The 288358-nt window shown below is 35.2% G+C and overlaps 1 protein-coding gene across 1 annotated transcript; it reads right to left on the reverse strand.

Moving 5' to 3' along the window:
* Positions 1-54284: 54284 nt before the first annotated feature.
* On the reverse strand, positions 54285-205125 carry LOC150104204 (calpain-5-like). Its single transcript, XM_090397307.1, has 13 exons — positions 205061-205125; positions 187892-188088; positions 174522-174653; positions 163176-163384; positions 148147-148339; positions 139683-139882; positions 134931-135008; positions 120090-120288; positions 110821-110940; positions 99130-99326; positions 81595-81713; positions 64925-65061; positions 54285-58943 (listed from the first exon to the last, which is right to left on the reverse strand). Exons 2-13 carry the CDS (start codon positions 188075-188077, stop codon positions 58761-58763), a joined length of 1953 nt encoding a protein of 650 aa, XP_090253433.1. The 5' UTR covers positions 188078-188088; positions 205061-205125; the 3' UTR covers positions 54285-58760.
* Positions 205126-288358: the final 83233 nt, after the last annotated feature.

A 288358-nucleotide genomic window follows, 5' to 3' on the forward strand; every position in this document is an offset into this window, starting at 1 on the left:
GACATGTTTTAATTTCCTATAGTTTAAAAAGAGATTAATACATAAATATTTGGTTTTCTGTTATTTCAAATATTATTTTAACATTAATGATTTTGAACAAAGAGAAAAGTATAAATTAGCATTAAGGATACAAACATTAAGAACACGTTGCAAAACTCAGCTATGAAATCCTTAAAAATAATAAAATAATATAAAATAAATATTACTGCAGAGGCTGTTGTCATGGTATCTCTATGACAGTTACTATTTGTTTATATGATAGAACGGTAATTTTTTTTCTGGAATTATCTCTGATTTCGTGTACAACCGCGAACCAAATGTCTGGAATTGTACGTTCGTTTTCGCGATTTCCAAATTTTTCATATTTTTTTTTTGTTTTTAATGTCAAAGGTCAAGGTTACACAAGTTGCGAAATTTAAATAAGTTTGTAAAAGTTTTAGAAATGCTGTTCAATCATAAATTTTAATTTGCAGATCAGATCTTCAAATATTTGCGTAACTAATTTGAATTTATTTCAGCAAAACCAATAGATGTCGCTATGATTTTATTATTTTCTCTCTAATGTGATATTAATATATCTAAATAATTTATACTAAAAAAGTTATTAATTATCAATATTTAGTTCTAAAATATTTTGTAAACATTTTGTAGTTATCTAAATTTCTACAATAAATTTTAAATTATTTGCAATTATTAATGTATAAAAGTAGTTTTTCCTTATACACCTTATAATATATATCATGTAATCAAATTAAGTTTATAAAACCATAAATCAAAGGTTGGTTTTACTTTATAAGAGAGAACGCATCACTACTATTTTTAAAATTAACAGTAATTTAGAAAACCAACTGACATTATCGGCCTAACACGATGCCAACAGAAACCGAAAACCCGAGTATGGAGAACATTTAACTATAATAGTTAATAATATAGGAATACATGGAGAACATACTCTAAACAGGAATGGTAAAAAATTAATTGACTTTGTAGTTTATAACAACCTAAAAATAATGAATTCCTTCTATAAACACAAAGACATACATAAATATACTTGGGCAGCAAGAGGATGGAAATCAATATTAGATTACTTCATATTAAATGAAAAGATATCAAAATTTTCACTGGATGTTAGCGTTCACAGAGGATATGAAATAAGCAGTGATCACTTCCTTGTTAAAATATAATTAAGCTGACCGCCTAAATGGCTACAAGTAACTAGAACAGAAAGAAAAATTGAAACATTTGTTTATAAAACTAGACTATTGAATGACACAAATGTACAATGGCTATGCGAACAAAGAATTAACCAATATCTAGATAAAATAAAACAAAATGAATAAATAGAAATAGAATGGCTTAATATAAAAACGATACTAAATGCAGCAGCAAATGAAAGCTTAGGAAAGACCAAAAAATTCAATAAAAGGAAAAAACTGAAGATCTGGGATGATACAATCAAAGAAATAATCAAAAAGAAAAAAGAAGCCTATCACAAATGGTTAAGAAGTAAAAGATTAGAAGACGAAATAGAATATAAAAGAATAAGAGCCATAGCAAAAAGAGAAGTCAGAAAAAGACATAGAGAATCATGGAAAAAATTTGTTTCTAATTTAGAACATGATTTATATAAAATAAGACCCAATGTACATATTTGAAACAATTAAATGCAGATACCAAGGAAAACATAAATTTAAACACTGAATTGAAATTAGAAAAGTTTCTAAATTACTACACAGAACTGTGGACAGACAAATATTTATAAAAAGTCAACTGGCAAACAACTAACGAAAATGAAAAGGAAATAACTAAAGAAGAATTAGAAATCAGCCTGAAAGAAACAAGAAACGGAAAATCACCTGGAGAAGATAGTTATAAGTTCAGAACTATATAAATACGCAGGAAAAAGATTCAAAGGAAGACTCTTATTATTTTAAAATAAACTTTACTCAACTGGTATCCCCTCCAATAGAATGGAAAAAAGCAATTGTGATTCCTATCTCTAAAAAAGGTAATAGAGATGACCCTAAAAACTATAGAGGTATCAGTATACTAAATTCCTGTTACAAAATATATAGCAGAATCTTAAGTAGCAAACTAATTAAATATTCCAAAAACTTTATTTTAGAAGTACAGAATGGATTTAGAAAAGAGCGATCATGTATAGACCCGGCCTTTTGCTTAAAATTTATAATAGAGAAATGAAGAGAATACAATTTAGAAACACATATTGCATTTATTGACTTTGAAAAAGCATTTGACAAAGTTAAAAGAAACATATTATTTAACATATTAAAAGAAAGACAAATACCAAATAATATCCTAAAAGCTATCACAAGTATATATGAAAATAATCAAATACAAATAAAATTAAATCACGAGCTATCATATACAAGAGAGATAAACCAAGGGATCCGACAGGGATGTCCCCTCTCAACAACTCTTTTTAATAACTACTTAAATGAAATGATAATAAAATGGAGTAAAAATTTACATCAAGGAATTAAACTTTCTCCTACAGTAAACTTAAACACTCTCCTCTTTGCCGACGACCAAATAATAATTACAAATTCTGAAGATAACTTACAGAAAGCTATTTTAGATTTAAATGAGATATCCAAGGATTATGGTATGATAATATCAACAGAAAAATCAAAAACTATGTCCTTTAAAGGACAAGATCAAGCAAGAACTAAAATAGTAATAGATAAAAATATCTTAGAACAGGCGAATTCATTTAACTACCTAGGATGTACGATCACATATGAAAATGAAAAAGATATAAACCTAAAAATTGCAAAAATATTTTAAAATAACAGGTGTAATTAACTCTATACTGTATTTAAACCAAACCTAGTTCAAAAACAAACCAGACTAAAAGTATACAATACATTAACCCTACCAGTCTTAATGTATGGAAGCGAAATCTAGACAATAAAACAAAAAGACAAACAAAGATTAATAACAGCAGAAATGAAGTTTATGAGAAAAACTGCAAAGTATACCCTATTTGATCACAAAAGAAACGAACAAATTATGAAAGAATTAAACCAAGAACCAGTAATAGAAAAAATTTAAAAATATAAACATAAATGGATGGAACACGTTCAAAGAATGCAAACAGAAAGATTACCAAAACAAGCCTTAAAGTACAAGCCATTAGGAAAAAGAAAACCAGGACGTCCTCTTAAAAGATTCAACGATGACTTCTATGGCCGGAACAGGCCTAAATCCTTGATACGCATGATGATGATGATGAGTTAACGGAATTCTTCAACTTTAAAAAAATATCAAAGCTAGGCTTTCATATTTTCCTATTAACAGGTAGAATGTGGGATTTTCGTTACAATAAAGATAATTTAATTTTAGTGCTCTGATAGAAAGAAATGATACAATAAATGAGTATATAAAGTGAAGCTATTATTCTTAAGATTAGTTCGAATTATATTTAATACTCAACCATCTTTCTTTTTTGAAAGATATGGGAGTTCTTACTGCAGATCCTACGTTAATCCATTTTCCGTTATTTTAATAATAAAAGTTTCCTAAATAATGTCATAATCGCGGGGGCGTAACTCAATTGGTGGAGAGAGCTCGCTAAGCATGCCAGAGGTAACTAACGATCGATACCAAGTGTGCGTCCATTCATTATTCTTTTAAACGTCACATATCGCAGCCATTAAACGCCTCACCGAATAACTCCTTCCTTGAAACTAGCTGCTTCAAGAAAGCGAATGCCTCATCTACCATAGCATGACAGGCAATTTTCGATATAAACAGAGAAAAAAACGGAGCATTACGACTTGCAAAATTCAACTGGTAAAAAAATTAACGCCTCTGTAGTGCTGACATTACATTGATGGTGGAACTAAAGGATATTCGCACATACACACGTCAGTGTTTTCGTTTGAACTAAGTGCTTAAAGAGAGAGAGAGAGAGAGGGGTGATTGAATTTGTTGAGAGTTAAAACGGCTAACGGCTATAAAATTATACTTTCTCCCTCCATAAAATTCGACCCCCCCATCTTGAAGAGATAAGAAAAAGAAACAGCAAATACTAGATTTGTATGATGCGATGCAGCTAATGCGTCAGGTTTAGGCACCTGTTTGATTCCATTTGTACGTACGTTTGTCTGTTCCTCTCGTAATTATTCCAGGTCCAACCAGACCACGTGCATTTTACTTAGCATTTGATAAATTAGATCCGCTGTAAAAGTTCGTCAAATTTCAGTGACTTATTTCAAAACGTGATATAAATACGTTTTGAAATAATGATAATAAGTAATCTACAAATGATAATAAGTAATCTACAGTGCACATCCTCGTGCTCACAAGAAATATAAGATTCGATTCTAGATACCAACTACAGGAATATCTTCTAAGGCTCTTTTCAGAAGATTCCAGAATTAGTCAATCTGTGTCAGGTAATCACGGCTCCCCCTTCGTAAAAAAAAAAAAAAACGCAGTCAATACACGATATGCATACACGCGTGATACTAGTTAGGATTAGGAACACAAGATGGCGGTAGTTACTGCCATGTTCTTGTCCGCTTTTTAGTTTGAATTCCGTTTCCATGATGATAAAAGAGGATTCGATAGCCAACAGATTTCCAAAACGTTAACGCTAAAATAAGTTAACACATTAAGATAAAACAGTTTTACGTTGAATACTCTGATGATTAAATGATCGGAGCAACTAAACTTTCGTTTAGTTGTTCCGATCCGTTATTATTTTATTATAAATTCTTACTTAATAAAAGAAGCAATAAAATGAGTATCCGAAACGGAAAGAAAGATGCAGAAGAATCACACGATGAATTTTAGTGCTAGATGTAATCACGGATATGTCTGTTTGGTTGTTTGCATGGATAGCATCTCCACTATCCAACCAACAATATGCGCATTTCAATCCCGTTGCTGGCATTCTCATTATAGATGAACTACGAAGGCTCTAGAATCTATTGAAAAACATGTATATAAAAATTTTCTTACTAAAAGTTAAGAATACTCTAATTTTCTGATGATTTTTTTCCGAAAACCGATAGAAAAGAACCACACCTTTTAATTTTAATTACACTTAATAACTTAAAGGAAATTAAGTTGATACATGAACCTTGGGTGACGAGAATCCAATACCCTTGGAGGGCAATGGATGGCAATGTTGTAGCCAATGAAGTTCTAACTGAGGCTCGGCTATTGCTGTTACCCTCCTGCCATGATCAGAGCTTTAATAGCTCAATGGCATTTTATCCATACACTGTCCGCTACAGATAACGGGGAAGATGAAAAGCATTCTTGCTTCGCCCCTTTAAGCCAGTCCTTATAAGGACATGAACCTTATGGTTGATATTTTATAAATCCCAAATAACATTTGGGAATTTTCATTAGTGATTAGGACTTCAACAGATATAATTCCTGCATAGGCTGTATAAGTTTCTCCTATATACACAAAGTTTCTCCTATATATACACACATAAAGATGCATGTGTAGGAGATGATATTATGCGATTTTCACTTCTATCGTTGAAAGATATACATACATGAAATTCTAGAAAAACAGGAGTACTTTTAAAGATAACAGGATAACACGAACAATACATTTCCGGCTAGGAGGGATCATAGTGAAGCCAAAGAAATTATCCTTTGATATTATTCCAATGATAAGACTTTACTCTTGAACATTCAGGTCTGATGCGCACTTGGTTATACGTTTATCAAGGTGGATCTTCCGGATTTAAAAAGAGAAAGAGGAAAAAGGAATTATACCTTTGCAATTTCAAGACTTGGCTAATATCGGGACGTGTACAGGTTTCTACATACATAGTCTTGGAGGGAAAAAAACATTGTTTTAAGAGGACAATATGGAAGATATCTTGAACAATTTGTAGTTTTTGTGGGCCATAAAGGTTGTCTACGCAGAGAATACATGCGATGAACTAGACCTGAAAGGAGCTAGTTCACAACCAAATCCGGTAGAAGATATTGGAAAACAAAACTCATGAAAATAAATGAGTAGCTCCGATACGCTGTTTTATTAGAATTCTTTACTCTGCTTTTCAGATTTATTTCCATTTATTCTATCCTATCAGTGACTTTAACAGGCACTTAAGCGCTCACAGCCTTCCAAGTATCCTTGGATTTCCTAACCAAATACAAGGATAAGCGGTTATCCCTATGCCTCTAAGTATTCTTGAATGTAAATTGCGTGTGTTCTACTGGTAATCACCGGATCATTATACAATCCGGTTTGCCTATTCTTAGGGACGAAAAACCGGACAAAAACAATCTACCGCCGTATGAGATTGGTTAACTTACCTTTAGTCGAAAGAGACCAGATAAAGGTTCCCCACGTCACTGACGGGAATCGAACCCAGATCTTTGCGACCAAAGGGATTCGTCTATACTGACTGAGCTACGGAGGCTCATTTTCATTCACAGAGGCATATTAATTCATCATCCCGAAGATCGAATATAACTCACACTGCAATCTTTATACAGGTAAATATATTAATAATAAAAAATACCACGCAGTTACAAAGTACAAAATTTGATAAAATATACGTAATTTTAAACAGATTAGGATTAACGAAATATTTAGCACATGACTTATTTATTTTATTCTCGGCATAGAGGGCGTGTCAGATGCTCCATTGGATGCTGTGGCTGAAGTAACAAACGAAAACAGAATATGTCATTATAAGCCTGCGACTTCGTATTGTAGGCTTGCCCTTGTCTTGAAGCAGCGAATTGCAAGGTTTATCACAGTTTGTTTATTAATGGAATTATTATTTTACTGTTTTCTTTAAATAGTTTCTTTTTGAGTGAAAAATATTTATATGATAAATATTTGTTCTTTTTTTATTTTATTTTATTTTATTTTTTTTATTTTATCCTGAGGAGTCCATTTTCTCCACTCCAACTTCCAATCAATATAAAGTGCTCGATACACTTCCGCTGTGACACCTTTTCCACTAAACACTTCGAGTAGGACTCTTTTATGAACCACAAAAACAGAAAGAGTTTATTTTATGATTCACTTTCACCATTAATTTCTGAAATCAAAACGGCAAAGTCTTCCGTCAAAAATACAACCATCCCAGTCTGTCAAGGGAACACCACTTTATCAAATCACAACCGAAACAATCCACTAGACCTCTCGATGTCCATTTTATTGCACAGATAATCCCAGTTATAAAAACTCGCATCTACTTTTATTTCACTGTTTCATTTCTCACAGGAATACATTTCCCAATAGATTTTATTCGGAACTTACGACTATAAATAAATTTTCAAAAAATCCTATGAACTACCACAAAAACCATTATACAATTTCGTCTTAAAATACGTTGTTTGGGGGTTTTTTAAAGGTAGGAGGGGTTTAGAATTTTTCTCCTATAGAAAATCATGCCTTTAGACTCTCACCTAAACGGCTCAATAAAAATGTTACTTGAGTTTCCTACGAGGGGAAGAGGGGGGGGGATGGAGGTTGAATGGAGGGGAGAAAGAAAGTTATACAAGCAGGGCCACTGACACTGCAGAAAACGGGCCTTTGCCGTATCAATTTTAACGATTGCTTCCCTCGTTGTGCGCTACGTAAACATGTCCTACGCTGGCGTCTCCTTAGGCACTTAACGAGCTCAACAGAACGCTGTGACAGGGTGGTTTTTGCTTCCAAATCCCGAGTATAAATGCGTTCTGTCGCGATAAGCCCTCCCAAATAATATATAGCAGCTATTACGCGTTCCGTCTCTCTCCCAGAAATAACCATGATAAATTTATCTCCAACGCGTTACAATTCTGCCAGATCACGGAGAGTGTCTTATTGTCCTTCACCGCTTCCGATGGATTTGGTCTCCCTCCTACGATAAGAGAATCTGTATGAGTACGACATGCTAGACTAACTCCCCTGACGATCGCTTTTTTTTTTTTTTTTTTTTTTGGGGACAGTGCTCGCGCGTGAAAGGTTGTCATGTTTTGTCTAAAGTCTAAATTCCCTATTGTATTTGACACGGATCCGTATGCATAGAATTTATGTTTCGATAGATAGCTTTCTTGTGTTTGGTGCACAACTAGTCCTTCCCCCCCCCCTCTTAAGTTTTATCAGTTCCTTTTAAATCAACCTCAGAAGGAATATAAAGAGTTGTGGGTTTTAAATTGAACTCGACTATAATGGAAATTGTATGCTAACGGAATTGACACTCGTGATACCATATCTTGGGACTGTCTACATAAGGATTTATCATTTTAGATGACTACGAAATGGGATTCAAATGGTAGTCGGTTTATGTGTGTGTAACTTTCTCGGTTATGTCTTTTCTGGTAATAGACATGTAGATTGAAAACAGCACGCATTTGTATTTTTTTTTGTACTCTTCTGGTAGAACTACTTCTCGGAATGCTGACGCCTACTTTCTTTCACCATAACGTTGAGTTATATAGCGAAATAGACAATAAATAATCCACCACTAGCACAAAAATGCAAAATTTTCTTTTCAACAAATAAGAGCATTCAGTTTCTTGATCGAATAACATATAATTAAATTTACTTGTTATAAATAATAGCATTCAGTCCATTTAAAGAATTGGATCACATTGTGATTTAAAAAATAATATTTCATTAGTTCATTATTCATTTAGAATTAATTGCTATGACAACACATTAATTGCATTGTTGTCATCATGTTGTCATGGCACCGGTTGCTAATAAGATATAGCGCTTCATTGTTAATGACACGCTGTATCTTATTGTTGCTCTACCAAAACAGCAAGAACGACGGTAACCATAGCAACCGGTAGTGATTGTTATGCTAACGGTAGTTTTGAAGGTATTCTCGGGTAACAATAAACCATACTTTCCTAGCTTTCGAGGTGATTTTTTTTCTCTCTGTTGGGTGTAACTGATGCATGTCATGAGTCTCTTTGCAAAGTTCGTGGGATGTACTTGATGACAGACATCAAATGCAACCATTGCGTGATCACAGACTCCAGATCAACACGTAACCCATTAATATCAGAACGTGGCGAAAGATCGCCATTTGTGCCGCTGCATCTTCAGTGGAAGTTTGATGACGGCATTTATGGGAGAAGGCGACGTGTGACAGATCTCTTATTGTCACGAACTCAAGGGTGATTTCCTGCAGAAGGAGATCTCGTAGACCATTTCTAATCACTTACACGTCCTTCGTCTCGATGAAAGAACTGATACGATTTATTAAAAAGAGAGACAAATTTATCAAGAAACTGTTAAGGAGAAGATGAACAACACGCGATTGTGAGTTCAGAAAGAGAAAGATAGAGATGGGATTGTCACACAGCAATATTATACGATGAATCATGATAGGCAAATCCAATTGGTTGCTTTATATTCAAATTTCTTCTCCTTATATAGTCATGATGATTTTTAACTGCAAATGTATGCAAATAAGTAACATAGAAGTTTAAAATTTTGGAAAATGTCCAGAGAATTCCTCATTTTAACCAAATTGTGCTAACTGAAATGGGGAACTAGGAACCTAATAATGATTGAAACAAAAGAAGATATAAAAAATGGCAGAAATGAATAAATATTAAATACATTAAAAATATTAAAAAAATTAAATATAATCAAACTAGCTAGAAATAATAAATATTTCTAGATATAATATCAGAATTAATCAGAAATGATGAAAATGTTGAAGCAGTGAGCAAATATTTGTCGGTAATTTTGTGACAAAGAAGTGAATACGATTAAAAGCATTTACATGATTTAGTTTCTTAATCCATGTTCATGAATATTATAATTCACAAATTAATCAATTTTAGTTTTACAATTGGCTTTGAAACAAAATTAAACCTGAATCTCAATTTCATGATCGTAATTAACTACAATCTATCTTATCATTTATCAACTGCATACTATCAACTGATTGATGCTTATGTTAAGGACCATTTTAGTTGCGCATATTTTTGAAATTTATTTAAACTGAAGTTTCTCTTATGGTAAGAATGAGTACGGATATAAATAAATTAATTAGATACTAAATTTTCGTTAAAAATTCAATTTAAGAAGAAAATTGAAATAAAATTCAACCTTTAAAGTTCGATTATAGTTTAAAGATAAATTCACAACTGATTTAAAATTTAAATTACAACTTGAGGAACAAATAAGTGATAGAAGTACCAGGTAAGTGATTATAAGTGATAGAGAAGTGCCAGGGAAGTGATTATAAGTGATAGAGCAGTTATAATTATAATTGGTTATAAGTGATAAAAAAGTTATAATTATAAGTGAAGAGCAGCGACAATAAATGATTGTAAGTGACGTGTCAAATATAAATGATAGAGAAGTGACGAATAAATAATTATGTAAAAAGAAGTGATAGAAAAGTGACAAGTAAGTGATAGAAAGTGATAGAGAAATGGCAAGTGATAGAGAGTGATTATAAGTAGGTGATTATAAGCGATAAAAAAGTGATAAGTGATTATAAGTAATAAATTATTAGAAGTGATAAAGAAGTGAAAAGTGACAAATAAGTGTTAAGGGAAGTAGTTTCTATAATTTTAATGAATATTTCTCCCATTTTAAGGCCAGTAGCCTACTTGTCAAGATTAGCACAGCGCACAAATCACTCCTCTGTTCTTGTGTCTCTCTTGTACTCGTTTCCATTTGTTCGATAATTCACTTTAGATTCTCTTCCCCCCTCGTTTGCTCTGTCAGTTAGTCTGATGTGTTCTAACTTGAAGAAACCGATTTGTCTCTTCTAACAGGGCTGTCTCTGACAAGGATTGATTACCAAACACAGCATTCAATCTCCGATGAAAATCAACACAGTTGGTCATCGCTTACTGAGACCCCAAAACGGTTTATAATAACACATTTACACATTCGTATGTTTGCGTATTTCTTTATCCAATACTTCTTGAAATAATGCAAAACGTGTCCCTGTTCACTATTATCATAAATACGTCGGAGAATGTTAATGTTTTCCATGAAATCAATGATCAATTATTTTAACGTACTGGTATTTAGTTTTTTAATGAGTCAATAATAGCTAATTGCTTCAACAATAGCTTGAACAATTGGTACCTCCAGATACAGAAAGTTATTCTAACAATGGGCATTCTTGCAACAACAATTGGACTCTGTTGAGCGTACATTTCCATTCGATATCGAAGAGATGATATGAGATCTGGTTGTGTTGCTCTGTTATCAATTGCTAACAAATAGATTGCAATACAGTTTACAGCGAACCTGATCATTGACTGTTTATGTACAAACATTTCCAACTACTAATCAGCTTGTATCACATGTTTAGCGAACTGAACTAGCGGGAAATAGCTAGTTTTAATGAGCTTAGGTTGAAATTGATTGAATTACTGGTAAAAGGGCCGCGAAATACAGTACGTTGGATTAATTGCTGAAGAAGGGCATGGTTAATCCGATTACAAGCATCATGCACCCTGAACAGATTCACATATAGATTAACCTCAGCTGAAAGCATAAACATAATATCGACTCACTATTAAGTTTATCCTGTTCTGCTGCTAAGAAGAAGATCTTAAGGAGAACTACTTCAGCTAAGGAATCTTTTACTCTTGAAAAGTACACAAAGTTAAAGAGTTATTTTAGAATTTACGTCGTATAATTTATTAAAGATATTTTCGTGTGTGTTCGCAGAGGCAAATGCTGCCAAGATTATATGAGAAACAAGAAAAATAACAGTAATCCCTTGATACTTGACTGTGCTGTCAGCAACCCCATAATTGACGAAGTGTTTAACCCAGTCTCCTTTTTTTTTGTTCGTTGAATAAATTCGGTATTAGCTGATAGCATTAAAGCTATTAATCACACTAGCCATGCGATTTTTCTTAATAAAGATTGTATTCACTTCCCTGTTTAGCATATCAATATCTTTTCATCTAGATGTAGAGTGATCTATGCTCTGTCTCCTAGAGATCACTAAGCATCCATCGAATCCGTCCAATGTTACATATATCATTGCGTGACTGTATTATCTGATCACGATCTCATCAGATAAGACATGTGATTAACTGGAGTGTCTCTTATCATATAATTAATGAGAAGGGTCTTCCATTGGGAATTATTTGTGATCTTAAAAATTAAAGTTTATCTCAATCATCTGTAATATTTCGTAAAACGTTCGTAGGAATCTATAAGATGCAACTTCTGTTCATCCCATAGAATTGTGTTGATAGTTGTTCGGCTACTATTGAGCTAGTCAATAACCTTGAACTTCCTACTGACAGCAGACGTAGTAGGTCCAATTGGAAAGGGAAAAAAAAGCAACAAGAATTGGTGACAAAAGATTTAAATCTATGACAATATATGGATTAAAGAATGACACGGATCGAGGCATAATTAAAGTCATTTATCTGCTTCTGATAACTGTAAAATTTATTTATTTATATTGTTTGTCTTCGAGTTTCTACAAGCATTGCGTGAGAAAAAAAAGAAAATCGAGAATCAATACACTAAAATGACAACAGATATATCTATAATGACAGACATTTGAAGAAAGAAAATAAGTCGGATATCGTATTATATGGCTGGATAAAGAAAAGGAATAGCAACAGAAGAAAATGAGGTTGCTTTTTTTGCGCGCACACACACACACACACACACACACACGGCGAATGTCTGAGAAAGAAACGGAATGTGAAATATCTTTTGAAATGAGACTTGTCTGGATAAATAAAGTCGAAAGTGTGTTAAAATGAGGCCTTACAGCAGTGAAGTAACATGAACTCCACGAAAGGGAATCCTATGAGAAGTGTGCGCATGCCTACAAATGTTGTTTTACAAAAGTCAACTCAGCAACAGACAATTCGACTTCTATAAATTGAGAGCAACAGCAGAGGCACTTGGCTCAAACTTTTTGGGTTATTTGAAAAATTATATTTTTACAAATAAAAAAAGACCTTCTTTGAAAAACAGAATCAGAATAATGATCAGAAATGGTTTCAATATATTCTAAAAATTACGAATTAGACTTATTCGATAGTGTTAATCCAAAAGGAGATATTAGCTCTTGTGAATCATAATATCTACCATGGTTATTGGAAAACTACAAAATGAACTTTTTCCCCCTAAGAAACAGTATAAAACCGCTTTAGTTCAATTTAAGTTTGCTATATCGTATACCTGGGTTCGAATACTGTCTAGGAAGCGAAAAATCTTTATAACAGATTTTCAAACTGAAGGTGAGTTATCGGTCAACAGTTATAGGTATAGGGCGCTAACTACTTATCCTTGGAGTATCATGGGTACGAAATCCAAGGATGCCATGGACGGTTATGGATGCTTAAGGTCCCGTTAAGAACCATAGAAGAAGGAGAGTTAGATAATCCTTAAACCATGGCCCAGTTCAAACAGGAGAGCTTTGTAATGTCAATTGTTACATGAACATCTTCGAAGTCCACAGTACGTTATTTTAAATATTTTAGAAAAAAAAAGTTTAAAAATGTGTTTCGAGTTTCAGAAAAAGGCAGAATATGAAAAAAAAATTCAAAGTGTAAAAAGGAGTCAAGAACTGATGATACATTCATAGAAACTGCTGGCTTGGTTCCAGAGTAGAGAGCGTCCGCGCTCTCCAAATTATTAGCTGTGGGTTCGGATCTTGTTTCTATATCTGTGATTGCTTTTTATATTTTTGCCTTGATAGGTACTTCTTCATTGGATTTCTACTCCGTCAGAAGGTACAACAGCTTGTATTAATCGCTATCTATAAAGGCAGAAGTAGCCTCTTTGTGTATGTACTGAAAATGTACCATAATGGCTACGCATGCTATTTTAACTTTGTTTTGTATAAATGTGGAGTACTATTTTTGATCTCCACGGTGCAATCTTACACTGTGTGGGTGTGTGGCTGTGTTCCTTTTGGTAATTGGGATTTCTTATCTCTTCGTTCTCCAAATCAAACTCCAACAACACCACTATGTATTGCAGCCTACCGTGTGTTACACTGCCATTGTCAATCGTACTGCGGATGTCTTTTATAGCACAACAAAGTCAAAATACTATAAATAAGCAACGTCAATGACATCACAGCCCGTAAACATAAAAGACCACTGATACGAATATAATCCATGGAATTTGTCTCTTTAGTTTAAAGAAAAATGCTGGTTAAATTCAAATTTTAAAAATCAATAAAAAATGAAAAATTTGATTAAAAAGGGATAAATAAAAATAGAAAAAATAATAATTAATAAAAGTAGGGACATAAATCCTTAGCACGCCCACGGTATAAATGTACTATAGGTTTTACAATAACCTGTCGTGGGTGGGAGCCACATAAAGCACCAGATATTTTGAGGTAATGAAATTATGGCAATAGATCTGCATCGCAGGTATCACCTCAGGTCAAAGGTGATTATTACAACCGTAGTACTTAACCGCAATACACCAATGTAGAATAATATAATTTAAAAGAAGAAACACAGAATGAACGTTAAAAAAGTTTGCAGGGTGTTATCATCCACACATTCCAATGCAAATTTCGCATCTCTTTCCCTTCGCTAACGTAGTGTATTTATGGGCGAAATAACTTTGTTTTCACTTGACATTCCTGCTTTAGAATTAAATACTTGTAGCAAAAACAGATATAAGAAATGTCCGCATGTTGTTTTGGACTTTTTGACCTCAACAAGATTTTTAAGTGAAAAACAGGATAGTTCCATTTCTCCTCGCCATTATATAATGTTGTTCAACTGGAGTTGGGTGCTACGTAGCCATCACCTGGAATGTCCACATCATCAATCTTGTTGCACGACTGTCACGGAGAGGAACTATAAATCTGAGTCAGTTAGCACACGCGTGCTAGAGTTGCCATGGAATCCGGGCAATTTCTTACTCACAAAAAAAAACAGGATTTTTTTTTCACTACTGGGAGTCACTCACAGCGCGTGGAACATCAAAGTTCGTAAAGATTCGCAATGTCCGATCAGCTGTACTAGAAGAATACTTGTATGCTTTAAAATACAGGGATATTACATCAAAGCTTTCCTAAAAATAATTAGAATTTTCTGTATATGTTAGAATTATTTGAGATTCTAAATTTACAGAGAAGCTTCGATTTTGTCATTAGGTACATTCGCAGATGAAAAGACAGTTTTAAAATTAGAATCACAAAAAAAAATAAAAAATAAACTAAAATCACAATAAAATTAGGATCACAAAAAATAAAAAACTAGATCACACAATAAAATAAAAAATAAACTAAAATCACAATAAAATTAGGATCCCAAAAAATAAAAAACTAGATCACACAATAAAATAAAAAATAAACTAAAATCACAATAAAATTAGGATCACAAAAAACTAGATGACACAATAAAATTAGGATCACAAAAACAAAAAACTAAATCAAATAAAATTAGGGTCACAAAAAACTAGATGACACAATAAAATTAGGTCACAAAAACAAAAAACTACATCACACAATAAAATTAGGGTCACAAAAAACAAAAAACTAGATCACAGAATAAAATTAGGATCACAAAAAACTAGATCACATGATAAAAATAGGATCACAAAAAAACTAGATCAGACAATAAAATTAGGATCACAAAAAAACAAAAAACTAGATGACACAATAAAATAGGATAACAAAAAACTAGATGACACAATAAAATTAGGATCAAAAAACAAAAACCTAGATCAAAAAATTAGGATCACAAGCGAAATTAGATCACATAATAAAATTAGGATCACTGCTTTATTTTTTGCTGAATAAAATTAAATGTGCTAACGTGATTCCCCTTAAGAAATTCGATCTTAAATTATATATCTTATGTCCTTTGTTTCTGGTTAATGTAAATAGATTATCCAGGATTTACACTTAATTGTAAAAAAGAGGGATTGTACAAATTCAAGCTGACACTTTTATGCCTTTCAAATTCTCGTCATAAACCCAGTTTTAATTACAGTGCATTGATTAGGTGAAAAAAATTAATTCTAAGAAATCAGTTTAAAGTTTTGTGTAAACACGTTTCAACTAATGCAATAATAACCAGATTAACGATTAAGAAGTATTTGTGGCAAATAAGACTGCCTGCCAAAGAAAAAACTTGCAATTGACTTAAGTTAATAAAAATGCCTCGGAAAAAAAGGTGTTTCAGATATAATAAGCTAATGAGTTACAGCTTAGATGTCAGTCAGCCACTACTTAAATAAACAGATTACTTAGGTCTAAACGCATATTAAGGATAATATTACTTATGAGTGTCATTAAGTCAAGGAAATCGCCTTCTTAGAAGTTAATCTCACCTTGTATCCAAGTCGTACGTTCTATGTGTGTTTTCCTATTCGTTCGATGTATCCATTGATATTGCAAAACTTGGAACTGGTCACAATCACCTGAAATCAAATAGAAATAGTATTATCTGTTGACCTAAACATTTATTATATAAAGAAAGTCATGAAGTGCTGTTTAAAATACTATTTCTATTACTGTGTAAAGTACTATTAATAAAATACAGAAGCGTTATACAAAAGGCTTTGACAAGAAGCACCTACTGACTTCGCTATTTCACTAACAATCGATTGTTTACATGAAATGTCAAACAACCGATCGTCATTGAACATCACTGAAAAAATTTAATGTGACCATTGCTAGCGAATGTTACAGTTTTATATTTGAAGTACGTTTTACTGAAAACGAGCCTCAGCCTTTATGTCATATTTATCAACATTACGCTGCACTTCTAAAAAAGAATCGGTAAGCTGTTGTGTTTAAACGTGATGAACTAAACGAAGGCCGTCCATCCCTTTGCAGAACAATCTTTGGGATATAATTCCCACAAGAGATCGTGTGTGCTTGCATATGTACGGCGAATGTGGAAAACAGTAACACTTTTCTAATGAATCTCTTTAACATTTTCATTTTTCATAATAACCAAGGTTTAATGGTAAAGAAATTCCAAAGCCTTTGTTTAGAATATGGTTTGTTTATTAATATAAAACAAAATTTAATGATAACGACCCACTTTATATATTCATCAAGTCTTTAGGATTCATTCTTATTTATAAACTACGAAATGCTAGAGAGAAAGAGAGAGAGAGATAAACACAGTAATAATATGTAGTATTTTTTCTTTCGATTTCAACGTTTACTTCATTCTTTCTCTAAAAATAAAAAATAGCAATCTTCTTTCAATTTAATTTTATTATGTTTTCATTGTTATCATTTAAAAGCCATTAAACGTATCCACTTAGAGAACAATGGTCTGTTGGAACCATTACGTAGCCTTACGTGGCTTTCATTTCCATTGCGAATACTTTTTAAAGCGAATGGTATTCAAATAAAGATTCTGTGTTTTGTTTAGGAGTCACTTACCGAGAGAATGGGATCATTCTAAGTCCTTGAAGGGAACACCTGATGACTCTGCGGGGGGACTCGGTGATGGGTTCCGGATGTTAAATCAACAGGACCAAAATAAAGAATTAAATTACACAGAGATTTATTTGTTGACATGCAAATGATAGTTATTATTGCATCATTGCCATGGAACTAGATGACCAAATAAGGCAAGAAAGAAGAAAAGATAATACGGTTACAATGGATAAGTACTTTGATTATTTTTATTTCATTTCAGTAAAGTACTTGTGCATAATAAGAAGCACGTGTGGTTTAACAACGCTTAGAATCTCTGAATAGAAACCGTTTGATGCAAAAGAATATAAAAAAAAATTCTAGGAAGCGCACAGAAATAAACAAAGCTTTAGTGAACGCGATGTCATTGCATTGACGTCACAATTGACTATTGTTATGAACAATTGGAATGTTACTTTCAGCTTGAAATATGAAATAATTAAGAGAAATAAACAAAGACTTAGATAATTGTATTTACTTGTGTAGAAAGACTGATACTTCTACTTTTATGGTTTTAGTTGATTTTAAAAAAAAATCTTCAAGAGTCTGCTTTTGTGTCCTGGTTGTATGTCAAGGACAACGGAAACATCTTGTAGTTTGGCTTTCGTCCAGTTGCTCTAATTAATGTTGCCGAACATAACAAGACAAGGACAACAACGTCTGCATAATTCTGAAGATGCGCAGTATTGCATGTTACTAAGCACTTTCTCACACACTAATTAATGTTTATATACACGCAATAACAAGTTTATTAGATATTCCTCTATCATCCATTGATGACAATCTTCACTACAGATGGTTCTTCTTCAACTCATCCGTCCCTTAGGACAGACAGTGTCTTCCATTTAGAGATCATGGCAAATTAATGCTGCCGGCACGCTAGTTCTCTGCTGCATCCCATGGGAGGTATTTGTGTTTATGGGAGAAGGTTTGCTGTTCAAAGAGACGAAAAACCTGAGTTTCAGGAACAAAACCCTCCTAGCTAACTCACCATTTCATTCAAAAGACCTGGTAAAGGTTCCTCACGCATGGATGGGAATCGAATCCGTGTCTTTCCAATCAAAGGGCTTGGTTATATCAACTGAGCCACGGAGAATCTAGAGAGAGTTGTATATCGGTTGGTTACGTATTTGTTTTAGGCTATAAAAATCAGCTTTAGAATATTTTCGATCTCTCTTAGAATTTGTGTCCCTGCAAATTCAGTCTACTTCAAGAGTTAATTGTCATTAGGTAACTGTACCGCGTGATTTGTCTGGAACGTAGAATTTGAGATAAATAGAGGATGTCACTCTAATTTTTGAAACACAGTATATATAAAAGACAAAAACAGATAAACATCCTCTTATTATTTTGTTCAATTTATGGAGTAATCATGCAAATAAATTAAATCAGTTGTTCCATAACTTTTGGTAGTGTACAGTACATGAACTACAAAAAAATAATTATAATAAAAAATCTAAGATATCAAAAAAAAAAAAAAAGAAGTGTGGGATGTTTCAGTTGTTCCATAACTTTTGGTAATGTGCAGTACATTAACTACGAAAAAGAAATTCTACGATATCAAAAAAAAAAAAAAAGTGTGGGATGTTTTTACATGAACAAAGAACCCATAAATAAACTAGAATCGTAAAAAAATGTGGGATCAAAATGACAGGTTGTAGGAATAATTCAGTGTATGACAGAGAGAGATTTTTGGTAGACGCTTAAAAAACAAAAAAAAAAAGAAAGAAAAGAAAAGAAAATCGTCTTAAAATCATTTTCATCAATTTCTTCAACTTATTCTGCGAAAATATTCAAATTTCACTTATCCCTTTAGCTTAAGTACAACATTTATTAAGATTAATTCAAATTTATGTTCGCAACCATGAAATCCCGGGATTGTAAAAGCCCAAAAGGAGCCTATTTAGATCCGCAAACTACAGAGATATTAATACTCTACAAGTCATTCAGTAGATTTATGATGGAAACATTACAGGACACATAAACCATGTTCGGTAATGATTTAAATGCAGCTGGCATACACTCGACATTAATCGCCACAAATCATAAAACTAACACCCTCTATCACCGCGAGCAACACAGCTTACAGACATTACAGACAAATGCTGCTAAATGCCTTGTCATGTCAAGCAGTTGAGGAAAATGACATTATATCATTTGATCGCTTTTATTTCATCCTTGACATATTAATGGACTAAATGTATCGATTTAGTCTTCTGCTACAATCTTTGTTTTATTTACGTAGCTACAAAAATATCCATACATCGAAATAATTGAAGTTAAATCAAACTGACTTTCGGTTTATTACATTGTATTATTTGTTATAATTATTACCACACATTTGTTACTAATTTAGATATAAATTCATAGTAATAAAACTTACATTTCGGAACTATTTAGTATTTCGGCTGACGTCGGGAAAACAAAATCAATTATTTATCCTTTAAATGCATTCAATCAAAATATAATTCTTATTACCGGCCTTAACCATACATTAGAAACCTACATTTAATAGCGAGTTACCACGCATCAGTAATTTTCCATTATAATCTAACAGATGTTTCTTTTCCATTGTTGAAGGCGCGCCAAATGGAAACTTGTGTAAATGAATTGTTGTGCGTGTGGTAATTGTTTGACTCAACAATGCTGAAATAGACAACTTTTAAAATACGATGCAAATGCAGGCAGTAAAAGTATTTCTCATAGTTTTCAATAACTTGGACAATAAATTTGGTTTAAAACTTAATCATAACAGAAAGAAGCAAATAACGAATACTCAATCAATTATAATGAAATATAGATGACGTCACACCCACTGTATTCATCAATTCCAATACTTTGGTAAGGCATTGCATACGAAAACAGAAAGTATTCTTTGAGAATCCAAACGAGAGATTTCTGTATACATAAGAGACCTTTAACCGTAAGCAGTGCAATTAACCTCGTTAAATTTTAGAAGAGCAGTTGTCTCCGGAGAAAATCTAAATTTGTTGGAGTCATAGTGTTAAAACTCGTGCTTGCTATAGAAGTGAGCGTGTGTGTTCCGAAGTGAGATAATTACTGAACACACCATCGTGGTTTCTTTAAGAATTCAGCACAACATCTAATTGTATTATACGTGTTGCAGGTAACATTAAAAATATTAGTTTTCTGCGTAGAAATAGACGGTGAAAGCCACTGCATTTATTTAGCACTTCACAAAGAGAGAGAGAGAGAGAGAGAGAGAGAATTATGGTGCCTTAAATAATGTAACAATATCTTGGTAGCAGCTGGTCTAGTAACAAAGGTGTGACGCACAAAGATGACTGAGGTGAACCCAATGCGTCTGTCTTTGTTGCTATAAATAAAGAGACGACTGTCGATAATAAAACAGTTATTAACTTGCTTTTTCATCAATCTGTATTGAAAAGTATAATTATTTCCAAATTGAATTCTTTAAAAACCTAAACCTTAATTCCACCCATGGGCGTCTGCAGAGGGGGAAAACTGTTCACTTGCCCTCCCCTCCCCGGATCTACTTGTGAAAAAAAAAAATTAAATAATTAAATAAAAATTTATTGATGTAATTTTTTGTCTCCAAGCTTTACCCCCCCCCTGAAAAATTTTGCTTTGTTCCCCTGGAAAATTTTACTTCCGCCCCCCCCCCCGGAAAATTTTCTGCCGACGCCCATGATAGGATGGATTCAATAGGATATTGAATATTGAAAATGTAATCCTTCTTCCGATAGGCTGAGTCGTAAAATATTTTATGCTTGGTTTATACCTAAAATAACTTATAATTAAATGAATTTTATCGGAACTCTAAAGGTTTGGCCGTCCCAGATTGGTAACCACTGACTAGAAGGAAATCACCCATCATAATAGAACAATATAATTCTAAATTCCTGGTCATATTGTTAACCTTTAGGCATTATACAAATACAAACAAGGATCTTCGCATTATACAAATACAAACTCTTATAATCCATCTCTAATACCGAGATGCCGCTACAGACGTTGCTAAGCAACACGGTACTAGTAGAAAGATTCGAGAATCTTACATCGTCATGTTTTAAAGATCTTTGCAATTTTTATTCGCCATGCTCCAAGGTCTGTTGTAGTGCATGCATAGAATTAAATCGCAACCACAGCAAAAACCGATCATCTGTCACTATCAGTCACTCCAGAACTGATCTTTTCTACCTGTCCACTTTTTTTGTTACCTGCAGATACAACTGAGACTTTCGTTTTTTTTTTTTTTTTTTGTGGTATCAATCATTCGGACGCGATTGGTTGTCATGTGATGTTTACGGATGCTACACGCACCAATATGTGAGAAAAAAAAAAAAAAAAAAAGCAAACATATCAGAAAGAGAATGTCGGTTCCATAAAGCGGCGAAGCCAAAATTGCTTTTAAGATAAAAGACAACAATTCAGTCCCCTTATATCAACAGGATTTATATTAATATTAATTTTTATAATTTTACCCAATTATTGTTTACTTATTTTATTAGAATATTTCATTTGCTCTTTGTTTTAATTTCGATTTAATTTTTTTTTGTATTATTTAGGTTTGCTTGAAACGGATGATTTTGTACTAAATCATTGTTTGTTATTATGATTTTTTTTAATTTAAAATTTTAAAATTCTCAAAAAACAGTTAGCCGGTCTCCCACGACATTTTTATAACATAAACTTCAAATTTCTTTCTTCAAAGTAGACTTAAATTTTCACTCCATGACCCTATTAGGTCGTTCGTTATTCTAAACACTCCTTTGTAATATTTATGCGAAGAATTTTTGAAATAAATTTCATAAAGGATGACAGACGGATACTTTATGGAGTTTATCTGACCGCTCTCTGAAGTGGTTGCAAGTTCTTTTATTGGCACTTTCATTTTAGGAGTCCGTTTACTTTTTTGTTTCACTTATCAAATCAACTAAAAAATAAATTAGACCTGACGAACCCCCAAAACATACGAAACAGTAATCGTACAGAAACTGAATAGCTAATATCATCAATATTTCTAAAATAGGATGTGCATCGAATATGTTATCTGTAGAAATCTTTACAATAATACATTCTGTTTAACAATAAAAGTTAAAATCATTATTTTAGTTGAATCATTTAGCTAAAACGCAAAGAATTTCATTCTGTCCAACCTAACTATTTCAGATAATTATATTCGGGATTACTTTAGAAGCTTACTTATAATCAATTCATCCAATCGCAAACAAAATATAAGGAAATTAAATATAATTTTTTTTTTTATTCTTCTTTCCTTTATATTCAGTTCCTAGCAACAAACCCACACACCGAATGCTTCAGAACAATACTGTAATAGGAGAACCATATAATTTTGAAGAGTTTATTTTTCTTGCGCGTATAGATTAGATTAAACTCTTGTATAGAATATGGATACAAGTAATAGCATCGGGTTTGCATTTTGTGCGCTTTGGTTTCGTGTGCATAATTCCAATTGTTAAAAGTTTTGACCTTTCAGTCGCTATTTCTTGGCATAACATTAAGGTTTCTATTGGACTAAGGGATTAAAGTACATTTACTAGACTATGAGGGAAAGAAGCATTAAAAACAAAGTGCGTAATGTAATTGGAAAAGAGAAAAGATTGGAGGAGAAATGCATCAAACTAATAGACTAACAAATATTGAGAGAATTTAATATCTCGGTATAATAATAAGATAATATTCAAATGGAGAAATATAAACACAACAAAAAATGCTATTATCGTAACCAAAATAAATAAAGGATATATGAGAAAGCTTGTACTGTTTGTTGGAAGAAGTGCACTCTCGTATTATTCTGTATTATATTAACATTAAGACATAGAAAAGGGAATAAAATTTGAATTCAGTTGAATATCCATTGTTACTATAACCACAGAAAACCGTACTGTATCTGAATAATAACAGTTAATTGTTAAATCAACAAAGGATTAAATATCCTTCATTGTTGTTTTTAAAAAAAAAAAAATAAATAAATAAAAAACTTCAGTTGCGAAGTCTGCCAGTACTCAAGGGATTGCCTCCATGGATGAATATATGCATTTATATTGAAACATCTTATAGACGGAAAATTCCCATTCTGTGGATCTAATTCTATCTTCAGGGCTTAGGCAAAGAATGGCAAACATAACAGAAAGTACTGACGACTGTGGTTATTTTCTACGATTATTTAAAATCTCTGAAACTATTTTAAGTATTTTATCTAAATTTATTTTAAAAAAAGCCACTAAAGGCTATACTTGGAGATTAAATTATTTTGTATGAAGGATAATAAAATAATATTTCATAAGATAAGCATATTGAGCTAAAAATAAAAGAAAATAAATCAAAATTCCACAGCGATCTTTGGCACGACTTCCATTAGTACGTTTTTATATAAGATAACAACTCTTGTGATGTATGTCTTTAAAATTAATGTTTTTTATTCGTTTTAATTAATATTTTTGATTAATGAGTTTCACTATTCATGATTTTAAGTACCAGTCGAGTGCACACTTGTGGACTTCATAAATTTCAAACATAAGCTACTGCAAATTCTGTTTAGTTTCTAAAGGTAATAATAATAATAATAATAATAATAATAATAATAATAATAATAATAATAATAACAACAACAACCTTGGAAAAAAAGTGTTGTCAGGTTAGTGGAATATTAAATCAAAAGCACAATAAATGCAGATTATAACGGTTAATAGAGGACAATATACTTAACTGAAAGAGCGTTTTTAAGTATTGCAAATACCAAGGCAACTCGTGCCGAAGATTATTGGAAGATGTGTCGTTTGCTTTAGAGGTCTGTTTCGAAATGTATCAACGCAAACATTCGCTTGAGACATAAAGATGTGGATACATGATTATATTTTAGTTTAAACAAAATTTTAGTCACATAAGCATTATTAAATGTATTTAATGGAGGGTACTAAGTAATCGTAGAGACTGCGTCTCTCGAGTTGATATTTGTCAAACATATCGGTTAAATAATTCTCATAAAAAATGCTTTTTAGAGCAAAAGCTTCTTTTAACTTGGAATATAAACATTTTTTTTTTACTGAGGTATTTCTGTTTCATCTTTGTGGTGAGAGCATTCCCCATTGTTGGCTTTATGCGATCATCATTTATTTATGCTACAGAATGAAAATTAAGAAGAGATCCTTCGAGGTTTCCACAAATTATCTCTGACATTTTGTGTTTTGGAGTTTCCATGGAGATGCCTACCCGAAAGATGAGTTTTATTCAACCAATAAGGTAGCTGCCTTTTTTTTTTCCCCTACAAAAGAGTTTATTTGCTGAGTAATGATGTGTACAGAAACGTCTTTGATTTCAGTTTTAAAAACTACTTTTTTTTTATTTTTTTTTTTAAAAAAAAAGGTTTTTGTAAGTTCCACTGTAATTCCATTTTTTTTTTAAACTGAAACGGCCAAAATTTTCTCGTTTTGTAATTTTCGTGGAGTTAGTAACAAATCCCAAGTTAGTCAATATACGCTTCCAGAAGGTTTGTGTGTGGCTACTCAATTAATGCTAGAACAGTAAAAAGTCATCCAAGATAGTTTTTGAAGAAATAATTATAATTTAGTGTGAACGACCTCTAGTGAAAGAATAAATTTTCATATTTGAGCGATAGTAAAAAGAAACTTTTTGGCACCTAAAAAAAAAGTTTTCGTGTATCCCTTGCTTTCCGGAATGCAATAAACTTTAGCCGTATGAATGACCTTTTCTTTCTTGTGACTTTGCCAAATGAAATGGAACAATCGAGTGCCTAAAAATAGTTTGGCATTTGACTTAAGAAATGCATTCCTATTTTTTTTTTTATAAATAATTTACATTCTAATAGGAGAACTATGATCTTTGTTCTCTGAAACAAAGATAACGCTAGAGTTGTGGTTTTGGTTTTGTTCTAAATTGATTGATTGTTTAGATTACGTCGAAACATCTAAAGTTGTCAGGAGAGTGTATTATCCTTAAAATTTCAAGTGTGTGTTCTTAGGTCGGTTTGTCCGTTTTACGTAACGAAAAATAGACAAGGAACGAACACATCTTTTCGACTAAGGGAGTGTCCATGATACGGACTGTACTACGAACGATAATTTTCCGGAGCCGTTTACTTTTTTTATTGTATAGATTATTTCGTTTATTTCAATTTCAATCTTAATGGACATCCTCTTCGATGCAGAAGCTATTTTTTTTCAGTGTGTGACATTTAATTATAAACATTTTAGCATTTTAATGTATCCTTTCAATGTTTTTTTTTTCTCCTAATAGAGCAAAGTAGGGTAGGATTTCACAGACGACACAAACATTTGTATGCATTTTTTGCGACGCTTTTTTCAACTCACACTAGAGTATCTGCCATCTTTGAAAATCATCATTTGTTCATTAAATAAATAGCACAGTTAAATAGTATTTTACACAAAATTAAAACATTACATTTCTTGGTTAACGAAAAAAAGCAATCCGGGTACAGCTACTACACAGAGAGCTTAAAGAAGATAAAACGTCACCCCGACAGAATAGAAAAATAGGAATGCAGAGTCCATTGAAGAAATTGCAGAAAAACTCATAAGCACAGCGCTAGTAATGTCACTAAATATCGCTGACGTAACAATTCTATATTACTAGCCATCTTGAAAAGAATCTTCTCATTGTGACGTAATCATGATGCTTTACGATTGTTAGCTAGAATATTGTTATGGAGTTGCTATAGTGACTGATTATCGTAGCCAGTTTGCTACTGGCAAAAATAGGAAAACAGACGTTATATAAATAATTCTCGTGAAATTCCAACTAATATTTGAACTCATCTCCTAGAATATTAAAGAATAAGCCATCAAAAACTTATTCACTACATTTATATAGTTTTTTTATTCGCCTCGAAAATGCCACCAATGACCATTTCAGAGTTAGTCATATACATTATTAAAAGACTATACATACGCCAGATAACGGCCTCTTTCTTAGTATAGAACGACCTGTTTTGGCCTTCGTAATCACGATCCTAGACAGCTACTTCTGAATGTTTTATGAATGGTTGTCATTCAAACAGTTACCTACGAACTTTGTTAATCCATAGGGAAGAATATTCTCTTACTGTCTGTTATGGTGGATTTTATTCTGTACAAAAAATGGCAGAAGAGAAAGCCACGAGGACGGAAACAGAGATGGTTAGTGGTAAATGCACAGTAAGAAAGTAGAATGAACAGTGAAATATCTGTATTAACAATGAAATAGCTCAACTGGCTGCAAAACGTAATGCTGGAGGATAACAAAATTGCCGGAAGAAGGAAAGAAGCTGAGAAGAATGACTATTGTTTGATATTGTTGCTGAAGAGATCACATGACTATATAGTTATTCTTCTGTGAGTTCTCTTTAACTATTGTTCTTAACAATTTTTCGTATCTAATACTAAGCATAATTACTAACCCCGTATATTATGGAGCCATTTAAGCAGAATAGTGGAATCCATCCAAGTCAACAGTGAAATTTCAATATAGTATGCCATGCCATTACTGAACAGTATGCTATAAATGACGTAATTCCCTCATACGTCACAATGATAATTCTTTGACGCGCATTTAATAATCATATTAACATCGTTGTTGTGAACCTCCAATTGTTACCCAACCAGTGATATTCAATTGTTACCGTAGATAACAATGGACTCAATGATGGCTACAGTATGAATACAGAAATGTAATACTGCAAATATAGTTTAGCTCTATAAAGTGCGCATGTTCATCGCTTTCATCTGACATTCGTATGTTAATTGGTTTATAAAGAGGATGTTGTAATTATACTAATTATAATCTAATTTGCACGGGTGTTATAATTCTAATCTAATTATAGTTGGGGAAAATGTTTTAATGCTAAGGCATGCAAACAGATGTAGTCATTTGTCTTAGTCAAGTATCCTAGAACCCCCCCCCTCCCCATCTAGTTTCATTCTAATCATTAACAATGTCTGCATCATTTGGAGAAATTCCTCATGTGTGTGCCGTGTTTGTTATCTTTTGTTCATGAGTACAGAACAGATATTGTAATTGTTGGTTCGACAGAAAGTGACGTCATGTTGCTATCTGATTGGGCAAAAATATATTGGACTCAAAATAAGCTAATCTTCGTGTCAAAATTTATTAAATGTGATTCTAACAGAGTTTTGTTTTTCCTAACTCCATGAAATTTTCCTCTTCTAAAGATGTGTTTCTTGTAAGCCCAAATAAGACGCTGAGAATGATGCAAGTGTTCACACTGTACACAATACGAATGATGCTATTATAGTCTAAATTCGAGTTTTTAAGAAGAAACGTTATAAAAGATAAATATTTTTGCCACTTTCTTGATATTACTCTTTTGCTTATAGAAGAATTCCAGTTTTAAGTTTTTGGATCGATTTTTTTCCATTTCAACTTAACAACACTTCGTTTTTCTCTACCCGATTGACTTACATATTCAAGTAAAGGTCAATTATTTGGAAAGCTATAAAAGCGATTGATTTTCTTCAGAAACTTACGCGCGTGTCTCTGCAAACACACTAAGAAAGAAGAATGCTTGTTAATATATCACAGTTGTACAGACTTCTGTTTTCATTTTCTGAAAGAGGTTTCTTATTTATTTTCAAGATCACGTCAGTTCCAACCAGAACAATAATAATGGAAGTATTTCTGCTGGATAAATTTGGTAAACATTCCAATTACTCTGCGAGAATCCAATCTTGGCTTCGAAGAGAAACAATAAAATATAAATCCCATTTATTTGAATGTTTTCACGTGCAAATAATAAAACAATCACATAAAAATAATCTTATTCAAATTGCCTTAATAATTGTTGCATGGTAATTGTCGCAGTGTCAATTGTTGCAGTGCATTGTTGCAGTATCTCAACGTAATACTTAATTGTGACGTAGAAAATTTCAGTTTCTAGCAATTACTAATCATTATTATTTTTTATTTATTCGTTGATTTGTTTTCTATCTGAAAAAGAGAGAGTTCTTTCTTATTATAAAACGGTCAAGAATTTCGATCATTGAAATGCCCACTTCAACAGGGAGAATTACGTTTGGATTTCTGTTTTTCAAGTTTTTCTGTTATTCACGTACATACTAATTGAAAATAATATTTTCAATTAGTATGTACGTGAATAATATTTCTAACATAATTACTTGCCAGAAATGGATGGTGTTACTTTAATTACAATTTTTTTAAAAATAATACATCAAAAATAATACAAAAATAAATCAAAATCTGCGGCGTTCTTTTTTTCGGAGATTTGATATAAAGGCAAAGAATTTTACGTATGTGATGAAATGGAAGATGTTTTTTTTTTAATTTAAAATTCTTTTTTTTTTCCTTTTAATTCCATGCATAATACTTAACGCTTCTTGCCTTTTTAATGTCTGTTTTTGTGAATTATTTTAATACCTTCGCTCTAATGATCTGCGACATAAGACACATCCAACCGAACGGTAAGTGCATTAAAAAGCGACTCATCTAATGGAATTAAAGTGAGTGAAAGAAAATCTGGAATTTCATCACCATCCCTCTTTGCTATTTCGGCATTAACTCAACAAAGTTGGATATTTTTCTATCTTTTTCAAATGAGATTTAATGCATATGTTAATAATGAGACTAGCGGAGAACAAATATTCGCATATGCGAATATATTCTTCGTTACTCGTGGCAACTGTGCAGGCATTAAAAAATGGTCCTCCACTGCAATGACAAGCGCATAAATTCATGGGTGGTTTCATGAATATTATGTGCTAATAAGATTGCAACCTGATGAAGAAGCAATAAATTTTGAGCAATCCTGTTTAATATAGATTCAGATGAAGAAATGAATGCATGAAAAAACTAGTCAATAGTTTAGCAACATGAGCTGAAGATTTTGGATCATGTAATTGTGCTACATTCGCAGGATAAAAGAGATCTGGTCGTGCTACATTCGCAGGATAAAAGAGATCTGGTCGTGCTACATTCGCAGGATAAAAGTAATCGAATTGTGTTACATTCGCAGGATGAAGCAACAACAAAACAACTTAGGACTTCGGGACCAATGTATTATGGATCGGTTAGTGATGTTCTCTAGCCATTGCAGACTGTACTACCCAGGAGCAATTTTTCCCTTCCAATCCAATCCTGATTGTCCATCGACTCTGCACTAAGCTTAGTCATGACGACGACCTTTTGTTAGACTTAACGGTGTTCAAATCCCATCTGAAGTGCAAGGAATCGCTCTTTTAATTAAGCGTGAGTATCCTTCCAGCGCTCGCACATACAGGTTACAGATATACAATCCACTTTTCTTATAGCCTTCGTAACTTTGACGTAAACTAAACAACCACCCGATCACATTTTGATGGAAAGAATTTCTAATTATCCATTATTCAGGAAGGTAGTGTGGTAAGAGAGAGAGAGAGAGAGAGAGAGAGAGAGAGAGAGAGAGAGAGAGAGAGAGAGAGAGAAAAAAGTGTTATTAGCCAACGATAGGCAGTTTTTTCTTCTTTTAATTTTTATGCCATTCACGTGGTGATAGTGAGTGGCACGAAGTCACACTACTGTATTTATCGACTCTCCCGGTTGGGGCTTCCATAGCTCAGTCGATATATATACGTGAAGTCCTTTGGTTGGAAAGACCTGGGTTGGTGGGTAGCATTGCTATCCACGAACCAAAAGGTTAAAGCAAGAAGTGCTTCAGTTAGATTGTATTATTCATCTCTTAAATCTACCTCACTACATTAGTCGGCCAAAACCTCTCCCTCTCCGACATTTTCCCTCAAATAAATAAATAAATAGAATAAAATAAATAAATCATTATGAGAAAGCATAAGACTGGAATGTTTAATAGGGTTAAAACGTTAACCCTATTGATGCAAAACTAACATCAATTAAGTGAGAATGATAATATAGTGACAACGGCTGAAGTCTTTTTATATTCGTCTAAATTTCCAGTTATATTATACATATGAACATCACATATAAATATAAGGGAAGGAGACTTAGCTATTAAATAATAGTATCTGAGAACGTGAAACAATGAAGGATCATAGAACAACACTAAACCTGTCTATCATCAGCGGAGAATGCAGTGCCGCTGTCATTACCATCGGCTTTGATCTGAGAAAATACATTTGAAATAAAGGGAGATCTGCAAGACATTTTGCATTTTCTACCTACCACAAAAAATAAGATAACAAAAATTATTAACGAAGTTGGCAATGCCAACTGACCTGTTTACTGCAACCGACGTAAATGAACATGTACTACACATTATTGATAGCTCGAGTTTACTGTACAAGCGTTCTCTTAACTTTATTTAACGTTCCGAACGTCATAAGAAAACAAACAGAATGACTATAAGTATACGGATGATAAATTAATTCTCTTACATTTTTACATTATCGTAGTTTGTTCCTAATTTGAAACTTCATTAACAGAGAAAAAAGCATCGCTTTTGATTATATTTAATTGATTTTATTTAAATGATTATATTTAATTCTGTGACCACAAAACTAGCACACGTTAAAATAAACCGTTTACTTCGAATATTGGAAGTGGTGTTCGCGTGGTTTTATTAATTAATTTTTCCCGCAGTAGTTCAAAAAAGAAAGCTTCATAGAATTCTCTATTTGAAACCATGCATCACAGCTGAGTAACAGCGTGGATATTTTATGGAATGAGTACACGATAATAAATTTGTTTTTTTGATTGTCACGATGAGAGAAGCAAAAGCTATAGCTACGAAAAATATAACGAATAGCCAATTTTTCTTCGAATCGTTTCAACAATGTCACGATCTATTTTTATCGTTTTACGAGGCTCGTAATTTTATTTTTATTTGAGACTCGATTTCTAGATTGACCTACAAACGTTTTCAAAGGCGATAAACAATGCATGAAGATAAACAATGCATACAAATCAGTTCAATTTAAATCGTTGACTGCATCTAAATGAAATAATTCAAATTTAATAAACTTGAAATTAGTGACAGATTGTATAAATAATTCAAATTCAGATTCAAATTTATTAAATATTTCAAATAAAATAATTGACTTTTTTTAGATTAAATAATTCAAATGTATTCCGTTTAAATATCAACTTGAAATTAATCAGATCATTTAAATAACTCAAATCATGAGAATTTTCTAAAAGAATTCAAAACATTAAATCAACTTCTGATTCGAAAAGAAAAATTCCAATCGTTAAATGATTTTACTTTTCTTTCCAGCTAGGAAAATCACTCACAAAATAATGCGACTCTTGAAGAAATCCACGGAATTATATTCAGAAATGATTTGTAGCTGTTCGTATAGCTGGTGATTTCGATTTATTAGATGTGCGGAGTTCTTTGACCTTCTGGTAATGTTTAATCTTTATGTTAATGGCCGTGAAACCGATTTGATAATGGCAAGTCTTTGTAAATAAATTATGAAACCTCAGTGTATCATGAAGTCCAAAAAGATTAACGATCTCCGTGCGTCACAAAGTGTGCTCTCTCGAGCAAAACAAATAACAAGAGACTGATATTAAAAGTCAAGGAAATTGTTTTACTAGATGGCAGCCCAAATGGACTTTTAAAAGAAGGTCGCGGAAACCGCAATCAGTTTTGAAAAAAGAAAAAAAAAAGCTTTTAAGACAAAAGACATTGATGTACGTCGAGTTTAATACACAGACTCGATGTAGGACTTGATAATAGTGGTTTTAGCTGGACAGTTTGAAAACTTGAATGTTTAATGCATTTCAAATATATAAACAACTTGTTATCGGTCTTCCGGATAGTCCTCGGTCCAGCGATCAAGACTTTCGATGTCAATCAAGGTGACTTTTGAAGTTCATAGGTCGGCCACTAGGGGAATGCTGTATTTATTGTTTGTATCTGTCTTATTATATTTTCATTATGGTCGTGCCTGGAAAGATAATCTTGATTGAACGATAAGTAGTCTAAACTTGTAATTAATAGTGACAACAGATGTGTTGTCACTATTAATTACACAACTTTTCGTGAGAAAGGATTTTAAAGCAAGCCTTATACTCACAAGAGAGAATACAAGCTCATGTCCGGAACAGGCTTTTATGTTAAAGAAGAATTCATGAGGCAACTTTGGATCATTAAAACACAACATGCTAAACAGTCCATGCATTGAGTATTCTCGTGGTTCCTAATTTTTATGGCGGTTATTTTCAGCAGTTGTAACGCTCATCTAGTTTAATGAATATCGAACTATGGAATTCATTTTTTAATAACAGAAATAAAATATAGTACCTCGTGCAATTCACAAAAAATTCTTCCGTGTTTTAAACCCGTTGTCTTTATGGAATATTCTGCCATCACTGATGCACTCATTGTTGACTGTTGCTCTTCCTATATGTAAGTTTCAACATCCCTATGAATGCATTATTGAAATGTCAAATAATGATCATTGTTTAAATTCCAAACGAACATTTGCATTTGAATTTTTCAACAATAAGACTGCATAAAATCGAACTTGACTGGTGTATTCTTGCTCAGACAGTAATGTATCTAAGCAGTTAAGCATTTTATAGAGACACTGCACCATTATCTTTATGTCAGCATACTTCAGATCTATCATAATAAACTCCTGGAAGCAAGAAATTGTTCAAAGAGTATCAGTAATGCAATTTGCTTGTCGATATTCTTCTTTTCGTATACACTTAGAAAGAGACACATGACTACATTCTCAGTATATGTCGCTGCAAACGTGTACGATGTTTCTATAATAATAATAACAATAGAATAGGAATAACAAAGGATACGCACTCTGATTTCGAGCCGTACATTTTAAGACTACAGACAGAATATAAAGTAGCAAACAAATTAATCCGATTAAGTTGCAAGTACAAAAATTAAACTTCATCTTTACCTAATAATTTATATGTGCTCCTCTGTTCCTAATGGATTCATTAATTCGCTTACGCATGGACTCTACCAAAGTTAGAACACATTTTCTTCTTTCTGCATCTCAAAACCATACTTTTATAATGGATTGTATTAAATTATCCTTTGGATCATAATTTAATTTTCCAAGTTGGAGGAAGAGTTCTTTGTCTTTCTAGATCTGTGGGACCACTATTTTCTTCAAAAGTTTTATGAACTGGTCATTTTTCATCACACCGTCAACAGGCACAAATGATCCTGGGCCTTCATGTGCAAAATAACCCCAGAACATCTTTTTAGCTGAGTGTTTATAGGAGCTTGTTGAAGGTGGGCAGGAGAAGTCTTCTCAGCTGCTGATTTGCAAACATAGGGTACTTGCACTCCTTGGACAAAGAAATGGCTCTCATCTGAGAATATGACCTTCTTCCACTTCTCAACAGTCCAATCTTTGTACTCTTTTGCATACTGGAGCTTCTTTCTCTGCATAGCCTTCGTCAACAGATGTTTCTTTTTTGGTCTATGTTCAGTCCTCCCTGCTTCCAACAATCTTCGACGGAATGTCATGTCAGAAACATTTAACCCTACAAGCTGCCAAATCTCTATTCAGGTGTACACCAGACAATCTTGGACTCAGTTTGCTTTTTCTAACTAGTAAGTGCAGTTTTCCTTTGTCTCCCATATTTTTCTTTTCTGTCAGGAGAAAAAGTATCTGTTTCCTCAAATCTGTTTAAAGTCGCATTAACAGTACCCAGACCAACGTCACTCATTGGCAATTTCTCTTTGAGTCATCTTGGAGATGTATCCGTTTTATAACTACACCAAATGAATAAAAAACTACGAATATCAACTTGGTTACACTATTAAAAGACATCGTAGAGAGGGTTAAACCAATTAAAACACGCAAACTCAACCAAAATAGTGAACTGAAACCAAACCAAAATTTTTGTGAACTGAAACAGAAATCAAACCAAACCAAAAGCTTGACGCCTTGTTCGAATTAATTTGTTCGCTACTGTATATATAGACGTGGTCAAAATAAAATTATTCCTGTTTAAGACCTTTTGAAGCGCCACTCAGTGATCCAAATACTGCGAAACTTTGCAAGAATACGTTGTGCGTTTTTGCGGAAGCAATATCTGAGGGGTCAGGGGGGGGGGAGGAATAGTTTGAAAAATCTACCACTAAGGGCGTTGTAAACACCAAATTAATGGAATTTGCATATCAAGCAACTCGGCAGGTGCCAGGAGGAGTTTTACAAGATTGACACGAGATTTTTCCCTTCATTCTGGTTGTTAATACCGTCCATACGTTGATACCAGCGATGGCCTGCCGTAGATAATATTAAGGGAGATCGCGTCCGTTTCAAGTTTGTTGTCTCTTTCTATTTATCTCAAGTTTTTACATTGTTACACATTACTAACTTGCTGGCTTTAGTGGGGAAATTCTTTTTTTTTTTCCTCCACTAGAGCAGGATTTTTTTTTTTTTTGCCATATAGGCTCTGTTATAACATTTTATTAGCTTTACTCTAAGTCGGCAGACTTAAGAGTATAGTTTTGTTGATTAATTTTTTACGCAGAGATTAAAACTGAGCAAAATGATTGCAGTCCCTCCCAGGACTAGAACGCTAGGAAAGAGGTGCCAGGGTGTGAAGAACCCAGAGTCTTAACAAAAGTGTTAAAAGAAATAATCAGATCACAGGGCATCTACTCCTTTACTTCATATGGGTGTGGAAAGTTTTCTTGTCGTCGATCTTTCACGATCTGGTTCTCTTAGTCTTTCTTATTTATTTATTCATATTTATCCTTAACTAACAAATTTGTTATAACTAAAAAAAAAATGAGATATACCCAGAGAGAAAACCCTAAGATTTGAAATCAAAAGGTCAAACGAACCCAGAGAAGTGGCGCAAGCATTAAATGACATCATAGGAGTTGATACCATTTACGAGTTCACCCCATATAACAATAGAAGATTTCAAATAGTTACAAAGGACTTCCAGACCAGAGACATACTATTACAGGAATTTATTTTTAAAGACAAAACAGTTAAGCCTTTTCTAATTGGGAGTTCTATCGAAACCATCAGGATAGAACCATCCTGATTGTTTTTGATTGGAACCATTCGGAAAATACTGAGAGGCAACTTTCAGGATCTCGCATGGAAATCAGGTGACGTTAGAATAAAATTATGGATATCAGAATACCAGTTCCCAACTTAGTCCATATGGGAGGAGCTCACATTATGCTCAACTATCCAGGAGTGAGGAAACAGTGTTTAAGATGTGGATCCACCAACCACATTAGTTCAACTTGAGATAAGACGAAATTTGGCAATTGCAATAGCGCATTGCTCTTTACCCTGCAAAAAGTGCAGTAGCAGGCAACATAAAGTAAACGCATGTCCTCTGAGAACAGCGGCCGAAAGATTGGGCGACACAGTTCAGCCGTTGGATATAAAAAACAGACTTTCCACCGCTAGCAGGTACCAGTCAAGAAGGTGTTACCGTCAGACCATCCTCCATTAGAGCAACGAGAACAGAAGACCAACGAAGAGCCACTACCTGGGAAAAGGGGTAGCAGGTCCGTCCATTTCCGAAGAAGATATTGATGACATCATCAGTAGTATTGGCCTCCCCCGTCAGATTGATCCGGGTGAGAAGCAGGAGAAACAACAACTGCAGGTAGAAAATACTGTCACCCGGTGCACATTCTGAATCGTCGCCAGACGAAATGGACTTTCTAAGTAGTACGGCAAAAAAGAAACAAAGACGCAATAGGATAAGAAAAAAAAAGAGTACAACAGAGAGTGGTAATAAGCAAGAAATGGACTTCTGCTTATTTAGCCCCTCTCCGGAGGGTAATCCAATAGCCTGAAGAAGAACTCTTACGTGCTTCAAAAAGTGACAGATCTCGAAGTAACAGCTCAGAGTGGATGTCAGAAGTGACTCACCTCGTCCCTCCAAAATTGATAATCACTGGTTGCGGCGAGGAAAAAGCACTGACGAAATTCGAATGAGGGAAAACTAGAGTGTCCCCACTTTTCTGAGTTAACAGCTGACACTTTCGAAATAAAATTAAACTGCATACGTTCCACCCTACAAGAGTCGGAAGAAGCAACTCTACTCCACGTACTACAAAGGTTGGAACTAATTCAAAGTGAGTGCATTCATTAGCATCTCTACTCTAAACGTGAGGGGATTTTTGGCACAGCAGAAACAAGACCAGATATAGAAATGTTGCTCCTTTATAACATTCAGATCCTTGATTATACAGGAGAAACATTTTTTCAGCCACATTTATGGCACAGTACCCGCTGTTCACATGTTAGATCTGTTGGTGTTGGTGTACCCAGAAGCAGGGGGTTGGAATATTGATCAGGCCCCAATTCTAGGGAGCATGTTTAATATCCGCAGGGACATTGAACCAAAACACTTTTGCTCCCACACGGTTCGGTCAGCAGAGGCGCTCAAGGCTGGATCGAGTCTATGCAACGTCAAACATTAGCAACAGAGTGCTCGACATCCGACATATAGCAATCCTAAACCAGCAGGAAATTTTGGACCACCGTCTAGTACTCTTTATCATTCGGACCAGTCAAATGGTGGACACAAAAACATGTCCCTGGAGGCTCAATCCTAACAGTCTAGAATTATTTCGAGATAAGCTTGAAGAACTTCTGGAACAACAGTCAAACAACATCATTGACTGGAACAGCTGGTTCCCTCAAAAGTTGTTAGAGAACATTATAAAACCTGGGAGAAGATCTAAAATACCAACAAAGAAACAAGTTTCTCCGACTGACTAAAGAACTAAGGTGGTACATGAATAAGAAAAGAAATATAGTTCCTTACCCGGCTCTAATCCACAAAGTGAAAACTGAGATTAACCAGGAAAGATAAAAAATTAAAAAATGGCAGAGAAACCAAAACTTTAAAATCCGTTTGCAATTCAGAAGCACAGATTCTCCCTCCGAGTAATTCCGCAGGAAGACCCTGTGGAATCCAGTAGAAGAAAGAACAACCAACGACATCCTCGTCGGAGGAGAGAAGATGGAGAACACTTCAGATATTCTAACAGCCTTCACAGAACACCCAGTTCGAACTCGTTTAACAGATTGGAGCATCCGAACAATACCACGTAATCTTAGTGCTCCTCATGTTAGAGAAATATCTGCCATGAAGCTCACACGAGCCATGAAAGTGTTGTAAGAAAGGAAGGTGCCTGACCCAGATGTCCTGCCCACAGAACTCTAACCGACCTGTAAAATTCTCTTACCATATTCAAGAATATCTTAAGAAGTAAAAACGCGCCGATGGAAATCTACGAGAGCCATACAGCTTTCCTCCCCACAAAAAAGGAAGAGACAACAATAATCAAAATTTGGAGGCTCCTTTCGCTTACCGATATTGAATGTAAATTGCTAACCAAAGTAATAAATAACAGGCTAAAACTTACAGTGCCACATAATAATTAGTATGCAGACTTACGATATCCTCCGCAGAGAAATGAGTTTTAATCTTTTTTTCTGATGAGGCCTGAGGCTGCATGTTTTCTGCATGTCCTGAGGCTGGCCAAATTAAAAAAAAAAATCCTGTGGCTCTTATGGCAGCAGACATGGAAAAAACTTTCGACAGAAAAGTAATTGAAGGCATCTACGCAAAATCACCAGGATAATGGCCATATATCAGATCCCTTAAGATTGGAAAAATAAGTCCGACAGGGCTGTCTGCTCCGCTCCAGAACCATTGTTAATAAAGATAAGAGATAAAAACTGGATCATAGGGATTCCATACCACCAGCATCACTGGACTTCAAAACCATCGCCTATGCAGATGATCTCGTCTGCACACAACTCTGATCACCATCAGAAACTTGGATAATAGTGGCCTCCCCTAAGGGTTTAACCCAGCAAAGACCCTATTATCATCTTCGCAGTGCCCTTCCAGGAGACTCCCTGTTACAGTACCGTCGACAGCGTGTAGCATAGAGGCGGGCGCAGCGTAATTAAGGGCGCTCGTTCAGCCATATTGCTGTAGGTGTAGGTGCCGTATTAGGGCAACAAGATATTTTACAACATCTGATGTAGATGCAATAGTTTTATTTGAAGAATCAAAAATTCAATCAAAAATAATACAAGAGAAAAGTAGTCCTCACCAAGTTTTATCATATATATATTTTCAAAAAACTTTAATGACTGTTACCGAGAGATAAAAAGATGACATGGTATATTTAAAAAGATACTACTAGTTAACAAGTTTCGTTGAATAGATCAACATCTTCAGGTATCACAATCAAAGATATATAAAGAATTACAGAGACTTAAAATTGTAGTAACAGAACAAGTACAAAAAGACAGTAGCGTGTTTGAAAACAAAATGCGAGCTTGAATTCCAAACAAACGTATACTACGCGCTGTCGCGAGTGCACCAATAGCGAACAAAGGCAACGTGTGCGTCAGAGAGATTGAAACTTAGGCTGTTGTTGATATGAGAAGAATCTAGAGAAATTTCTCTAGATTCGACAATCTTTCTTTCGAGCTCATCATAGCACACATGGATGTTAGAAGTTTGAGTCCAGTTTACAATGTGTTGGCGGCCTTCGTCTGAGTTAACTGAAAAAAAGAACGTGACTAGAGAACGTGGCCGCCAACACGTTGTGAACTGGACTCAAACTTCTAACATCCATGTATGCTATGATGAGCTCGAAAGAAAGATTGTCGAATCAATAGAAATTTCTCTAGATTCCTCTCATATCAACAACAGCCTGAGTTTCAATCTCTCTGACGCACACGTTGCCTCTGTTCAGTACTGGCGCACTCGCGACAGCGCGTAGTCTACGTCTATTTGGAACTCAAGCTCGCATTTTGTTTTCAAACACGCTACTGTCTTTTTGTACTTGTTCTATTACTACAATTTTAAGTCTCTGTAATTCTTTATATATCTTTGATTGTGATACCTGAAGATGTTGATCTATTCAAAGAAACTTGTTAACTAGTAGTATCTTTTTAAATATACCATGTCATATTTTTATCTCGCGAACAGCAATGACCGAAGAAAGATTGATTGGTCTAGCATCTACATCGATAGAGGTAGACATAGCTTATAATAATAATAATTTAAATTTAGAAGAGCTTATAAACAGTGTTATTGTGTGATATCCCCGTAGAGCAAGCATTTAATTAATATCGTTATGTAATTGTTTTGCATTAATGTTTCTCTTGTAATAAAAACAAAATAGCAATTGGAGATTTTCTTATATTTTTGTCTTATAATCCATTAGGGAGCGACATTTAATTGCTTGCCTCAGGGTGTGATCTAATCTGCGACGGCCCTGGCCCTGTATACCAATATATATCAGTTGGTACAAGAAACTAACGACGCACTTAGTGACTGGGATGTAGGTAATTATTATTAAATTAGTCCGACAGGGCTGTCTGCTCCGCTCCAGAACCATTGTTAATAAAGATAAGAGATAAAAACTGGATCATAGGGATTCCATACCACCAGCATCACTGGACTTCAAAACCATCGCCTATGCAGATGATCTCGTCTGCACACAACTCTGATCACCATCAGAAACTTGGATAATAGTGGCCTCCCCTAAGGGTTTAACCCAGCAAAGACCCTATTATCATCTTCGGAGTGCCCTTCCAGGAGACTCCCTGTTACAGTACCGTCGACAGCGTGTAGCATAGAGGCGGGCGCAGCGTATTCTACAACTAACTAGTACTACAGGAGGCATTGAGGAAAAGTTCTACAAGCCGCTGTGCTTCTTCTTTTGGAGTCATAGAACCCAGTAAGTAAAACGTTATCATCTTTACCTTCCGTCAAATAAAGGAGGCGCGGAACAACCGATGCTTAAGCACTGTTACACAGCAAACAGCATCGGGATCATGAAAAATATTCTGGCTTCTGATCATCTAAGCAAAAGCACTCTACAATATGAACTAGGCTTTTCGCTGCCATTCTGTGGAATGGAGAACTATAAAGGACCTGAGGCTAAACAATACCATACTACTAACAAGACATTTAAGCAATGATAAAAGAAATTGCAACCAAAGGCATCAACATCACTAACATCAAGGACAAAGAGCGGTATTCGTTGATCTTTGAAAAACTAGCTCGACTACCAAACCTGGATGTTAACATAAGTAGCTTCTTCATATATCTGAACAAGATCCCAATATCTCCATCAAGACAAGGTCTGTTGTGGAGAATCAGCCATGGAGAAATTCCTGTAATGTGGGATTTCTTCAAAAACAGAAGAACAAACCCAGCAGCCTGTAGAACATGCGGAGGGTTAGAAATAACCAACCGTCTATTACGCTCCTCCAAGAATTTGGAGCGTCTATTATGCTCTTCCAAGAATCTGCAATGCCGTGGAGAATAACCGTTGCATTGCAGATTGTAATTTTGTAAATTGTAAACTTGTAAAACAGTGGTGCGATCCGTCTATTTTATGTCAGCTCAACCAAGGTAAGATTATTCTTACCTTGTCATCAACTTATTCTTGCATTCTCAAAAAATATTACCAGCAATGTCAAAGTTTTTAGAGGCAATGCAACGTGAACCTGAGCTAAGCAGGCCAAGTCGAGGTGGGTTCCCTCGAAAGAGGGACTGGACTGTCTCATGCTCTGAACACTCCTCTTCTTTCCCTTCAACTGACGCAAATTAGTAAAGAAAAACAAAACAAATTTAGTCGGCGATCCATTTCTGCTATGCCGGTCGACATCGCAAAATGGAGTTATGATTTAACTACAGTTACTGAGCTCTAAGGAAATAATCTTGTCTCAACGTGCTTTGTTCGCGAAGCTGTACTACCTACACAATTGTAATGCTGTTGCTGAACTCCGCGAATTTCATCGCCTGAACAAATGTCGAAAAGGTGCACTGCGTTCATTTGCGATGCTGCTAATTATTATTGGTTCTGAAGAAACAGGAACGTTGAGAGTTATACCTGGCAGAGGTCACAGACCGGTCAGTCACGACAAATGAATGAAGTGTTGCTACTGTTGCTGTGGATCAAGCTATGAATAACAGCTTTGGTTCCTGTAGTGCAAGTAATGTATCAAGACACTGTGATTACACCACTGTCTGGAAAATTCTACTGAAGATTCTGCATTTCTTCTGATTCAAGATAACCCTGACACAGAAATTGTGTCTGCAGGATTTGGAAAACTGACTGACGTTCGCTTTAATATTCCTTGCTCGAGTGGAGTTGCGTGGCAGTGGATGATTCTGGGGAGATGAGGCTCACTTTCATCTGACTGGAGTTGTGGATACCCACAATTGAAGGGTATGGACTACACTAAACCTGCATGCAATCCAACAAATTCCTTTGCATTCACCCAAAGTTACTGTCTGGTGCTGGTTTGCAGCTTCATTGATCATTGGACCATTCTTCTTCTTTGAGGACCTTTGTCAGTCGGGCTTTAAATAGGGATGTTAGAATTTTGATCGCACTCTACATATAAATAGATAGATATTCTTAACTCCGAAACAAGTGTTTTCTGACTAGGACTAATTTCTTGCACGGCATTCGAATGTGATACACAAACAACGTGACTAATTCAACTAACATCACAACTTAACTAACTTGCATAATAAGCCGAAACATTACGTTATCCCAGTCTATCTCCTGCCAACTGTACAGAGTGGTTGGCCGGATTATTTCTCCTGGCACTGCTCTTAACAACCGCATATATTGCATTTCAGTGGTTATTGAGGATGTTCTGACGCTTATTAAAATATTCCCCAAATTTTCTTAAAATGATCGATTGTGTAACATAATGCACTTAGCTTTATCCATCACCTTACTCTTCCGACTTGTGCTTCTTCTCATAGAGATGCACACGGCTTGATCTGTTGCCTTGTCATTTTACGCGCGTCAAGAGTGTTCAGGTAAACAGAACCTGAAGATCGTAAAATGAATACCTGAGCATCTTGTTTAAAGAATTATTATATGCTAAAGAAATCAGCTTCTAAAAAAAGGTAAATTCGATCGAATGAATATTTAAATAGATTACTCGAGAATGTTCGTCTGTCATTTGTTTTTTAAATCGCATTGATTGTTTACATGTGTTAATAAACGTAAAAGTAAACATGCAGATTTTTCGATGCTCGCGACATAAACGCCAGCGGAAGGAAGTGAACCTTACACATTTTCGATTTCTCATTTTAACGAAATTTTGCTTTTGGCAACTTTTGAACACTTTACAGTAATTAGATTAAAGAAGCCTTAGTAGTTTCCTTTAATGTGGAAACTGGTAATAAATGCATTGAAAACGAGGTCTTTTCCATGCATTGCATTAATGAATTGACAAATATAACGTTTACCTGTCATTTATATAAATTATAAAAACCGGAACAAGCACTTCAACATTCTTTTCGGGAATGAAATTTAGATGATTTTGATGTCGAACTTAAGACATAATTGGACATGTAACTGAAGGCGTAACAATAAAATATAAATTAGATAATCTCGTATTACTAACCAATCAGGTAAAAATGCAGTATCGTCAATCCCGATTACTGTTGTTTACAATGTTACTGTTCCAAATAGAAAATGTTCTCCTGAGTGTATTGTTTCAAACAATCAGAATTTACATTTCCAAACATTATACAAAACTTTTTGTATTGTTAAATCTAATTTTTCGTTTGAAATCACGTCTTGTAGAGAAATGCAAGTTCTTTTTCTAAGCAGGGTGCAACAACTGATGTCCTGTCGCCTGTATGAATTGGAAGTTAAAAACAATGAAATGCTCTTAGCAACTGCACTTATCCTATGACAAGTATTATTATCACAAAGTCAAGCGGTTCAAGGATCAAGGAACGTGAAACTATCAGACTGGAGAAGGAAGGGGGGTGTATATCTATAATGGCATGATGACACTGCTGAATTATTTTCTTAAATTTAACATCTCGAATTTTTCAGATTAGAGATACAGCAACATATTTTTAAAATATTACACATTTTAAAAAGATTTAGAAATCTGCTAAATAAAAAGAGAACTTAGTTCCATTAATTTCAGTAACTGTAGGTTTTTTTTTGACTTGTGGAACAATAATTCAATTCAGTTATTAGTATGAAGTTATTATTATTATTATTATCGCGGGCAACTCCAAGGAGTCGACAGACTCAACGAAGGAGGCCCTAACATCATGTCAAGAACAATTATTCGACATTCACACAGTATCTATCATATCTTGCCTTGAACTCATTCATGGTCGTAGCACCCACAACAGACTCTGGAAGCTTATTCCACTCATTCACCACTCTCCAAGTAAAAACCCTGGCTCTAAAACCCTTGTTAACCACATTCTTACCCAGCTTCCATGCATGGCCCTTAGTCCCCCCACCACCACCAGTCCAATTTTCAAAAATATCTTCTGGATTAATCTTATAGAAACCCTTCAGTAATTTGAATGTCTCAATCATATCACCCCTCCTTCGCCTATCGACCAATTTTTGCAACTCACAAATCTGCAACCTGTTCTCATTAGATTCATTCCACAGACCTGCTATCATCTTGCTTGGTCACTCGTTTCTGGATCCTCTCCACATCCTCCCCATCACGGAGAAACTCTGGCGCTCATAACTGGGCAGAGTAGTCCAGATGGGGGTCTTATCAAGGCTCGATATGGAGGAACAATAACTGGTTTGTCTCTGCTTGTTAAAGTATTTTTCAGCAACCAAGTGATTTGATGAGCTGTTTTGGCAACTTTTGCAATGTGCCCTCTAAACTTCAATTCCCTATCCACCAACACTCCCAAATCCCTGGCCTCATCAATCTCGTGGAGTACGGTTCCACCAATGCGATATACTGCTGCTATTCTTTTCACCCCAAAATGCATAACCTTACACTTTGCCACATTAAACTGACATCCATTTTTCCTAGCCCATTCCCCCAAACTATCTAAATCATCCTGTAAATTTTTGACATCCTCTGCACTCACAATTGCTCTACCCAACTTTGCATCATCAGCAAACAAGTGAACACTTCCTCTCAGGTCCTTTCCTATATCATTGATGAACAAATTGAAAAGTAGTGGTCCAAGAACAGAGCCCTGCGGCACACCACTAGTCACAAGCCGTCTTTTAGACTCAACTCCTGAATAAACCACTCTCTGGAATCTCTCCATCAACCACCCTCCTATCCATCTCCATCTGCTCCAGTTTACTGATTAGGGTTCCATGTGGTATCCTGTCAAAGGCCTTGGCAAGGTCCAGTAGAATCACTGTAAACTCATTACCCTTATCCAGTTCAGCCGTCACTGTGTTATAAAACGTGAGCAAGTTACTGAGGCATGATCTACCCTTCACAAAACCATGTTGTCCCCCATACAATATCCCATTTTCATCTATCCAATCCTGTATTCTTTTCTTGACTAATTTCTCTAAGACCTTGACAATGATTCCTGATATGCTAATCGGTTGGTAATTTACAACAGCAGTCTTGGAACCACCTTTATGCAGTGGAACTATTTTCCCCTCTTTCCACCCCCTCGGGACTAACCCAGACCCGAGACTCAAATTAAACAAAATGGTCAAGGGTACTGACAATTCTTTAGCCGCTTCTCGTACGACACGAGCTGGGATACCATCCAATCCCACAGATGTATTGACATTGAGGTTATGCAATAGACTACTCACCTCCACTCCACCACAATTCCCGTATAATCTACTGATTCATTCATTACTGCAATGTCACCACCTGGATGATATATTCTTGCAAAGTGCTCACTCAGTAACTCAACTATATCAACTGATTCAGTTACCTCCCTACCATCGGCATTCTTTAAAATCATTCTGCCATATACATTTTTCCTTTTACTTGCAACATATCAAAACTGTTTAGGATTCTCTTTAGCCTGCATGGCCAATGTTCTTTCGTAATCCTTTTTTGCTTTTCTTACCACACTCGTTACCCTTCTGGCCTGCGCTTTATACCGTTCATGTGCCTGACGGTCACCTTTCTCCTTAAATTCCCTCCATAGTTGTTTCTTTTTTTTGCAGCTCAAGCTTAATGGTGTTATTCATCCATTTAACCCCTACTTGATTTATTATTCGGACTCTAGGTATACAGTGTACAAACTCTAGGTATGCAAACACTTCTTAACTGCCTCCCATGCACTATCAACTTCTAGTCCTTGCAGTTGTACATGCCATAGCACTGAACCAATCAAACTCCTAAGCTGTCATACTTTCCAGCTCGATAATTCCACATGTACCCTGTCTTAATTGTAAATTCCACACCCTTAGCCACCTCCCAAGTCAAGACCCTATGGTTATAAAATTAGAAATAAATTTAACCGGAAGTTTAAGAAGGCAAACAATTATCAGTAAATAAATAATTAAACAATTCAAGTGTTCGAAGGGGGGTTATAAATGTGTGATACTTCGTGACACAGGGGAGGGATCAATTATTCTCAAAAAATAAAAATAAAAATCAGTAATGACATGAAATACGTTGTAGTATACGTATTTTTTAAGAAAAATCACAGTTTATATAAAAAATTAATAAAAAAGAGAAAATGTATAAGTGTTCTCATACCTTTAAATAACCAGTAATATTCCAGTCCTGAAAACTGTTGCAAAAAAAAAAAAAAAAAAAAACGCTAGGCAGTCAAAACAGGCAAACGTTAGCTATCTTAGTAAAAGTCAGGCACTCAATGAAGGAAAGTTAAGGTTTTGAAGGGAAAAACAAAACAAAACAAAAAAACGTGTATTGTTCAGAACTTCATGATTCAAGTGAAAGGGGGAAGTGCAGGTACAACATAATCAGTATCAGTTGAATAAAAATTTCTTCCATGGTGTTGACAGGATTTTTTAAATAAAAAAAAGTCAAGCGATTAGTATAAGAATTTTATTTGTATATATCAGCAGAAAAAATATTTTCTTTAATTCATTAAGTAATCGAATGCTTGGGAGAGTCACGTGATTTTTCTCCCCTTCATTTTAGATTTAGCGACATCTTTCCAGAAATTTTTTTTTCAGCATAGAACACATGCTGCTTTATTTGTATTCTTAATCACCCTGCAATTTAATATGCCCAAACGTGGGTTGGTTAATATTGCTATTAACAGACATAGCAAAAAAAATTTAAAAAGATTAAGTGCCCGTAACGAAGCACAATTTTTTAAGTTGCAAGGAAATTAAGTATAATAGGTTAAGGGATAATTAGGGAATATTAATTCATGTTTGTTGTCATGTCCACGAAAATAGATGCTTCATATTTCAAAGCGTAACAGTATTTTGTCATTAATCCCCCCCCCCCCCCCAATTTACCAAATACTGCGTTTTTTATAGTTAAAAAGGTGGTCTTTGCACTTGACCGAAGAGATTTTGAAAATGATGTTATCCCACTCTCCACTTAGTGAAATGAATGAAAAGAAAAATAAGTAATTAAATCTTCTAATGCTTTTTTTCAATCTCCGAAGAAAGTAGATAAATCTCTTTTAGCTCTAAGCTAAGTAGAAGATATGACTCTACCCTTATTCATCGCCGATAGTTGAGTTTATGACTGCCCAAGATTACGAAGACTACAGGGAAAGATATACAATTGCTGCCATCTCCTGATCTAAACCATAACTCGTATTGTAGTCAGAAATTTCTACTGTTGATATGCTTAGGTTACGGGTTTAGCAATGACATTTTTGGGGAACGATCGTTTTCTTCTTCTCTTCCTCCTGAGAAACTTCTAGGTCTCATTATTCAACTGATTTTGACCAAATATTCAATATAGTTGAAGTTTCCCCTGACAAATTCAGCCTAACTGGACTAAAATAAAAGGAAATGAACACTAACATTTCTAAGATTTCGATTCGTTCAACAAGATTGATATCAACTATTCATTAAGTGATTTATACTTAAAGATGATCTTAAAAAAACCATCTCCAGTATAAACATTGACTGAAAAAAATATATATAAACAATCACTTCTTGATATTCAAATCTTCGAATGAAATAACAGACGGGAACCAGAGCCATTCCAAGAAGATCCAGTTATGTAAAACTGCACCGTATTAGTTAAATCTGAATAACTATTTCTGACCACAGTCAATGAAATCATGGCCTTGTAACACGAGATCAAAAAAAAATATTTAAAATTTAAGCTCCAATGGATTAAAATGAAGGGAGTTATAAGGTGGTTGCATCCTCAAGGCTAAACACATGTAATTATTCCTAGTATTATTTATGCTCCTCTGCGAATTTCAATCCAGTTGGACAAAAATGGAGGGGAATTCTTCTTCTTCTTCTGAGTCAGGTTCAGCGATCAACCATCTCGATTTATTTTAAATATAGTTGTTTCTTACGTTGCTTATATGCCCGCTGGAAATTTTCCTCCTCATCAGACACTTTTACTGGTTGCATGATTACGATTTCGAGGATTTATTCGATTAATTCCTACTCCATCTAAAATAAGCCTACATCATGTCATCACTTTGAGGAGCAAGATTCGTTACTAAAAGTGACTACTTGAGTGTATTGTTTTAATTAGTGAGAATGTAAATTCTCCATTGAAATTGGAGCAATATCATAACATTAACAATACCACTAATCATTAAAAATAATTCCAGTAAAGTAACCACTTCTAATATGAAGCTAACTTCTTTAGTAACGACCTTGGTTGTTGTTTTTTTTTTATGATAATAAACTGCGCTGTGATTGAGGAGAAGAAATCCTTGTTTATGTAGTTTTAATAAACCCAAAACAATGAAAGTATTCCAGCAACGATGTTTTAGATGGGCTGTTAAGTTAATCATTTTTTTCTACTCCCCCCCCCCCCATAAACTTGTAAAGAATGTAAGCAATCTTAAACTTGCATCTTCGCAAGTAATTTAATGGCTATATCCGATCTTTTATTTTTTTTTTCCATGGGTGATACTGCACAACTTTTATTTTCCTGCCATGAGGTTTTATTTCTTTATTAAGCAAAAGAGACATTACTGAACACAACGATTTTCTTAAATCACTGAAAGTATTTTAGTACGCTGTGCTATCACACGATAATTTAGTAATTAATTATATATTTTTTAAAATTATGTTATCATGAAAATAGTTGTTGGAAGCGATTTACTAATTTAGTTAATGACGCTACATTTATCTTGTTTGATTTTTATTTTGTTAATTTATTCTGTTTATTTTGTTAATGAAGCTGCATTCCTATTTTTATAACGCTGAATCGCAACATTTTATTATTACTTGACACCTCCAAGAAAAGGAGTCAAAAGTCTCGCCGCGAGAGGACACTTTTGCAACGAGTCTTGTAGCATTTTTAATAGCTGTTTTCTAAACTCCGTATTATATCTATCTATACATAAATCTTAAAGATAAAACTGGAGCAGAGTTCCTAATGTGTCTCATTTCACTCTCAAAAGGACAAATACAAATCCTAATTTTTAAAAATTCATGTATACAATGTGATTTCGAATAGTTAGATGCAGTCTGCAGATTATCTGATGATGAATCTTCATGAAGTATTTGATAAGATTATTATTATTATTATTACTGCCACCCACAACAGACTCTGGCAACTTATTCCACTCATTCACCACTCTCCAAGTAAAAAACCTAGTTCTAACACCCTTGCTAACCACACTCTTGTCCAGTTTTCATGGATGGCCCCTAGTCCTTCCACCATTATGTAATATAAATGTTAGAGAGAATGTTTGGTTCATCGAAGTAGATATCACTTGACATCTCCTTGCATCATTGTTGTGAACACATTGCTCAATCTGCGTCTAGCTAAGGGTATATATTTCTTAGTATTGTAAATTAATTAATGTGCTTAATTTATCTTTAATATTAGAAACTTTTTAAATCAATTATCAACCAGCTTTTAAATCGATTTATAAGGTAAGAGAAACCTGAGAATTTTTTTTCAATTGAAGATTGAGCTAGACAATCTCATTGACCAGCTCATCAGTTACAAGGTGCTAGGAAAGGGCTTTTTCCTGGAATTTCGTTTTGTTTTTGCCTATTAAAATGTATTTTGTCTGCTAATTGTATATATTTATTACTTAGGGACACGTAATTAAGATAAAAATAACTTTCTAATAGGTGAAATGGAGCTGAGTGAACTGTACAATTGAGTTTGCCATCCTGCAGTGAGGACTGGGTTTCCCTGGGGAGGGGGGATACAAAGTAATAATATACATTTTGAAAAATATTAAATCCCTAAGCTTTTGTTTTTCTATACAATAGTTCATTACTCTAAGTTTTCAATGACGTGCATTTTTTTAATAAAACTGCTACTCACTATCACTGCAGGTCAACTAGCAAAACTCTTGGAGATAGTTATTTAAAGATTGAGCCTAACATAACAACCAAACTTGTCTTTTTAATCCATCTGTAACAAACATCTTTGTTTTGTATGTTAGAATTTGGAATTGCTTCCACAATTACTGGATCCTTTAGTGGCTGGTGTACTGCTATAAGTGTTTTTGTTCTCTGAAGAGATTTATTACCAGCTTAATAAATCATATTTAATGTGATCTCGTATTGTGGCTACACTGTTGAGCATCAACATGAATGGATTGCTGTACATTTGTAGTAATAAACATTAACATAGACTAGCAATCAGTAATATATATGCACCGTTAAAAGTATAACAGCCCATTTCCAACAAGAAAAATTAGCATCAAATTGTTAGTTCTCTGTCGGCAGGTAATAACTTTTAAACCTGTGAGGTAATCTGTATAAAGTTGTGCATGAATATGAACCTATCAGAGATAGGTACTGAAATAAATTTATGAGATCTGGATTTAGCCTCTTAAATGTAATATAAGATTCTAATGATTCCATTATGTAAATTATTCAAAAATATGAAAAATGATTCCATTATGTAAATTATTCAAAAATATGAAAAAAAATAAAGCACTATCAAGAACCCTCTACCATATAAGTTATTAGAAAAGCAGCTCATCTGATATTATCAGAGTTTTGTCATTAACAAGCAAATGCGGGTTATATTTTAAAGGTATTCTTCAATGGCTGATCAAAAATATCTAGCAAGTTTTTTTTTTTTTTTTTGGTAGAAAAACTATTTAGCAACCACATAAGATATGTTGCAATATCTTCCAATGCCACTTATCAGAAAAGGTGAAAGCCTGTTGAAAGTTATTCACTTGGTTACATTACAAATTAAAGAGGCTAAGAAAGTATATTCTTGGTTTAGTCTTTTATCCAGGTGTAAGAAACAAAGTAGGCACATGAAGTAACTTCACGATTTGGCTAATTGTACATGTACACCCTCTGTCCAAAAAGAAACCGAAGAAAATAGAAGAAACTAGTGGCGCCACCTGTTGTATCGTTTTGTTGTCGAAAGCGGCGACCTTCATTAGTGTGTGTCAACTGTTTATTATTATTATTATTCCTGATACCTCCAAGGAGTCCGGAGATTCATCGCGGGAGGACACTTACAACTGTCTCAACCACTACACCGAACCTCTACTACAAATCATCTCCATCAACGCCATCCACTGCCCACACCTAGTATTTTTTGTCTGTAAATTGCATGTGTTCTGAAGGGCCGATTTGTCTGTATGCGGGATGAAAAACCCGAGTTTCCAGGAGGAAAAACCCTGCTACCACCGTATGAGATCGGCTAACTCACCTTCGATTAAAATCGTCCAGATAAAGATTCCTCCCGTCGCGACGAGAATCGAACTTAAGCCTGTTCCAATCGAAGTGCGCAATGTACCGTCGTTCTTCCAATTGCGCTACGGAGGCAAATAACATTTACGACATTTGTTTCATTAGAAGCCGAGTTATGGTGCCAAGATTGACAGTGTGTTTTGACAAATGGTCGGTCGTCACGATATTCATGCCGTACGCGACGAATTCTCGCTATCAATCGCTTCAATTTATGATTATTGATTTATGATTATGATTTATGATTATGACCAATATTAAAGTATATTTATAGTTTTTATTAAAAATGGGACAAAATTTACATTTTTATTAAAACGACGGGACGTCCGGAAAATATGAAAAAAAAAAAACTGCTGTCCCGTTCAAAACGATACGTATGGTCAACCTAGATAAAACTCACCATTGACAGTTTGGCCAGGCGGAATGAATTCTTTGCAGATAATGCCCTTGGAATCGTAGAAAGAAATCAGCATTGTCTTTACTTCTGATTTCTCCAAGCGACTTTTTTTCGGATGCCCCTCTTCTGGTGGTCTCCACTCAGCACTCTGTTTTGGGCTCATACTCAAAATATTTCGTCACCAGTAACGATCGTTTTAAAAAAAGTCCGAGCGGTTAATAAAACCTTACGAGCGGTTTTAATGAGGTCCTTGCAGTGTTCAATTCGATACATTTTTTGGCCGTCGGTCAACTTGTGGGGAACAAATCGCGAATTCAATTTACGAAAGCCCAAACTCTTGGTCAAAATGTCGTGCACAGTTGATTTTGGAATCCCCAATTCATCTTCAGTCAATCTCACGGATGATTTCGGTTTTTTTTTTTTGATGAAATCACTCTTTTTGGTCAACTTCTCAGTTTTTGGACGGCCCGGCTTTTCGTCGTCCTCAAGTGTCTCACGACCACTTTGAAATCGCTTAAATCACTCGTAAATTTGAGTACGGGATAAGCATTAATCACCGTATGCTTTTTGAAGCATTCGATGCGTTTCGGTAAAACTTTTACCAAGTTTAACACAAAAGTCAATCGCAGCTCTCTGTTTGAAACTCATTTTCCGACCGTTCGTCAAAACACACCGTCACTCTTGGCACTATAACTCGGCTTCGAATGAAACAAATGTCATAAACAGTTGACACAATACTAAGGAAGGTTTTTCGACAACAGAAAGATACAACAGGTCGCGCCACTAGTTTCTTCTATTTTCGAAAAGTTCGGTTTCTTTTTTGGGCAGAGTGTGTATATAGACTAATGACTTCACATCAGTTGCCTTCATATCCCATAATGCAAAGTGAAAAAACTTTCAACATTATCTCTGATCCAGAGGAATTTAATTAGGTGATAAACCTTTTTTTTTTCCCATATACACCACTTGTATATGGGAAATATATGACTTCAACCTTGGTATCTCTTCTAGGTCTGGCTCCTGAGACATCAGTAAAGGTCTAAACTGGTCAGGGTAGTGGCCCTTCTCATAATGCTTAGTATTACACACATCTCAAAGGGGGATAGCTTAACATTATGGAATACTAAGGCAACTGATGTAAAATTATTAATCTCTATATTCAAGTAGCCCAGTTGTAAAGCCCCATGTTGAGCCCAAACACAAGAGGTTGGTTAATCAACCTATAGCATGTTAGTACTGTGTATGGGTAGTAAGTTAGGAAAGGAGAAATTATTTTACATTTGATTTAAAAGTCTGTACATTTTGAAAGTTTATTTCCCCTTGGTTTCATACTTTATGCAAGTGGAGGCAAACAAAGTTTGAGTGTAAAGTCACTTCACAACTTGGTTACTTGTATATAGCAGCTGATGACTACATATCAGTTGTCTTAGTAAATTATGGGTAAGGTCACTACCCAGCCCGGTTTTGACCTTTATCGAGGTCTCATCAGTGGGAGCCTGAGACCCAGAAGTGATATCCCAAGGTTGAAGTAATGCATAAGTCATATTTCCATATACAAGTAGCCACTTCTTATTACTAAAATACTCTGGATTATAGATAGATGTTGAAAGTTTTTTTTTTTTTTTTCACTTAGTTATACTATAAATTAACTTTCAACATCTGTAATCCAGTGTACAATATTTTAGTAATAAGGTGTGAGACCTTTTGACTACTTGCAAATGGAAATATGACTTATGCATTACTTCAACCTTGATATCACCTCTGGGTCTGGCTCCCACTGATGAGACCTCAATAAAGGTCTGAATTGGTCTGGGTAGTGACTCTTCCCACAATGCATAGCAGTATACATCTGTAAAGATATGTACATTACATTATCTGATACTAAGGCAACTGATATGAAGTCATCCTCTATATATATATATATATACACCGGTATATGTATATAAGTAGCCCAGTCATGAAGTTACTTTACGTGCAAATTTTGCTTACACTTGGATAAAGGACGAAACCAAGAATATAATTTCTTGGCATCTTTAATTTAAAGCCTGTACAATGTATTCCTTGGGAAACACTCTCTCACAATACAGCAGATGCAGGAAGAGGAAAAGAAACTTATTCTGTGGGTTGCAATGTGTACTATGAAGGGATTTAGACAATAGCTGTGCATGTTCCAACAGACTTAGTACTGAGTGTGGGAATTATTGATATTTCAGAAGTTATTTCTCATGCAAACTTTGCTTGCTTACACTTGGATACAGGATTAAACCAAGAACATAATTTCTTGTCATCTTTGATTTATAAGGTGAAAGCTTGACTTATCATAAGTGAGCTGATCCAAAATATTTAATTTGATTCATCACTATGCTGAAAGATCCATGTATGCACGTATCGAGTTCTGTTGCAAACCAGTAAAGAAGTGTTACATTTTGAGAAACAAGTGGATCCAAGGACTTCTGAGAAAGGCAAGTTTGGTGATGATAATTTGATGTTTGTTCCTATGCTGTGAAAATACACTGTATGAACATATGCAAATTCTTAGTATTCCCATGACGTCACACCTAACACATCAAATTTTGTCCTGTGCAACATTCTCTCCTCCAGATGAAAGCATTAAAGCTGAAATCATTTTATGGATATATATGTGAATTGTACTGAAGTTATGTGCCATTCCCAAACAGGATAACCACAGATGCAATGAACATCAGTAGAACGGAAATACTGATTACAATTGTAATCATATTTAGAAGCTAAATTTACCCCCCCCCATCAAAAAAAAAAAACTGTCAAAAATGTTTTTGAATAGAAGATACACAATGAGAACATCCAATAACTAAACATATCAGTGGGAAAAATGTTTCTGAAGAAAGATTAGGAGTACAAAGTTAGTCTGAATGTGAAGTTGGTCAGATATTATTAATGTAATTCAAATAACTAAATGCTGAAGAAATCAATATTTACAAAAACTCAAAATCACAAATAAGCTGCCAAAGAAAAACTTTATTTCAGATATACCAAATCATTTGTACACAAAATGATATATATATATATATATAATTATTAAATATCAAATGCATTTAAGAGTTCAGTATGTTACAATCAAAATGCACTTGCAATTATTAAATGCATGTTTATGGAGCTTTCTGATCAATTCCCAATTATATATGTATAAATTAAAAAAAACAGAAAGCATGTTACTTTGTTTTGGACAAATATAACACCTTTATTAAATAACTAATTGCACTCCTAACTATATTTAAAAAAGAGTAAAAAAACTTGATACCTTCATAGAAAGCTTTATAAAAATAATATTTTTCTACAGTAATGTACAAAATATTTTAGTATTTTATTTAACTCTAAACTGTAATGAAATAATTATTTTCTATCATCATTGATGACAACTTATCAGGACTTCATCACATAACAAAAATGGTTAATTATACCATAACATTAGAGCTAATTTTTCTATATTCAATTTAAGAATTTTCATATACAGTGGAAAATCACAAATGTCACATATAAAGAATTCAAATTAAGTTGTTCATATTCTAGCTTAAACAAGTTACTTTGTTCTGAACAATTACTTGAATTATTTTAACTATACATTTGGTTTCAGATCACAAGAATAAAGATGCAATGTCAACAAAAGAAAATGTGACTCACTAAATCATAAGTACTGAAAATATTAGTGACTGAAAAATAATGAGAAAACTAATTGAATTCTACATTAATAAATAATTAAATTTTAAGGGAGGAAATACATATATATATACACACATGTACATAATTATATAATATTTACTGCATATTATTAAAATTATTTCAATTTATTAACAGAATATATGCTTAAACGAAGTATGGCTGGCAAGTGTAAGATGAGCAAAAATTAATAATTTTCTGAAATTTAATCTAAACTGTTGTGTTCTGTTTTGTTTTTTAATGAAAACAGATTTAAGAGGAAAAATTGGACTCTTTTCTCAGTTCTTTGCATGTAGCACAGAAATGATAATCTTAAGTGCTGCACATGAATTATAAACAGTAGCAATATCAGAAGATTAACCCTTTGAAGTCAAAGAGTGATATAATTATTAGTCAGCATTATAGATGAACAGCTATATAAGAATAAAACAGTCATAAATATATATATATATATATATAAAGTGTATATTTTTGTATTACTATTCTCTATATAAATTTATCAAAAACAGGTATTGTTTATTTCAATCTGCTCAAAAAGAAGCCATTTACTAAGGAACAATCATTGCAAAAATGCATTCTGATATTCCAAAACCACATCTTTGTAGAGACTTTTAGGAAGACCATATGCATGCATTTGTACATAAAATTATTTTGTTTATTATCTACACCAGTAAATTTCATTGACTTGAAAATTTTTAATAGATGGTTCTCATCTTCTCTCTAAATCTCCCAGAACACTACTTTTGGTTAACTAGTTATAATTAGGTGTATCAGTTTTATTAAAAAAAAAAAAAAATCTTTTATAATGCTATCTATTAAAAGATAAAAGTTTTGGTGTTTTCTAAGAAAAAGTACAACTTTTTTTTTTTTTTAGAGGATGTTTATTTCACAAAAACAAACATTTGGAAGATTATATTATGCTGAAATTAAAAAAAAAAAAAAAGTGAGAAAACAACAACAGTCATATCATTTAGGAAGGCAGACGCAGATACTCCAACCAATTTCCTTTAAGGCACATCAGGAACTAAAAATTTGACAGCACCTTATGTATATCTGCAGAATTCAGAAGTAAATACCGTATTTTCCGGTGTATAAGAAGCACCCAAGAAATTTAATACAATTTTCTGGAAAAAACCTAAAACCTAACACAAAATATCTCAACACGTCAACTCAATACTGATAAACATAGGTAACTGATTACTCAAATAAGATATTATGAAACTTGAATCGGGACTCCCCATTCTTAGCCAATGACGCGCTAGAAGTCACGTGAAGGTCACGCATCAATCTGATTGCACCATTAACCGCCTACAAAGATCTTGGAACATAAAAGGGAGTGCGTATGACTTTGAAAAGAGGAAACAATCTTAACCTTCATTATATAAGATGCACCCCATTTTTAAGATGAATTTTTAAGGTAAAAAAAGTGCATCTTATACACCAAAAAATACGGTAAATGTATGCAAGTTACACAGTATATAAGCTCTTAAGCACTTTTGTATTTTTAGAGTATACACTCGACAGACAGTGATTTAAGAACTACTGTAACTGTGCATATCATAATGCTACATGAATATCATTTGTCAATATTTTATGTTAAACAAAAAATTTTGCTATTTTAGTATAACTTTAGTAATTATAGAGATATTCCTTTTTTTTTTTTTTTAATGTTCACATATGATTTTGTTCATCAATAGGTTAAACTAAGTTTTGCATGATAGCTGCTAAAGAATATATAAAAAAATATAAAAAAATTCACAAATGAAAATTGAACATTTTCTGCAAAACTAGTTACTTCTAAAGTGAAGTAACACATGGAAACATGTAGCATTAGAATAAAAAAATCAACTGTCCTGTATGGAATCACATATTGTTCTATAATTTGTAGAACATGTCTGGAAGAAAATAGGACACTTATTTGACAATGAACAGAACTGACTGATATGACTGAACATTACTGAAACTAGACTTTACAGAGGATCCAATATATCAACAAAATTTATAAAACAGTACATTAAAAGTGCTAGTTACAGTTATTGAACTATGTATAATCATACCTAAGTATGCATAATAATATGAAAAACTAAAAGCAGAATAAAAGTGCAATGAAAGAGAATTTTTACAGTAAAGAAAATCTGTGAGTGGATGGAACTGAGAAGTACAACTAGCCAATTTGAAGATCAGAACTCTAAATTTTTTATACTGAACTGCTGATTGATGTGATGCTATGCCTTATACAAATATCTAATACATTAACAAATACTACTATTTATGATTCAATTTAATTATTCAGACATAATGATTAAATTTAAAGAGCTTGAAACAAGACAGAAAAGGAAATAAAACCGAGTAATTTGAAATAAATTCTAAATCTCTTTATAATATGATTTTTAGAGTTATAGAAATCATGTGTAATATACTTCATTAATACTTAAAAACACAAAGTTCATTATAGCAATAATCTTCTCTACATTTTTCTTTTGACTTTTTTTTTTAATTAAGACTTCCTACAATAAACACGACCAAGATTGCATTGTTTTAGAGATTAGACTAAAGCAATAAAAACATTTCAAAAATTATTACACAAAACATCTTCTAGTTTCGCCAATATGCTGTTCCTTATGACAGTTCTATTTGATTTAATAAAAACTGACAGTCATTGAAAATATCATTTATTAATGATATTTTCAATGACTTAAGAAAGAAGATGTCATTAACTAATTTTAAGTCTGAATGACAGAAGAAGCTTACAAGTGAAATTTATAACATCTCAAGAAATGTAAGTTTGGCACTGTTTCAGAGTGTAAATTTGTACAAGTGAAAGTGACTATAATACATTAATAGTAATAACAAAGAAAGTAATTATTGTGAATCAAGCATGTTATCAAAGATGGAAACTATCAATGCAAATTATCATACTTTGTTCTGTATAGAGATTTTGATTAAAAGAATAAACAAAAAAATTCTCAAAATAATATATCAGTTAAAATATTTTGTTTTGATATACATAAATAAAATTAATTTAGAGGAAAGTAGGTTTGGACAAAATGCATAATCACAACAGTAAATGAGTATATTAAAGTACCAATAATAATAATAAAATTTTTTTTTGCCAATTTGTAACAACTAGGATAATACTAAGTGGTATATTTATTAATCTCTTATTTTCTGATAAAACCAAGATTTATTGAGTTATAAGATATTAGATAAAAAAACATGGATATATCTTCATAAAAGTTACAATATACGTAAATTTAGAAGTTAATTTCACAAATAAGTTAACAAACCCTCAAAAAATACATACATATATATAAACTATAAACATGTTTCATATATCTTTAAGAAAGAGCAAAAATCCTTAACAAAATATCTATTTTAAACTTTTAAATAAATAAATGAAATAAATGTAATATACATTATATGAAAAAGCACCATAAATTGATATAATTTTTATTCACATATTAATTTGACTTAGAAAAAATATTAAGTGCATTAGTAAACAATGCATTATGATAGCTGATAAAAATTAACATATCACAGTTCATATACAAGTTTTTTGAATTTTCATGGAATAAATACTGATCATGGTACATCCAAAAGCAAATAATTCATTATTTACAAAATGTGTGTTAAGGGGGGGGGGTAACCTTCTCATTCAATACGCTCAGCAGTAATTACTTTGTTATAGTGATATCATTTTCTAAATGCTGCCTTTCAAAAATAATGAGAATATATATATCAAGTTGTGATTTGAGTACTAAAATGCCATGAGATCATCACTGGAAACAATTTCTACAACAAGAGTGCCAGGTTTCTTTATATCTTTCTCTCGCTGACGACCATAAAGTTCAATTTCGTGTATTACTGGCTCTGGTGTTAGAGGAGCACTTAAGACAGCTTTACCCATGTACCCATCCATCACAACATTTTGATTCCAAACCTAGTAAAAAAACAATTTTGTTTTTTATTTTAGAATTATAATACAAATACTAATAACTTAAACAATCATCATCTTCATCAAATTCCTGACATTTACCCTCAAGGGGTGTACAGGATATGATAGTAATACATGAAAAATTTACATCATTACTAACTTCCTACCTACAATTTTTTGCCAAATCAATCTGTTACCTGTGAAAGCTACAACATTGTCAGATCTTATATTTATATATCTTCTAAGGCACTTTTTACTATATCAATCCACCTATATCTTGGTCTTCTTCTAGGTTTTTTTTCCTGCCAACTTGGCAGGGAACACTTGTTTGGTTAATCTTTCCTCGCCCATTCTGCTTAAGTGACCATACCACCTGAGATTAGCTCTGCTAATGCATTCCTGGATGCTTACAATGTCAAGTTCTTTCCTAATATCCTCGTTTTTAATATGATATTGTCATTGATGCCATCTGTTCACGCCCCTAATCTTTCTCAGGACTCTCATATCTGCGGTCTCTAGTCTTTGGTCAAGTGTTTAACTTCTGACCTAGCTCTCAGATCCATAATTTAAAATTGGTTTGTATACAGCTAATTTAGAGACCTAATTTAGAAATTTATTTAGTTGACTTCCTACCATACCAGCTTTATTGATTCTGTTGTCTATTTCCATATTTAATTTACCATCTTCACTAAAAATCGTGCCTAAGTAGCTGAAATGTTTTACTTGTTCTATAGGTTCTCCATTCACAATGCAGTTGATATTTTGAATGCTTCTGCCTATTTTCATTATCTTGTTATTGCTGACCTTCATACCATATCTACCACAACAGTTATTCAATTTAATCAGGGAATCTTGCAGACTTGTAGTGGATTTATTTAGAATCTGCATAAAGCAAGGAGCTGACATTAACATCTCCAATTTTGATATCAGGTTTAATACCACTTTCCTTCATAATGTAATCCATAAAGATAATGTACATCCTTGTCTGACACCAGATTTAACATTAAACCATCTTCCTGTACTTCCTTCAATTCTAACTGCTGATTTACAACTCAAATAAAGACTAAGTATTGCTTGATATAATGATCCACTCACACCATACAACTGTAGCATTTTGAATAGCTTCTCTCTCTTGGCACCTTGTCATATGCTTTTTCCAGATCTACAAAACTTAAATACAGATCTTTGTTATATTCCCCTGACTTTTCAACTATTTGTCATAAAATGAATATCTGATCCTGACAGCCTCTATTTGGCCTGAATCCAGCTTGTTCCTACCAAGCTTCTCTCCCACAATTCTTCTCAACTGTTTCTGAAGTATACTGGCATAAATCTTATCAGGAACACTCAGTAGAAAAATACCTCTGTGATTCTCACAATCAGTTTTATTTCCCTTTTTATATATGGGTACTACGAGAGCTCTACTACAATCATCTGGAATTCGTCCTTCTGTCCAGGCCATCTGAACTATGCAGTACAGCCACTGTGAAACTTTTATACCTCCATACTTGAGCATTTCTGGTCTAATATCATCAACTCCAGCTGCCTTTCCACATTTCGGACTTTTGATGGCTTTTTCTACTTCAAGCATGGATATGTATTCCTGATTGCATGCCTGGTCAGTGTTTTTTTATCACTGTGCTCTCATCACTACTAGTTTCATTTAGCAATTTTTTGAAGTAATTACTCCATACTTTTCTCGAGTTTTCATATCACCTTTATCATCTCTAATTCCTTTTACAGCACTCTTTCCTCCATTTCTGAGCTTCTTCAACAACCTCCAGAATATCTTGCTGCCTTCTTGATATTTATTTTCTATGTTCTTACCAGAGTCTTCCCATGACTTTTGTTTAGCTAGTTTTACAAAGTGTTTAGCTTTCTTACATATGTCTCTGTATTCTCTAAGAGCATAAGCTGACTTATTTGCCAGGAACTTTTGATATGCTTTCTTCTTTTCCTTCACTGCCTCTTTAACTTCCTGTGTCCACCATGGAGTTCTGATTTTTCTATCCTTGCAGACAACCTCACCACATGCCTCTCTGGCAGAATCAATCAATGTTTTCTTCAGAGCTTGCCACTGAATCTCCAAGGATTGATTCCTGTTCTCAAACTCTTTCATTTTTTCTTGAATAATGTTTGTATATTTTAGCCTACAGTTCACATCTGAGAGCTGCTCAACTTTTATTAGTTTTAAAACTTTCTTACATGTTCTTCTTTTCAATATGAAATTCAATTTTATCCTGCTTAAGACTAAATGGTGATCACCTCCAATTTCAAATCCTCTGTACACTCTTCCTGAAACAGAGAGAAAACATCACTATCAACAATAACATAGTCAATGAGACTTTTCTTATTCCTTGCCTCTTTCTCTCCATGTGAATTTGTGCACATTTTTATGTTGGAACATGGTGTTAGTAATAACCAGTCCATGTCTTGAGCAGAAATCCAACAAGTATTTGCCATTATTATTAGCTTTGCTCTTTTCTCCAAATTTTCCCAAAATATTTTTGTATGTCTCACAATCATTTCCTACTCTGCTATTTACATCCCCTACAAGGACCAACTTTTCATTTTTCATTGCATCAGTTGCTTTTTCTAAAGCCTCAAAAAATTCCTCCACTTCTACCTTAGGAGAACCTTCTGTGGGACCATAGGCACAAATAAGTCTCATTGTCCAGTTCCCCATTCTGATATTTGCCCACATCACTCTACTTGAAATTGCCTACCATTAAAGATTAGCTCGTATTTAGAGTTGAATACTATGGCTACTCCTTCTTTTCCTTGATTGTCATTGCCTGAATATAACATTTTTTATTTATTGCTCAGAAAGAGCTCACCAGTTTTGTTTCAGTCACCCCTATTATGTTGATCTGGTACTTATCTAATTCCTCAGCTAGCTCCATTTCTTTGACATTCAGGCTTCTTATGTTGATAGTACTGATCTTCAATTCTGGTGATACTGAGTTCTGGTGTGTTTTAGGATTTGTTCCAGTAGCTGTCTTTTCGCTGTTCGCCCTGGTTCCCTGGAAAAGAACAATGGGGGCCTTGTTTAATGGGGCGATGCCCCAGCCGGCATGAAATTCTATCATGTTGTACCATCATTTAATATTGTAGTTTAAGCCAATAAGAATACAATTTGGTCGGCTAAATCCCAAATTGCCAGCACATCCTCGTTCATTCAGTATCCAGGTAGATACTTAACAGGGTGCACCACAAGAAGGTGAGGATTGGACATTAGGTCAGAAGCCCTGATTGGTTTTCTCCCCATTCCTTTAAAGGCTATGTGGAGGTCTCCTTTCAGTTATACAGCTTTGACCCTTAAGCACCCCTAACTTAAACAAATATAATTAAAATATCAGGAGTAGCCAATAACAATTTGAAACTATGAGAATTACCTAATTTTTAAATAACTGGTATTTCCTGATATGCATCTTGAAATGAATATACAAAATAGTAAGATAATCCAATATAAATTGCTGACTTGGTTGACTAAGTAGATAGCATACCTGCTCTCCAACCAACAGGTTGTGGATTGAATCTCACCTTGGACCTGGATATTTGTAATATGCCTGATCTGGAAGAGCTTGTATAGCATATTGAATTTATGAGTATTTTTAAGGCTTCATGATCATGTTTTTAATCAACAAATACTTTAAGTTCTGAATACAATTAGTCCTTATTCTCTTTCTGTTGTCTTAGGCAATTCTAAATACATCAATCCACTTATATCTTGGAGTTTTCAATCTTTCCTATTTTATTCAGTGTAAATAATTCTGCACTTAAGATTTACTCTGCTTATTGAATCTTAATAAAAATATTCAAAACAGGGCTAACCATAAAATTATCATATTACTGTTTCCATTCCTTGTTTATCAGTTTTACTTCAAGCCCAAATTCATATGTAAAAACTGTTTAAAAAGGTGATTTGTTTACTGCAAATTTGGCATTCTGACTAATTTACTATTGATTACATAAGAATTTATTTAATTAGTTGCCTAACATACTAAATTTTCCAATTATATTATGTATTTTAATATTTAATTCCATCTTCAATAAACATTTTAACAAAGCAGTTGACATTTTCTGTTTCTCAGACAACTTCCATAATTTGTCTTGCTTAGTGATTTTCATTCCAAATTTGTCGCCGCACTTATTTCATTCAGTGTTTCTCAAAGTGTAGTATGCATATTTGGTTCATTTCTCCAAATATGCAAAAGGTCTTTAGAAGAAATGAAGCCCTTTGAATAAATTTTGATTACTTCCACCCCCCTTCTTTTTATATTTTTGTTGCAGATAAGTGCAGGTATATTTTATAATTAATTTCCTAATAACTAAAAAATCAAAAGGAAGTTTAAAACAAAATGTGTCTCTTGCCAGCATCTGACTGATTGCATGATCAGGTTTTCAAACTTTTTTTTGCATTAAAAGTTTAAATTCAAATATTCTGCATCAAGTGGAACTGCTAAATTTCAGAATCATCTGTGTGTCTTAAATGCAATGGTCACTGAGCAACTGTTTCCACTATTGTGTATACTTGTGTACATGTTTAATCATGTTTGTCACAAGTTGCAATGGATGTAGAGGTTATATAACACAGATAATATGCTTTTTTTGCAGTTATATTGTTAGTTATTAATGAATCATGAAGTGTAGTCTAATAATTAATATTAAAATACTTAATTATTATCTCTCTTTTGTATTTCTTAAACCCTTTAATATGGATCACTGATTAAAAATGGTGTTTGAAAGGCACAATAGAAAACAGTTAAAGAAATTAAACTTACTGTGGTAATAACTGTGAGAAAGAACCCGTGGATGCATCGGGATCAAATATTTATAATGAAAATGTGAGCTATTAATTTATTATAATGCAAAGGTTAAAAAATGAATACCATTAAAATTATCTGTGTTTGAATAAAATATAGCTTCACCCAAATTGCCTTGTCTCAGAGGGGGACATATAAGTGTTACTAAAATTTTAAAAAGGATATGTAGGTACCGAAAGCTTTGGAAACATTGATCTACATTAACGAGTACTATAATAAAAAAAAAGTTTAATGTTTCTCTCCTAATCTCCGTGTAAAAAAAGTATCATAACTGATCTCCTTTTAACAAAATCATGCTGCCTTATTCAACAAGCAATTACCATCAAGGATAACCTGGATATAATTTCTTAATTTTCCTATTAACTTCTTGACGATTATAAGAGAAAATGGTCAATTTCTTACTTCATGCAATGGACATCCCTCATGGATTAGAATAACTTTGCAAACTTCAGAAATCAGAAGTACTACTACTGCATCTTCTTACACCAGAATATCATTTTGACAAACAATATCTTATTAACATAACAAATAGTTGTACACATCTTCCTTATATAAACAAGTTATATAAAGATGTTTAAATGAATCTGAACATCTTTAGGTCCTGGTTGGCCAAGTGGCAACCAGCGCTCCAACTAATAAGCTGCAGGTTTGAATACTGTCATGGGACATGGATTGGATGTTTGTTTTTAAGTTGACAGTTAAATTTTCCAGTATCAGACCATTGCGCTGTTTATTGGAGGAATGAAGTTGCTTGAAAAAGTTCTATTTGTTTGGTTTCTAGAGCAGGTTTCTGGATTGCAAGAAATAAATAAAATATATAAATAAAACAAACAATAAAGAATTTTAGTCCCATAGTACTAATGCATTATAGCTTTACAACCTTTTGTCAGTGGAAGTCACATAAAAAATATTTACCGTCCAAAGGACTGACAAATATTCAAATCCAAGTGGAATTCAAACCCACAGCCTGTTTTAGATGAAGAGCAGATGCACTATTCCAGTACATCTGCTCCAACCAGGCTGGTGTACCAGCATCTTGCCTATTCTTGTGAACTTAAATTATTAGAAAATTAATAAACAAAAAGAACTATTCATCTTAGTGAAATAAGACCCACTTTAGATAAGCACAATGAAATTAACACTAACTTTCATAACAATTACCTGAATCTTGACAGGAGAATCAATACTTCTACGATAAAATATAACACTCATGTTCCACACAGGATCTAGTGTATCATGACAAATAGGACTGCGAACTCTCTCACCTTCACATTTCACAATGCAATATGGATCAGCACCTTAAATTTAAAAAATAACAAAATTAAAAAAAAAATACACACAATGCATAAAATATGTTGAAATAATAAATATTAAAGCACCTATCTGAGAATGAAGCATACTGTTTTATATGGCAAAGTGATATACCCAGAGCTGTACTTATTCACAGGTGCACAAGGCTCTAGTTAGTAGTCCCAAAAAATTAAGGCCAATTTAAGGTACAATTCCCAAACTTTTCAAATAGTGAGACAGTCATTTTGATTAAGATTAGGTCTATGAAATAAGGCTTCAGCACTTTCTTTATATAAACGTTCATGTTTATTATGAGGATTATGTAGTAGTTTGGCATTTTGCCAATGGATCCCGTACTTAGCATTTTCGATTCTACGTTGTGCAAGGCCAGATTTGTGAGGTTTGATAAGGTGGATGTAGTCCTGATATTTAGAGATACAGTTATTTATGGATCTTCCTGTTTGTCCATAGTAAGACAAGTTACATGAACATGGTACTTGATATACACCAGGTAGCATCAATTTTCTCACTAACTCTCACCAATGAAGCCTGGTGTATATCAAGTACCATGTTTGTGCAATTTGTCTTACTATGGACAAATACTTTATTATTAAAATACTCTAGATTAGAGATAGATGTTTATAGTATAACCAAGTGAAAGTTTTTTCCACTTGGTTATACTATAAACTAAGGATGCCAAGAAGTTATATTCTTGATTTCAACTGGAAAAACTTTCAACATCTATCTCTAATCCAGAGTATTTTAGCAATAAGGTGTGACACCTTTTGATTACTTGTATGTGGAAATATGACTTCTGCATTACTTCAACCTTGGTATCACTTTGGGGTCTGACTCCCGCTGATGAGACCTCAAAACCGGTCTGGGTAGTGGCCCTTCAGAATTCAGACTTGAATTATAATTTTAGGTCTATTTCTTATGAACAGAACATATCCTATATAACCAGAAAATGTGGACAGTAATTCAAACACTCTAATGCATGCATCAATTACAAGGTAGAACCATTCAATATGTGAATAACTGCATAGGATCTCAACCATAATTACTAAGCATCTAATGAATAAAATCAATATAACAGAACACTTACGTTAGAAGTTTTATATGAATAAAATTTTTTACCCAGTATTAAAGGCATTATAGCATTTTCAGTAAGAAATCAAAAATTGAGGCAGAAGTAACAAACTGCATAATTGACAATGACAATATGTAGCAGTCCAAATGCTCTGAAATCCTAACATAACATTTTCCATATATGTTAAAAAGTAGGTGAGCTGTGTGAAGAAGAATTTTCCGTAAGAGGGATAACTTAAGTTCATCAGATCTCTTTCAACTGTGGCAAGATTTCACAGCTTCCTTTATAGAAATATAAAACAGCTTACATGTAGTATTTGTTTTTTTCCAAAGAATCCTATGTTTGGGTAAGATTGCATATTTGCTAAGTCTAGATTGTTCAAGCTCATGGAATTTAATATAGTCTACCTGTTTCTCATGATGAACAGTTGCAGATCTGCAGTTTAGCTGAAGAATAATAGTCCACAGGTGCAGGGAATTTTGGCAACACCTGGGTAGGCTAAAGAGCAAATTCTGTCCTTTGCAGAGCTTTGAAAAGAGCTATTAATTAAGTAATTTGAAGATTCACTTGGATACTACTTTGCCATAAGGGAAGGTAATACAGCTGACAATTTCTTGTGAGAATGGTGATGGAGTTAATGACTATTAACAAAAGACTCAGGAAGACATCAGACAAGAAGATGGTTACGAGAAACTATTTCTTGTGTTAGTAATGCCTCAGTAGAGTATACAGTGAGTGAGCCCAAGAGTTTTAACATTCAATCAGTCCTGATGTATTTCCATCACTTAAAACATGGATGTGAAGTGTACTTAAAAGTGCAATACTACTGTTAACAAAATACAATACAAAATATTTACCACTTGGGTGGTTAATTAAGCCAGATTTTTGACAAAAATGGTGGTGAGATTGAGCATGGATATAAGGTTCAGTGTGCATTTCTTTCTAAAGACAGAAAAACAGAAAGATTCCATCTGGCTGAAGAATAAGCAGGTTTAGGAAGAAAATATGTTTCTTCTTTCAATTTCAATTAGAATGAACTGTATGTGAAGATGAAGAGAATTGATATCTGTAAGAAAGCCCTCAAGTTCAGACAGAGAACCTTGCAATACTGCAAAGTTATCATCCACATACCTATACCATACTGAAGGTCCAGGATGATGTTACAAAGCAGCTGCTGTTCAAACTGTTCCATAAAATAATTTACTTAGGAGAAAGAGAACCAACCATAGAAGTACCAGCTTATTGGTAAAATTTGTTTTGATATTTGAAATAGCCTGCATAGATGACAAAATCAAAGAGAAACAATACCTGTAGGAAGGTCTTTTCAGAGTAACTCTAATATTTAACCTAATGGAAAATTTATGAAGAGACACAATATCCAGATTAATTAAGAGGTCATTTGGGCTAAGATAAAACTCCAAGATTTCTTCTTTAAAATTGTGACTATTTTTGATAAAGGATTTATGACTTTGTAACAAGGTGACCTTATGCAGTTAATGGCAGACCAAAATGGAACATCTCTTTTGTGTATTTTGGGAGACTATGCAATCTACGAGGGTGGTTATAGCACATCTTAAGGTTATTTTTTTGGCTTTATCAACCTAACTGGCAAAACCATTAATGAGTATTTAGTCTAACTGACTAGAGGGTTAAACCATCAAAAGGAGAATGTGTGATAATAGTTTCACAGAACTAAATTTTCTATGGTATTCATTCCTATCTTTAACTGCTTTCTCCTCAGCCTTTGTGACACAAAATTGTTATTTCTCTTTAATAACAGATTTGTTCACTTTATTCTTGATAAGACAGATTAGGTGATGGAGATTTAGACTTAGAGAAAATTTGTACAACTTCAAAATGAATCTGAATAGATCTAGGAGGCTAAAGTTATCCCCCTTATGGGAAATTGTTTTTCTCACAGAGTTCACTCTAGCTAATATACTTTTAAACATATATAAAAACATTAGGATTTTAGAGCAGATTGAACTGTGCTATTCTACTTTATTCAAATCTCAGAGACACATTCTGATTGTTGATTAATCATTTATATTTCTCACTTTCATTTTTGAATTCATGAAGATGCCCTTGATACTTGGATGAAAATTTTATGCAAATAAAACTTTAAATATAAATATTCCACGAATTAATTTTCCTTTGAATGTCTATTTACATTTCCATGTGCTGAAATAATTCTAAATATTTCCATAAGACTAGAAACAGTTAAGTGATTGAAATCTTTATATTGAAGACATACATTTTAGGCAGTAACAATCCTACAGTACTTCCATAATGAATGTGTCCAATGTCCTGAAATTCAGAACAGGAACACATTTCTATAACAAATTCTTCACATAGGCTTATATTTGTCATTCAGATGTTAAAAGTAAAAAAAACATTTCCTCCTGTTGTGAAGCATATTTAACTGTGATAGTTGGTGAACATGTAGCAATAACATATGCATCAGGAAGTCTACAATGTTTGGATCCACTCTCCTTCAAGAAAAGTGCATACATCTATGGTATCAAATTGATAAAGAACACACTATTTTATTATTATTATTATTATTATTCAGGCCTCCATGGAGTCGAAAGACTCATCGTGGGAGGTCCTTCCTAAGAACATAAAGTCTGTCAAGACTCATCGAGGGGAGATCCCCCCTAAGAAACACAAAGTCTATCATACCACTCCTTAAACTCATTGACCGTTCTCGCTCTCACCATTCCATCAGGCAATGCATTCCACGGTTCAACCACCCTCCACGCAAAGAAACCACTCCTCACCCTCTTGCTCACAGTTTCCTTTCGTAACTTCCAGGGATGGCCTCTTGTCATCACTCCTTCCTGCTGTTCAACCAAGCGAAAGAACTCCCCAGTGTCAACCCTGTAACCACCTCTCAACAGTTTAAAAGTCTCAATCATATCACCTCTCCTTCTTCTGTCCACCAAACTCTGCAGTCCACATTCCCTCAGCTGATCCTCGTAACTATCCTTGTACAGTCCTAAAACCATCTTTGTATCCTTTCCACAGTTAATTTATCCCCTTCAAATCCTGGAGACCAAATCTGAGAACAATAGTCCAAGTGTGGTCTGATCAGAGACTTATACAACGGAATGATAACCCTCTTATCTCTGCAGGTCAGTGTCCTTCCCATAATTGCAGCAATCCTCTGTGTTACCTTCACCACCTTTGCAATATGTCCCCTAAACTTCAGGTTTCTATCAACCATCAACCCCAGATCTCTTGTCTCCTCTACTTCCTCCAGCATAACTCCTCCCACAGAGTATGCTGCATCCCATCGATGTTTCCCAAACTTCAAGACCTTACATTTTGCTGCATTAAACTGACACCCCCATTCATTTGCCCATCTATCTAGCTTATTCAAATCCTCTTGCAGGGCTACCACATCTGCACTATTACTAATAATCCTTCCTAGCTTCGCATCATCCGCAAACAACTGAATATCCCCTTGCAATGTCATTGATATAAAGGTTAAACAATATAGGTCCTAGTACTGAGCCCTGTGGGACCCCACTTGTAACCCTCTGCCTCCTTGAAACTGCTCCACCATACACAACTCTCTCATACCTATCAGACAGCCAATCCTGAATCCAGTTGACCAATCTGACATCCAGACCCATGTGCTGCAACTTAAATATCAGCTTATATGTGGCACCCTGTCAAATGCCTTTGCTAAGTCTAAGAAAATTGCAGTATATGCCTTTCCCTCATCTAATGTTCTTGTAACTTTATTATAAAAGGCTAGCATATTGCTATAACAAGAGTGCCCTTTCACAAATCCATGTTGTCTCTCACAGATAACATTACCCTCATCTGCCCAATGTTGTATACAGTCCCTCACCACTTTCTCCAAGATCTTAACAACTACTGATGACACACAGACTGGCCTATAATTAGAGACTTCCAGTCTGTTACCACCCTTATGCAATGGCACTATCTTACCTTCCTTCCATTCCCTGGGCACCTTTGCCGAAGCCAGACTTTCATTGAAAAGCCAGGTTAAAGGCACTGTCAGTTCCCTTGCACATTCTCTCAAAACTCGTGGTGAAATACCATCCAGTCCCAAAGCTTTACTGACATCCAGAGTACTCAGTATCTGGAACACACTCTCCTCCTGTACCTCTAAACCTCGAACCAGCCCTATATCCCTCTAGCATTAAAACTGACTCCTCTAGGATGAAATACTCCAATAAAGTGTTCATTGAACAATTCCACTATGTCCTCTGCATCAGTCACTCTATTCCCATTTTTATCCCACAATATCATTCTTCCACAGTCATTTCTCCTCCTACTGGCCACATAGCTAAAAAATTCCCTAGGATTTTCTTTGGATCTTAGGGCCAACCTCCTCTCATATTCCAGTTTTGCTTTCCGTACCACACTAGTCACTCTTCTGGCCTGTGTCTTATATTCTTCATGCATCCTCTCTTCACCTGTCTCCTCATATCTCTTCCATAGCCTCTTTTTCGCATGCAATTCCTGTTTAATATTGTTTGCCATCCACTTTACTCCAAATTGTGTCCTCTTCTTCACTCGTGGTATACAACTTACCATTGCTGCTAACAAATATTCTTTCCCAATTTCCCACACACTAACGATATCCCGGCTTTCCAATTCCTCCTTCCATGAAACTTCCCGAAGTTGACGTCTAAGACTATTATAATCACCTGCTTTATAATTCCACATAAGTTCCCGTCTCTTTGATACTCCTGCATGTCTATTCATTTTCCAAGTCAAAACCATATGGTCACTCTCTCCAACTGGTGGGAGAGATGTCATCTCAGTTATTATCAACTCTTCTGATGCTATAACCAAATCCAAAACTCTTGTTCCCTCTGTTACATGTTGCCTAAGACATTTGTCCCTCAAGAATTCTAGAAATTCCATTCCCTTTTGCTACATGCATCTTCCTCTCTCCAATTTATACTACTGTGGTTAAAATCCCCCATAACAATCATTCTTCTTGCACTTGCCAAACTTAGCTGTCTAAACATCTCCTCGTCCCCATCCTCTGTGCTCCAGGGTCTGTAGCAACACCCCACTAAATATAATGTCTTGCCTACCTCTACCTCACACCATATGCTCTCAAAATCATTTGTCTCACTTCCTTCCAAAGCCTCCACTCTTAGAGGACATAGGTCATCACTTATCATAAGCAGTACCCACCACCACACTTTCCCCTCCTATCCTGATGAAAAATGTTATACCCAGCGACTTCTATTCCTGTTATTATATCCACTTCTGTCAATCACGTCTCAGTGATCCCAATAATTTTTGGCCAGGCTGATGCTATCTGCGCCACCAATTCCTCTCCCTTATTCCGGATACTCCTGGCATTAGTATAAAACATATAAATGCCACTGTTTCTATACCCAGCATTATGCCTTCTAGACTCCACTGGGCTCAGTGCTACCTGACATCATCTCCCTTCTCCCAAGTATCCATTCCCACAAGAGGCCACCCCTGCTATCATCCTCCCTGGGACACACTGACTCGTTCAGACAGCAATCTCTCCAGATGCTTACGTCCTTCCTCATTCAAATGTAAGCGGTCTCTCGCATACAATTCCTCTCTTTCCTCAAACGCACTCCAAGCATCCACATATACCAGTCCTCTCTTGTCACACATTCTCACTATTATGCCATTCAATATCACCGCTCTTCTGCTCAGTTCATCATTATCATACCTAGGCAATACGCACACTATTTTTCCTCTCTCTGTCTTCTTCCGTACAGCCTCAAGCGAAAATCTCATATTTCTTGCTGCCCGACTTACATTACCATTCAAATCATTTGTTCCTACCATCATAATCATCTCATCCACCTTTTCACCTCTCTTAATTGCCATAGCCACCCTATCTATTGTTCCTCCTGGCAAACACTCCTCACGCATCCTATCTTGAACACCACGGATCATTGAATCGCCATACATTATACCTCTTACCATTCTCTCTCTCCTATTGTTTCCATTCTCTCCTCTTCTTTCATTCCCATAGGTCTCTCTCATTCCCTCTCTTCTACTGCTATTCTCTCTTCTAGCATTCCCATACCTCTCTCCCCTACTGTTTCCATTCTCCCCTCTTCTAGCACTCACGTACATCTCTCTCATTCCCTCTCTCCTACTGTTTCCATTTTCTCCACTTCTAGCACTTCCATATCCCTCTCTCATTCCGTCTCTCCTACTGTTTCCATTATCTCATCTTCTAGCATTCCCATATCTCTCTCTCATTCCATCTCTCCTACTGTTTCGATTCTCTTCTCTTCTAGCACCCACATGCCTCTCACTCATTCCCTCTCTTCTGTTTCCTTTCTCTCCTCTTCTAACACTCCCAAATTTCTCCCCCCCCCCACTCTGATTTGGCTTGCATCTATCTCTTCCATTCTTCTAATCTTATCTTTCATACTTCTGCTCTCATTCACAAGACATTCCACCTCCTCTTTCAGCTCATCTATCTCCCTCTGCAGGTCAGTCACTCTTAATCTAAATTCACTCTCCCAAACAAAACCATCTCCTAAACTTTCACAGTCACTCACGCCTTCCACACTATCAACTATTATTTTCTCATTCATACATATATTTTTTTCATTCTCTCCTATCACGCTACTTGTCTTCCTACATTCATTCCCCATTCCTGGAGCAACAAGGTCGGATATTGATAATTCGACACTTATTTCCTCCCACTGCCTGCATTTTGCACACATACGCTCTCTTTAACAAGCCACATATCTAATTCTCGAGACGCATACATGCCGCAAGTACTGCATGCCACAAAGTCCCTTATATTTCCTATAATTGAGTTCTTAAATGGCAGAGGACTTGGCGATACGCCATTATTCCTTACAGCCGAGTAGCATAATCGTCAATTATTCAATTAATAAATTCCATTAAATAAATAGAAAAAAGTACAAACAATTACAAGCAAGACAAAACATTTAAGTACACTAAATAAAATGAAATATAACTAAATACAGTAATGAAAACTTAGCTTCGTTTTGTCTTCCACCGTTATGCATTCGATTCCGATGGTAACCAAAATATATTATATCACGACAGCAACTAACTTCCAAAAAACAACCACTGAAGTACACTCGTATTCAGAGAAACAATTTAGCACTCAAAAACGTAGAAAAACGGACTATTCACCAATTAAAAATCACTTTCTTCTGCACAGCTCAAATTCACCGCCACATGCTACGGCGACGCTAGCGCCAGTTGTTGGAACTAATTTTTGTGGCTTGTTGAGCCCATACTAGCAGATAATGGCAAAGAAAAGTTAAACCACAAAGTACATAAAAGGTTGAAAAAATATGGATGCAAAGTATAAGCCATCAATTACCTTTATCATGGTGTGATAATCCTTCACACTCAGGAGAACTCAACTGAATTAAATGCATTCACAGCTGCTTCTCTAAGCCAGTGACTCACAAGTTACTGAAAGCAAGAAATATGCAGTTCCTTACACAGTATGTAGAGTAGCTGTAACCACAGACATAAAACTAAACATGCAATATATATTTATATCTCGTCATTTTACCAAATAATTACATCTTGCTGTTAATGGTGTAGGACAAACAGAGAAACTTCCATACTGCAGCATATGGATTTGTTTTCTATTGATAATAAGCATCTATATCGCCATCAATGAGAAGCAAGAGCAGATAAAATCACTTATTGTATACATTATATCAGCTCAGAAAAGAATTTTTTTTTTTTAATAATTGTTAATTTTACCTAACAGACTTAGTTTGCCAATGTGTTATGCTATAAATGAGCTCTGTTCAAATATTTCATGAAACAATTATTAACAAACGAATTGTACATGTCAAAGCTGAGTGAACTGTTTATCCTGAATATTTTTTTTTGTTTATTCATAACCCTAGTTAAAAATTGATTCAGTCTCTTAGTTTCCAGTTTGTAAAGTTTTTTTTTTCATCATAAGAACAAAAAATAATTGTGATGCCTATAAAATTTATATAGACAGCACAAGAATAATTCTGAATCAGTTATGTGATTCAGAATTATTCCCAAAAAAAACCCCATACTCTCAGAATTATCCATTACAAATTTAACAACTGTATGCTTGCTAATTCTCTGCATAACTTAAGTACAATAAAATGCAATAATAGTCTAATTCCTATAATTATTTTCAATGTTCAGCCAGTGCAAATATCAAGAAAATAGTCTCTGCATACTTTACTCTGATAAATATGAAAGAACAGTATGAAAAAAAAAGTTTCACCATGTCCACTTGTATTAGTGGACATTTTTGAAACAGCTGTAATTTCACTTTTTTTCCCTTTAAAAAAAAAGATAACCTACTTCCTACTTCAAAGTAAAAAAAAACATTTTTATATCTTGGAAAACTAACAAAAAGTGATAAATCCTTTTTTATTTCTTTTTTTTAATTTGCAGTGAATATCTTTCTAAGAATTATATATCAGCCCTAGACATCTAATATCTGTAACACATCCTAATCCTATCACTGGTCTTAACAGGCACTTTAAACTATTTAAAATCCTTTCCTTGCATTCTTGGATTTTGCAACCCGAGGATAAGGTGGTTAGTCCTTGCCTCCCAGTGTGTCCTATGTCTGTAGATGTGTGTGTTCACGGCACCAGTTTGCCTGTTCTAGGGAACAAAAAAAACCCTACCTCTGTGTGAGACTAGCTAACTCACCTTTTGTCAAAAGAGACCAGATAAAGGTTCCTCATATCACTGATGGGAATCAAACCCAGGTCTTTCTGACCAAAGGGATTTGTCTATACCAACTGGGCTACTCTTATCTGTAATACACAGTAATGAATATTCAGTCAAATCTCCAGCTAAACTCCTCCAATCCTTGTTCATAAATAAAACTATTTGTTTAATAAGAAATAGTCAAATTCCTATGTAACAAAACTGCACTTTTTGGTTTTTATCATCCATGCCTCAACAAAAAAAACATTTTTTGAAAAAAGTAAATTGTTTCATGCATGGCATTGCATGAACTTTATATATATATATATATATGATACTTGAAAACTGTCTCTACAATTACTTTACATAGTATTTTTGAACTGCTGACTAACCTGCCTCCATCCCAGCTATGGTGTGATGTCAGAACATTGCACTTGTTCTGAAATTTGCTTTTTTTTTCTAATATAGCTTTGTAACTATAGGTTTTCAATATTAAAAACTTTCTATTTTGATGGTCTTGTGTGTCATAAATAAAAATTATACTGATTAATCATATTTCACTTTTAATCACAAAGAAGCAAACAAAACAATAATGCTATCATTTCATATTCAAAGATCAAATGACTTTCTGTGTAAATTAAAAACTTTTCAAAAAACTGAATACATCTTGCAAAATCTATGCAACTCAGTTTTCTTTTAATGATTTTTTTTTTTTTTAAATGGGAGAAGGCGAAGTAACTTATTAATTAAAAAATATTGAACAGATTTTTATATTGGAAAAATAAAAAAGGAATACTTATCTGTAAACATTGGAACAGTTTCAGATGTTCCTGAAAGTTAACAAATGCCAGGCATGTGTATACCAATAATGAAAATGAAGAGAAACTAGACATTAAAAAAGAAACTATCCAGTTTCAGCTGTTTTGAGAGACAATTGTATTATTATTTTATTTCTTTTACAAGTTGTAAAATACAATAATAAATTTGGAATAGTGAAATGAGAAATACTCAGATTATGAAAAAATTCAGAATCAGTAGTAATATGTGTGTGTGTAAAGAGCAAAAATGTAACTGGACTTCACAGTTAACATAAATTCTAAATCAACTTGCATAAGATATGTACAAAAATTTTGCAATATGTACACACATTTAAACAGTCATGTACTGGATATACATTATTATTTGCTGTATTTTTTAAGTTAAAGCTAAGATTCTTCTGAAACACTATATATGAATTTGGGATATTCTAAACATTAATCGCAAACATCAGAAAACATTGCAGTTTGACATCATCTAGTGCTCATAAAAGAAAACAATATGTAATGAAAACTATAAACAGAACAACAAACACATTTATGTAACTATGTACTGGAATTTAGCAAAGAAAAGAAAAATTATTCCAAAGTGAAATTCATTTTTATACCTCTAAGTGAACAAACATAATAAACAATATGCAGAAAATATTCAACTGAAAAATGTTAAAAATTTCAAGGAAAACGGTTTTACCTGAAATCAAGTGAACTCAAAGGTAACATTTCTGATACAGCACTAATCCAGTAATGAATTAAGACATGAAGAGATTATTAAATGCTGAGTATTAGTATTAATTGCATGATAAAAGAAAGCTGCCGATGTTTATAAAATTATAAGGTATTGACTGATATATTCGATTCATTTTAGCTGGCAGGATAGTTAATTAAGAAACAGCAGATCCTCCACCGGTGTATTATATATTTGTGGTATCTGGAGAATGGTAGGTGCCTATTCAAGTTTATATGATTATCAGATTTTTAAATGTCTAGTTTATTTTCAGAAACAGCCTTCTTTTCTGTTGTCTCCTACTTGACCACTACACTTTGAAGTTCATTTTTTTTTTTTAAGCTATTGATAAAATCAACAAAATGCTTTTCCACAATGAAGATTTTAAGCAGAAAAAAGGTGCAGAAGAAGATAGAATCTATTAGTGAATGGAAAAGGTATCATAATATGCTTCTTTTTTTTCACGCTTGGTGTCGCACTGATTAGATCGTCGGCTTGTCGAGAGCTCCTGAAAAGATTAGTAGTATTTTGTGTTAACATTAGAAATTTTACCAGAATTTTAAGTAGTATTGTTTGCTTTTTGTTTCTTGGTGTGTCTGTGCAATTTTTGCATATTTTCTGCTATTTTAATTATTAATTTTAAGATAAGATAGCGTACATATGGCGCCGATAAAGAAAAAATGGCGGCCAGGTCGCCATGTTTGTTTAAGAGTTTTGATGTAAACGATTTTATGCAATGTGCTGTCTGTGAGATGTATGCCTTGCGAAGAGCGGTGGGAGTCTGGTTAGAAAGTGATAGTGGAGTTAATATGTGCAGAAAGTGTAAAGAGAATGAGGATTTCAAGCGTGTTTCGTGTGGCGAGAGTGATATCGTTAACGATAGTCAGAATGTCGAAAATGGCGGTGTGCTAGAGAATTGCGTGGTAGTGCCAGATAGGTGTGAGAGCGTCGCTGAAAGTGTAAATGAGGGTAGAAATACAGAACGAATGGATGATTTCATTGATAATGAAAATGGTGAGATAAATGCGAGTAGTGAAATTGTCCATTTGAACGGTGCGATACACAGAGCTAAAAGGCAACTGGAGCGTATGGAAAAATGTGTGCTGAACGTACCGACAAATAACCGGCGGAAGTCTGTGACGGCAAATAATAGAATGTTCGTAAACGTCAATAAAATGAAGGAGCGAGTGCTGTATGGGGATTCGCTATTAAGAGGCGTAATAGTTGAGAGTTTAACAAAGTCGTACCAGCCGGGGGCGAACATAAAGGACGTCAGCGAATCTATTCGACTGCAAAAACAGAGGGTGAAAGAGATGATAATCGTGGCAGGAACAAATGATTTGAAAGAGGACAAAATGGAAATGATAGAGAATGTGAGGGATTTATTTGAGGTAGCAAAAGAGAAGAGTGAAAGAGTTAGGATGGTGAGTATCTTACCGCGGTATGACAGCGAAGTGTTTAGAAGGAGGGCCATAATTGCCAATGACTTTATGCGTGGGTTATGCATGGAGAGTGGTGTGGAATTTGTGGATGTGTGGAATGAGTTCGATGGGCGAAACGATTTATATAAGATGGATGGGTTACATTTGAATGGAGTTGGTGTACGGAGACTTGAAAAAGTGTTGATGAATGATGTAGAAGTGGATGTACAGACTCAGGGAAACAAGATTTATTAAGAGGGGGGGGGAGTAGATATGCAGACTTTAGGGAGGCAGTTGAGTGTATGAATGAGTATATTATGCCCGAGCAAGTACGAAGGACAACAAATCAGAATGGGATAGTTAGTATAAGGCATCAAAGTAGGGATAGGACAAATGGGCTCCTACAATTCATGTACACTAATGCCAGGAGTATTAGGAACAAGAAGGAAGAGTTTTTGGCCATGGTTGGCACTTCCAGGCCACAGGTTGTTGGTATTAGTGAAACATGGCTGACAGAAGATGATAACGCTAGTGGGATTGAATGCGACGGGTATAGTGTGTTCAGGAGTGACAGGGTGAATAAAAGGGGGGGAGGAGTGTTATTGATGAAAGCTGATGAGCTGCAGCCAAGGAATATAGAAGTTGAGCTGCAGGATAGAGAAAAGAGCACATTTGAGGCTGTTTGGTGTGAGATAGAATCTAGCAGAACAAAATATACAATTGGGTGCTGCTATAGACCAGGTGATGGAATAGATGGTGGGGATAGTATGCATAGGCAAAGAGAAGAAATGAGTGGAAGGATGGTAATTATTATGGGTGATTTCAATTATGGTAACAATGACTGGAAAGAGGAGAGGGCACATGGGAGGAAGGAATTGGATTTTATGCGGTTATTAAGGGACAACTATCTATGGCAACATGTAGTGGAAAATACCAGGGGGAAGTGAGTGCTGGACCTTGTAATTGCAACTGAGAATGTGGCTGTAACGAACATGACCATGTTGCCACCAATTGGTGAGAGTGACCATAAGGTCATGACTTGGGAGGTGGCTAAAGGAGTGGAATTTACAATTAAGACAGGGTACATGTGGAATTACCGGGCTGGTAAGTATTACAAGCCTAGGTGTGTGCTTGGCTCAGTGCCATGGCATGTAAAACTGCAAGGGCTGGATGTTGATAGTGCATGGGAGGTGGTTAAGAACTGTTTGCAGGAGGCAATGTTTGACTGTATACCAAGAGTCCGAATAATAAATCAAGTAGGGGTTAAATGGATGATGAATAACACTATTAAGCTTGAGCTGCAAAAAAAGAACCAATTGTGGAGGGAATTTAAGGAGAAAGGCGCAGGAACAGTATAAAGCTCAGGCCAGGATGGTAACAAGGGTGGTAAGAAAAGCAAAAGCAGATTACGAAAGAAAATTGGCCATGCAGGCTAAAGAGAATCCCAAACAGTTTTTTCAATATGTTGCAAGTAAAAGGAAAAATGCTCATGGTAGAATGATCTTAAAAAATGCTGAGGGTAGGGAGGTAACCGAATCAGTCGATATTGTGGAATTACTGAGCGAGCACTTTGCAAGAGTATATCATCCAGGTGGTGACTTTGCAGGAATGGAAGAACCAACAGCTTATACTGGAATTGTGATGAATGAAGTAGAGGTAACTAGTCTATTACAGAACCTCAATGTCAATACATCTGTGGGATTGGATGGTATACCAGCTCGTGTCGTACGTGAAGCGGCTAAAGAATTGTCAGTGCCCTTGACCATTTTGTTTAATTTGAGCCTCGGGTCTGGGTCAGTCCCAAGGGGGTGGAAAGAGGGGAAAATAGTTCCGCTACACAAAGGTGGTACCAAGGCTGCTGTTGAAAATTACCGGCCAATCAGCATAACAGGAATCATTATCAAGGTCTTAGAGAAAATAGTCAAGAGGAAAATACAAGATTGGATAGAATTAAATGGGATACTGTATCGGGGACAGCATGGTTTTGTGAAGGGTAGGTCATGCCTCAGTAACTTGCTCACGTATTATAACACAGTGACGGCTTAACTGGATAAGGGTAATGGGTTTACAGTGAATCTACTGGACCTTGCTAAGGCCTTTGACAGGATACCACATGGAATTCTAATCAGTAAATTGCAGCATATGGGGATGGACATAGGGTTGGTGAGATGGATAGGAGGGTGGTTGACGGAGAGATATCAGAGAGTCCTGTGACACTCTGATATCTGTTGACGGAGAGATATCAGAGAGTCCTGTGACACAAGACGGCCTGTGACTAGTAGTGTGCCACAAGGATCTGTTCTTGGACCACTGCTGTTTAATTTGTTCATTAATGATATAGGAAAGGATCTGAGAGGAACAGTTCATTTGTTTGCGGATGATGCGAAGTTGGGTAGGGCAATAGTGAATGCAGTTGACGTCAGAATTTTACAGGATGATTTGGATAGATTGGAGGTCTGGGCTAAGGAGAATGGATGTCAATTTGATGTGGCAAAATGTAAGGTTATGCATTTTGGGGTGAAAAGATTGGTGGCAGTTTACTGCATTGGTGGAACTGTGCTCCAGGAAATTGATGAGGCACGAGATTTAGGAGTGTTGGTGGATAAGGAATTGAAATTTAGGGGACACATTGCAAAAGTGGCCAAATCAGCTCATCAAATCACCTGGTTGCTGAAGAATACGTTGACAAGCAGGTTATTGTTTCTCTGTATCGAGCCTTGATAAGACCCCGTCTCGACTACTGTGCCCAGATTTGGTCACCTAGGTTTCTTCTTGATGGGGAGGAGGTGGAGAGGATTCAGAGGCGAGTGACCAAGATGATAGCAGGTCTGTGGAATGAACCTTATGAGAACAGGTTGAGGATCTGTGGGTTGCAAAAATTGGTTGGTAGGCGGAAGAGGGGAGATATGATTGAGACATTCAAATTACTGAAGGGTTTCTATAAAATTAATTCAGAAGATATTTTTGAGAACAGGGCTGGTTGTGGGAGGACTAGGGACATCCATGGAAACTGGGCAAAAGTGTGGTTAGTAAAGGTGTTAGAGCTGGGTTCTTTACTTTTAGAGTAGTGAATGAGTGGAATGCACTCCCTGAGTCTGTGGTGGATGCTGTGACAGTGAATGAGTTTAAGGCGAGGTATGATAGATACTGTATAAATGTTGAATAGTTGTGATGAATATGATTTGGGGCCTCCCTCGATGAGTCTAATGACTCACTGGAGTTGCTCGTAATAATAGTAATAATAATAATATTTTATTGTTTAAGCACATAGTGAGCAGTGGTGCTAAATGTCATTACTGGGTTTTCTTAAAAAAAAAAAAAGTAATTACAGGAGGATTTGAGAAGCCCTACACTGGCATTTCATTCTTATTAAAATGTTATAAATTAAATTATAAACATATTTATGACAAATATCCAGTTCAAATACAGTCTCACAACTGTTGAACTAGATCAACTTTCATTCAATATTTCTGCAATTTGTAAATAGTTTCCACTTTCATAATGCAGAGCCAAATCCTTTCAAAAATAATCTGAATACGTCCTGCAAAAAAACTTTATAAGAGTGTAGTATTTTGATTTCCTTATATATCTTGCAACTCTTTATTGACTTGTAACAACAGAAAAAGGAATATAATTCAAAAGTTTACACCTTTACTCAGACATTACAATAACTACAGGCCCTTCAAGGAAACTAATAACTAAATCTAGGTCAGATAATTTTTAATCACTTTCCCCATCAAAACCTGTACAGGTAATTTTCTAAGTAATTATTATATTTCACAATTAAAAATACTAACTTCCAAATCTATCTTGTTTCTCCAGACCTGATGCACCACGAACTGTAACTAAAGTTACTAAACATGGATAAGACAAGCAAGGCCAAATACTCTGGTCAGGTATGTCATCTGATAGCTCTCTATAATGAAAATAATTATGGATAGCATACTACAACATTTAAAGCATTAATTACCAAAAACATCTAAGCCAAAACCAACTCAAGATTATCTGAATACTGCATAAAGATCAGGTGAAATATGTAAAATATATAGGCAAAACTTCTTGTTTTAAAAACATTTTAAATCAGCTTTCCTAGAACCTTGTTCATTAGTATTAAGTGTGATTGTTTTCAGTGATAATCAAGATTAAGAGCAAAGACCAAAAATAAGTTCAAAATGGAATGAGTTTAAAACTGGAATGTATCATCATCAATTTCCTGATATGTAACCCCAAGGGACATTCAGGTTACTATGACAGCACTACATGATTAAGTTTACATTATTATTAATCTCCTATCGACAATTTTCCTCCAAATTAGTCTATTACTTGTAAGTACTCCAATATGTCATATCTAATCATTTCATTCTTCTAAAGAAGTTCTGATTGAATCAATCCACCCAGATCTTGGTCTTCCTCGGGGTTTCTTTCCTGCCATCTTGGCATCAAACACCTGTTTTGCTAACCTTACTTCACCCATTTTATTTAAGTGGCCATACCACCTTACATTAATTTTGCTTACACATTCTTGAATACTAATAGTGTCAAGTTCCTTTTTAATATGTTCATTTTTAATATGATTCTGCCATTGATTCAATCCCCTAATTTTTCTCAGAACCTTCATATCTGTGGTCTTTCAGTTTCACATTAAAATTACTTATTTCTCCACTTCTCTGATGGAGTACAAAGAAGAAGCAGAGATAAGTGATTTTGTATGGCTTTATGATTTACCGTATTTTCCGGTGTATAAGACGTACTTTTTTTACCTTAAAAATTCATCTTAAAAATGGGGTGCGTCTTATATAATGAAGGTAAAGATTGTTTCCTCTTTTCAAAGTCATACGCACTCCCTTTTATGTTCCAAGATCTTTGTAGGCGGTTAATGGTGCAATCAAATTGATGCACGACCTTCACGTGACTTCTAGCACATCATTGGCTAAGAACGGGGAGTCCTTAGCCAATGATGTGCTATTCAAGTTTCATAATATCTTATCCGAGTAATCAGTTACCGATGTTTATCAGTATTGAGTTGACGTGTTGAGATATTTTGTGTTAGGTTTTAGGTTTTTTCCAGAAAATTGTATTAAATTTCTTGGGTGCGTCTTATACACCGGAAAATAAGGTATTTATGTATTTGTTTGCTCTTATAGCTCTAAGGGAAGCCTATCACAGTGAAAAGCTCAACTGGAAGGCTATCCTTGTATATAGTATTAAATAAAGTAGATCCCATTTTTACTTCCTAATAAGGTATTGACTGATATGTTTGATTCATTTTAGCTGGCAGGGTAGTTTATAAAGAAACAGCAGATCCTCCACCAGTGTTGTGCACTGCAAACCCCTATGGTGTATTATATATTTGCGGTAACTGGTAGGTGCCTATTCAAGTTTATACAGCTATCAGATTTTTAAATGTCTAGTTTATTTTCAGAAATTGTGAAGAATGACATCTTTATACATTTCATTTATATTCATGTAACTACAGCCAAAATATTCAAAAAATGTTCATACAAAGTGAGATGTCAGTAGCAACTTTTTTGAAAGAAACCATTGTTAAGTGAACCTTCATAAACCAAACAATAATTTCCCATAAGCTCGTTGTCAAGAAGTGGCACAAAGTTCCTAGACATAGTATGAACTGCAATGAATAATATAATATGATTTTTCTGAGCCTGCAAGACCTAGATTCGATTCCCATCTATGATGTGAGGAACCTTTATTTGGTCTCTTTCAACTAAAGGTGAGGGTAGCCTACGGAGGTAGAGGGGTTTTTTGTCCCTAAGAACAGGTAAATTGACCCTGTGAATACACACAGATTTGCGGCCATGAATACTTACGACAACACGCGGAAGAGATAGGGTCCTCACCATGTCATTATGCACGTAGTTAACCATGAGTCACATCATGATAGTCAACCTCCTCGATAGGAGATGACACATGAATGGGAATGATTTTTCTGTTTATTGTTTAATATGGCCCTTATTGTGGAATGAGACAAATGAAACTTAAGGAATGTCCCATCGCTATCATTCCTCATTCTTAAAGGTTTAAAATTTCATGTTTCTGTTCTAATGTTATTGCTTTCTCCTATTTTAATTTCACTTTCCTTCTTTCCAAACATTTTGGAGTGTATGGCATATACGTGGGTGGTCTGAATAGTTCTCGGCCTCGACCATAGATGGCAACACTATCAGCAAGATTTTTATTTTCAAAGTTGGTACATCTGTCATAAGCATCCATGTGAAATTGCAAGTCATTCTATCAAGTAGTTTGTTTTATACAGCAGCTGTCTGAAGCAAAAGTGTTTGTCTGTATCCCTTGAAATGGATAAAATTGAGTATCGTTCATTTATAAAATTCTTTTAAAAGAAGGTTTAATGCCAAAAGAAATTCATTTGAAGTTCACAAAAGTTTATGGGCACTCTTCTCCTTCATTTTCGACAATAGAAATAGGCTGCCAGGTTTAAACGTGGCCATATCAGCATTGAAGATGATCCACGGGAAGGATATCCAAAAAGTGTAACACCAGAAATCATTGGTCAAGTACACAATATGGTATTGAATGACCGGTGAGTCAAATTGCGTGAAATTGCTGAGACTATAAGCATTTCAAAAGAATGTGTAGGATACATTTTGCACAAAGAATTGCAAATGAAAAAGCTTTGCGCAAGATGGGTGCTGTGTTTGCTCACAGCAGATCAAAAATGCACTCACATGAAAATCTCTGAACAGGGCTTGGAGAGTATTAACAAGAATAAAACTGATACTGATTTTGTGTGTTGATTTATTACTATGGATGAGACTTGGATTCATCATTACACACCAGAATCAAAACGGTGGACAGAAGCCACCTGTTCAGGCACCAAAGAAGACAAAGTCGGTTCCATCAGCAGGAAAGGGCATGGCATCAGTATTTGGGGATGCTAAAGCCATTTTGTTTATTTAATTATCTTGAAAAGGGTAAAACAATAACTGGGGAATATTATTCCAAACTTTTAACAAGACTAGACAAAAAAATTCATGAGAAAAGACATGGTTTGCAGAAGAAAAAAATCCTCTTTCATCAGGACAATGCACCTGCCCACAAAGGTATTTTGGCAATGGGAAAAGTAAGAGATCTGCACTATGAATTGTTGGAACATCCATCCTATTCCCCAGATTTGGCTCCCTCTGACTTCTGTCTCTTCTCAAAACTAAAACTCTTCCTCGCTGGTCAGTGTTTTTCTTCGAATCAAGAGGTGATTGCAGCTGTAGAGAGGGGGGGGGTATTTTGCAGTTACCGAGAACCACTACAGGGACGGGATAATGACGTGCAGCATTGCTGGAATAAATATATTAGTCTTAAGGGAGATTATGTTGAAAAATAAAAATAATTTCGAAATTATAAATTCATTTTTTCATTGTCAGGTCAAGAACTTTTCAGACCACCATCGTATGCACTGTACTATACTGTCAATAATTTTAAAATAAAATGACAATAAATGAAGAGTGAAGAAATTATAAAAGTTCACTTCAAGTACAGGATGTAGGTTTCATTCTATCTGCAATATGAACTGATGTATCCCTTGCTGAATGATACACATCCCAAGTGCCTCACTACCATGGCTTGGCATTTCATGTGATATAACTGAAAATTTTACCAGTTGTAAAAGTGGGGTCTGCAGTATAACAGCCACCTTTTCCATTTGTCAGTAATCATTATAGGATAAAATTAACCTTTAATTATTACTGGGGTGCTTAAGGGTCAAAGCTGTATAACTGAAAGGAGACCTCCATATAGCCTTTAAAGGAATGCGTAGAACCGACCAGAGCTTCTCACCTAATGTCCAATCCATACTTTCTTGCGGTGCACCTGGATACTGAACGAACGAAGATGGGCTGGCAATTTGGGATTTAGCCGACCAAACTGTATTCTTATTGGCTTAAACCAATATACAAAATGATGGTACAACATGAAAAAATTTCATGCCGGCAGGGGCGTCGCCCTGTTACACAAGGCCCCTGCTGTTTTCTCCAGGGAACCAGGACGAACAGCAAAAAGTCAGCTACTGGAACAAATCTGAAAGCACACCCCAACTCAATATCACCAGAGTTAAAGATCGGTACTATCAACATAACAAGCCTGAATGGCAAAGAAATGGAGCTAGCTGAGGAATTAGATAAGTACCAGATCGACATAATAGGGGTGACTGAAACAAAAAAGACAAAAACTGGTGAGATCTTTCTGAGCAATAAATACAAAATATTATATTCAGGCAATAACAATCAAGGAAAAGAAGCAGTAGTCATAGTATTCAACACAAAATACGAGACTAATCTTCTTGAATGGCAGGCAGTCTCAAGTAGAGTAATGTGGGCAAATATCAGAATGGGGAACTGGACAATGAGATTTATTTGTGCCTATGGTCCCACAGAAGGTTCTACCAAGGTAGAAATGGAAGAATTTTTTTATGCTTTAGAAAAAGCAACTGACACAATGAAAAAGGAAAAGTTGGTCCTTGTTGGGGATCTAAATAGCAGAGTAGGAAATGACTGTCAGACATACAAAAATATTTGGGGAAAATTTGGAGAAAAGTGCAAAGCTAATAATAATGGCAAATACCTGTTGGATTTCTGCTCAGGACATGGACTAGTTATTACTAACACCACGTTCCAACATAAAAATGTGCACAAATTCACACGGAGAGAAGAGGCAAGGAATAAGAAAAGTCTCATTGACTATGTTATTGTTGATAGTGATGTTTTCTCCCTGGTGCAGGACACCAGAGTGTACAGAGGATTTGAAATTGGAAGTGATCAATATTTAGTCTTGAACAGGATAAAACTGAATTTCATATTGAAAAGAATAACATGTAAGAAAGTTTTAAAGCAAATAAAAGTTGAGCAACTCTCAGATGTGAACTGTACACTAAAAACACGAAGATTATTGAAGAAAAAATGAAAGAGTTTGAGAACAGGAACCAAAACCTCAGAGATTCAGTGGCAAGCCTTGAAGAAAACCCTGATTGATTCAGCCAGAGAGCATGTGGTGAGGTTGTCTGCAAGAATAGAAAAATCAGAACTCCATGGTGGACACAGGAAGTTAAAGAAGCAGTGAAGGAAAAGAAGAAAGCATATCAAAAGTTCCTGGCAAATGTCAGCTTGTGCTCTTAGAGAATACAGGGACAAATGTAAAAAAGCTAAACACTGTGTAAAACTAGCTAAACAAGAGTCATAGGAGAACTTTGGCAAGAACATAGAAAATAAATATCAAGAAGGGGGCAAAATATTCTGGAGGTTGTTGACAAAGCTTAGAAATGGAGGAAAGAGTGCTGTAAAAGGAGTTAGAGATGATAAAGGTGACATGAAAACGGGAGAAAAAAGATATCCTTGAAGTATGGAGTAATTACTTCGAAAAATTGCTAAATGAAACAAGCAGTGATAGCACAGTGGTAAAAAACACTCAACATTCATACAGTCATGAATACATATCCATACTTGAAGTAGGAAAAGCCATCAAATACTTGAAATGTGGAAAGGCAGCAGGAGTAGATGATATTCGACCAGAAATGCTGAAGTATGGTGGTATAAAAGTCTTACAGTGGCTGCACTGCATAGTTCAAAAGGCCTGGACAGAGGGACGAATTCCCGATAATTGGAGTAGAGCTCTCATACTACCCATATATAAAAAAGGAAATAAAAATGAATGTGAGAAAAAGGGGTATTTCCCTACTGAGTGTTCCTGGTAAGATTTATGCTAGTACATTTGAGAAACAGTTGAGAAGGATTGTGGAAGAAAAGCTTGGTGAAGAACAAGCTGGATTCAGGCCAAATAGAGGCTGTCTGGATCAGATTTTCACTTTATGACAAATAGTTGAGAAATCATGGGAATATAACAAAGATCTGTATTTAAGTTTTGTCGATCTGGAAAAGTCATATGACAAGGTGCCAATAGAGAAGCTATTCAATATGTTACAGTTATACGGTGTCAATGGAAAATTATATCAAGCAATACTTAGTCTTTATTTGAGTTGTAAGTCAGCAGTTAGAATTGAAGGAAGTACAGGAAGATGGTTTAATGTTAAATCTGGTGTGAGACAAGGATGTGCATTATCCCCTCTGTTATTCATTATCTCTATAGATCACATTATGAAGGAAAGTGGTATTAAACATGATATCAGAATTGAAGATGTTAATGTCACCTTTTTGCTTTATGCAGACGATGTTATATTTCTAAATATATCCGCTACAAGTTTGCAAGATTCCCTGACTAAATTGAATAACTGTTGTAAGAGATATGGTATGAAGGTCAACAATAAAAAGACACAGACAATGAAAATAGGTAGAATTGTTGAAAATGTCAACTGCTTTGTGAACGGAGAACCAACAGAATCAACAAAGCTGGTATGGTAGGAAGTCAACTGAATAAATTTATATGGAATAAGAGAGAAATTAGTCAGAACACTAAATTAGCAGTATACAAGCCAGTGTTCAAACCAGTTTTAACTTATGGATCGGAGAGCTGGGCCAGAAGTAAAACACTTGACCAAAGACTAAAGACCGCAGATATGAGAGTCCTGAGAAAGATTAGAGGCTTGAACAGATGGCATCAATGGCAATATCATATTAAAAACGAGGATATTTTAAAAGAACTTGACATTGTCAGCATCCAGGAATGCGTTAGCAGAGCTAACTTCAGGTGGTATGGTCACTTAAACAGAATGGGCGAGGAAAGATTTGCAAAACAAGTGTTCTCTGCCAGGTTGGCAAGAAAACAACCAAGAGGAAGACCAAGAAATAGGTGGACTGATGCATTACAAAGTGCCTTAGATGATGGAAATATTTTCTTTCTTTTTTTGAGTGCCATCTCCTATCGGAGGTCAGCGACCACCTTGGCAAATTTTGAGCGATTCTCAGCTATTCTGAGCAGTCTCTCAGAGTTCATACCAGTCCACTGTCTGATATCTACCAGCCAAGATTTTCTTCATCTTCCTTGTCCTCTTCTTCCATTTATCTTCCCTTTTATAATCAATTGAAGTATCTTATATTTTTCATTACGAAGTAGGTGACCAAGATATGCAGTTTTCCTTCTTTTTATGGTATCTAAAAGTTCACGTGATTTCCCCATTTGTTCCAGTACTTCCTGATTGGACGTTTTTGCTGTCCATGGGATTTTTAACATTCGTCTGTATAACCACATCTCAAAGGCTTCAAGTCTTTTTATTGATGTTGTCTTCAAGGTCCAAGTTTCTGCACTGTACAGCAGTACAGACCATACATAGCATTTAACCATGCGTACTCTAAGCTCTAATTTTAAACTGCGGTTACACAGTGTTGATTTCATCAAGAGAAAATTTTTTCTTGCCATTTCAATTCTAACTTTTATTTCCATTTCTGGATTGCAATCTTCATTTAACCAGCATCCGAGATATTTAAACTTTGCCATTCTTTCTATTTGTTTACTATTTAAAGAAAGTGCTAAATTAAGAATTGGTTTCTTACTTATGACCATGAATTTAGTTTTGGTGATATTTATTTTTAATCCCATTTTTTCACTCTCTTCATTTATTAGTTCCAAAAGATTTTGAAGATCCTGAATATTGTCAGCCAGAAGAGCTGTATCATCGGCATATCGGATGTTACTGATGATTTCACCATTTACGCTAATCCCTTCCTTTCTTCCTTCCAAGACTTTTTGAAATATGGCTTCTGAGTAGATGTTAAAAAGAAGAGGTGACAGCACACATCCTCGCCTTACTCCTCGTTTGATGTTAATGGAGTCTGTAATAATGTCATCAACTTGAACAGATGCCTTTTGGTTCCAATATAAGTTTTCAATGATCCTGATGTCTTTACCATCTAATCCAATTCTTTTTAATAGTACAATCATTTTAGCATGTTGGACTTTGTCAAATGCTTTCTCGAAGTCGATGAAGCAAATGAATATTACCTTGTTTTGGTCAATACATTTTTGAAATAAGATCTGAGAACAGAAAAGGGCCTCTCTTGTTCCCAAGCCATTTCTAAAGTCGAATTGGGTATCACTGATGGTGTCTTCACATTTTCTTTATATTCTTTTTTGAATTATTTTCAGAAACATTTTGAGAACGTGACTCATTATGCTGATCATTCTATAGTCATTACAAGTTTTCGCATTTACTTTTTTAGGTAGCATGATGAAGGTCGACTGTAACCAGTCTTGAGGGATTATGCCTGTATCGTAGATCTTATTAAATAGCTTTACTAATATGTTAATGTTGTCACCTTCTAATAACTTTACTATTTCTGCTGGTATTCTATCTGGTCCTAGGGCTTTACCATTTTTAGCTGAGTTTAATGCACATTCTACCTCTGATTTTAGAATGCATGGACCTTCCATATGTTCATAAGTATTTTCTGGGTTCTGTCTGTTATCAGTAAAGAGTTCTTCTATATATTTCACCCATTCTTGTATTTTTTCATTCTTTTTGAATATAATTTCTCCCTTTTTGTTTCAAAGGATACAGAATTGTTTTTTCTTACAATATACCTGAGGTATCTTTCATCTTTTTGTGTAGATTAAAATTGTCATGTTTTTCCTGTAGAATTTCTATTTCTTTACATTTTTCATTCATCCAGATTTCTTTTGCTTTTTTGATCTTGTGTTTAATAATTTTCTGAACCTCTGTATATTTTGTTGGATTATGATTTTTATATGATCTGCGTTGATCCATGAGAGAAAGAATTTCATCAGTCATCCAATCTTTCTTTTTTACTGCTCTATTAGGACATAAGGTATTGGTACATTTCTCTATGAAGACAGATTTCAATTTGTCCCATGATTCATCAACCCTCATGATGTCATCATTCTTGATAAGTGCTAGCTCTTGATTCAGATCTTGACTCAATTTGCTTCTTATCTCTGTGTTTTTTAATTTTCCCAAATCAAACCTTTTTTGTTGATGTTTCTTAAGCATAGCTTTCAGTCTAAGTTGTAACTCTGCCACGAGTAGGTTATGATCAGAAGCAATATCTACACTAGGATAGGTTTTTGTACTCTTTATAGAACTTCGAAATCGTTGATTAATTAGTAAGTAATCAATTTGGTTTCTGACTATATTCCCATTATTATCCTGTGGTGATCGCCAAGTATACAATCTTCGAGGTGGTAGCTTAAACCATGTGTTTGTGATTATTAGTTCCTCTTCCTGGCAGAATTGAAAAAGACGGTCACCTCTCTCATTTCTTGTGCCCAGTCCATGTTCGCCAACTACATCTCCACTTCTACCTTTCCCAACTTTAGCATTGAAATCACCCATGACTATGTTAATATCATGCTTTTTTGTGTTTTTCATTAGTTCTTTTAATTGATCATAAAATTCTTCAATCTCGGTATCACTCTTGTCAGCAGTAGGGGCATAGACTTGTATAAGATTAACATCTAGTGGTTGTCCTTTCAGTTTTAATAACATCATCCTATCTGAGTAAGGGATGAAGCTCAACAGTGACTTATTGATATCTTTTGTTTATTATTATTCCAACTCTGCTTTGATGGTTGTTTTCACAACTTCCAGAGTGATACATTGTCATGTCATTGACTTGAGTTTTGCCTGATCCTGGCCACCTAACTTTATTTTATTATTATATTTTATTTTATTATAAAATTCCAATTTCAAGTCTTTTCTTGGATAGCATTTCTTAGCTTACCTGCTTCATACAAGGTTCTGACATTCCAGGTTCCTAGTTTTACTGAGCGCACCATGTTGAGCCCGGGGATTCTTCGCACCCCTGTCCCATTTAAGGGATGCTGGTAACTCGGGGCCATTTGTGTAGATTTGCTCGCCATGGTGGTTAGTCTGGAGAGAGAATAGAGCAGTAGTTTCTCCATTTGCTTTCTGCTCTGCAGTATTACAGACGTACACAATAAACTGTATTGCCATCTGCAATTTTCTAATCACAAGCTTTACCGTCATCATGAGACGGTAAATCCTTTATTGATGGAAATATAAGATCTGATAATTTTGGAGTCTTGACAAGTAACAGACTGATTTGGAGGAAAATTGTAGATAGGAAGTTAGTAATGATGTAAATTTTTCGTGCAGTACTATCATATCCTGTACACCCCTTAAGGGTACATGTCAGGAAATTGATGATGATGATTACTAAGAATGATCTTCCCTGTTTTGATCTTAATAATACTGACCTCGGTATCTGTACCTAGCTTTTTATTCATTTTTTTTAAAGAGAATATTATAAAAGTGTGCCAACCATGGTAGCCACTTGACTAAGTTAATATCTTTGCTTTCCAATCCCACTATAGTGTGAATGTTTGCAAGTAGTTGGGCAGCTAATGATTTTAATCATCCAATGTGAGACTGTTATCCTGCCTGGAAATCTGATGGGCTTGAAAAAACAGTTCTAAGTTTGGTCTCTATGGCAAGGGTTGGATTATATACTCTTATCATACCCAAGCTTTGAACTGAGTTTATCAGTTTCTGTTTGAATTGAGTTTATCAGTTTTTGCATGGAATTATAAGACTTTCTCTGAAAATGAGGCACATATTTTAAACAGAGTATGGTTTTCTAATGAATTCAATTTTCATGTAGATGCTCAGAATTCTGATTATTGGACTATACAAAATCCAGATATTATTAGTATAATATCTAGATAATCTAATAATCCATTACATCCTCAATGAGTTCAGTGTGCACTTTTGTACTGTCATGTTAGTATGTGTTAATCAAAAACTCAGTCAGTTCACATGTATATACCTTGCCTGTTTTGCACCAAAATCAGGACTCTAGTCTTTGTGTTGCTGCTACAATTTTGTTTAATTAGTCCGTTGATTACACCATGTTGTTATAGTCTCGCGTATTGTGACAAACTGTGTTTTTGTGCTCTGAAGATGCTGGTTATAACACCAGCAAAATATCAGCAATAAGTTAATAAATTAATTATTTACTTATTTTTCTGTGTTCTAAAATATACCGTTAAAAAATAAACAACACTAATATGACAGTATTGGCTAACATTTTTCAACTGAAAACAGAGTGTCAAACAGATTTCTACCTGAGCACCCTGTTTAAAGTGGAGGTTTTGGCTGGCCATCCTGTAATTATGGAACTTTTTCCTGTGCAGATATCTCAAGGAAACAAGTGTTCAACTAACCCTTGCACAAATGATAATTTGAGAGGCACAATATAGAAAATGTTTTCATAGAAACAAATTGTGTTACTACATCATTCCACTTTCACATATCTTATAGGAAAGCAGACATATCAAACAAGTTTCACTTGGAATTTGTATTTCCTATGTACTATCATTTTAAAGAAAAGGAAAAAAAATGTTTGCATGGATTTTTTTAATTTTATGAGTAAACAAATGAATAAAAAAAATTTAACCTATAGATTGTAAAACTATATACTCTGAACTATATATATTATTTCATCTTCCTTTTAATGTTAATAGTTTAATAGCCTACTGCTGCCAAATAAATTGACTTTATATATATAATAGATGATCTCTATTCTACTCCCTCTTCAATCACTTTCTCTTGTTTCTGCATTATCCAAGTTCAGCTTCAAATACTATCAACTAAGTTGCTGAATGAAGTAGTGCTTCTATAGCACAATTGGAAAAATGATGGGACATTGTGCCCTTCAAAGAAAAAAATACCAGCGTTTGATTCTCATCAGTGAGAGAAAATTTTATATGGACTTTTTTTAATTGAAATAAGTTATATGATCTCTTATCGAGGCAGCAAGCTTTCTTAGGTGGGAGATGAATTTCATCACTGGGCATCAGACCATGATTCATTTAATGGAGACTTAAAGTGGCTTGAAAAAATTCCATGTTTAGTCTCCAGATCAAGGTTTCCAAGATTATGTAGAAATAATTCTTAGCCCACCCACCTACAGTATTAATATACTATACGTTTTAAACCTTTGTGGTTGGGAGTCATATAAAAAAGTAAATACACATTAAAATACTTGCTATTTGGGTTCTATGCAAAGGATATATAGAGGCAAAAAATCAATGATCTCTCTCTCTCTCTCTCTCTATATATATAGAGAGAGAGAGAGAGAGAGAGAGAGATCATTGATTTTTTGCCTCTATATATCCTTTGCATAGAACCCAAATAGCAAGTATTTTAATGTGTATTTGCTTTTTTATATGACTCCCAACCACAAAGGTTTAAAATGATAAAAATCAATGATCTCTCTCTCTCTCTCTCTATATATATATATATAGAGAGAGATCATTGATTTTTTGCCTCTATATATCCTTTGCATAGAACCCAAATAGCAAGTATTTTAATGGGTATTTACTTTTTTATATGACTCCCAACCACAAAGGTTTAAAACGTATAGTACATTAATACTGTAGATGGGTGGGCTAAGAATTATTTTTACATAATCTTGGAAACCTATATAATCTTTTCTACATAACTTTTACATAATCTTGAAATCAAAAGAACAAAATAAATAAAGATAACGAACCAACATCTAATAAATAATTTAAAATTTACCTCCTAGAACAGGAGATATATAAAAGCAGAATAAGAGATAAAATAAAACCAACCACAAACAATATTGAAACTGATTGGAAAAATATAAAGGAAACCACACTAAAAGCAGCAGAAGAAAGTTTAGAATACAAATCAAGGAAAAACAAAAAATGGCTCAGAACTTGGAATGATGACTTAAAGGAATTAATCAAAAGGAAAAAACAGGCTTTTAAAATCTATCTGCAAAATAAAAACACTGCTGAATATAAACAATATAAGAAATTACGGATTGAAGTCAAAAAGCTTTCCAGAAGTATACGCATAGAAGATTGGAGTAAATATGTTAAATCACTAGAGCAGGATATATCACTGGGAATAGGTTTAAAAATTTTCAGGCAACTACAAACGGCAGAAAATGACCAATTAAAAAATAATCTAATTTCCAAAGAGGATTGGATGGAACACTATAAAATATTGTCGAATGAAAAACAAAAAATACAAAACAATGAAAAAACTCACAAAATTGAAGATATCAATATACTGGAAAGTACAGAAGAAATAGTAATGGAAGAATTAGAAAAAAATTAAAAAACTCAAGAAATAGAAAAAGCCTGGGCCTGGATGGAATATGCATTGAGCTCTTTAAATATGCAGGCAATAGCTTAAAAGAAAACCTACTTAAACTCTTTAATAATATCTGGAAATATCAAAAGATCCCGAAAGAATGGGAAACTGGAGTAGTAATAAATATTCACAAAAAAGCGCCCAAGGACAAATGTGGAAATTATAGAGGCATTTTCACAATAAAACAGATCATAGAAAAAAGAAAAGAATTTAACTATTAATTGACTACGAAAAGGCATATGATAACTTGAACAAAAATCTACTCCGGAAAATATTACAAGACGATAAAATACCTCCTAAATTAATTAAAGCAATAAAAAGTCTATACAGAGAAACAAAAATTTGCATCAAATTGCAGATGGAACATTATCAGAACCTATAACTATAAATAAAGGAGTAAGACAAGCTTGCAGACTATGCCCAATCCTATTCAACATTTATATAAACAGAATCCTAAAAGAATTGAAAGCAACTGTCCAACATGGAATTAAACTAACAAATAATAAACAGCTAAATACAATACTTTATGCAGATGATCAAGTACTAATTTCAAACTCAGATGATAAACTCCATATTGCAGCTAACCATCTAAATGAAATAGTAAAAAAATACAAAATGAAAATATCTGAAACAAAAACAAAAGCTATGGCAACGTGTGGAAACACCATTCAAAATTATGCTTAACAATTACTAAATATATGAAGAGCCAAAGGCTTCAATTCGGCAACATAACTTATTTAAGTTAAGGGATATTACATCCCATATTGTTTCTTAGCCGAATAAGAAACTCAAAGAGTTTCATGCTGAATATAGAAACTATAGCGGCAACTGACCCACTACCTTAAGGGTCAGTTGCCGCTATCCAGGTATTTGCTTACGCTTGGAATTGCCGAACTTTATATAGTTTCTATATTCGGCATGAAACTCTTTGAGTTTCTTATTCGGCTAAGAAACAATATGGGATGTATTATCCCTTAACTTTAAAAAAATGCTTAACAATAAATTAATACAATAAGTTACAGAATTCACATACTTAGGAAATATAATCTCACAATACAATACTGATTCAAACTTGGAAGCAAGACTACAAATTTACAATAGAATGAATGGCATAATTAAAAGAAATTTTTGAAAACAAATGACTAAAGAAACTCAATTAAGATTACATAATATGATCTCTAAACCATCTCTCAAATTTGGAAGTGAAACCTGGATTCTAAAACAAAGAAACAGACAAAGATTGGAAGCAGCACAGATGAAGTTCCTAAGACCTCTCCTGGGACTCACTAGATTAGATACAAAGAACATCATACAAAAAATAGAAGAATATCAGCAAAATTGGCTAAACCACATAGAAAGGATGAATAACAATAGGATTTCCAAACTAGCATATAAATATAAACCTACAGGAAGAAGAGACTGCGGACGTCCAAGACTAAGATGGAAAGACCAACTTCATCTACAGAGCAGGAAGAGGACATAAAAAAGCCTATACCTGAATTGCTCAGACAACGACATATATATTATCAAAAGATTTTGAAGATAGATGCTGAAAGTTTTTCAATCAGTTATACCATAAACTAAAGATGCCAAGAAATTATATTGTTGGTTTCATCCTTTATCCTAGTGTAAGCAAACAAAGCTTGCATGCAAAATAACTTCAAGACCGGGCTACTTATATAGAGAGGCTAAAGACTTCACATAAGTTGTCTTAGTATCCCATAATGCAATGCAATTGATGTAAAGTCATTAGCTACTATATACAAGTAATCAACATGTGAAGTTACTTCACATGCACACTTTGCTTACATTTGGATAAAGGATAAAACCAAAAATATAGTTTCTAGCATCTTTAGTTTATAGTTTAATTGAGTGAAAAAAACTTTCAACATCTATCTCTAATCCAGAGTATTTTAGTAATAGTGTGTGTGACACCTTTTGATTACTTGTATATGGAAATATGACTACTTCTTTACTTCAACTCTGATATCGCTTCTGGGTTTGGCTCCCACCTCAATAAGGGGTCTGCTGGAAGAAAACCACCCTACTCCACCATTGTAAATTTAAAAAGGAAAGACTATTTTTGGAATCTGCAGTAGCACACAGAATCAACCTAATCTTAACAAACACAGATGCTTGATTTCCCAAAATTTGGGAAACAATAATCATAAGAGGTTCCAGTTTACATCCTAGGCTGCCTACAAATGTCCATAGAGGGTGCACCACCTAGATAAGACTTTAGAGTCACATGTTTCATTTAGTATTGTGTTGTGTGTATGTGTGTTGCAAGTGTTATATGTACTCCCTGAAGATGTCTGTGACTGAGACGAAATATTGGTAGCATTAAAATTAGTTTTTAATCCTTTCCTAGTGCTGTCAATACTCTATTGACAATACTCTAGTCTATCAATACTCTATTGACAATACTCTAGTCTATCAATACTCTATTAAACCTCCAACATGATGTCCTCCCATACTTAGACCTTAACACATGACTGAGCAGCTAATATATCCACTGTCCAACCAACGGGATGTGGGTTTGAATTCCACTATGGACATGGATGTTTGCGACTGTCTTTAGATGGGAGATGAATTTCATCATCCTGTGTGAAACCATTATGTTGCTTATCGAGGGTCTGAAGTAGCTTGAAAAAGTTGCATGTTCAGTCTCTATAGCAGGATTTCTGGATTACATAAAAAATAAAAATACTGAAAAAAAAAGCAAATAAAATCTTTAGCCCATTAATATACTAATATTGTGACTTCCATCCATGAAGTATAACATATATTTCATGGATGGGAGTCACATAAAAAACATGTAACAAATATATGCATTACAAGGTCTGTATAAAAATACAGTACATCAGGTGCAAACTATAAAGATGTGCTAAAAACTATATAAAAATATGAACTATTTTTTTCTTGATGCATTTAGAAATAAAAAAAAAACATTTTTATATAGTTTTTAGCATAACATTGTGTTCTGCATGTGAATATAATCCTTGTAATATATTTATATATTAATTATTTTATTTATACATTTATATATATTCCTTATTAAGAAATTCTATATTTTCCTCCACAAGTATACCTGAGCATGTGCAAATAGTTTGTTTGCACACAATGTTATGACTTGAATAAACAATGAACTGAGCAACTGATTTCAAGTTGCTTGAAGTAGTCAATATGGTAGAAGTTACCAAGCATGAACATGCTGCCTTTCATCAGATTATGTTTAGAAAATACTTTACAGAGCTAATACAGTTTGTGTATTTTGAAGTCTCACCAGTAAGTGAGTAACAAAATGATACATAATACCACAAGCTCACTTTCAATATATAAAAACAAAGTGATATATCATCTGCTGAAGACACCACATAAATTGAACATTGGCCTCCTTGGATGTACTATCTCTACCCTACTTATCCAAAAACATTGCTTCTCTAGTTCAGATATTGTAATGACATTAGTATCTCAACTAATATCTATCCATCTTATCATTTATAGTCTTAGAAAAACATGGTGCATCACTTTATTCTAACTTCACTCTGAATTTAAGATTCACACATCCTCAAATATTACCTCATGCTCTACATACATCAGATAACTCGGGGATGTCAAGGAAATCAAGGAGTATCACACAAATGGTTAACTATCATACAGTTTCCATAATGCAAATACTGTCTGTACATAGTTTTTTAGGACTTTTTTTTTTCATTTGTAAAAGCAGTTAACCTCCTTATAATAAGTTGTTCTAAGTGTCCACTAAAACACTCTTGTCTCCGACATGCAAAGTTACTACACTTTTCCATGTGGCAAACTTATATATTAGCTTTTATTATATTTCAAGTGCTGGAAAGGAAGGGATGGGTGTGCTTTCCGCCACAGTAGATACTTAGGGCAACCTACAGTGAAGCTACTTCCCCTTAATCATGGTTAGGAAGAATCGTAGCATGGTAACTTATTTGCATATGTTACAGTGGATAAACATAAGAACATAATCCCTTAAAAAATATAGTCAACTATCATTATAGCAAACTTATAGGGACAAAAGTAATGTGTTATAGTGGAAGGTGTGCTATACTGAATTTAGAATAGCATTAATGCTATGCAGATTAGCTATCACTTCTCAGTAATTTGTTACAGCGATGAATTCGCTATAATGATGTTCACTACAGAGAGTTGACTGGATAATATATATTAACAGACCATTTATAAATCTACTTTATAAAAATATAGGGTAAAAAATTACTTTGCATCTGAGTCTTTGGGAGTAAATATACGAAGCATGAATTCTCCAGTCTCTTCAGCTTCAAATGTTGTAGGAATTACTACATATCTGCCTGCTTTCAAATTACACTGAAGAAAGACGCTTCGAGTTCGAATATAATCTGAACATGCTGCCTTTTCTTTTACAGTATGAACTCGATATTTTCTGTTTTCTTCTACCTATTATTTCGAAAGGGAATCAAGTAAAGTGAACTGTAAAGTTTAAGGGATAAGAACATGAATAACCTTCAGTGAAAGAATATTTTTATACTTATTCCTTCAAATAATTATCCTAAAGTTTTGAAAACAGAATCCTGTATTAAATAAGATTTCTTGATGAATAATCAAATCATGATTTATGGGAAATTAAAGAGACTTATTACATTCCTACCGATAATTCAGTTACTTTAGCAAAACAGAAATAAAAAGTTAAAATAATCTTAATATAAATAATGAAAATATTATTGTTATGTTTCTGAAAATGTGCAAGATAATGAAATATAACATACACCTGTGCTATCCAACTTCATGCTTGGAATCAAGAAGTCGTTTAAAAAAAAAAAAAAAAAAGACAGCATGACTGAAAGAGTTGAAGGAGATAAGTAAAAGTTTGTCAGATTATTTGCCAACAAATGAAGTATAATAAAGGAAAATTTATAGCAGCTAAACTACAAACATAATAGGATTTTGGGATAAAGATGGGAGAACAAACCAAAATAGTTATTTTGCAAATGATTAAAAAATGAGACAAAAAAGGTACAAAAAATTAAATTAATCTACTAACACTTTTATTTCCAAAGGGTAGAGCTCCTTTAGCCTTAATTAACTTTTTTTAAAGATCAGCAGGTAGCTGATTTCTGCACTTTGGTCCTGACAGCTGAGTCAAGGCTGTTAAATGAATCAAGATATCAGGGAAAATATTGCAGCTGATGAGTACTGCCATCTCAATGTTTTAAACCTTAATAGATAAATTTTGCAACTGTGCAAATAACACAGCTGATATTTTTGAGTGTTAGGTTAAAACCTGAGTTTCTAGGAGGGAAAACTCAGGTTTTAACCCCAGAACTAAAACTTTTACCTTCAAAGATTGACTAACTCAGGAACAGGCCTTTCTTTGGCTTGTAATTGTAAGAAATGCCATTGAAGTTTGCATCTCTTCAGGCAATCTAACATATAGAAGCAAATGCATTGCCACAAGGCTACAGAAGTAGTACTCAAGAAAAGATGTTGATTGACAAGAAAAGAAAATGACGAAAACATGGAAAGAGTATTTCTCTGAGTCTTGTAATTGTAAGAAATGCCATTGAAGTTTGCATCTCTTCAGGCAATCTAACATATAGAAGCAAATGCATTGCCACAAGGCTACAGAAGTAGTACTCAAGAAAAGATGTTGATTGACAAGAAAAGAAAATGACGAAAACATGGAAAGAGTATTTCTCTGAGTTATAAAGCTCTGGGAAAATTCAGATGTTATTAGAAGCAGAAGATGAGGATGGCATGGACAGGATAGTGCAGAGAACAGGATTACAATGGAGGAAGTAAAGGCAGCTATTAAAAAAATGAAATCAGGTAAAGCACCAGGGCATATATCAATGCCCTGGTGCTTTACCTGATTTCATTTCATGCTCCAGCAATGATTAAATTTATACTGGATGCTCGAGAAGTTTTGTCACTTTACACTCTGAAATAGGTATGGAAAAAGAAAATTCCAAAAGAGAAGAAGTGGTAGTCATAATACCAATATATCTTAAAAAGGAGATAATAGAGAATGCTGCAATCACTGAAAAATACTTCTCAAATGAGTTGTTGTTGTTTTGGAATTATGCCAAATAAACTAAGATTACGGGGTCAGTGCACAATTAAATATGCATTTCTGTCCAGTATGTTGGATGAAAGAGACCAGCTAACTCACCTTCAATAGAAAATCCTTTTTTAAAAGTTCATCACATCCGAGATGGGATTTGAACCCAGGTCTTTTCAACTAAAGTGCATAGTCAATTCAAATTAGGTCCTCTCACCATATCTACTAAGATATGAGCTTAATGGGAAATCAGTTGAGACCTGGTGTAGGTTTGAAGTAGGCAGACGTACCCAGTATTAGAAAAGCTTTTGAGAGAATCCCATGAAAAGAAATTTGAAGCACCGTTATAAAAATATTCGAACTAATTTTTTCAATTCAGTTTATATATAAGTTCTGCAGAAACTAAATCAAGACTGTTGATGGGTTTACAAGAATTTCAAACAAATAAGTATTCAACATGGGGTTTTTATACTTAATTTTAATGACATTATTTAAGAGTGAAAGTTTAGGATGAGAAAATCCCAAGCAAAAAATTTGCAAAAATGAATCCTTTCTCCCTCACTCTATATATATTATCATAATTCATTTTTACTCGGTTGGAAATATTATTAAAAAGCTTTAATGACTGATACCGAGAGATAAAAAGATGACATGATATATTTGAAAAGATAGTACTAGTTTACTAGTTTCGTTGAATTGATCAACATCTTCAGGTATCACAATCAAAGAAATATATAAAGAATTACAGAGACTTAAAATTGCATTAACAGAACAAGTACAAAAAGACAGTAGCGTGTTTGAAAACAAAATGCGAGCTTGAGTTCCAAATAGACGTAGACTACGCGCTGTCACGAGTGCGGCAATGCTGAACATAGGCAACGTGTGCGTCACAGAGATTGAAACTTAGGCTGCTGTTGATATGGTCAATATGTTGTTGAACTCCTTTTTCTTAAAAAAACTTTTATTAATAATGGTTTCTCTCCCAAGAAAATTGACAAATTTCTTTCCCCCAGTCATCCAACTACTTCTGAAGATCCCTCTTCCCCCAGAGCCTTCATCTCTTTGCCTTACATCAGCTCTCTTTCACCAAAACTGGCAAAAATTCTCAAGAAGTTTAACTTCAGAACTTGCTTCACTACGCTCCCAAAACTTCGTTCAATACTTAGTAAACCTAAAGAGAAACATCTTCCAACTCAGTTTCCAGGAGTGTACAAGATTTTATGTGATTGTGGAAAGACATGCTATGGCCAGACTGCTAAATCCATCCTTCTACGTTTGGAAGAACACTGTAGAGATATCTCCTATAACAGGACTAGAGCCAGCGCTCTCTCTAGCCACGTTCTCTTTTCAGTTAACTCAGACGAAGGCTGCCAACATATTGTGAACTGGACTCAAACTTCTAATATCCATGTGTGCTATGATGAGCTCGAAAGAAAGATTGTCGAATCTAGAGAAATTTCTCTAGATTCTCCCCATATCAACAACAGCCTAAGTTTCAATCTCTCTGACGCACACGTTGCCTCTGTTCAGTATTGGCGCACTCGCGACAGCGCGTAGTCTACGTTTATTTGGAACTCAAGCTTGCATTTTGTTTTCAAACACGCTACTGTCTTTTTGTACTTGTTCAGTTAATGCAATTTTAAGTCTCTGTAATTCTTTATATATTTCTTTGATTGTGATACCTGAAGATGTTGATCAATTCAACGAAACTAGTAAACTAGCAGTATCTTTTCAAATATACCATGTCATCTTTTTATCTCAGTCATTAAAGTCAGGTATCAGTATCAGTCATTAAAGCTTTTTTAATAATATATATATATAAAACCGCACGGTTAGCCTAGTGGCTTTGCGCTTCGCAACCGTATGCCTGGGGAAGGAGTGTCCCAGGTTCGATTCCCGTTGTAGACGTGAGGAATTTGAGGATCTTCCTCAGGCATAGCCAAGTTAGCCGGTCTTGGGCGCGGTCAGTAGGGTTTTTTCTGCCAGTTTATCTGGCGTTTTTCATCCCGCAAACAGGCCCCGTGAACATACGCCTCTACAGTCAAAAATATATCCCCCCCCCCAGCGGCAGACCAGGCGACGGGTCGGTTGGGAGTAGTACTAACAAGAAGTCGCATCTAAAAGTAACACGCGGACCCTGCACAGGAAGCAGGAATAACGCGTAGAAGAAGAAGAATAATATATATATATATATATATATATATATATATATACACACACACACACACACACAAAGAGATAAATGTAACTAAAACCCTGGCATTTATAGTAGATCAGGAAGAAGTTTTGTTTAGATTATGGTGTAGATTAAACTTTTGAATACATTTGAATTCAAAAGTTTAACACCATTTGGATAGTGATGAATAGTCAACCAGACAGCAGTCTAATTTAGACTATGAAAATGCTATTTAAGAAAGGTTGTTACAAAGAAAATGTAAGATAGAATTGGAAAGTAAACTATGAAAAAGAATATTGGAACAGTTTTTACAAGTAAGAATACAGGAAGCTCAACTCAGGTGGCTTGGGAACCTGAATAAAGTGCTGCTCTCTGGATAAATTCAAAGAACAACACAGTCTGGGAATGGAGAAGTAACAGAGTCTGACCTGAGCTACAACTGATTAAAATGGAAGATAATGTGAAGGAGTACTTATGAATAAGAGGATTGGTGGGGAAAGAGGCAAGGAGAATTATGCAGAGTAAGACAGAATGGCAAGCTACTCTATAATTTAAGGCAGATGAGGACTGACTAAGTAAGAATTAAACTCCATATATGGAGTTAAAAAAAAGCATTTTAATGACTTTTAGTATCTTTAGGTAGAAAATGAGAACACTGAAAACCAATGAAACACCTGTACACAGCTCACGTAGTCATCGCAGTAAACTTTTTTTTTACATCTTGGTACACTTCTGTAGCAGTATTTCCTAATTTACAGTAAAATTTTATTACAGCTCTTCGCTCCATTAAGCAACTTCTGACATGTTCCACTCACACACTTATATTGACACTTGCCACATGAAAACTGCTGCATCACAGGTACAACTTGACTTGAAAGTTGCACTTGCAATCACAACACACTCTAACAGTCAGAACTATGAACATGTTTGTTACTTTTATTCAAAAGGGCTGTCCTGTAAAAAATCAATCTCATTACTTAATAGGCACACTGCATAAAATGTTATTTGCGCTGAAAAGAGCTAAGCTTGCCTCTTTCCTACATAATGTAATTCATACAGATGGTGAAAACACTGGGGTTACCATATATCCTTACCTTACACTTGACTGAACGTCACACTATCTGCCTGTAGCACCTTCAATTCTAATTCAAGGCTTTAAATAATGTCTAATTATAAAATATATATATACAATGACTCTCTATTATATCTAACATCATCATCATGCACCCTCAATGGGTGTACAGGATATGATAGTACTACATGAAAAACTTATATCACCACTAACTTCCTATCCTTATATTTCTGTCTTCTATGGCACTTTTTACTGTATCAATCCACCTACATCTTGGTATTCCTCTGGGTCTTTTTCCTGCCAACCTGGCAGAGAACACTTGTTTTGCTAATCTTTCCCATTCTGTTTAAGTGACTATACCATCTGAGATATTAGCTCTGCTAACACATTCCTGGATGCTAACAATGTCAAGTTCTTTCCTAATATTCTCATTTTTAATATAATATTACCATTGATGCCATCTGTTCACGCACCTAATCTTTCTCAGGACTCTCATATCTGCAGTCTCTAGTCTTTGGTCAAGTGTTTTATTTCTAACCCAGCTCTCAGATCCATAAGTTAAAATTGGCTTGAACACTGTCTTGTATACAGCTAATTTAGAGTTTTGACTAATTTCTCTCTTATTCCATATAAATCTATTTATATTTGACTTCCTACAAGATCAAATTGTTGTTTCTGTTGTCTACTTTCATATTTAATTTACCATTTTCACTAAAAATCGTGCCTAAGTAGCTGAAATGCTTTACTTGTTCTATAGGTTCTCCATTCACGATGCAGTTGATATTTCTGATGCTTCTGCCTATTTTCATTGTCTTTGTCTTGTTATTGCAGATATTCATACCACATCTATTACAACAGTTATTCAATTAGTCAGGGAATCTTGTAGACTTGTAGGATTTATTTAGAAGTATAACATCATCTGCATAAAGCAAGGAGCTGACATTAACATCTCCAATTTTGATATCAGGTTTAATACCACTTTCCTTCATAATGTAATCCATATAGATAATGTACATCCTTGTCTGACACCAGATTTAACATTAAACCATCTTCCTGTACTTCCTTCAGTTCTAACTGCTGACTTACAACTCAAATAAAGACAAAAGTATTGCTTGATATAATGCCCCATTGACACCATATATCTGTAGTGTTTTGAATAGCTTTTCTCTTGGCACCTTGTCATATGCCTTTTGCAGGCCTAACACCATATAATTGTAAATTATTTAAGACTTTAGAAAATGTTACTTTCTAAAGTAACATTTTCTAAAGATTTGGAGACATGTCATTATTATTATTATTATTACATAACACCTCTAGGGAGTCCAATGACTCATCAAGGGAGGGCACTTACTCTAGAACTCTATCTGCACCACTCCAACTACCTTTATCATCTACACGAACGCCATCTACTGCCAATCACCACTAGTATTTTCACAGACAATCACAAACATCCATGCCCACAGCAGGCTTCGAACCTACAGCCTTCTGGCTGGAGCGTGGATATGCCAACCAGGCCACCAACAAATTTTAAGGTGCATTATAATACATTACAATGCACAATAAAATATGTAAAACAGTATTCAAAGTTTTTAGAGACCATAAAAAAAGTTTCATATCTTGGTGTTAAATTTAAAGCTTGCCATGCTGGAAAAATTAAACATATTTTCTAAACTAAATTATATCACGCTATATATCATGTGACAAGTAATTATATATGTTATTATTCATATTTTCATTTATATTTTCAACCCAGTGGAAAAACTTGTCACAGTACATCTATGAAGCCACAATATGCACTTAATAAACAATGGGCTCACCACTATCTCCCCAGTTGCTAACTTTTATATAGAAGCTTTTGAGCAATGTGTTCTTGATTCCTTTACTCTAAAATCTACAGTGTAGCTCAGATATGTTGACGATGTTTTCATTATCTGGCGACATGGTTGACAAACTTTAAACACATTCCTCAGCCACCTGAACAAACAACATGAACGCATACAATTTACTATTGAAATTGAAAATCAGAACTTGCTCCAGCTCCTGGATACACTGGTCACACGTCTTATCTTCCCTCAGACAGTCTATCCTTCATGGTTTACAGCAAACTGACACATACTGGCCAATATATACGCTAATTAGCCAAAGAGCTGCGGGTTCGAATCCCACCGTGGGCATGGATGTTTGTAATTGTCTGTGAAAATAGTAGTTGTGGTGGTCGGCAGTAGACGGCGTTGGTGTAGTTGCAGTCAGTTGATGGATTGAGTGGTGGAAATGGAGACATGTAGAGTAGATGCCCTCCCTCGATGAGTCTTTGGACTCCCTGGAGGTGTCAAATAATAATAATAATAATAATATACATGCTAACTCATATCACCACCCATCGCAAAAATTTGGAATCATTAACACCTTTAAAAAACAGAGCTATAACAATTTGCACTAATCAACAAGCTCTTAAACAAGAATTAAAGATTATTAGCAACACATTTATAAATAATGGCTATAACAAAAATACTATTAATAAAGTTCTTCATAAAACTTCATGAGAAAAGAATATACAGGGTGTTCGGGATAAATTTGACAGTTTCGTAAGGAAAAAGAAAATCTTCTTTGTATCTATTAAATTTAATGAATTGACAAAAACACATTACAGGCAGAGTTAATTACAATACTATCAACAAGATTTACTCAAAATAACCACCATTAGCATTGATCACAGCTTCAATTCTGCTTCGGAACCTCGAACAAGCTGATGCTACAGTCTCCCTGGGAAGGGCTGCAAAAACTGTTTTAATTTTATCCATTAACTGGGCTTTTGTATTACTGGAAGTGCGATTGGTGTCTTTTTCAACTGCGCCCCATACAAAATAATCCATGGGGTTAAGGTCTGGGGAGTTTGGAGGCCAAACATTTGGACTGGTGAAGTCGTAGAAATTTTCAGACAACCATTTTTGACTTTTCCCAGAGGTGTGGCAAGGGGCCGAATCCTGCTGCCATACATACGGCCTACCATTGGCTACCCTTGTTATCCAGGGCTTGACTACAGTTAGCAACTCCACGAACAAAGCCCGAATTCCAATGCCAGGGTTCTTCAACACCTGTTCCTGCAGATTTGCGAGGAATTCTGCTGTACGAACGCAATCAGATCGTCTGCTAGGGATCTTTCTTCTTGCTACATCCTCGTAGTCACCATTGCAAGTCTCTAGTTCATGCCTGATTGTTTTTACTGTATTCAGGGAGCATTGGGCAGCAGTCGTAATATCCTTATTTTGATGGCGGGCACGAATCATCATGATACAAGTTATTCTCTTCCATGATTCAGGTGGGTTCCAGCTATCCATCCTTTCTGACATCTTGTATATGAATGAAGAAGGGTCCAAACTTTTAAATGAAGAGAAGTGTGTGTTAATACATGTAACTTACGGAAAAATATAATTAATTATAAATATGTCAAATTTATCCTGAACACCCTGTATATTACAGAAAAACCAGCCATCCCATACATTAAAGGGTTATCAGAAAAAATCAATAGAATTTTGAATCCTACATCATTATAATCTCAATGCCACTTTTAAACCACCTATAAAATTAAAAACATATTCAACTCCTCTAAGGATCCTCTCCTCTCATTGGCACATCCTGGAGTTTATTGCATCTACTGCACCTGTAACTTACCTTATATTGGTGAAACTGGACGTACAATTTCTATACGTAAAAAAAAGAACACAAAAGACGCATTAAATATAACAATTTTGGTGAAGCAGGCCTCTCAGATCATGCTCTCAACACCCTACACCAAATTGATTGGGAGAGTGCCTGCTCTTTACATCATACAAAAACCTGGTATGAAAGAAAATTTAAAGATGCCTGTGAAATTCTGATTACCACCCTAATCTCAACAATATTGGTGGCATAAAAATTCCAAGAATTTTGATGGCACATATTCAGCCTACTTAGTATCTAGCATACTTTAGGACTTGAAGTAATTTTCAGCTTTTATTGGAAACTATTCCATACCAATTGGTTGAAATTTATATGTATAATAACAGTTTATTTATTTATTTTATTTTATATATATATATATATATATATATATATATATATATATATATATATAAACATGTTGCTCTCCAGCCCAATTTAATTTTGTAACCTAATAGATAATAGTAATATAGGACTAGCTTTGATGTAGTAAAGGTTTTTTTTTTTCCACCAGAGGTCAGGCCAATAATTGTTGTAACGGTTGGTCAGTAACTAGCAAACCATGTAGATTGTAGTGCAGCTTGTTTCTCTGTATATTATATATATATATGCTCCAGATGACGACCTAGATATGAAGGTTGAAACGTCGAGTTGGTTTATATTAAACTAAAGTTTTGCTCTAACACGGTAGTTGTCTCCATAATTTTCCATAATATATTCCCAGATTTCTTAACTATTAGTCTTAAAGTGAAAATAAATCTCCTAACAATCCTTATTTGCCATGAAAATGGCAAATAAGGATTGTTAGGATCAGATTTTTTCAAACATGTGTGCTTGCATAAACCTGAACTGGAACAATCAGTACACTGAATGTACGTAGAACATTCAAGTCCTCTGTACTTCTTGCATTCAGTTTAATTTCACTTTCTATATATGGTAATATGAGAGCTCTGTTCCATGTTCCAATCATCTGGAATTTGACCCTGTGACCAAGCCATCTAAATTGTGCAGTGTAACCTTATACAATTTTTGCAACTCCATATTTGAGAATTTCTGGTTATTTATCATCTACTTCAGCGGGCTTTCCACATTTAACATTTCTGATGACTTTTGTTTAACCTCACCTTACTTTTATACTTCTCTTGAATATTTTTTATTCCATTCTGTCACTTCCTGTATCTTTTAAAGAAATTACTCCAAGACCTCTACAATACCTACATCTTCAGTTTTTAAGTTAATTTATCACATGATTCCTTTTTATAGTATTCTTTTTTCTATTTCTAAGCCTTTTCAATAGTGTCCAGAATATTTTCCTGCCTTGTTAATGTTTATGTTCTAACTGTTTTACCAAGTCTTCTGATGACTTTTATTTAGCTACTTTTACACAGTGCTTTGCTTCCTTACATCTTCTCTGTACTCTTCCAGGACATTTACTTGCTTACCCCTCAGTAACTTTGACAAGATTTCTTTCTTTCTTTTTTTTTTTTTTTACAATAATGCTTCTAATGATGTTTGCATCATTCACATCTCCCTGGCTGGATTAACCAATATTTTCTTCAGAGTTTGTCACTGTCTCCAAGGTCGGTTCTTATTTTCAAATGTTTTCAATTTTTCTTGATAATTTTCTTGATTATATTAGTATGTATATTTAGTCTACAGTTCACCTATGAAAGTTGCTCCACTTTGATTCTTTTTAAAACTTTTACATATCTTTCTTTTCAATATGAAATTCATTTTTATCCTTCTCAGAACTAAATGGTGATCACTTCCTATTTCAAATCCCCAGTACCTCATGTCTTGAACCAGCATGAATATATAGCTATCAACAATAATGCAGTTGTTGAAACTTTATTTATGCCTTTGCTCCACATGAATTTGTGCACACATTGATGTTGGAAAAATGGTATCAGTAATGAATAATCCATGTCCTGAACAGAAATCCAGGAGGTACTTACAATTATTAACTTTGCCATTTATTCCAAATTTTCCTGAAACATTTATATATGTCTGGTATTAATTTCAAACTCTGCTGCTCAGATCTTCAACAAGGAAACTTTCTTTCATGTCAGATGCCTTTTCTAATGACAAAAAATTCTTCTGCTTCCTTAGAATCTTCTGTGCAAACACATGAATCAGAAAAATGAAGGATTAGCTATAGTTTCAGCACTAAACAAAAATAATCGTGAGTAAAACTATAGCTAATCCTTCATTTTTCTGATTGTTACTGCCTGAAATGTAGCATCTTGTAGCTGTCAGCAGAATCTCATCTGTTTTTGTCTTCCTTGTCTCAGTAACACTAATTATGCCAATGTGGTACTTTCCTGTTCTTATTCTTATGTCAATTGTGCCTTTCTTCAATTCTGAGGACACAGCTTGAGTTTGCTCCAGTACTGACTTTTCACTGTTTGCCTTGGACCCTTACTTGGTCCTTTGTTTAACTGGGTGAGATAACTCGGCCACCATGATATTCTATTATTTTGTTGACTATTATTATTATTCTACTGTTTCTACTATTATTCTGCTAACTCTTTAGAAAGAAAGAGAGAATGCAGGCTTCTTCATTAGTGAATGTAAACTAAGTTACTCAGCATTGATAAACAGGTAACATTAAGAAGAGAGCAATTAAAGATTTAAAAATTTTTTAGTTTTTAAATTACTCTTGTCTTCAATAAGTGTGAAGTTTGTGATTCACAAAAACGCTAAGAAAAGATTTCCATCTATGCTCCAATCATTTTTCATTCATATGCTAATATAAAACTGGATGTTACTAAGATAATATTACTGTTCCATTTTACACATGCAAATGTATGAATGCATGCATTCAACAGATATAACAAGATTCTATGTCAAATAACTTCATACAATAGGTAGTGCAGTATTGAAAATAATTACACTCACACTAAAATTCAAATGATTTAAAACTTGCCTTCATAACATAAAATCCAATTACTAGGTGCTCAATTCCTTCTTTTCTCATTGATCGTCTATCTTTTTGAATTAAATACAACAAAACTGTCTGATCATTACTTTCAACATCAAATCGATACTGTAAAGATAGTATCAAATTAAAAAGGCTTGTTGCTTCCTTAAATACAATAAAAGAACAAATACTAAACTAAACTAAATGTTTAATAACTAAATAGCTGGTTCTTGAATTATGATATGCAAACCACCAATATTGTGCAGTATACATATCAAACAGTATGAGCATAATAATATTTATAATGTTTATAATGTTATAATTGATAAAAGCATTGAAAAAAGTGCCTATACAGCATTTCTGTTTTTAATGTTTTTATAAATTTAACTATTTTTAATGATTTTCATCAATTCTCACCACTGGAAATTGATGAAGGCTAAAAAAATCTAATCAATCTCCCTGACTATTCAATTTCTATTTACTAAAGTGCACTATTTACTTGAACAAAATAGAGCCAAGTGAGGTTAAGATATGTCCCACATGATCTCAGGAAATAAAACTGATTTATTATATTTTTATTTTGTTATTAACCATAATCACCTGCAAGGAGAAATGGATTAGATATTATGATTTCTTTGGTAACAAATAAGTTACCAAAGAAATTTCATCTGACACATTTGCCTAAAATGATGCTGATATGTTTTTCTGATTCCAATGTCATATTTCTTCAGGATCCATATCTCAGAACAAACTTGATTTCCCCCCCCCCACATTAGCAAATATTTTAAACTCATTTGTGATATGAAATGGGGGGGGGTATTCTTGAGGGAAAAGCAGTTTTTGTAACAAGAAAGGGACAATACATGGCCACTTAAAGCACTTATGAGAATGAAAGCTGATAGCTATCCGCTCAACAATTCCAACCAACTTCAATCCAAAGATTGCACTGATGCACTACTGGTTCTACAACTTCTCATAGAGATAAAATAATAACTTACTGATTTCTGGCCATTTCTAATGCTTAAATATGAGCTACAAGAATATAGATTTAGATGGAGTAATGCAAAATATGTAGTTTTCTACTTGGTCAGAAAGTACATTATATTTGACAAGAAATTATGACAAGTTTTGCTGACCAAGCCAAAAATCTTGCTATTTCTCAGTTATTTCTCAGCTACCGTACTTTAATAATATGGTGATACACCGTTTTCTTACTTATACATGAGAATTATAACTTCTGCATTGGATTTAGCTTTTACTATCTCCATAAGTTTGTAAGTCTATAATTCTCACTAATAAGACCAAAATGAAGGTCAAAACTAGTCTAGCTGATGACTTTTCCTAATGCATGGCAAGATTATTATTATTATGGGCAACTCCAAGGAGTTAGACTCATCGAGGGAAGCCCTAAACATCATATCAAGAACAACTATTCGGCATTCGCGCAGTATCTATCATACTTTGCTTTGAACTCATTTACAGTTATGGCACCCACAACAAACTCTGGCAGCTTATTCCACTCATTCACCACTCTCCAAGTAAAAAACCTAGTTCTAACACCCTTGCTAACTACACTCTTGCTCAGTTTCCATGGATGGTCCCTAGTTTTCTCATCGCCAGACCTGTTCTGAAAAATTTCCTCTGAATTAATCTTGTAAAAACCCTTCAGTAATTTTAATGTCTCAATCATATCACCCCTTTTCTGCCTATCGACCAATTTCTGTAACCCACAGATCTTCAACCTGTTCTCGTAAGGTCATAGACCAGCTATCATCTTGGTCACTAGTCTCTGGATCCTCTCTACCTCCTCCTCCCCATCAAGAAGAAACCCAGGGACCCAGATCTGGGCACGGTAGTCAAGATGGGGGTCTTATTAAGGCATGATAAAGAGGAATAATAACTTGCTTATCTGTGCTCGTCAAAGTATTCTTCAGTAAGTAAGTGATCTGATGAGCTGATTTAGCCACTTTTACTCCCTATCCAACAACACACCCAAATCTCTGGCTTCGTCAACCACCTGGAGTACAGTTCCAATGTGATATACTGCTGCTAATTTTTTCACCCCAAAATGCATAACCTTACACTTTGCTACGTTAAACTGACATCCATTCTCATTAGCTCAGACTGCCAATCTACCCAAATCATCCTGCAAAATTTTGAGATCATGCGATTTCACTATTGCTCTACCCAACTTTCCATCATCAGCAAATAAATGAACAGTTCCTCTCAGATCCTTTCCTATATCATTAATGAACAAATTAAATAGCAGTGGCCCAAGAACAGAACCCTGTGGCACACCACTAGTCACAGGCCTTCTTTTGGACTCCACTCCTGAATAAACTACTCTCTGATATCTCTCCATCAACCACCCTCCTATCCATCTCACCACCCCTATATCCAACCCCATGTGCTGCAGTTTACTGATTAGAATTCCATGTGGTATCCTGTTAAAGGCCTTAGCAAAGTCCAGCAGTATCACTGTAAATCCATTACCTTTATCCAGTTCAGCCATCCCTGTATTATAAAACGTAAGCAAGTTACTGAGGCATGATCTACCCTTCACAAAACCATGCTATCTTCCATACAGTTTCCCATTTTCATCTATCCATTCCTGTATTTTGCTCTTGACTAATATCTCCAAAACCTTGACAATGATTTCTGATATGCTGATCAGTCGGTAATTTGCAGCAGCAGTCTTGGAACCTCCTTTATGCAATGAAACTATTTTCCCCTCTTTCCACCCCCTCGGGACTGACCCATAGCTGAGACTTAAATTAAACAATATGGTCAAGGAAACTGACAATTCCTTTGCCACTTCACGTAAGCCTCAAGCTGGTATACCATCCAATACCACAGATGTATTTACATTAAGATTCTGTAATATACTATTCACCTTGATTTCATTCACTTCAATTCCTGTATTAGCCATTCGTTCTCTCATTCCTGAAATATCACAGCCTGGATGATATACTCTTGTAAAGTGTTCGCTTAGTAATTCTACTATTTCAGCTGATTCAGTTACCTCCCTGCCATTGGCATTCCTTAAAATCATTTTGCTGTATGCATTTTTTCTTTTACTTGCAACATATCGAAAGAACTGTTTGGGATTTACTTTAGCTTGATTTGCTAATTTCCTTTCATAATCTGCTTTTGCTTTTCTTACCACTCTAATTACCCTTCTGGTCTGCGCTTTGTACTGTTTGTGTGCCTGCAGGTCACCTTTCTCCTTAAATTTCATCCACAGTTGTTTCTTTTTATGCAGCTCAAGCTTAATGGAGTTATTCATCCATTTAACTTCCACTTAATTACTCTCTGGACTCTAGGTATGCAATCAGTCATTACCTCTCTCAAACGTTCTTTTACCACTTCCCATGCACTATCAACATCCAGCCCTTGCAGTTTAACATGCCACGGCACTGATCAAACCAATCTCCTAAGCTTGTCATACTTACCAGCCTGGTAATTCCACATGTACCCTGTCTTAAGTGAAAATTCCACACATTTAGCCACTTCCTAGGTCAAGACCTTATGATCACTCTCACCAACTGGTGGCAATACAGTCATATTCATAATAGTCAATTTCTCAGATGCAATTACTAGTCAAGCACTCTCGAACCCCTAGTATATTCCATTACATACTGTCTCAGGTTGTTATCCCTTAGTAACTGCATAAAATTTATTTCCTTCCTCCCATTTGTCCTCTCCTCTCCTCCCCTCCCTCCAATCAATATTATCATAGTTGAAATCTTCCATAATAATTACCTGTCTCCACTCATCAAGTATTTGCCTATGCATACTATCTCCATCATCTATTCCATTGTTTGGTCTATAGCAGCACCCAACTATAAATTTTGTTCTGCTGATAGCCTGAAAATGTGCTATTTTCACTATCCTGAAGTTGAACTTCTATTCTTGTAGAGAGTTTTTTTTACCTTGGGTATAACATACGTAGGCTGTTCAATAAGTTATAAGACTATATTTATACAGAAAACAGATTACCTTTAATCGTCATCATTTACATGGTCTTTTTCGAAGTAACTACTGTGAGACGTGATGCATTTGTCCTAATGTTGCGTCCACTTCTTAAAAAAATGTAAAAGTCCGTTATTTGAGAGATCTTTCAAAACCGCCCCCGCAACTTTTACACATGCTTTGTTGCTTTCGAAATGGCGGCCTCTTAGTGGTTTCTTGAGCTGAGGAAACAGCCAGAAATCGCACGGTGCAAGATCAGGATTGTATGGAGGGTGTGGTAGGATATCTATGTTATTCTTCTGCAAAACGTCCACTACACAACCAGCAATATGTGGCCTTGCATTATCGTGGTGCAATAAGAAACCATTCTTCAGCAATGGACGCTTCCTTTTGACGTGCTGTACCATTGTCCGTAAAACATCCACATAGTATGAGCCGTTTACAGTATTCCCGGGTTCTACAGCGTGTTGGTAAACAATGCCTTCGTAGTTAAAAAAACATTATGGTCATAACTTTACCAGCCGATTTTACAGTTTTTGCTTTCTTGGGGGTAGGTGAAGACGGATGCTTCCATTCACTGCTTTGTTGTTTCATTGTAGGGTCATAGTGATACAACCAAGCTTCATCTGCTGTAATGATGCGTTTTAAGAAGTTGTCTCCTTCTTGTTCCAGTCTTTCTTTCCATTCTGTGCACACATCCACTCAATGCTGCATTTGCTCTGGTGTCAAGAGTTTGGGAATCCATCGGGCGCAAACACGTTTCAGTCCCAAATGTTCAGCCATGATTGAGTGAACACATTCCACAGAAATATTCAGGACAACATGCAGCTGGCATACTGTAATTCTGCGATCCTCCTTGATGATAATCACTGCTGTGTTGATCATTGTCTCTGTGATGGACGTTGAAGGTCTTCCCTCACGTTCAAGATCTTCCACATTTTGCCTTCCTTCCTTAAAAGTTTTATGCCAGCGAAAAACACTTGCCCTCGATATTGCTTCATCGTGGAAAGCTTCGCATATCATGTTAAAAGTGCTGGATGCCGATTTTTGCAAATGCACACAAAATTTAATTGCATAACGCTGTTCCAACGAAGCTTCCATTTCAACGACTGGCCGTGGCTCGTAGGCGCGCCGAAACAAGCTTGCGTTTAGTCAAGTGACACTCTGGCACATCAGCCTCTTTTGTTAATACAGACAGCAACATTTCTTTATTCCACAGAAATTAATATTGTGACGAGTGGTTTCGCAACAGTAAAATTAGTCTTATTACTTATTGAACAGCCCTCGTATATAAAAAGAGAAATAAAACTGGTGAGAATTACAAATGTATTTCCCTACTGAGTGTTACTGGTAAGATTTATGCAAGTATACTTGAGAAACAGTCGAGAAGGATTGTACAAGGGAAGCTTGGTGAAGAACAAGCTTGATTCAGGCTAAATAGAGGCTGTCAGGATCAGATTTTCACTTTACGACAAATAGTTGAGAAATCGTGGAAATATAACAAAGATCTGTATTTAAGTTTTGTAGAACTGCAAAAAGCATAAAACAAGATACCAAGAGAAAAGCTATTCAAAATGCTACAGTTGTATGACGTCAATTGGCATTATATCAAGCAATACTTAGTCTTTATTTGAGTTGTAAGTCAGCAGTTAGAATTGAAAGAAGTACAGGAAGATGGTTTAATGTTAAATCTGGTGTGAAACAAGGATGTACATTATCCCCTCTGTTATTCATTATCTATATGGATCACATTATGAAGGAAAGTGGTATTAAAATTACATCAGAATTGGAGATGTCAATGTCAGCTCTTTGCTTTATGCTGATGATGTTATATTTCTAAATATATCCGCTACAAGTTTGCAAGATTCCCTGACTAAATTGAATAGCTGTTGTAATAGATATGATATGAAGGTCAGCAATAAAAAGACAAAGACAATGAAAATAGGCAGAATCATTGAAAATATCAACTGCATTGTGAATGAAGTACCTATAGAACAAGTAGAACATCTCAGCTACATAGGCACAATAAAACAGCCTACTCACAGTGCAAAATGTACTATATTTATAACCTTTCATGGGTGGGAACCACACCTCAAATCAGCATTACAAGGCTAACAAATGAAAAAGAGGAGAGTAATGTCATCAACTATGATAAGATTTCAACTAAATGATGGTCATTTATGAATAGGAGAAATAGTGTCATCAAAATGCGGAGCATGGGGTATTCAGAAAAAAGGAAGCCATCAATCATGATATGCAGTTACTGACCAAAGAGTTAATTAGCTATTCCACTGCTATGGGTAGACTGCACACAATAAGATGGCAATGTGGCAAGTATGCTTTTGTGTCAAACCCAACTGAATGACCAAAAAATGCCTAGGGCAGAGTTTCCCTAGGACACTTTTGTTGGAACGTCCTACCTAACAGACTGTTTCAATTATGTTGGTTTGTTAATCTTATCTTTACCTCCTTAAATTCCGTTTTTATTCATTAGTTGTTGATCGATGCTCATCTGAATATAAAGAAATTTATATTATACTGCGCCACCCTATATTCAGATTAGTCTAAATAACATAGAGGAATCAATCATCAACTATACTTATATTATCACTTTATCTTCAGGCAGAGGTTATAATTGCAATTAAGGCTTCCGCAAAGGTCCGATTAATTTTATGAGCGGTGCAATGAAAGAAAATCAAGCAAACACCAAGTGTAACTCAACAAAAGAAAACATTTAATGTGGAATAGTACAACATATACATTCAAGCATAACTATCTGCAAAAGTTGTTCAATTGAAGAATTACAAGAATTCACATTCAGACATTAATAACTTCTCAATTAGGTTTGAAGATCATGACTAATGTTAACACTTCTTAATTCTTAAAGCACTAGTATTTCTTTCACATAGATCTCTCTATCCAATTAGATGGATTAAATCATAAATACATTAGCTCAGTTTAAGGTATTCAGAATAATTACAATCCATTAACTATCAAACATTCACTTTTCAGTTCTTTATGCTCAGTCAATCAAGCTGAGAATAGTTCTTAAAAGTTTAACCTTCCAAATGTTACTGTAATTAATCTTATGACAGGCTACACTGTATTCTTTCTCAGTCAGCTAACACTCAATAGAACAACATAACACTTATTATTTCTAGGGGAAAGTACTTCTGTACATCTAACATCCGACCATTAATTGACACAACACCACAGCTAAGGTCAAAATATATCTGACGGAGATAACTGTTATAGCTTCACAGGTTATAGAAAGGACAACTCTTACCAGTTTACTGCTTCTACACATCGAATTCACATAGGCACATTTGAAATTCTTGTTGACTTTTACTTTATGGCAACATAATTCAAAAGAAATCTTAATCTATAATAACTGAATTATAGACACAGAAATGCACAAGTCTTGATGTACTTGGTTCAAGTTATCTACTAATTCCTTATTTTCTTCTATGTATCAACTTCAGTTCTGCACTATTCTTCCACTAAACATTTGGAATTTATCGGTATCAGAACTCCCATAGAAATAAATCTAAATGCCTATTAATTCCTGATCCTTCCTAGTCGATTTCGGGCATATATAAATTCCCCTTCTGCCACTCGTTATCGCACTCTATGCTCTCTCTAGGGCTTCTCCTTATATCTTACTTTCGTTTTCGAATTAACTCTGTTCTCCTCTTTCCCGCCAAAATCCGGTTCTGACCAGTTCAGCTCATAACAACTCTTTTCTCCCCCTCGTATACAGTACTCACGCTCTAATCATGCGTGAGTACTGTATACCTAAAAATAACTCCGTTTCCTTGACAGTGACCAATCAAATCTCATTAGCAGAATTGCTTAAATTTACTTTCACTTTCATTTACAATAATAAAAAAAAACATATATCACAGTTCATTTAGGATATATTTACAAATTATATAAAGAATTTATACAGAATAAATAACTAAAAAAATTACAATTATTATTTCAATAAAAATTTGACAGTAAGTGTTTAATTTACAATTTACCTAGGAGCAAACTTAGCTAAGGAAATACAATACATGTTAAATCATGAATGAAGTATTAATAAATCATAAAATTCTTCATTCACAATTTAACACTTTGTTACTAGGGCACTGTTTCCCAGTGCCCTAGTAACAAAAAAAAAAAAAAAAAAAAAACACTGCCCTAGCAGAATCAAACACTGTTTCCCAAACTTTCAGTTTTGGAAACCTGCCTCAAACTTTCTCATGTGCTTCCATGTGGTGAAGAAGCCTTTCATTTGAAGCTGCATTAATGAGAATTAATATAATATGCAGGTCAAAACAATGGAGAAACATTTTGCAATACAAATATGCCCAAATGTTGCAGCAGATTTCAGTTCCCAAAACAAATACTTGGTTTAGGCAACAGAAGCTGCCATATCTCAACAAGCACAAACAGAAATTAATTATAACTTTTATCTTCTACTTTCACTGTAAAACTGTGGTTCCTTGCCATTTACTTGAGTGAATGCACATATTACTAACTGTAAATCAAGTTGTAATATCTAACTTACATATTCCCAAACACACTATTGTATTATCTCTCCTAACTTCTATGCTTGCATGTCCATGTATGTACATATTCAATCTGCTTCATATTTACTTTGAATGCTTCTGCAGCGCAGTCAGTTATTTTGTTATTCAAAAGTATGAGTCAGCATATTAGACCTTAATCCTGCATGCTTTCTGGTCAGCAAACCTGCTCAGCAAGAAGAAAACCCAATTTCCTTTACTACTCACATCTCCATATAAACCCAGTAACCTTCACTTGAAATTTTAGAAACATTCTGGATGTGATGTGAGCCCAGATCTTTCCAAATGAAAGGTAAATGTCGCAGTGTCTGGAGATAATAACATGGAGGCACCGGTGAAGTTGGTACTGACAATGTTTTTATGTGGAAAGGTCCTATGGCAGCAGCACAGGAAAAGTGCATTAATCAATTTCATAATGGGGTGCAATGATTTTGCTCAGCCAGAATTTCAGGTATATTACCTCAAATAAAATATGACTAGCAGAGAGATCACAGAATTCATAATAATTTATGGATATAATATAATATATTAATAATAGATATAATACTTATAGATGTAGATGCTTGCTATGGCATAATCTGAACAACTAATAAAACTTCCTTCAAAATTATATAGAGTATTTTTTCTCCCTCCTAGCAAACTGTCATATTTACATATAGAAAATAAAAAAAATAAGCAATTTTATTTTTAGAGGATGATTAAGAAATGTTTTATTGCATGTTTACACTATACCTGAGGATTTCTAAGAAAGGTATGTTTATGGTTGATGCATCCTCCTGCCCTATCTAAACTGGTTCCTTTTTCACCTGTTGTCCACTGACCAACAAAATGAGCTTCACTCCATGTTTTACTGAAGCTGAACCATGATGTATTTACAATCCGACATATAGACATGTCAGTAAAGTGCTGACAAAAATCCTCAATGCGCATCCTGGAAAAAAAATGAATAAAGCTATTTTCAGCATTTTAATATGTACAATATTTTCAAATGGTCTCAGATTGACATTTTTTTGGAGCTGATTTTTTATAAGGTTAAAAAAACTATTTTTATAAAATAATGTGCATATACCCTTTGATTTGAATGAAGCAGTAAACATTCATAAAATGCTTTCATAAAGATTAACGATAGCAGTAGAGAATTCATTCATTAATGCAATTACCATTACAATGATTCAATGAGGGACATGTATTTACCTAAAATAATCTAGAATTGCGATGAACCTCTGTTATTCTACAGGATTCAGATTATGAATAATTTGAGGCGAGTAAAGTTTGAATGAACTGGATATCTCTGAAAGCTAATTATGACCATTTCTAATAAGCCAACTGGTCACCTGGTAAATTCTCAATTCCAGAACTTCACTTCCTTCACACCAAGTGTCATGGAAGGCCTGACAACATTTTTCTGATAAATCCAACGTGCATTACAATCATGATTTTTTTTTTAACCTCGTAGTTAAGTAAAAAAAAAAAACTTTTACTTAACTATGAAGTTAAGCAGCTTTTCAACTACTAGTGCATTAGTCAATTTCATACTGGGTTCCAAGAATTTTGTTCACCCAGAATTTCAGGTATATTACCTCATAAAACACAACTAGCAGAAAGAGATCACAGAATTTATGGATATAATACATTCACGTTACAGGTGTAGATGCTTGCTATGTGCTCATGAGTTCTTATACACATCTTCTTCTAATCTATTAAACTAGTAACTTTAATCCAACAACGAGAAAGAGCCTCTCGTCACTATATTTTCTTTGTATATTACTTAGAATACTGCATTGCAAGATTATTGTCCAGGCATTCTTCAAACCCAAATGTAATAGTCAGACCAAGAAAAAAAGCTAGTATAGAATTAATCTTTGCTTGGTTACAAAGGATATTACAATTGCTAAAAATTATATTATTGTTTTTAATCCTGTACCCAACTGTAAGCAAAAAAGTAGGCTGGTATGGTTAGTGACCCTTCCCATAATGCACAGCAATATACACATCCAAAAGGAAGTGTTCTTTGCATTATGGGATACACAGAGCCAACTTCAATACCATTTGCAGTTCATCATACAGCCCACAACCAACAAATGAACATACAGACATTCATGCTAACGTGAATATCTGTACGTGCATTCATGTCAACATGCAAAATTTTGTCTGTGTAATTTGCACAAATATGTTTGAAAAAGTTTAATTATCATTTTGTGTAGTATGCGAATCAGTTGTGATCAGCCTAGCAAACAATTTCATTAGAATAAATTAAAGATACCAAGAAATTATATTCTTGGTTTAGGATGCAAACATAGGATGCAAATTCCTGCCATGTACAGGATATGATAGTACTACATGAAAAAAATTACATCATTAATTTCCTATCTACAATTTTCCTCCAAATCAGTCCGTTACTTGTCAAGACTCCAACATTATCAGATCTTATATTTCTATCGTCTAAGGCACTTTGTACCATATCAATCCACCTATATCTTGGTCTTCCTCTGGGTCGTTTAGCTGCCAACCTGGCAGAGAACACTTCTTTTGCTAATCTTTCCTCGTCCATTCTGTTTAGGTGACCATACCATCTGAGATTAGCTCTGCTAACGCATTCCTGGATGCTGACAATGTCAAGTTCTTTCCTAATATCCTCGTTTTTAATATGATATTGCCATTGATGCCATCTGTTCACACCTATAATCTTTCTCAGGACTCTCATATCTGTGGTCTCCAGTCTTTGGTAAAGTGTTTTACTTCTGACCCAGCTCTCAGATCCATAAGTTAAAACTGGTTTGAACACTGTCTTGTATACAGCTAATTTAGTGTTCCGACTAATTTCTCTCTTATTCCATATGACTTTATTCAATTGACTTCCCACAATACCAGCTTGCTGATTCTGTTGTCTATTTCTATATTTTATTTACCATCTTCAGTAAAAATCGTGCCTAAACAGTTGAAATGCTTTACTTGTTCCACAGGTTCTCCATTCACAACACAGTTGACATTTTCAATGATTCTGCCTATTTTCATTGTCTTTGTCTTTTTATTGCTGACCTTCATACCATATCTATTACAACAGCTATTCAATTTAGTCAGAGAATCTTGTAGACTTGTAGCAGATTTATTTAGAAGTATAACATCATCCGCATAAAGCAAAGAGCTGACATTAACATCTCCAATTTTGATATGTTTAATACCACTTTCCTTCATAATGTGATCCATATAGATAATGAATAACAGAGGGGATAATGTACATCCTTGTCTCACACCAGATTTAACATTAAACCATCTTCCTGTACTTCCTTCAATTTTAACTGCTGACTTACAACTCAAATAAAGACTAAGTATTGCTTGATATAATGCCCCATTGACACCATATAACTGCAGCGTATTGAATAGCTTCTCTCTTGGCACCTTGTCATATGCCTTTTCCAAATCGACAAAACTAAAATACAGATCTTTGTTATATTCCCATGCTTTCTCGACTATTTGTCGCAAAGTGAAGATCTGATCCTGACAGCCTCTATTTGGCCTGAATCCAGCTTGTTCTTCACCAAGCTTTTCTTCCACAATTCTTCTCAACTGTTATTTGCATAGATCTTGCCAGGAACACTCAGTAGGGAAATACCTCTATAATTCTCACATGCAGTTTTATTTCCCTTTTTATATATGGGTACTATGAGAGCTCTGCTCCAATCATCGGGAATTAGTCCCTCTGTCCAGGCTTTCTGAACTATGCAGTGCAGCCACTGTAAGACTCTTATACCACCATACTTCAGCATTTCTGGTCGAATATCATCTACTCCTGCTGCCTTTCCACATTTCAAGCCTTTGATGGCTTTTTCTACTTCAAAGTTTATTTTCCACTTGGTTAGAGTATAATAAATTTAGTTTAATCCTTTATCCAAGTGTGAGCAAACAAAGTTTGCGCCTGAAAGTATCTTCAGGACTGGGTTAAGGTGGTACACACCAGGGCAACTCGTTGCAAAGGTGGAGCAAGCTACCAACACTCCTATCCTAGTATCTCCTATAATGCAAAACACATCTCCTTGCGGATATGTCTATTTTGTTATGCATTAAGGGAAGGGCCACTACCCAGACCGGTTTCGACCTTTATTGAGGTCTCTTCAGTGGGAGCCAGGCCCAAGTCGAGATATCAGGCAGAAGCATTTGCAGGTCATCTCCACCTATAGGAATTGCCAATTGGTGTGCCACCCTTTTTTAATAAATTACTCTGGATTTAGAGAAAGATGTTGAAAGTTTATTTTCCACTTGGTTAGAGTATAATAAATTTAGTTTAATCCTTTATCCAAGTGTGAGCAAACAAAGTTTGCGCCTGAAAGTATCTTCAGGACTGGGTTAAGGTGGTACACACCAGGGCAACTCGTTGCAAAGGTGGAGCAAGCTACCAACACTCCTATCCTAGTATCTCCTATAATGCCCTGGTGTGTACCACCTTAACCCAGTCCTGAAGATACTTTCAGGCGCAAACTTTGTTTGCTCACACTTGGATAAAGGATTAAACTAAATTTATTATACTCTAACCAAGTGGAAAATAAACTTTCAACATCTTTCTCTAAATCCAGAGTAATTTATTAAAAAAGGGTGGCACACCAATTGGCAATTCCTATAGGTGGAGATGACCTGCAAATGCTTCTGCCTGATATCTCGACTTGGGCCTGGCTCCCACTGAAGAGACCTCAATAAAGGTCGAAACCGGTCTGGGTAGTGGCCCTTCCCTTAATGCATAACAAAATAGACATATCCGCAAGGAGATGTGTTTTGCATTATAGGAGATACTAGGATAGGAGTGTTGGTAGCTTGCTCCACCTTTGCAACGAGTTGCCCTGGTGTGTACCACCTTAACCCAGTCCTGAAGATACTTTCAGGCGCAAACTTTGTTTGCTCACACTTGGATAAAGGATTAAACTAAATTTATTATTTTCTACTTCAAGTATGGATATGTATTCCTGACTGCATGCCTGGTCAGTGTTTTTTACCACTGTGCTGTCATCACTGCTTGTTTCATTTAGCAGTTTTTCAAAGTAATTACTCCATACTTCAAGGATATCTTTTTCTCCTGTTTTCATGTCACCTTTATCATCTCTAACTCCTTTAACAGCACTCTTTCCTCCTAAGCTTCTTCAACAACCTCCAGAATATTTTGCCACCTTCTTGATATTTATTTTCTATATTCTTGCCAAAGTCTTCCCATGACTTTTGTTTAGCTAGTTTCACACAGTGTTTAGCATTCTTGCATTTGTCTCTGTATTCTCTAAGAGCACAAGCTGACTTATTTGACAGGAACTTTTGATATGCTTTCTTGTTTTCCTTCACTGCCTCTTTAACTTCCTGTGTCCACCAGGGAGTTCTGATTTTTTTATCCTTACAGACAACCTCACCACAAACTCAAACATGTGTATTATTACCATATTTAAGAATACACATGCAAGGAAATGGTGAGAACTCTGTTAAAGGAATAGTGGTGAAATAGTATGGTATGATGTAAAAGTAAAATAAAGGATCATCATCATAATACTAATTATGGATATAGACCATACTGATCTGTTCCAGTCTCATTATCCATCCAATACTGCTAAGATAGCAGTATGGGATGTAAAAATAAAATAAAGAATCATCATCATCATAACACTAATTATGGGTATAGACTAAATTGGTCTGTTCCAGTCTCAATAACCATCCAATATCTTTTTTTGAGGTCTACCCTGCCTTCTCTTTCCAATTGGCTTATATTTTAGTATTTGTTTAGGATGTCAGGTGTTGGCCATTTGGTTTACATGTAAAGGATAAAGTATAAAATGAAAATACTGTATCACTATGAATCTAGTAAGAAATAATGTTATGTTGGAAGTTTAATGGAATTTTTACAACACTAAAAAGAATTAAATTAGAATTTAATGCTTCCTATATTTCGTCCTAGTCACTACGACATCTACGGGGATTACAAAAACAATTAATGTAACATGCACACAAAAACTTACAATACTAAGTCCAACCACGTGGGTGACACTAAAGTCCTATCTAGGTGGAGAGGCCTCTAAGGGCGGTAGTAGGTGGCCTGGAATGTAAGGTGGGACCTCTGGTGATGAGTGTTTCCCAAATCTTCGGAAGCTTAATGCAACCGTATTTGTTAAGATTTGGTTGGTTTCTGAGAGCTGCTGCTGCTTCTAAGAAAAGTCTCTCTTTCTTGAATTTGCTGTGGTGGAGCATGGTGGTTTTCTTCCATGATACTCTGTGGGTGGTGTCCAAAACATGGTCAGCCAAGCCTGAATGGCCATAGTTGTGTTTAACGATGTACGACTTGTGTTCCTCCAGGCAGATGGATGCTGATCTGTCTGTCTGTGTCCAAAGTATGCAAGCTTACAGGAACAGGGTATTTTGTAAACTCCAGGCAGAGAGAGAGGAGGGAGCTGATCTTTCGTAGAACGGATAAGGGTAGCAAGTTTGCGGTAGGGCTTATATGCTGTGTGTAGGTTATACTTTTTTAGTAACTTGGCTATTTTTTCCGAGGTGCCTCGGATGTAGGGTATGGTGATGGCATTTTTAAAATCTTATTGATGAGAGGGATGGGGAATGGGGGAGGAATTGATTATTTTTTTGATACTGTGTTCGCTGTAGCCATTGGAGAGGAAAGTTCTGTGTATGTGGTTAAGCTCAGTAGTGAGGGCAGTTCCACTGGAACAAAGATTGTGGGCTCTCTTGGTAAGGGTTTTAATGATGCCATATTGTTGTGAGGGGTGGTGGTGGTGGGAGAGTTTGTGAATGTATCTGCCTGTGTGTGTGGGTTTTCTGTATACAGTGAAGGCAATTGTATCATTAGGCAGGCGCGTGACTAAGGTGTCTAGGAAGGGTAAACAATTGTTCTTTTCCTTTTCCATAGTAAACTGGATTCTTGGATGTAGGCTATTGAGATGACCGAGGAAGGAGTCTAACGTGTCTGGGCCATGAGGCTATATGGAGAACACATCATCTACATATCTTAGCCAGATAGAAGGTTTGAGTGGGGCTGAGTCTATGGCTCGTTTTTCGAAATCTTCCATATAGATTTTGGCAAGGGGGGGTGAGAGGGGGGGAACCCATGGCGGTTCCCTCTATCTGCTTGTAGATTTTGTTATTCCAAGAGAAATACCCAGAGTTGATGGCAAAGGAAAAGAGATCTAAGATGTCAGAGGGGAAAACGTTTTCTAAGAGAGATAAAGTGTCAGTTAAGGGAATATTGGTAAACAAAGAGGAGATATCAAAGCTTACTAATATGTCTGTATTGTTCAAGGTTAAATTTTCTGTGAGGGCTTTAAAGTGGGTCGAGTTTTTTATATAGGAAGCTGAATTTCCGGTGAGGGGGGACAGAGAGTTGGCCAGCTGATTAGACAGTCTGTAACAAGGTGCATTGGTGGCATCTACTATAGGTCTGAGTGGGGAATTCGGTTTGTGGATTTTTGGTAAACCGTATATTCGGGGGGGGGGGGATGAAAGCGGAAAGGTTTAAGTTTTTTTGTGACGTCAGGGGGCCAGGAGGTTACTTTTTTAAGTAAGATTTTTAATTTCTTAACTTGTTTTTGTGGGGTCGTGTTCTAGCGGGATGTAGGTAGCGCAATCGCGGAGGATAATGTTCATTTTACGCTTGTATTCGCTGGTATTAAGAACAACTGTGGCATTACCCTTATCCGCTCTGGTGATGACGATACTTTTTTCTTTGCGTAGTTTCTGGAGAGCCATGCGTTGGGCATAAGATAAGCTACTTTTAGGAAGCAAAGAGTGAGCGAGGATGTTGGCTACGTCGAGTCTGATGTTGTTGGCTACCTCCGATGGTAAGCGACCGATCCCCCGTTCGACGTTAACCATTACATCGAGCACCGGCACTTCTTTCGGGGCGACAGCAAAATTACGGCCGAGGCCAAGGGCGCTGACGGCATCCTCGAGCCTTTTGGAAGAGAGGTTTATTACTGTCTGGAGCGGTTGAATTTGTGGTTGTGGTTTGTCTTTAACCAGGTTGCTGTATTTCTTGACGTGTTTGTTTTTTATTTTTTGAAATTCTCTCTGTGCGGAAGTTTCCGAAATGTCAGAGAGAATCGACCAAAGTTCAGGGTTAAGAACGGTAGAGAGCTCTGACTGTAAGGAGCCAATGGCGGCGTTCGTCACTGCGAGGGCGGCACGAGTAGAGGCGATTTGTTCGCGTATTAATGCTAGGCTGGCACGTTTATATATACGGAGTGCTTTTTTGGAATGGAAATTGGTCTTCATTTTAACACATTTCGGTATCACTCTTGTATCCCGACATCTTTTTAAAAAGGCCAGCCTATTTAGTTGTCTAGATAGTCGTAGTTTTGACTTACCGTATTGCTTGGATTTACGTGCTAAATCTTCTCCATGGATGATTAGAATTCTTGTGTAGAGGCTTAAGTGCTGTGAGGACATTATGTTGGAGGTTTAATGGATTTTTCACAACACTAAAAAGAATTAAATTATAATTTAATGCTTCCTATATTTCGTCCTAGTCACTAGGACATCTACGGGGATTACAAAAACAATTAATGTAACATGCACACAAAAACTTACAATACTAAGTCCAACCACGTGGGTGACACTAAAGTCCTATCTAGGTGGAGCGCCCTCTAAGGGCGGTAGTAGGTGGCCTGGAATGTAAGGCGGGACCTCTGGTGATGAGTTTCCCAAATCTTCGGAAGCTTAATGCAACCGTATTTGTTAAGATTTGGTTGGTTTCTGAGAGCTTCTGCTGCTTCTAAGAAAAGGACACCACCCACAGAGTATCATGGAAGAAAACCACCATGCTCCACCACAGCAAATTCAAGAAAGAGAGACTTTTCTTAGAAGCAGCAGCAGCTCTCAGAAACCAACCAAATCTTAATAAATACGGTTGCATTAAGCTTCCGAAGATTTGGGAAACACTCATCACCAGAGGTCCCACCTTACATTCCAGGCCACCTACTACCGCCCTTAGAGGGCGCTCCACCTAGATAGGACTTTAGTGTCACCCACGTGGTTGGACTTAGTATTGTAAGTTTTTGTGTGCATGTTACATTAATTGTTTTTGTAATCCCTGTAGATGTCCTAGTGACTAGGACGAAATATAGGAAGCATTAAATTCTAATTTAATTCTTTTTAGTGTTGTAAAAAATCCATTAAACCTCCAACATAATGTCCTCACAGCACTTAAGCCTCTACACAAGAATAAGAAATAATGTAAAGTGACAATGATAGTCGAGGCCAAGTGGAGAGCATTTCCACTTGGCTACAAGCAGCCTGTGCATTTAACACTTCCTGTGGTATAAATGTTTATGAAAGTCTTATGCGACTCCCACTCAAGAAATGTTGTAAGCTTAAGATTTTTTTTTTTTACTAATTGTATTTTATTATTATTATTTATTATTTTTTTTTGACATAGCAGGAAATCCTGATCTAGAGACCAAATACTGAACTTTTTCAAGTAACTTCTTGCCTTCAATAATCAGATAGTAGTCTCACACCAGGTGATGAAACTTGTCTACTATCTAGGCCAATGTTTCCCAAACTTTCTGTACCCACATGTCCCTTTTAAAATTTTAGTAACAACTATGTACCCTCCCCCATCCCAATTAGGAAAAGGAAATCTGGAACTTATAATAGTTTCATTCAAACTTGAATAATTTTATAATTATTTAATTTTTAACATTTCCAATTAAAAATGTCTCATGTTTGTAATTTATAAGTTATTAAATATACTTTTAGTAACATGAATACAATGTATATACAATATATGAATACAATATATGTAACACTCCGTGTATCAATATACAAGGAGAGTTACAACAAATATGGTAACTATTTGCATTGGAACTTTTAATGCAAAATGTTTGAGCCATGCTTTCTGGAACACGATTGTGCGATCAATGATTTTATTTCTAGAGAGCTGAAAATACAACTTCTGTGTTTGAAATCCTTAATTTGAACACTACAATATTCCCTATTAAATAATCACAAGCACAACTGCAATTTTAGTTGCCAGGTTTCTCTAAAAGTCCTAACTTAAACAATCATCTTCACTTTCTTCTGTCCTTTTATCTCCTTGCAAGATTCAGAACTTAATTTTTCTTTCTATTTCATGAAAGACTACAAAGAAACAAACAGTCTTTAAAAACTCAACCTATCATATCTTCTTGCCTCAACAGTTGTCCTGTTGTCACTGTCGTAATATAACAATTGATAACTTTTAAACGTTTTTCTTTCTATATGAAAGACTACATAAATATCCACTATTGAGTTCCAAAATTCTTCCTCATTTCTCTCACAGCAGTATCAGATTTAGCATTCTTCTCACTCCATGCATGCTACACTATGCATCACACTTCCAGTTTCTGTTCCAGTCATGAAGAAAGAAAAATAAGCTGCCATTGGGTTATAATTATGCTGCTTTACTTGAAAACAGTAAATCTCACACCTGAAGTGTGCAAGAAAACAAGTAAGTTTTTCTTAAATTATTTAAGAAAAACTTACTCAATTATTTCCAATAATTGAGTAATAATTAAATTATTACTCAATTATTTATAATTCAGTAATAATTTTTATAATTAAATCATTATCATTACTTAAAATGTATATACAGTACACAACATGTGTAATGAACAATCTGTTATTTAAATAATTGTGCTTTTCTCACAATATAAATTCATCATAAAAAATGACAATTATAAACACAAAATTTAAATTGGCACAATCTAATTAAATACTAAGTACAGGTATCCCTCGATTAATGTGTTAATTAATCCTTCAATGTTACCGCGTATATCAAAATGGCTTTAATCAAATCTAATAATCAATGGTAAAAATTACAATTCGTCCATGATCGATTACTGTATTAATAATTCATTTTATATGGTACTCATTTAGGAAAGATAAAAATTGAATGCAAAGTAAACGTTTAATAAATACTTGTACCTACATTATTTACTGCAATTTTTTTATAAAAAGAAGTTATCAAGAGTCGTTTGAACAGTTTTAGTTTTTTTCTTATCAGCATAAATTCTACTATAACAAGCAAAATGACTCTCCAGACCTTGGCAAACAAGCAATAAAACATAAAGAAAAAACACTGCAAATATAATACATGATGGTATAAATTAAGTGGATATTGAATCCAACATTATTTCATAGCCGAATATAGAAACTAGAAGAGTTTTGTGCTGAATATATAGAAACCAAACATTTTGGCTGAAGCAAGCATAAGCAACCTTATGAGCAACTCGTAGCAAAGGTGGAGTAAGCTCCAGATCACTTTCCTTAGTATTTTCCATAATGTAAAGCACATCTTCTAGAGGACATGTATCATAAATAAGCCTTTGGCTCTCTATTTCAGTAATACATGATGGTTTATTTATTTTCAGTTACAATCTAGAAATTACTGAACAAAGAATAAAAAAAAAAAAAACAATTAAACCATACTATACTGACATCGGAGGTTGCAGTATCTCTCAGATATAATTTACTGTCAAATTTCACAAACCTTTACGTAAGATGTGTTAAACCAAACTGACAGCAAAATATGGTGCGGAATATCACTCGTAACATATCCTCCAAGACTCATGACCTCCAAGCTATACACTTAATTGTGTAAGAATATTTATTTTGCATGTATCTGTCAGATCAGCTGCAGTCTCTGCAGGGTTAAAGGCGCGTTAATCAAAACTCTTGTCACGTATATTAAGGGATTGCCGCAATTAATCAAATCCCGTGTTAAGTAAAACCGCATTAAGCAAGGGATATTTAATTAGATTTTAATTTTTAATTATAGTATCTATACATTTTATTCTTTGAAACACCTTTATCCCTTATGTAGTGTTATAGTATATATTACAATTACACACTTATATATGTATATAGGTGCGTAATTGTAATTTTTTGAATAACAGTATTAAAAAGCATTTTCAACATGCAAAATGTTCAAGTATTTAATAACTTGAACATTCTGCATTTTGAAAATGCTTTTTAATACTGTTATTTAAAAAATACAATTATCTTGCAAAGACAAGTCAAAGACCAAATCATGTGTCAGTGCATCATGAAAAATATCTACTCTAATTTTGCAAATTTTATTATTTTTCTTTCCTATCAAATTATTGTTTGTGGATAATTTATATAAATTCATGCTTCAGACAACACAACTCATCACACAAAGTTATGAACTATACCATGGTGTACATCTTAAACCCACATTAAAGGAAAACAAATTTCTGTATAATTATGCATAATGTATAGTGAGAATTAAAGAATGTATTACTTTGTCAGTGTAATGTTCAGTTTTTTTAAGACATCACCTGTAACAACATTTATGCAAAGTAGACTGATACCTTGAGTGGACAAAATTTTTCTCTGGCAAGTAGATTTAAGTTGTATTTCTGGAGCCCTGCTATCTCCTACATCTGGAGCCTCCTCAACAAAAATTTCATGTATTCTCAAAAGACACAACACTGAAACAGTCAAACTTCCTTTGAACCTAACCAAAAATTAGCAACCCTGTTCAAAAAAAAAAGGGGGGGGGAGGCTAAAAATAAAATCTTGCACAGGACCGAAAAAAAAGCTAGTTACGACACTGTATGCGCCTACCCATTTTAAGAGTTTTGGTTTTTGCTGATTTTCATGCCATGTGTGTGGATAAAAGAGCTAAGATAACACATGATATGTAAACAGCTGAGATTAGCATTTGCGAATTTTGATATCAAGTTTAATGATTTATGTGGCTCCCACCCACAAAAGATTTTTGTTTGCCACTTTCCTTCATAATGTGACCCATACAGATGATGAACAACAGTGTGCACCTTTGTTTCACACCTGACTTTACATTATCTTCCTATACCTACTTCAATTCTGACCACTGACTTCCAACTTAAATATTATTGTTTGGTACAATGTCCCATTTAAAACCACATAATTGTGTGTTTTGAACAGGTTCTCTCTTAGAACCATGTCATATGCCTTTTTTAGATCTACAAAACTTAAGTATAGATTCTTGTTATATTCCAATGATTTCTTTGCTGTCTCTTTTAAAGAGACTGATCCTGACCACTGTTTGTTCTTCTCCAAGTTTCTTTCAGTAGCTTCTCAAGTATGCTTGCATAAATCTTAGTTGGAAAACTCAGTGGGAAAATTTCTCTGTAATGCTCAATTGTTTTATTTTCCTCTTTTATAGATAGGTACTATGACAGCAGTACTTGAATCATCTGGAATTTGACCTCTGACTGTTTTCTAAATTATAATCTAAAAGTAAGTTATAAAAGTATAAAAAGTATAAAAAGTAAAAAAAAGTTTTACATTACTTTCAAATATCACTTTTATACTTGGGCCTTTCTAATTGAATATTTTTATTATATACATGATTATATGAGATCTCCAGGGAGTCAAGGACTCAAAGATGAAGACCATACATCACCTACACCAGCTGGCAATTTGCTCATGTGTGTAACGCAATTCACTATGAGTAATAAATAATCAGGTTTTAAAAATGCAGTTAGCAATATAAACAATGAAATGTCGAGAAAATACATCCAGTATAAATGAAAAATGTATATGAGTTAAAACCAAGTTATTATTCAATTTGCTCTTATATGTTTTTTTTCATATATATATATTTTTTTTATTAATACTAGATGCATTTTCTTGACATGTTTTGTTGTTCATATGCAGTGGTGGCCTGTGAAGTTTTAAGTTTTAAGATTTATTAATAAATAAATCTGTAGATTTATTTATTAATAAATTGATTACTGATTAGGAAAAAAAATATTTTTTTTATTATTTTGTATAGGCAGCACCCCCACTTAAAACTTCACAGGCTGCCACTGTTCATATGGCTAACAGCATCTTTAGGAGGTTGCTTAACACTGTAAACAATTGACAAAAAAAATAAATGTTTTCCAACATATCTGTAGATTGAAAAGCCTGGAATGATAGTTTAATGATTAGTATTATTTGGAATACTATGTGTGGTTACTAATGATATTCATGATTAAACTATCTAGTGTGAAGGAGTTTAAGAAGGTACAACAGCCAAAGTAGGTTATGTATGGCCACCCTCAATGACTCCTTGACTCTCAGAATGCTTCTGATAATACTGATAATAATAAAAATCATTTCCTGTATCATTTATAAACAGATTAGATCCATAAATGAATGCAACAGTAATAAATAAAATTAAAAATTACTTTTACCAGTAGTTTACTGAGAAATTCTTAATTAACATTGGCTAAGTTTTTTCTTAATGGATTAATTGCCTAGAATAATTAATCCAACAAAGGCAAATGTTTTATTAGTTACATTTGCATGATGTGCTATTCTTCTACACCACACTGCACACAACAATACGTCAACCTAACATTCTTCCACTTTATAATCAAAACAATCAATTTCTCAATAAGTTGGAATAAACAGTAAATTACTATAACTCTTTATTGTATTATTTAGTCAAATGGAGAGAAAAAAAAGGGGGAGGGGGGGGACAATGTGTTAAATAAAGTATATATATGCAGGATTCAATCTGAATTTCTGGATTTTTTTTTTTTTTTTTTACCTTCATTTTCATTCATTTTTTTAAAACTATCAGAGAATATAATCATATATAAAGACTTCATTGAATTTATACAACTTATCCAATTCAGTAGAAAAACTTTGACTCCCACCCATTGAAGGTTGTAAAACTATAGCATATTAGTAACACAGGTGGAATAAAGCTTGTTTTTTAAAATTATATTTATTTATTTATTGTACAGTATGGCACTAAAAAAACAATACAGAATAACTACAACAATATATGTTATGGATTTAATGGTTTTATTAACAAAAATATAGGTGTACACAATGATACGTACATCCACAATTATTAGTGGAATCTTGGTCGAATAAAGCATTAACGATGTAGATTACGTGCTCGAAATGAACACCCTGTCTTTCAAGACAGGTTCTCTGTCAACTTGAAGAACATGGATTAGGACATCTGTTGGACATATCGTGTAATTTTATCCCTTAGTTCATCAAGGTTTGAAGGCGGGTCATGGTGAAATACCCATTCGTTCAACATAGGCTTGAATGAAAATAATGCTCAACAATAAAAGTCTTTTCTTCCAACATCAACAACATTGCTACAGCTAAATGTGATGGCACAGACTGTACACATGCTCATCTGTTAATGTGCATGCAGTCGAACAGCATATCTCATAGCACGTGTACTGAAGGGAGTGTTGAAGTTCAGTACTGTTTTTTGCACCATACCATATTTTTATTTTTTTTTTACATAATTCAAAAACCTTGCTCTAAACCAAACAAGAAACTTTCAAGCCACTTCAGGCCTTCAATAATTGATTGCAGTGGTGGTCTCGCACTGGGTGATGAAATTGTTTTCCTACCTGAAGATAATCGCAAACATAAATGGCCATGGCAGTATTTGCACATGCAATCTCCTAATTGGAAAGTGGAGACACTAACATCTGGCCAACTAGGAAGTATATATGGACATTATATGAAAATTTAAAGTTAAAATGTTAAGATATATACAATATACCTTAAAATTTTAAGCAATTATCTTACCAAAATTCTCCATCTTCATCAAATGTGAGGCCAATCTTTTCTCTCTCACTTTCTGATATCTGTTCCCATTCCTGTGAACTGAAATTCAAAGCAGTTATAAACATTTAAAGCTGAAATATTTTGAAGTATTTCAATCATTAATTGCAAAAATTAATCCAGCATTACAAAAAAAATTCTACTACATTAAAGCAATAAAAAAAGAAGGCATCACGAAGAAATGAAACTTTTGAGTAAGAAAAACAGTTATGTGATTTAAAAAATAAAAAAAAAATTATAATTTGAATTCAGCAAAAAAGTTGTATCACTTGACTATAATTAAAAATATGATTCCAAGGTGGGATCTGCACAATGCTTTAACTATAATACACTTCTGGATTTCACTATATAAATGATCATTTCAGATCCACTTGGATACTCAATTACTAAAAAAAATTCTAACGTTGTGAGAAGTCAAAAGACAGTTGAAGGAATAAGCTTGTAAAGTCACGACTGATGTGTATCAGAAGACTGTAATAATTTTTAGCCAAATAAAGGATTCCTGCTTGCAATAAAAATTGCAATTATAAACACAAATTAAATCAACATTAGATTTTTTTCTCCTAGAATAAAGCACATAGGAATTGAATCATGTCTTAATTACAATAGGTCAGCATTGAGGCAACACTTCAAAGTAGCAAACTTTTGCTCATTTTGCAAATTGGTAGGCAAATTTTCTAATGATGGTTTAATTTTGACTAATAAATGAAATATAGATGCTAAGAAGTCCCACCAGTGGCTAAAACTGCTACTGATCATTTTAAAATGAACAAAATACTGCACTTCTTATAATACTGTTTTTATCACAATGTTTTTTTTTTAATTAATGTAATTTGCATTATATATAAAAGTAAATAAAATATACAGCACTTTTAAGATAATAAAGTAGTACAATTTAGTAAACAGCTTTCACCCAAGAAATGAATCATCTTCATTTTCAGTGGTGCTCTTCATTTTCTTTCAATAAATTATTATTTATCAATCATATCTGTAAAAATACCTACAAATGAAGCTGATGGCATTGTTGCCAGTAGTCATGAAAGATTATGATGACTAATATAAATGTGCAATAAACACCAACATAAATGAAAAGAAAGGTGATATTGGATGAAGCTTAAGATCAGTATTTCTATAATCACAATCATTTGAAAAATGAATATAGTATTGAAGCTTCTTCACAATTAACTACATCAGTAGATGTAATAAATACTTCTGAAATGAATATTTTATTGGAGAAAAATGGAAACTTTCTCCAATTCTTCTATCTGTATGTGGGGAGAGAGGAGAGGATGGGGAAGGGGTATAATATGATGGTGGATATGCAAAACATATAACTCTGGACTTTTAGTTGGTAATCACTAGAAGCCATTATCATCATTTTCAGGTTTTCATCATTGTCTAATAATCCCTCATGGGATTATTAGATATTTTGACACTCTAAGCTCAATTAATATTTCCTAATCTTTCAATTCTGACAGACCTAAAGAAATCCAAACTGCATAAGCCAACTTGTATCTTAATCTTTATATGAGTATTGTCCTATTATTTTTGCTTCCAACAATTGGTTTGGTAATATTTCATCTCCAATTTTAATTCAATAACCAACATAGATTAGCTTTGCTTACAAATTATCTAATATTATAACTTGTCAATTTATTATCTGATATTTTCATTTTTAATATGGTCCTTTGACTGTTGCTATCTATCCACCACTCTAATTTTTCTCACACAGCTCTTGCACTTGTAGTTTCCAGTTTTTGATCAAATGTGTTATTTCTAACCTAACTTCAAAGTCATGCCTCCTCAGCTGCATATACAAGCCCAGCTCAACCTTGCCTTCAACCAACATGAACAAGAGCACTGACTTTGCCAACAACTGAAAGAATCAACAAAGTAGTGTGGAAATGTGGAATGCTGACTTTAAATGAGAAATACTAGTGTGGAAATCAAGAGCTACTAATAGCTATCTTGGAAACAAAGGTTCAAGTTCTGCATAGAGAATGTGTATGATCCACTTGGTCAATAATAAACCTCAGGCTTCCAAGATCCACTTCACCAATATATAGAAACCCAAATTTCAGCCTCTCCAAGCATTATCCATCTCAACTTTCATAAGTACACACTCTTCAACTTCTTTTTGCTTGGGGGAGGGAGGGGTATATACGTTCACTGTAAATACCATGTCAGAGAGAGAGCATTCAACTTAGATTCTCCCAGTTATGCTCCACTTTGGCTGAAATTCTCTTTGTCCCACTCCATCAAATTCATATGCTTTTTCTATCACTCTCCTAATGCCACCAACAACTGCAAACGTTTTGACTTCCTCTCCTGGATATTGACATTTAAATGTCAATATCCAACTATCCTAAGAGTGAGGTTCTCCTCCACAGTGATTTTAAACTCACAATACCAATTGGCTTTCCTGCTCAACTACACAGATCAAGATGTTGAGGCATTTGCCATCATAATATAGATGGCAAATAGTTCACATGCCCAAAGTACCAGATAACCCCAACCACTCTAGACCTCTTCCTCGCTAGGGATCCCTCCAAGTACACTGTGAAGGTTGTGTCTTCATTTCCTTGGTTGGATTATTGCTTTTGATCTTCTAACCAAAGCATATGCACCAAATGATCACCAAAGCCATCCTCTCTGGTATATAGAAGCATTTATTCTCCATTACACGCTAAATTACCACCCTGAAAACAAGCAAGCCTTGGTTCTCCAAAAAAAAAAATGCATGAAGCCTGTACAAATGAAGAACCAAGCATACTGCAGCTGGCTATCATTGAAATCCATCTTCCCTTACTGCTTACACCAAAGCCTGAAATAGCTGCAAGAATATCATCAATGCATTGAAAACCAATTTCCAAAGAGCCAAAAGCAGGAAGCTTGCTTCATACCCAAATGGCAGCCATGCCTTTTAATCTCTTGCCAAAGCAGTTAGCCATAACTTCTGCCTAAAACTACTCCCACTGCTATTACACCAGATGGGTCTACTGTGTTGTCACCCATAAAAACCATCTTCTGCATCATACTTTTCCTAAAATGCATGCATAGAAGATTTCCACCAACTTTTCTAAACACTCAACAATCAATGCCTCATCTCACCTTTCATTAAAAAGTGATCCAAAAAATCCTGCCCAAATTAGATATTCAAAAGGTTCCTCGGCACTGATGATATCGCTCCAGCTGTTATAAAGAATCATGCATAAAAGTTGATTCCTGTTCTATGTTGCCTCTTTATGTTCCATTATTCCATTGGTATCTACCCTACACCCTGGAAATCAGCCCATGTTCAACCCATTCCCAAGAAAGGCGATAAATCCTTACCATCAAACTACCACCCAATCTCTCTCTCTCTGTCTCACTTGCCTCAATTCTCTCCAAAGTAATGGAGAGAATCATTAATACCCAACTCGTCTGCTACTCAGAAGGTACTCAACTAATAAAGAACTGCCAATTCTACTCAACGGGATATCGAATTATTTGTCATCCACCTCTGGATAAGTATAACTGAAAAGTTTTGTGAATCCCAAGTGGTTGCATTTGATATCTAAAAGGCTTTTGACTAAGTCTGGCATAAGGGTCTATTAAGCAAGTTCCCATCACTTGGTCTGTTCCATGACTTCTACAACTGGGCTGCGAGTTTTCTCACTAGACACATATTGCACATGATGGTCGATGATTCACTATCATCCTTGTGATAAAGCTTAACTGGTGGGAGAAACTCATGTTAGAAGTTTAATGGACTGAAACAGCAAATTTTTTAATCCATCTACAGGATTACTTATGCAGTGAATCAAGAAATGTAAATGTAATATTCTGAATACACTTTTTAGCTCCAAATTTTCACAAACATTTATGTAGTTATCTGAAATTCATTTTCTTTAAGTCTCTCATAATTAGAATATTTTTTTTTCTTTATATCAGTTATTCTCTTTAATGAAAGCTTCTGTGGGTCCATAGGTACAAAAGTCTTAATGTCCAATTTCTCATTTTGAATGTGTCCACTTTTTTTTTTTTTTTAAATGTGTGAATCTCATATATAAAAAAGATAACTGATCTATAATATATCTAGTTTGTGGATGGGGTAAGGCCACTTAGTCAATCAGGCCAGCAAACTGGAGTCTATTTAAGGGAAATCTTCTAATATGTGAGCATTGCATTTCTATTATACTTCTGCTAGTTCCACTTCTTTTCCACTATACTTATTACAGCAATGTCTAAAATCAATTCTAATGCCTGATTGAATGGCTAACATATCCCCTCTCAAACCAACAGGCTGCGAGTTAAAATCTCACTGTGTACAAAGATGGTTGGTTATTATTTAAGTGAGAGATGAATTTCATCACCCAGCACAAGCCTGCCATACTAATTATTGGAGGGGGGGGAAAAGATATATATATAAAAATATAGCTAATATATTAAAAGTCAATTTATTTACTATTGTTTTAGTTGAGAAACACACAGTTTAGCTCTTGTCAACGATAATTTTTATGTGCAAGAAACCACATTCAGCTACAGTGATGCTTAATATTCATTCTTGCCATTACAAATAATTATCTTTCAACTTCAGTCTAAAATAAGATGAAATTTTCAATTTAAAAATGAAAGTTTTATGAAAAGAAATGCATTACTTCATTAATGTTTGAAAATTTAAGTAACAATATCTACAATATAAATCAAATGAAGGATGATGCCATACTATCTTACCCATCACTAAATGGTCCATTCCATTCTTTGCCACCCCAAGGGTTTCTTAGTCGTACTAAATATATTTTTTCCTTATCAGCAAACAAAGATATCAATCCAGTTTCTCCAACATAAACTTTCTTTACAGCAGTAATGCCATAAGCATGTCCTTTGATCAGCCCAACATCAGTTTTGGCTTCCATTTCTTCTTTAGATAGTGCCTATAATAATGAAAAAAACATTTTCCTTTCTGCCTGGAATGATACAAGAAATCATACAAAAGTATCTTCATAAAAGTACTGACACTAAAATAACTTACTTGGTATTGGAAATATGCATTCAGATGCCATTATCTTCCAAGTACTATCCTTTAGATATTTGTACACTTTATTTTTTATTGCAGAATTCCTAATGCTAAATTCAGCTCCTTAGGTGAAGTTTTAGAATGACAATTTTATTTTGTTCTGACAGCCAATTGTAGCAGCACAGTGATATTAATCGTCCAGACTTGGAAATGAAATGACATGATACAAAAATTAGTCTTTCAATCATAAATTGCAATGATGTTACTCAGATGAAACTGAGATTGACAGCAGTTGATTTATGCAGTAACAATGTTGGTATGGTTAGATCAATCCAACTGTGCTAACAATTCTTAACTTCTCTAAATTATTCTTGTACAAAATTACAAACAACCTGAAGTAAATAACCAATGAGGAAAACAAAATTGAGAGATTTCACACGAAATAGGGAATCTTATTAGCACCCAAGGAAGTATGACAAGAATTTGTCTCATATTGCTCTTGGCACATTGGGTAGGCACACCACAATTTTGTGTGCTTTGACTGAAAACAAATCTGTTTGGGGCGGGGGGGATATATTAGAAACTAATAATAAGAGGAATCTCATATTTGGTTGGTATATTTAAATTACTAAAAGGTGTAAACATGCTAACAAACAAATGATTGCACATATAAAAGGAAAGAATGGATATGAACAGAGATTTTTCATTACAGGCAAATGAATTACTAATAATTTATAGCTGTGGAGTGGAATGAATTAAGTCATCCTAGAATTTAGACATGCATAGTTGCATTTATGAAGGGCATAATTTTAAAAAAACTTATAAGTAGAGGGAAAGAGATGCATTTGTGAAACATCACTAACTGATAATAAACAGCACCTGTAGATACTGATAGCTTAGTAACAGTTCATCTAAGCATGATATGAATCATATGTGCACTGATGGAGAGGTAAACAAGAAAATCATCCTATAGAATTGTTGTGCTTGGTATGTATTTTATTTTTATTTATATTTCATTTGAAGTGGAAGTAATGATTTTTATTAAGTAATGACTGTATGATCAGTGTACACTCCTGACATAGTAATAAATCTTATATTAGACATGTTAATATTTTATTGGAGATTACCAGACAGTTCTTTTCTTATTAAACATAATATTAATTTTTCTTGTAAAACAGAAGAGTCAATTTTACTCAGCAATAAACAGATTTTTAATAATTATGTCTATGCTTTCTGGAGAATTGAGTAAAAAATGAAAATGTTCCCTGTAGAATGAACAATATTTGCTCTCTACAGACACCATACAGGATAGAGGTTAAATGCAAGCAAAACAAAGTGGAAGTTTTATTATATCACTAAACATAGTAGAGACAATAAGTGTGCCTACTATATTTAGTGACTATTATAGTAATTAATCTAATAGACAAGCTTAAGTGCTGAACGTTATTCACAACTTATTTTAATGGTATTACAACACCAAACCAACTAAATTATAAAAAAAAAAAAGTTTATTAACTGGCTTATATTTAGCTAGATTTCAAACCAGCATTTTCAGAGCACATTGCATGTTATAGTTAACATGTGACAATGAGTAAGTGAAACCATTCAAATTGTAATGGAGGGCACCAAATTAATACTTGAGATCTTTTGTCCATTACAATTTGAGCTAATTCACTTACTTATTGTTGCATGTTAACTGTAACATATAATGTGCTCTGAAGATGTTGGCTTGAAATCCATCGATATATTTTTCTTCTTCATCTCATCCATCTGGTGATGGGTTGAGTCCCATTTGTACAATCTGTCTCCAAATGGTTCTATCCAGTGCTTTTTTTTTTTTTTTGGGAAAAAAAGGTGCCGGTACTCACCATGAAGATGTTATTAAGCAACTTCCACACTTTTAACATATCCTCCGATATACCCTCGCTGTCTCTAGATCACTTCTTGCTTTTGGTATCAACTACAGAATGACGACCTCGAAGCAGCCATGAGTCCACATATTTGCTAGGGTTGAACTGAGTGAGAGGAGGTCCTACTATCCTGATGAACATCAGTGCAGAAGTTGTCCGTACAAGCAGAGATGATTTAGATGAAGTACTATAAGATTCATCTGAGAGAAACCCCTTTCACATGAACACCTGTTGCAGAGTGAATATAGAACTGATAAACTGATATTGGAAGCAATCAGAAGTGAACACAACTTCCTGTTTCTGGTTGCGTACCAAATGAAACAGGAAAGCAGGGCACCAACTTATGAGTAATCAAAACTGAAAATTCAATTTGTGAACACAGTACCATCTACCGGAATATTTATAACGTATTTTGCTATCAATAAATCGCAAATTTTTAAAAACTTGAGAAAAAAGGTGCCAGTACCGCATACTGTTGTGTAGCGCCAGAAAAAAAAGCACTGGTTCTATCTCTAGTCTTCTTGAACATAGTAATGAAGCTGGGGCATTCGCCTCTTTTTTTTTTTTTTTAAGGATCTGAGCCAACTTTTCCTTGTTCTTCAGGGTGGATGCTGTTTTCCTGTTCTTCCATTTAGCACGATGTTTGGAAGTCTGTGAAGCATTGCTGGACATGGCTGAACCATCGAAACTGTTGCTGAAGAATAATGTCCGTAAGGTTGTCCTGGCAGTTGAGATCCTGCTTTACTTGTTCTGTGCTCAGTCCAGAGTGTTATGTTTATTTTTCTTAGGACTTCCCACTGAATGCACTTATTTTGAGTAGCTCCTTCTTAGTGAGTCACAAAGACTCACTTCCATATGCTGCTGTAGAGATGATCATGGCTTTGAATAGTTTGATTTTAAGATGTTTTGAGAGTTTGTTATTGTTCCATATTTTGCCTAATTTATTCATGTTCGACCATCCAACATTAATTCTGTGTTTAACTGTTTTGGAGCCATCTAAATTGTGTTTTTTCACTTGGCTATGCTACCAATTATATATTTGGTTTAATCCTTTATCCAGGTGTAAGCAAACAAAGTTTGTGTCTGAAGTATTTTCAGGACTGAGGTAACACGTGGCAAAGGTGGTACTGACTTCACAACACTTGCCTTAGTATCCCATAATACAAAGCACATCTCCTTGCAGACAGTATAATACTATGCATTAAGGAAAGGATCATTACCCAGACCGGTTTCGACCTTTATTGAGATCTCATCAGTCGGAGCCAGACAAAGAGGTGGTGATACTAAGATGGAAGTAATGGACAAGTCATATTTCCATATACAAATTGCCAAAAGGTGTCACACCTCATTATTAAAATTCTCTGGAATAGAGATAGTTGATGGAAGTTTTTTCACTTGGCAATGCTACCAATTATATATTAGGTTTAATCCTTTATCCAGTTCCTAGTCCTGAAAATACTTCAGGTGCAAACTTTGTTGCTTACAGTTGGATAAAGGATTAAACCAAATATACGTAGGCTGTTCAATAAGTAATAAGACAATATTTATACAGAAAATATTGTCTTATTTATACAGAATACCTTGTATTCTGGTTTCTGTATAATCGCATAACGCTGTTCCAAGGACGCTTCCATTTCAAAGACTGGTAGCGCCTTGTAGGCATGCCGAAACAAGCTTGAGTTTAGTCACATGACACTCTGGCACTTCAGCCCGTATATGCCATCTATCAACCTCTTTTGTTAATACAGACAGCGACATTTCTTTATTCCACAGAAATTAATATTGTGATAAGTGGTTTCGCCACAGTAAAATTAGTCTTATTACTTATTGAACAGTCCACGTACAATTGGTAGCATAGCCAAGTAGAAAAACTTCCATCAACTATCTCTAATCCAGAGAATTTTAATAGTAAGGTTTGACACCTTTTGGCAACTTATATATGGAAATATGACTACTCCATTACTTCCACCTTAGTATCATCACCTCTGGGTGAGGATGAGACTACAATAAAGGTTGATGGGATACTAAGGCAGGTGATGAAAAGTTATACCACCTTTGCCACGAGTTGCCCCACTCCTGAAAATACTTCAGGCGCAAACTTTGTTTGCTTACACTTGGATAAAGGATTAAATCAAATATATAATTGGTAGTGTAGCCAAGTGGAAAAACTTCCATCAACTATCTCTAATCCAGAGAATTTTAATAATAAGGTTTGACACCTTTTGGCAACTCGTATATGGAAATATGACTACTCCATTACTTCCACCTTAGTATCACCACCTCTGGGTGAGGATGAGACCACAATAAAGGTTGAAACTTGTCTGGGTAGTGACCCTTCCCTTAATGCATAGCATTATACATGTCTGCAAGGAGATGTGCTTGGCATTATGGGATACTGAGGCAAGTGATGAGAAGTTATACCACCTTTGCTATGAGTTGCCACAGTCCTGAAAATACTTCAGGTGCAAACTTCGTTTGCTTACACTTGGATAAAGGATTAAACCAAATATATAATTGGTAAATTATGTAATGGTGCTTTCTAAGTAGACAAAGGATTTTACTTGTTCTAGGGTTTGTTTCTCCAGGATTATTGAGATGTTTTCAACTTCTCTTCCTATTTTCATTATTTTGGTCTTACTGCTATTGATCCTCATTCCAAAGTTTTTACATGCTTCATTTAAAAGATGGATTGCTTTTTTCTAATTATAGCTTGGATACTGCCAGGATTACTATATCATCTGCATATTTGATGTGGTTGATGTTTTTTTTTATTATTAAGTGGCACCTCCAGGGAGTCCAAAGACTCATCAAGGGAGGGCACCTACTCTACAATTCTCTGTCTCCACCAACTACAACGAACCAGAACTACATCAACGCCACTTACCGAACACCACACCACCTCTAGTATTTCCACAGACAATCACAAACATCCATGCCCATGGTGGGATTCAAATCTGCAACCTTTTGGTCAAAGAAGGGATGAAGTTTCTTCCATTTATATTTATCCCTGGTTCATTGAAGATTTCTTTGCATCTTTCCTCTAGGTATATGTTGAATATTGCAGTGAAAGTGGGCAGCCTGCATGACTCCTTTTTCTATCTTAAATTCTTCTGTTTTTATAATTAAATTTGAAGTGCTTTTGTGTATTTGTAAAAATTTGAAATGAAGGTCAATAATTCAGAGTCTATTGATTTAGAGTTTAGGATGTTGATCAGTTTGTCTCTGTCTGTGGAATCAAAGATTTGTTTAAAGTCAATGAAGCTACAGTACCGTGGTAAATTGTGTTCCCAGCACATTTCTACTATAGTATTGAGTGTGAAGATTTGATTAATTGTAGATCTTGTGGATCTGAAACCAGCTTGTTCCTCCTCGATGATTTCTTCCATTAATTTATGCATGTAGTTTTGTATAATTCGAACAAATATCTTGTAGCTATGATTTAAAAGGGTGACGGGCGATAATTTTAACATTTTTGTTTATCACCTTTTTTTATGGATAGGTATTATGATCCCAGTTTCCCAATCTTTAGGTATTTCTCCTGAGAATAAAATTTGATTAAAAAGTTTCAATAAATATTTTATGATTCCCTGGCCACCATGTTTCCAGAGTTCAGTAGGAATTTGGAATTCCAGGAGTTTTGGATGTTTTCATTTGGTTTACTGCTTCAAGTAGCTCATCTTTTAGGATAGTAGGTGCTCTTTCTTTTTCTTCGCTATTTGATGAATCCCACGTTTGGTTTCTTTGGAATAGTGTTTGGTAGTATTCTTTTCATATTTTCTGTATATCATGAATTGCACCGGTTTCCATATTATTAGAATCTTTCATTTTTAAAGTGATGTTATTATAGTCTTTGGTTAGATCTTTTATTATTTTGTAAACAGTTTTAGTGTCATGCTTTTTATTTGCTTTCTCACATTGTTTTACTTTTTCTTCTAACCATGTTTCTTTTGCCACTTTGCATATTCTATCAATTTTATTTTTTTAACTTTTTATAGTGTTGTCTGATTTCTTTGGAATAATTCTGATTTAATGTGTTTTTAGCCTCTCTTTTTGAAATAAAATTAAACTTAATTTTATTTCAAATCACTTAATTTTAAATTTAGACCTTAATTGTAATCTTTTATTGTAAACACCCACTAGGTGGCATTTGGCATGTGGCTCAGCTCTGTAAATAGGATTAACATTATCTATTGTTGTAGTTTCACCTTGTGATTATGCTGATTATTGATAGTGACTAGTTAGTTCCTGGTTGAAATATTTGCAGTAATAACATTACTATACATTCAATGAGCACTTTATTGGAATATTTCATCCTGGAGAAGGTTTTCCTAGAGGAGTAGGGCAGGTTTGGGATTTAGAGGTGCAAGAGGAGAGTGTGTTCCAAATACTGAGTACTCTGAATACCAGTAAAGCTGTGGGACTGGATGGTATTTCACCATAGGTTTTGAGAGAATGTACTAAAGAACTGACAGCTCCGTTGACCTGGCTCTTGAATAAAAGTCTGGTGGTGGGAAAGGTACCCAAGGAATGGAAGGAAGGTAAGATAGTGCCGCTGCACGAGGGCGGTAGCAGACTGGAAGTGTCTAATTTATAGGCCAGTTTGTGTGTCATCAGTAGTTGTTAAGATCTTGGAGAAATTAGTGAGGGACTATATACAGCATTGGGCAGATGAGGGTAATGTTATCTGTGAGAATCAACGTGGATTTGTTAAGGGGTGCTCTTGCTTTGGTAATATGATTACCTTTTATAATAAAGTGATAAGAGCAGTTGATGAAGGAAAGGCATATAATGCCATTTTTTTTTATTTTGCAAAGGCATTTGACAGGGTGCCACATGATAAGCTGATATTTAAGTTGCAGCACATGGGTTTAAATGTCGGGTTAGTCAAATGGATTCAGGATTGGCTGTCTGATAGGTATCAGAGAGTTGTGTATGGTGGGGCAATATCAAGGAAGCAGAAGGTCACAAGTGGGATTCCACAGGGCTCAGTACTGGGACCTGTATTATTCAACCTTTATATCAATGACATTGTCAATGGATTACAAGGGGATATTCAGTTGTTTGCAGATGATATGAAGCTGGGAAGGGTTATTAGTAATAGTGCAGATGTGGCAGCCCTGCAAGAGGATTTGAATAAACTAGACAGATGGGCAAATGAATGGGGGTATCAGTTTAATGCAGCAAAATGCAGAGTCTTGAAGTTTGGGATCCATTGATGGGAGGATGCATACTCGATTGGAGGAACTATACTGAAGGAAGTAGGGGAGACAAGAGATCTGGGGGTGATGACGGATAGAAAACTGAAATTCAGGGAGCATATTGCAAAGGTGGTGAAGATAACCCAGAGGATTGCTGCAATACTGAGAAAGATGATATAGATATAAAAGAGTTATCATTCCATTGTATAAGACCCTGATCAGACCACACTTACTGTAAACTATTGTTCTCAAATCTCAAATCAAATTTGGTCCCCAGGATTTGAAGGGGATAAATTAACTGTGGAAAGGATACAGAGGCAGATAACAAAGATGGTTTCAGGACTCTACAATGTCAGTTATGAGGGTCGACTGAGGGAATGTGGACTGCAGAGTTTGGTGGATAGAAGAAGGAGAGGTGATATGATCGAGACTTTTAAACTGTTGAGAGGCAGTTACGTAACAAAATCTTTACAAATATATATATATATATATATATATGCCTCTTAAGTTTTCATGAACCATTAAGGTTCTTAACTCTGGACTTCACAAGGATAGGGTGGTTGGCCCTATACCTCTCGGTGTGTCCTATGTCTGTAGATCTGTGTTCACAGGGCCGATTTGCCTGTTCTAGGGGGACAAAAAAACCCTACCTCCATATGAGACCGGCTAACTCACCTTTAGTCGAAAGAGACCAGATAAAGGTTCCTCACGTTCTTGGATGGGAATCAAACCCAGGTCTTTCTGACCAAAGGGCTTCGTCTATATCAACTGAGCTACGAAGGCTCTCTCTCTCTATATATATACACACATATATATTTATTTATTTAAATGAAGCTTAAAATCATACCAAAGCAAATATTATAGCAAATTCAATCATTTGATTACTACTGAAAATTCCTGGTGAAAGCCACAATACACGATGTTATTCTAAAAGAAATTAAATTCAATACAGCAAATCTTACACTATAACAGGCTATTAGTTCATGAAACTACTGTACTCATACTGATATAAAATACATTAGAATACAAAAATTATAATAAAAATGATTCATTTAGAAACCCCATATACTTACAGCTATTGCACAACACATAAGAGAATGATTTTCAGCTTCTGCTCTAAGTTTTCGGAAAAGTTCTACTTGTTTCTCTTCATCTTCGCTATATCCCTGGCTCTTAAGTTCAATTATTTCAGATATTCCTCCAGTAAAATCAACAAGAGCATCAAATAAATTTCCACCATCCAAAGCTTCGTAACTTCCATGAATTCTATAAATTATAAAGAATTTAAATATTAACATAATTTCCCCAAAGATATGACTGCATGTTAGTCAGTTTGTGATACTGTTAATAATGTCAAAAATATCTATTTAGGATACTTCACCTTTTTTTTTTTGTTGTTTAAATATCAGTCCCATATACAACAGTTTCATGTGTGATCGGTGCAGGAGAAAGTTGATAAAAAAAAACTTATGGAATTTTCTTGAAGAGAAGGAGGTTGCAGTTGATGGGCAACACTTCATGAGTTTAAGGACAGAGGTAGTAATCTGGAATAAACGAGCAAGAGAAGATTTGGCATGTTTACAGTTGGACTGAAATGGGATGTTGGTCAACTACTGCTCTTGTTTTAACAATTCCAACAGAAAGAAAAGGAAGGATGGTTGCCAGTTCAGTAGAGCAGTAACCAAGAAAGTATCATAAAACAGTCACAAAGCTGAAATAGTGAGATAGTGGTTGAAGTGAGTCATTAAATGAGAGATTGCCTATCAGCTGAATGGGAAAAAAGTAGTGTTTTGAGCAGATAAAAATGTCTTTTTTTTCTTTTTTTTTTTTGTAGACACTGGAGATAAATTGTAGTCCAAGGAGCAAGTTCTGATCTTGTCTGGTAATTTCTATATTGGTGATGGTAAGGACAGGTGAAATGAAATCCATGTGCAAGAAGAAAAAAGGCAAGACTGTATTTTGGTAGCATTGAAAGTAAGCAGGCTGTCCCTACTCCACTGAAGGATGGTATGGAGATCATTGTTTAAGGCAATGGCTGCAGATGATATTGAAGCTTGGAATGTCTAAGCACTGAATGGGTTGTGAAATGAGTAGGACAAACAAAGTGTACTATTAATTGCAATACAATACATGATACCAAACAAAGAGAAAGAAAGAATGGAGAAATATCATATTTCTGCTAAAATTATCTAGAAATCAGTATTTTCAGGACTGGGGCAACTCGTGGTAAAGGTGGTATGACTTCACATTACTTGCCTTCTTTTTCTTTGGCACTACAGGCTCATAGGGCCTTGGCCCTATAAGACTGTAGAGGCCAAGATCCTCATAGGGCCTTGGCCTCCCATTTTTGGGTTTCATAACTCACTACAAGGTGAGTTATCGTTATCCCCATGCTCAACCATGTGTAATTGTCAGTGAAGCGTTGTGTTCTTAAGACCAGTTTTTCTGCTTTGCAGGAGAAAAACCCTGCAGTCCACACCCAAGACCAGCTTTCTTGGCTATGTCTGAGAAAGATCCTTAGCTCCTTGTGTCAGTGACGAGAATTGAACACAGGTCACTCCTTTCCTAGGAATATGGTTGCGGAGCACGTAACCACTTGGCTAGCCGTGCAGACTGCATCACTTGCCTTAGTATCCCATAATGCAAAGCACATCTCCTTGCAGACATGTATAATGCTATGCATTATAGGAAGTTCACTATCCAGACCGGTTTCGACCTTTATTGAGGTCACCAGTGCTCATCAGCGGGAGCCAGACCTAGAGGTGATACCAAGGTTGAAGTAATGCAGAAGTCATATTTTTCTTATATGAGTTGCCAAAGGTGTCACATCTTATTATTAAAATACTCTGGATTACAGATAGATAGTTGTTGAAAGTTTTTCCACTTGGTTATACTATAAATTAAAGATACCAAGAAATTATATACTTGGTTTAATCCTTTATCCAAGTGTAAGCAAACAAAGTTTGTGCCTGAAGTATTTTTAGGACTGGGACAACTCGTGGTAAAGGTGGTATGACTTCACATCACTTGCCTTAGTATCCCATAATGCAAAGCACATCTCCTTGCAGACATGTATAATGCTATACATTATGAGAAGGGTCACTACCCAGACTGGTTTCAACCTTTGAGGTATCACCTCTAGGTCTGGCTTCCACTGATGAGACCTCAATAAAGGTTGAAACCGGTCTGGGTAGTGACCCTTCCCATAATGCACAGCATTATACATGTCTGCAAGGAGATGTGCTTTGCATTATGGGATACTAAGTAATATCACCTTTACCATGAGTTGCCCTGGTCCTAAAAATACTTCAGGCACAAACTTTGTTTGCTTACACTTGGATAAAGGATTAAACCAAGTATATAATTTCTTAGTATCTTTAATTTATATTTAGAAATCAAACAATTTTAAGATAGTAAACTTTGAAACAGAGAGAGAGAGAGAAAATATTAAGATTAAACTAGCATTTTTAAGTAAACATTTTTAATTAGCATAGTTTAGTTTTTCTGCATGCTTAAAAATGAGTATGTAATCATGTATAATTTCGACAGTTATGCAATTTAATGAGCAAGTGTTGAAAAATTTACTACCTTATGTTGTTGTACACTGAATGACATTCCATGATCAAAGTTTTGGTTTATGTGTGTGTGTGAGAGAGAGAGAAGGAAAAACTGCTAGAGACCATTTTCTATGCTGGTGGAACTGATGGTACAAATTAAATGGGTGAAATCATACTGATGATTGTTATACTAGAGCATTCAGCATGATAAATCAAGTCTTAAGGTGGTGAATTGAACAATACAGATGAAACAAAACAAATTAATGTTAACATTGAACAGACACAATCCAAGAACTCTTTAAGGAACATGGAATCCATACGGAATTTAAGGAAATAGGATTCCGTATAGATTATGGAATCCATATAGATATGCTCTTCGCATACATACATACATACATCTTCAAGGCCCACTCTTCCTAATTGGTTTGTGAGGGCAAAAGCTGCAAGAGGAACTTCCAATGGTCACGATCCTCTGCCACCAAGCTCAGGTGTTCTGGTGGGATTCCCAAACGTGTCCACCTAAGGTTTTGGATATAGTCTATCCAGCGAGTCCTTGGCCTTCCACCCTCTGGCTTGGCAAAGAGGGCCTGCTGAGGGAGCCTCTCTTGTGGCATTCTGACCAGGTGCCCGTACCAGCGTAACTGTGATCTCTTAACACGGAGAAGCAGTGGTTGAATATTGAGGGTTTCCCGAATTGCAGAGCTTCTGACTCTGTCGAGTTTTGTCAGCCCCACAATCCCTCGAAAGAACCTCATTTCAGCCGCTACCCAACTCTCATGACCATAGGTGAGGATGGGGACATAGACTGTATTGAAGACAGCCAGCTTTGCCTTCTGGCTTAACTCCCGTTTCAATATTACCGAGCGGCCAAGCTCCCGCAATATTGAGCTTGCTAAGCCAATTCGAGTATCTAGCTCTACATCCCATTTTCCATCATTCGTGAATGATGGAAAATGGGATGTAGAGCTAGATACTCGAATGGATTCCATGTTCGTGTCAGGTACTCGACACAAAGATACTCGTATGGATTCCATGTTCCTTAATTAAATACCTTGGGATGTTAAAAACCCAAGGTATTTAAACTTCTCCACCTGTCTCATTGGGACTCCACTTACATTTAGAGTGCACTGGGATGGTTGTCTTGAGACCACAAACGTTTCAGTTTTGGCCACACTGATCTTCATTCCGGCGTCTGCACAAACAGCTACAAACCTATCCAGGGTCTGCTGGAGGTCATCTGTGGAAGAGCTAAGCAGAACTAGGTCATCTGCAAAAAGCAGACGTCCAATGATACATTTTCCAATTCTGACACACTCACTGCCTCGGCTGTGCCTATCGATCCAGTCCATAAATATTATGAAAAGGAGGGGGTGACAGAACACACCCTTGGCGGAGGCCAACGGAGACTGTGAAAGGTTCAGACTTTGTGCTGTTTACCCTGACACAAAACTCTGGGCATTCATACAGGGACTTGATGGCAGCTAATAGTTGACCATCCACTCCATACTCCTGTACTACTTGCCAAAGCTTATCCCGAGGGATCCGGTCATATGCCTTCTCCAAGTCCACAAAACATGTGTAGACATTCTTGGCATATTCTCAAGATTTCTCAAAGACTTGCCTTAAAGTGAAGATTTGGTCAGTTGTGCTTCTACCAGGACGAAAGCCACATTGTTCTTCCTGGAACTTTGACTCAACTATGCTCCTGCACTGTCTTTCCAAGCACTTAGCATACACTTTCCCAGGCAGGCTGAGCAGAGAGATGCCACGATAGTTACTGCAATCCTTCTGGTCTCCCTTCTTAAAGACTGGTATTATTATGCCTGTCTGCCATTGCTTTGGTGCTCGCCCAGATATCCAAGCAGCCTGACACACTCGAGTCAGCCAGATCGATTTAAGGCTTTTAGCATTTCGGGCCGAATTTCATCATTGCCAGCAGCCTTGCCCGATTTTAGCAATTTTATTGCTAAATGGACCTCTTCTGCTGTGAGACTAGTCATTGCCCTGATCTGCACCTCTTGGATGTCCACAACTGCTGGGCCACCCGGGTTAAGAAGGCTCTCAAAGTAATCCCTCCATCTGTGAAGGATATCCTTCTCAGTTGTTAAAAGTGTACCATCAGAGGCCTTAATTGCCCTTGCTGTGCACGATTTCGTCCCTCGAAGGTGGCGGATGGTCTGCCAGAATACTTTGTTCGCATTTGCATAGGATGAATCTAATCTTTCTCCAAAGGATTCCCAAGCCTTCTGCTTTGCTGTCTTTACTGCCTTAGCAGCAGCTTCTCGTGTCTCAGCATACCGCAAATGCATCTCAGGTGACCTGACTCTAAGCCATGTTAGGTAGGACTCCTTTTTTGCCCAGACAGTTTTTTGGACTTCTTGGTTCCACCAAGGTGTCCTTTTCTCACTGCCCGTTGCCACGCCGAGCCGCTTTCTGCCACACCATGAGAGTGCAGAGGCAGTGACAGCTGTTCTGAACAGCTTCCATTCCTCCTCAACATCTGCAGTATGCTTGGGAATCTCTTTGAACCTGGAGGAAATGTCATCTGCAAAATTCTTCCTCATTTTCCAATGTCGCCCATTTCACGCGGTATAGCTGCTTAGGCCTACCAGCATTGATGGTAGCATCTGGTTTCTGACGCCGTAGAGTGCACACAACAAGGTGGTGGTCAGTTGACAATTCTGCCCCTCTTCTCACACGAACGTCCAACACTGAGTTAAATCGGTCTGCTGAGACTATAAAGAAGTCAATCAGAGACCTTTGTTCTAGTGTATCCCTGTACCAGGTATACGTATGGACTTCTCGGTGCTGGAAGAAGGTATTCATTATGGACAAGCTGTTAGTACAGCAGAAGTCCAATAATTTCAACCCATTTGCGCTAAGGTCAAGGGCACCGTTCCTCCCTACCACACCCCCTCCATGTCTGGTCATCTGTTCCAACATGTGCATTGAAGTCGCCCATTAGCAGGACTGATTCCATGTCTGCCACCCTGTCAAAAGCAGCATCCACTTCCTCTAGGAAGGCAGAGTATTCTGACTGCAGATTAGGTGCATAGGCATGCACCACAGCCAAATCATGGTTTTTCATCTGAGGCCTTAACACACATGATACCCGTCCCCCAATGGGATCCACTCAGCAACTGGGGGCTTGTGAGTAGCCCCACACCCGCCTGAGCAGACATTGTCGGGCTCACACCAGAGTAGTAGAGCTTCCACCCCTTATCCAGGTCGACAGTTCCAGAGCCTCTCCTCTTGGTTGAAGAAAGCCCGACTAAGTCGGGCCGGTAGCGCTTGGCTTCCTCGACCAGTTCCAACTCCTTCCCTGTCAGAGAGAAGATGTTCCAGTTGCCTAAAGCCATAGTCTGGTGCCGTTGTCATTGCCATTTCCGTCCTTTTGCAGAACCATTTCTTTGCGCTGCCCCTAAACACCTCCCCAAACAGGTAGCGGGCCCATTGATAAAGTTTCCTCTAGCAGAGTGCTGAGGAGTGGTGTCTAAGGGAGACTGTAACATATTTTTCGAACGGGTCCCTCTGCCTAGAACCCGAACGCGTCCCTTGGTAACCTGCGCGATGGACGATGCGATATGAACATTTTTTGATGGCCTGATCATGTTACAGTGTTTGATAATGTCCTGTTAGCACAAGACGAAATGACATAGAAAAATAGGAAAGATTCTCCTCGAATACTCTAATAGCATTTGGGGGAAGGAGCAAGAAGAGAAGAAAAAGAATCAAGGGAGGAAGAGGAGGGACCAGTCTACAGATAATATAACAGATGTATATTACATGAAGTAAGGCATGGTCCAGCATCAGGTACCTTGGGTTTGCCACATCCGTACTCACTAAAGTGAGCCCCTGAGCTCTTCGCATATACTTAGTAAATGCAAGAGTAAACTATAGTTTTTTTTTGGCTCTGATAGAATTAAAAAAAAAAAAAATCGTGAAATCCCACATGCTTTTAACAGCAATGCCAATACAGGCAGTCATATACACAGAAATCAAATAACATTCTACATCACTAACTCAGTGAATGAATTGTATGAGTTGGTATTAAGGTTGACAAGAAATCATATGCTTGTTTTCATTCACATTTTATCCTTTCATAATCAAACAAGTTTGTATATGAAATATCTTCAGGACTATGATGCTACTATTATATAATGAGCATTTATACATAGATAGGTAGAGTCTTTCATTAAGAAGTTCCTTTTTGGCTCTATGGTATATCCTTTTGGCATGTTCTGTTTTAATATTTTCTTTTAAGGAAATAAATCTTGGAAAGAGGTCATGGAATTTACAATGCTTGAGAAACACTAACTTGTTGATGTTTAGGCCAATTCTCTGCAAAGTTTTTTGGAAGTCTTTCAAAGTCTTTTGAATTTATATATTATATATATAAACTTTATATCAAGCTGCTCTAGTAGCCCATAATGTAAGCACTCTTCACAAGGGCATGTATAACGCCATACCTTAGTTATGAGTGAAGCCTCAGTGGAAGCCAAATCCGACAGATATTGAAAGCTATCTGGATGATGGCGGAAGTCATTATTTTCATATCTGAATATCAAAATGGAGTACCTTCATATTACTGTAACACTCCAAATTAGATATACATTATGTAGAAATAATTTCTCTTAAATAACCACATTTTAAGATGCCTAACACACACCTCATTTGCAAGTACCCTTCTTTGGCTATGATCACACCATCCACCAGCCTGTGATAATATGGATAAGGTATTTTCAACCACTCTTTCTTCAACATGACTTCCAGTTTATGCACTAGTGCAGAAAAGCTTAGATATTGAGTATTCATGTTAAGTTTTTTATTTTTATGATATTGCCTCACAACACAACAAAGGAAACCATAATTCATCTTGCTGAATTTCAAAACAACCTCTCTGGAATACAAAAACAGCTTGTTATAGAACACAAGATGCCAAGTACGTTTTTGTTGTTGTTGTTTTCTCTCTCTCTGTTTCTCGTGAAAGGTTTATGTGAGATTATAGCTGAAATAATAGATTAAGCAGTCAGTGTGCCAGTAGAATGTATTTTTCAGCTAGCAAGCCTACACTTAGTGTACTATGAATAAGCTAAGAATTATATAATCGAGAAACATGCTACTCTATAGATCAAACATGAAACTTTTTTCAAGCTGCTTTCAGCCTCCAATAAGAGGGGTATCACACTGGACAATGAAATTCATCTATCACCTAAATACATACATAAACATCCATGGCAAAGTGCAAATCCACAACTTGTTAATCAGAGAACAGAGACACTATCCACTTAGGCAACCAGGCCAGCAACTAATTGTAGAAATGATTAAAACTGCAATCGAAAAAAACGTCTTTTGTGATGCTGACTGCCAAAATAGTCTCATAGACTTTCTACACAGTACTTTAGTTTTATTCCATTTAATTCTGTGTGAAAGGAATACAATGCAGTCCTAACTTGACATATATATTTCTAGGTTCTTCAAGACAGATATTTGACAGTTTCCCTGTGTGTCCACAGTAGGTAAACTACAGGCACAAGGCACTTTACACACTCCAGTAACATGTATTTTTAAGATAAATATCTTTCATGCTTAATAATTACAGAAATGTGAAGACTTAGATTTCATGGCATATTAAAGAACATATATGAAAATTGGTACTCCTTTGACATGCACTAAAAAAAAAAAAAAAAAAAAAAAAAAAAATTCTAGTTGTATTTACTCCATTAGGCAAAGGTACTAGCATGTCTGGAATTGTTCCTACCATCATCTCCTCACATCTCTCTCTCTCTCTCTCAACATGCTGACTATAGTAATGCCATCATTGTTCCCTATATCAGGGACACCTCAGAAAAAATAGCCAGAAATCTAAAAAAAATACAATCTCTGCACTCTATTCAAAGCTTATTAGAAGCTGGCTGCCTTCATTCACTCGCCCAAGGATCCAATACCTCCTCTTCCTGTTCCAGGTGTCTACAAAGTTCCTTGTTCCTGCAACTTATCATATTATGGCCAAACCAGAAGATTTCCTAACATCTGCCTAGAAGAACATAAAAAATATATCTGTCACCATAAGCATGATCAGTCAGAACTTGCTGACCATGCCTTGGATACCTTGCACAGAATGAAATGAAATCAAATGAAAAAAAAATGACTATGCTTCACCACAAAAAATACAAATCTGAAAAACTTTTTTTTTAGAATAAGTAGGAGATTTAAAAAATTGTCCTAATCTTAATAAATATGGTTGTATTAAACTTCCCAAAATTTAGAAAACTAATTCTTAGGCTTCATAAAGAGTATCCCTCAAAGGACTTTAGGCTTTCAGTCTAATCTTTTCCTATTATTTTGTGCAAATCTGTGTGTGGTTTTGCAATTTTAATACTTTCCCTGACATTGTCTCAGTGACTGAGATGAAATATGTTGGAAGTTTTTTCGACACTTGGTTAGACTATAAATTATAATTTACAGTCTAACCAGTATTTATAGTCTAAATATATAATTTATAGAGATGAAATATAGGAGTGGTTAAACATGCTTAATTATTTATATGTGCTTATTTATTGTATTAAAATAAGTTCAAACCAGCACATAAGTCTAAATAGTTGATTTATAGATGCTGTATAAAATAATCAGCCTAGAATTGTGGATAGGACTGTCCAATACTGTTCCTTCGATTTGTTTGAATAACTTATTATTCCAAGTAAAATAGTCTGCATTTAAATTCACCTGTCTGGTTAATTTAAATAGGTTAACAATGTCTTCTGGAAAATCAGACTGTAAAAATTGAAGTCTCTTGTATTGGTATGTTGGTGAATAAGGAGACTACATCAAAAATAACCAAGATTATGGTTATTTTTGATGAGATCTTTTATTTTCTCTTTAAAGTCGAGATTGTTTTTAATATAAGTGCTAGTGTAGCCAGTGAGATTCTGAAGATGATAAGGAGAGTGATTAGATATGTGAAGAGCCAAAGGCTTCAATTCGGCGACATATAACTTGTTTAAGTTAAGGGATATTACATCCCATATAGTTTCTTAGCCGAATAAGAAAATCAAAGAGTTTCATGCTGAATATAGTAGAAACTATATAAATAAAGTTCGGCAATTCCAAGCGTAAGCAAATACCTGGATACTGCAGCACTGATCCCAAAGGGTAATGCAAGCTGAGGCAACTCGTGGTAGAAGTGGAGCGAGCTCCGATCACTATTCTTGATATTTGCCCATAATGTGAACTTAGCTCCTAGGAACTGTATTTTTGTTCACATTATGAGAGAAGGTCACTACCCAGACCGGTTTCAACCTTTATTGAGGTCTCATCAGTGAGTAGCCAGACCTAGTTAATATCAAGTTTGTAGCGAACAGAACTTGTACCCCTTCTACGAGTGTTGCCGTGAGGTGCTCTAATAAATTATTAGATATGTGAAGAGCCAAAGGCTTCAATTCGGCGACATATAACTTGTTTAAGTTAAGGGATATTACATCCCATATAGTTTCTTAGCCGAATAAGAAAATCAAAGAGTTTCATGCCGAATATAGTAGAAACTATATAAAGTTCGGCGATTCCAAGCGTAAGCAAATACCTGGATACTGCAGCACTGATCCCAAAGAAATACAGCAGCACAGCCAACTGAGGTCTCAGATCTTGGACCATTAGTACAGATGGGCTGTTCTGTGTGTATTAAGCAATTGCAGGTGGACAGATGGAGTATGAGACTTCTGTAGCTGACAAAGTGAGAGGCTGCATGATGGAGTGCAAATTTGTCATGAAGGAATACTATTGTTTGATGCAGATGATGTGAACATTCGTGCCAATAGTTTCAAACATAATAGCATTAGTGATATTATATTATGTTTGAAAGACATAACATACTGACATGTGATATCGTGTGACATTCGGCTGTCACAAGTGATGTGACAGTCTGACGTGTGATATCGAGCTTCCCAATGCAGAGAAAAGATACTAACTAGTCATGTAAGATGATCTGGAAGAGACTTTATTTTTAGGACATAGTTAAGAGACAACTGTTTCCATCTAAGTGACAGAGCCAGTTCAACTGATTCGACATAAAGGAGTGGGCAATGTGTGAAAGGCTCTAGTAGCTATCCATATACCTTGATGATGGATGGGTTCCAATCATTGCAGGTTATTCTGTCTTGCAGAAACAGAGACTTGACACCCATAATCCAGCTTTGTACCTTATAACCACATGATAAAAATGAAGCAATGAAGATTGATCTGCATCCCATTCAGTAGATGACAGAGTGCACAGGAGATTTAATGCTTTCTTACACTTTTTCTCTTAGTTGAAAAATATGTACAAGGAATGTAAGTTTTCTGTCAAAGATGAGTCCTGAGAAACTGGCTTCTGTTTCTACTAGAATAACAGTTTGTCCTATTCTTAACTCAGGATCTGGGTGAGGAGTGTGTTTACATGTTTACATACACAGACACTTTTTTACTGTTGAAAATTTGAACAATTACTAAAAGCTCATGGAGAGACATGATGAAGTGCTTGCTGAAATTGTCTTTCACTTATTCTCATGATAAGAGTGACAAATTGTGAAAGTATCCGAATATAGAGCATTGCCTACAGTGGGAGGGAACTGTTCAGTGATTGAGTTAACTTTGATAGCAAAAAGGTTTCACACTTGGGGAACATTCTGTTCTTGATGATATGGCCAAAATAACTTGACTTAGAAGACTCTACTAGATGGGAATTTTTTTTAATAAATACAAGATGTCCTCTGAGACCTATGCTATAGAGGTCTTAATATGCCATAAGCTTTTTCCATGTCAAAGAACACAAACTAGATGTTCCTGTTTCAGAATGTAGGCTCTATGTGCAAGGAATGTAAGTTTTCTGTCAAAGATGAGTCCTGAGAAACTGGCTTCTGTTTTTATACATGTTTCTAAATGGACTGAATGGTCCAAAGTCGAACGATGTCTACAAAAGTCACATTATGTATTGGAGAGAAGATCACTGCTTTCCAAATACCACAGATCTGGCATTAACCATTTTCTCCAATATCTTACAAAGACAGCTTGGTCGGAGCAATAGGTCCATAATCATTTGTTTGCATTGGATCCTTTCTGGATTTTGGGATGGTAATGACAATTGACTTATGCCAAGAATTCAGAAACTTTTACTGTAAGTATTCTGTTGTATATTAAAAGGAGATCCACAGAAGATAATGTTCTATCATCTCATAATGAATGTCATCAGGACCTGCTGCACTGGAGTGAGACAATACAATAGCTCTTTTTAATTTTTCCTTGTGGCTGATGTACAGCTCAAACCTATTGGTAAAAAATTTAGTTGCCATTTCTCTTGCTGCTCTTTCAATATTAAAAATTCAGAAGAATATGAAAGTATTGCTGAGATTCCAGCAAAATTTTTTCACAAAGTGTCTGCAATAGCTTTGCGATCAGCAACAAGACATCCATTATATGAGACAGAGCAACAAGTAGACAAAAAGTGTGTTCTGTATCTACCTTTCATTTTCTGGATTTTATTCCACACAATTTTTGCACTGGTTGTTTAATTAATCAATGATATAAATTGGAATGAAGATTGTTTTTAACTCTGACATCTCACACATTTAACACTTTCATTGCCAAGCTGAAAATTGGAATTTCATGTGGTGGCCAATTTTTTTATTTATTTTTTTATTTAGTTAGTGATGTCCACGCGATAACGCGTGACCGGCCGTTTGGTGAGAACTCGCATCGCGTGATATCGTTCATTGCCAAGCTGAAAATTGGAATTTCGTGTGGTGGCCAAATTTTTTTTATTTTTTTATTTAGTTAGCGACGTCCACGCAATAATGCGTGATCGGCCATTTGGTGAGAACTCACATCGCGCGATATCGCGTGATTGCCAATGAACGTGTTAAAAGCTATTAAGTTTGATGCAGTAGGGTAGGGAATCTCTGAAATATACCCCATGCTGTGTCTTAATCTTTTTTGGCTGCCTGAAACTCTGAAGTCCACCAGGGCTTTGGATAGAGTGGAAATCAAGATGTTTTTGGAATTGAAGCTCATGCTATCTGGACAATACGATCCGTTACACACTTCACTGCTTTGTTGATTGAGTTTGAATGACTGCGTCAGCATTCGATTTTGCAAGATGAGAAAAAGTATTCTGGTCAACCTGGTCCATTTTCCACATGGGCATCCGTGTAGGAGAACATGGTTCCTGTAATGACATAGTTCTAATAACAGGAAAATGATTGGTTCCATATATTCTCATCCCACATGAGCAGTGGAAAAATGGCAGGGGAACAGATTGTAAGATCTATTGCAGAATATGAGTGGTAGGCATATGGAAGAAAATATTGAGTCAATTATTCAAAAGAAAGAGGTCATTATTGTCAAGCATTCATTCATTAATACGACTTCACCCATTTGTACTGGTACTACCCATAGAGAGTTGTGTCCATTAAAGTCACCCATAAGAAGTATGAGCTTAGGCAGCTGCAAGATAAGGTTATAAAGATCAATTTCATTTTTACCTCAGCACCTGATGATAAATAAATTGAATATACTGTAATAAGAAATCTCATAGATAGATGGATCGCTACTGCCTCCAGAGCAGCATAAACTGGACCTACTGAAAGGCAGTTATGACTGTCCATTAGAAGAGCTACTCCACCATGAGCAGGACCATCTCCAGCTGTTCTTACGAATAACAGTGAAATTCCTTAAGGTGGGATCCTCACTGGATTTTAAATGTTTCCTGCAGACAGAAGCAGAAAGGCTTGTGTTTCTGCAGTTCCAAAGTTTCAAAACTTTTCCACTGTTTTGGGTTTGTAGACTTGTCTGATTTTCAAGAGGTTGAGGGCCAACCTTTGTCAGGTTTATATTTGTCTAATAATTTTGGGAAGTATGGATGGCCAGTGTCCATCTCTTCCTCTGGAAAAATGTTCAGTGCATCATCAGATTTCAGAACAGGTTGGTAATGGCTAACTTCTTTTTTAGATCCTGATATATTTTGCTCTGTTTTAATTTTCTGTATTCTTTTTCATCCTTTTAACATCTACAGGAGCAGGCTAGATTCATCTCTATGAGAGTTGACATATTTAGCTTTCTTGTAGAGCCACAATAGGCAGTTCAGACATGTCAACACTTCTGACATTTAACGCATCTCAATGTCTTAGGAATGTAAAGCACAGACAGTTGAGATACTCTGTTTTTACAGATGGATGCTTAGGTGTATCAAATGGAAGGATGACGTTTCTGGTCAGAGCCAAGTGACCATTCCTATGTATTAGGATGCACTTCATACTTGTCACTCTCTGATCCACCTAGTAATTTTTCTGAGTGCTGCTGACTAGATGTTTTCACAAGGATATCACTAGAACAAAGTTACTTGACTATTTTGAGAGATCCTATCAGTCCTTCAAATATTTTTTGAATAAAGAAGAGTGACATTTTCCCCATTAGCTTTTCACCTGTAATAGTGTTTCTGATATAAATGTACCAAGAACATCAGTACATTCATACTGATATACTATATTTTGTTTCTTTCTTCTGTTATCAAATAATGTATCTATGATATCAGTATTTGGTTGAGACTGTTAGGAACTCTGAAATATCTGAGGATGAAGGATTCGTGCTCAAGAGATTTTTTTTTTTTTCCGGTGTCAAAGCTCCCCACCCACCATAGTCACATGTGCACATCCACTGACTGGCAAGCAATGATTGCACTCAGGAATGGAATGCCAAGGCTACCCTGGATGCTATACCTGCATCATAGTAAGCCTTGAGTCCCATCCATGGGATAGGAGAATTACTGCAATACTGCTGGCCTTTGCAGGCAAGCAAGCTCACTAACCAACTGATCCCGGCCAGGCCATCCAGGACCACCTGTCTTACAGAAGCAGGGCCAAAGTGGTACAAGACTACCAGGATCCCCAATTCCAGGTGTCCACAGGTTGCACTGCATGGAAAACACAGTGGCAGAGTGTTGGATCCCAGTGAAAGTGGCCTTGAAAACAATATAGTAAAAAGACTCGGGAGAAGTAGAGGAAAGAATATAGGAAGAAAAGAAAGAAAGAAAAAGAGGAAGAATGAAGAGAGCTAGCACCATCGCTAAGAGACCCCCCTTCTGCCATGAACAGGTGCTTCACAGAGAGGGGTCATTTGGTAGTAGTTGTGGTAGTTCTGCATAAGTTTTCAGTGTCCTAGCCATTCTATCATAATATGGGCACTTATTAGTGCTCTAGGTTAAAAAATTCTTTGGGAGTCACACAATCGTCTTCACAAATCCATTCTTCTGAAGTATACTTTCAATTTTATTTTCTTAATACATCTTCTGCCAAAGTTTCTGCGTTACACAAATTGAGTATTATAATAATTTTTTCACAGGCTTTGGCAAGGAATTCGCCACAAACCTATTAAAAAAAAAAAGGGAGGGCATAAAAAATTTAGAACTTCGCAATAAAACTGAAGAACACTAAGAACAACATTTAGGATAACACAACAAACTTTATTTGTCACCTATGATAAATTAACATCAATTTATTTTAAAAAAAAAAGGAACCTACTTTGCATATGCTTTTTCAAGAAGTGCTCCCCAAAATTCGTTCTTTTCTCTGGATCTTATATACACTAGCTGTCCATCAATGGTTGGTAATAGGTCATCAATAACTATATCAACCCACTCACCAAACTGCCAAAATCTAAAATGAAAAATTCCAACATAATTCTCAGGATCTTCATCATTCCATTCTTGTTCTTTATAGTCTGGAATCACCTGTAAAAGTTATTTCAAATAAGACCACTGAAACTTGGGAAGGGAGGGGTGAATATATAGTCATATCTAACTACAAGTTTAATATTCAGCAATAACAACATACACTAGAATATGCTGGAAACAGTGCAAAGGAGCAAGGCTAGCTAGCATTAATGGCTATTAATAACTGTATTTTTAAGGAAATTACAACACAGACTAATACATTAACTAAATAAAGGTATTATTTCTGAGAAAACTCCCATGTTACTCCTCTTAAAAACTATTATTTTTATGGCTATTTTGCCTGCTTTTGTTTAGGAGTGCCCCTGTTTTAATGTCATTGGCTTTTTACTCAAGAATTCTTAGGGCATTGTAGATGTATTTTAGAGACAAATATATGTAGCATAATAGAAGAAAATTCGCACATATCTTTTCTTGAATGTTGTTGCCGGTCTTCTTTCTGCAGTGTACATACTTCTGCTGCTGTTGAAGAAGGTTGCCAAAACTATTAGTTTGATTAAGTTTATAATATCATTAGGTGTTAATAAGCGTGTAGGGCATGATCTTCTGTGAGTAGTGTGTGTATGATATCTAATGTTCTGGGAATGTCCACATTAGTGTATAATGAAGCTGCATCCAATGAAGTGAGGATGTCTTCCTGGGATAGAGATATGCTATTTATTTTTTTGAAAACGTCATCCATATTTTTTATCATGGAGTTAGATGTTGTAATTAATGGTTTGAGAAGTTTTGCTATGTATTTCAATAAAGGTGCTGTGGTGGTATTATTGTAGGAGACTATTGGCCGTATCAGGTAACCGTCCTTGTGAGTTTTGATTTGTCCGAGCATACAAGGGATACGTATGGCGGGGCTGAGTTTTTCAATGTGGTTTTGTCTATCTTGTTTTGATTTTTTAGGATGTGTAGGGTGCTGCTGATTTGTTTCATGAGGTCGGGGGTGGGATCAATTTGGATTTTTTGGTAGGTGTGATGGTCGTTTAAGACAGCTGTTATTTTTTGTGGTAATTGGTTTGGTTTGTGATGACTACTGTATACCCATTGTCAACTTTTGTTATCATTATGTTCGGTTCCTTTTTAATGATAATAGTGCTTTTTGTAAGTTGGGAGTAATGTTGGGTTTTATTATTATTTTGCTATTTATGATGTTGTTTACTTTGTGGAATATTGTTTCTTTGTTAGAGTCATTCTCTAATTTTGCTTGGATTTCGATAATGATATCTTTGTTTTGTATGTATTTTGGGGACACAGCGAAGTTTAATCCTTTGTTCGAGATGTTGATTTCGTCAGGTGTGAGGTTGTGATGTGATAGATTGATAATGGAATTGTTTTGTGTGGGTTGCGAGGTGGTAATATCCAAAGGATTGGAAGCTGCATGTTTGTAGAATTGGGTGTCTGTTAGTGCATTTTTTTTTGCATGTCGAGCTTCTGTTAATTGTGTGTAGTCGTTGATGTGCAATTGGGTACTTTCTGAAAAAACTGCCCATTCGTTTGGGGTCAGTAAAGTTTTCAATCTGTTTTTTGTTTTGTGAATGTATGAATATGCTTGATGCTTCTTTTTAAATCTGTGAATTATGGTCTCTGTTTTATGAGTGCTTGGGATGCCCGGTAGCCAATTTTTTTGTTTCCGGGAATTGTGCTGTTGCCGTACCGCCGCAAATTTCGTCATCACACCAAAACAACATCATCACACCATTGTGATTGAGGCATTTTTTAAGAAATGTTATGTGTATTTTTTGTGCGATGCATGTTAGGATGGTTTTCGGGTATGTATCTTTTGTAAAGTTTATGCACTCATTGAATCTGTGTCGTGAGATCATGACATAGGCTTGTCTTGGTGGGTGCACCAAGTGAATACTATTTTAAAAGTGTTTTTGTGAGGAGGGGGAGGTTATGAGTAGAGAGACAATGGTTGTGCAGTTGTATGGTTACAAGACAAGTAAATATACGTATTATTTCTGGGAAAACTCCCATGTTACTCCTCTTAAAAACTATTATTTACGGCTATTTTGCCTGCTTTTGTGGAGTGCTCCTGTTTTAATGTCATTGGCTTTTTACTCAAGAATTCTTAGGGCATTGTAGATGTATTTTAGAGACAAATACAGTCATCCCTCGATTTACGTCCGGGTTCTGTTCCAGCTGGCAGGACGTAATTCAATATATTAAACTAACAGAGTTATAGGGGTTAGGGACTTAACCGTAATAAGAATACTGTCATTTTAATTTTTAAACCTTATTATAAAACTGTACTGTGTATTACTGCCACTATAAAACAGGAGAATAATCACCCAAATCTTCCTCCACAATCACATCTTCATTACCTTGCCTGTGTGAATGATCAGGCTGTGGCTCTTCTGGTTTAACCTTTGTTTTTTTGATGAAAATGTTCAATGTGCTTTGCTTATTCCTCTTCTTCTTTTCATCATAAATTTGTTCATAGCAAGCAAATGCATCATATACTTTCATTTCTATTATTAAGTAGTGTTCAACATTGGGGTCCATGTCTTCAGCCATTTTGAGAACATCGCTAACTGCAATAAAAAAAGGAGTTAGACATTGTAATTAATGGTTTGAGAAGTTTTGCTACGAATTTCGGTAAAGGAGCTGTGGTGATGTTTTTCTAGGAGACTATGGCAGTATCGGGTAACTGCCTTTGTAGGGTTTTGATTTGTCAAAAAAATTGGCTACCGGGCATCTCAAGCACTCATAAAATAGCCCATAAATGTCAGATTTGAAAAGAAGTATCAAGCATATTCATACGTTCACAAAACAAAAAAACAGATTGAAAACTTTACTGACCCCAAACGAATGGGCAGTTTTTTCGGAAAGTACTCAATCGCATATCAACGACTACACACAATTAACAGAAGCTCGACACGCAAAAAAATGGTATGCACTAACAGACACCCAATACAACAAAGGCGCAGCTTCCAACCCTTTGGATATTACCACCTCGCAACCCACACAAAACAATTCCATCATCAATCTATCACATCACAAACCTCACACCAGACGAAATCAATATCCTGAACAAAGGATTAAACTTCTCTGTATCCCCAAAATACATACAAAACAAAGACTTAGAGAATGACCCTAACAAAGAAACAATATTCCACAAAGTAAACAACATCATAAATAGTAAAATAATAATAAAACCCAACATTACTCCCGACTTACAAAAAGCTCTATTATCATTAAAAAGGAGCACGAACATAATAATCACAAAAGCTGACAAAGGGGATGCAGTAGTCATCACAAAACAAACCAATTACCACAACAAAATAACAGCTATCTTAAACGACCAACAAACCTACCAAAAAATCCAAATTGACCCCACCCCAACCTCATAAAACAAATCAACAGCACCCTACACGCCCTAAAAAATCAAAACAAGATAGAAAATCACATTGAAAAACACAACACCCTGCACCACACGTAACCCTTGTATGTTCGGACAAATCAAAACCCACAAAGACTGTTACCCGATACGGCCAATAGTCTCTTACAAAAACACCACAACAGCACCTTTATCGAAATACGTAGTGTAACTTCTCAAACCATGAATTACAACACCTAACTCCATGATAAAAAATACGGACGACCTTTTCAAAAAAATAAATAGCATAACCCTATCCCAGGAAGACATCCTCACTTCATTGGATGTGGCTTCATTATACACTAATGTGATATCGTACATACACTACTCACAGAAGACCACACCCTACACTCTCGTACAAAATTAACACCTAATGATATTATAAACTTAATCAAACTAATAATCTCAGCAAACTTCTTAAACAGCAGCAGAAGTATGCACACTGTAGAAAGAAGACAGGCAACAACATCCAAAATAAGGTATGTGCGAATTTACTTCTATTATGCTACATATACTTGTCCCTAAAATACATCTGCAATGCCCTAAGAATTCTTGCGTAAAAAGCCAATAACATTAAAACAGGGGCACTCCTAAACAAAAGCAGGCAAAATAGCCGAAAAAATAATACTTTAACTAAATAAATTTAATACCTCCAATATGTCGGCAAAGTCAAATTTGCCATCATCGGGGAACAAAATATAATAAGATACATGCATGCATCTTATACACTAAATAATGAAGATGAAGCATGTCAACTCAAAATAGAGCTAAAGTCCTAAATAATGCCCTCTAGTGGGCTAAACTGGGTGCCTCTCACTGTTGGGCTGAAGTACGGAGGACGAGAGTTTCCCAAACTTGGGCAGTTTCAGCTTCTTAAGAAACTATCCTAACCTGAACAAATTTGGTTGCAGGACTTAGCTTTCTGTACAACAACAATTGTGACTCTTCTGGCCTGCTGCTTATAATTATCACAACCGACATCAGCCTTATGCAAATGATATTCCTTCCACAGCATCTTTTTCTTACAAATCTCTTGCTTAATTAGATTACACATCCATTTCACTCCTACTCTATTCTTCAAACTCTAGGGGCACATTTTGATATTGTATCATTTAAGTATTTTTTAAATGCTTCACTTGCACTGTCAATGGAGTATTTCAGTTTGTTGCCATTATACTAAATGTTTTTTATCTTTCATAAAATTCCCATCCAAATAACTGATACTATGGCACAGAACCCAGCATACCCTTCAAGTGGTCATAATTTCCTGCTTTGTAGTTCAGCAACATAACCTTTTATGAATAGAACATGAATAAACTTAGCCATTTTCCTAGTGAGTACTGCATGATAACTGTAACAACTGGAGACAGAATATGTACGTCTTTAAATGAAACCCCCCTCTGACACTATAATCAGATCTAACACTCACTGACTTCGAGTTCCTTCTGTTACATGCTGCTTAAGAAAGTTGTCTCACAACAGCTCAATAAACGGCACTTAATAGTGCTTTTTTTTATTAAAGGTTTCAACGGCCTAAGAATTTGTGTTTTGAACCGTTGGCTCACATTTGACAGAAAGAGAGATCCTCAAAAAAATGATGTTCCATTAAGACAAAGTACATTTATTTTTACATGTTTGCACACTTTTGAGACATGCAACAAGAAAACAATATTTATTACTCACAGCTTTTTCATTGCTAATATTGTCAATGTGATTTTGTTTTCTTATATTTTCTATACATTTTCATTTGTAATTACTTTTTAGTCTCTTTTTTTCTCATTGGCATCCAGCATCTCTCAAGTATGAAAACAAATGATATTAAGGTACCAATGATGCGATACCATTTCAGCAATAATCAAAATTATATCTTTTGAGATGCATTAGATTACTAGAATCACTATTTTCCGGTACTAAACCACTCACAAAGAAGTCTAAAAGAAATTATGTTTTTGACTAGTTTCGTGAAAAAACTTTATTTTACTTCATCAGGAAATAGCACAAATAAATTAAAAAACTACAAGTAAAGTAATAACAGTTAACATTCCTAGTGAATAATATTTGAAAACATTTAAACAATGGAAGGAGTGCATTCTCTGTTACACTGGCTGCTGGTTTGTGGATTGCTGTATACTGCTGGTAGGCACTAGTGGGTCGTGATGGATCAAGGAGGATCAGATTTGATGTAAAATCATCCCTTGTTTTTTGTTACACTGTATTGGATACTTCATCATTTCAGCTGATTCTTTGAATGCTCTTAAGTAAAAACCGTAATCAATGCGGAGTATTTCAGTTTGTTGCCATTATACTAAATGTTTTTTATCTTTCATAAGTGGTGCCAGTCAATTTGTGCTTTCTTTCATTCTTACTTTGTGTGTTTCAATTGGCATATCTCCTCAGATCTGCCAGTTTGTCCTACGTAGTGTAGCCCACAACTGGAATAAAACTGATCCTGTAGTAGATGACCACAGATTCTGATGATTGGGAAGAAAGCAACTTTTAGATTTTTTTTTTGGTGAAGCAATCTTGCTATTTCATCTGTGACTGACTGGTTTATTTGTTCTTCTGTTTGTTTTGGAGGTTGAGATAGAATCTTTCTGACTAATGTTCTGTTGTAGAAATTTTTTGGGAGGACAGAATTACGGCACTGTAGCTATTGGTTTCTTTTATCTATATTCATGGAAATTTTGTAGACTTTACTGCATAAGGAACAGATGATGCCTATTTTTTGTGCTTGGTGGTGATGAGAAGTTGCATGTAGATAACATCCTGTGTTAGTTGGTTTCCTGTAGACTGAGAAGTTGAGTGTGTTTTGCTCTGATATTTCAACTATATATCCAAAAATGGTAAAGACCTGTTTCTTTCTAATTCAACTGTGAATTTGATTTGGGGATGAATGTTGTTCATTCAGGAAGGTAATGATATTCGAATTGGGACAGATGATCACAATAATGAATAAACAGAAATTATTCATCATTTGATTGTTAGTTGCCATTCTAAATTATTACCATGTAGTCAATGGTTCATAATAGTGTGCGTGTGCCATTCTAAATTATTACCATGTAGTCAATGGTTCATAATAGTCAAATCATAATAGTGTGTGTGTGTGTGTGTAAAAATGAATTATGTATTTTAATGAAAGAAAAAGGGTTGCTTAAGGGTCAAAGCCAAATAACTGGGAGGAGACCCCCACATTGCCATTGCCTTTTGGGAATGCGGAGAACCGATTGGGGCTTCTGACCATGTCCAATCCTCACCTTCACATGGTGTGCCCTCATTAGTAGGTATTTACTGGTACTGAATGAATGAGGATGGGATGGTAATTTTGGACTTAGCTGAAATTGTACTCTCTATTGGCTTAAACTAGAAATGCATATGATGGTACATATGATGAGATTTCATGCTGTTGGGGCACTGTCTGGTTTAACAAGTCCTCCCCTTCCCCCATTGTTTTCACCAAGGAACCAGTATGAACAGTGAAAAGTCAGTTACTAAAATAAGCTCCAACTCAACATCAGAAGTAGAAGAATAAACCCAACATCAGAAGAAATGAAGGTAGGAACCATCAATTGAGGTAGAAAAAAGCAGTCAAAAACTTGAAATGCAGAAAGGTGGCTAGAGTAGAGTAGATATTTGATCAGAAATGCTTAAATATGGAGGTATAAAAGTTTTGCAGTGGCTACACTGCATAATTCAGAGGGCCTGCTCAGAAGGTCAAATTTCCAATGATTGGAATAGAGTTCTTGTAGTGCCCATCTACAAAAAAAAAAAAAATAATAATAATAAAGCTGAATGGGAGAGTGGAATTTCTCTACTAAGTGTTCCAGGTAAGATTTATGCAATCATACCTGAAGAGAGACTGAAAAAGATTATGGAAGAGAAACTTGAACAATCTAGATTCAGACCAAAGATCAGATAGAGGTTGTCAAGATCAGATTTTCACTTTAAGACAAACAGTTGAGAAATTGTGGGAATATGACAAGGATATGTACTTAAGTTCCATAGATCTGGAAAAGGCATATGACAAGGTGTCCAGAGAATAGTTTTTCAAAACAATTCAGATGCAGAGCAATACATAGTCAGTATTTAAGTTGTCAGCCAATTAGAATTGAAGGAAATACAAGAAAATGGTTTGGTTTGGTGTAAAATGGGGGATAAGACAAGGATGTACATTATCACCACTCTTATTCATCCTGTATATGGATCAGATTATAAAAGAAAGTGGCATTAGGCCTGATATTAGAAATGGAAATGTCAAACTTAGCTCTTTGCTTTAGGCAGATAATGTTGTACTCCAAAATATACATGATGTTTCAAAATTGTGTATACAACTTAAATATAAAGAGCCAGCTTCACTTCGGCGATGTAACATTATTTAAATTAAGGAGATATTAAATCCCACACTGTTTCAAAACCGAATAAGAAATTCAAAAGATCGGAATCAAAAAGTTTCATGCCGAATATAGAAAACTATAAAAGTATCGGCGGATACTAGCGTAAGCTAAAGCAAGTAGTACAAACTAGGGCAACTCGTAGCAAAGGTGCTATGAGTTGCCCTAGTTTGTACTACTTGCTTTAGCTTATGCTAGTATTCGCCGATACTTTTATAGTTTACTATATTCGGCATGAAACTTTTTGATTCCGATCTTTTGAGTTTCTTATTCGGTTTTGAAACAACGTGGGATTTAATATCTCCCTTAATTTAAATAACTGTGTATACAACTTTCCAGGAGAGCAGAAACTTGGACAATGTACAAAAGCTGAGCGAGTGTCATAATATAATCAATCACATCAATTTTTGGCCACGTAACTTTATTACCAAATGACAACACTAGATGGTTTAATATCACACCATTTGAAAATGGTGACTTTAGATGGTGCAGAGCAAGCATGTTGTGTGTTTTGGTTTGAGAAAATGAAGTCTGTAACACAAGTTCAGAGGAATTTCTGCACGCAATATGGCAAAGAACCTTCTCCTAGTAGGCTATGATCGACACATGGCACAAGAATTTTGTAGAAACGGGCTGTTTTTGCATCATCTAAGGTCAACAGGAAGGCCTGTTGACCTTAGCAGCCAATGGTGTTGTGGAAGAAGTTTGGAAAAGTTTCCAAAAAAGCCCTGGAAAATCAACCAAATGGGTATTTCTTCAAATTGGAATTCCACATGCGACTGTGTGGTGTGTCTTACGACAGCATCTACATTTAAGGCCCTACAAATTTACCCTCGTACAACATTTGAAGGACAATAAGAAGATATACCAGGATTTCTGTATGGAAATGATAGAGATTTCTCTAGGATAGAACAAAATGAGGACTTTTTGGATACGATCGTTTTCAGTGATGAGTGCACTTTTCATGTAAGTGGACAAGTAAACACTCACAAGTGCAGAATTTGGGGAAGTGAAAATTCACACACCATCATAGAACATGTTCGTGGCACCTCAAAGGCTAACTTTTTTGTACCATAAGGAAGAAGAAAGTGTATGAACTCTTCTTTTTTTTTTTCAGCGTCTACTGTTACTGGTAGCGTATATCTGGACATGCTACTTGGGAACCTAATACCACAATGAAACGACGATGGACACTTACATTTCCAGTAAGATGGAGAAACTCCTCATTACCAGAAAGACGTAAGGTCGTACCTCAACACCCATTTTCCAAGCAGATGAATGGATAGAGGGGGGCATCTGTAGCATGGCCACCACATTCCCCCACCTTACACCATTAGAATTTTTCTTGTGGGGTTTTGCAAAAGAGTGTTTATACCACCACTACCAGCCAATTTGGATGAGCTGTGTTCCAGAATTACTGCCACCATTGCTGAAGTTATGTCAGATGTGCTCTGCCACGTGTGTGGCAGGATTAGATCGGATGTCTGCAGAATTACCGGAAGCAGTCATATCGAACTTTTACTGTCTGTGTTGAAACTTCAAGTGTTATGCTACATTTGCACGGTAATAAAAATTGTTCATCTATCGCTATTTACATTCTATTGTCATTCAAAGTTGTATACCCCCCCCTTTTGAATCACCTTGTATCTAGTGCAGTCTCCAGGATTCTCTAATTGAATAACAGCTGTAACAAATTCGGCATGAAAATCAGCAATAAAAAGACCAAAACTATGAAAATAGGCAGGAGCATAGAAAACTTTAGCTGCATTCTGAATGGAGATCCTATAGAACAAGTAAAATATTTTGGCTATTTAGGCACAGTGTACTGTGAAGATGGCAGGTTGATATGGAAATAGACAACAAAATAAGCAAAGTTGGTATGTTGGGTAGCGAGCTGAATAAATAAATATGGAATACGAGAGGAATTAGCCAAAACAGCAAACTAGCAGTATACAACAATGTTCAAACCAGTTTTGAGTTATGGATCTGAGAGATGAGTTAGAAATAAAGCACTTAATCAAAGACTAGAGACCACAGGTATGAGGATTCTGAGAAAAATTAGGGGAATAAACTGATGACATCAATGGTAGAATCATATTAAAAATGAAGATACTAGAAAGTAACTTGACATTATTAGCATTCAAGAATGTGTTATCATAGCTAATCTAAAGTGGTATGGCCACTTAAATAGAATGGGTGAGGAAAGATTAGAACAAGTTTTCAATGCCAATATAGCAGGAAAGAGATCCAGAGGAAGACCAAGGTCTGGGTGGACTGATTCAGTCCAAAGTGCACAAAATATTAGATATGCAGATAGGAAGATAAATAATAATAATGTAAACTTAATTATGTAATGCTATCATAGTACTGAACATCCCCTTAAAGGTACATATCAGGAAATTCATGATGATAAAAGAAGAAAAAAAAAAAGTGCAGACTTGAAGTAAAATCACATTTAGAATAATAGCACTGAAATATGATTTACTGGTTGGCCTCTTATCCAGACTCCTATTCAAATATACTACACAGATGACCTTATTTGAATATTTCAACTATATTTTAAACAGAATACTTTCTGAATTCATCACAAGGCAATAACACATCAAAACATAACAAATACAAGCCCTTTTTCAAAACTTTTCATGTATATTTTGATTTTACTTGTTGCACTTTTATATATAAGATCAAGATGCATCATAGCAAGCAAGATATATTTTTAGCATCTCACATGTGTGTTAATAGTTAACTACATTTTATGAAAGTACAGTGAGCTCTCAATTATCCAACTTTCAACTGAACTAATCTTCAATCAACTAACCCTTTAGTAGGTTAGCACATCAAATGACTTCTGGTGAAGCACCATATTTGTACTTTCAGTATCCAACCCTTCACTCTCCTGATGTGATTGGATTAATTGATGAATTACTGCATTTCTGGAAAGGTCAAAAAACCTCTGCAAGGAATTAAAACTTAAGCAAGATGAAACATAGTTCTCTTTGTGTTATATTTAAAACCAAAATGAAAGTCAGAGGTAAATGTACTGGACAGGTGAAATGCCCAAAATAACCAAGATAATATTCAAAATCATTACAAAGTTTATTTGTTACAGAACTGCAAAGTTTAACAAAAAGCACAAAAAAAATGTTACTTATTATGAATCACTTTTTAGATAAGTATGCTTTTTTAAATTAAAAATATCTTGGAGGATGCATATATATATATATATATATCAAGACAACTACTTGAATATTAAGATACATTACAACAAAGACTGATATAAAACTTTCAGTGTTAAGACATTTAAAAAGTGTAATGTTTTGAACAAGCAATAAGAATTTTTAAAAAATCAAGTTATATAACATTAAATCTAACTTACCTTATTCCATAATTCTTTTTCTTGTGCTAAAGTTGAGCAAGCTGCAACAAACCAGCAGTTACCAAGTAAGCCTTGAACAACATCACAACTGCATACACCATCAACAAACAGCTTTGGATTTTCACAAATTTCCTAAAACAAAATTATCAATTGACATTATTGTATACTTTGAGATACAAGGGTAACAGTTTTCTCGTGGAAAGGCTTAGACATTGGTTATGCATTTTTAACTAAGTAATTTAAGGAAATTACAACGTCACTAGGATATACATTAAAATAAATTTTAATATACTTCAATATTTCGGCAACATCATGTTGCCATTTTCAAGAAACTTAAGAACAAGACACGTGCATGCAGGCACAACAAACAGTAAATGAGGAAGAAGCAGGAAGCTATTATTTCTCCTAAAGTCCTGATGGTGCTCCCTAGTGGGCAATGTTGGTATTCTTGGGCGGATGGGCTGAAGGTCTTCTGATGTAGGTTTCCCAAATTTGAGGCAGTCTCATGCAGCCAAATTTGTTGAGGTTCGGATTGTTTCTTAGGGCTGAAGCTGATTCCATGAAAAGCCTTTCATACTTGTATTTACTATGGTGTACTATCATGGCTTTCTTCCACTGTATTCTATGGCAGGTATCCAGCGCATGGTCAGCAAGACCAGAGTGGCTGTACTGGTGAAACCGGATGTAGTCCTTGTGTTCTGAAATGCTGATATTGGCTGTTCTGCCTGTTTGGCCAAAGTAGTGTATACCAGGTTCCTTACAGCTGCAAGGAACCTGGTATATATACCAGGTAGGTCAAGGGGGGGGGGGGGGAGGTTGGTCTTTAGTAGAGCGGATAAGGGATGCCAATTTTTTATATGGTCTGTAACAAGAACTTAAGTCATGTTTTTTTTTAGGATTTTTGTAATTTTTTCTGAGGTGCCTCGGATATAGGGTATGGTGATGGATTTAGAGTAATCCTTGTTGTGAGGGGGGGTAGGGGGAGTTGTGGTTTACTGGTTTCAATATTTTTTGGATTTTTTTTTTTTTTGGGGGGGGGGGGGGTGGCCATTGGCTGAGAAAGTGTTGAGAATGTGGTTTAGTTCTGTGGTTAGGGCATTGTCATTTGAACAGATAAGTTTAGCCCTGTTGTGTAGTGTCTTAATGACTCCATATTGTTGTGAGGATGGGTGGTGGGATTGTTGGTGAATGTATCTGCCTGTATGGGTGGGTTTTCTATAGACTGAAAAACCCACGGTTCCATCAGGCTGGCGGGTGACTAGTGTGTCTAAGAAAGGAAGGCAGTTGTTCTTTTCTTCTTCCAGGGTGAATTTGATTCTGGGGTGTTGGTTGTTTATGTGTTAGGAAGGAGAGGAGTGCATCGGACCCATGTGGCCAAATAGCAAACACATCATCAACATAGCGAAGCCATGTGGTTGGTTTTTGTGGGGCAGAGTTTAAGGCTTTCTCTTCAAAAGTCTCCATAAAAAAGTTGGCCAAGGGTGGGGAGAGTGGCGAACCCATGGCTGCCCCCTCTATTTGTTTGTAGAATTCCTTGCCAAACAAAATAGCCCGAGTTAATTGTGAACTGAAAAAGGGCTGTGATATCGGGAGGAAATTTAGCTTGGATTAGCTCTAAGGATTCTTTGAGTGGGACATTTGTGAATAAGAAGGAGACATCAAAACTGACCATTATGTCAGTGTGTTTGAGTGTAAGGTTTTCTATGCTGGCTTTGAAGTGGGCTGAGTTTTTTATGTGTGAAGGTGTGTTGCCAGTATATAGTGTGAGAGAGCTTTGGCCAAATGTTTAGCTAGTTTGTATGTGGGGGAATCAATGCCATCCACTATGTGACGTAATGGCACATCATTTTCCTTATGTATTTTTGGGAGTCCATAAATACGGTGTGGGGGGGGGGGTTATGGAGTTAAATGGTTTTAATTTGTTAGTGTAAGGGTAACATTTATCATAAAAATTATCATTCATTTTGTCTCTAGTGTATTATAGATATACATAATCAGATATTTGGATCAGAATCTAACAGATCTTTAGTGAAATGATATTTCAAAAAGTAAAAACAATGATTTTTTAAATTATGTAAGTGGTGAGCTGTTGTAATACAGTACAGTAGATAGCGAGATGTGATTCAGAAAAATAAAAATAAAATAGATATGCTTATGACTAATTAAAATAAAAATCCCAAATTTTGGATAAAGAAAGACAGTCCAGTCATTACAGCTCAGATTTGAGTGGTGTATAAGTACTTTAACGCTCTCCTTAAACAAATGCTCATATTTGCAGTACCAGTGAAGTAGATGAGTTTAGGCCAGAATATTGTGGTCAGTGTCATTTCCATACTATGCTAAACCAGACTTCTTAGACTTATTATAAATGATATACGATTGGTATTCCTATCAGTTTTTTAACAACTGAACATTCTATTATGAAAGTAAACGAGAAGTATAACTGAATAGAATTCCAGTTGCTTATGTTACTGGAATCTCCAACCAATTTCTAATATCCTTAAGAAATATAATGTAGGGCCCCATGTTGTTTCTTGTCAGCAAACTCTAACCTTGGTTATCTTTTACCATGGGAAAATATCCATACACGTTCACATGAAGTTTTGTTAACTTCTTGTGTCAACATGTTTTAATATTTACTTAATGATAAGTAGATTCATGCTTTAAAGTATTCAGAATTGACTGTGTTTACAGTAAGTATTAATACTTAGTACATTTCATTGTAGGGTGTATAGAGCTTGTATCAGTTCATTAAGACTGTCCTCGAAATGAGTTCAAGGAGAAGTATAATAGATACTGTATGGATAGTTTGGGTCTCCTACAATGAGTTTTTGGACTCCATGGAGATACCTGTAAGATAATATTAATTAAAGTCACCAAACCAACTTCTCTTCTTTCATTCCATAAACCTCTCTTTTGAATGGTCTTCTCCATTCCATTTTCTCCATGTATAACCCCCGTCTCTTTAAGAAACATGTTAAAGATTCCTTTCTTCCCTGACTACTCGTCCACACAACACCATCATGTAATTGGTCTTGAGGCCTCGTGTGTGTGTCAATGGATGGGATTGATTAAAAAAATGAGTTATCGATTATGTAATTGTAAATTTTAAGCTATCCAAGTTAATACTAGATTGAGGTTCGAATTAAATTTTGATCATGAAATGGTAGTGACAAAAATCAAATTGAAACCAAGATGGCTAAAATGTAACAAGGAAAATACCAAAAAGAGAATTACAAAATTTCTTCAACACAAGATTCTCTTACAAGGCAAAGCAAAAACCACACAAGAATCATGACATGGAAGAATAGGAAAATCTGAAACGAATCCTCATTTAGCAGTAACAGAAAGTTTAGAAATAAAGAATAAGTGGAATAGAAAAAGGATTTCATACCTAGACCAGAGAAATAGAAAATATAATAAAACCCAAATAAGATATGCCCCAGGAAAGACTAAATTCTTGAACAATATAAGCAGAAATAAATTCCAAAAGAAATGATGTTACTGCAAAAAGAGAAGTAAGAAAAGGGGAGGAGGTGGAATACTTTAGTTGCAGAACTATAAATGATATAAGTTCATCTATGGTATGTAAACATGATAATGATATGAAATGACATTGAGCATAGGTATTCATCTGGCAAAGGGGCAGAAACATACATTTTGGGTTCACACCTTTTGAGTGATGAGGGAAAAGAGATACTGGGGTGGGGGAGTACTACTAATGATATCAGATCACTTGAGCCTAGTTAGGATGAAGGCGATAATGGTAATAATGCCCCATCTAGCAGTAAGTTTGAGGTTATCTGGTGTGAAGAGCAGACCAGTAGGATGAAATATATGATGGGATGATACTACAAATTTGTTGAACATGAAATGATTACCGAATTATCCTGATGGGTATTAAACAAGTGATCATTATCAGTGACTTAAATTATCTAAACATTAATTGGGCAGAAGAGAAATCTCATGATAAGAATTGAGCAGCATTTATTGAGTTGTTGCAAGACACCTTTCTCAGGCAGCATGTGAAAGAAAGAACAACTATATAATAGTGTTAGGTCTGATCATAGCAACAGAAGGAGTCTCAGTTAAGAATTGACTGTTTTCCCACCAGTTGGTGACAGTAATCATGCTGTACTTTCCTGTGAAGTAGCTAATTATATAGATGTTCCAGTTAGGACAGATTACATGCTGAACTACAAACATGGAAATTATGACCAACTCATGACAATACTATCTTTGGTTCCATGGTATCAGTTATTGATTGGAAAAGATATTAGCAGTGCAAGGAATCTTTCGAAAATAAAGTGTGCTTAAATGAGACAGTATCTGAATGTATCCCTAGAGTTCAAAGAACGTGCAACCTTATTAAGCAAAAGATCCATAAGAAAAAGTTAATGGGGAAAGAATATCATGAGAATAAGAGCAAGAATAGTTATGAAATATATAAACTGCAGGCCAGAAAAGTTAAAAGTTAAGTGCAGGAAGTTAAATCTTATACGCTAATAAGCTATTATACTCTTTAACTTTTTGTGCAGGAAGCTAAATCAGAATGTGAAAAGAAATTGGCTTAAAGAAGTACAAAAGTTTTTATCGTTATGCCACGAGTAAAAGAAAGAATGAATGTGGAAGAATAACATTACTGAATTCACATGGTACTCCTGTGGCAGAAGCTAATGAGATTGTTCAGTTAATGAGTGCTCACTTTGCTAAGGTATATCAACCAGGTGTATGTAGCATGGTGTGCAGTGCTATTTCTACATGAGATGAAGAGATAGAGGTGCATGAGAATGAAATTGAAGAGCTGTTTCATAACCTGGGTAAGAATTCAGCAACAGGGACACATGAAATATCAGCACATATGTTAAAGGCATGTTCAGCTTAATTGATTAGGCCTTTAAACATATTTGTATAACTTGATTCTCAGCTCAAGAATGATACAACAGGAATGGAAGAAATGTATGATAGTTCCATTGTATAATGGTAGTAAAAAAACTGATGGGTCTAACTACTGACCTATCAATATCTCTAGTGTGGTGGAAAAGATTTTAGAGAATAAGGTAAGAATTTGCATACAGAAAGAGGTTGACAGACAAGCTATAATCTATCAGAGAAAATTGCAAGACTTTTTTGCCAGATTGACCTACAAGTGTGTTTCGATTCAGTTCGTAAATTAAATTCCTTTCTCGCCTCTCTGAAAGACAAATATCCTCCTCTCTTATTCTGGAGTTTACACAGTCCTTGTTCTTGCAGTGTTTGTTAACATTGGAAGAAGGATTGTTTTGTTCAGATTTGTCTGGAGGAACATCAAGAATATATTTTTCTTAAAAGTCTGATAAGTCTAGTTTAGCTAGACATAGACATCATTCGAATGAAGCCGAAGTCCAACACAAAAATTATTTTCTTGTGGAAAGAATATATATAAAAAAAAAAAGTTGTGAAGCACATATTCACAATCCTAACCTCAAGAAATTATTGTCATAAACTCTCTCAAATTTGGGAAGTTATCCTAAATAACACTCTTCATTCATGTGTTTCAAACTGTAAAATGTAACTGCAACTGTAAATTACTTTAATTTATTTCTCTGTATTCTAATAGTCGTAGACAGAGTTATCCTCATGCAGTTGATAGCATAGAAAATTCTGCAAATATTACATATTTTTTCCTAATAAGTATCATCTGTTAACGTAATTTTATTATTATACTGAGAATGTAGTCTATGTTTTAATGTTCCTTCTATTTTTGCCTTTTTAATTGCCGATTTTAGCAGTTTCATAATGGATTTATTTAAGAATCTAACATCATCAGCATGAATAAAGCGGAGGTTAATATCTCTAGTTTCCATAACAGGCTTAATGCTACTTCATTACATGGCCCATGATTAATAACAGCTGAGATAGAGAGCAATGCATTGCTCTCTATCTCATTTGGGATGCTTAAGGGTCAAAGCTGTATAACTGAGAGGAGACCTCCATATAGCCTTTAAAGGAATGAGGAGAACCGACCAGGGCTTCTGACCTAATGTCCAATCCTCACCTTCTCGTGGTGCAACCTGTTGGGTATCTACCTGGATACTGAACGAACGAGGATGGGCTGACAATTTGGGATTTAGCCGACCAAATTGTATTCTTATTGGCTTAAACCAATATACAAAATGATGGTACAACATGACAAAATTTCATGCTGGCTGGGGAGTTGCCCGGTTACACAAGGACCCCATTGTTTTTGCCAGAGAACAGGGCGAACAGCAAAAAGTCAGCTACTGGAACAAATCTGAAAGCACACTCCAAATCAACATCACCAGAGTTAAAGATCGGTACTATCAATATAAGAAGCCTGAATGGCAAAGAAATGGAGCTAGCTGAGGAATTAGATAAGTACCAGATCGACATAATAGGGGAGACTGAAACAAAAATGACAAAAATTGGTGAGATCTTTCTGAGCAATAAATACAAAATGTTATATTCAGGCAATAACAATCAAGGAAAAGAAGGAGTAGCCATAATATTCAATACAAAATATGAGGCTAATCTTCTTGAATGGCAGGCAATCTCAAGTAGAGTGATGTGGGCAAATATCAGAATGGGGAATTGGATGATGAGACTTATTTGTGCCTATGGTCCCACAGAAGGTTCTACTAAGGTAGAAGTGGAGGAATTTTTTGAAGGTTTAGAAAAAGCAACTGACACAATGAAAAAGGAAAAGTTGGTCCTTGTTGGGGATCTAAATAGCAGAGTAGGAAATGATTGTCATACAAAACTATTTTACGAACATTTGGAGAAAAGAGCAAAGTTAATAATAATGGCAAATACTTGTTGGATTTCTGCTCAGGACATGGACTGGTTATTACTAACACCATGTCCTAACATAAAAATGTGCACAAATTCACATGGAGAGAAGAGGCAAGGAATAAGAAAAGTCTCATTGACTATGCTATTGTTGATAGTGATGTTTTCTCCCTGGTGCAGGACACCAGAGTGTACAGAGGATTTGAAATTGGAAGTGATCACTATTTAGTCTTGAACAGGATAAAACTGAATTTCATATTGAAAAGAATAACATGTAAGAAAGTTTTAAAGCAAATAAAAGTTGAGCAATTCTCAGATGTGAACTGTACACTAAAATACACAAAGCTTATTGAAAAAAAAATGAAAGAGTTTGAGAACAGGAACCAAAACCTCAGAGATTCAGTGACAAGCCTTGAAGAAAACCCTGATTGATTCAGCCAGAGAGGCATGTGGTGAGGTTGTCTGCAAGAATAGAAAAATCAGAACTCCATGGTGGACACAGGAAGTTAAAGAGGTGAAGGAAAAAAAGAAAGCATATCAAAAGTTCCTGGCAAATAAGTCAGCTTGTCCTCTTAGAGAATACAGAGACAAATGAAAGAAAGCTAAACACTGCGTAAAACTAGCTAAAAGTCATGGTAGGAATTTGGCAAGAACATAGAAAATAAATATCAAGAAGGTGGCAAAATATTCTGGAGGTTGTTGAAGAAGCTTAGAAATGGAGAAAAGAGTGCTGTAAAAGGAGTTTAGAGATGATAAAGGTGACATGAAAATGGGAGAAAAAAGATATCCTTGAAGTATGGAGTAACTACTTCAAAAACTTGCTAAATGAAACAAGCAGTGATAGAACAGTGGTAAAAAACACTCAACAGACATACAGTCAGGAATACATATCCATACTTGAAGTAGAAAAAGCCATCAAAGGCTTGAAATGTGGAAAGCCAGCAGGAGTAGATATTTGACCAGAAATACTGAAGTATGGTGGTATAAAAGTCTTACAGTGGCTGCACTGCATAGTTCAAAAGGCCTGGACAGAGGGACGAATTCCCGATGATTGGAGTAGAGCTCTCATAGTACCAATATATAAAAAGGGAAATAAAACTGAATGTGAGAATTACAGAGGTATTTCCCTACTGAGTCTTCCTGGCAAGATTTATGCAAGTATACTTGAGAAACAGTTGAGAAGAATTGTGGAAGAAAAGCTTGGTGAAGAACAAGCTGGATTCAGGCCAAATAGAGGCTGTCAGGATCAGATCTTCACTTCATGACAAATAGTTGAGAAAGCATGGGAATATAACAGAGTTTATATCTGTATTTAAGTTTTGTCGATCTGGAAAGGGCATATGACAATGTGCCAAGAGAGATAGAGAGAAGCTATTCAATACTCTACAGTTATATGGTGTCAATGGGGCATTATATCAAGCAATACTTAGTCTTTATTTGAGTTGTAAGTCAGCAGTTAGAATTGAAAGAAGTACAGGAAGATGGTTTAATGTTAAATCTGGTGTGAAACAAGGATGTACATTATCCCCTCTGTTATTCATTATCTATATGGATCACATTATGAAGGAAAGTGGTATTAAAATTACATCAGAATTGGAGATGTCAATGTCAGCTCTTTGCTTTATGCTGATGATGTTATATTTCTAAATATATCCGCTACAAGTTTGCAAGATTCCCTGACTAAATTGAATAACTGTTGTAAGAGATATGGTATGAAGGTCAGCAATAAAAAGACAGAGACAATGAAAATAGGTAGAATCGTTGAAAATGTCAACTGCGTTGTGAACGGAGAACCTGTGGAACAAGTAAAACATTTCAGCTACTTAGGCACGAGTTTTTAGTGAAGATGGTAAATTAAATATGGAAATAGATAACAGAATCATCAAAGATGGTATGGTAGTAAGTCAATTGAATAAATTCATATGGAATAAGAGAGAAATTAGTCGGAACACTAAATTAGCTGTATACAAGATAGTGTTCAAACCAGTTTTAACTTATGGATCTGAGAGCTGGGTCAGAAATAAAACATTTGACCAAAGACTAGAGACCGCAGATATGAGAGTCCTGAGAAAGATTAGAGGTGTGAACAGATGGCATCAATGGCAATATCATATTAAAATCGAGGATATTAGGAAAGAACTTGACATTGTCAGCATCCAGGAATGCGTTAGCAGAGCTAATCTCATGTGGTATGGTCACTTAAACAGAATGGGTGAGGAAAGATTAGCAAAAGAAGTGTTCTCTGCCAGGTTGGCAGGAAAACAAACCAGAGGAAGACTAGGATATAGGTGAATTGATACGGTACAAAGTGCCTTAGACGATAGAAATATAAGATCTGATAATGTTGGAGTCTTGACAAGTAACAGACTGATTTGGAGGAAAATTGTAGATAGGAAGTTAGTAATGATGTAAATTTTTCATGTAGTACTATCATATCCTGTACACCCCTTGAGGGTACCTGTCAGGAATTTGATGATGATGAATTTTAATTATTGTTCAGGAATTTAATTCATGTATCAATACAAATACATAGCCTATATTTAAGTTGCAAATCTTCAGTTAGAATTGAAGGAAATACAAGAAAGTAGTTTGATGTAAAATCATGGGTGACAGAAGGGTGAACTCTCTCCCTCTCTCTCTTTTCACTCTTATCTATATGGATCACATTATGAAAGAAAATGGCATTAAACCTAATATCCAATTAGGAGTACATCAATTGCATTTCTGCCCTTGATCTGTTTAATGTACTCCTAAACAGATTTGATCAAATCTCTAAGTTTCTTTAAAAAAAGAAACTTGGAGTCACATTTGAAATTTGCTATCTTTAAAAGGATAACAAATTTGGCATGAAAATTAGCAATGAAAAGATGCTATAAAAAAAAGGATAGAACATAGAACACAGAAACCAACTGCATCCTGAATGGAGTTGGTTTCTGTGAGATTTGCTAACTCACCAATTGAAAACATCCATATAAAGATTCATCTTGTCATCAAAAGAATCGAACTCAGGTCTTTTCCATTTGAAAGACACAATGTGCCATCATTCTTCCACCTGCAATATGAAGTCTAGATGACTTAGCTTGTCAAAAGTAAGTCAAAAATATATCAAAAACTTTTGATATATATTTTTTTCCAGAAATCCTTCTTTTCTTGAATCTACCATGAAGCTCTGAGTTTTCCATCCTTGCAAACAACTTTACCACATCTTCTTTTAGCTGAAACAATAAACAAACATTTTCTTCACATTTTGCACTGGGTCTTATTTTCTTTACATTGGGTCTCATTGGGTTCAACAGTGATTCTTCAAAAAACTTTGTTACATATATATTCTTTTCAATATGACAGCATTTTATCCTACTTAAAACTCACTTGTGATCAAGTTCTATTATGTCAGGTTACAGTAATAGGTAATCACAATTTAGCGAATCAAGCAGTGCTTACCATTTTAAAGTTTTTAAAAATGTCTTTATTTTCTAGGATTTACTTCTTACACTGTACTTTCGGTCTTTCCAGAAAGAACCAGCTTTTCCCTTTTTTTTTCTTTCTCAGTTGCCCTTTCTAATGATTCAAATCGAATAGGTTTGAATCATTGTACTTCCTCCCTATGCAACCTTTTTGGAGCCTGCCACACAAAAATAAGTCTCATCATACAATTTTCAGTTTTGAAATTTGTTCATATTAATTTGTTGAAACTGGCTGCTTTTCATGAAATTGTTACGATACCTCCAAAGAGTCCATGGACTCATCTCCATGTTTTTAATTGGACTATAACTACTACTACTCTTTATTTAATTTCCCAGTATGGAAACCACGTTTCTAAAATAAATGGATTTGCTGCAATAAACAATATAATCCTACAAATTTTATAAGTTGCCTGACTTAAATCATCAGGCATACAATACTTGTATATAAAAAAGACTAGAAAAATTAATTACAATAAGATGTTATCAAAACTTCAAAAAACTGATACATATAAATGCAACACCACAGAGCTAGGATAATGACATGCTTAATGCCACAAAGTGACAAACAATTAGCATTATTTAAATGATTGTACATTAGTTAATTCAATAGTTTTTAGTCACTCTGTTCATATGTGCCAGTTTGTTGGAGTTTTTATAGCATCTGTTATATGTATTTCATTTGTTCTAGTCTTTTTTATACAAGTCTTATACTCATGATGATGTATGATAACTTACAAAACTTGTCACCTGAGTGTTAGCTTGTTCCAGTAGCTAACTTTTCACAGTCTGTCCTGGTTCCCCTGACATATATAGCAGAGGACATGTTTAACTATGTGACAACCACATCCAGCATAACATTTCCTGATGTTATTTCATCATTTTTTGCATGTAGTTTAAACCAATCAAGATGAATTTGGTTGCTTAAGTTCCAAATTGCCAGCCTATCTTTATTCACTGAATATCCAGTTCTCTCTCTATGTTCACTGGGCATCTACAGATGCCGTAATGGTCACTCCGATGCTCGGTGATGTTCCACACCAGGCCTCGCCATGTAGTCCTGTTGTTTGCTTTTCTGGCAGCCTCAACTCTCTGAAGATCAGTCACTCCACACACACCATCCATCCATCTCATTGATGGTCTACCCCTGCCTCTTTTTCCAGGAACTTTACCTTCTATTACTGTTCTGAGAAGTCCTCCTTCCATCCTTTCTATGTGTCCAAAATATTTTAACTTTCTTCTGTCAATATCCTTAAGGAGCCTTAAAGTTCTACTAATCTTTTCTAACACCCATTCATTTGTATGCCTTTCAGTATATGATATCCTCAACAGCCTTCTGTAACACACATCTCAAAAGCAGATATCCGTTTCATTTCTTATCTGACTTCTTTAGATTCCAAGTCTCACATCCATAAGTCGCTGTTGGAAAAACAATTGCATCGAAAATCCTCAACTTTGTTCCCATGGAGATAGATCCATCCTTCCAGATTTTAGACAGGTCTCTGACTGTTGTTTTAGCCATTCCTAACCTTTTTCTGACGTCTTCTGAACAGCAATTCTTCACGTTAATAATGGATCCCAGGTACTCAAACTTGCTGACTTCCTCAATTCTTTCTCCATTAAGATACACTTGTTTCTCAAGAGCTTCTCTGTTTGTTTTTCCTTTGAGAACCATGATCTTTGCCTTGCTAGAATTAAGTTGAAGTCCTCTGTTATTACTGATCTTGTTAACTTTGTCAAGAATTAGTCCAAGTTCTTCCATGTCATTACAAAGGAGTACTGTATCATCAGCATACCTCAGATTACTGACTGATCAATCTACCTCCTATCGTAATTCCTGTCCTGAGCTCATCCAATGCTTCACGCATGATGTCCTCTGCATATATACTAAACAAGTGAGGAGAAAGTAAACATCCTTTTCCAACTTTAAGCCAGTCAGTCAATCCAACACCTGTTCTTACTGTGGCTCCTTATACAAGTTGGCTATCAACCTGATAGTGTTGAGGAAAACCCATTATTTTCATTACTTCCCACAGTTTCACATGCTCAACACAGTCAAAAGCTTTAGAGTAGTCTAAGAAACACATTACCAGAGGGAGTCTGAATTCTTTATATTTTTCTATGATCTGTCTAAGGCAAAGGATCTGATCTTTGGTGCCCTTACCTTTCCTAAAACCAGCTTGTTCCTTGGGCATCTCTACCTCAACTTTGGCCCAAATCCTATTTAGCATGATCTTCAATAAAATTTTGCTTGCATGACATATCAAACTAATAGTTCTATAATTCTTGCATGCCTTCATATCACCTTTCTTGTGTAGTGGTATGAAAACTGACTTCTTCCAGTCTCTAGGCCATGATCCTGTCTCTCATATCCTTGTAATCAATCTATGAAACACTCTTATCCCTCCATCCCCTGTGGCCTTAATTAACTCTGCTGGGATTTCATCTGCACCTGGGGCCTTATTGCTGTTGAGCTGCTTAACTGCTCTTTCAACTTCATACTAAGTTGAGGAGGTTCCAAATCAAAATTTTCTTGGTGGGAAGACTCCACATTTTCTTTACCAACTCTGCTGTACAGTTCCTCACAGTATCCAGTTTGATACCTAATAAAGTGGTGCACCATAACAAGATGAGTACTGAATATTAAGTGTGTTATACAACTCAGCTCTTCACATTCCTAAATATCAAATTTTATTAAGAATAGTGAGAACTGGTAATATTAGTTTTAATTAGCCAATATCTGAGTGAAAACAAAATTGATCCCTCTTGACATCATGTGTATACTCTAAATTCCAAATTGCATTTCATTCCTTTGGATCAGAGTAGAGTTACTGGAATAATATACTCCCTCTTTGTGTCCAGTAATAGTCTGAGAAAAGCAAAATTTGAAAAATTAGTCCAGCCAAAGTCCCAGAATAATGTGCATATGGATGGATGGACAAAATGATTTGTTCATATTAATTTGTTGTTGAAACTGGCTACTTTTCATGAAATTGTTACGTGATACTTCCAAAGAGTCCACAGACTCATCTCCATGTTTTTAATTTGAACTATAACTATTACTCTTTATTTTCTGAAATTTAAAGAAAAAAATAATAACTAAAAATAAAACATACATACATTTGGTCTTTTCCACTGCACAACTCCAGGCAACTGATGGTCATTATCACTATAAAAAAGTGAAGAATTATCTGCAGGAAATTCAGGATCAACAAACATATCACCAGAATCAAGTAGTTCTTGCTTAAGGAGGTCAAATCTTTGCTGCTTATAGGCACTTGGCCCACAAAATAAATTTAAAACCATTGTATTTATATCTATAAAAGATAAAAAAAATTATTAAAAGGGAGGATAATAAACATCCATTATTATTTCATACCAAGTAGGTTAATGTTTGCACACTGAAGCTAAATATTTGAAAGTAATAGAACTTACAGTATTATAAAACACTGGCATTGCACTACTTAAGACATACATTATACCAACAGTTTATATGTTTACCTCTTTTTGTAATTGTTAAGGATTTCACTGACCCAAGAGCTGATATACCATTGATTCCCAGAATCAGAGACTACATAGTAATTGAAATTGAAAACTAAATGAACTCTCATCACTGTCAAAAGACAAGATCACTTCAACTTATTGCAAGGGAGAAAGATGAAATACTCATTATTATTGTATACCACATAGATAAACAAGTTCTACACACTGAATTCTTCAAAAAAAATCTTTGTGGTGATTGAGAACACTAACAAAATTAAAAACCTTTGGCATGAGCTGCCTTGTTAATGCATACAAACTCTGCCTAAAAGCCCCCGTATTTATTTTTTTATTAGTGCTTTTGATTAAATGTATATTTGAAATGGTCTGATAACTGGTTTAGAGTGTTGGTTTTCAACAGACCAGGCTGAAACCAAGAATAATGGAGTATATCATAGTCCAATTTCATAAGCTTGTGATCACTCTGAAACAAAATTTTAAAGGTGATCCAAGACTTGTATAGTCCTCAAGTTGTGGTTTGGAACTTTTTTTCCCCAGATGCTCTGACTTTTCGCTAAACACAAAGCATTCTTATTTCCTTTTTTGCAGTATCTGAGGAACTACTGCCACCTTGTATTGATGCTACCTGGTGGTCAACTAAAATAATAAGCATCTAGACTTGCTTTATATAGTAGCAAATATTGTACCGATAATTATTACCCATTTAATTAGCTAGAGCAGGTGAGCAGAACATGCTAGGCAAATAACTGATTGTTATGAAAGCATTTAGCAATGGAAAAGAAATTATCAAGGATATACTTCTCACATTTTCAATTTTTTTTTTTTTTTTGACAATTAAGCTTCATTATAATTAATAAGTATTTATATATAGCTTTCACTTTGCTTTTTATCAAATGTTTTGAATGCTTATAAATTAACACAATCTCTCAACTAATGGCTTAACTTTGGGAAATGGCCAATATTAACTTTTGTCTTAAAAGCAAAAGATATTAGAATGGGTGTATGGCTCAGTATGACTTTAGGGTATGCATTAATCTTACGAGGAAAACCCAATATGCACACAACATAATACACAGATCTTGGGCTACACAAGAATTAGTGTAGCCCAAATTACTTTTTTGCAGTTATTGTGCCTTGGATAATAATCTGATTACAAGCTACTACTATAAAAGTCTGATGTAACTGAGTATTTTTTATGGTAATCTCAAATTAATGGGATGGTGATGCATAATAAAGCATCTTCCAGTGTCAATATAATGTCAAAACATGTCACATCACCTTCCTGTGAAGTGACATGTTTTCAAAAATGGAGCTTTGGCACACCAAAAGACTATTGTTGCTTTAAAATATATAAGACCCTGATCAGACCACACTTAGACTATTGTTCTCAAATTTGGTCCCCAGGATTTGAAGGGGATATGGTTTCAGGACTGTACAATGTCAGTTATGAGGATTGACTGAGGGAATGTGGACTGCAGAGTTTCGTGGAAAGAAGGAGAGGTGATATGATCGAGACTTTTAAACTGCTGAGAGGCAGTTACAGGGTGAACATTAGGGAGTTCTTTCGCTCGGTGGAACGGCGGGAAGGAGCGAGGACAAGGGGCCATCCCTGGAAGTTACGAAAGAAAGCTGTGAGCAAGAGGGTGAGGAGTGGCTTCTTTGCATGGAGAGTGGTTGAACCATGGAATGCATTGCCTGAGAGACTGGTTAGAGCAAGAAGGGTCAATGAGTTCAAGGAGTGGTATGATAGACTGTGTTTCCTAAGAAGGACCTCCCACGATGAGTCTCTTGCTTCCATGGAGGCCTGAATAATAATAATAATAATAAATCTTTCCCATAGATAACTATAATATTTCTTATAGGTGGAGGAAATGCAAATTAGAATCCTATGCAGGAGATGACTTTCATCACTTAATGAAACACCACTGCTTTGCTTACTGGAGACATGAAGAGCTAGTGAAAGCTATATTTGGCTCCAGTTTTTGTTTCACTAGCACTCTCTTCTTACATATTGTATGGATAATACTTTTATGGACATGCTTGACATACTGCAATTAACTAGGAAGCCATTATCTTCTCCATTCAAGGGCATACAGTAGCAGAATGGTTCTTCTGCAGGCTGACCAGTAGACAGTACACATGACACTAACTATGGTAAAGGGATAAAAAGGCTTCCCAATTAGCCAGTGAATAATAAGTCTGCTACTTATTCCTAGATTGTGCCTGGAGGAAATCAATGCATTGGTAATTTCTGAAATCACTCATGAAAAATTACAGTAACACAGAAGATCAGAAAAAACAGTCCACAAAGTAACCAAAAATTCAATACAGGTAACCCCTGTCGTAAGTTTTTCCACCTTGGTTAAACTACAAATTAATGATGCCAAGAAATTATATTCTCGGTTTCATCCTTTATCTAAGTGTGAGTAAACAAAGTCTGCATGTGAAGTAACTTCACAACTGGTTACTCGGATATAGAGGCTAATGATTTCAGACCAATTGCCTTACTAATCCGTAATGCAAACCACATATCCTTACAGATGTGTACTGCTATGCATTATGGGAAGGGCCACTACCCAGACTGTTTTCAACATTTATTGAGATCTCATCAGTTGGAGCCAGATCCAGAAGTGATACATATCCTTACAGATGTGTACTGCTATGCATTATGGGAAGGGCCACTACCCAGACTGTTTTCAACATTTATTGAGATCTCATCAGTTGGAGCCAGATCCAGAAGTGATACCAAGGTTGAAGTAATGCAGGAGTATTTTTTCCATATACAAGTAGTGAAAAGGTGTCACACCTTATTACTGAAATCTCTATTTGTAATCCACAGTATTTTACAGTAATAATCTAGAGTATTACTGAAATACTCTGGATTAGAGATAGATGTTGAAAGTTTTTCCACTTGATTATCTTGGCATTTTTAATTTATAGTCACACTCACCAACTGGAGGAAATGCAAAACTCCACTCACAAGTACATCCTCTGATGAAATGATCAGATCTAAAATTCTTGATCTTTACACGCCCTCCTTTACATGCTGCCTGAGATAGTTATCTCCCACGAACAAGAAACTCTTCTTCCTTATTCCCAAATGTTATCTCTTCATTCCAATCTATACCATCATAATTAAAATCACCCATAATAATCACCCTACCTTCATTCACTAACCCAAATTGTTTATACATTTCTTCATCACCACCCTCCACATTCCCTGGCCTATAGCAACATCCAACTAAATATGTCTTCCTGTCAATCTCCACTTCACTTCCTAATAACCACTGCCATTATTTCTCTCATGCCTACTTTATGTAGACATAATTCCCCTATCATCATCATCAACACTCCTCCTCTCTTATTGTCCTTTCTATCCTCACAAAAAAACACTATGCCCTTCCATTTCTATTCCCATTAACATATCTTCATTCAACCATGTTTCACTTACTGCAATGATTTTGGGGCTTTATTTATACAACTGTGCAATCTAACATTTAAACAGTGAGCACACATTTATTGAGGATTTAAACATTCCCAACTAAAGCAGACTTCCATCCTCTAGTTCAACTGATGAAGCTAAAAAAAAAGTGTTTGCTGTTGGCAAAGCCCTAACAACACAAACTGTGTTATGGCTCAAATTGATCATCAACTCAACAGGCACTGAATGGTAAGGAAACAAATTAATCCATCTCCTGATAAAAATAAGAGGGTTTCCCTTATTTGATAACCAACAGCAAGGTGACTTTGTTCAGACTTCAGTAATGCCTCAAATATTGTTAACAATAACAATTTATTAAAAACATTAACATTCACAAAGCAATTACTTCAAAGCAATTTAGTTATATTTAAACCTAGCACAATTAGCACATTCAGTGTTTAGATCAACTCATTTCATTAATTTATTTGCTTAACTTCAACAGCAATTCGTGATACCTTACCAATAGCTTCCATTTACAATATTATATTCTAAGATGTTTAAAGGTTAGCCCTTTTCAACTGTGTTAATCATGAGTCCCTTACTATTCTTGTTAACATAAATGTAAAAAAAAAATTCCTAAATGTTTCTAAACATTAAACAGAATGTTACATCATTCTCCTTAACACAAAAGCAACCAACAAATCTACAAACAAGCAGCCCATAAGTTCACAAATAGTGCGATCAAGGGAAAGAATTTCCTTACTACTAATAGCGGGAGTACTAATTCATGTCCAAACTTCCTCTGGACAATCATTCAACTGCAGAGTTAGTGTCATTGCCTTTAATCATAACAGGGACTATCTTCCAAAAAACTGTTCTTCATAACTTTTCTACTCTTATGGATTCAACTTATCTTTCAGGGTATACATCAATGGTATTGCATAATTCTTCATAGTACAGTTCTTTCCTTTTGAGAAGAGTCTTCATGCTGAAGTTTTATGTTCCATTTTTTTTTTCACCCACTCACATTTCTGACTTCTTGTTGCTAGATTTTCTCCCAGGTAATATTCCCTCTAATTTTTAATGGCCCATGAATGCACAAAAAACAGTTTGTTGTTTACAAGTTTATAATCTCACTCAAAGTTTGGGCCACATATCTTTGTTAAAAGATCTTGTACACTAAATGCTAAATTTTTCTGATTTAGCATTTAGTGTAATTTAAATGATGCTTACTCCATCAGCTACTTAAATAACTATGCATATAGATGAAGTTCATAAAATTGTCACATTTGTCCAGACCACTCAAATTTAAAGGAATTTGCAGTCATTTTCCACTCTTTGTTATGCTACCAATTATATATTTGGTTTAATCCTTTATCCAAGTGTGAGCAAACAATGTTTGCACCTGAAGTAATTTCAGGACTGAGGCAACTCGTGGTAAAGGTGGTATAACTACACATCACATACCTTGGTATCCCAAAAGTACATATCCTTATGGGAAGAGTCACTACCCAGACCGGTTTCAAAATTTATTGAAGTCTCATCAGTGGGAGCCAGACCCAGAAGTGGTGATACTAAGGTGGAAGTTTGCATTATGGGATACTAAGGCAAGTGATGTGAAGAATGGAGAACTGGTAGATGGAGAAATTACTAAATAAAATAAGTGACAAGTGTGATTTATCATATAATTTGCTTTTATGGTATGTTCAAAAATTGACTATAAATTAGAAACTCTAAAAAAAAAAATTGTGTGCTCAGTTACTAGGCATGTGTCCCTTTTTGACTGATGTGCATGCCCAGCTTAGAGATACAGTTCTCAGATTTCTCTTTCTATTGGGAATTACTTGTGGCTTCCAGCCATTGCTCCCTTCCAGCTCTCTCTCTCTCTCTCTCTCTCGAATTCCCCCCACCCTTCTATTATTCTCCTCTTCTGAGAAGTTTCTCATATATCTTGGTAGTCATGTGATTGGTGCACGACATACCAACTATTATTTTACTAATTTGCTTAACAATCAAGGCATCACGTCTTAAGGTAAGTCACTCTTTGATTCACTTTTCTTTTTCCTGTAAGAATTCTGGCATAAAATAATTATTCAAGAGTAAGAATAAATTTTTACAAACTGCTCATTGGACTGTCTGAATGAGATAAGTATTACCCTCCCAATACCCTGAATATTTTTTTTTTATCCTGCTCTCTTTCCAAATATGCTGTAGAAAGTCAGCTCTCTAACTCAGACCATAACATTATCTGTTTCTTTTTTCTTAAGAAACATCCACTATCCACCATTCTCAGTCTACAATGATACCAAGCAGAAAGACCTCTGTGATTTCTATCCTTTTCGATGGGTTAATTAATGTTTCTACTCTCCTGATCACTTGTTGAAAATGAACAGGTAAAATAAATTCTTGCTAAAAATGAAGACCTTCTTCAGCAAAAAACTCCTAGCTGTTACTGAAGCCTTGGTTTTCCAACAAAGAAATATCAAAGCAGTTCAAAATAAAAACTGAGCATAATCAAGGGCTCAAGTCAAAAACAATTCTGCACTCACTGTATGGTGCAGCTTGTAACATTAAAAAATTAACTATGAAAGGGCCAAATGCAGAAAACCTTTCTCCAGCTCAAATGACAGTGCAATCTGATTTCTTGTCATGCTAATGGATACAACTTCCATGCTTCTGCCTTTCAAATTCAGATAGTAGTACTAATGCAAATTCACTTCAAGATAAGGTTATCTTGTAAAATACTTATGCTCTTGGCATAAGTCATTTCCTCTAACTCTTGTACAGACAACAAAGGCAATTAATCTTTCATAAAAGCAATGATAGTTGTCCACTGCATGCCTCTGCTGATCTTTCAATGAAAAACATCAAAAAGATCTCTTAATAGTTCCTTGTATGTCAGTAATCTGGTCCAGATGCCATTTCTCCAAATAGGTACATGCTCAAAATGTTTGATCCAAAATCAACAACGATCTTATAACATCCACACAAGCTGTCATCACAGTCCATTGTTTTCATTATGTTGATGTGTTCTATTTGGCCATACACAAATGAAGAATTAATTTGTTAGATAAAATTAGCAATCTTATATTAGAAAATTTACATTAGAAAAAGAAAATGGAGTCTTGCATTTCTTGAATTCACTGGTAAAGAGAGAAATGGATGGCTGTCTCAGCTTTTCCATTTAAAGAAGCAGATTCACTGGAAGATAAATTTTCCAGGCATCAGTTCTGAGGTCACAGACTAGAATTACAATTTTAAAAAGATGACATGATTCTCAATAGATATTTTCCATCCAAATTACAGTGCATCGAAGACAATTATTCTTTGCTAATAGTCATCATTGGATACCGAGAAAATAATAATTTCTTATATAACAGGCTTTCTGAAAAGATCTCAAAAGTTTTCAAAAAATATGAATTCCAGATAACCTTGAAGTCAATAAACAAGATATCCTTGATCACAACTTCCATTAAACTGCTACACTTGGCTTACATGGGAGTGCAGATTCCATGTTCCTGCAATCTCTATTTTGGGTAGACTGATCATACAACTGACATCTAATGATCAGAACATATAGATTATGTCTGTTTTCTCCAAGCTGAGAAATCTGGTATTGTGGAACATGATGGCCTGAAAATTTTATAATTCTGGGAAATAGTGACTTTGAACTCTTACCAATAATCCAACATTCAAATGTAATATGTATCAGCAATGCTTATACAAACGGGTTTTTTTGGTGTGTGTACCACACACCCAAATGTTTAAACACCTGAAGTGCTTTTTAATACAACTTATCATAAAACTAAATTTCATAAATCGATTCAAAAATTTCAAAGGCAGCATAGTCAAATTATTGACCTCATCTGAATTTGGCTGTTTTAAACAGTATCAAAATGACATGAAATGTAAAGAATTTGTGTCAGTTACTGCTGATGTCGGTAAACCAAAATTGTTAAGAAATTCAGACTCGAGTAGTGATTCTTCTTCTAGATGATTCTGAATATGTTTCAAATGAAAAGAAAATCATCCATTATATGAGATGAGTGGATAAAAATTGTATGATTCCTCTCCAAAACTCAGCTACAGTATACAAGCTTTTCTTGCCAGACTGATAATTAATTGGTCAGTAGGCATTTGCAACAGAAGTAGCATGCACCATACTGGGAAGAAAAAAGCAAAACCAATAGTCTAGTGGCAAAATTAAGCAGATAGGCCAGATCTTACAAATTATTGCACTTAATTTAAATTTGCAGCTTTAAATTCCATTCAAGATGTTTCTTTTCTTGCTTAAATTAAAACAGTGGTGAATGCGTACACGCACATGCGCGCACACACACACACACAGTTTACCAGAATTCATAGCACGGGAGATCAAAATTATTTTGTGACAAATAGACTAAGTGAAATTTCTGAAGCACTGGATATCAAATATCGACACCTGCCTATGCTGATCAATTCTTTTCTCTAGTACAAGGGTCGACAAAGCGGTCTATATCAACCCCTGGGAGTCGACGAGGCTACCAAGGGGGTCACAATAAACACCTTAAACGATTTTAAGTAACACCTAGTAAACATGCAACTATTCATCAAATACATCCTTCTCATTAACCATTATAAGTAAATCAATAAATTGTAAATAAATTTCTAATGTTCTTTATACATTTCTTTATGTATTTTCTTTAAGTTTCTTTAAATATTTCTTATCGAGAGGCAGTAATGGAGTAAAAGGGTGAAGGAATTATTATTTTTAAATTGAGAAATTTATTATTGATAACATTTGTTTATTTAATATGACTGGGGTTGATGAGGGATCAAGGATTCTAGACCATTGACCCATGAAGGGATCAATGGTCTAAAAAGTTCACTGACCGCTGCTCTAGTATAATACTTTAATACCTGTTGGCTAGAGAATACAGCCAAGAGTAGTAACAAACTTACCTATGTGAAGGTGTAGGAGATTAATTAGAGGATTTGGTTGTTGCAGATTGACATACTTTCTCATAGTTGAATATGCACTTAGTGTAGTATTAGTCTGAACATCAAGTTCAGACTAATACTACACTAGTTTTAGTGTAGTATTATTATAATATTATAAATTACAAACTAGAGCAGATAATATTATCTGCTCTAGTTTGACTGTCAACTTATCATGAGGTACTCTATCAAAAGCCTTTGTGAAATCCAAGTATATTACTGTATATCCTTCTCCTCTGTCTAAGGAAGCAGTCATTTTATTGTAAAAAGTAAGTACATTACTAAAACATGACCTTTAGCAAATCCATGCTGTCCATCAAAGATAATATCATTGTTGTCAACCCAACTCTGGATCCTAGTCCTCACAAGCTTCTCCAACAGCTTAACCAGAACACCTGACACACAGATAGGCCAATAGTTTGATGCTTGAGTTCAATCACCTCCTTAATGAAGTGGCATAATCTTGCCCTCCTTCTACTCCTTAGGAACTTGACCAAGTGCAAGACTCGTATTAAAAAATATTTCAAAAATTAAAAAATTAAAAAATATGTCAAAGCAGGTGTCAACTCCCTGGCACATTCCTTCAGAATACGTGGTGATATTCTCACTTACAGTCAGTCTCTCCTCCCCATCATCAATTGCTCTCAATCTCTCCATGAAGTCACATTCACAAGATAGAAAGACCTTTATGAACTGCTCATTATGTATCTCCACCACACATTCCAACAGCTGTCTTTATACCATTTTCTCCAATCAATGTCATCCTTCCATAATCATTCTTTCTTTTGCTGGCTACATATCGAAAGAACTTCTTAGGATACTTTTTGGCATCATTTGCTAACTGCTGTTCATACCTCTCTTTAGCTACCCTCGCCAACCAAGTCACCTTCCTTGCCTGGTCTTTGTAGAAGTCATGGAATTAGTTATTTCCACTTTTCTTATGCTGCCTCCACAATGCCCTTTTTCTCTGTATCGCATGCTTAATCTCTTTATTCATCCATCTCACACCTACCTTATTTAACCTTCTCACCCTTGGAATACATTTAGACATTGCATCTACTAGATAGTTTTTGAAATTCTCTGTAAAGGATTTATTTTCCATCTTTTTTAATGCAGTGGGTTTTGTGAACCAATGGTACTGCTTAGTATCAAGATGTAGAAAGGCTTAGGTGTAAATCTCTCTGACTTATGTGTAGCACTTTGTTTTCTTCCATTTGATCCTGTGTGAAAGCGTATCCAAGGCATGGTCTGCTAGTCCTGACTTGCCATGACAATAGTGCCAAATGTATTTTTTATGTTCTCCAAGGCAGATGTTGATAGTTCTTCCTGTCTGTCCATAGTAAGCCAGGTCACAAGTACATTCCTGGATGTGAGAAAGGAGAGCTTGTCCTTAGGTGAATGGATGAGAATTGCCAATTTGATATATGGTTTAAATGTGGTGTGGAGCTGATATTTATTAAGACCTCTAGATACCTTTTCAGATGTGCCCAGAACGTATGGGATGATAACAGTTTTGCTGCAGTCTTGTGCATTAAGCAATGAAGGGGACTTTTAAGGAGCATTTAATATTTTGTGTATTCTCTGGGGATTATAGCCATTGATCTGTCAATGGCTATAATCTTGCTCTGTCAATCAGCAGCAGCTTTAAAACATTCTCCAAACCTCACCAGGTACGGTTATATCAATTTATCAAAAATACAGGAGACAATCATTTAAAGATCTGATTAATACTTGATCTTTAAACATCATTAAAACAAGAGCCACTGAACACCAATATCCTTTTACAATCCATCTTTAAACTAACTGAACCAACTTCACTGTGTCCTCCTTCATCCCATCTACTTCTGTCCATTGGAAGAGTCTTCCCCAAAGATTACAAGTCAGCTGTTAAAGAAAAATGTGAACAGACTTCTCCTTTCTTCTATTCCTCTTATCCACATCACTGATGTGTTATAGGTCCTGTGGCCTTTTGTGTGAACAACACTAATAAAACACCTTTTCTCCCCATCTCTCTTTATCAAATAATAGATGGGCCAATTAGGACTTTAGTTCCTTGTGTTGCCCATGATAATTTTTTTTTTAATCTGATCCCACTGTTAACCAAATTGTTGCTGTTTGTTTACGTTGACAAACAGTTTTTGTGCTATGAAGATGATGGATGTAATACCAGTGAAATATCAGCATTAAATAAATATTAATAATTTTCTTATTATTCTGTGTTATGAATTAATACTGTCTATTAAATTGACATTAGTATAAAAGGTGTCAGGAAGTTATGCATGATATATACATACTGGCCACTGAATTAGAAACCTTTATGCAGATGTACATAAATGTCACTTACATAGCATATGTGCAAAATATTTGGTAGCATGTCACCATGTGTTCTAGGCAACTATTTAAGAATAATGCTGGTCAGTAATCATCAACAGTGTTGATCACAATGAGATAAACAAAGGATCTTTTGGAGTTAATAAGCCCTTTATTGAGGCCACTCTCAATAAAAGGCTTATTGAGAGTGGCCGACCGGTTGGAACCACACTTTTGAAAACAGCACAGCCTCCAAAGGTGAGATATCCTGGGTATTTAATTGGTGGAAAAATAACCCACATTGCTTGTCTAAGAGGCATAACTGTGGTCCTAAGACACTGCTTGAAACGAGATTGCTGTCATCTGAGAAAGCTTGTAAGGACAAACAGAAATCTGTGTGCAGTATTGACCAAAGCTTTAATGGAGGCAGTATCTGACCCATATCTCATTGAACTATGCACAGAGAATTGAAGGAGGTCAATATTAGCAGTTCGGAAACCACTGATTTCTGCTAAGAACAAGAAAGTTCGTCTACAGTGGTGTCTGTAACACTAGAAAAAAGTCATTTGGTCGAACAAGTCATGGTACACCACGTTCTGTACTGACGGTAGCCAGAGAGTTTGGAGGGAGCCTATGAAGCAATGAACCCAGCTTGGAATGCAAACAGCACTCAATTTTTTGGAGGTGGTGTCATGGTGTGGGCCATGTTCTGCTGGTACAGAACAGGTCCCCTAATATTGCTGGAAGGTCAGATGTCCTCCAAGGAATATCTGAACATTGTTGCCAATCAAGTCCATCTGGCTATGTTGACTTTTTATCCAGCAAGTGACAGTTTGTTTACCTTTCTGGATGCTTAATCAGTTATAATGACCATTTATTGTAGTGATATTTTTCTGCCATAAATTCACATTATGGCAGAAAATGATATATTCAAATATACCATTCTCCTTCATTGTTTTCTAATATACAGTATCTTAAGACCAACACATTGGTTACAATTAATTGATAAATTAAAATATTCAGTTATTAGATGTGCTATACACTCTAAAAACTTTCATACATCAATAAAAATGCAATCGTATGGTCAAACTGATATGAATTTTGTAGAGCGAGTTGCATAAGCCATGACAGCACACCCAACTGAAATGGGAATGCGACGCCATTGATTATTAACATCAGACCTGCGCAAAGTCAAAAAACTCATGAGAGGTCCACACACTCATGCAAAAAGATCAAACATTCCTTAAACTCATTTGCAATTTCTACACTCCCTACACTTTCAGACAAAGCATTCCACTGACCTACCACTCTCCATGCAAAGAACCTGCTCCTCACTCCCATGCTCACATCCTTCTTATACAGCTCCCAAAAATGGCCTCATTCTATTCGTCTCCCACTACTCTAAGAAAAATCTCCATGTTAATCTGGTAACGACTTCTCACCAACTTGTACATCTCCATCATATCTCCTATCCCCAAGGCTCTGCAAGTTGCATTCCTTCATATACCATATTATACAGACCTGAAATCATCTAAATGAACCTTACCTATACCATCTCTAATATATCCCCTTGAAAACCAGGTGACTAAATCTGCACAAGGGAAGCATAACCTCTTTGCTTCTGCATGCTAAGGTCATCCTCATTATTGCCATAATTCATTATGTTCTTACAATTTTAACAATGTGACACCTAGACTTCAAGTTTCATCCACCATTACTCCAAGATTTCTCATCTCCTCCAACTCCTTCAAAATTTCTCTATTAATTGTATACTCTGCATACCGACTACCAAATTTCAAGAACTTACACTTTGCAGCATTAAAATGACAGCTTACCTGCCCACTCTTGCAAGACAAGAACGATTTTTTTTTCTAAGCTGGTACATCTGTCATAAGCATCCATGTGAAATCGCAAGTCATTCTATCAAGTAGTTTGTTTTATACAGCTGCCTGAAGCAAAAGTATTGTCTGGATAAAATTGAGAATGGTGCGGTTATAAAATTTTTTGTAAAATAAGGTTTAACACCAAAAGAAATTTATTCAAAGTTCATAAAAGTTTATGGGCACTCTTCTCCTTCATTTTCGACAATTAAGAAATGGGCTGCCGAGTTTAAACATGGCCGTACTAGCCTTGAAGATGATCCATGTGAAGGACAGCCAAAAAATGTAACAACACCAGAAATCATTGATCAAATGCATGATATGGTATTGGATGACCAATATTGTATTGGAATTGCATGAAATTGCAGAGACTATAGGCATTTCAAAAGAACGTGTAGGATATATTTTGCATGAAGAATTGCAAATGAAAAAGCTTTGCGCAAGATGGGTGCCGCACTTGCTCACAGAAAATCGAAAGTGCACTCGCATGAAAATCTCTGAACAGTGCTTGGAGCGTTTTAACAAGAATAAAACTGATTTTGTGTGTCGATTTATTACGATGGATGAGACTTGGATTCACCATTACACATCAGAATCCAAACAACAGTCAAAATAGTGGACAGAAGCCGATTGTTCAGCAGCAAAGAAGACAAAGTCGGTTCCATCAGTAGGAAAGGTCATGGCATTGGTGTTTTTTGGGATGCTAAAGGCATTTTGGTTATTAATTATCTTGAAAAGGGTAAAACAATAACCAGGGTATATTATTCTGATCTTTTAACCAGACTAGACGAAAAAATTCATGAGAAAAGACCCGGTTTGCTGCTGCTTCTTCACTGGGCATCTACAGATGCCATATGGTCACTCCGATGCTCGGTGATGTGCCACACCAGGCTTTGCCTTGTAGTCCTGTTGTTTACTTTTCTGGCGGCCTTAACTCTCTGAAGAACAGTCACTCCACACACACACTCCATCCATCCATCTCATTGAGGGTCTACCCCTGCCTTTTTTTCTAGGAACTTTACCTTCTATTACTGTTCTGAGAATTCCCCCTTTCATCCTTTCTATGTGTCCAAAATATTTTAACTTTCTTCTGTCAAGATCCTTAAGAATCCTTAGAGTTCTGCTGATCCTTTCTAACACCCATTCATTTGTATGCCTTTCAGTATATGACATCCTCAACAGCCTTCTGTAACACCACATCTCAAAAGCAGATATCCGTTTCTTATCTGACTTCTTTAGGTTCCAGTTCTCACATCCATAAGTCACTGTTGGAAAAATAATGGCATCCAAAATCCTCAACTTTGTTTCCATGGAGATAGATCCATCCTTCCAGATTTTAGACAGGTCTCTGACTGTTGTTTTAGCCATTCCTAATCTTTTTCTGACATCTTCTGAACAGCAATTCTTTACATTAATAATGGATCCCAGGTACTCAAACTTGCTGACTTCCTCGATTCTTTCTCCATTAAGGTACACTTGTTTCTCAAGAGCTTCCCTGTTTGTATTTTCTTTGAGAACCATAATCTTTGTCTTGCTAGGATTGAGTTGAAGTCCTCTGTTATTACTGATCTTGTTAACTTTGTCAAGAATTAGTCCAAGTTCTTCCATGTCATGACAAAGGAGTACTGTATCATCAGCATACCTCAGATTACTGACTGATCAATCTACCTCCTATCCTAATTCCTGTCCTGAGCTCATCCAATGCTTCATGCATAATGTCCTCCGCATATATACTAAACAAGTGAGGAGAAAGTAAACATCCTTGCCTAACTCTCCTTTTCCAACTTGAAGCCAGTCAGTCAATCCAACACCTGTTCTTACCGTGGCTTGTTGCTCCTTATACAAGTTGGCTATCAACCTGATAGTGTGGTGAGGAAAACCCATTCTTTTCATTACGTCCCACAGTTTCACATGCTCAACACAGTCAAAAGCTTTAGAGTAGTCTAAGAAACACATTACCAGAGGGAGTCTGAATTCTTTATATTTTTCTATGATCTGTCTAAGGCAAAGGATCTGATCTTTGGTGCCCTTACCTTTCCTAAAACCAGCTTGTTCCTTGGGCATCTCTACCTCAACTTTGGCCCAAATCCTATTTAGCATGATCTTCAATAAAATTTTGCTTGCATGAGATATCAAACTAATAGTTCTATAATTCTTGCATGCCTTTATATCACCTTTCTTATGTAGTGGTATGAAAACTGATTTCTTCCAGTCTCTAGGCCATGATCCTGTCTCCCATATCCTTGTAATCAGGACAATGCACCTGCCCACAAAGGTGTTTTGGTAATGGGAAAATTAAGGGATCTGCATTATGAATTGTTGGAACATCCACCCTATTCCCCAATTTGGCTCCCTCTGACTTCTGTCTCTTCCCAAAACTAAAGCTCTTTCTCGCTGGTCAGTGCTTTTCTTCGAATCAAGAGGTGATTGCAGCTGTAGAGGGGTATTTTGCAGATCTTACTGAGAACCACTACAGAGACAGGATAATGGCGCTGAAGCATCGCTGGAATAAATGTATTAGTGTTAAGGGAGATTATGTTGAAAAATAAAAATAATTTTGAAATTATAAATTTGTTTTTTTCATTGTTAGGCCGAGAACTTTTCAGACCATCCTCATATGAACAACTGCAGATCTCTAATTAAGCCTATCCCAATATCATTAAGTTAAACAATAATGGGCTCAAGCCTGCTGACAGACCAATCCCATCTGTTTCAATTTAGTTACCAGCTTGTCATCTAGAAATCTATCATAGGCCTTTGAACCTCCTTTACCCCATGTTCTCAGAATCTGAATCCAACACAGCATATGAAATTTGAAAGTAGATCTTTCAAATTGCAAGTTGTCATCATTATTGAATGTACTATGGAATAACTTATAGATTAATGTTTTTGATAAACTAAAAAAAAAAATAATAATAATAAATAATTAAAATGCCAGTTAAATAACTGTCCTGCCAAGTAATGCTAGAATCATTAGGAAAAGCTGATAGCATTTCCTGAAAAGTTGCACTTATAAATTTAGCTACTATTGTGATAATTTTCTAATTCTTTGCTAGAACCTACTTCAATTCAATTTTGGGTACTATTTAAGCATTTAATCACACATTTATATGCTTATTACTGAAAATACAGCTTCTAACAGAAAATTCTCACTAGATCTTTTATTATTTGTAGTTTTTATGACATGCAACAAATATGGAGAACATTTTGATAAAAACGGCAATTTTTGTATATTTCCAAAATTGAAACTATAGCTGCCAATTCAAGGAATGAAGTGGACTGAAAAAGTTCCATGTTTGGTTTCTGAATTATGTAAAATAATAATAATAATAATTAAAAATCACTAGAAAATTCTTATTCTACCTATGGTACTAATGGACTATAGATTTACAACCTACTTTTAAATGGAAGTCACACAAAAATAATCCCAAATTTCAGTCTGGGTAGTTACTTTATTTTATGCACTGTTTTACATACATCCTCTCACTTATATGAATGGAATTATACATTAAGGAACTGAATATATTATGATACCATGCACAAGTAATTTATAACATAGTTTAAGAACAGTTTAATTTTATATACATATATCATTATTACATGACACCGCGAAGGAGTCAAAACTGATCGTAGATGTATGTCCTTTGTACACTATACAATCCACCGTTTACACTCTATAATCCACGTCCATACTACAATCCATCGTGCATATTACAAAAAAAAAAAAAAAAAGCCACTAATCGAAACTGCAAAATACCCGAGCACTGCAGTAATCAGGTTACCTATAAGTGCTTTCAACATCTCTCAGCTCACCGATAAATGCTGCCAATGTTATTTATAGATCCACCTTCTCAAACTAAGACTGAAAACTGTGCATATCTTCAAGTTTCATGACATACATGATCTTTCAGCTTTTCTCTATAACAGATACTTAGTATTAACTTAAAGCAATGTTTCCTCTTATATTAATTTTTGCATTATTTACTAGCTCTACAGTTCTAATCTTTCGGCAAGCCTATAACGAGAAAAAAAAAAAAATATATAAATAAATAATAAAGTGGACACTTATAAACAATATGCTTGTCTACAACTGTCAAGCGATCGAATCAAAATTCAGTGGCCAATATTATATTATCTATATGTAATTATTTCTCGTTACAGCATTTCTTCCGAAACATAATTTAAACAATTAATACTTACGAAAAAATTAAATCACTCCTTAGTGATATTTTGCCGTTTAGTTACTCTACCTTGAATTTTTATTTATCGCCCTCTATTGAACGTTTCTAGCAAGAATTTCACTGGAAGAGACTACACGAAAACAACGCAGCAATAGAATTGATATTTTAAACTATTATTTATTTTATTACGTTGCTATTTATTGTACAATAGTACAATATACAGTATATGTAATGTATGTAAACATACAATAGTACGCGTTCTCGATTTAAAATAATAATTTTCAATTGAGAAGAATTTTAAAATAATAAAAAAAAATGATTTAAAATAATAAATATCTATTTTAAATCATTTAAAGTAAGTTCCTGATAAAATCTTCATATTTAGAAGCATTTCAGAAAATGCGAAGGCAGCTTTCAGATTCGTTTTTTGTCTGGTGTAGTCTTAGATATGCAAAAATATTCACAAGGTCCAGCCCTCTCGATCCCCTACTACCTTCCATTATATGTTGCCTTAGGTAATTATTCCTAAGAGGCTGCATAAAGGTGGTTTCTCGTTGTCACAAGAGGAAACATTATACGGACATTTTTCAATTGATAGTGAGCACACCGATGTCATACAGAAGCAGGAGAAATTTTCTTCTGGATAAACTGGGGTTTCTCGTCTAGCATACATGCAAATCTGCCAAAGTGTACGTGAATTTTACAGATAAAAAATACGTCAACAGAAGCTGGTGTTGTGTGTAGATGTAGGATTAAGTAGCAGAGATGGTAGATTGTGGGAAGTAGAAAACAATGATACCATATTTTGCCCTCATCATCTGCAGCACACGTTATCACATGATTCTCTCTTCAGCATCATTTTTTCCCCATATTTCCTTTGACGAGTTTTAAATCGCGTTAATCGTCCATCAAATGGGATAAAATTTTAGATGTTAATTAATGAAAGTGAAGATTGCAGTATTTTTAGGTCGGATAGAGCAAATACGATGGGGGGGGGGGGATATTACTGATGATATTAGATGAGTTGCAGCCTAAAATTTGTTAGCATACAAGAAAGCAGTGCATTTTAGGCTGTCTGATGCGAGATACAAACTGATATGACAAAATATTTGGTTAACAGCTGATATAAGCCAGAGAATGCACAGGATGATATTGATGATATTATTATTATTATTATTCCTGATACCTACAAGGAGTCCGAAGACTCATCGCAGGAGGACACCTACAACTGTCTCAACCACTACACCGAACCTCTACTACAAATTAACTCCATCAACGCCATCTACCGCCCACCTCCACCACAACTAGTATTTCTGTCTGTAAATTGCGTGTGTTCTGAAGGGCCGATTTGTCTGTATGTGTGTCAGCAAATACAATCAGTAAGTACAGAAGTGGGTAATTATTATGGGTGACTGTAATTATGAGGATATAGATTGGAAGAAGGAAAGGTCACATGGATGGAAGAAAATGCGATTTATGCAGCTTCTTAGGAATAATTACTTAAGGCAACATATAACGGAAGGTAGTAGGAATCGAGAGGGCTGGACCTAGTGAAGATTTGTTTATATTTGAAGATTACACATTTGAAGATTTGTTTATATTTGAAGATTACACATTTTAAGATTTGTGTATATCTAAAATTGATAATTTATATTGCCGCCAAATGAGGAGAGCGATCATTCAGTTTCGACGTGGCTGAACATGTGGAATTTTCAGTAAAGAAAGGTTTAATGTGGAATTACAAAGCTGGGAAGTACGACAAACTTAGAAATATGCTTGGAGCGGTACTTTGGAGGATATACTTTAGGGAAGAAATGTTGGTAGTGCATGGGAAGTGGTAAAGGGATGTTTACAGGAAAGTAGCTGACTGCTACTAAGAGTTAAGAGAATTAATGTGCTGGGATTAAACGGATGACTTACAGCATTAAGCTAGATAGGGTTTAAAGGCCTTCACTACTTCCTATATGGGAATAAAAGGCGTTAGCTTATTTATTTTATTTACAGCATTAAGCAGGAGTTAAAAAGAAAGAGAAGCATGTGGAAGAGGTTCATAGATAAAGTTGACCAGCAAGCCCATGAATAGTGAAAAGCACAGGCCATAAGAGTGAGTGGTATTAAGCAAAGCAAAATCAGAGTATGAGAATTTAGCAGAACTAGCCAAGAGTAATACGAAAGGGCTCTGTCAGTATGCAGGAAGCAAAAGAAATAATGACACAGTTGATTATTTTGAAGATTGCAGATAGTAGGGAGGTGACTGAGGCAGACAACGTGGTTGAATTATTGAGTAATCATTTTGCAAGAGTTTATCATCCAGGTGAATATATTACAATAATAGATAAGAGATGGACTAACATTGAAATAAGGATATATAAAGTCGAGATACATCGGTTATTGCAGAACCTTGATCTGAATACAGTTATGGGTTTGGACCGGATATCAGTTCGTATATTAGCAGAATGTGCTAGGGAATTAGTAGTTCCTTTGACAAGATTGTTTATTCTGAGTCTCGGCGCTGATAGAGTCCCAAAAGAATTGAAGGAGGTAAAAATCATTCCATTGCATAAAGGAGATTCCATGACTGAAGTAACGAATTATCAATCGATTAGCATTGCAGAAGTGGTGGTCAAAGTACTGGAGAAGCTGGTTAAAGATAAAATACAGGAATGGGTGGAGACGATATTTGTGTGTGTGTGTGTGTGTGTGTGTGTGTGTGTGTGTGTGTGTGTGTGTGTGTGTGTGTGTGTGTGTGTGTGTGTGTGTGTGTGTGTGTGTTGTGCGGTGAAAGTATGGTTTCGTACAGGGTAGGTAATGCTTCAGTGACTTACAATTTATAATAAAATACAGCTGTTGGATAAAGGTGATGGCTGCAAGATGATACTGTTGGACTTCGCAAAGTCGTTTGACAGGTTACCACATGGAATTCTTATATATAAATTACATCAAATACATATGGACATGAAGCTGGTGATGTGGATAAGATCACGGATTTTATACAGGGGCAGAGTCCTACAGAAGGCATGTAACCAGTGGAATTCCACAGTGGCTGTATTTTGGGCTACTATTACTGTATTTAACTTCTTCACTAATAATATAGGAAATGATCTAAGGGAATATATTCAGTTGTTTGCAGATGATTAAAAATTGGGTAGAGCAATAGTTGATAGAGATTATGTTGATAGTTTACAGGATGATTTAGACTGGCAGTATGGGAAAAGAAAAATAGATATCGGTTTAATGTGGCAAAGTGTAAGGTTATGCATCCTTGAGTGAAATAACTACCAGCTGTGTACCATATTGATGGAATTGTATTCTAGGAAATTGGTGAAACTAGACAGTTGAGGGTGTTGATGGATAGGGAGTTGAAGTTCAGAAGACATATTACAAAAGTGGCTAAAACTGCTCATAGGATTATTTGGTTACTGAAGAACATCCTGACATACAGAGATATGAAGGTTATTATTCCACTATATAAGCTTTGATAAGGCCTCTTCTGGATTCTGCACACAGATCAGGTCGTCTGGGTTTCTTGAAGATATGGACAAGTTTGAACGGATTCAGAATCGAGTGACCAAGATTATGGCAGGTCGGTGTGATGATCCATATGAGCATCACTCCGACCTGCCATAATCTTGTCACTCGGTGTGATGCTCCATATGAGGAAAGATTGAAGATTTGTGGGTTAGAATCTGATTGATTGGCGGATGAGAAGGGGATATGATAGAGACATAAGTTACTTAATAGTATTTATATGACTGAAGTTGAGAAAATATTTCAGTACACGAATAATGTGACGCATACTAGAGTTCATCCGTGGAAATTGAGTAAGAGCATGGTTAGCAAGGGAGTTAGGACTATATTTTTTGCTTGAAGAGTAGTGAATGAGTGGAATAGATTGCTAGTGTCAGTTGTATGTATTTTGTTATCGAATGATTTCAAGGAAAAATATGAGAAGTATTGATGAGTTTGTCAGTGGAGGTGTCCTTATGTAATACTACTACTAATTTTTTATTAAACATTTTATTATTTCTCAGATAAATTACATACATTACATGAACACAATTGTGCATAACAGATACTTGCACATACATAATGTTTTTTTAAATAATAATAATAATAATAGTTTACAACGTATATTATTATATTAACAGTGATGATTATTACAATGTTTTTGCATTTTTACACACTCTCTCTCTCTCTCTCTCTCTCTCTCTCTATATATATATATATATATATATATATATATATATACAATAATAATGGATTCAATTACTCTATATAATAATATATTTTCTATAATATTTTTTTTCTATTATCATCATACAGAGTATTTACATATGTACAATTAAGACATATTACATTTTCTGCTCTGTACAAAATTCTGTACACAGTTTAAAATACCGTATTTCTTTTTAATATTTTTTTCATATCAGTATCATCATTTATTATTATACACAGTATTAACATATACAATACTGTGTATAAATAATTTGCAGTCTATGATTATGAGAATTAGTTGAATGAGGCGGGCTAATCCCCCCCCCTTACTTCGAAGCTATGGTTAGCTTTTATGAAGAGAGCAGGATTAGCCTTCACTATTTATGTTGTTTGGTACTGTATATGGATGGAATGTAGGCGTTGGACGCTGGTGATTTGTCATGTGTACACAAGTGTCAATGCTATATTTACGCGGTTAGCATACTGGATTCGCGCTTTGCAACCATATGCCTGGGGAAGGAGTGTCCTAGGTTCGATTCCCGTCGATGACGAGAGGAACTTAAGGATCTTCTCAGCCGTTAGTCAAGTTAGCCAGTCTTGGGCGTGGACAGCAAGGTTTTTCTTCCCAGTTTAGCTGGGGATTTTCATCCAGCAAACAGACAAACTGGCCCCGTGAACACACACGGATATAGTCAGGAATACCTAAGATGATCCCTCAAGCCATAGGTTTGAATTGTCAGCTATGCAGGTCCTGAGCCCAGATAAAAATAGGGGGGATTGAGGCGGTGCCGTACCTTCCGTAAAAGGGGATCATGGCCCTTGAATCACCATACGAAATATAAAAAAAATATCAAATAATGCCATATTAACTGCGTTGGTATAGTTTCCAGAGTTCGTGTTTTAAAGTTCTGTAGTTGCTTATGTGATTTAAATTTCTTGGTAGGTTGTTGAGTAGCGTGGGTATCAGATGCGATCTCACAAAAGAACTATGAGTTGTTGAAGGGTCTAGGGATGTAAAGAGTTGTTGTGGGTCGTGTTATGCGATATGTGTCTCTGTTCTTACGACAGGCGATGTGGAAGTAATTTCTTAGTAAAATTATGTAGTGTTTCAGATTTTTAAAGCTCAGGATTCTGTGTGTCGCAATAAGCGTTTCGGATATTGGTTGTTGTGTATAAGGTCTCCAAATCACTGTTGACACGATTTTCCTGTGGAATATTTCTTATTTTGTTAGGTGGCTGATTGATGTGTTTGTGTAGACCGTCGATAAAAAACTCCTATATCATGGTATCTGTGAGTAGAGATTCACAGATACCATGATATAGGAGTTTTTTTTTTATGTTAGATGGAATAATATATTTTACTTGGAAGAGTTTTTTGCTGCGATGATGCGGAGTTTAGTCTGTAAGTAATCTGTATGTTTTCTCCATTTAAGGTGGCAATCTATATAAAGCCAAGGTATTTTGCATGTATTACGTATGTTGCATGTGTACTACTACTACTACTACTACTACTAATAATAATAATAGGTTCATCTTTCTACTTCCAATTTTTCATCATTAACTGAAATTTCCATAGGGTTATTGCCTGAAGACATTGTTTTTGATTTGTAAATGCTGATATTTAGTCCATAATCGCTTAGGCCTTAGAAACTGTTAATTCTTGTAAATGATGTTTATTCTCTGTATTAGAGCAATGCCATCGGCGAATTTGAGATCATTGGTTGAAATAAAATAGGAACAATTAAACTAATTCAGACAATTTATTCAGGAAAATTAATAAAATAACATGAACTAAACGAAACCAACAGCAGCCAGTCTCCACAGCTCATAGATCTATGTTACAGTATGATAAAAATTATAAAAAATAAATAAAATTTATGAACTATAAATAGTAAATTCTCTAATGCTTTTTGTTCTACAAAGGGATAAAAATTATAAAAAATAAAATAAAATTTATTAACTATAAATAGTAAATTCTCTAATGATTTTTGTTCTACAAAGGGAGTAGTTGGAGTTTCTTTAGCCACCATAACTAACTCTTTTAATCGGAAGGTTAGTTAGTCTCCATCCTTCAAGCCTTCCTTCATGGTAATCTGAGCCCAAAATATCAATTAATCAAAACTTTTGTGGAGGCGCAGAGAGAGAGAGAGAGAGAGAGAGACAGAGCAGCAGCAGATAACCATTGCAGTCTTGTTGCTCTAAATCTATTATTGTCTGTAATTGTGTGAGTTCTGCGGTCGATTATCTTGCGTTGCCGGATTAAAATTCTATTTGTGCCTGTCAGGTTCAACTAACTCAGCAAATGATTGAAGAAAAGCTTAGAAAAAGCTCCTCTAACAGTTGGCAAATAGAATGCCAACTCTAAACATAACAGACTGTCTTTGGACGGCATAGTGCAATGGACAGAAACACATTTCTTGACATTTGTGCAAGAGAAATTAATAGTAAATCTACGGGTGCATTTAATTTAATGTTTCACCAAGTATTGCAATCGTTACTTCTATTAAGTAGGATACTTTTAATTTTCTATGGTATTTTTTCTGTAAAGCGTTCAGCATTCCAGCAAATTTTAAGAAAAATAATTCGTATAAAATAAATTATAATTACGACTCAGATACATTAATGCATTGCCTAATAACAACAATAATGTATAATAGTTGCATAATAATGCAAACTACATAATAGCGGAACTGATGAAAATTTAGTCTTAGGAACTGGCCCCATTTTTCGCGATCATTCTATTATTTTTCAACAAGGTTTCCATCACTGTCTGTACAATTTTGCCTAATAATTTTGCCTATCGACGCTTGAGACGATGTATGCCAACCCAGTAAAGGTCTTTATTCCGATGTTGGAGCTCTTCATTATCAGTTTATTTCAGCTACTAGTCATTTTCCAAAATGGAGTATGCTTTGCTGAGCCAAACGGTATTAGCCAGTGAACCTCATTCACTATTTCTGGTGCTCTGAAATTTATTGCTCTGCTCACGTCACCAGTATCGTCTTTATATAAATTTTTCAAATGAGTATGGATTTCCATCGGAATTACATTCAATCACCACTTTCTGCTTCTTACGTGTATCTAGAACAACCACCATTTTGTGTAACGAGCTCATATAACCCTTCAAGAAGCTTTACACGCCACTCAGTGGCGTGTAAAGCTTCTTGAAGAGCTCACACTCGAATCCAAATGAAGAAAAGAAAAAAAAAAAAAAAAGAGAAGAAGATTCGTTCATACCATGTACCATTCTTTGTATTTGGAAGGTGAAATGACGTCAAGATATTTGAAAATTTGACAGGAAAAATTTTAGAGCAGAGTTTATCAACCATGGCCCCTTCCTCACACTAAGATTGCCAACCACCAGGGGGAAAGAATATCAAATGTCTGCATGTATTTGGTTAAAGTGAGAATGTATGTGGGGAAGTATTCACAACGAATGCGCATCATTCGTTTGGTTCTCTCATAGCCATCACTTATAAGTAGTGCATTAGTATTTAAGCCAAACACAGTACAAAATATTTTCAAGGTTTTTAATTCGGAGGAAAAAAATTCTTCCTAACTTACGGGGAAAAATATAAGCCCTTGTTATATGAGATTGACTCCTCCGTATACGTATATTAGGCCATAGTAGTCCGTTACGTTCATATGAGGCATGGCCTATTACGATGCGAAATTGCCACGGTCTCGAGGATAAGGTTGTTAGCCTTATGCCTCCCAGTGTGTCCTATGTCTGTAGATACGTGTGTTCACGAGGTCGGTTTGCCGGGGTAGGGAGGAAAAACCCGAGTTTCCGGGTGAAAGAAAACCCCCTACGTCCGTATGAGACCGGCTAACTACCTTTAATCGAAAGAGACTAGATAAAGGTTCCTCACTCACCGACGGGAATCGAACCCACGTCTTTCCAACCAAAGGACTTCGTCTATACCGACTGAGCTACGGAAGCTCACGAGATTATCTAACTCACCTTTATTTGAAGAGCCTTTCATAAATGTTCTTTGCATTATAACGCTAGTGTATTATGTATTCAGCTTTTTTAAAATACAAATAATAATATATTTTATCACTTTACATTAAATAATTATTAAAAACTACCAACATAAATTAATTTATTTACGACCCCTCCTTCCAAATCGCTCTATATCATGAAAAATTGAAAAGGACGGATGTGACGTAATGATCGCTTGGAAACTGCAGGTTCCGTATTTAGAGCTGTTGAATGAATCTGCGGTTTTACTTCCAAAACGTCTGTGTTCGAATCTAACTTATGTCATAAATATCCTTTTAAACTGAAAAAAAAAAATCAAATAAAAAATAAAAAATCATCAGACATTTTAAGATGACAAAAGCAAGTGAAGATTTTTTTTTCATATGAGTAATTAAACTTGATTTCAACTAATTAAACATGAATGGAAGCATTGGAAATCAAATAAAAATTCCTAAGTTTGCTAATATATGTAAATCGCTAATTTGTGCACAGACCGATATTTAAAAGAATAATGAAACTTTTGTTAGATTTGTATGCTAATAATCAGATCTATTTGTGCACACTCAAGGGCTCGTATAAGCTGCACGTAAATGTAACTTGCGTTTTAATATTCAATAAATCACAAGTATTCAACTTACACCTGTTAAAAAATAACAAAATTCGCCATTTTAAATTCCATTTCATTCTTTAGTTTGACATCATTCCGCTCCCTTTGTTTTTTTTTTCTGGTCCATCTTTTTTCTCTCTGTAAGTGTGTCACCAACACACGTACAAGTAAGTAACGCCCAGACATTCATTGTATTGCATAAAGTTCATTATTTTGGGAGATTACGTACACAGCATGATAGTTTAATATTCCATGCGCTTCCTGCTACGATATGTTTCATCATCCACACACACACGACCCAGGATATTATGAAACTAGTTATCTACTGATATAGATGCCCTAGCTATTATAATTATTACGACATTTCCACCTTACAGAAGGAAGTATCATCACATAAACGTGCATAAATAACTAGATATTTTTCGCATTCAGTCGGAACGACTTGAGTGCAATATATATAATTTATTTTCGGGCTCTTCACATAAAACTTCCAGAATGATTCGTCTTTTATAATAATAAATAAATAAATAAAAGTTATCCGTCACGATTTCAATAATTTTCCTTTCTTACTTCCCAGATCTTGTTTACTGATCCAATCTATAGTTAGAATGTCGCTTATTATTCGATTCCTTTCTGTTGAGAGAACTGCACTATTTGACATTCCATATGGATGACGTACTGCTATTGGGACAATGATATCATCGAGATGAAGAAACAGAAGATAAACACGCAATAAATATACCTTTCTATCCGCTTTGCGATTGCCAGTGCATACAAATAAGATAAAATACCGGCAGTTGACGAGGTTATTCGCTTATAGCTGGCGTCATCATCATTAAAGAATGGGATTACTTAAAGCTCTGAATGAGCATTTAATGGTCACTGTGCCTGCAAATCAAGGAGGGGGGAATTGCAAAATATTAGATGCCCGTGATATTATAGATTCTTACAAGTATTCTTCCTTTGGCCTGATAGTAGCTATGCATTTATCCCATAGTGCATTATTGTTGTTAATAATATTATTATTATTATGCTATGTACATATTAGGCATGCTGTTTTAATCTAACTTACCCATTTCAATAATCTGTTTCTTTACCGAATGATTATCAGTGCTAGGCAAACTGTATGCAAATGTATTCGATGATTCTGTTCAGACATACAATGCTTACCTTTATTAAAAACGCGTCTATTTTCTCGTTTAACTATAATGGCAGCATACTTTCTCTTTCTTTAATTCCATGTATTTCCATCAACACGAATATACCACTGTCAGAATGATAAAATAGTATTCTCAATATTTGATGTGTTTTTATGCAGTCTACTTTCAAGATTTGGCTTCTAAATACTTATCTCCAAAGACAGTATTTGCGATACCATTCTTCAGTAGCACAATGTCGTTTGAAATACCTAGAATTGCACTGCCGGTAAGATACTTGAATCCGCTTAGAGGAAGGAAAATATATTTTCTCTTACTAGGGTGTGCTGAAAAGTTGTGATAATCACCATGAAGGAATTGAGATTGAACCACGTAACTTACACGTTATTCTACATATTTCCCTTTTGCACAAACCAGTCCTCAGCTGTAGATATGACTTCATCTGTGGTAAATTTTGTTCCTTTCAAGTGTTTCTTTAAATTTGGGAATAGGAAATAATCAGGTCTGGGGAATGGGGGTGGGAGAAGCAGACACTGAAAGCCCAAGTTGTGTATTGTCTTGGATTTTATGAGCAGTGTGATCTGCAAAAGCAACATGCCTCTTGCGACAGCACTGCAGTATTTTCTAGTAAATAACTTTTAATGAACCATTTTCACTTACTGCCCTAATCTTCACATCCTACAGGGAGCTAGATCAGAAAATTCTTTAAAAATTATGTTTTTTTTATCTAATAGTTGTAAGTCGCGAGTACGTTGCATCATTTGTGTTTTAATGAAACACCTAGATCCACATCCCGTCAGCACATATTTTTCAAATGAAGGTGAGACAGCGAATCTCAATTAAGTGGAAGGGATGATTCCCCCCTTTCAAACTCTGTTTGATATCCTGCACACATACAAAGAAAACGAACACATGCGATTAGCACTGACAATATACTGGCCTAAGTTGGTTCGTCGAAATTCCAGCCAATTCAAACTGATTCTATTTATTATTATTATTATTATTATTATTATTATTATTATTATTATTATTATTATTATTATTAACAAACCCAAACACGAAAGGTCAAAAGACCTATAACACGTCAGTGCTGTCTGTAGGTGTAGAAAGAAGACATCCGTTGATGTGCGTTTTTTGAACAGATTGGAGGGGGGGGGGGTGTAGTCTTTGAGGAAGACAGCGAGAGAGAGGCTGTTCTAAGGAACAAAGGGTGCACCACCCTCTGATTTGGGAACACCACATCTAATGTGTGAGTATTACGCAGGTGAGAAGTAATGCCTTGAGCAGAAAGGTACACCGTGATTTTTACAGCTGGAGAAGATATGGTTGACGTGTTTGTGTTAGCAAAGGCTGGAGGTGTAGGTCAGCCTAATAAGAGAGATCTGATCATTTTCAGATGTTTGGGTACTATCGAAAGTAAGACGAAGTAATACAAGATCTTTCTCTGCGAGAAAACAGACAGGATTAAGATTTGGTACTATTGTAATTTACAAGGTTGTTCTCATTCCACTGAAGTATAGCAAGGAGATCAGAATTTAGAGCACTGATTGTGGTACGTTTTGGGGCCTCTAATAGTGAACACTATAAAAGCTTTTTCATATGAAAAGAAGAAATGGGTGCACTGTTGTTAGCGAAGTTCCTGCATTGGGTGGGGAAATCTGAGGAGAGGAAACCATCCACTGTGACTCGTACTGACCGACCAATGCGAAAGCTAGGGATCCAGTTGCAGAGGGTGGAAGGCAGACCATAAGATAAGAGTCTGTTAGCAGGTCTCTGTGCCGAACCCTATGAAAGGAAACGCTTTAGAAATGTCTGGAGTGACCACGTTAGATTTTTTTCTAAATCTTTCCATGGCTTGAGTCCAAAGGTAAGTGGCGAAGGCTAAAAGATCGGCCGCATATCGAGAGTGGCGAAATCAATATTGCTGGTTACTAATAATCTGTTGTTCGACCAGGTGGTTTTGTTTGCTGTAATCTTTTTCGTGGCTTTTGTGATAGCAACTAAAATTTTTGTCCATGTTGACTTATACAGCAAAGACATGGAGACTAACAGAAAGAGACATAAATATAATATAAGCCATGGAAGTTAAAGTTTTAAGACAATGTTAGTAAAACCCACGAAATACAGAAAAAGAAATGTAGATGTTAGGAAAATGGCTTTGGACTAGAAAGTGTTGAAGAAATGCTTGTGAACTCTCGCTTGAAGTGGTGCAAACATTTAATGAGAATGAATATATAAATATATGCACACAATCCGCCTTCTGCAACTTAACCTATTCTGCCAACGGGGTTAAAGCTTGATGGCGATCGCTGATTAAATTGAATTAAATACATTAAAGTCAGCGTTCTCTAAATTACACTGAGATATTTTATTCGTTTTCAGTAATAAAGTTTCAATTATTAAATTATTAAAAATAAATTAGATCCGATAAAAAAGCAACATTAACAGGAAAAGAAATTCTCAACATAGCAATATAAAAATTTATTATTATTTTGAATCCCTTACTTCACGCGATCTCAATTTTACATAAACCAAATAATAATTTTGATTCAGTATCATAAAAACTCTACTGTTTATATAATAATTAAAAAAGCTATTCCGCTGTAAAGTTTTGTAATTCCTTTGGACTAAAAAATAAACATGCAATCCATATCTAGTTTCGTTGTCAGTTGATCCACTGCTGGAATACAACGAAAGAGTATATATATATATATATATATATATATATATAATATGTCTGGAGCCACTAGCACCTATTTTCAATAATTTAATTATAATTTTCTTAAGTTAAGAAATACTCTGGGTTATGTATGCTAAGCATAACGTATTAAAAATACGTAAATGAAGAATGTAACAGAATGCCATGTCCTTCGAAATGTCAATTATATTCTCACTTCAAGAACGTGACCTTCTTTGGTTACGCCGTTGACATTTTTCAAAGTGTTGTTTCGGATTACGCAGTGGGAGGTGTGTATGTGTGTGTGTGTGTGTGTGTGTGTGTGTGTGTGTGTGTGTGTGATTAGCATGCATTTTCGGATTTTTTTTTTTTTTTTTTTTTGTTTAGTGGTTCAAAAAATGTGATTTTTTAATGTACAGGGATCAACTAATGGATTTCTAAAATGTCTGATGATACCATAAACAGCACTCGAAATTGCAGGGTTGGGTTTATTCTTCGCCTTAACAGTTATTTTCAAAGAGCCACAACGATGAGTGCAGATAATTTTATCTAGCATTTCGACGCGATCCCCCACAGCAGATAAGATTTGCGAATCTCAAGAATTAAGTTTTTTTTTTTTTTTTTTTGTTATTATTCTTTATCTCTTATTTTCCATTACTTCTATCATTTCATTCGTTAGAGCCTTCGTAGCTCGGTCGGTATAGACGAAGCCCTTCGTCTTCGATAAAGGACTTCGTCGGAAAGTCTCTTTCGACTAAAGGTGAGTTAGTCGGTCTCATACGGAGGAAGGGTTTTTTTTTTTTTTTTCTCCCGCAAACTCAGATTTTTCGTCCCTCAGAACAGGCAAACCTGCCCCGTGAACACACACGGATTGCAGTCATAAAATATACTTAATCTCTCATTAAGTGGGCTCAACCCGTCCTAAGAGACGGGGGGAAATCCGTGAAATAATTAATTTCATCCGCATTGTTTCCACTCGATTAAACCTCACCACGGTGTTTCGTTTCGAAGTATTATTGATATCATCAGATACGCAATGATATGTGATGATAATTCTCTTTCTGTTCACTTTTAACTAGATTAAAATAAACGAATATTCCCAATGCATATTTTTTTAAACTTTTTTATGTGAATTCTACCAACGATTCTACCCATGAAAAAGTTTTCGCCTATTTTTAGTATTTTAGTATTAATACCATGGATGAACTCAGATATTCCGAAAAACAACAGCAGGAAACCACAACTACCACTCATTGTAAAATGAAAGATACAATCCGTAAATAACTTTCATAAAAGACGCCACCCTGAGCTAATTTTTATCAGATTTGAAACTTGTGTACATGATTCAACAGTCCATATTACAGCACTCCACCGGTTTACTGTCCGATCCTAATTCTAAAATTGTATTTTAGAGTGATATTTTATTTGTTTACAGTAGTCGTCAAATGGAAGTTGAAGAAAGTTCGAAACCCTAATATTTCAGAGTTGGAATTTCGTCAAGTTCTCTCATTCACAAAAGGTTGTAAACCTACAGTACATTACAACAATGAGTGAGTAAAGATTTTTTATTTTATTTTTTATTTTATTTTATATATTTTTAAATAGTACAGAAATTCTCACTAGATCCACTATGAAATTTTTTTCATTCACTTCACGCCTCCAATAAGCGGGACAATGTTCTTACATCAGAAAATAAAATTCAGCTCTCATCTAAAAGATAAATAGAAATATTCACGACTGCAATGGATCTTCACCAAAAGGCTAGCATCTACTAAAGGAGATATTTAGATGATCAATATTGAAATCCCATGGCAATCAGAAACAAAATATCTAGGCGTACACTTGGACAAAGAACTACTAATTTTTACTAACCATGTCAAACTCATCTGTACGAAAGTATCCAAAGCTATCGCTTAACTATACCCTATGATTAACCGACGTAGAAAACTAAATGCAACAAATAAACTATTACTCTACCAGATGGTAGAGTACTTACTTATGCCTCGCCGGCTTGGAGCCATACATCGAAATCTAACATTACAAAGAGTACAAAACAAGTATGATATTAGATGCTGCATGATTCATCAAAGAAGGATAAATCAACAACTCATCAATCGGGCCAGTATTGGGTACTGAGCTGCTCAAGGAGGGAATATAAAGCTCCATGAATAAGGAGGGAACGTCTCATAAGGTTCAATACCTGTTCTGTTTTTGTGACGTCGCCTTTCTTCCTAATATTTCTCTTTTCAGATGACATTTGTTTTTGAACTCGAAGCATTAATGATATTGTTCAACTTATTCATGCTATAATAATTTCACGAATAATCTCATTTGTCATCTTTGGGCTCTAAAATTTGACATGTGACTTTTCTTCCTTCATTGGTAAAACATCAACATATGCTCCAAATTGTTAGCTGGATGTGGAGAGATGAGGCAAAATATCTCTATTTGTTTATCAATATTTAGTGGAAAGGCTATTCAGGAAACGTTGCATGTATAACCTTAGCCGAAATACAAATCTTGCTTATCTTTTTACTTATAATATAATCATCATCATTAGTGTTCTGTCTCTTGACAGGTGTAATGGTATATCTCAGACAATTCTCTTCTTCCAGTTTCCTCTGTCTCTTGCTTCCTCCTTCATTTCTTGATATCCTCTTGTGCCCAATATATTATCAAGCATCATTAGTCGTCTCCTTCCTCTTGGTCGCCTTCCTTCACTTTTTCCCTTCTATCATTCTTTTCAGTAAGCTGTCTCCTCTTAATACATGTTGTTTAGTAAATTCCTTTCTTCTTCAACTCTTTGTCATACTTCTTCATTGGTGATTTTTTCAGTCCACTTTATTTTTCTCCATAACCACATTTCAAATACCTTCAATATTTTAGTTTCTTTCTTCCCCATTGTCCATATTTCTGACCCATATAAGGTCATACTCCAATATATTCATCCTTCCATAGAGGTTATTTTTAGAATTATGAATTATAACAAATATTTTAAATTTTTGCTTTCTTCATTCACTTAGATCCTGACGAAAAGATAAGAAAAGATTTAGGTAAGAGATAATCTTCATCGCTTAATGTGAGACCACTTATTGGAGATCCTGAAGTGGCTTGGAAAAGTTCATGTTTGGTCTCTGAAGCAGGGTTTTCGGACTATCTAAAAATAAATACAAAATTACAAAAAATATAAAATTAATTAAAAAATGGAAAAAAATATTTAGTCCATCCAAACCTTACTAATAAAAAAAAGATGTTATCGTACTGAACACCAACATATCAACAGCCAGCCATCCAAGATCAGAAATCGCACAGCAGATCGCAATTGATCCCACGGAATTTTATTTCGATTTCCCAAATTCAAATTTAAAAATACGGGATTTACTTACTGGACAAAAGTGCAACGTCCCTCCTCACATGACTCTTGATAAACAAGTTTCCTTAGCACCGATGGTAACAGCAATGACAGCTAGTCTGAACGACCGGGGTTCAAATACAATCCAGCATGCGAAGACCTATATTTTTTTTTTCTCTTTGTCTGAAATCGATTTCATACGGGGATGGTAGATTTTCCCCTTCCAGGAATCTCTCATTTTTTACAAGAATCAATAAATAAAACAATAAAACGTTGGCCTCATAGTCTAAGTCGCTTCGACTGTAATTATCAATTCCGACAATTCCTCGTTTATAGAAAGAACAGTTCACTAAACATATGAACGGACAGATTTGACTCTTAGTCTAGATACAGAAGTCATCAGGGGCGAATTCTCCATGCCTGTTATGCTTTCTATGCAAGCTCATTAATTGAGAAAGAAGTAATATTTATTTGAAGTAATAATATATATATATTATCCGATGCTTTCTCGTCTAGTCAAAGCTACCTTGGCTTGCTCGGTTGTAGGAGCTTCCAGGTCCTCGCAGCAGCACTGTGATTTCATGCGCGCGCATAGCCATTTCCGCTCCCTTCACGTCGTCTTAAACACAGGCCATACGTCAAAGTAGCTCTAGCCAGTGAGCTTCAGCCAGCTTTTACAAGTGTGCGTGTTGCTTGGGAAAATTAAGTTACAACCAACTTTTTATGACGATGTTATTGACCAGTTCATAAAGAAGAACCGTAGGGTAGAATTTGTATTCAAGTAGCTAAATTGAAAAAGATAGAATATCATTTGTAAAATAAATGTTATATTTCTATAATTAAATGTACATAAATTTCTAAATATATAGTTTTCAATGGTCAGTAATTCATTATTCCGCTAATCAGCCTTCAGTCACACCTCTCACTCCCTGAATGATAACAAGAGCAAGCGTGAATTTCAAGACCAGCATTCTCCCCTGGAAGTCATAGGTTAATATCATTATAACGCAAGGTTTGAATTACTTGACAAGTTTTACATTGTAATATTTATCGTATTTATTTAAAATTGCAAATTATTTATTTAAATCGAACCTGATTAGCATAATGAACGAACTATGAAGTGATTATAACGAAGATCACACTTTTTCTTAAATGCAACGTTTAATTTTTTCTAAACTTCAGAAACATATCAAAAATCAAAGAAGTCTGTATTACTTTTAGGAAAATTATCCATAATTAGGATAATGATTATTTAATGGCAGCAAATAACAAATTAAATAGAAAATGAGGGACTATATATACTCCAGCATACAGTTGATTATTAGTTAAGATTTAATTTTTGATAAATTGGTATCGGTAAAATTTTTATATTTCTTTGCAAAATATAAAATCGCCTGCGAAAGAACAGCAGAAGTTATTAAAATATTTAGTAAAAGAGCGCAGTTGGATGAAAAATAAAAATCAGTAGACATTCAGTTGAAGTCGGATATAATTTTAAGTAAATTCTAATATTTCTATACTTTTCACTATAAGTAATAAATAAATAATTTCATTGTAAAAAGCTTACGACTACAAATGCTAAATGAAGATAGAAGAAATAGAACTAATTCAAAATCTCGATAGATGGCACCACTATGTAGAGAATTGTGAGGGTTACTGTAAAGGCATTCTTCGCATATTTCCCACTCTAAAAACTTGTTGCAAAATTGTTTGGAAAAAAATAAGGAGGTAAATAAACGACAGAAAAATTACATGCATAAATCTGGACGTATCATTTACTGCTCACATATAAACGCAGTTTTTGCAAGTGAGCAATGAATTTTACAAATCTTCGTCATTACTGTAACTATGCGCTCCAAAAGGGATGTTACCTCACTCCCCGCTGAAACAAACAAATAAACAAACAAAAAAATGAATTTTATTCCTCCCATGTTTCACGACAACAACAGATCCTACATGTCGAATTAATAATAGAAATGCATAGTACAGAATAAGTCATACCATCACGGAAATAGCCAGTCATGGAATGCTCTGTTGTAAATGTTTCATCCAAATATGTCACGTGTCTTTGCCTTCAGTCTTTTCTTATTTCTTTACTGTAGACATTCAAAAAATGTGGATGATCAACCACAGCTACTCTATTGCAGTTGAAAACCCCTTGTTATCTCCCTTCCTGCCATGTACGGAAAAAACGTCTTCGGTGTCAATCCTATAATCCCCCCCCCCTTAATTAACTTAAATGCTTCTATCATGTCTCCTATTTTTTTGCCTCTCAGCTAACTTTTGAAGCCTACAGACCGTCAACATATTCTCACAGGGACTCCATAGATTTGCCATGATCTTTGGAGTCCCTATGAGAATATATTCGTGGTGAATCCCCTCCACCACTTCTTCATCCCCATGGAATCCAAGAGTCCAGATTTATGCGCAGTAGTCCAGGTGTGGCCATATTAAAGTCTTATATAAGTTAACAATAACCTGTCTGTTCCTACTTGTTAGTATGTTCTTCAATAATCACATGAGCTGATGTACTGTTTTGGTTATCTTCTCAATATTCCCTCTAATCTTCAACTCCCTGTCCACAACCACCTCCAGGTCCCTGGTCTCATCAGTTTCCCGCATTTCAGTTCTATCACTGTAGTAAACAGCTTCTGATCTCTTCCCAAAGTGCATCACCTTACTATTGGCCACATTAAACTGGTAACCATTTCCTTTGTCAATACTACCAATCTATTTAAGTCTTCCTACAAGATCTCTACATCATCTTCATTTACTATCGCTCTTCCCAGTTTAGCATAATCAGCAAACAACTGAATATTTCCTAACAGATCATTTCCTATATCACTGATATACAAATTACAACAGAGGACCAAATACTATTCCCTCGCTTGCTTCTGGACTCAACTCCTCCATAAAACTGCTCTTTGATATATATATATATATATATATATATATCCGTCAGCCACCTTCTAATCCAAATCACCAGATTCATATCCATCCCGATTTGCCCAATTTATGCAATCGATTCTTTGTGGAATCCTGTCAAATGCCTTGACAAAGTGTAGCAGTATAACAGAAGCCATTTCCCTTATACAATACTATTGTCACTTAATCATAAAAAGTAAGCAAATTACTAAAACAAGACCTACCCTTCACAAAACCATGTTGTTCCTTATAGAGGATCATATTCCTATCCACCTAGTCTTCAATTCTGTGTTTCCCCAATTTCTCCCCTATCTTAACCACTCCTGAGATGTTGATTGGACTATAATTTGCTACTTTTGTCTTAGAGGCTCCTTTAGGCAATGACTGATTTGCCCTCTTTTCGCTCCATTGGCACCTTTCCAGTACTCAGAATCTAATTAAACAACTTGATAAGAGGAGCTGATAATTCCCTTGCACATTCTCTCAACACATGGGTCAATATGCCATCTAATCCCGTGGCTATGCTTGTATTGAGGTTCTGCAATATATTAAGCACCTCAATTTCTTCAAAGTATGGTCTTCTATCAGTCAATGTCATCATCTAGATGGCACTCAGATGGTACTAGATAGATGACTCAGTAATTCAACATTTATTAGTTCGATTCTGTTACCACCCTACAATCAACACTTTTTAAAGTCATCCTTCATAACATTCCTTATTTTGCTTGCCTTTCATTCATTTTTCGCTAGCATATGAATACATCAGGAGAAATACGTATTTACTACTGGAGAGAGAGAGAGAGAGAGAGAGAGAGAGAGAGAGGTTAAAAACTTCAAAGAGAGAGAGAACTATAATTTATTGTCTTAACTTTATGCTTGCAACCACCCCCCGAGCACGGAATGATAAAAACCTATAGCATAATTAAGGACCATAGGTAAATATCGTTTCTGCTTTCCAACCAACAAGCAGCAGCAGGTTGGAATCCTGCCAGAGGCATGGATGTATTGTGAATATCATCGAGTGGGAGACGAACTTCATCACAGATGTGAGGCGGCCACCCTTTTTACTTGAAGCTTCAAAATTCCATGTTTAGTCTCTAGAACTGGACTTTTGGATTATGTAAAAAATCATAAACCATATTTAAAATAACAAAATGCCTGTGTAGCTCAGTGGATGTGGCGTTTGCACACCACGGCGCTTGAACCCACGAAGGAAGACCTGTTGGTTTCAAATCTAGTCTGCGACTAGAAGAAATTTTTCTAAGCCTTTTTTTCGACCGGTTCCCGAGTTAGTCGATCTCTGGCACGGGCAAGCAGGTTTTTTCTCCCGGAAACTCGAGTCTTTCGTCCGCAAACTCAAGAAAATCGACCGTAGAACCCACATTATTTCAGGCATTAAATACGAGTGTTAGGGACCACGAGATGGCGGCACTTGTTGAGTCGTCTGTCTTCACTCGTGCCGCTTCGCTTAATTAGTGATAGCCTTGGGCTAGCTATCTCTGATTGGGTACCAGTGGAGATTGAACTGCCCACTCAGTCTCCAAAAGTTAGATAGGGCTAAACGGCCTCGTCTACTCCATATATACGGGAATAAAAAGACGTCAGCTGATTTTTTTAAATATATATTTAAAATAATTCAATATTACTAAAACAGTTTAGTTGCGAAGCAGACGCTATTTGCCCTAGTTCACCTCGGTCGGCAATCATAATCCAGATTCCTTGGGAAAAGAAAGAATTTAATCGTAAGTATCGAAAACAATATTTAGTGCGTCTTTCATCACGAGATTAGTTCAGTTGGCTATAAAGGGCCTGCCAAAGAACAGGTTTCTAAATTTCTTTTTTTGTTGTTGTTGTTGTTGAAACTCTTCTACAAGAGATTCAATCTGTATTTTTAGGAATTGTATATTCACATTTTGATTCATTTTTTATTTTTATTTTCATTTAGTGCTTTGTTTGTCATTTCTTTGCGTAATATATTTTCGTACGATTCTAGCAGTAACGTTTCTATTTTACAAGCGTGCATGAAAACAAGGTGACCTTGAAAGGTATTTTTGAAAATCCTACCGTTCCTAAACGCGACAACTGACCCACTACTTCTACAGAGATGCTGAATAGTTCGCTTTGTATGACGAAGAAACACGGACATAAATCAGTCACGAAATATGTCACGTGTCTTCACCTTCAGATCATATCAATTTTGCAATTACAGTTACAAGCAACACTGTTGTTAACAACACGCGTAAAAAAACTTCTGAAGCATCATGGTCGATTTATTTTAAAAAAAAAAATATTTTCTCCCGGAAACTTCAGGTTTTCATCCTGAAGATCACCACAGAATTCATACAATTTGCAGACAAAAAATTTCTACCGGTGGACGGTAAATGGCGATGTTTGTTGATTATGGTTTAGGGCTGTTGTGTGTAGGTATAAGTAGTGAAGATTGACAGTGGTGTGTATGTGTGTACGGGGGGGGGGGAAGTGCCCTCCTAGTGAGTCCTTGAACTGCCACATAATAATAATCACCAGCATGTTTTCTATTAACATAATAAGGAAAGTTTTTTTAGAGAAAAAAACACTATTTACGCAATATTTGTACAATATTTATTTGTACAGTCAGAAAACCTTGACATTTCCATCGGAAGCAAGAATTACTTTGGCACTACTAAGAATAAGGGAATGTTCTTTCCGTCCTTAACGGAATTCAAATTCAGATCTTTCGCATCGAAAGGCGTGCGACTCATGGAGAGTTCCACCCCCTAGAAGATGGACTACTAGATAAAGAATCCGTTATACCATCAGGCATATAATCCCTTCTATATATAATAATGATTGATCTCGAAGTCATTGAAAGTAACAAAACAATGTTTTAAAGGAATCCTTCAGCGCTCGTTAAACTATTTTTTCTTAGTTGTTTAGTGATAAAAATGAAGAAACAAAACTACACTAAAGCAATTTTTGAAGTCAAATAAAATATTGAATCAAACTTCCAAGTTATTCTTAAAATAGAGTGAGATGAATCCTTCAAGATATGACATACCATCGCATAGTAGCATGCCATAATGTCCTAAAATGTTATGTTTCGATTCCAAAGAGAAATTCAGAATCATTCGGTTCATGAATGTGTTACCATATTTGTCATCCCCAAATGACAGCCCTATCTAAAGTGGTCAGCGACCTCTATGAACAAGTAATCGCCTTCCCAGTATTTTCCCGATTCAAATGGATTTATGTAAAATATTGAAATGCGAACCACTGCATTTGACTGTCTTGTACACATTTATCAATATTCATGAATCTCAACTTTCTTGCAAAGTCATTAATCACGAGATCCGATGGTTTTCTAACTTTCTATTCAGTTACAGACATTATTATCTCATTCTAATACACATTGTAACAGAATGATTATTAGCTACAATCTCTTACATTCTTTCTGCGTAAATAAATGCGTAAGCTAGACTGAAATAGCACAGAACACTACTGTTTCTACACATGGGAAAACTTGCCGAGAAAATCAATAAGTTCTTCTTGGATTACACGCTATCTAACTCACGCAATTTGAAACTCTCCTTGAAAGACCAAAATCCACAAGAAAGACTAATTTAAAGCTCTATAATAATGGCGCACGCATAGTAATATGTCATCTCTCTTCAGAGAACCTGTCAAGAAACAAGTAGCGAATAGAAACAGAGAAGGTGGTCAAACTCATTCTTTGATATTCGATGGAAAATTGCCATCTGTTGTTTCTTTGTAAAGACAGAATGAGAACGAAGAAATGGTATTGTTAAGGTGATGAATTGTTTCATTAAGGAAAACCAAGAAGACCGTTTTTCCAGCTTCATTTGAAAACTAGAATTAAATTCTCAAAGAAGTTTTAAATAGATGAGCAAAGTAGATTTAAAATATGAATTAAAACAAGTAAAGAAAAGAGAAAAATGGTTTCTTACTTGTGCTGCCATCTACCGACAAGTATTCCGACTGTAATGTAATTACTCATTAAGCCTACTTTTTTTTGTCGTGAGGACATAAAGCATTCTTCCATAAAATAAACTAAATACGGAACGTATTCCATTTGTACCATTCTTCATTAGTTTATAAAGTTAATGTGCTAAGTAGAAACTATTCTTAGTTGCTTTTGAGTAAATTTATTAAAAAAAAAAAACGATAACTGTTGAGTAGTACTTCAGTAGAAGTTTATTCAACAATCGAAAAAGAACCAACAGGAAGTTGCTGTTACTGTAGTTTTATTCATTGTATGATTGATGAGCAATCTTCTTATCTTGTAATTAATCTTTCTGAGATAACACCGCGATGACTTAATATCTATTACCGAACTCTCAGCCATTAGACCCTAAACATAAGGACGTCAAAATGCTGAAGTGGTTTTTAGTAACATCAAGAACTACAATGCGAAATCAATAAGGATGAAAGGACTATTAAAAGAAATAATGGGATGTTGATGGTGTGGGCAAGATGAATTCAAAAGCATTTTTCTAAAAGGCTTTTAGAAAATCATCCAGAAATACATAGGGAAGATCATTTTTAATTTTTCTCGACAATTGAATAGTTGTCTTGAAAATAAAGTCGTTTAAAAAATACTTTTTTTTAACAACTTTCAATAATCCAAGGAATGATTTTATTGCAATATGATTAACAATATTAACGTTAGGCTTAATAGGTACGTAGTGACTCAACTAATAGTTTGTAAAATATCAAATCAAACTATAATGGACAAAATGGATTTTTGTATCGAATTATTATAATAAATTACTATTTTAATAGTATATAATAATATACTATTTCGATAAATTATACTATTTTTCGTTCTGGTTGGCCTGTTAGTTGGAAAAGAGATACGCCGTCTGTTTGGTTTTCATTAATCCAATTACATGTTTGTTAATGTCTTTAGATGGTGAAGGAGTTTCATTGTCGGACGTGAGACCCCCACCCTTTTGTTTGCTGGAAGCCTGACAGCCTTTCATCTAATCTTATCTCCTACTGATGGAGCATCTCCTTTCCTCCAAGTGAGATGCAAGAGAAATTTGCCCGCTTTTGGAGGGAATCTTTTCCACTCCGCCATCACATGGTTTGGTCCCTTTTATTTCAAGGTACGTCCAGAAGCAGAACTTTTTTAGCGTAACTTTTGATGAAATAAATTCCTTACTTCCAGCCATTTCATTGGTTGCTGGGCCAGATGGCTTTACTGCTACAAAGCTTCATGGGATGGGTCCCTCTGTCTATCTTGAACGATTTAATTGATCTACTTCTATTTACCAAATGTTTACCACCGTATCTTTACCAGTCAAGAACAGTGTTCATTCCAAAGAAGGGTGATCTATGTATACCTTCTGACTACCATCCGATTATAGTTTCTCCTGTTCTCTTATGTCTCTTTCAATAAAGTGTTAGCTAAATCGCTTCGTCTTCAGTCATTTATCGCTGCGGATGGCCATGCTGAGAATATCTTCGTTCAGCTTTCTCCTTTCTTCTCTCTGAATCCCGACACCAACTTCAGCGTCTCCTTATGGAGTCCCTAGACATCCAGAAGCCTTTGAGAGTGTCTCCCCTCAAACTATACGAGTATTTCGAGCGCTGTCTATTGCAGAATGTCCAGAAACTCACCCGAGCTATGTATTAGAGATTTACTCTGCAAATTCCCTAACTATCGCCCTGAGCTCCAGATCGACGTCCATCCCAGTACTTAGGGTGTATGTCAAGGAGACTCTTTCTCTCCTGTTTTCTTCAGTTGTTTCATCGATGAATATCTTCACTCTCTTTCAAGCCCTATTGTTTACTACCATCTTGACACAGTTATTCATGCTATGGCACTTGCTGATGAACTTATATTCATAACGTCTACTAGCGAAGGCTTGCAGGAACTTCTCAACCAAGCAGTCAACTTCGTTCAAGTACCAGGCCTAAACATCAGTGTGACAAAGTCGAGTACGCTTTCTCTTGTCTCCTCAGACAGAGACAAGAAATTAAAGCTTAGAACTTTGAATTTTCCCTGCAATGCATGCCCTTGTATTCCATTTCGGTTCTGGAGGATCTTTTCCCCCCCCTCCCCCTCCAAAAAGTCCCACTTAAACTTCAACAAAGGAACCTCATTCTGAACTATTTCCATTTTCTTAGACTAGACCACAGGTTAGTCCTAGGTAAAATCTCTCTCTCTCTCTTTCTCTCTCTCTCTCTTAGTACTATTCCGGATGGATGTAGCAGTTTGCTCAGAAGTCCATTCATGGTTGCATCTTCCTCGTAATGTGCCATTAGCATTTTTCCATGCAACTGTAAACCATGGAGATCATTGGATTCCCTTGTTGCGAAGGTTAATGCCTATTAGGTCTATCCAAATTACAGAAAATTTCTCTCTCCACATCAGAACATTTGTCTCGCTGCCTCTAGGACTTCATGTATTAAGGATGATTACTGATGTACCTCTAAATGGATGCTTGATGGAAGAACGACGATTACAACTGCCTCGGCTCAACAAAGGAGATGGGCTTTACTGTTGCACCATTCAGTCGACGGAACTGCATTAAAATATTCTAAACATGTTCCCTCTCTGCATCAATGGATCAAGGATGAGACTCACTTCCGGCATGGATATGAAATATATAGATTTCATTAGGACAAGAATCAATGTTCTGCCGACACGAGCTTGTACACCTCGGAGAAGAAGTGACAAGAAGTGCAGAGCAGGCTGTCAGAGTATACAGTTTTGGCTTACGTTTCTCAATGTTGCTTTGGCACATATGGAGTACATGTCAAAAGATACAACGCAGAGTAAGGAATATAGAGAATAGTTTGAAGAACAAAGCAGTAGAACCTCACTATTGGACTAACATGGGTTTGACGAAACTTGACCTTGTAGCAAAGAGAAGAGATACGTCAGCCGTTATAAACATACAAGTTATGGGTACTGGGAGACACCTCACTATCTTCCATCATAAAAAAGCTTCCTACTATCCTGAAAACTAAGGATGATTAAGACTTGGTGAGGCTACTTCAAGAAGAACACTGCATCTTACCGAAAGTTACTTCTGCAACTGCATCGTTTAAAGGTGTGTGGTGCCAGCAGTTATATGGACTTGTTTAGTAAATCCGTATAACTTTGGACTCTCTCGGGATGATTTCAAGATACTGTCTTTATGTGCTTTACAGAGCACACTGGCGTGAAGGATTTACCAGAGAATGACTTATCGAATTCCCAGGTATGGAATTGGACAACAGAGGATATTGTTAAGGACTTGGGCTTCTTCTGGTCTTACATGTGGGGCCATTGCTGATAACCCTATAGCCTCTACTAGAGAAGGCTTGCAGAAATTCCTCAGCCAAGCAGCTCTTTCAAATTAGAGTCCTAAACAGCAATGTGAGATAGTCGATTACACTTTCTCTTGTCTCCTCAGTTTTCACTGTTTTCAGTGTTAATTCGAAAAAATAAAAATAAAACAATTTTCTACCTACCAGTGGAATTCACATATAAAGAAGAATCTAAAAGTAATCTAAAAGGACTATTATATGCTTGTTTGGAATCACAGCTAAGGTTATTGAACCAGTATAATTATGTCAGTTAATAGCGTGTATTCTCCTAGCTAGTTTGCCTGTCTAGCGTGATTTATCATAGGAAGACGAATTTCATTGGAATTAATCAAACAGATAAGGAAAAAGAAAGCAAATTTGGGAACAACTGTACACCTCAGGTTGATTCGTATCGCTTTTAAACGATTTTATATAAGAAAAGAGAGGCCTGGTTGGCCGAGTGGTTAGTGTATCCGCTCTCCAGCCAAAAGGCTGCGGGTTCGAATCCCGCTGTGGGCATGGATGTTTGTGATTGTCTGTGAAAATACTAGTAGTGGTGGTGGTGAGCGGTAGATGGCGTTGGTGTTGATGGTAGTTGCAATTCGCTGTAGTTGGTGGACTGAGTGGTGGAGACGGAGCTGTAGAGTAGATGCCCTCCCTCGATGAGTCTCTGGACTCCCTGGAGGTGTCAGGTAATAATAATATGTCGGCCAGAAGTGATACTAATAATGTACTCTATTGCGAAATTATATTTTGATAATAACTGAGAATGAATTTGAACAGAAAAACAATAGCAAGTATGCTTAATAAGACTCAAGGGAATAGGTTGGATATAACCCATCATGTTAATATTAAGAAGCAAAGAGATATTTAAATCTATTTAAACCGTTAATTATGATATCATTTATGGATAAAATAACAGAATAACAGAGTCTGCTGTTCAAGAGTAGCTGCAAGGACATTTAGAGGCCAACAAAATTATAAGTAAATGATACATGATTTTGTTGAGGGAAGGTCCTATCCGTCAAACTTAGTTATTAAGACACTGTAATGAAGGAATTAGATGGGAAAAAATAATTTCGCCATCAAATATTTGAATTTTAGTAAGGGCATTAGTACTACACATCCTTCTTGCTTACAAATTGGGATAATATGGTCAGGGTAGACACTGAAACAGTTAGAAGATTGGTTAAGGCAGAGAGTGGTTCTAAATGGTTACGCTTCCTATTGGGCTCTGGTTACTAGTACGATTCCGTAGAGGTTACTACGGTAACCTCTATGGAATATAAACAAATAAATGTATTTATTTATATTCCATAAAAAATAAATAAGTTTATAAATATTATAAACTACTTTATGATATTTATAATAGAAATAAAATTGTAATGTTTAAATTTGATACAACAAAAAAAAAAGTAATTTACTATTTGGGTATGGACAAACCGAAAACAGTAAAAGATTGTTTCCTGTATAACAAACGACAGTATACAGGACATTTAGCTGTTAAGGGAACGAAGAAGTAGAATTATGGGGATTTTTTATATTTTACCATTAAATCCATACTAGGGGACGTTTTAAAACTAGTAAAAGGGTTCGATTTAAAAAATTACTTTAATTTATCAATATTTAATCCATATTGATCAATTTAATGAATAATTAATCAATATTTAATTACTTTAAATATCGATTCCTCATTTCCGTCCCCCCTTCTTTAAAATCTTAACGAAATTTATCATCAAATGTGCTGTAATGTGATCGACGTAACAAATACATTTTCAGGATTCTCCCTCACTATACGGTAATACCTCGCCTTACAACGATCCGCTCATGCGACGTTATTCAATTATGACTAATACCCATTTATACGACGCTGCAGTTTCTCATACGACGGTTTTAGAGACATGGCGCTTCCATGAATCAACCGATGCGCAGTTTTAGTGAAACTGTTAACAGCGTCGTTGCTGTCTGCATCTCTTTATGTTTTGGTGTTTTGCTGTGAATTATAAGCAGTTCCTAACTCTTTTATAAACTGTTTATAATTCCCACAACTCGCTTTGAAATTGACAATTTCAAAGCGAGTAGTTGTAAACTAGTTGTAAGGCTAGTTGTAAACTTATGATATCTTAATAAGGCAAAGGATTATACAATCCGGAAACAATCTTAGAAACAAATTACTTCAGGTTCCCAATAAGCAAGGTGGCGATGAAATTCATCTATTACCTAAAGACATTTAGAACCATCCATGCCCACGGGAAGAGGGGGGGTGAAGTCAAACTTATAGCCTGTTGATTCTATCTATTCAACCAACAAGGCCAACATTATTAGCTTCGCTACCTTGTTTGCATAATAAGCAACAATATTTCGTGAAGCCTAATGGCAGATGCATGTCCGTTAAAAGTGGCATCCTTTTGAGGGTATCGTAAACGGTCCACCCACCTGTATTCACATTCATTGTAGTTAATGTATTTAAGAAGCAAAGCATATTCCATAGCAATCCTTTATAGGGATACCATGATGTTGCTGGAATAGAAGTATCCTGTTTCTGGTCCTTGTAGCAACACAGCCTTCAAACTAAATTTTGGTAATGCATCCATAAGTTAATCATGTTTTCTTTCTACTGTTTTTTTTTTTTTTAATTCGTTACTATTGTTACAAAATATATGGTAAATGCTTATTTCACAGAATTTAATGACACTTCATCACATAGACACACACACAACAAAAATGAGCTCGCACTATTCATACACTTACTAGATCTCGTGCTATAGACGCCAATAAAAACGCAGCTTGTCCTTTATGTAACAACAACAAATGAGAATGTACATCTCATTACATTCACTCCATGAAGTCACTTTAAACGCATCCAAAATAGCAGTTTAAGATAAAAAGAAATACAAAATCAGATGCGACGCTAGAAATAGAAGCTGTGCATCTGCCTACTCTTGCTCTTCATGGTAGTGCGATCATACCCTATGAACAAAGCTATCATTTGCATGCCTTGGATTTGAATGCTGCTGATTTTTGTCAAACAAAAGAAATTTCTTAGGAAAACTGCGTAATAAAAAAAAAAAATACGGTGTCATTTAGGTATCCAGACCATACAATTATCTAAAAATCATCTTTTTTTTTTCACTGCTGTAGTGTTATTATTCGTAGAGAAAATTATATCCCACTAGGAGGCTCCGGCGCCCAACCCCTCCGTGTTCCGGACTGGTGGGCCGGTTCTCCTTGAATTCTGGTGACTCGAATTTCGAAGACTCGACACTCAGGAGATATCCTGAGTGTCGAGTCTTCGAAAGAGGGTGGGCTCCGTCCCCTGGCACCCAACCCCCCGAGTTCCGGACTGGTAGGCCGGTTCTCCTTGAATTCTGATGACTCGACACTCAGGGTAGCCCCTGAGTTTCAAAACGTTTCAAAAAACGTGACGCAAAAAAGTTACATAAAAAGGCTTATAATTTTATATATATAGGGTAGATATATATTATTTTAATAATCGCATTTAATGTTTTGTATTTCCATTATATGAAAATATATTACCTGTATTAATTAACAATTTTTTCTAAATGCATTCAGTGAACGTATTCAATTACAACAACAGATTAACAATCTCCACATCCATTTCAATGGGCGCACACATTCTGCGAGTAAAATATATTCGATAATGCGTCGGTACTTATAACCTAGCAGGAGTGTAATAATGCCCTTTTTAAATGTCTCCTTTTCGTAGCAATATACAAACTACGTAATATATATTACGCCTTAAAAATTAAAATTATATATTACGCCTTAATGCCTTAAAAATAAAGTATTCGCCAACCTGGCTGACCTCGTAAATTTTGAATTTTATAATAATTTTTTTTTTTTTTTTTTTCAAAATTCTTCGAATTTTTTGTTCTGTTTTAGGCTTACGAGTAAACCCACATCATACCATGCGGGATTTCGAAACTAGATCCAACTGAATAGGGTGGTTAACCCTTACTAACGAAGTCTCCTATGTCTGTATATTGCGTCACATAACTAATGTCAGAATAATTTACAATTTTTTCAGATACGAACAGCAAGATCATTAAAAGATGAGTCCAATGAAAGAGAACATAAAAAAAAAACAGTTACTCAAGGAAAGTCATCTTGATTTTCTTCTTTCTGTCGTCATCAGCAAAAAAAGTACTTCGTTATCTGGTTTCATGTGGATGTTGATACCTTTAATAGCGTTGCGTTAACAACAAGTTAGGCAGCAACTCGTACACAAAGTTTCAGCTTTTTAAGGCTGACTTATTTAACTTAGCTCCGATAATAGTTTACCATTACGCCATTTTGGCATTCAACCAAGGAATCATTGACAATCGCATACGTGACTCGTGGTCATTAAGGTTCTATTAAATTATATGTTGACTATAAACGAGATTGTCAATTAAAAACGCATTTTTTAGTAACTTAATTTAGAAATCGTTTTAGGGATAATGCAAAATCCATCACAATTTATTGCTACGAATAAAAGTTTATTTTGAATTCCCTATTTCAACTATAGGTTATTACCTTGGAATATTTAAATGAATTTACCGAAGCTTATGATATAAATATATATTGAAGTGCTTTGCCTTATGGCAACCGCACAGCTGAAAGTTTTTACGATCCACTTCTGACATTTATGAGGTAAGGTGTTAGGGGGTCTGGGTAGTAAACAGTCCTCGTGTGAGTGCGTCTAGCTAACAGCGAACAACTCTTGGGCTAAGACGTGCTATCGTAAAATTTATGAGAAAGTAAATCACCTTAGCTGTAAGGGTAGTGGACTCTACATTTAAGAGCTTGTAAGAAACATCAGGTAAAGATGGTTTCCAAGCCTTACTTCCTATCCAACCTTTTACTCCAATGTCCATAAACTTCGTTTTTACGACGGCCATTTTGTCTAGGGCATATACCTGATGACTACTGTTGTCATTCCAATGTGGTTTTGCGAGACTTGCTTCCAAGAATAACCAAATTGACAATCTTTGTTTTTATTGTTGTAAATGGCTCGTAGCCAGTTGCCGAACCTTATCGCACTTCTAAATATCGAAGATCATTGTCATGACTTCTGAAAAAAGTCGTTTCCGAATACCACCGTCGTTTGCTACATGAAAAAAGAAGCCATTATGTCGAAACACGCTGTTAAAAAGGGGACGATTTGACCACCATTAAAGTAGGTTTCTGTATAGAACACGATCGCATAAAATCTACATCCGGTTCTTTATATAGAAGCATCTCGGTGTTGGAGTTCATCGACTGGACAAAAACCCACTACATTTTAATGATGTATTAGAAATGCAAACGTATGGGATGGTTCTGAAACGGGGAAGAATGTTTTATAGATTTCGCAACAAACTTTATGGGCTGCTTCTTGTTAGTTTTCAGATTAAAAATAGACCCCATTTCAACGTTAAAATTTAGAAATCTAAAATAAGACGTTGCTCATTCTAAATCTTTAAGTTCTGTACCAGAATTCTAGGAACGATCAATTCCGTTTCCACTGAACAATTTCATTAATATTCAGTATCACGCATGTTGGTAAATGTCGGCGTTTCTTTGTTTTTATATCAAGCTCACACTAGTCAGCATTTGTAATATCAGAATTTGTAACAGCATATTCTCAGAAATCTAGTTCTTTGGTTAGAAAGAGCTTCTGTTAATTCCGTTTATAACACGAACAGTTTTCATAACAGTTCTTCAACAGAGGTGAGTTAGTGGGAATTCGTACGTAATAGCAAGATTTTCGTTACTTAATATTCATGTTTCAACCTGCCAAACAGAAAAATCCGTCGGAGAACACATGCGATTGCAGATATAACACAGTCGCTTAAGGCTTTAGTTTCCTTCACGGTATACTGTACTCACATTTGAACGACACATTTTTCAATCTGCGCTTTTTAAGATTAGAATAATTTTGTATTCTAGAGGTGATTTATCACCTTTCACAGAGACTTCCTTTCAGAGCCTCCAATATAGAACGAAGCCCTTTGGTCGGAAAGACCTGGGTTCGATTCCAGTTAATGAGTGAGGAACCTTTATGTGGTCTCTTTCGACTAAAGGTGAGTTAGCCAGTCTCGTATGGTTTTTTTTTTCGCCCGGAAACTGGAGTTTTTCGTCCCCCAGAACAGGCAAACCGGTCCTGTGAACATTTACAGACATAGGGCGCACTGGGAGGCATAGGGCTAACCACTTTATCCTCGAGACGGTCGCAGTTGTGAAGCTCACAGCTAAAGAACCTCAATGATTCGTGAAAAGCTTAAGACAAGACACAGCCTTCATTTCACAATGATTTTTTTTTTTAAGAATGCATGAAGACAGGGTAGCGGTAATAAGAATAGTGTAGACTTTTTTAAGGAATATGACAAACTTTTTTTCTTTTTTTTTTTAGGAAAATATGACCAACGTTCGTTATGGGGTTTGGGTATTGTCGTAATTATAATGAAAACTACGAAGATACTAAATAGTACATTTTGTCTAAGTTATCGTGTTTCTTGCTTTCCTTCTGCCAATTATGGCAGAAACTCTCCACCTCCCTATGAAGTTAGTTAATTCCCCTTCATCATCAAGAATCCTAATAAAGGTTCTTCGCAACCAGACGGAATTCAAATTTAGGTCTTTTCAGCCAAAGGTTAAATGTAATGCGTTTCTAGTGACCGACCTACGGAGACATTGTTGCGTATACATACTCCACACATGGCATTTATTTGTTATAGACCTTGAAGGGTTTCGTGTATGGGAGTGATATTAAATATATAAAACGGTTGGTTGTGTTGAATTACGACAGGGAGGGGAGGGAATTCGAACCCAGGTCTATTTAATTAAACGGCATTGAATAAGTTATGGAGGATCTGTGTATAATGCAACGCGTTATAAAGATTTCAGTTATTTATAAATAGCATTTTTTTTTTGCGTCAAATGAGTATGTGTAACCAAAACTGTTTCCTTACCTTAATATACACAAGATTTTTAAGATAACGCGAGAATTAAGATAAAACAAAAACGATTGGATTGTTAAACTGCTTCGGGTTATAAAAGGATGCGTGTACAATAACCCAAGGAAGTTTATCTGATCTTAGTTACTGTTGTCTTTTAAGACAACACTTTTCTATTGCACTCACACTTATGGCTCGTTTTCTTAAAAGACAGCAATAACTATAAGAAGAACGGACATCCTATCACATTCCCTTGATTGACGACTTATTCATCTCGGCTTAAATGAAAAATCTCGTTTCCATGACAACGCACTTACGATGAGGTGTTCTGTACAACGATTGTGACTCTTGTAACACCTTGCGTTTTAAATGACAATTGGATATTCCAAATCTTATTCTTGTCCTGGGAGATATAAATGTTAATGCACCTGGTAGAGTACCTTTTACTGTATCTTTACAGGCCTATTAAGTGATCTTCATTTTCTTGCGTGGAGTCTGGAAGATTGCTTGTTGGTTCAAATAGCCTACTAAACAATAGGAATGAGGCTAATATTCGAATTGCGTGTTGGCCCGTCCAGCGATTTCGGTTTCTCTATATGCTATACAAGGACATTATACTGAAGATGGTACATCATAATATGAATATTGATGTATGCAATTACGATAAATGATTTCAAGTATTCTCTTTAAATTATCAAAACTCTTGTGTTTCGGTAAGACCAATCTTTTCTATTTCTTTTTTATCCTCCCCTTTGTGAATAATTCACAACAAAAAAGTTTTCCAACCTTATAATCATAAAACAATATTGGAGAGGGTTTTTTTTTTTATTGCTATACCTAAAACGTAATAGCGGGATTGTAAGAGCTTTTAGCTATTTGAATAGAGAAATAGTAAAAAGAGAATTGTTCGATTAAATCTTCATTTTAAAACAATTACTTTTGTTTATTTATTTTGCAGTGTTCAGTGATCCTATCATTGCATCTTTACAGTGTGTGTGTGTGTGTGTGTGTGTGTGTGTATACGCGCGCGCGCCGCGCACACATGGAGGATGCATGGGGGGGAAGGAGTGGCCACTGTTAAAAAATATTAACAAATAAAGATCAGTTTTCAACTAATAGCACAATGCGTGACACGAGAAATGACGTAGGTAACAATGAATGAGATATCAATTAAAAACAATGCAGTTTTAAGGTATAATTTGGCTATAAGTGTTTGTGTATTTATTCATCTATCATTTCGCTCACTGTAATTATCAGCTGTTATATAAAATTTTTGGCGATATGCTGTGAGAGCCCAAAAGTCGGTAGATCTAGTAACAAAGTCGCTAAGCTGGCAACACTGATACTGATTAATTTCTGCGAACTAAGTGACGAAGTGCGGCGCTTTGGTTCATGTCTATACACGTTTGTTAAATTGTAAAATTGTTTGTCACACTTTGTGTTTATCGATATATATATAATTTATGAATACAAAATTTAATGTGTGTAACTGCTCTTGGTTACCAAATGACTGCGCAAAAAAGTGCAAAGATATCTCACCTTTTATACATATACGATCTGAAGCTGTAAACAAAATCAAAGAATGAACTTGGATCATTGCTTAATACTGTGCACATATTCAGTCAAGATATATCAATGGATTTTGGCTTAGACAAATGTGCAATTGCTGGAATAACAAGAGGAGAGTTTGAAGACCTGAACGAAATCGAGCTTCTCAATGGCGAAAAAATCAAGGCAATAAAATTCGAAGATAGCTTCAAATATTTGGGAATTTTAGAAGCATCAGAAATATTGCGCAATAAGATCAAAGAAAAAACTAGAGCAGAATACATAAGGCGACTAGGAAAACTTCTGAAGTCAATGCTTAACGCTGGAAATTAGATAAAGGCAATTAACACCTGAGCTGTACCTGTTCTGAGGTATTCAGCAGGCATTGTTGAATGGACTCAGCTAGAGATGGAAGATTTAGACCGAAAAACTCGAAAATTAATGACAATGCACCATGCCCTCAATCCTCGCAGTGACATTGATAGGCTATTATCTATCACGCAAAAAAGGAGGTTGAGGATTATTACAAGTGAAGCAAGTTATTGAAGAAGAAAAAAGAAATTTGAATGATTATCTGCAGCAAACAACGAAAAAAAGTTTGTAACTGATGTAAGGAAGGAGGGTTTATTTAAACCCATGGAGACAAAATTGGAGTACAAGACCAACAATATTCTGCTCAAGTAAAGCGAGAACTAAAAGATGGAAAAATAAGGCATTGAAGGTATTTTCCATGCAACATGGAAAATACCTTCACAGCACAGAGGATAGCGCTGACAGCAACTTGACCTGGCAATGGTTGAGAAATGGAGCACTAAAGAAAGAAACAGAGTCGGTAATTTTTGCAGCACAAGAACAGGCCATTAAAACCAACGTTATGAAGTCAAAAATACAACAAAATTCAAGAACACAGTAAATGAAAATTGTGCAAAGATAAGGAAGAAACTGTAGACCACATTATAAGTAGGTGAAGCAAAATCGCACAAATTAAGTACCGTGAAATGTAGATAATTCACTGGCATTTATGTAAAAAGTACGGGTTAAAGCAACTAAAGACTATTGGAAGCATAAAGTTGACCAAAAAGTGATTGAAAATGAAAAAGCTAAACTTTTCTGGGATTTCAAAATCCAGACTGACAAAAGCTTGGAATGTAATACACCCGATATTACAGTAGTTGAAAAAATAGAAAACAAGGGTGTTCAGTTTATTGAAATATCAGTACCAGGAGATAGCCGAATTGACGAAAAAGAAACTGAAAACATTCCAAAGTATCGTGAGTGGTAAGTCGAAGTTGAACGAATTTGGCAAAAGAAAATTGTTCCCATAATAATAAGTGCTTTAGGCGCCATTCCTAAAACGTTGAAAGAACATCTAGAAGCACTCGAGTTAGATGGATTAAAAATTGGGCAGCTGCAAAAGGCTGCTTTTTTCGGCACAGTATTCATATTCAGAAGGTATTTCGATAACTCATAGGCCCTTCTTGGATAGGGGCTCGAATTAGTGGAATATAACCAGCCTTTTACTTAAGACTGAGGAAGCAAATCAAGCTTGGATGATTATATATATATATATATATATCCCATCCCATCCATATACTCGTCCGTCTAAGGACTGGTTGAGTCCCCGCCTAATGAGGGGTTTACTGGCGTATTAATGCAGCCAGCTCGCCACTCGTCTGCCGCATCCCGTAAGGGCTGTATTCTTGACTATAATCCGTGTGCGTTCACGAGGCCGGTTTGCTTCCTTGCGGGATGAAAAACCCCAGATAAACTAGAGGAAAAACCCTACCGCCCAAGACCGACTAACTTGGCTATGGCAGATCCTTAAGCTCCTCACGTCGTCGACGGGAATCGAACCCAGGACACTCCTTCCCCAGGCATATGGTTGCGAAGCGCAAAGCCACTAGGCTAATCGCGCGGACACTTACACATTTCCAGGGGTAAGTGAAGCATAAGAGGTTGAGACCCACTGGCTTATACTATCGAAATGGAGGAAATAAATAACCCAAACCATTGGATATATAACAGAATGTTTGCTTTGAACGAAGGAAATATGAAAAAAAAAAAAAATAGTGAACCCTATCACAGCTGTCTATCTAAAAAAGGAAAATTTACCTAAATAGCGATGATGTTCGGTAGCGATTTAAATACTGTTCCAACCAGATATTGATATTGCAAGGTCAGCTATCCTTAGAGACTTCGTGGATTATTAGATGGTACACCAGTTTTCGAACTTGCGTGTTACGTATTTACATAAGAGGAAATATTTGAATAGCATCCGAATTAATATCCGAGTAAGAACAGCGTTAGTTAACACTGTTAATTAGTTATTTAAGTTAAGGGATATTACATCCCATATTGTTTCTTAGCCGAATAAGAAACTCAAAGAGTTTCATGCCGAATATAGAAACTATATAAAGTTCGGCGATTCCAAGAGTAAGCAAATAAGAGCAGCAACTGACCCTTGAAAGTAGTGCAAGCTGAGGCAATTCATAGAAAGGGTGGAGCAAGCTCTGATCACTACTCTTGATATTTACCCATAATGTTAACTCAACTCCTAGGAGCTATATTATTGTTCAACATTATGAGAGAAGGTCACTACCCAGACCGGTTTCGACCTTTATTGAGGTCTCATCAGTGAGTAGGTAGACCAAGTTAATACCAAAAAAAAAAAAAAAAAAATATTAAATTACTAATTATAATGAAGAGCCAAAGGCTTCAATTCAGCGTTCGTAACATTTCTAAATAAAGTTACGTCAAAGCTGTTGATTATCTTTAATCTTCTCTAATTCTTTCTGTGGGAATTATGAAAACGTGTTTAAATATCTTTAGTCTTTTCCTAAACTTACTGACATTTTAATTGGTAGTCTTTCGAATTTTGTATGAAAACAAGTAAATCAATTAATTTTATTTTGGCCGTTTACAAATCCTAATTTTTGTGTTATACAAGTCTTCAATAAAGTAAACGAGAGAAAAATTTAAGAGGAAATATGTTCAACTTCATGATTTTTTATATATATCTATTTATGCGATGTCGCGTTAGTTGAAAGAAATACCTGCATAGGAGTAGTCATGATTATCTAAATTTGTAAACAAAAAAAAAAAAAAAAAAAGGAAAAGAAAAAGAAGAATTATGACATAGATAAAATCCACAATACCAAACTTTCAATATAGCTGCGGAGAAAGAGTGCAATAGGACATTATCCATGACAACAAATGGGCCAGAGCTGGCTGCTTCTGATATTTCAGTAACAATCTGAAATATTATTTCAAACACGTGACTTCGTTCGTGCAAAAGAAGTTGTGATTGTTAGCGGATGGGACTTGCTGATGGAATGGCGCGCGTTCTGCTCGCCGTGTACTGCACCACACACACACACACACACACACACACACACACACACAGAGAGAGAGAGAGAGAGAGTGCAAAAGTACCTAATTCCATAAGGACTATATTACTTAATGTCACTGCTTTTTTTTATTTTATTTTGTACTGAGAGCCTTCACTGATAAACAAAACTTGTCTTTCAGTATTCCATTTTTAATGTGCTGTCATCATGTATTCAAAGTATCCACTTCGTTGACTGTTAATAATCCCATTGCTTCTCCGTTGCTTAGTTTGTTTTTTTAGCTGCCCCCCCTTTACTTTTGGTAGAAAATATTAATAAACGTCGGTAGAGAAACGATTGTTTTTTTTTTTTTTTGGCGAATAATGCGAGGTATTTGAAAAGTGCTTCGCAACGTGGAATGTTTAATATTTGAAGCTAGCAATCGTCAGCAAAAAATTAAAAAAAAATTATTTGAATAAAACATTAAACCAAGAGCACTCTAAATTTTTAAAACTAAAAATTTTACAGAAGGATAACTGATTAATTCGCATTTTAATTTTTTTAAAAAATTTAGTTATGCATACGTTATAGCTAAAGAGAAAAATTAACATACACTCATGAAGCAAAACATTAGGACAGTCAGCCTGTACGCTGAAAAACCGACTGCTTGTCCGTATCCTAGTATGCAGATTGTTCTTATAGACATCTCTGGGTCCTCTTATCCCCATTAAACACACCTTACTCCTAATTCTTATCTGGGGGAATTGTTTCAGACCAGGCATTGCTATACATGGTCTCTTCCATCAAGACAACGCCTCGTGTCGCAAGGTTAACATTGTGCACTCCCTAGCTACCTAATTTTCCTGATATGAATCCCATCGAACATTTTGGAGATCATCTGAAGGCAACATCCGCGGTCGGCTCCAGTGTCTCGATCTCTGACCTTTAGGAGGCTATTCTATTTGGTTGGTTCCAGAATACCTCAGGATGTCTTCGATAGTCCAGAGGAGTCGATTACAAGACGGGTGTAAGCAGTTACCTCCACTCAACATGCTACTAGGCAGGTGTTCATGTTTTGGCTCACGAGTATATGACTTAAGAAATTTCACAATTTCTTAAGTAAAAAAAAAAAAAATTCACAATCAAAAAATCAGAATCAGTCAAAAATTTTTATAGGTATGAGAATACCTATGAAAGCTCGTATCTGAAAAACGTCAGTCCACAAATACTAAGCTACCTACCGACTGGTAGTCGAAATCATAAGTATAGAGTTTAAAACTTCATTCGACATTGGAACTTATCTAAGCAAGGAAAATCAATTATCTGTACATTAGATGTAACCATGGAAACGTATATAATTTTCAGCTTAAGGTCTACGAAATTCATGTAGTGCTTTATCAAAAATGGATTAGGGAGAAATCTTAGGAAATCGTGCTTTTAAGTAGCACAATACTAAGACAACATGCAATTACTTCCTTCAGTATATTTTATCACTTATTTTCGGCATTTCTGAAATCCATCGGTTTGCCTGTTGGACTACAGCACGTTAATAACTTTACCTTCATAAACATGCCTTTCAACCCGATAGAAGCCTAGCTTTATATATATATATATATATATATAATTACATTTTAATCTATTTCATGAGTTTCTAATCTCTGTTTCAGCATATCATATCCTACTTACGTAATATAATTTCAAAAGTACTCGGGTTGTATCGAAAAGCTGATTCTGTTTGCAAATGGAAATTTTACGCCCAAATTCCACTCGAATCAAGTACTGCGCATAGTCAGGAGATGAAAGTGCCTGAAAGCTAAGGGACTATCCTCATATCAAGGACGGAACGTGAGTTCAATTGCGAATCCTTTTTTAGCTATCTACTCGCGGCCTGTAAAAATAATGCAGTCATGTCACTACAATATAAATATAAAGTTTGGTAGTCTCTTGCAGACGTGTGTCATGGAAAAATGACCGTTTCTGCTCCCAGCATGGCATATTTCGCACCAATTCACTGACCAGCACGTCTAAAACTACATTTCAAAAAATGTCAAAGAATATCGTATAAATCACGCTCAATAGGTCTCTCTCACTCTGCTTCCGCAATAACTATTTCATAAGTCTCTTTCAAATGGAACCACAAAGTCGCTAGACTTTCAGCAACACTGCCGACAGCAATGAAAATGGCTCCGAGCTGAAATATAGTTATTCAAACTTTTCTCAACGTTCTTTTTATACAAAAAAAGGGAAGCTTGTATCTTGAAGTGTAGTTTCCCATTTGTAAATTCAGATATTTCAAAGTGAAACTGTTTACTGACACCGATCTCAGTGCGTATCTACAGGCAGCCGTGCAAGAATTTAACGATAAGTTCAATAGAACACATCAACAAGATTACAAAGAGAAGCGTTTTGGAGTGGAGAGTGTAACAAAGGAACTAGTCGACAGTGAAATGAAAACGAGCAGCGTGAAATGTGTCGTAGTTTCGCTTGGTGAGGAACATTGCAAATGAAATAGCGACAATGGATAAAGAGAAAAGAAATAAGTGTTTTAATTCGAGCGATAAATTTACATTCTTCACAGAAACTCGCCAAGGATTTTCCTTTCATATAAAAGATTCATTCGATTGCCAAGAAAGAAATTAATAAGAATAAAGTGATTCTAGGATTACACACTTAGGACTGAACTGTCGTTCAGAATGGTTTACTAGTTCACTTTAAAGCATTTCATAAAATAATGAAATTTTATTAAAGAATATTTTTTCATGAAAAAATTTTCACAATAAAGAAAATAGATTTATTTTCATGACAACATTTAAACAAAAGATTTTTTTCATGCAAAAAGTTTTCATGAAAACTATTTATTTTCACAGCTGCAACATATGGTTGATCCTCCTTTAGGCACAATTCTAAGATACCATTCTTCAATTTTCGTTAAATGGCAATAAACCAGCAAAGAGATTTCGGCCATTACTCAATCAAAGTGGAAGGCAATCTTACCCACAACCAACATTTTAATTTTTCTCGAATATACTGTATTAAGTCCAGATGAGGACTCCGCGTTGGTAATTCTAACTTTGATATCCCCATTTCCTCAAACCGCATCGACAAAGCTTTGACACTATAGCATGGTGTATGATGATGTTGAAAACTCAACTAGATCGTTTCCGTACAACCACCACACTGCAAGCAACCCAGAGTTTTCACAATGTTAATATAGCGTTCAGTATTTGTTTTTACAGACACTAGAACAAGGAGCTCATAGTGAAAAACCAGAGAGACATCCCCAAACGATAACATTGCCGCTATTACACTTGAACTAGAATATATTAAAATTTCATGAAACGATGTTCTCCTAGCAACAGTCACACCAAAACCTATCGCATTCGAAGAGTGTGCACCTTAATTCGTCACTCCAAACCAAATTAGATTTAACAATCTAATGTCCAACTATGGTGAGCTCTATATCATGTAAAGCAACAAACGATGAAAATACTTCCTTGCAAGTTGGTTATCTTTAACTCAGGACCTATATTTCCAATATAGTACACAACTACAAATTTCGCGTGCAATTTCTTTATTTTTATATCTTGCTAAGTCCTATAGTTCGGTTGATGATACACAGTATTCGAGAATAAAATGAAACGCTATTTCTTATTTATCTATTACTTTTTTTTTCCCGATGATTATGATTGATCAACAATAATTGAACAAAATTTTATCTACCGCATCTTTTGGTGAATGAATATTCTGTTGTACAGAAATATTTTCCAACTATTCTGTCTTCAGCAGCAGCAGATCAAAATATACACTGAACCGTTATATAAGGACCAATAGTTTTAAACCGGCGGTAGTGGGTATCCCTTGGAATAAACTGAAATAAGGAATGAGTTTTTATTATAAATTTTTAATACAGTCTAGATACAAAGTTACGAAAAGTTTCGGTTTGGTTCATACAACGTGGCCATAAAACCTTATTTAATTTAGTTACCTTCGGCAGTCAATTACTAAAATTATTCTTTAATAGATTTATTAGTCAAATCTTTAGTAAATGGAATTATTTGCTAAAATTCATGTTAATCTATTTTTTGAATATGGAGAGAAAACAGTTAAACATCATCTCAAAAACAAATTGGATGATTTTTCGGACCATGTTTGGTATGATTCGAAAAAGCATCCATGCGAGTCAAATAGAGAGAGAGAGAGAGAGAGAGAGAGAGAGAGAGAGAGAGAGAGAGAGAGAGAGAGAGAGAGAGAGAGAATGGACGAAATAAAGAAAAGAAAGAGACCTTCCCAAACAAACAACTTCGGAAACCGAAGTTTTTCGTAAGAGCGCGAGCACATTCACAGTCCTTTGGGTCAAGTTTAAAGGACACTATTGCGACTGACATAGACGTGAGTTGAGTGCGTCTGATTAGACCCAAAGGAATAAAGGCTGGCAGTGACTACTTACTAGCTGGTTAATAGGACTTTTCACTCCACAGAACCGAAATTTTCCGAACACTACTATAGAAGCAAATATCTTCTATTACCCCACTGAGGCCAATGTTTGACTTCGTCCAAAAGTTTCTTCAAAAGTGTTCGCTTCGTTTTATGAACTTCTTGCAAAACTATTGCCTTCGTTTAACTTAAATTAAAACATTGTGTTGCGCAAAATATTTCGGTGGTGGCTTCGCTATGGCTTGCATTATCTTAAATGTCAGGCGTCTCATCTGTGTGTTTATTTATTTTAAAAAAAAGTGACAAATGCTACTCCCGTTTGATTTATTTTACACATACGTTGCTGATTTATGTGCACATTATCCTCTTATTCTTTCAGTTAATTGTATGTTTTACTAAAGTAATTCGCTAATAAATTCGGCTTTCTCTTCTTAGTTGATTTGTCTACAAGTTTCATTATCTCTGTTGTATTAAGCATGCTTGATTGTTATCATTTGTTGTGTGTATTGTTTTGTGAGTGTAAAGGATTGTAATTTATTTCTTTCTACACATTTTAAGTGCGCAGCTAGCTTATTCTACCGTGGTTAACATGATTTTACGTCTCATTTGCCTTTGTTGCTTAAATTTATTAAGAAATATGAGTGTTGAGTCTATTATTTTATTTCAGGCTCTTCGTTTTCCTCATTTGGTCAAGTAAACTACTTAATTTGTCTTTTCTACGCCTAATTTTATTACTATACGGCAGTTAATCCTATCTCCATAATCTGGTATGTTTTTTCAGTGTCTTAAGCGAGCTTCTTGCTTTGTTTTCCTTAAACTTATCCGCCTATCAAGCTAAAATTATAAATGTTCCTCGAATTCTAGTACGGATTCGAACCCAAATACTTATAAGAAAGAGAAATGATTACACTGTGAAGGAATTTATTCCTTTTTCTTTGGAGTACTTTAAACTATCTTGCTTTTTTTTTGGAGAAAAAAAATACCATGTAAACTAGTACTTAGTTGGCTGTTTATCATCTTTCTTTTCATTCTTTCTCTTCTTTCCTCCAAGATAAAAGATTTCGAATAGGAGACTATTCATTCAGTGTCATCGAACCCATTTTCATCCGTAGTTTATTGACAAACTACGGAAGATACTAAGAGAATGCTTCACTTTCATGTGAATATCGATTACTTATTTCAGGGAGAAAAAAAAAAAAATCGAAGGTGCATTTGACTTTAAGTGGTCTCCAGAGTATTGTTATACATATGCATGTATTAAAGTCGCAAACTGATCTGTTTCTAGAGCTGTATTCATGTTTTCAACTAATATGAACGATACATAAAATCGTACAAATTACTTAAACAAAAATATATAGTGGGTTGTTTGAAACGTGGTTTTTTGTTGTTCTTTATTTTTCGTCTGCATGAAACAATTCTTACTTTGCAGTTGTTACTTATATGTATACCAGGCGCGGCTCGTGCATAAGCACTGCAGCACCCCCAATTTTTCTCGATATATAAATACATTTATTAATTTATTTATATTTGCTTGTAATATTTAATTTTATCATCAACAACCCTATACAATTCTCTTATTTTGTATAAAAAATAATAAAAATCTATCTTGTAGCACTTAGAAGGGCGCAGGACGCTAGCAGCACAGTGTTTACCACAGTGTCATATTGCTACGCACGCAAGCATATGCACGTCATAATTACGCTAATAGATGCGAGCTCTTAGCGTAATGCGGCACTGTCCGTCGCGCAGTTCCACTGTTGTTTATATGCAGTTTGCGTCAGTAGTAGAGTGTTCGCAGCGCTTATAGTGTTTACTCCGTCTCTTCAAATATTTGGACATTACAATTAAAGGATTTAATTGTAATGTCCAAAAATTGTAAACTCATTCCTTTAATTACAATTAAAGGAATGGATTTTATTTTTAAGTAATTTTGAATTATACTAAACTGTATAATTTTATCGATAATAAACAATCTTTTTTCATGAAACAAAACAAGAAGAATATATTTTATTTTTAAGTAATTTTGAATTATGCCAAACTGTATAATTTTATCGATAATAAACAATATTTTTTCAAATTTAATTTTTTTAAAATTTTTACCATAATTTTGATATTTTATCCAAACACGTATACACTGTTAGTTATATTAGAGTTAATATGTATATTTAGTGTTTGTATGTATATTTCGAAAGTTGTAGCACCCCCACGATTTCAAGTCACGAGCCGCCACTGATGTACACATATATTTCATTTATTTCCTCATGTTTTTTACTCATGTCAATACTCATGTTTTTGTTTACTTGTAGCAATTATAGCAATAATAATAAAATAGTAAAGATCTGAAATACTAGTGTGCAGATTTTTAAATTACATAACTTAATAGCAAGCAATCTCATTGCTACCAAGTTGTGTAACTTAAAAATCTACATTCTTCTCAGAAACTGGTCAAATGTTTACGATTGAAAGCTCTTTCTTACTAGTAGCGTGTTTGGATATGAGATGAACACTAGCATCTTTTGAGTCATATTTGATAACAACACTCAAAAATACCGAATCAAGTTGTTTGCTTGTTAAAGAAAAATGCCTCCTTACTGCTCTTCAGATCAATATCTTTTAAAAGCTTCCTTAAAAAGACTAGGCACATCGCGGGGAGGGGGGGGGTAGCAGAGTGGACAGGGTGTTATTCCCAATTTCAAATCTTTTTCGACCATGGAATATTCCCTAGAGCTGCTGAGATGCAAAAAAACAGGAAGTGACCCTATCCTGCCGAAGGGCTAAAAACATTTAAAAATACTGCCAGAGGTGCATCACGCGATGGATAAGCTTTGTTCTAAACATACAACATAATATGAAATAGAAACGAGCATCCAAAATCTACAAATTGCTTATACGTGTTTCTGAAGTGTTTAGCACGTACTTAATATTCTAGATAAAAAGTTTATATTCGTGGTTTACATGTAGAGGCTTTTAAAAATTCTAATTTTCATTTTTTTTTAATCATCGATTAGTTTACAGACTTGTAACAGGTGTCATTAACTGTTCCAGTTATTTTTTAACTTAGAAGTACAATATCGTATTGCGTGATTACACTGGATTATTCTAGTCTCAATACGAATGATAAAACTTTTTTTCTTAAATTTAAATTTGGGGCTAAACTTTGGCAATGTTTTTGTAGCTGCTCTAAACCATAGTCGAATATTCTTACTATTCTACATCTGACGACTTAGAAATATGATTCCTACTTTCAATCATACATTATTTTGATACTGATTTAAACAGATTTGATATTTTGAAGAAACATGAAAGAATTCATTTTCTAATTTGTGTGTGTGTTTTAGAAACATCGCGCAAGGAAATAAAGTCAACTCCAGCCATATTTAGTATTGTAATCTTTATATTTTCAATGTAAATATATATTCCAAGTGCAAGATATTTTCATGTAATTTTCTAGAAATTGGAATAAATTAAGATTCATTTAAACACTGACGATCTTCATCTTTTGAAGTAAGACTGTGTTGAATAAATACCTGAGTTACTGAATATCAATTTGCGTCCATGTTTGTATAATTTTATAATTTTCAAATATGTCTTGATAACCGGACAATTATAGCGATTATGTTTTATTTAAAACTGCAAGTCTACATACTTGTGTGTGTGTGTAAATTATATTGACAACTTACTCGGCTCTTAAAAGTGAAGGATGTCGAAACTGAATGGGTTACCATGGTTACCGCAGGACTATGAACTGAAATGCGATTCTACCACTCGCGATAAAAACGAAATCTCAGCGCACTGCTGGGGCATCTTCAAGCTTATAAGCGACGAATATAATATTCTTGAAGATATTTCTCTCATTACCTCTGACGGTGTTCGACTAAAGGCCATTAACGCTACAGAGATCATTATTATCAGTACTGGGAAAATTATAAATATAGCCTACTTTAACACATCGTTGCCAGAGCGATGTACGTTCTTACAAGCTATTTTTTTATTTATTTTTTTTTTTTACGTGAACATCCGAAACGTTCACAATATTCATCTTGACTTTTTTTTTATTTGGAGAAGAGGGGAAAGGAGATTATTCTTGCTAGGAAGAAGCCAACGAAGATTTAATTTGGATGTTCTCAAGGATAGATAAAGAATGATTACTTTTAGTAAGAGGCTGTTAACTGAGAATTCAAAATTCGACATGTATTCCTTTTCTTTTGCATTTTAACTCTCTTCTGTGAACCTCAGAAAATACCACACTACAACCTAAATATCTGAATTTTACATTGTTTTTTATTAATCTTCATTTCGGCAAAAATTATGCTTCCAAAACCTCCATCTGAATCTTATACATACAGTAAGCGTGAATGCTACGAGATCGTATACAGCAGGTTTATGGGGCACAACAGTCTATGTATAGAAAAATAATCGAAGGTGATCATTAAAAGGATGAGTTTTCGTCATAGCATTTTTAGTAGAGTGACGTCATCATTATCATAACAATTGAACTTAAGAGGTTTTAGCATACGCACTGTGGACAAGTTATGCATTGCTATTTATGAAGTACACATAATTTTTATATCCTTTCTGATCGTTTTAACAAATTTTTTCACTGATAAAGATTTTTTATAAATATGGGAGTGTTCAATAACGTTACGTAAATATGCCAAATATAATCCGTCCGGTCAGAGATGAAGAATGACATGTTTACCGACGAACAAAACTAATGCTAATATAATAGCTGCCTAATAAGTTACGTTAAATAATCCATCAAAAAATGATTAATTATATGGGGGTAAAATTCACAACTTTCACACGCTATCATATATTTAAAATGTGGTAATTTGTTATGGCTGATGTTTATCAAGCAAAACAACATAAAATTTAAAATAAGGTAATGTTTGTTCTCTTTTATTACCCGGGACTGATTTAGTCAATCTTATACAATACACGTCAGTTTTTCTATCAAATAACCACGATTTTTCATCGCTGCAAAACTGACCTTAATATCTGTACAATGTGACCAGACACGTTTCTCCGCAAGCCAGTGGCCACGATAGTCAGTCGCAACTTTTTCCCAACATCCATCGTTTATTTTTCCTGCTACATTCACTCACTTTCTCACGCACGCACACACAAACACGAGCAGGAAATGAAAGGGAAAAAAATTGGTGAATAGAAACCCATTTTACAGTCACCAACCAAACCGGGACCAAACTCAGTGATGTAGGGAAGTTGGCGTCAGATGTCACACTACGGGGGTTACGATTTTGTGATTGTGTTCTATTTTGTGTATATTCCAACAAATGACTGGGGACCGTAAATGTTGCTTTCATATCCCTCCATCCCTCTAGGCGCATAACACCCTCACTCCACTGCTGACCGATCTTCGTGTATCAGGTCGATTTTCAACTATAAACCAACGCAGAGGAAAAAATAGTTCGTTGCCACTCTACAATTCGCTACCGTCCGTCTCTACCTTCCTCATCCCTGCATTCGGCTCGTTTAGAAATAGACTAAAAATCAAATCTGAGATAAACAACATGCTGTATTTAATTCTGTACGCAATATTTCAAATGTGGCTATCAAAAGGTAAATCTGGTGAATATATACGCTTCTTTTATATCCACTTCTACCTTCTTTACAGAATTCTTCGTTCATTTGTGACACGTAGCTCGTGGAAGAATAACGCCTCTTATCTTGACAGTAACAGACATCTTTAGATAATAAATAGCTAAGAGAGAATTCAAGTAGAAGGAGGTAATTTATCATCTAGCAAAGCCTTAAAGAATTGAACCCATTAATCATTTATATGAATGATACAAAACACGCTACTTGGTGTTCGCATTGCATATGTACAAAGGATACGCCCCCCTTCGGAACAATTACAGCTATAGGGATTTCAATTGTTATGATGCGAAGTGCATCCGAACAAAAAAAAATGAAACACACGATTCGTAGTATCATGTTTGAACTATAATTCGAAGCTTGTAGCAATTTTATTTGCAAATAAACACGTGCTAGAAATAAACATTAAGTGTGTTTCCATGTTAAAATTATCGAACTCTTGGCATCCGTTAACGAACAAGGTTCCTTGTGCAGGTTTTCAAAGTATGAGATCAGACACATTTTGATATATTCTGTTTGCTGTGAAGGTTTTGTACTCGCATTTAACTTCGCTATAGAATATCATTCTATAGCGAACAAGGCTAGATATTATCACATTATAAAAATCAATCAGTAAATAAATAACAGCCTACGATATTCTTGCGAAAAATATGGATGTTATATTGAAAAGAGTTGTAGTATTCGATCTTGAATTACTGAATGACAGCTAAACGTATTCAGATGACATCCCCCCCCCCCCCGAGCTAAAAAACCGACTGAGCTAAGAAGACCGAAGTTAAAATCGAAATATAAAGTTGAATGAGGAAGAAATGTAATTGAATTAATTTGTATTGGTGTTAATAGACAGCGCGATATTAAGCATAAACAAATGTGCTCCTGTAGATATGAAATTCTTTTGATATCTTGAAACCTTTCCACAAATTAGACACCCTTTATTTGCAAAACATTTCATTAAATAGTGTCTGGCGCGATTGCATGTGACATTAAAGCCGTAGATAAGTTTTTATTGCTAAAACATGAAGGAACAAAGCTTGTTAAGCAAAAGCAAGATTCGCTGAGCGAAATTTCTGTAACCAAAATTCCCCGAGTAACCGAATTCCAAAGAACAAATAGCTCATAAAATCCAATTATGTAAGCGCACTTAAATGTTTAGCGAGGTTTCTCCGGACAGATATTATTTAATTTGTGTATATGATTCGTTGGGAAACAGTGACACACACACAGAAATGACAATATCCATGCAGACATATTTTCATGTTCCCTTATGCAACGGAATTTGGGCTAATTCTTTTAAGCCTAACTTCAGTAATGTCTACGTAAGCAAGTACAGACTGAAGCTTCATCTTCGAGTGTATGTGGAGCGAAATGAATTAGGTAAATTGAATTATCCAAGGAAACCTGTATTTCATCTAACAGAGTTAAGGCGTTCCCGGACAGTCTCGCTCTCTCTCGCCAAATCAAGCTTAGGAATTTAATTGGCGTCTTTTAGTTTACATCGCTAAAGCTCTGTACGTTGCTAGCTATAATCGCTGGAAAGATTTTGAAACTTTTTATCACATATTTTTTAAACATTTGAGAAATCTGCAAATCAGAGATTGATTTCCAGAAAAAGTGACAGGGTTTCGTAGTTTGCAAGATTCGTTTTACAAATCAAAGGAATTTAATTATAGTATTTGTTGTTCAAAAATCAACTTTAGACTCTTTCTACGTATTTTGAGATTTTATAAAGGATGCTGAAAAATATCTTGACAGAAGTTTTCGTAGGAAATTGAAAGCACACAATTACTTTTACTTATCTCCTTCAAAGCGCGATCCTTCCACTGTTCACTACATTTTTGCAAGTCTATTTGAGAATAACGTGAAGCTGTTTTGTTATATCAGTTGTATTTTTATGTACCTTTCGCTCATGAAAGGTTTTAAGGCTATAATGCATTAGTACTATGATGAGCTAATGATGTTTTCTATTTTTTTTTATTAATTTTATATTTTTTGTATTTTTTTTTTGATTTTTTATAGTCCGGAAACCCTGCTCTAGAGACCAAACATGGAACTTTTTCAAGCCATTTCAGGCTTCCAGTAAGCGGAGAGGTAGTCTCACATCCAACGATGAAATTCATCTCCCGTCTCAAGCGACGTCCGGAAATACTTTCCTCTTCAAGCTGCTTTTCGGTCTTGGAGAAGCAGTAGAATTTACGCGGGGGGGGGGGGGGGAAATCTGATGAGTAAATCAGTAGAGTCAAACTTGACATAACACACGTTGCTCTTTCAACCTCACAATGTAACGGAGAAAAAAAAAATGATTTCACCCTATTTAAGATCCCCCCCCCCACCAATGAGCTAGTTAGCTCTGTCTTTTTTTGCAGTAGGTGGCTAGACGTTTTTACGTGCTTGTACAAAAATTACATGTGGATATTTTTGATCAGGACTCGTTTTAAGCAAGGTTCATATCACTAGTACTTTTGTATGAATTCGTAGGAAGCATCCAGTGCTTTTCCGTTAGCGGGCATCCCATCGGCATTCAGTCACACGTCATATTATCGGAAACAAGTTGAAACCCGACAGACAACACTAACAGAACAATTCAGAAAATGTCGCGATCCATTTGGAAGATGTGTTATATTAGATGCTTCATGACGGGCGCGCGCGCGTGTTTGTCCTGTCGCCAAACTGCAATGCAGATGGGACACTTCTAAAGTCATCCACGGGGTGCCTTATGCCAGTAAAGATAAAAGTAACGGTCGCTCGACGATCAGAACCTGCTGTTAAGTGAAACACAGAATTGGATGAATCAGAAACCATAAATCAATTAAAATATAGCACATAAGGAAAGGGAAATAAGTTGGTTTCTTTCGCCTATGGAATATTAGAGAGCCGCCGTTACTGAAATTCGTTCGATGAACACACGTGAGAATATAAAGCAGAAGTCTGTTATAACGGGATTTATAATAAATATATTATTATAAAGAATGCTGGTTGATGATAAAATGTCCCAGAGTCAACCCAGCAAATATACAGAAATAAATTCTATTTCATGTCATCATTTATATGACAGTTTTGAATAACGAGCATATTTTCTCAGTGATATTTCTGATCTATTTATATATCATCGATTGAATGAATTTATATTATAATCGATTTAAGTAAGGTTGATAACTGCAACAACTCATAATTCGAACGTGTGAAAGTGAACAACTTTAAAAAAAATAGCAGTTATATTACAGGCGTGAAAAACAATAAATAAAAATTCTGAATAAAAAGAAATTCAATATACTTTTGCTTTTCGAATTCACACATACACACGCTTTCGATTTTACTCATACCATTTCACAAATTCAGTGATCAAAGGATGTGTTTAAAGTTCAACATGATAAACATTGCTGATTGAGTGAAACATGCAGTGAGTTATTCCATGGACTCAAGAAATTATTCTTGACCTGGAATAAGATACACATAGCACACACATACACGCACACGCACTGGTTTGCCTCCCACCAATCAGACCTCAATAAGAATTGATATAAATGGCAGGAAAACGAGAATCTGTCAAAGGGAAATGCTAGTAGACAATTCTAGTGGGATTCGATTAGGAAGAAGTGGATGTTATAGGATTAATAGAATCTTATGATATTCAAAGAAGACATTTTCAAGGTACATTGACCCAATAGCATTAGGAAAAGTATCTATTTACAAACAGGTGTCGAGTTTAGATTATTTCGTTGTTTGCTATTACCAGAACCGTCACGAGCATTACCAGATTCAGAATTCTACGAAATCGACAATTTTATATAGAAATTAAAAAAAAAAAAAAAACTAAGGAAAAAAGCCTAATAAAAAAATTGAAGGCCCTAATGGCTTTTATGATATATTTGCATAAAGACAGGTATCTGCCCACAAAAATTAGATATATTAACACAAACAAGAACAATATTGGAATATTAACAAGACATGGAGACGACAACATTAGTGCTTTAAGGCAAAGTCTTATTGGAAACGTCTAGACAAGTATGTAAATATCACAATGAACCCCATCCTTCGTGATTTTAATAATAATAATTTGCTCTTTTCTTTCCGTACATGACTTATCCAAACATCTGTTTATTATCTTTTTCATTTGGCTTTTGATTCGGACTTCTGCAAATTTTAAGCACTTTTCCATTTGTTTCCTTCTTATCTCTAATCTGTTAAAATCAAAAAGCCAAGAATATTACGAAACGCATTTCTATACAAATTTATCAACGAGATAATTCTCAGCTCGTTCAACTGCAGCGCCATGTTAGTTCATTTAATTTCATCAATGCAAATCTTTGCAAGTCAGAAACTTCTATTTGAAATATAAAGCTATTTTAATGTTTAGTTTAAAGCACAATTCCATTGGTCAAAGTAAAAACAAAGATCTGCAAATGCATTAAAACAGTAATGGAAGCGGTAACTTACGAAAAATATTCAGTATACTTCTTAACACGTAAATCGCCTGATTTCTTCTTTTATAGCTCTCAGCGTAATTAGCAAGTTTCTAATTTCCAGTTGTAATTGTAAACAACACTTTCTGCTAAAGTGCGTTTGCAATATCCTTTGTTTTCTTTCAACTCTCTCTTTTTCTCAGTCTCTCGCAACGCGAGAATGCGTTTATTATTGGTTTAAGTATTCCTGTAGAGCTACTTGACCCTAGGTGTAACACGTTAAAGACAGATGCGTATTTATTCAGCGTTTATTATATAAAAAAAAATCTTGAAAGCAGTATTCTTTCTGTTTCTGTTGTCTGAGCGTGTGTGTGTGGGGGATGTAAACTTATTCTGCTGTACCTCTAGGCCATACTTTCCATACGAAAAACATTGTACCCTTAAATAGGTGTACCCTTAATAAGGTGTGTATTTGTCCCTGAGGTTAGCTAATCGTGATGGGAAGGTGTAAACTATAGAGTGTAGCTATTGGAATTCGAAAAGATAATCAATAGGAATTCATTACAACTTTCAATTTAGTAATAATTCACTTAAATGGAATAGACAGCAAGCTTTATGATATTTAGTTAATTATCATAAATGTTCAGTTAGCTGGCTTGTTAATCAACTAAACAGCGTCACCGGGGTGAACCGTAGATGGTGGGTTCTAATCCCTCTGTTGCATGGATGTTTATCAGTATATTTCATCATTTCAGTGATGAAATGGATCCAAGATGATCATCACTTTTGATGTGAGACCATCTTCCTATTTCTCGTTTGTACATATATTACAAATCATGCATTCGTAGTGTAGTCGGTAGCGACGACGCTCTTCATGACTTTCTTGAAGGCGAATTAGTCGGTCAGTATACGATGCTGGTACGGTTTTTCTTCCTACTAAAACAGATGAAACGGGCCAGCGAATATGCATTGACAGCCGTAGCAGATTATAGTAATCATCATGTCATAAGCAGAATTACGTTTATATTAACAAATTGACTCTGAAGAATTCATGCAAAGTTCTCTCCAAATCTAGATGGATAGATTAGTTTTTGTTTTCATTTACAAGAGAATTTACAATTTATAAAGAATGGATGAAATAATAATAATAATAAACTCCATTCCCTCAATATGCTAATTTAATCTGTCAAATTCAGAAACCGTCGAAATAGATGGATTCCTGTTAGCCAGTGTGTTTATTTTGTGTTATTTCTATTTCTTTTATCTTTCCAGTTTGTTAGTTATTACAGACAGATCTCATAATACCATCGGTAAGTACTCGTATGTTAGACTACCTATAAAAACAAACGAAATCACAGGCTTTTAATATGATTGGCATGGTAAAGTAAAGTAACATAATTCAATATTCATAAGATGGCTCCGAGAAAAATAAACATATGATATTAAAAAAAAAAAAAAAAAAATATATATATATATATATATATATATTTGAAGAAAATATAGATTTAATGACTATAAAACCGAGATAACATATAAAGATTTTAATGATAAATACTACTAGTTTCGGCATATGGCAGCCTTCTTCAATTTATAAAGGAATACTAATAAACATTGAATTATTTAAACAAACTGGAAATTACAGGTACAAATTGTCTCACATAATCGATACATAAAAACGTTGTATTTTTTCAAGTTGTTCCAACTGGTCTGATTGAATCAATCGACCGTGAGATGCGGTGATTGATTCATTCAATCCAATACCCTTGGAGGGTAACGGATGGCAATGCTGTAGCCAATGAAGTTCTAACTGAGGCTACGCTATTGCTGTTACCCTCCTGCCATGATCAGAGCTTTAATAGCTCAATAACACCTTATCCCTACACTGTCCTCTACAGATAACGGGAAAGATGAAAAGCATTCTTGCTTCGCCCCTTTAAGCCAGTCCTTATAAGGATATAAGTTGTTCCAATTGACGTGCCATCGTTTATTGCAATCGTGCGTGCAGGTTCACGTGTACGCCAATATTAAACAACTGCAGCATGGCTATCTGGGATGTTATAACTTAAATTGTTGTTTAAGTGGACCGGGTTCAGCAGGATTTCTCTTGATTCTACAATTTTCTCGTAGATAGGCTTATACGTTGGTTATGCATTTCTAAATAACTTAGGGAATTGAAACAACGTAGATACGAATATAAATTAAATAATATTTTAATAGATATTTCCGATATTTCGGCAATGTCTCATTGCCATTTTCTAAAGGAACTTACAGAAAGGCAGGAGCACACAGGCCCTAACAATACAGTAACTGGAAATGAAGATATGAAGCTATCTTTCTCCTAGAAGTCCTGATGGTGCCCTCTGGTGGGCTAAGTAGGCATTCTTGGCCGTTGGGCTGAAGGTCTGCTGATGTATGCCTCCCAAATTTGGGGCAGTCGCATACAACCAAATTTGTTGAGGTTTGGAGAGTTTCTTAGGGCAGAGGCTGATTCCATAAATAATCTTTCAAATTTATATTTGCTCCGGTGTATTATTTTTGCTTTCTTCCACCGTATTCTGTGGCGAGTATCCAGAGCATGGTCTGCAAGACCAGAATGGCTATATTTGTAAAACCGGATGTAGTCCTTGTGTTCAGAAATTCTGATATTCGCTGTCCTGCCTGTTTGGCCAAAGTACGACAGTTTACAACTGCAAGGGACCTGGTATACACCAGGTAGGTCTAGGGGAAGTGGTTGGTCTTTGGTAGAGCGGATAAGGGATGCCAATTTTCTGTAAGGTCTGTAACAGGAGGTGAGGTCATGTTTTTTTAGAATTTTGGTAATTTTTTCTGAGGTGCCTCGGATGTAGGGAATGATGATGGATTTAGAGTAATCTTTTTTGTGGAGGGGGGGAGGAGGGGGGCTGTGGTTTGTAGGTTTTAATATTTTTTGGATTTTTTTTTGGGGGGGGTAGCCATTGGCTGAGAAAGTGTTTAGGATGTGATTTAGTTCAGTGTTAAGGGCTATGTCGTTAGAACAGATTATTTTAGCCCTGTTGTATAGTGTTTTTACCACTCCATATTGTTGTGAGGGGGGGTGAGATTGTTGGTGGATGTATCTGCCTGTATGGGTGGGTTTTCTGTAAACTAAGAAAACCAAAGTTCCATCAGGCTGGCGGGTGACTAGTGTGTCTAGGAAGGGGAGGCAGTTGTTTTCCTCTTTTTCCAGGATGAACTTGATTCTGGTGTGTTGGTTGTTTAAGTGTGTGAGGAAGGAGAGGAGTGTTTCAGAGCCATGTGGCCAAATAGCGAACACATCATCATCATCGCAGCGAAGCCATATGGTTGGTTTTTGTGGGGCAGAGGCTAAGGCTTTTTCCTCAAAGGTCTCCATAAAGAAATTGGCTAAGGGTGGGGAGAATGGTGAGCCCATGGCTGTCCCCTCTATTTGTTTGTAGAATTTTCCCTGCCAAACGAAATAGCCTGAGTTCATTGTGAACTGAAATAGGGCTGAGATATCGGGAGAAAATTTAGCTTGGATTAGCTCTAAAGTTTCCTTGAGTGGGACATTGGTGAATAAGGAGGAGACGTCGAAGCTGACCATTATGTCACTATGTTGGAGTGTGCCATCCCATATGTGGGGGAATCAATGCCATCCCATAGTGGATGGCATTGATTCCCCCACATACAAATTAGCTAAATATTTGGCCAAAGAGCTCACACACTATACTGGCAACACACCATCACACATAAAAAACTCAGCCCACTTCAAAGCCAGCATAGAAAACCTTACACTCCAACATAGTGACATAATGGTCAGCTTCGACGTCTCCTCCTTATTCACCAATGTCCCACTCAAGGAAACTTTAGAGCTAATCCAAGCTAAATTTTCTCCCGATATCTCAGCCCTATTTCAGTTCACAATGAACTCAGGCTATTTCGTTTGGCAGGGAAAATTCTACAAACAAATAGAGGGGACAGCCATGGGCTCACCACTCTCCCCACCCTTAGCCAATTTCTTTATGGAGACCTTTGAGGAAAAAGCCTTAGCCTCTGCCCCACAAAAACCAACCATATGGCTTCGCTACGATGATGATGATGTGTTCGCTATTTGGCCACATGGCTCTGAAACACTCCTCTCCTTCCTCACACACTTAAACAACCAACACACCAGAATCAAGTTCATCCTGGAAAAAGAGGAAAACAACTGCCTCCCCTTCCTAGACACACTAGTCACCCGCCAGCCTGATGGAACTTTGGTTTTCTCAGTTTACAGAAAACCCACCCATACAGGCAGATACATCCACCAACAATCTCACCCCCCCTCACAACAATATGGAGTGGTAAAAACACTATACAACAGGGCTAAAATAATCTGTTCTAACGACATAGCCCTTAACACTGAACTAAATCACATCCTAAACACTTTCTCAGCCAATGGCTACCCCCCCCAAAAAAAAATCCAAAAAATATTAAAACCTACAAACCACAGCCCCCCTCCTCCCCCCCTCCACAAAAAAGATTACTCTAAATCCATCATCATTCCCTACATCCGAGGCACCTCAGAAAAAATTACCAAAATTCTAAAAAAACATGACCTCACCTCCTGTTACAGACCTTACAGAAAATTGGCATCCCTTATCCGCTCTACCAAAGACCAACCACTTCCCCTAGACCTACCTGGTGTATACCAGGTCCCTTGCAGTTGTAAACTGTCGTACTTTGGCCAAACAGGCAGGACAGCGAATATCAGAATTTCTGAACACAAGGACTACATCCGGTTTTACAAATATAGCCATTCTGGTCTTGCAGACCATGCTCTGGATACTCGCCACAGAATACGGTGGAAGAAAGCAAAAATAATACACCGGAGCAAATATAAATTTGAAAGATTATTTATGGAATCAGCCTCTGCCCTAAGAAACTCTCCAAACCTCAACAAATTTGGTTGTATGCGACTGCCCCAAATTTGGGAGGCATACATCAGCAGACCTTCAGCCCAACGGCCAAGAATGCCTACTTAGCCCACCAGAGGGCACCATCAGGACTTCTAGGAGAAAGATAGCTTCATATCTTCATTTCCAGTTACTGTATTGTTAGGGCCTGTGTGCTCCTGCCTTTCTGTAAGTTCCTTTAGAAAATGGCAATGAGACATTGCCGAAATATCGGAAATATCTATTAAAATATTATTTAATTTATATTCGTATCTACGTTGTTTCAATTCTACAATTTTCCTCTCAAACTCATCATCACAGTGAAAGATATTTTCTGATCTATTCCAGCAAACGGAGTGGCTTTGTTGGTTATCGTTAGGATTATTTGAAAAAAGAATATGACTGGATAACGCAGTTGCATGAGATCTTTTGTAAGAGATGTCTCTCTTATGCTCTTCTATTCTTTGTTCAATAGATTTGTTTGTTTGTCCAAAGTATGGGATATTGCAATCGCACCACAATTTATATACTCCAGGGTACTTAAGGTTGTGATGAGTAGATTTTGGATGGCTGATTAGAGAACGGATTTTAGGAAGTGTGGTGAAGAAGGTCCTGATATTATATTTTTTAAGGACTTTAGCTATTTTTTGGAGACTGTGCTAATGTATGAATGGAGATGCTACCTTTAAAATTAATAGTCTCTGTTGTGCACTGTCTAGGAGGATCCAGAAGAAATTTCTTAATTGTTTTTTCAGAGTATCCATTTTGTTTAAAAATAAGAGTGAGGTGATTCATTTCTTTTTGTAGTTCATCTTGTTCATTCAAGAGAGAGCGTGCTCTGTGTCCTAAGGTAGATATAGTTCCAAATTTTTGTGGTGGAAAATGATGAGAAAGATTATGCAGATATCTATTGGTATGCGTAGGTTTTCTGTACATAGAGATTTTTAATCTTTCAGAGCACCGTGTAAGCATAACATCCAAGAAAGGTAAGGAGTTATTATTTTCTAAATCAGCAGTAAATTTTATAGTAGGATGTTGGATGTTTAGATGACGAAGAAAATCTGTGAGAGATGTGTGCCCGTGATTCCAAATAATGAATATATCATCAACATATCTTTTCCAAACTTTTGGTTTAAGTGAGAAGGAAGATATGGCTTTCTTTTCAAAATCTTCAAGGAAGATGTTAGCTAGCACTGGGGACAAAGGATTGCCCATTGCCAGGCCTTGTTTTTGTTGGTAAATGGAGTCCTGATATCTGAAGTAACCAGAATGAATGCAATGCTTTAATAAAGTGAACATTTTTTTGGATAATTTGTCCTGTAGTAATGTAAGTACCTCGTCCGTAGGAAGGTTAGTAAATAAAGATATAATGTCAAAACTGGCTAGAATGTCATTTTCATCGATGGGAATATCTTTAATATGAGAAACAAAATCTGTGGTGTTTTTGATGAAAGATGAAGATTTATTGGAGAAACACTTGAGGTACTTTGCTAAATATTTTGAAAGTTTATATGTAGGTGAATCAATTCCTTCCACAATTGGGCGAAGAGGGGTGTTTTCTTTATGAATTTTGGGAACTCCATAGATGCGTGGGATAAGAGGATGTAGAGAGCGTAATGAGAGGCGAACATTATGAGGAAGTTCACTTGCAGTCTTTAACAAGTTGTTTGTACGGTTTTGTAATTCTCTTGTAGGATCTTCCTGAAGAATTGAATATATTGAACTATCTCCAAGTAATTGAAGCATTTTGTTGTAGTAATCTTCGGAGTTGAGGATGACCGTGGAGTTGCCTTTATCTGCAGCTAAAATAATAATGTTGCTGTTCTGTTTTAGATTTTTTAGGGCTCTTCTTTTAGCCACTGAAATATTATCTGTTGGAGGTTTGGCATTATTTATAATGAAAATCGATTCAATACGAAGAAGTTTCGCCAAATGATTAGGAATGAGTGAACTTGCTTTTTCTATTTTTGTAAGGAGAGATTCTTTAGGGATAAATTTTGGTGAGGGAATAAAATTGAGACCTTTGCTAAGAATATCCGTTTCTGCATCCGTTAACATATGAGAAGATTTGTTCACTTGGCTAAACTCATTTTAGCTTAATTTGTACACAAAATTCCATCATAAAATCTTTTTATTTTTTTTCAGTGCAATATCCACATACTTTAATTATCTTCGTGGAAATACGGCAATATTTCCAAATTTTGTTTCATTTGATTAGAATGTCGAAACAAAATTTACTTCGCAAGTCAGCCGTCTAATATTTTTCTTGACGCAATGCATAAGTATTTTTCTTTTCTTCTTTTTCTTTCTTTTTTTCCCTCCCAGCGGTATGTGAAATTGTGCTTCGAAATTTATAGAATCAATTTTTCTTCCTGAGAATCCACTCCAATCATTTCACGATTGCTAAAACAGATCAAGCGTTGTACAGTCGCCCATCGTGCATTACTTAGTAATTAAATTCTGTGTAGGACAAATTAATCAACCTAATTAAATTTCTTGAAATGGATATTATCGATCATGTTGCAGATGTAATGAGATATTTAAGCGAACGTCCATTTCTTCAAATTCAGATTCATAAAATGCCAAGAAGGTAAAATCACATTAGAAAAATATCCAAAACTAACATAAAATTAGAAACAAATACGCATATTTATATTTCTGTCATTAAATAAGTAAATAAAATACCTGCTTATAAATCCTGTACAAACAACGCTATCATCAATCAAACAAAATGATCATTCAGAGCTAAAAATATGTTCAGCTATAAAAGCAGAAAAATAAATGTCCTCTTTTCAGTAAGAATCGAATTCTACATCGCATCAGAACTACAAAAGGAGGTCAGTTATGTCATTACGGAAAATCTCACGTAGTTTAAAAAAGATTTCATTCCAATACACTATTAGTCGATCAGTGAGTGTTGTATCCGAAGGCGGGCTGGAAGAGATAATTTTATTTCCGTCAATAGTAATTTAGAGCTGATATCTGTAACTATAATTAAAGTTCTTAATACAAAAAAAGTCGAAATCTTATAGCAAAACGCATGCTCGTTGGTGAAAATATCAGTAAAGCTGAAGAATATTGGGCTTACGAGTGTTCTTTTGGATTGCCGAAAGGCAAATTAAAATGATGATGGATTAGAGTTTATAATTGATTGTGTCCAAAATAAAGTTGGATCAGGTTACTTCAATCCAGTTGAATTCGTATTCTGTTCTATTTACTCATATTTTAATGTGGAATCTGTCTAGAATTTCTTTAAACGAAAGTGACTCGAATGTGTTCGTTTTTTTAAATGAAGGTTGTCTGTTAATATTTTCGCTTTATTGTTATTTTTTTTAAAATAATTTTTGCCAGATTGAGAGAAGAAAGTCGACGCAATCCTAAGATGAGGAGATGAACCATTGTCTCCAAAATGCCCTCTATGAGTAATGTTTCGAACTATCACACGTTTTTTTTTTTTTATTTAGGAACGTTGAGGTAGTTGATTAAATTAGGTAAGAAAAAAGAAAAAGTATCAAGGCCTTGACTTGGAATTGGATACGAACATAAACCACGGAACAGTGAACCCCCGACTTACGCATGAGAGAAGCGATTGAGAAGAAATACTTCATGTTTTAATATTACTTTAATAATTTACTTCGATTTGTCACTGGTCCGCGGGGTTAGTCGAGTGGCTATGCGCTTCGCAACGATATGCCTGGGAAAGGAGTATCCTGGGTTCGATTCCCGTCGCTGACGGGAGGAGCTTAGGATCCTTCTCAGACATAGCCAAGTTAGTCGGTCTTGGGCATGGATTGCAGGGTTTTTCTCTCCAATTTATCTGGGGGTTTTCATCCCGCAAACCGGCCTTGAGAATTCAACGCTTCTACAGACATAGGATACACCGGAAGGCATAGGGCTAACCACCTTATCCTTGTGTACGGTTAAATGAATAGAAAACCGACACGGCAAGGTGGAAGAAGAAGAAGAAAGGAAGAAGATTTTTCACTGATGATTTGGTTTTACAAATTTTAATTTTATATTATAGTTAAAAACCACGTTATAGTTTTTTTTGTTTTATTCAAAGCAAGAATTCATAATCTTTGCTCTGAATTCTGATGAGGATAGACAATCGATCTCTATTTCTTCCACGTCTGGATCATGCAGAAGTCAGCCTAGAAGTTGGAGGATGATGCATTCCAGTGCAGGATTATTAAAATGAGAAGGGGGGGGGGGATTCTGAGAGCAGTGGTATATGCAACGGCATTATATCCGGAGATTACTGTATTTACTTCGTGATCATACATACGGAAAGAAGATGTCATAGTCAAGACCAGGGTCTAGAATTTTTCAAGCAGCCTGCGTCTGTTCCAACTGTTAAATGACTGAATCATAGAAGAAAAGGGTACGCATTGAACTTGAGCTACTTACTTGTTGTGAGTAGTTTGGTTGTCTTTTTTTTTTTTTTTTGTCTGCTACGTTTATGACTGACTAATGTGAATAATTTTAAATTCAGAAATGTTCTTTACTGTTGTTGATTAAGCATAGAAAATTATTGTACTATCTTGAACGAGTTCTTTGGATGAATTAGGCATAATGCTGATTTTTATAAAATCTGGTAAAATGAGTTCATTTTTGCTCTTAGAATTTTGTAAAGTTTTCATCAAATGTCATATATGCGAAAATATGACAAGATAATATTTTTAGATCTACAGCAAAGTTACTTTTTTTGTCTATTTTCATAATTTTCATTTTTCATCTCTCCTTACACATCTTCCTATCACACATTCTACTTCCAAATGATATCTAGTCTTCATTTCAATTTCTCATCCATTTCTTTGCTAGCTAACTGATCAGCTATATTCATACTCTTCGCATTACTCTATTAGAGTAATGCAGAAATTCAGTTTTTCCAAGTAAATGACAATGAAACGCTTTGGTAGTAATAAATTTAAGTAGGAAAGAATCCAACCTGTTTCCTGCAAGGATGTTTTTCGAGGGTCTGTGAGGAAAGACTAGATTTGTTACTGCTATTAGTTTCACTAAAGCAACAGAGTAAAGTTCAGTAAAGTAATACAGTAGCTTTTCTTAATATCAGTACTCGAAAAAAAAATCGAAAAAACTAACCTTTTGACTCACCTATGAGAAATGTTAAGATCCTGAACGCGATGAGTTCATCGTGTTCTTCAGGATTTCCAAAATTTTTCAAAAATGGGCTGATCATCTTCAGTCTATTAATACGATCCTGAATTTAGTTAAAAGTCAATACGTTTACTTACTTTCTAATAATTAGAAGTTGTAATATAAATTAAATATGTAAATTCTAGAGTAGTTTAAAGCTAACATACTGAATAATAATAGTAAAGATCGCTATGGTATTGCCTGATTGGTTAAAAATACTCGTTTCGTTATGCGAGTAAAATATTCGTTTTGTTTTGTTCGTCCGTCCGTACACATGTTATTATTACTACTGAAATTGATTATTTGCGAGATTAACGGTAATTTCGTCCCACGTCATGTCGACACTTCTTAATCTTAAAATATTATTCTATCAGCTCGAAAAGGGTCTCAAATGATAGCTAATTTACGTATACTCAACATCAAATTTTTCGAACAAGAACTTTACAGGAGAATCTCGTAGCTTAATTTAAACTTACAAATATTTTTAAAATATAATTTAAGTTAATTAATCGGAGAAAAATTATCTTAAGAGTCGAATGCGGCCTTAAGTTTGTTTGTCTCCACACCCGAGCTATGTTATCAAAAAAAAAAAAAAGCCAATTTTATTGTAGACATCCCAAACCTTATTTACAAAATACATGATCGGCATGTGAAATAATAAATAGGTTGAAAGGAGTTTTGCAAAATAACCTTCTGTTATCCTTCTCCACCAAGCTACCGATGTAACCTTACTGTTTTTTTACGTCCCATCAAACTGTCTCTTACGCGCTTAACCAGCTCTTTCTGCATCCTCACGCAAAATTTTTCTCCAGAGCATACAAGAAATATCCTATCTTGACGTACGCTTTTGAGTTCCATCACAATCCCCATTGATAGTTCTGGAAATGTTTCCGCAGTAAATGGGTTTTTGAGAGAGAACCTCTACAGATCTCCAAATAAATGGAACGTCTTCTTTCCAGGGTCTCTATGATTTATTCTGCCAATTTTAGCATTCTCCTCTATAAATTTGTAACCAAAACCTATCAGATAGAAACTCATGAAAACATCAGAGAGAACTTACGAATAAAATAATAAATCATTTAGATCTATTCAGACACAAGAGACACACTTTCTCTAAACCCGATAAGAACTGATACAGCTAAGAAAGAGATAAAGAGAATTGTAATTGTTCAGTATTAGCACAATAGAGCGAAGTATACTTATATTTATACTAACTCAGGCATGTAAGTATTTTATGTTCATACGCGCGCGCATGTGTGTGTGTGAATTCGTAAAATGAACTGAAGAAATTGAATATTCTTATATATAGAATTTAAGAGAATTTTTTTTTTCCCACCATTCCATTTAAGATAACTGCACGCTTTTTGTGTGTTCCAACCGAATAAATTCAAGGTGTCAGTTGAAACGTGAGATGGGCGCTGCAAAAAGATAGATCTGAATAGCTCATGCCATTCACAAAGCACTTACAAGAGGAAATGGATTTAGCGTTGAAAACATTCCAGCCGGTAAATTTGCTTAGTTAGGTAGATCCAGTATGTGGAGCACAGCGCTAAGGAATCTTGATGCTTGCGAGAAACCAAAACGGCATCCTTAGACGTTGCTAAGAAATAACTATTTTGAATCAAATAAGAATAAATAATATCACTACTTGTTACTGCTACGCATGCATTATTTCATTTCATAATTTGTCCGCTGTACAGAGATTTCCGCTTTTATAGTACCTTTGATTATTATTATTTTTTATATGAATCCCACCAAAGAAGGGTTATAAAATTCTAGCTTATATTTTTTTTATCAAAGATTAAGATAAGGCTTGATTATACGGAAACCCTGATGTAAGGAACGAACAGGAACTTTCAGTAAGTAGGACGATGCCACATACGGTAATAAAAGTTGTCTGCTACCTACATAGGAGCATCCATGTCACTTTAGTTACAACAAAACTATTACAGATGACAATGCCATCCTATAAACAGATAAACGGCAGACGAATACACGCAATTAACAGAAATAATGCACTTAATACACTAACAGCCGTAGTTGCCTCGGTCCTAATCCCATTACACCAGAGCAACACATGAAATTTGTGGTTAAGCTCCAAAAATCATAATAAATATATAGAATTTTTTTTACTAAAATAAACATCCAAATGGCTTCATTTCAGCGATGGATGTAAAATTATTAAATCCAGAATTATTTCAAAGCGGAAACTATGAAAGTTTCATATGAAAATTGACCAGAGAGCTTACGGGAATACACTCGCCGCATTTACGAGTTGCCCTAGCGCGGACCTTATTGGAGATATCTGGCCTCACAGCTGTTTAACTGGTTGGTTCTCTTCAGAGACCAGGCACTGTATAAGTGAAGGCCTCTCTAAAAAATTAGGCGATCGTACGAATCACTCCCTTCGAGTGACCGAAAGATCGTCCAACAGCGTTGGTTGCACTCAGTGACAGGCTTACCCTACCACTGAGCAGAACCGCTAAAATTCAAGAGAAAAGCATCTACCGACAGGCTCCACACGGAGCATGCCGGAAAACTGTTTCCCCGGAGACTCAAACTGCTCTCTCAAGGCAAAACTCCTCCAAAATATTATTAAGCCCCCCCCCCCTCCCCCTCAGTGGAACAAGACTCGGAAGAAATCTTAAGAGAGCAAAACTATCGTTCAATATTAAGGAATTCGAAGTGTCGGAGAGTATATTTTTCGTAAGCGAACTCTCGGTCGGTGCGTAAAGTATTTACTAAAATAAAGAGACAAAAGGCTTCAATTCGGCGATACAAAATTATATAAATCAAGTGGATATTAAATCCAGAATTATTTCAAAGCCGAAAGCAGAAACTATGAAAGTTTCGTACGAAATTTATATAATTTTCTACGGAAATGCCGGCGAGTGTATTCCTGTAAGCTCTCTGGTCAAATTTCGTATGAAACTTTTATAGTTTCTGCTTTCGGCTTTGAAATAATGCTGGATTTAATATCCACTTGATTTTTATAAAATAGACATTTGTGGCGATTTGGCTGCTATTGCATGTTGCGTGAGTTCCAGAATATATATTTTTTTTTATTAGTCAGACCTTCAAATAACCTTCAGTGAGACTGACTAATATCCCAAACTGGATTTGAACACAGAGGTCTTTCCAACCAATGGATTAGCATCATTCTTCCAACTGCGCTAATACTCTTGGAAGGAACGCATGCAATGTACATAATCATTTGAGACTTTCCACGTAATTAAAGAAGTTCATCTAAAGCGATAGTGTGATCATGTGACAAAGGACAATTTCTGTGGTTCTCTTACCTTTTCAAAGAATTAGAAAATCACTGCGGAAGACAAATCGTTTCATTAAAATGACATCCAGCACTTAACACTTATTCCTAAATAGCAGATATTATAGGAAACATGCTTCCTTTCCTGGTTTTAATATCCGTCTAACCAGATGTAAATGCTATCGATTTTGAGCTCAGGCATTGCCATTGATAACTGGAACATTCCTAATGGGACAAGTTTAATTAGCAACACGATTGTATAGCACGTTATAATATACGAGGCTATTCTTGCGGCTATGAACCGACGCTTGATGTCATCTACATTACCTCGTTTATCTTTCTCAGTGAACGTAAAAGGGAATCGAGAGAAATTTAATAAAACTTCAGTGCAATCGCCTACTTTAATTAAATTCAATCTTTTAGGGGGCTAATATCGGTCAATCATCATCATCATTAAGAAGCTCTTTTACTTCCTTTCGCTGAAAAAAAAGTACCATTTGAAATGAATCTTATTTCAGACTGAATATACACTTGGCAAATGTTTTGCAAACTAAATAAATAAATAAACACAAAACAAGTAAGGGCATAACACTGAAGGCATAGCCGTTCAAATGTGAAAAGTGACAAAATCGTGTTCGCATTCCCAGATATTGAATTACCTTTCTCCCAAACAATTCTTTGTAGAAACATGATTGCACAGTTTATTTTTAGAATGCATTTTATGTACTGTTGAAATATGCAGTGTTGTCACTTTACTCTCCGAGCATTTAATAAAAAGAAACAGCCATTTTGTCTCTACTGCAATATTTGCAGTGGAGACAAAATACCAGAAGCGGCCCTTAGACGATCAGAGATAGTTGGTCCACGACTATCAGTGATTTTAATTGACATCGGGGAAGGAGAATACAATAGACAACTGCTGCCACCTCTTGGTCGCTAAGCTTAACACTATATATATTATTGTCTAAATTAATGTGTTTTAGAATCGAATTTCTTCAGTTTATAGGATATAAAACCTCAGTTTCAATGAGGAAAACCCTACCTGCTCGTACCAGAGATAGATTAATTCGTATGTCGGTCGAAGAAAGGGTTAGGCACAGTTCCTTTGGTTGGCGAGTAGAATGTGGCTTAGAAAGGTATTTCTTCTGGTGGCCTAGCACTATGGATGCAAATGTCATTTCCACAGGGCTACACATGCCTTAGTCAAGTAGCATGAATCGGAAATATACTTTTTTGCAGACCTCTAAAACTATAAAAACTATTTATATGAACTGATATTAATTAAACATCATTTACTTTTGTGTATGAGAATATAGGATCCCAAAAGATTGAAAAAAGAATTTTTTTTCGTCGCTTTGTGTTGATTTTCAGGTGACTGGAACTGATGTGTCGGTTTTCGGGGGATATGATAGCTTCCAGCCAAGGAATTTCTCATCGACGTGTGTATGTGTATCACAATAACAATAATAATAATAATAATATATGAAAAAGTGGGTGGGGTGAATCTGATTAATACGTGATTCTCCATCTCTTAATTCTAGGAAGTTTTTAGTGCAAAACCCCAAATGAAAGAACAAATTATAAGTGGATGAATTTTGGATTACTATTATTATTATTACGTGACACCTCCAAGGAGTCCAAAGACTCATCGAGGGAGGGCACCTACTCTACAACTCTCTGTCTCCACCACTCAATCCATCAATTACAATGAGCCGCAACTACCATCATCATTTACACCAACGCCATCTACCACCCATCACTAGTATTTTCCCAGACAATCACAAACATCCATGCTCACAGTGTGATTCAAACTCGCAGCTTTTTGACTGTACAGTGAATACGCTAACCGCTCTGCCAACCAGGCCGGCATCTTAAGTGCCTATGGTTTAAGGAGTTGTATGGGATGAGTAACGGTGTTTCAAAAGAAGGATATAAAGTCCACTTGAGACCAAAAACCATCGCCCTGAGAAGGGGGATATATATTTCAGCCCACGAAGAGAAATTTAATTTTCCCTGAAGATTACATTTCTTCAGGATTCTTTGAGGATTTAACCATCGAAGCTAAGCAGAAAGTGACTGAAATCTTTACCAAGATAAATCAAGCAGCACCCGTGTTTTGGCAGCACCAAAATCACCAAGTTGCACTCACCTCAGTGAACAATAGCAAGAACAGCGCCCAAGATATTACCATGGAGGATTTTGTACCTTCGATTATTTGAATACTCCAAAGTTTGTCAAATGAAGACGAGTGGAGTACATTGTTATACCATGGATAGGAACTGAGGTCGATAAATGTATTATATGGAAGAAAAATGGAGAGGAGCAAAAACTCTCCTTTGAGCACTTTAGCACCGGCGGGAAAATCTACAGGGAGGAAACACTCACCACGACGTGCTGAGGTATGTGCAGAAATATCTGTGGAATAAATACTATCACGAATCAACTGCTTGTTCCTGAGTAATAAAGAAATTGGCTGTTCATGGCCTTCAACATAACTTTCTGGAGAAGTGAAATCAGTACAACGAGACGTTATTTCTGATTTTTATGGCTCAAAGATATCAAAGGTCATACTGCACCAGGACACAGGTTACAGCAGCACATATGGTAAACGGTTGGTAGGACAATCACGAGCATCGATGCCCCTGGTGAAATCGAACCCGCAGCCTCTTGGCTGAGAGTGGATACTTAACTACTCGGACATCTAGGTGGGCCTGATGTGTGACCTCCATCTCTTTCACCTTGGAATGAGCTAAATCTAGGCCCAAGTTTAGTAGCATTTCAGAATTCTTTACTACAAATCATGAGCACAAGAAATCCGTTCGTATCCGAGACATTAAGGACTTAACTTGTTAATCTGTTTTGGACGAAACCTTACAGGAAGAATGTCGTTATTTTTGATATGGAAAGAGAACCATTCTGGTTGTCCATAAAATTCAGAGGAGAACACTGCACTCATCGTTTGGAAATGTTACAGTGTGATCTGTGTGGGTGAAAGAGAGAGGCGGCATAAGTGAACTGTACTCAATAGCTTCGGAAGGATTAAAAAAACTCGATCTCCTTCGAGCAGGAAGTCATTTTTTGCATTTGGTCTTGTCAAAGATAAATGTCATAGACAGTTACTTAAATATAAAGAGTCAATAGGCTTCATTTCGGCGATATAAACATTATTTAAATTAAGGGGATATTAAATCCCACATTGTTTTAAAACCGAATAAGAAACTCAAAGATTGGAATCAGAGAGTTTCATGCCGAATATAGTAAACTATAAAAGTATCGGGCCTGTGTAGCTCAGTGGATGTGGCATTTGCACACCACCGCGCTTGGCCGCACGAAGGAAGACTTAGTTTCGAGTCTAGTCGGCGACTAGAGGAAATTTTTTTAAGCCTTTTTTCGACCGGTTCCCGAGTTAGTCGATCTCTGGCACGGGCAAGCAGGTTTTTCCTCCCGGAAACTCGGGTTTTTCGTCCTGTAAACTCAAGAAAATCGACCGTAGAACCCACATTATTTCAGACATTAAATATATTGTGTTAGGGTTAGGGACCACGAGATGGCGGCACATTTGGGCCGTCTCTCTTCACTGCGTACCGCTTAATTAGTGATAGCCTTGGGCCATCTGTCTCTGATTGGGTACCAGTGGAGATTGAACTGCCCACTCAGTTTCCAAAAGTTAGATAGGGCTAAATGGTCTCGCCTACTCCCCGTATACGGGAATAAAAAGGCGTTAGCTGATTTTAATTTTTTTATAAAAGTATCGGCGATTACTAGCGTGAGCTAATGCAAGTAGTCCTAGTGCGTAGTACAATCTCGGGCAACTCGTTGCAAAGGTGGGGAAAGTTCTGATCGCTACTTTTGGTATTTTCCATAATGTAAAAACACATTTCCTAGGAAATGTATGCTGTTATTACATTATGGTGGGAGGTCACTACCCAGACCGGTTTCAGCCTTTTTTGAGGCTTCATCAGTGAGTAGCTAGACCAAATAGATACCAAAGGGTATAGCGAAAAGAATTTATATACTCTGCTATACGAGTTATATACTATATTATATACTATACTATATTCGGCATGAAACTCTCTGATTCCAACTTTTGAGTTTCTTATTCGGTTTTAAAACAATGTGGGATTTAATATCCTCTTAATTTAAATAATGTCATAGACAGTCTTTTTTTTTTTTCCACAGAGGCGAGCTGCAGCGCCTCTGAGGTGATGTGAATCACCATAATTTTTACCTTGGATGGTTTAACGTTGTTGAAGAACCAGGACAGACAGTGGCTGGAAGCCATAGACTGAGCAGGGGACGAAGGATCAGGAGAGTGGAAATCAACTAAGGAAAAGACAACGAAAGTAACGGAGATCGTCTCATACTAGGCATAACCATGAATGGGTGTCACTTGCATTGCATGTAATTAAGAGAAGAGGGATAGAAGCAGAAGTCGGAGACCAAACATGAGGGCAGTTACTTGAGTTTTAACGAAGGATGATTTGTATTCCAATCAGGAGTATATTTGGTATTTCCTGTAACAACTGAAGGTAAGCTTTTGAGGCAAAAAATAATCCTCCCACGATATTATACTTCGTGTTACCATGGCAACAACAACTAGTTTTCCTTTTATATATTTGCCTGTCCACGTACTTTTCTTTCCACTGGTCGAAAACTTCATTAACGCAGATATATATCATTAAGCCATGACAGAGATAAGTACGACGGATTTAACAAAGTAGTTGAAGTAGTTCCTTTGAGACTTGACACAGTAAATCCATCATTCGGTGCATTGATGAAACATTTGAAGAAGTTGCTTGTATTGAATATAAGTGATTTATTTTTCCCATCGTGTATCACGAAATCTTCTTCCCTTCAGTGGCAATTGAATGTGAGTGTCCTTCAGTGAAAGATGTAATGCATTCCATAAAAACTGTTCAACTTTGCTGGATCACTGCATAAAGATAATTCATTTCGATGATAAGTAGTTTATTAAGGTAAAGTTCCAGTCTACACGAAACTAAAGAACAAAAACAGAGCCAGAAAAAGTAGAATCTGCTGGGAAGGTCTGACTGAGTGCGATAATTTGCTACGTGTGTGGTTATCCTGATCACAGTGAAGCGAGAAGGAAGTGGAGAAGGTAATATTAAGTTCATTCTTAATCATTACTTAGAAATCGCAGAATTAAAGCAAACACTGCAGGCAATAATAAATGAGGTCATAACAGTTTGTGTACGTAAGAGTAAACTTTGGTGAAGATCATTGAAGGTTATCCGAGTATCGGATTAGTTGATGACAGTCACGTAAATGTGGAAATTGATTAAATGAGAAGTGCGTGAGACAAGGAGAATAGAAGATACAGTGGCTGAGTTATCCGGGGAATTGATAGTTCAGTAAGAGGTGATTTAGAGGAACAAGAATGTGTTGGGCTGGTTCGCTGAGTAGTTAGCGTTTCCGCTTTCCGGCCAACAGGTTGAGGGTTCGAATGCCGCTGTAGGCATGGATGTTTGTGAATGTATTTAGATGGGAGATGAATTTCATCAGCCGGTGTGAAACTACCCCTCCACTTAATCGATGCCTGAAGTATCGAATTCTACCCAGAAAGAAAAGCTTTAATATCTTGAAGATGTCTGTGGTAGTTTTTCCTGCTTGAAGCAGGACTTTGCTAAATAAATGGAAATAACAAATTCCACTCTACTGATACACACACACACACAACGGAAGTGCTAAACTAACTGCGAAAATCCTATTTGGCAGTCAGTGTGGGAACATTTCTGATCTAATTGATAATTTTGCTTCAAAAAGTTCGCGTCAGTTGGCTTTAATATTTTGAAATTTATTTTTTTTAATAATCAGTGTTACGTTAATTATCGCAAATATTAATAATACTTTAATACTTTTATAAATTGAGACATGCATAAAACGGGTCTTTTGCTTAACGATGAGAAGTTTATTTTTACAATAATTTTATATAAGCTCAATTTAAATACAGAAATGTTTTGATTGGCATATTAAACTTGTCATCATTTTTATATAAAAATGTGTCCAGTTGTTTGTGCAATCAATTTTCTTTTTATTACCGTATTTGTAAGGTTTATTTGCAACTCCTATTTTGATCTATTTTTTATTTATTTATTTTTGTTCCAGACCGACTGTTAATCTTACTCGAAACCAATTATTCTATAAGTTTATTAATATTTAATCAGTTATTGTATTCAATATTCAATTTAATATTCAGCTATTCTATTCAATTGGTCTATTCAATGTTCCGCTATTTTATTCAATATTCAACAATTCAATTCAATGTTTATTCGATTATTTATTTGGTTTTAACTCATTGTATTTGTTCATTCAGCTCTACAGAATTAATATCAACAATTACTCTCCACAGTTCATTAATTTTTCTCGCTACTATAATACTCCGAAATATGAGATTCATTATTTAATATTTGCTAGCGAAGTTTAATAGACTTCTTTTATATTCGGCTGAATAAGGTTGTGAGTGGTTGAAATATTGCACAGCCAAATAAAGTAGAAGGATATTCGCATAGTGTAGTGTATCTTAGTTTTAATCAGTAGCATTTCTACGTTCGCTTTAGTTTTGTTTGTTGTGAAATAACAGTAATATAACAGAAAGCGTATGGAAAACGCAAGAAAATAAAAAATAGAATTGTGAAAATTAATCTAGTTCCAAACTGGAATACTTTCCAATGAAATTAAAATGTCAATTGGTTATTGTCACGAAAACTGTTTGATTTATTTCCTATAGAATTAGCGATGAAAGTTTCTATTCCCCCCCCTTTCTCTTCATAGGGTCTGCCAGAGTACAAAGAGCCTTGTTGTGTTCAGTACTCAACAGAATGAGTATTTCACGCATGGTCCACTTCGGGCTACAAAGTCTTTATACTCACTTTCATTAATTATCGGCTACGAAAGGTAAAGACATTAAAGTAGATTAAATATGAATATTTATCACGCTCTTCTTTACAGAGTGGTGACACTTTCTATAAAGACCACAAACTATTAAAGGTATCACGAATGTTTGAAATCACGTGGTGTGAATACATTCAGCTGGTGTCGTATTGTTTATGCAGTTGCCAGAGAATGAATTCTACTCTTTGAGATTCCAGTATCTGTCAACCGAAACAAAAGCACGAAATACAAGTAAAAAAAAAAAAGGGGGGGATGGGGAAGATAGTGCTTAAAGTAAAGAGATTAGTTTTTATCGAATAGCTGATTCTAATTCCTTAAGCTGAGAATGTCGAAAAGTGGCGATGAATCTTTAACAATGCTTACGCTCCTCTTAACCCCCCCCCCCCACCCAGTGACACGATATCTGCCGATGGACAATAAACAATGCTATTTTAATCTGGTGTTGTGTCAGGAACAGTTTCGCAAATCCTGTCTGTTATCTAAAATTTTCAGTAACTCACAGTAAATACAGAAGTCTTTGGATAATTTGGCTACATCTGTTTTTAAGTCATCGTATTGTGGATAACTACAAACTTTAAATGATTTAATTATAACAAACTATAAAATAAAAAAAGAATTAAAACTCCAATTCAACATTCCCAAATTAATTCATATGAAGAATGCCATATTAACTGAGAAATAAAGTCTAACACGCAACTAAAAACAACTGAATTTGCCTAAATGACAAATCAGTAATCACATTCCTATAAATAGATTTCATAAAGCATTTAAAAAAAAATTAAATTAAAATTGAAATGCTAAAGAACCAGCCATTTTCACGGAATTAATTCAAAGTATTACTACAACTAAATGTTTTATTATTATTTTTTTTTTAAATTTTTACATTGTGACTTCCGTCTCACGACAGGATGTAAGTCAGTAGCGCCATGGCTGGAAGAAGGGTTAAATACTCTGAAAACTGTTCTAGAGACAAAATATAGAAATTTTTTTTCAAGTTATATTTTATGCCTCTAGTAAGAGGGATGGTCTCACACCGAGCGAATAAATTCGTGTATCATCAACTGCAGAAAACGAAGAACAATAATATATTTTGACGAAATTTGATGTGTGTGTGTGTGTGTGTGTGTGTGTGCGAGAATAGTTTAGACTAAAATTAGGCTAATTTTAGTCTAAACTATTCTTATAAGAATTGCTTATATTTAAGGTTTCTTTCGGTTAAATTAGGCATAATAAAACTTATATGTTCGCAGCAGAGAAAGCTTTTATCATGAAAAAAAAAATTATGTATGTGACCCACGAAAGTTTGTAAATCTACAATACATTATACATTATTATGGATGTTTTTCTATTTTTATTAATTTCATATAATTTTTTGTATTTTATTTATTTTTATGTACTCTGGAAACAGTACTCAATAAACCAAACATAGAACTTTTTTTCTCAAGTCTCTTCAGGCCATTTACAAACTTTCGTGGGTGGGAGTCACATACCTAATTTTTATTTCTACAAAGGATTCGAAAATGAGCTTGTGTGGTGTTCTCCCACTGGACAATGAAATAAATTCATCCCCCACTAACATTCATGCGCACAGTGGGATTCGAACCCGCAACCTGTTAGCGGAAGTGGATACGCTTAACCACTTTATCCATGCTGCACTATCATCGATGACCAGAAAATTTTAATCCAATGGGATTGGTTACAATTACAACCAAAACAGTTAAGGTCATGTGAGACCAAACTGCATCAGTTGTTAAGTTCGTTCTATTTTGCCAGAACCAAATTCCTGTCACTACCGTATAGATCGGCTGACTCACCTTTACTTCAACAGTCCTTTTTAAAGTTTCTGGTAACCTAAACTGGATTCGAACCTAGTTATTTCAAACTGAAGAACAAATGTTGGATCTCCTCGAGAATGTTCTACTTTGATCCCACACAAAATTCATTTCTTTCATTTATTCTCATTCAAAATCACAGAACATGCACATGCAATTTAATTAACTTTAAAAATGAACGATGGATTTTTTTTCGTAAATGTGAGAATTAATGTTAATTGGAGCCAAGTTTCCTAAAATGTTTAGATATGCGCTTTTTTTTAAGGGGGGTGGGGTGATATCACTGAGCTTTTAATACTTTTATTGCTTACTATTTGCGACAGAATAGTGATGTATAGCCTTACGTTGAAACTGCAGCAAAGTTAGTCTCAGTTGGTTTGACTGCTAGCAAGGTTTCTTGGGAAAAACAGAACCTCCCTGGCAGCACAATGATTGCGAAGCCGCTCTTTTGATGGAAAGATCCCGTAACGGTAATGCAAGCAGGGTTATCCCTAGGAATTTTGCTGCCCAGTGCAGTAGCATATTTTGCCGCCCCTTCCCCCTTATGTTTCGTATAGTTTATGCCAATTTTTCCGTCTCCTCCCCAAAAAAACTTGCCGCCCAGTGCAAATGCACGTGTTTCATCGTCGATAGAGTCGGCCCTGAATGCAAGAGGACTCTTTGTAAAGGCTACACCGTAATCTTCAGTTATTCATCTCGCAAAACATGAACCGGCCAGAGAATAAACATCCACAATTTACAGACAGAACATATTAATCTCATAGCATTAGTTGCTTTAAAAGTAATCTAAACGCCCACGATTACTCGAATGCACAGCAAGATTTATTCCACAAGATGAGTTAAAAGAAACAATGTAAAAGTACCCACTAAAACCCAGTCGCCATCTAACTTAAAATTATGAATAATTTAAACTGCACATTCCTAGTTAATTAGAATGCGTGAATACATTTCATATTCATCAAATGGGTCTTAAGATTTATTAAGAATAAATGCATATAGCGTATCAAAGATTTATTCTACCATCCTTAAATCTACGAACGAAATTAATAAAGAGTACAGCTAATTAGACACAGTAAGAATTAATTCCAGTTTCATTTAAAATGACACAAATTAATATACATATTCACACTTTGAGCTGCGAAATTTCTAAAAGTCCTAAGGTATTCTATTAATTAACCTACAGAATGTTCTAAATTCTCCTTGATATTCCTGTCTTCAGGCAGTGTGGTAGAATTGCCGATTACTATTAGCTGTGAAGGATTAAACGTGAGGTTAATGGTATCTAATTCCTCAAAATATTAAACATTTGTAATGTGTAAGCGAACAATTTGATCATTGCAATAGTTTAATAAACTGTAATATTATAGAAGTCAGCCTTGCAAACTAGCGAATAAGCAGCTATTGTATTCGGCTCTGCTTATTGAACTAAATAGGAGTGTTGTAATACATTTTAGATGTATTACAAGCATAAGTAATCATCGCGGTTAACAACTCAGAATTTCAACGCTGTTATATATTCGCTATTAGTAAGTCTACAAAGAAAAAAAAAGTTTTCGGTATCAATAAAAGTCATGAGGTGAGAAATTAAAGGAGTGTTCATCATAGGCATGGAGTAAATAGTATAAGGTTGGAAGAGAACCTGATAGTATTAGGAGAAAGAACAGTCTTGAACAGCACCGATAATCATCAACGTAACGTTAACACCGCTAACCTTATCCTTATAAGGACTGGCTTAAAGGGGCGAGGCAAGAATGCTTTTCTCTTCCCCGTTATCTGTAGAGGACAGTGTAGGGATAAGGTGTTATTGAGCTATTAAAGCTCTGATCATGGCAAGAGGATAAACAGCAATAGCCTAGCATCAGTTAGAACTTCATTGGCTACAGCATTACCATTCATTACCCTCCAAGGGTATTAATCACCGCATCTCACGGTCGATTCATCTCTACACACCAACACCGCTGACCCGTTAAAAGTAAATTATATCATTCTCAACGATGTAAATTTCAAAAGGGTTTATAAATATTTCTTCCTTAAAATTTTAATTAATATAAAAATATAACATTTTATTAATATTAAATATGAATAATAACAATGTTATTATTATTAAATAAAACTCCAAATATAATTATTGTCGCCTAATTAAATTTACTAAATAAATTGTTTATTGATAAAATTATTGCAGACATGATCTGAGCTAGTGCGAGCATGCAAAAGAGAGAGAGAGAGAGAGAGAGAGAGAGAGAGAGAGAGAGAGAGAGAGAGAAAGAAAGAGATAGAAAGAAGAAGAAAAAAAAAAGAAAGACGTATATAGTAGCCATGAAGTAAGTTCTCTACTTCCGAACGATAACACTATGTACCCAAATCCCTTCACGGTCCCCAAGACTGTTTTTTTGTTCGTTAATTACCCAGTTAGTTAGCCCCTAGATGTGACCATTGGGATTTTCTGCGAGAGCTTAGGTTTCCTAGACGCAAACAAACGTAATGGATTTTGGAGCACACATCCGCGCTCACCAAGGAACCACTAATTGGAATATGAGCAGTAAGTTAGATATTTAGGATGATTCCCTACAGTAGCGGGAACACATCTCCTACATGATACTCCTACGTTTTGATGCGATAGCGTACAAAACAATGCAGTAATAAAAACACTGGTAATCCAGCCATTCTTAAATGTAATTTGCTCTCCAAGATTCGCAAAGGATGAAAAGAGAATCGCTTATAGAAAAGACATTCACTTGGGAGTCTGTGTTTCTAAGCTCTGGTAATAAGCAATGTATCTTACTGTATCTTAGAAATTTCGGTATAGTCTTCGAAGATACTAATTGCATATTATTATTATTATTATTTTAAATAACAGTCCCTTCATTAAACTTTATATTTTAATGCTCGGTTTTGTGAAGGGTTGGGGTTATATCTGCATATGTTGTTAGTCCGATATACAAATTTTCGCAGTGGGCCTCTTATCACCAAGTTATAAAAGAAAGGTCAATGTTACTAGGAATCTATAATATTATTATGAGTGAAGTCCAAACCGGCCATTAACACCTATCATAGAAGATGGATGTTAATGGCCGGTTTGGCCATTAACATCCATCGTTCATCTTTTCACGATCAAAGAGAATATTTTAATGTCAGCTGTTAAGAGTTTCCTGTGGTGTTTTTCTAATAATGCAAACCATTTTTCCTACAGAATTGTGCATCAAGAAACATCAAGCATTGAGGTAAAGTGTGAGGGTTACTCTTATAAAAACTCTGAATGATTCACAAGTTCTCTAAATCTCACTAAGTGACCCAAAAGGTCATTAGAGTGTCCTGCCACCAAGCAGAACACTCTAAACTTCCTTTGCTGATGACTGACAACGTTTGAAACATAATTTCAGTTTAGTTTCTTTGAGGGATTGCGTAATTATTAAAAGTATTATTAATTATTATATAAAAGTATTATACAAGTATTAATTATTAAAAGATTCATCTTCTGTGGTAATTTCATAGAAAAGTCTTTTAATAAAGAAAAGGTGTAGAAGACAGAATACGGGTGTTATGATTTATTACCACGGGATGGCGCTGGTTCTCTCTCTCTCTCTCTTCCTTCCTAAAGCCTTCACTTCTTCGCTAGCTTGGGCTTACTGTCAGTGAAGGCTGCAGGATGAAGAATGGCTGCCCACTTGTCTTCAGGAAGTTTGTAAGGGCTAAAGGAGTACCACCTACTTCATTTGGAGAATAAAAGGTGTTAGAGGATTTATTTATTTATTTTTAAATTTAGGATAACAATAGATATTCTGTTCGGAAGTTAGATGTAGGAAAGCACGCACACATGCACACGCGATTATGTTTTTAATCATTAATATTAAGCGCAGATTTTCTAAATGTTTAATTAGACGAGAAACCTGAGAAACATTTTATAACTACAGATAGTGATAACATATTTATTTCCCGTTCCCTATTTATTACATTAGGCTCATTGTTAAAAATGACTTTTACTAAATAGAGAACCAACGTAAAATTTTCTATTTTAAAAGTGTCAAATATATCTTTCTGAATTGCGAAGTAAACAGAGTGAATCAGCTGACCTGTTTGGTTGAGTGATTAGCGCATCCCTCTACAACCAACAGGCTGCGGATTCGAATTCCACCATGGACATTTGTGGTTGTCTTTTGGTGGGAGATGAATATCATTGCCCGGTGTGAGACCACCTTCCCGCTTACTGGAGGCCTGAAGTAGCTTGAAAAGATTTCATGTTTGCTCTCTAGAGCAGAGTTTCCGGAATATGTAAAAAATAAATTAAAAATACAATATATATATATAATTGATAAAAAATATGTATAAAAAATCTTTATTCCACTCATGTTACAAAATGTACTATAGGCTTGCAAAATAAATTTTCGTGGGTGGGACAACATAAAATAAAATAAAAACTGGTTCGGATATTAAATACTAACATATTAGATGTTTTTCACAATAGAGAATCTTCCATGAATGTCAACGTGGGGTAAACTACTGGATAAATTTCGATGAAATGTGGTATGCGAAAGCATACTAAAATTCTTACGATAAATAACTCAAGATTTACTGAACAGGTAAACTTTTGTGCGTGATGTAATAATAAGTCTGAAACCATTTCAGGACTTTGATTGTTAGTAACAAGACTTTTTATGTGTTCTCCAGTTGGATGCTCTGCTTTTCAGAGAAAATGCGTGGTTTCAGGAAGGACAATCCTGCTAACTCCATATCTTAGAAATGATGATCTTTTTAAAGATTCATTACCGTGTTAGAATGGATTCCAACTCTACTACGTGGGTATTCTTATTTAATGACTTCATTTATTTATTTTTATGTGACTTCACCCACGACGGTTGTGATTGTTTATTTCAATTATTTGACTAAGGGTAAAATAATTCAAATCCTTCTATTAGACGCCACCATGAATTTTTTTTTTTTTTTTTTTACAGGTCTCCACTAATTATAGCAGCCTGTTACGCCGATGATGATTACCTGCTCGACATTCACAAAGATCGAGGCCACAGGAGATTTCAAAATTACAGCCTGTATGTTTCCAGGCTGAGATGCTAAACACTCAGCCAATCAAGCTGACTATTCTACAAAAAAAAAAAAAAAAAAAAAAAAAAAAAAAAAAAAAAAAAAAACCTTCGAAGTTTGTACAAAATTAACCTATCCGGTGCCACCTTGAGATTTTGAGATTAAATTTACTTTCAAATTTCAAAACACAGCTTAACATTTGTTGTAAACAAAGAACAAGGAATTATATATTCAACATATACTAAGCGTGCAAAGTGAAAGTCAGACGTGGCATTAAAAAAATAAATGAATAAAAATCTTTGAGTTAAACTACGGTTTCCTAAATCCAGTGAAAAACACTGATAGCTTGGAATTTTAAAATATTAAATACGTGGCCAAGGTTATTTAAATATTCGAAGGAGTCAAATCACTTTTACAACTTAAAGAGACAGGAGCGTTCTGGAAGCAAATTAAAAAAAAAAAAAAAACTTTCCATCTTGTTAATTTTAAATAGTCATCTCATCTGAAATAGTAAATGATATAATAACGATCGGTCATGACGGATTATAACGGTTATAATAATGATCCGTCACGAAGTAAATCAAAGTGATGGATTATTCCCTTATAATGACGCTTTCGAATGGAGGTATGCGAGACCTTTCTTTGGTTATCAGCTAAGCGTGATCAAAACGAGAAAATGCGATATTAAAATTAACTTATCGATGGGAACATTTTTCGAACTTGTACAGCTTCACCTCAAAAAAAAGGAGAGTTGATATTCTCTGCTACGCTATTTGTAAAATAAATTCCTAAGTCTAGTCGGCCATCGTTAATTTGATTGGAAAAGATCTGATTTGAATTTCTTTTCCCTTTTTTCTGTTCTCTGCCACTTTCGATCTTACTTAAAAGGACATTCGATCTCAGGCATCTGACATTCCTACGGCGCTCAAGTTCCATTTATTTTCCCTCCCCAAACCTTTCTTTCTTGTTGTAGTGTCATTCAATCTTCACTGATCCAAGTCTCTCTTATCTATGCTACTCTTGTTCTCCATTACACCAGCTGTTAGGTAAACGTGAGCTTCTTGAAACAATTACTGTCCTAATTAGAAGCTCGTGTATATAATTTCATTCTGCATTTATTTAAAGGCAGTTCAGTGTTCCGTTAGAACTTTCTTCCTTTTAATGGTCTTCCATGCGAGGACTTGCTGCACTCCTAATTACTGGTACGTGTTAATTGCATTCAATGTTTTACTTTGTTTTTGTCTTAAGTGCTCTGTTTAGCTCTGAAGTGGCCAATCTTTTATGTTTATAGTTTGTTGTTTATTGCTTTTTGTTTGACAGAGAGCCTTTCTGTATTTTCGTTTCATGGTCTGCACCATCCGTGAATTTTTCTTATCGACAATCCTCACCAGTGATCTGCGCATTCTTTGTACTCCAGATATCCGGAGAATGCACATTACACCAACAAGACACCACCTCAATTAACCCTCTCTTTCTCCCCCAAAAGGAACATTGTCAAAATCATGAAAAACATAGTGTCCTATAGATTGTTCTGTGGTGTGAATAGGCGGTAAACTTGGAATGTGTAGATAGTTCCATTTATGCTAATTGTCTGGAGTTTATAAAGAACAGCCGTCAGGATAACTGTATGTAAGAAGAAGAAGGCTGAACTGGGAAACGGAAGCAAAAAAAAAAATGCAAATGAGCTACCAAAATCTAATAATATAGAAACGTTTCTCAATACACGGTAAACATAATCTGGAAATCTGTCAGCACATCAAAGGCAAATTAGATTCTAAGTCATGTAATTTATTAAATTATAGCTTAATGATACATAATTTAATACGGTTTGTCTTCAGTAGGAAACATGTCTCAAGAGAAACATGCCATTATGAGACATCATGTTTAGTTTAATTATAAACTTATCCATAATTGAATCCTGTTTGGTAACGAACTGTAAACATTCGAAATATTCTTAGAGTGAATAATGCACTAGTGCGGCAGTTTAGGCTACTTCCAGAACATCCGGTTACGAGTGACTGTTGCGCATGTGCTAATGAAATTAGCAGTTAAGGAAAAAAAAAAAAACGTAATGGAAAATTTCATGGTATTAGATAAATTTCAATTCAAGTGTGGACTATATTCTTAGAGAAAACGGGCTACTAAGCGCAGTAATTAGTTATATAGGTTTATATAATATTATATTAGATTCATATTATATGTAGCATTACTTTTTACTGTATTCTACTATCACTTGCATTTCTGTAACACTTTTGCATTATATTATTGTTACTTCAGACTTAATAATTTTCATTTTCAACTGCCAGCCAGAGCTTCTTAATGCTGTAAACATTGACAACTTAGAGTACTCGAGTTGTATGGAGATACCTTCCTAGATGAAGAAAAGGCCAAATCAGTCTGCTACATTTTAGATAAACCATCGGAAGTGACTTCTAATCATCTGTGCTCCTAATTTTTAAACGCTGCCGCACTGCTTCTGTAATACCTTCTGTAACACTCAAAACGAATCTCAATTTAACTTCTCTTATTCCTGAACACACATCACCAGATAGATAATCTCCGGAACACTCTTTTCGGACTGGTATTCCCCCCCCCCAGTCTTTTCAGCCCCAGATACATCACATCAGTTGCACTGAGAAATCTGAAACTCACCAACTTTAGAATACTGTTTTCATGTTTGAGATAGTGCACTAAGAACCTCCCTAGAATGCTTGATACTCTACATCAAGCGTTCTAGAAGGATGATCAAGCTGATGAGTGATCTCTCTCTCTAATTCAGTAATCCAGATCACTTGATGTCACCTGTCGCACAAAAACACATTCAACCTTATGCCTCTTCTATTGGTGATTCCATGGGAGCTTTTCCACTGAACTGATAGCCATCGTTCCCCAGTTTTCCACTTAGCTTGTTAACGTGCGAGCTGCAGCAGCACGATATCTATTTACATTTCAAATGCCGGCTACCGAGACTATTTCTGCTTTTCCTTTTAATTCATTTTATTTTCTGGAACATTTCTTCAATAAGTGTTCCCCAAACCGCTAACATCAGTTCTTCAAAGAATAAAATGCTCCTTCCTCCTTATCCGTATGCATGGCACCAGTGTGTTAAGTTTTAAAAACCTCTTGTGAGTGGGATTTATATATAATTTCTTAATTGGTCATCAATTAGATCTCGACGAAAACAGGAGACTCTGTTAAGAAAGTTACCACCAACGATTGCCTATTTCTTAACGATAATTGACCTGCATATTTCATGAAAGCACGTCATTTATCTTATGGTTTAAAGTTGCTGAGAGTGACTGACCACAATCATTCTCGTAGAAACATCAAACGTTGACTAACAGTGAAGGATTTTTAGATGAAACTTTTACAGGGTGACTCATAAGTGATGAAGGGGTTTGCACATTTAATAACTTTATTATGCATTAATTATTTTTATTATAATTAAATACAGAATCTGGAGATTTTTTATTAGTTATGAGAAACCTCATTACGTAAATGCCTTCCATTTTCGGCTTCATAATGATGGGCGCCCTCTCAATGGCATGTTCCATGACAACTGTTTGTGTTTCTGGCTGCAGCGCTCTATTTCTGCACTTTTTCATGATTAATTTCCCTTAAGAATACCTTAAAAATTAATTGAAAAAAATAATAAAAACGTTATTCATTTTAATGTTTGGGTGAAAACAATAAGAGCTTGTTGGCGTAGTGGATAGCATCTCTGC

The sequence above is a fragment of the Typopeltis vanoorti genome, chromosome 8 (assembly GCF_054136105.1).
Source record: "Typopeltis vanoorti isolate ZY-2024b chromosome 8, IOZ_Tvanoo_1.0, whole genome shotgun sequence".
Classification (NCBI taxonomy): domain Eukaryota; kingdom Metazoa; phylum Arthropoda; class Arachnida; order Uropygi; family Thelyphonidae; genus Typopeltis; species Typopeltis vanoorti.

What these genes read in the sequence shown, in the direction of transcription:
- LOC150104204 (XM_090397307.1), bottom strand. Translation starts at nt 188,077, where the DNA reads ATGGTTTTAAATTTATTTTGTGGGCCAAGTGCCTATAAGCAGCAAAGA. An exon ending in TTGGATTTTATGTTATGAAG is followed by an intron (nt 99,327 to 110,820) that starts GCAAGTTTTAAA and finishes TCGAAATAATAG; the next exon opens with GTAGAAGAAAACAGAAAATA. An exon ending in CCCAAAGACTCAGATGCAAA is followed by an intron (nt 81,714 to 99,129) that starts GTAATTTTTTAC and finishes TTTTCATTATAG; the next exon opens with AGAGCTATCAGATGACATAC.